The 288,358-nt window shown below is 42.5% G+C and overlaps 6 protein-coding genes across 9 annotated transcripts in view; 4 read left to right on the forward strand and 2 right to left on the reverse strand.

Moving 5' to 3' along the window:
* The first annotated feature begins 1,448 nt into the window (after positions 1–1,448).
* On the forward strand, positions 1,449–10,631 carry CHST1 (carbohydrate sulfotransferase 1). 3 transcript variants are annotated; one of them, XM_054276136.1, is made up of 2 exons: positions 1,449–1,537; positions 8,632–10,631. In XM_054276136.1, exon 2 carries the CDS (start codon positions 8,676–8,678, stop codon positions 9,933–9,935), a length of 1,260 nt encoding a protein of 419 aa, XP_054132111.1. In that variant the 5' UTR covers positions 1,449–1,537; positions 8,632–8,675; the 3' UTR covers positions 9,936–10,631. The 3 variants fall into 3 exon arrangements, with proteins under 3 accessions (XP_054132111.1, XP_054132112.1, XP_054132113.1); XM_054276137.1 differs by lacking the exon at positions 1,449–1,537 and adding an exon at positions 1,775–1,864; XM_054276138.1 differs by lacking the exon at positions 1,449–1,537 and adding an exon at positions 7,614–7,632.
* Positions 10,632–13,149: 2,518 nt separating this feature from the next.
* Positions 13,150–212,920, reverse strand: LOC128936864 (transmembrane protein 263-like). 2 transcript variants are annotated; one of them, XM_054276126.1, is made up of 3 exons: positions 212,847–212,920; positions 198,456–198,546; positions 13,150–18,005 (listed from the first exon to the last, which is right to left on the reverse strand). In XM_054276126.1, exons 2-3 carry the CDS (start codon positions 198,523–198,525, stop codon positions 17,719–17,721), a joined length of 357 nt encoding a protein of 118 aa, XP_054132101.1. In that variant the 5' UTR covers positions 198,526–198,546; positions 212,847–212,920; the 3' UTR covers positions 13,150–17,718. The 2 variants fall into 2 exon arrangements, with proteins under 2 accessions (XP_054132101.1, XP_054132100.1); XM_054276125.1 differs by lacking the exon at positions 212,847–212,920 and adding an exon at positions 212,495–212,635.
* A 14,528-nt stretch (positions 212,921–227,448) lies between these two features.
* On the forward strand, positions 227,449–240,307 carry LOC128936655 (embryonic protein UVS.2-like). Its single transcript, XM_054275764.1, has 11 exons — positions 227,449–227,517; positions 227,680–227,704; positions 228,618–228,755; positions 230,028–230,145; positions 230,697–230,875; positions 234,469–234,550; positions 235,465–235,592; positions 237,312–237,427; positions 237,830–238,055; positions 239,145–239,263; positions 239,829–240,307. Exons 1-11 carry the CDS (start codon positions 227,449–227,451, stop codon positions 240,057–240,059), a joined length of 1,431 nt encoding a protein of 476 aa, XP_054131739.1. The 3' UTR covers positions 240,060–240,307.
* Positions 240,308–244,473: 4,166 nt separating this feature from the next.
* ZFYVE19 (zinc finger FYVE-type containing 19) lies at positions 244,474–256,608 on the forward strand. The gene is made up of 11 exons (XM_054275679.1): positions 244,474–244,661; positions 245,190–245,311; positions 247,786–247,839; positions 248,340–248,500; positions 249,687–249,832; positions 250,711–250,825; positions 251,373–251,582; positions 252,076–252,155; positions 252,858–252,968; positions 254,367–254,509; positions 255,899–256,608. The coding sequence occupies exons 1-11, from the start codon at positions 244,608–244,610 to the stop codon at positions 255,969–255,971; spliced, it is 1,269 nt and encodes a 422-aa protein (XP_054131654.1). The 5' UTR covers positions 244,474–244,607; the 3' UTR covers positions 255,972–256,608.
* Positions 256,609–260,902: 4,294 nt separating this feature from the next.
* On the reverse strand, positions 260,903–267,925 carry PPP1R14D (protein phosphatase 1 regulatory inhibitor subunit 14D). Its single transcript, XM_054274987.1, has 4 exons — positions 267,743–267,925; positions 263,530–263,625; positions 263,312–263,344; positions 260,903–261,313 (listed from the first exon to the last, which is right to left on the reverse strand). The coding sequence occupies exons 1-4, from the start codon at positions 267,923–267,925 to the stop codon at positions 261,245–261,247; spliced, it is 381 nt and encodes a 126-aa protein (XP_054130962.1). The 3' UTR covers positions 260,903–261,244.
* Positions 267,926–276,597: 8,672 nt separating this feature from the next.
* Positions 276,598–288,358, forward strand: part of SPINT1 (serine peptidase inhibitor, Kunitz type 1) — an 18,415-nt gene continuing 6,654 nt past the window's right edge. The window contains exons 1-5 of the mRNA XM_054274984.1: positions 276,598–276,692; positions 276,872–277,344; positions 284,796–284,947; positions 286,334–286,472; positions 287,547–287,717. Coding sequence (XP_054130959.1) covers positions 276,915–277,344; positions 284,796–284,947; positions 286,334–286,472; positions 287,547–287,717 — 892 coding nt within the window. The 5' untranslated portion in view covers positions 276,598–276,692; positions 276,872–276,914. The remainder of the gene's footprint in view (positions 276,693–276,871; positions 277,345–284,795; positions 284,948–286,333; positions 286,473–287,546; positions 287,718–288,358) is intronic.

The following is a 288,358-nucleotide window of genomic DNA, read 5'->3' on the forward strand; positions in this document are numbered from 1 at the left end:
CGAGTTTTAAAGGCAATCTCATAGCTCTGAACTCGCTGTCGCAGCCTGGCAGGCCTCTGAGACTGGAAGGCAAGCCCAGTGTTCTCAGGGATTTATTTTTCTCTTGACACAAGTGCAGCGCAGACCTGGGCCCCACTGCTACTCATAGCCTGCTCTCTGCCAAGTGTAGTTCTGAGCGGCTGCTGATCATGCTGGTCCTGCAATCCCACAGTTACATGTTGCAAATCCTAGAGTCAGAGGTAAAGATTTGGAAACCCCTGAGCTAGGAGGGAGCTGCTTGCAGAGCTCAGGATTTTTCAGGAGATGGATGTTGCTTACATGGATGTAAGAAGAAAATTGCTGTGCCCGGTGCCCAGGCAGCTCCAAACATGCCCCAAATAGAACAGGGATATAAAAAAATGAATATCCATTGTTGCATCTCCAGAATCATAACCTGTCTTTTGCTGGCAGCTTCCATTTCAGCAGAGCTGCAGTTAAACTGCTAAAAATGCAGTTTAGTTGGCAAGCACTAGATAAGAGGGAAACATTCAAAAGTTGCCAAGAGTAAATGTCCGACCTGTTTCTAGGGGTCGAACAGAAGCAGGAGGAGGAATGTGACTGTCAGAGCACAGCCACTTCAGCTGCTCTGACACACTCCCATGCTTCTTTTCCTCTTCCGAGGAAGAGGAAAAGCCCACCTTCCGAGGTGGGATGGATGGTGGGAAGGTGCCATCACCTGCCAGTATTTTTGCACTGGCACCGCTGAGGATGTTTTTGGACTCTGCCTGTGGCGGTGAGCCCTGATTTAGGCGGCACAGGGAGGATTCCTGGCGCTGGAGAACCAGACCCCATGACAATACTGTTTCTGATGAGCAAAGGCCACCGGAAAACAAGGGGATGAATGTGCACCATCGTCACTACTGAGTCCGTCAGGGGCCGCAGTGGGGCGAGCGGAGGGGGTGAGGGTCCCGCTGCCCCGCGTCCGGCCGGGCCGCAGGGATCGCCTGTCCCTGTCAGCACCCAGCCTGGGGGACACATCTCACCGGGCCCCCTCCCGACCCGCGACGGGAGGGGCTCTGGCCGCTCCGGCCGGGCGCCTCGGGGAGGTAAATAAGGAAAAGGGAGTTTCCTGCCCGGCAAAGCCGGGGGGCCCGCGGCCGGGCTGGGGTGAGCGGGCGGTGCGGGCAGCACGGGGCGGCGCGGAGCGGAGGCTCTGCCGGAGCCGGTGCCTGGCGCTGCGCTGCGTGCGCCCGTGCGCGCTGCCGGCCCGAGGGAGGGAGGGAGGGAGGGAAGCGGCGCAGCCCCCTCGCCGCCCGCCCCTCGCCCGGCGCGGAGGGCGTGGAGAGGCGGCCCCGCTCGGCGGGCGCCCGCGCGGGCAGGGCAGGGCAGGGCCGGGCAGGGCGGCAGCGCGGGCAGGGATGAGCCCCCGCAGCGCCGCCCGCTGAGCTCCGCCGGCTGCCGCCCCCGGGCCGGGCCGGGCTGGGCCGGGCTCGGCGTCCCCCGCCCCAGGATCCGCGGCCGGGGATGCAGGGGGCAGCCCGCCGGGGCGTTCCGCCAGGTAAGGGGCGCGGGCGGTGGGGGGAGAGCGGCGCAGATCGGCGGGGGTGCCCGGGGCCGGCGGGCTGGGGCTCTCTCGTAACCCTTTCCGCGCCACCAACTTTCCAAGGCAGCGCGACGTCGCCCGCAGCGGCGGGAAGGACTTTCCCCGCTGGTGCCCAGCCTGGCTGCGGCGGGACCCCGGCCCGGGCTGCGAGCGCCCAAGGGGAGCCGCCGCCCGGGGCTGCCTTAGCGGCGGGGGCACAGCAGCCCTGGCCCCAGACCCCCGGGGGAACGAGCTGCCGCGAAACTTGGGCTGCTGCTGGGCGAGGAGCTGCGCCTGGAGCAAGTGAGTAAGTCCCCGGTGGCACACCGAGGCCAGATGCCCTGCCCGGCCGCGTAGCCGCGCCAGCCGGCGGAGCAAATGCCCCGGCGTTTGCTGTCAGACCTCCCGGCGGTCTGAGAAACCTGCCGTGAGGGCGCAGGCTGACGAGGAGACCTCGCAGAGTGGGGTGCAAGCACGCCATAGCATGGAGCAATCCTACGGGAAAGCCGTGCGGTTCGAGATTTGGGCTCTTGACGCGACCGTAGGTTAGGGACGTTGCAAAAAGAGTGTTTTGAGGTGGTGAATGAGCGCGTTCATCCCAAAAGAGCCTTCCCAGCTCCTGCCAGGGAGTGCTCTGGGAGTGAGCAGGCTGGTGGTTGGCTCAGGGGAAGGTGGAGAGCACAAAACCCCCTGTATTTGGTTTACCGAAGCGTTTGCATCCTCGGGAAGAGGCAGATGCAGTTCAGCGGATAAGGGATAAACAGGCACAGGTGGATGTTGTGATAAGAAAACTCTGGGACCGGCTGGGGTTGGTTGGCATTACTTGATAGTGATTAATTAACTGAAAATCGTACGCTGTGTGCCAGTAGGAAAGAGACTGATTCCCTGTTGAAAGTCCTGCGCTGTTTAAGTGCTGGTCAAAGTGGGCAGTAATCTTCTGGTGTTATAGGATCTGCCGGTCCCTCTGAAATGCAGAGAGGAAGAACAGAGGTAGGGGAACGGGGGACATGCCAGGATGGCTTTGAGTGCAGGAGTCCTGTGCCTTATCATAAGAAAAGTACTCCAGGAGGTGATGAATGCAAGAGCAGAATGAAGGGGGCACGAAGCACCTCCGCTTGGCACACGGTGAGGCACCCAGGGAAGGTGGTGGGCACGAGTCCCAGCTGGCATTTGGAGCTGTGACTGTAGGGAAGCTCTAATCCTGTACGGCTGAAGAGGAGGCAAGGCTGAGAATTCATTTTCACCACGTCAGGATCTCATGTTGGTGGGGCTTGCTGAGGGGGAGGCTTGGGGGCAGAGACCAGCCCTGCTCACATGTCTGTGGTGGTGCCCAGAGTCAAGCAGGGGATCGGGGACAGCTCAGTGCTGCTTTTTCTCAGTGGTCTCTCTTTCCTCTGGGGAGTGGTGGGGTGCAGCCCAGGCTGGGTGGCCCACAGGCGTGTTTGGTGTCCGCCAGCCTTTGCAGAGCCAACAGCATGACTAAGCCACTGCGACCAAGTGGGTGCTTGCACCCCCCCAGAAGCCTGTCTTCCCTGCCTCGGTGGCCACGATGCTGTTGTACAGGATAAACTCTTTGCTCAGTGGGAGAGTGCTGGCATGTGTTAGGGCCTTTGCCAGTGGGTCACTGGCTGAGAGTTGTTTTGCAAACCTGCGACTTAACTTTGGTGCCTGGGTGGTGAGGTGGGGAGGAGTGGCTGCAGGAGGGAGCTGCTGGCTGGGCAAGGGGGCACCACATGGTGCTGGCTGCCACTTGTCCCCTCCAGCAGCCCTCAACAAGCCGTACTGCTCTGGGCAGGCATGCAGGGGTGTTACATGCTGGGCAGGGGACAGAGGTGCAGGTGCGGGGCTGAGCAGGTGCTGAAGTTGGTGCTGTGAATTCTCTGGTTGACTTGGCATGCATGAGTCTCTGGGTGGGGGAAGGGAAAGGGGGAAGAGGGGTTGTCTGCCATGAGTCACATTTTGGGATGCGTCCCCTGGTGAGCGTGCTGCAGTCTCACTTGTGTCAGGAGAGGGGTTTTGCCTTACAACCCACGGCCTTGTGCAGGGTGTGCCCCTCTGTGCCAGTGTGCCTGTGCCCAGCGTGTGGGCAGGTGGGCAGGCAGCCCTGCCCACTCCTGCAGCCATCCACCTCTCTCCCTGGCACTGAGACCCTGGCCTGGCGCTTCTCAGGCGATCACTGCTCACAGTTGTGTTTTCCAGCTGGTCCCAAAGTCCTGAGTCACTCTGCCGTTTCCATGGAAACAGCCTTGCTGGCGGGAATCGGTTTTGGGGGTAGAGGGTGCCGGTAGCTGGACTGGCACCAGGCAGGCCTGCGGGAAGAACTGGCAAGGCTCAGGCACTCCTCCAGTGTGCCAGGGCTTTTACAAAGGCTGGAGCAGGCATGTCTGTTGCACAGACCCTCACACCACCTTCAGCTCCCTTTTCCCTTCCTTCCAGCCATGGGGAAGCAGAGAGGTTTCCCTGACAGTGGAAAGGGAGCTCAGGATGAGCCCAGCCAGGCTGAGGGTACAGCTTCTGGGGAGCTGTTGAGAGAGGGGGACAGCCTGGAAGGCAACCAAAAAGAGCAGGGTTCTTATGACTGCCCTGTGAGAGAGCCTTCAGGACAGCAGTAGCAGTAACTGCAAGGGCTCCTGCACAAAGCTGTCATCACTTCTGAGTTGCCTGAACATGGCCAACTCCAGGGAGCAAGGGAATTTCAGGGAAGGCTTGGGGCAGGAGTCAAGGCAGCTGGCCATGTAGAGATGCTGTGGGAGTGCCCCATGAGGATGAGAGTGCTACAGTGCCATGAGACACTGCCCTGCATTACACCTAGCTGCTTTTGGAGCAGAGCAGACCTGTGAGAGGTACTGACCCCTGCAACTTCCCCACGGACTCCAGCCTGCCTGGCAGCGCCTGAACTCAGCTGCCAGTGCAGCATTCAGTGCCACGGCCTGGCTGCATGGCTCCAAAAGCAGGTAATTCCCATCAAACCTAGGGAGACCATGCCCAGAACAGGAGCTCCCGGCGCCTGCTGCACCATGGCCGGCCGGCCGCATTCACTGCTCCCCGCACCGCACCGGTGACTCACAGATGCCATTCAGCTTAATTCATCACCTCCGATCTCCCCGGCACTCCGGGGCCGTCTTGCTGGCTTCTTGCCTGCTCATCTCCTTCAGAGCAGTGCTGGGAGTCAGCAGAGGAGGAGGAGGAAGAGGAAGGCAGGTGATTACGCATCCGCTACCATTGGCAGGTGCACAGGGTGGGGGAGGTTCCGCTGCCTGCGCCCATCCTTTCCCTTCCTCTGGGCTCAAGGCTGCGGGAAGTGGGGCAGGGGAGAGGAAAGGCTCAGCACCTTCCTCTTCGCACAGACAATGCTGCTGTCGCTGTGCCAGGCCCTGGCTGGCCTCCTGCTGCACTTAGAGCCGGTTGCCGGATGCTGTGTATCCCTTGCGGACAGCCTGGTCCCAGTGCGACTGCAGGCAGCTGCACAGAAATGCAGGCAAGGCAGCAGAGTGCTGTCTGTCATGCTGGGACCACAAGGGGGTTAGGGTTGGGAAAGGGGCAGTGGTGGCCCCAGCAGAGTCCCAAAAGAGCTCATGTGCCTTCTGGCAGGCCCCTTGCAGTACCAGCAGTGTCAGGGGCTGGAAGGTGTGAGTGATGTACCCCCACCCCATGCTCCATCTCATAGTCCCAACTCCCTGGAGGGACAGAATGAACTTGGTTCCCCCTTGGGGCTGCATTTGCTCATCATCTTTGGTGGAGCTGAGCTGGAGACAGAGCAGAGGGTGATTTCGACTGAGAACACTTCTAGCACAGAACCATCTAGGAGGCCAGCGTATCCAGTGACTCCCACGTCAGGGGCTGAGGAGCCAAAACATTCCATGCCTCACACAGGACTCTCAGATGCAGCTCCATGTGGGCATGGCCCTCTCTCAGCTGCTGTCTGAGCTGCCAGCCCTGGCTATCAGGCCAGTTTAAGAAGAAAGTTCCTCAGGGTGGGAATGGGAGTGCAAGCAGCTGTCCTGCTGTGCCTGTGTGCAGGACACACTCCTGGGGCATGGTGGCTGCAGCCACTGCTCAGCCAGCCTCTCTGAGCCACGTGGAGCCCAGCACAGCTCCTCCTTGGCAGGTGGTCACACCAGCCTGGCTGTGTCTGACAGATGAACAAGGGGCAGTGGGAGTAAAAGTGATCCTCAGTTGTCCTGGCAGCTCCCGGTGCCATGTGCTTTTGCTGCCTCAGGAGCTCCTCCAGAGCACCCAGCTGCCAGTGGCCACTGTCCCTGGGGCAGGATTGAGCAGAAACTGCAGCCCCTCAGAGACAGGCCGTGATGGGAGGAGGCAGAAGAGCCAGCTGGGAGGTGAGAGGAGGCTCTGGCTGGCTTTAAAGGCCACAGATGAGACATCAGGGAGGGAAGCCTTCTCCCAAAACCTTCCCCTCCCTGATTGCAGCTCAGCAGATGGGCAGGGCACACGTCAAGGGGCAACAAAGGCTGAAGCTGGGCTGGGGTTTAGCACTTGCTCAGTCAAGGAGGTGAATCAATGCCCCGTTTCTTCCCCTCTGCCACTTGGGACATTGCAAAGGGGAATGGGTCAGTGTGGGTGGAGAACCTGAAATGCTCACAGCCAGTGAGTGATCTGGTGAGAATTGGGACCAAGAAGGCATCTGATCTCTGGTTGGCCTGTTTTGGGGAGCTGGTAGCAGGTTTCTGCTATAACCAGGACAATCTGAGTCTCACCTGCTCCAGCATCCATCACCAATGAAGCAAAGAGTAGGAGTTGAGGTTGTGTGAGGGATGCAGTGTGGTTTGCCATCACTAGAGAGCAGGAAAGCATTCCCACTACAGCTTCCACCTAGGTAGCATGCAGAAGTCACTTGGGCCAGGAGACCCCAGCAGGGACTCTCCCGACCTGTTCTGCCTTACCAGACCTGGGAAAACACTTTATCCAAGGGCTAGAATATCCCATGTGGACACTGGGGTGGAGTTTCCCCTTTGCAGTCAGAGATGCTTGGCTATTGCTGCTGCTGGATTTGTCCACAAATCCAGCAGCAGCAATAGCCAAGCATCTCTGACTTTGGTCCTCCAGCCATGTGCCACAATCCTTGGCAGGCAGCAGTCCAGGTGAAAGCAACCTGTATTCAAAGCATCATTTTGGGTCAAAAGCACAGCTCTTAGTGCACAGACACAGGGAGTGCTGGTGGGCAGCTGCATGCAACAGCTGTGCCAGCCCCCCTGTCCTGGGGTCCTGCTCTAAACGCCTGCTCCCAGTGAGAGGTCTCTGGAGTTGGTAGTTCCTGAAGCTCCCTGCCTCCACAAATCAGCTGGGGCAATCAGTAAACAATAAAAATATTAATTTCAAAAAAGCGAGGCTTTTTTACTCACCTGCAGCTCTGAGCTGCCCTCCTGGTGTCACTTGCTGGCTGACAAGGTCTCCCCGGGGTGTGGAACATATGGAGGACATGGGAACAACACACCGTGGCAGCTGCTGTGGGCTCTGCAGGGACTACACACCAGGAACATTGCACTATCCCAAGCTCATCAGGGATTTCAGTGTGCTCTGGGCTACAACAGCCCTCACATGCTGAAATCCATCACTGGTCCACTGCTGTCCCTCAGAGGCCTTGTACAAGCAGCAGCAGCACTGGCTCTGGCAGTCCCACCCACAGTGACCTGGTGCTGAGCAGGGGACCAGGCACTCACCATGAGCTTGGGGCCAGCACGTTGTTCTCCCTGGGGACCCACAGAGAGCAGGCAAGAGGAAGCAATGGCAGTGATGATACAGTGGGCTCTGCTGGGCGAGGAGCAGATACACTTGGGTCTTGTCCCCTCGGTTTGCCGGAGGTGGATGGGCAGGTGAATGTACCACACTGTGGGAGGAGAGACATGGAAGGAAGATGGATGCAGAGGAGCTTTAAAACCATTGCTTATAGTGGTGTGTCTTCCACACACAGGTGCTTTAGCTTGTTGGAGTTTCTGGGATGCATCCTCTATGTTCCATCTCCCAGCCCCACCCCGATCCCCCGGTGGCAATAGTGTGTGGATGTGAAATGTCTGTGCTTTGGAGAGCAGCAGGCAGTCCATGAACATTATTTGGTTAGTGAACAGGGGGAATACTGAAGCAGCACCACAGCTACATCCCCTCCCAGCAATGTGGCAGCTCCTCTGGATGACAGGTCCTCCCCCCGGTCATGGTCCCTGAGCATCCCATCCAACAGTCCTGCTCAGTTTCCCCTACCCTTGCCCGTGTGTGGGCAGCGGCAAGGCAGGGCTAGCACCACTGAGGTTGTTCTTTGCAACTACAGCCCCACTCTTCCTTGTACCCATCCCTGGTGCCAAGGGCTACTGCCCTGGTTGGCAATAGAGTATGGAAGAGATGCAGTTTCGCATGCTTCCTCCTTTGTAGTATTGTTTTTACCCTCTAGTGCTCAGAATAGGAGAGCCCTGAATCCCAGAGTGGAGCAGGATTTTACCAGCCCTATGAGCTCATTGCTGAGGGCACAGCTCTGGCTGCACTTGTCCCCAGAGGCTGACAGACTGAGCTGGCTGTTGGACCTCTGTGCAAAGAGGTTTGCAGTTCCAGGAGAGACATTGCCACTCTCCCAGGCAGGAGGTTGCTGGCCTGGATGGGCCATGCCTTATCCTGACAGCTGGACAGAATGGATGGAGACATAATAGCACCATCCCCTGACCTTTCCCTGCCACAGCTCCTGCACTGGGGCTCCAAGTGACAAGTGACTCACAAGGCAGCTGGGGAAGAGAGTTTGCAGCAGCTGGATGGAGACAGTGTCACTGCCAGGTTCTAACATCCCCCTGCCTGGGCTGCAGTGCATGGGGTGAGCTAGGGCCCACAAGATTTATGTACACCCACAGCCTGGAAGGAACAGGGCTGAAGTCCTGGCTGGACATGTTTCTCCAGGCTTGCCAGCCTCTGCCTGTTATTTTTCTTGTCTGAAATGGGGCTCGGCAGTGTGTGACTGGGATTCACATGGTTATGACTGATGGACGTACATTAGGAGGGCATTTGTTGGTACCTGCATCAGTTGGATACTTGGCAGTCCTTGCTCAACCTGTGAATTCTCTGTTGGGTTGCAGACACCAAGACGACCTGTGAAGAAGCTCCATGAAGGTGACCAGCCATGCAATGTTCCTGGAAGGCTGTACTCCTCCTAGCCTTGGCATCCATTGCAATCCAGTACACAGCAATCCGGACCTTCACTGCCAAGTCCTTCCACAGCTGCCCCATCCCTAATCCTGTGAACTGCAGCCTGAGCCAGGACACTGATGTGGCTGACAGGCTGTGCGATGAGAATCCCACTTTCCCGTACAACCTCTCCAGGAAGACTCATGTTCTCATCCTTGCCACCACCCGCAGCGGCTCTTCATTTGTCGGGCAGCTGTTCAACCAGCACTTCGATGTCTTCTATTTATTTGAGCCCCTCTACCACGTCCAGTACACCCTGATCCCAAAGCTGACCCAGAGCAAGAGTACGACAGACAGGCGGGTCATGCTGGGCGCCAGCCGAGACCTGCTGAGGAGCCTGTATGACTGCGACCTCTACTTCCTGGAGAACTACATCAAGCCCCAGCCTGTCAACCACACGACCGACCGCCTCTTCCGCAGGGGAGCCAGCAAGGCCCTGTGCTCACCACCTGTATGTGAGTCCCTGGGAGCGGTGGATCTCCACTTGGAGGAAGGAGACTGCGTGAAGAAGTGTGGGACCTTGAACCTGACGCTGGCCACTGAGTCCTGCAGAGAGCACGGCCATGTGGCCATCAAAACCGTACGGGTGCCCGAGGTCAATGACCTCCGGGCCCTGGTGGAGGACCCACGGCTGAACCTGAAGGTCATCCAGCTGGTCAGGGACCCCCGGGGGATCCTGGCATCCCGGAGTGAGACCTTCCGAGACACCTACAGGCTGTGGAGGATCTGGGACGGCACTGGCAGGAAGCCATACAACCTGGATGTGACCCAGCTCACCACAGTGTGCGAGGACTTCTGGAACTCTGTGTCCACCGGCCTCAACCGGCCACCGTGGCTCAAGGGCAAGTACATGCTGGTGCGGTACGAAGACCTGGCCAGGAACCCCATGAAAAAGACTGAGGAGATCTATGATTTCCTGGGCATCCCCATGGACAGCAACGTGGAGCGCTGGATACAGAACAACACCCGAGGAGACAGGTCCTCCTCCAAACACAAGTACGGGACGGTGCGTAACTCGGCGGCGACGGCGGAGAAGTGGCGCTTCCGTCTGTCCTACGAGATCGTGGCGTTCACCCAGCACGCCTGCCAACAGGTGCTGGCACAGCTCGGCTACAAAACTGCTGGCTCCGAGGAGGAGCTGAAGAACCTCTCCATCAGCCTGGTGGAGGAGAGAGACTTCCTGCCCTTCTCCTAAGGCAGCCCCAACGGGCCTGGTTTTGATGCGTACTGTTTCTAACTGATGCCTTATTTTATTTTCTTTCCTTTTGTTTCCCCCTCTTTCTCTCTCTTGTCTTTTTCTCTCCAAAATTTGCACTAAACCTTGAGCGGGAATCTCAAAGGCCGAGTCCAGGGGAAGTGACTGCTGCCCCTCAATACATTTTGGATGCCAGGAGGAGTTGGGTCTCTCCAATCAAGAGCTAGAACTCTGGATGGGTAACAATGTTTACAAAATACACAAAATGTATAAAGCAACCTTCAAGCTTTCCAAACCGAAGGGTGTCTGGGGTACTGTACTTTTGCACTGTTTACTTTTACAATGTAAGAGGTAAATATAAATATAATTTATGAATGGTGACATCCCCTCCAGAATAACTTCCCCTGCCCCAAATGAACACGTTAGACTGGAAGCTGAAAGTGTAACAACCTCCTCATTTTTGATCTCAGTGCGACATGTCTGTCTGTTTAAGTCCTGTTACTGGGCTGGGCAGTTGGTCAGCTGCTCCTACATGGTTGTTTGGTAACACCTGTGATATTTCTTTGTGCCAAAAACCCACTAAAAGGAAGAAAAAAAAAAAAAAGGGAAAAAAGCGATTGGGTCATTTGGTAAAAGCCCAACACATTTAATGCTTTATTTCTGTGTTTTCTGTAAATAAAAGTGCAATAAAACTGACCTGGGGGTGAACTTCAACTGAAAGACCTCAGCAAGTACACTGGGGTGGATGCACCACCAGGCAAACAGCAGCATCTCCTGGTTTGCCCACCTCCTGCGAGGCCAGGAGCGGGTAGGACAAGGCTGGGGGAGGGGACACCACAGCCCCCAGGGGGGCAGGGAGCTGCAGCCGCCTCCAGCCGTGTGCATGTTTGCAGCTGAAGTGTGTCAAAATGCAAGCAGTTAAGCCAAAAGCAAGAACCCATGGTTATTTACTGACCTGAAAACTTGCTGGTTTGCATGGGGGCATGAGACTTGCTGGAGTGCCTGACTCCAGAGTGCTTATGGCACCAGCACAGCGAACCCATTCCTATCAGGCTGCCCCCCACCATGTCTGACAGTGCTGATGCCAGGCATGGCCTGCCCTGGAGGACAGGGAAGGTGCTCTGGTGCAGGTCATGAAACTGCCAGAATGAAAATGAACTTACCAAATGATCCTGGAAATATGCAATTATTCCTTCATGAGCTGCCTGCTGCCTGTAAGACACCTGGGCCCATGGGCTGGGCAGATGTCATGGCTGTAGCTGGCATGCAGCTGCCACATAAATATGGGCACGTTCTAGGCTGGTCGAGTTTGGAGGTCTGATATGGCCACATTTATCTGGCAGCTGCATGCCAGCTACAACCATGACAGGCAGGTCAGAAAGCTGCTGAATGGGGAGCCAGGCATGCAGGGCAGGAACACTGAAAGCCTTACACAAGATACTGCTGGTCTACTTGATCCTTGTCTGATGAAACAGCTGGCCAGCTCCTCCAACCCAGCTGGTGCAGTCCCAACAGTCGAGACACGTCCTGCAGACCACAAGCAGCTGCAGATGGGAAGTCACTGGGGCCAGTCCCCTGGGTACAGAGGACAACAGTGGCCCAGCACTTTTCCAGTTGCTCCTGGAGCCAGGCAGGGCAGTGACCCACAGAGAGATGAGACCACAATTTGTGACATTTACTCACAGCTGCACACTCCCAGCTTTGGTCCCGCTCCTGGCCCAGAGGTGTCTGAGCCACCCACAGCCCACCTACCTGGGCAGGTCTTCTCTCCAAAGGTCTCTTCTGAGCTCTGCTGCCCAGCAGCTTTTGCTCACTCTTGGAAGAAGACTGGGTGCTGCAGTTGCACACAGGGGGACGGGAAACACTGCCTGAGTGAGACAGGACAAAGCTGTAACTATAGGTGATTTTGCACCACCCTTTCACCCCTAAAAGACCACTGGAGGAGCAGCTTGTTAGTGGTGTTTTGCAACTTGGCTTAATGTGGCAAACCAGCTGGGCTTGCAGGAAAGGTGAGAAGCTGTGAAGTACCTGAGAGCTTCTCAGGGCTCACGGTTCCAGCACCTGTACTTCATCTGTGCTGTCTGCAAGGCTACATGGATGGTTCCAGCTCTGGGAGGAGGAATGGGGGCACAGTGTGCACTTGCTGTGGGATGGGCACTTTCCTCATCTCCCACCCCACAGTGGGCATAGGAGAGCCCCTGGAAGAGACCATGTCCCCAGGTGTCTTCACCCACCTGTCATTGCCAAACCTGCTCCTGCCACCAGCTTGGTGCCTCCCAAGCCACACTGCCTGGCTGAGTCTGCAAGCGAGGACGGAGGAACGGGGCAGGTGGCAGAGGTGGCTGCAGACAGCCTTACTGGTGCACTGAGTGCTGCTCTTCCCAAGCAGCTGGCAGCAAAATGCCAACCAAATAAGTGGCTTGATTGCCCTGTTATTAGTTACTAAATTAATCCTTTTGTCAGCACTTAACAAATGCTGAGCTGTTGGCTCCTGGCCTCGACCCAGTAAAAGGGACACCCTGTCTTGTGGCTGATCCAGCACTGCCCGGCCACTGGCCTGCAGTCCTCCCTGAGGGCTGTGCATTCCAGGGAGCACTGCGTGGCTCTGCCCTGGGTTAAGTGCCCAGGGAGCAGATGAGGTGCCTGGAGTTGCTGGCTGTGCCCCCAGCACCAGCACTGCCAGCCAGCCAGCAGAGGGTCAGGCTGCCCCATGGGGGCTCGCTGCAGCCCTGGGGAGGGATGCCAAACCCCCATCTCCTGCAGAACTAGCAGGCTGCTGTGAGCAGAATTTGCTTCCTCAGCTGGGAAAAGTGGCTATGCAAACCTGCCTGAAGGAACAGCGGCTGTAGAGGCAAAATTTCCCATCTTCAGCTGCTGAGATCCCACTTTCAGGGCTAGGCCAGCTGTCCCCAGCCTGAAAGCCCTCTTATGCACTGGTCTTTAAACCAACACAAAAAATTGAGTTTAGAAGTCTTATCCAAACTGTTCTTACCATTCCAATCAGGAAAGGCGCCTGCAGCAAAATGGCTTTTGAACCACACTTGAAAGCTATGTCCTAGTTTAAGCAGGGATGGAGATTCTGCCTTGCTTGGTGCCTCATCGAGAGCCCTTAGGGGAGAGATCTAACTTCCCAAGGAATCTCTAACATCTTCCTTCAATTGTGCTTCCTCTCCTCATTTCCCCCCACTAGGAACAAGAGCCAGCATAATCACGGTTTTTATCCTCAAATTTTACTGTAATTAAAATACAGAGATGCAGAATATTCCCAGAAACACACTGCAAAACAAACCAAGCAAACAAATTCAGTAGGAAACCAATTACAGACAATGAAATGATAAAGAACAAAAGTGTTCTCTGCAGCCCAGCACTGTGCACAGGACCGTGTGGCCACAGTTTTGAGTTGCCAAAGGCCTCCTCAGCTCCTACAGAGCAGAGCTGGGCCCTGGCTCTGTGGCTCTCTCTAACCATCTCCATATTCCCACTCATGCTGTTGTTTTTACAAGGATGACTTTGCAATGGAGACACGGAAATGACCCACCCACAGGGATAAGAGCCAACAAGGGAACCCAGAGAAAAAGAAGCGGGTTAAGATTTTCCACATACAAAACACAAGGGGACAGAGAGGGGTGGAAGACATGCACATCTCTCCCAGGCAGGGGAGCTGCAGGGGCAATCACGCTCTGCCCTCCCAGACACTGAGAGTGTGGATGTTTAATGATGGTCTCACCAAAAGCTTTGGGGAGCTCTATCCACGGGCAAGACCAAAAGCTAAGGGAGGGATAAAAAAGTAAAGGATAATGAGACTAAGGTCAGGGACAAGGGAGGAGAGGATGCACCTGTGGGTCTCCTTTCAGCCAGGACATGTTTGCCAGGCACAGGGAACAGCCAGGCAAGGTGGGACACAGGGCTGCAAACATGGCCACATCCCACCTCCACCAAGGGGGAGACCCAGCCCCATCTTGGGGAGATCATGACAAAAGCCTGGGGGAGATTTGGGAAGGGTGGGTGATAAGAAGGGAGCTGATCTGATGTTTCAAGCATCCACTGATCTATCTAAATGGAATCTGCTAGCAATCATCATTACTATGGAAGCAGGGCACAAGCCAGACATGTGCCACCCCCACACACCAAAACCCACATTGATTCACTCCCCTTTCTGTGCTCTTCCATAGGACAAACCCCATTGCACTCATCTTCTGATTCAAAGCCTGTCCTAAGAAACAAATTCTTTCCATGGTCCTCGTTTTCTTGTTCCCCCACTCCTCAAGTCCTCTTGTCACACCACTCTCTCCTCATCTTCTATGTATAAACTCCCTTTAACCCTTCCCTCTACCCCGATGCCACACCCCCTCCTATTTTGTGCCAAGCTACCCCATCCAGTAGCCACGGGCTTTATGCACAACACAGTTTTTGTACCATGACTGTGCAGTGAGAGAAGGGCTGCACTGGTGGCCTGGGTGACTGGAGTCTCTGTAGTGGGGGAGGAGGAAAGAGAGGGCATCTGACAAGAGCCAACAGCTTCCCCATCCAATCCAAATCCCACTGTCCTGCAACCAAAGCTGTCAGAAGGCATCTTTACTTTTAGACTGGGACAACTGACCCTGTTTTCCCTCTGCTCTGGCACTGTAAATGCCCAGAAAAGTAGGCTGGGACTGGGTCACCATGGTGAACTGAGCAGGCCGAGCACAGACTTTCTTAAAGCCTTTGAGTCCTGGAGAGTCACTTATTCCTGAATGCCTGTTTAGCAGTGTGAGGCCTTGTTTTAGGAGTAGATTTAATCTTCTACCCCTGCCTGCTAATTTGATCTCTTGCTACTCACGGTCCCTGAGCTGTCCTTTCAGCTGGGCTGTAAGAACAGTGATTTAGGCTGTGAGTTCTCCTCTCCAGCTCATCTCTTCTTCTCCAGGCCATCCTGCAAGGAAATGGCAGTCCCAGACAAATGATAGGCTTTACTCTATTTCCTGCAAGGATGCACAGAAGAGAAGAAATAAAAAGATGGGAAACCCTCAGGGCCCCAGTGGCTTTCCTTACATCACCTTTATCCCATTTGCCACGCCTGCTGTGTACACACAGGCCTGCAGACAACAGCTTGGGCAGGATGTACTGCCTCCCCCAGCAAGAGACACTATTTAGCCAAAAGCACAATCAGCCTCCCACCAGCCACCCAGGGCTGGCTGCTGAAGGTTCTTACATTCTATCTTCTCCTGTCCAAGACCTTGGAGAGACATTGAGGAAGAAGACTCTTCTGTCCCAATGGCCAGAAGCTATCTTTCTCAGAGGGTTGGTGACAACACAGCTGGTTACACATAAGCAGCTTTCAGCTTTGGGGCTAGAGCTCGCTTCAGAAGCAGTCTGTGATCTGGAATAAGAGATGAGTTGTGCTCAGGGAGAGCAGTGAGCAGAGATCCATGCAGTGCAAACTGTCCTCCAGCTTTGCAGGGCGTTTGAGACAAAGGGAGAACAGACAGGACTTCTTCTGGCCCTGACAACTGCCACGAGCATCCCAGCAAAGTACAGGCACACATCAAGGCCTGATCTTTCTGTGAAGCCGCTGCCTTCAGAGACAAAACCGGCATGTCAGGGTCAACTTGGCCTTCACCAGAACAAAGGACACAAAGTGAGGAAATGCACACACCGACCAAATGCTGCTTCCGTTTCAGAAACAAAAATGTAAGTCAAACCTTTCTCATACTGTCAAGAGTAGCAAACTGTGGAGATCAGCAGCTTCTTACCACTGCAAACAGCAGGGGCTACCTAGCAAAGGGTATGGAGAGTGATTAACACCAGCATGATTATCAGGGGGACACAGCAACATACATCCCAAAATGTGGATTTAATAAAGGTCAGAACGAAAACTGCATCACAAGCTCAAGAACATTCAGCAAAAATGGTGGCGGGGGCATATGTGTGTTGTACTTAAATATTCCCTGATGTCTAAGTCCTAAGCACAAGAGAGCAGTCAGGAAGTGCAACGACCTCCAAGGGGAAATGAAGATCAAGAAAGTTGGCTTCAATGTCCAAAAGATAGGGCTGAGAGAAAACAAACAGCATAGACAAGAGAAAGGGGATTTTTCACATTCCTTTGGTTTCAATAAACTATGCTCTTGGGCAACAGAGGGCAAAACATCCTCTAAAACATGATTTTTCTTTTGACCAGGACCCTATATAAAAACTATACTCTGGAAGTGCCAAAGATGACTGTGTGAACTCCTCTGCAGCAGTGGCACAGGTTTGATTCCCTGGCTGAAGCCATGTCTGTGGACTTACACGCACACTAACACACACGCATGTTTATAAAATACAGCACAAGCACTGCTTCCCTTGCCTATGCATCCAACATCTACAGACCTAGGCAAATCACCTGCCAAAGCCAGGAGCTGCAGAGTTAATGGTGGAGCCTGGTGCTTTCTTCATCCCAAGAATTACAGGGGACCTTGGAGGGAGTGAGTGAGTGCATGTTTGTGTTTGTATGTGTCTGTACAATGCCACATGGCCCGTTGAGCATCAGGGGCCAGGCTGAGGATGGCTGTGACTCCCAGATGGATGCAGGTGTCTGGGTTTCTGCGGCACTACGACTATGGGTGGGCTATTTAGTGCAACATGGTCCTTTAGAGGAGCCGGGCTGGGGCCGCAGGAGCAGCGTGCAGAAGAGGAGTTGCTGGTGCCCTGTGCAGGCTAACTGCTGTTGGAGCATGCTCAGCCCCTTGGGAAGTGTCTTCCAACATGGTGCAGCCCACTCACACCCAGGCCCCCACTCCCAGGGTGCTGAGTCATGGGGAGAGCAAGACTCTCAGCTTCCCCACCATCCCTGAATTTGCAGAATTTGGATGGCATTTGGGAACACACTTGCTCCTGGTTACTAGTGACGTCTGTGGAGTGTGAGTGTGGCCAAGAGACAAAATGCCCTTGTTACAGAATGGGATACTGGAAGGACTTCAAGGGTCAAACAAAAGGCCAGGTCTCTCTGTGGAACATCACTGCCTGAACTGCAATATCACAGAGGCCTGGCAAGTGCCACTGACAGCTCCTTCCTCAAATGGGAACATACAGCAGCTTTCATATTCCTCCTTCTCACCAAGAAAATCTGTGCAGAAGTTGATGGTCTGGGATGTATCATGCTTGTGGTGTGGCATCACCCCAGAGCTGCTCTGATGAGCTTGAGGGTTCCCTCTCTGAAGGGTTCAATTCAGCCAGGGAGTAAGTGACTGGGAGCAGCTTGTGGGGATGGGCCCTGCAAAGAAAAGAGGTGCAGGGCAGGAGGGAGGCTTCTCGCTCTTCACAGTATATCTCCTTTGTGTCGATGGGACTTCTGCAGTTCTCTGCCAGGAACACCTCCCAAACACACCTTCCAGAGGGAAGGGGTGTTTCAGAGGCTGTCTTCCCAGCTGAAGTTGAATTTGACTACACAACCCACACTTCAAGCCAGTCATAGTTCCCCCCCCTCCCCTGTTACTCCCTTCACTCCAGGCAGATGGAGCCTGATGCCTTCTCCCATCCCTCCATGCTTACAAGAACAAGAAGGGAGGAAGGAAACTACAAGACAGAGACAACCGCGCCTTTAAAGTCCTCAGAGTGAAGATGGTTCCCAGTAGGTGATGGGAGTGAAAGGCATTGACAGTGGCTCTGTGAGCTCTGAGCTAGGCAGGCGGTGCTGAGCAGGCTGCAGCCGGAGTCTGCTCGGGTGCTCGAGCCTCCCTGAAGCGGCTGGTTCCAACTCAAAGAGGTGCTGGGTAGGGGGACGGTATGGGCAGGTTGATCTTTTGGAAGGGAGCCGTGACAGGGATTAGTCAGCCTTGTCCTTCTTCTTTGCAGTGAAAGGGACTTTGCTGGCGACCGCGCTGCCCACAGCTCCGACGCCGCCGGTCACCGCTGAGACGCTGCCCTTCACCAGTCCAACGCCGGCAGCGGGGACACTGGTCACAGCTGTTTTGGTGAGCTCCAGACTCTTGCTGCCCACCCAGGCAACTCCTCCCAGTGTGGCCCCCACAGCTCCCCGAGTGATGCTGAATAGGCCGCCTGTCACTCTCCAGATGACTCCTGCCTGCTGCTGAGGGTGGTCCTTGCTGGCATCTGTGGGGAGAGAGAGAAAGGGAATGTCAGAAGTGGTCGTGCCGGAGACCTCCCTGGGCACCCTTTCCAGCTGAGGATGGTAGTCCTGGCACATGGCACATGCTTTCATGTGCATAATGCCTTGCATTGCAGCCCTAGACCTCTTGGTGCCTGAAGGAGAAACCAAGGCAATCCAGGCCTATGGCATAGCAGGAAAGGACTTCGAGAGGGTAGGAGTGGGAACAGAATTGCCTGTGTGACAGAGAAGGGAAAAAGGCAGGTCAGCTACAGCCCCAAATTTACAAGCCTTTGTGTTGCAGTGCAAAGCAAATCCCACTTTACAAGAGATACAATTCCCCTCCCATGCGTGTTGGCTAATGCCAGTAAATCACAAAGACTAATGCCAGCACAGGAGGCATGAACTACAGACAGCAACAGCTGATGTTTGTGTGGCCTGCAGGTCCTCAGAAGCATCTGTTTGGAAGCAGGTCTGGGCTCGTGTCAGATGCGGAATGGAGGCACAGCACAGACTTATCTGTGAGAGCTGTAATTGAGTGAGCAGAGATAGCAAACTGCAGTAAAGATACAGTGACAGAAACGTCACCTCGGGTTGTACAAGCCCTCCAGAGATCCCAGCTATGTATTTAATAGTGTTAAGACAGTGCTTAAGTTACTACACTGTGTCACTGCTGGTTTACCTGTGCCAGCTGGATCAAGGCCAGCATGATATACCCACCCAAGCTGCCATCACACCTGCCCACAACACTGCAGACATAATGTTCACAGCTCAACCACTTCTTGGGAAAGGGTTGCTTCTGAACTGCTTCTCACGGGATTCAAACCTGACAACTCTCCTGCTGGCCTGCACACAACCCTCTCCCTCTGCATCAGCTAACAAAGTGGTGTGCAGGCAGCAAAGCAAGAGCAGCTCTGTTCATGGGCCAAGGTATTTTGGATAGTCTGACTTCTGATTCGCTGCCAGTTCTGTGCATGAGATGAGTTACTAATAATTGAAAAACACAATAAAGCAATCCTGGCAGGAAAAAAAAGAAGTGGGTTCACCCTGAAATCCACGGGGAGCTGGTGTGGAAGGTTTGCAGGTCCAACTATAAGAATTCATTTTCTGCTTTTATTATTCCAGTGTAGCTTGTTCTGTGTTTGAACACAAGTGACAACACCCACAAAAGTAGAGGTGGTGGGCAGGTGATATCAAATCCATTGAAGTTTCCATTCTGGGATGGTGATTCAGTTCAGAAAGTGAAATGGTGGCAAGTCCACCCAACCTGTTAATCTTTCTAATTCTCCAGCATGAAATAAGGCCTCTGACTTCACAGTGTAAGAAAACAGCTTCAGCTGGGGTAATGAATATTGTATTTCCACCTCCGTTACAGAAACAGCAAAGTGGTGAATGTTTGTGCTGCTACAACTGCAGATGGTGCTAAGTGGGAATAATTTTTAGATGGACAACAAATTGTCAGAGGAGCAGAAAACTTAAATGTTTATAGGCTCTGTTCCCCCTCCCCCCCCCCCCCCCCCCCCGTCAATGATTCACAAAGTGAGCATCACAAAAAAAATGCAGACAAAAAGGTTAAAAAAAGGCAGAACATGAGTTAGGTCTGTAAAAAGCTAAATAGCAATTATTTGAGAATGATGCTGGCACATATTTGGTTATCCAACAGTTTTGTTAGATCTTTTCCTGAAGGATGGAAGCTCCCATGGCTTTATTCATTGGAGCATCTTGTTAGGTGGAGAGAACTACAGAAGGATATTGCTGCCTGTTCAATCACTGCAGTTTTGTTGTATTTGTATAAAGTGATATCAGGCTCCAATTTTTTGTGAAAGCATCCAGATCCTGCTTATCACAGCCCAGCAGAAGGGGCTGAAATATTCCCCATTAGCCTAAGAGGAACCCTAATACAACACCAAGGGTCTCCACATCAGAAAAATGTGGGAGTAGCAATGTTGGGGCCTTGCTGAAATCACCATGGCAGTGATGCCAGCTTTTTCAAGCTGCAGTGTTCCTGGAGCTCTAGGCTCTTTGACTCTCTCAACCCTAACCCTAAACCAGAATCAGGTGGTGTGATGATCCTTCCCTAGGTATTTTTGTCCTGGATGCCGCTAAAATTCTGCAGAGTTTGGAGTTTTCTTGTATTCATACATTTTCCCCATAGCTTCTCCCAGTCTGAACAGAGGTCTCCCTTGGGCAGGGAGTCTGATGCTCACTAGCTCTGATGACTTGGAATAAGCCTTAAATTGCACATCTATCTGATAACATGGACTGAAATATGGAGCTGGAGAAGGGCCAGTACAGAGTTTCCAGCGTACAGTTCTACCCAGTATACAACTTAATCCTTACCTATTCCTCAACAGTTTCTCAAGAGGTTTTCTTTTTCTCCTCTCCCTCAATGTTGCTGAGACCCATTGGTTCCATGTCCACTTTAGCTGCTAAGTCCTCAACTGCTCCACAGTGCTTATCCAGTACAGCCATTTTCTGTGTTTTGTCTGCAGTCCAAGGGCAGGAAGAACTGAGGGGTCCAGAAATCCATGCAACTGTAAAGCAGGACTAGGTAAAAGCCAGAGTGGTCCTCCAAACAACCACTATTCTTCAAGGATGGCAGGTCTTGTATTCCTGCTCCCCATGTGAGGAAACAGATCCTTTGTGTCCCAGAGGACTGCAATGCAGAAGCTTTGGGCATTAAACACCTACTGGCATGCTCAGCTGCAGAACCAAGACCTATATCAAAGTAGCAATAATCCTTCTGGCTCTTCCCCAGTAAAACTGCATCTTAGGCTACCTGGAACCTGTCTGTAGGAAGATTTATGCCTATGGAGCTGCCCAGCTATCTGAACTACACTAGTGTAAGAATCTCTAATAGGGAATGTGAATGCCTGCAGGTGGACAGCTACGGACCAAAGAGAAGGTGGCAACTGCAGACAAGACTGAGGGAGGACATTACTCTGCCAGCAGAGAGTAGAACATACTGGACAAAGTGTCAGGAAACACTAATGAACACAAGGCAAGGACAAAGGTTCTTTCTGCTTAAGCTTGGCAGAGACAACAAAGCTGCAGTGCACTGGAGCACCAGTGCTTGCACACTGCCTGCACCTGGTCTGCAGCCACTCTCACTGTCCTTAGAACTCCTCAGGCAGAAGGGATGGAAGATCTGGCCCTGGGAGGGTGAGAGGCTGTTGCAGAAGCATTCTAACAGCTCCAACACAAAGCAGAAGATGTACCACACCAAAAAAATCCCAAGCCTATCAACCAAATATACAAAAAACCAAACCAAAACCCAAAGATGCTCAGGTTTGAATAGATTTGAACAGAAGAAGATAAATCTCTGGTGACCCCAACCACAAGGGACCACATCCTAACCTGGTGGCAAGCTGAAATGGGTCATATTTGTTCTATATTCCAGATGATGCGTTGAAAGCTTTCAAACCATCCCTGGTTAGTTTATCTTCAGGATTGCAATAAACCCCACAGTAAGCTGTCATGTAAGATAAGCATCAGATTTACAGTGCAAATTAGTCTCTCAGACAATGGAGCGAGCTAAGCATTTTGTTGGCACAGAGGAGTCCAGATTAAGAGCAAGACAGACAGCAGAGATGAAATACACAAAATAATCAGAGAGACAGACACACTGCCTAAGCAGGGAACACTTCTGTTCCCTGGAGCCAGCTGCAGCCCATGCTGCTCATGAAAGCTCTTCACAATCTGCAGAGCCCTTTTTCCTCCATCAATGACCTGGCCTTTTCACGGGTCCATTCAGCTTCACTTCACCCCATGGCAGCTTAGAACAGAAGAATAAGTAGGAGAAAAGAGTTGATTAAAAGGCCCTCCTGTATCAATGCTGTGTCCTGGGCTGGGGCTGGCACTCCACACAACAGAGGTGCCTCCCCACACTCTCCTCCTTGGCCACCACCACCTGCACTCCCCGCTGGCTTCTCTTCCCGAGCAGCGGTCCTGCCCACCGGGGCAGATCTTCTCACCTGATCCTAACAGCATCTATGGATCTATGGGCAGAAGTGAGATTGTTAATAACAGATACAACTTTCTGTGCTGCCATGACATTTTTCAGGGTTTTGTGCTGCAGGCATTTGGAGAGACAAAATGTGAGCCTGTGCTGGTGCCCAGGACAAACTGCACAGGCACTACTCTTGCCCTCAGCCCCTGCCAGCAGGTGATATGACAGGCAGGGTGAACTCTTTACTTTAAGGACTTGTGCAAGTTGCTCTTTCCTACTGACTTATAAAAACAGCCCCAAGCTAGGAAAGCAGTGTCAGAGAGCAGCACTAGTTTTGCATCTTTCCATTCCTGCTGGACCCCAGACAAAGCAGCCAGGCTGCTCACAGGCCTACTAAAAACAGTCAATGTCATCAGTCTGTCCCTCAGCGGATGTGGGAGGAAGGGGTGAGGTCACTAGTTCAAGCCTGAATTACTCCTCTGACAGCTACTAAGTGGCCACTGGTTGATTTAGGCAGGTTCCCTCACCTAGAAAAATGTTTGGTCTGGAGGAATAAGCAGGGGGTGGAGGGTCAACTACTCACACAGTTCAGTTCCATCTTTTCCTAGCTCTTTTTAAAGCAACACTGAGGAAGTCATTCTGACCTTTATTGCCTCTGCCCCACTGTGACTGAAAATGTGTGATTTTCTGAAAGCCTTGGTTGTTGAGTCACAAACAAGCATATATGGGAGAGAAGTTTCCAGTCCTGATGTTTCTTGGAGAAAAAACTGAAAGTTTGATTCAAGTGCACTCTTAATGCTCTGAGAACCCCAAGTGGATTATTGTTATTTTTAACCTTGTGACTTTTTCAAGCCTACCTCAATTTGAAATGCATGGGGCTGGCACCGATGTTTCTCTTCCCTTTCTGTAAAGCAAAACTGAAGTTAATGATCCCTATTTCCTTGTATTGCTGTGCTGTCATGAAGGTTAATTAGGTACAGTTAGTGCAGTGCTTTGAACAAGGAAATTGTACTTGTATCGTCATGACTGGCACTGATATGATTCCTGTTCCCAATTTCAGTGAAGACACCAATGACAGCTTCCAGTTTATCTCTGGACAGGTTTCCAATTTCCAGACAAATCACAGAGATGAGAAGAAAACTTGCCCCATCCCCATGCACACCAGCCTGCAATTGTGGGGCAACACAAGTTTATCCTGCAGCTGAGACCTTCCTTTGGGTGATGCACTCCTTGGCTGGCACAAGCAGCTGAAGCAGGCAGAGACCACTCTGATGCTGGGCACAAATGAAATATCACTGTCCATCACCTAGCAGGACCCTTCTCCAGAGAATGACCAACACCACCTTCTTCCAAGCCTTTTCTGCTGCTGGAGAAAGCTTAGCTGAATCTTGCAGGTCACATCTGTAACAAGCATTTATGTCTGAGAGGAAGGAACTGCTGTTCATGTCCTTTTTGTCATTTTTGGATCAAAGATAGAGATCCTGCAGTGTCACAGGCAAAATGTTAAAGGGAGTGCTACAAAGCGTTTGTTCTTCAAACACTCCGGCTTCTCTCCTGCCATCAGTCCCATGCTGCAGCTGTTGGAAAAGGCTTTGCAGGCTCAGCAGCTGGGCTCTGCCCAGCCCTGCTCTGCCCAGGCACCAAATGCTACAAACCATGATGGCTGCCACCAGCAAAAAGCCTAGAAATGCCACATGGAGTTTAGTCCTGGAGTTTTAAACTTTAACTCTGCAATCAGCAAGACTACTCGTCTCTCTGCAACAGGACGGTTCAGGAAGCTGCTGCACACAGCAAAATGGGGCAGCTGTCTCCGCAGCCCAGCTCACCCCAGGGCTCTTCACTGGCACAATGAGCTTTAATTGTTCCTTGCACATGCCCCAGGAGCAGTATTAACTGCTGAAGCATCTACCTTGAAGCACAGAGAGACAGGGTTCAGGAGGGTAAATGAACAGTGATATGGAGTGGCTTGTTTTCCTCAGCTGAGCCCTGGGTGAGAAGCAGCCAAAGCTCTGACTCTGGAAGTGTGAGGCTTAGCTGGTTGGGAGCTTCCTGACTCTCTTTGTTGGGAAGCTTCGTGTCACCAAAACAGAAACTCTTTGTAAAAACACGGCAACTTCAAACTTTCACTGAAGAAAGCATTCAGGGAGATTGGCCTCAGAGCAGGTAATAACCCATGGTCAAGGGACTTGACCAGGCTTGAGTCAGCGCAAGGACACTGCCAGCCACACGTACACAAACACACACACACACACAGTGGCCCAAGCAGCAGCAATTTGCACTTTTTTTTAAACTGTTTCACTTTGGAAGAAGAGATACTAACTGAAGGAGAAGCATAAACTTACCCTCTCGCTTCCTAAGTGCTTCCAAATACCAGAGCCAGGATCTCCTCTGATAAAGGTCTCTGTTTCTTGAAAAATAGTTGTTCCTTTGCTTTGCCATTCGTTTACAGAGGATGACTGGGTTTTTTGATCCAGAAATATCTCTTTTATATAGGTATAACATTTTGTCAGGAACAGCCAGAGTCTCCTTCAACCAGGATTTCCTGGGATCCTTTGATTCTTACAAGACTTCAGCTACTCTGGTGCATAGAGATGGTCTCTAATGAAGCTGAAGACAGGATGTCCCATGGTCCAGAGGTAATGGTCTATGTGCTCCAGAAAAACACAAGTAGGCTGCCAGACAGGTAGTATCATCTACTAGAAAGGACATGGATGAGGCAGGGGCCTGGAGACCCAGCTCTGTTCTCAGCATTACTGCTGACAGCTATGTCTCTGCTTCTTCTCCACATCCCTGGCTTGTTTCAGCCATGGATGGTGCGACTGCCCAGACAACATGCTGGGGATCCTGCATGACCTGCAGTGGAGTGCGCTGGCAGGCAGGAGTTAATCCCAGCTCTTCGAAGTCCAGCAAGTTGGGAAAGGAAGAAGTCCACCCTTTGCAGAGGGGAAACTAATGAACACTGACTGGTTGGCCTTGCGGTACTTAGAAACAACCTCCCAGCTCCCACTGACATACTTAGCCTCTCATCTCAGAGAGAAACAAACACACACCAGGACAAAGTTCTCCAAAGCTTGCCATCCTTCTGATGCAGCTCACAAAGGCTTAAGGATGAGGATTTACCCTTTCTATAGGCAGCTGGTTTAAGACTCTTGTGTCATTGGATGTAAATATCATCTCCTACTATGGTGTATGGTTGTAAGAAAGATGAGCCCACAGGAGAAAACTAGAGCAAAACTACCAGTGGTGTTGGCCCTTCAGGAAGAAAGAAATCTGGACATTTCCCCTTCCATCTCCATTGCAGTGTCTCTCTCCATGTGGAATAGATACAAAAATAGGCTTTTGCTACTGGCCCGACAGGTCACTAAAGAGCCTACAGGATGTCTCAAGGCTGCTGACAGAGTGGAAAGATGATCTTGAAAGGCGAGAGATTTCAGCTGGCCGCAAAGAGCATGGTGACTGCTTCCTCCCTACCCTCACCACCCTCTGGGCCCTGGGCTAGAAAATGCACTGGTGCATTATGGCAAGTATGAACAGCAAGGGAGAGCTATCAGCTGGGCTCTACCTTTCCTGAACTTGTGTTCAAAGCATCAAAAGCGGCCAGCAGACTTGACTTGTTTGAACTTTATGTTCCTGCCTGTCTTCAATTTCCACTTTTTGCTCCACCTACAAGCACTTGGAGCAGTTAAGTGCCTTGCTTAAAAGCTTGGCAAGAAAGAGCACATAAAGCTTCACCAACGGCTCCTTTTCCTTTTGGAGCCTCATCACTGCTACACTGAGATTTTGGATCACAAGGACAGGAATCACCTCTTGCCATGAATATGGACTCTTGAGCCCACTTGGGGATCTGAGGGTGGAACAGGAGTAATCCAGCAGACTCAAAGATTTTCAGTGGCCTCAAGCTTTAAAGGTTTGAGGAGGAGTGCCTTCCAACAGAAAAATTTATTCCTTACAAATAACCCTTCCTAGCATTTGCGCCCAGGATGAAGAGACCATCTTTTTAAGCTTGCTCTTTGACCCATGCTAGCTCAGCTCTTGTCAGGGCACATCACCTCCTCTGTCAATTCTGTAGCAGTGGTTGCACATTCTTCACTGAGCTGCTTTCAGCTGCTTGTGATAGTACCTGACACAAAAAGACCACAAATGAATCAGAGAATCTTGTTAAACAGTCTTGTTAATTCAGCTCTGATAAAGACACAGGAGAAAAAAAAAATCAATATTTGTAAAATGAAAAAGGACAAAATCTATAGAGAAATAAAGGTAATTTTCACGGTGCTATGAGGCCCTTACAAACAATGGAGAGCAAATAACATAATCCAAGCTTATGTAAGAAATAACTTTTCTTCCATGCTCCAGTGCTACCCAGTGGATTTTAAACAAAGGCAGCTCCGTTGAGCCTCCTCTGTCCAGTGAGGCTAAAACTCCTTCCCATGACAGTATTGCTAACTCACAATTTATCAAAAAAGCATGTGAAGTTAGGTCCCAACAGCAGTTTGGGGAGAAGCACAGAAGTGAGACTAACTAACAGGAAGGTGCTCTAGGCTGCCAAGATCAGACATCAAAAGTTTCCTCTATTTTTTCACAAACTGCCGTGAATATGTTGTGTATTCTGCCACTATATTATCAAAGTTTTAATCTCTGGAAACACATGATTGTAACTTGAGCATTATACAGCTGAGATATCCAAGCATTTATCAAAAAATATTCCTAGCAAAGTTGGGAACATATCCTGCCTTGGTAGTAGGGAAGGATCCAGGTCAAGACATTTCCTCTTTCAACTCCTGGAGCAGTTGAGCAATGGATGCTGATGCTTTTCAGCAGGATGGGTGGCACCAGTGAAATATTCAGAAATCCTGCATTTATTCTGATTATGTGTTCCCTACTCCTCTCCAAGGCACATGGAGGAATTGAAGAAAAAAATGAATGGCAGCTCAAAAAGCAAAGGCACAAATTTTAAGTGACCTTTGACTCAAAGAAATGACCCATTCACCCCAGAGGCTATCCAGGGATCTTTCTGTCTATCCAAAGGATAACAAGGCAGCTAAGCTAAAAGCTGCATCCTACAGAAGCAGCTGAGTGGGGGATTTACTGGGGAGGTACAGATATGCTTGCCTGCTCCTGCTCCAGTATGCCAGGAATAGGCAGGATAGACCTTTATTATTCTGCTACAGGAAGGTATTTGATGGCCTAGTCTCAAAAATTCAGTTTCACATCTCAGCTGACAAGGGGAGAGGACTGCAGTCATGAGTGGGCAGGTATGGTGCCTCTGGGAGCAAACAAGCAGAGCATCCCTCCCCCACAGCCAGGCTGAACAGAGAAGGACGGGGACTCATCCATGTCTCAGACTATTAGATCTATTCCAGTGCAAAAATCATCCCCCGGCTCTGCACCCAAACCTCTCAGTGTCCCCTCACCCTGTCACTTCAGAGAGAGCCAGCTGGTGCTACCTGTTTCCTCAGTGAGCCCATCACCTGGAAATCTCAGCCTGTAATGCATAAATTAGAGCTAGCACTAACACTGCCCAAAGAGACATCAAACCTCGCCTCTGCACTGCACAGACAAAGAGCTGCTGCTCAGGAACACGGTGTGACAGTTCCCTTTGCTTCCCTCCATATTCATGTCCTTTCTCTTTCCAGGGCAGATTTCAACACAGCACAGCAGGGATGCTGTGCACACCTGGCTTTTGGGTGGTCACTGAAGGGCTCTCCCTGGTGCTGCAGGTAAATTGGACTCATTTGATATTGTGGCAGGACTGCCATGGAGCCAGGGTCCAGTTTGGCTCTCAGAAATGCTAGGATATCTAGGCCTCCCTTAAAGATTAGTGCTTCATATAGTTGGAGGAATATCTGGAGTAAGAGAGACTCCTGCTTGCTGCCACAAATCAGTCCCTGCACTCTCATGGGAGGGCCTGATAAACAGCCTGTGCTTTGTCTGAAAGGGAGGAGCCCCTGTGCCTCTTGGCTTTATCCTGAGCCAGTCTTGACTCTAGCATGAGATATCCCCTGTCACTGCCTGGAGAAGACCAGTTGACCATAAAGCAGTAGAATCACAGTGTATGAAGTGAGAGAGCCCAATTCCCTCTCCTATTCTGATTTTAGTTCTCCTGAAGAGTTTCTGCAGCGCATCTCTGTTGCACTAGGAGGGGGAATATCAAACAATCTCCTACCCATTTCAGCAAGACCTTCCCTTCCCAATCCCCTCAAAGATGTCCCTTCAGTCTGATTAAACCAGTTCCCAGCAGGGATTTAATGTATGATCAGTTTCAAAAACATTACTAATACTTCTGCTCTCATTTTCTTTAACAATTGCAGAAAATCTTCCCATATGCCTGACTGGGATGGTGATGTGCTGCAGAAGGCTGAAAGGCTGGAGAATCCCAGACCCCTCTGGATCACTACCCTTCTCTGGTATCTACCTGCTGTGAGGCAAAGCCAAGCAAAGCCAACTTGGCTGTCAGAACAGGGCTATGTGAAAAAAAAAAATCAGCAGCACACCTACAGCAGCCTTTTAGGCCTTCAAGTTAAGACATTTACTGTCTTGATTCTGTGATGCAGCCCAGCCTGGCAATGCTGTCATGCTTCTACTATTGGGAAATTAAGAGCAACATTACCCTCCTCTACTGATTCCCCTAAATTTTCTTCTGCAGTTCAGTACACACAGGGGAGCAACAGTGCAGAACAATTGATTCCTTTAAAAATGAGGGAGCATCCAAGGATGTTTTCAAGTACCACACTGCAGAGCTGCAGGATCTATGTGTCAGGCTCTTCCCAGATTTCACATAAGGATTTCCAGCTCAGCTTGTGGTCCCCATGCATGCACATGCTACCCTCCTTCTTGACAGAATAAAACTTTTGAAACTCCAGATCCCACCATGCCACACTCTAGCTTGGCTAGTGCAATCACTGCAGAAACTCGTTTGCACCTTTATTTTCTTCCCTTTGTTTCCAATCGGACGCATACAGGGAGTGACTGGAGTGACATGAATCTAATCAGAGGCTGATGCCACATCAGAAATCCCATCAAGCTCTCTTCCAGTCCCAACAAGCTTTCCCCTGAAACAAACCACCTTGTCTTGGCTTGGAGAACCCCTGTGTATATTGCGTTCCCAGCAGGGTTTCTTAATGGGCTCAGTAGTCAGAAACTGAGTTTTGTTTTAGAAACTACAGACAAAAAACTTCTCTATTTAAATACCCTCTAGCTCTTGGTGTTTTTCTAAAGCTTTTCCCTACCAAAACTAACTCTGTATTGAGGGATTCCAGGCAGAAGAATCTTAATTTTCCAACAACACAGAGCCTAAATGGCCTAGGAGCCCCCACTTAGCATTTCATGCCAGCTGTGCACAAGCAGAGCTCAGCAGGTGTTGGCTGGAGGGAGACAGGCAACCTCTGCAAATCCCCTGCTCTCCTGTCAGGAACACAAGTGGAAATCACCTCCTGACCTGCACCTGAATGATGCCACCAGCAAGAAGAAGGAAGTGCTGGAGGGGCTGGAAGCCTCTGGCCCCAGAGAGCAGCTGGGAGGGGCAGCAGGGTGGGCAAGCTTGCCAGTGCCAGAGAAGCAGCCAGCCCTGCCTGGTGCTCCAGAGGAAGAGGGGCACTGCACACCCTTGGTACCTCCAGCACTACAAGAGGCAACTGTGGATCCTCTCTGTGTGCCAAGCAGGCAACCCAGAGACTCCAGCACAAGAGGAAAATGTCACTGCTCTTCAATTTATTGAGCAGGAGTCACAGACTGAGGCCCTGGCACCAGGTGCTGCAATGAAGCCCTTCTGCAAGTGCTCTCTGAGGAGAGGGCTGGGAAGGGCACTGGCCCACAGAGTGGCTGCTGGGTGACACATCTCACAGGAGCTCTGGCACATCTGGAAGAGGCAGAGAGCTCCCTGGGCCTGAATCAAACATTCCACCTCATTCTGGATGGTGTTAGCACGGATGAGGTGCCACTGTTCTGCTGCCCAAGTTGCAAGAGAGGTCTCCATATTCTCCTCATGAGGTAAAAGGCACCCAAGAGCAGGCCAAGAGGGACCTTCAACTTGGAAAATCCAAATTGCCATCACTAAAACTAGCCCGGGCTGCAAAACTTGCTACTCCTAAATGCTGAGTCCTGTTTCTGAAATGGACTAAAGGACACTTGGCCTCCAACCCCCAACTTCCAGACTGATGTTTAAGAAGTTTTTATCAAGCCTCCTGAGGCTGCATTCAAGCATCTCTCCAGCTTGGGGCCATCCTGTGCACGCACAGCTGCATTCTGCCAAGCACTAAAGGCCTCTCCTCCCCTACAGCAACAACTTGGCTGCCCATTCCCGAGCTGGCTGATGGCAGTACCTGGATGCCATCCAAAGGCAGTAAGTTTCTTGCAGCTGAATATGTTTAGTCCCTCTCCTAGGGCATGCTCTCCATTACACTGCTATTGTTTATGACCCCAATTATCTCCCAGAAACTGGTCCTTGCCTGCAGTTAATAACCAAGGCTAAGTGATCAAGTGTTAGGGCTCAGGCAAACTGGTTGTTAACTTCTCTGTCAACCAAGTTCAGAGTCTTTTACTGCTATTAGAAACTCAGATTAATGATGCATAACAGAAATGAACTCTCCAGTGACACAGCTAGGTGAGGTTAGGAGAGGGGGAAAAGAATCACTCCTTTTACTTGGAGGTATCAGCTAAGCAAGGAGGAGATGAGCCACCCTTTAACTCTCTTCTCATCCCCCCGATGTCTGGGAGACAAATATCAAAGAATATCTTATTTTGCAGAGTACTTTTAACTTTCTTAGGATCTGGATCATGTAGGCAGATCTGGAAGTGAAATGAGCTCACTGACCAGAAACTGCTTTCAGAAATGTATTAGATTTGCATGGCAAGCTTTTGGTAGCTGGGGTGCTACAGGGCTGGCTCCTGTAAGAGGCTTCCAGAAGTATCCCTCATGTCTGACAGAGCCAATGCCAGCCCAGTACATGGATCCACCACTGGACAAGGCTAAGCCCACCAGCAATGGTGGTAATACCTCCATGATAACACACTTAAGAAGGAAAAAAAAATATTGTTCAGAAGTACTTGTAGCCAGAGAATTGAGAATATGTGAGAGAAAGAACTGCACGGGCACCAGGGTCAGTGCAGAAGGAGGGGCAGGAGGTGCTCCAGGAACCGAAGCTCACATTCCCCTGCTGTCTGTGGTGCAGACCTTGGTGGGGCAGCTGTGTCCCTGCAGCCCATGGAGTGGGTGCAGAGATCCTCCTGCAGCCCCAGAGGATCCCAGGCTGGAGCAGGTGGATGCCCAAAGGAGGCTGTGCCCTGCTGAAGCCCAGGCTGAGACGGGCTCCTGGCAGAACTGGAGCACCCAAGGAGTGAGGAGCCCAGGCTGGAGCAGGTTTGCTGGTTGGACCTGTGGCCCTGCGGCAGATCCAGGCTGGACACTGTTCTTGAAGGACTGCAACTCATGGAAAGGGCCCCACACTGGAGCAGTTTGTGAAGAACTGTGGTTTGTGGGAAGGACTCAGGTTGAAGAAGTCTCTCCTGTGGGTGAGACCTCACACTGGAGCAGGAGAAGCATCTTTCCCCTAAGGAGGAAACAGCAGCAGGAACCACATGATGAACTGACCATAATCCCCATTCCTGTCTCCCTGCATCTCTGAGGGGGAGAAGGTAGAGAATTGGGAATTAAATTAAGCATGGGAAAGAGGGAGGGGTGTTTTAAAGATTTGTTTTACTTCTCATTATCCTACTTTGATTTTGCTTTGTAATAAATTAAATAATCTCATCATGTTGAGTCTGTTTTGCTTGTGATGGTAATCAGTGAGTGATCTTTCCCCATCCTTATCTCAACTTGTGAGTTTTCATTATATTTTATCTCTCCTGTCCTGTTGAGAAGGGGAGTGAAAGAGTGGCTTTGGTGGGCACCTGGCATCCCGCAGGGTCAAACCACTACAAGGGACCTATTCCAAAGTGTGATTCCTACCCTAATATTTCAGAGTTCAGTTAACAAGGGCTGGTGAGTTCTGCAAGTCCCTGAAGGGCAGGAAAGAAAGACCTCACTTTAGGAAGAAAGGCCATACAGAACAAGCATGCATAGAAAGGAATCTCGGGTTTCCAAGGGAGATCTACCCCCAATGACAGACGTATTGTTAGCCTTTCCCAGCCTACTCCTCACTGGTTCATCTGTAAGACAGCCCTCCAACAACTCCTCAGAAAACTGTGGTTTCAATCCAGAAAATGCTGATGCTGAATCCCTTTCACAGATCTTTCTGAACACTAATGGGACACCATCACCCTTGTGCTTACAGGGGCCACTAGGTGTCTTACAGGACATAATTTTCTCAAGAAATTCACCAACTTCTACCCATAAAGTACAGAAGCCTGACTTTGGGGAATTACCACTATGGCCTTGGTAGTTGGTTTGACCCAATCCACACAGAGACACACTGAGAGTACCAGAAAAATAAACCCAGGCAGTGCAGCTGTGCAACCCTGGGGTCTGGGACAAATGGACAATGACATAGGGAGAGTAGCTAGAACAAGCATAAGGATTTATGTCTGTATATACATAATAGTAGGACTTGGTGCCTACAAATGACTTTGGGTGTGATGAGCTCACTGCCTGAATCTTGGAGTACGACCACGTCCTCCTGCCACCACAGATATGCAAGGAATGGGAAAAGAAAGGTGTGGAAAGGTCTTCTGCAGCCAACCTCTCCTGCTCAGATATCTGTCCCTTCAGCTCTCTTCTGGGACAGATGATACTCTAGACTCCTTTTCAAAATCTGCCAGATACCGTCCAGAAGACATTTATTCTCCTGCCACTGCATGCATAAGCTCAGAAAAGGCAACAAGGGAGGAAGATTGGGAACAGAAGACGGCACTTTTCCCTGTCTGATCAACTGCTGGATGATAGAAGGCCACATACATGTGTCACCATGTGTGTCAGCCAGGTAAAGATGGATGCCTCTTCTATCAGTAGATGGTGAAGGAAACAGTGATACCAGAAGAAACAGATTTTCTGGTGGTGTGGAGAGGATGCAAGGATCATCCTGAACTTACAAAGCAGCACTCAAAGCATGCAACTTTTCTTGCAAAAGTCTGCTAGTACCTCTTCTGTCCTTTCCAATCCATTCCCAGCCACAACTTTCATACCCATGTGAACACAGTGACACTTACTAATGCAAACGGAGTGCTATTTATAGTGTTTGGGCTGATATCAAAGGAGAGGCTCTGTCAGTAGACACAGCAGCACTCAGCTGCCCCACAGAGACATCTGAAATGCAACTGGAAGAAGCACAAACAAATGCTTTGGTGTGAGGCCATGTCTGTAAGACAAGAGCCATCAGCCAGGGAGCCTGTGGGCTGGCATGGTCCCGAGGGGAGCTGAGTGGCTGCTGAGTCCTCAGCTGCCATCCTCCACCAGGGCCTGGCAAAAGCAATCTGGCCACCACTCCTTGAGACTGCTCAGGCAGCTTTAAAAACACACTCTTTCATCCTTATGCATGGATTTACTTATTCATGTATTCTCAACAGAAGCACCAACGGCCATAATTGGATCCATTACTGGGTTATTAGAGCTCTCAGTCACTGCCTCTGCAGCTTCACACGGTGCTGGGGGAATGCACAGGAAGAACAAACAGGGCAGAGGCAGGGCCAGTGGCAGGGGCTTTAAAAATCCATTAAGTTGTTGCTGTGGCAACTAAAACAAAATTTCTGGCAGGAGCTACTATATGTGGAGAACTGTAAATTTCTCCATTTGTGGAAAACATTGGTCATGTCTCTGAGAGGGAGGTGGAGGAGAGAAAGAAAGAATGGCTCTTTTCAGAGACTGTTACAGCAAGAGCCAAAACCAGTCTGCTTACAAATTTATTCTTATGGCAAGCCCTGAGGATGGTTGGATTCTACACACCAGAGCTTCCCAGGAGGCAGTGCACCAAGACAGAGCTGCCATGTTTGGAGGAGCGTTTCTAGGTACTCAGTCCAGCTGGTCTTGAATGCCAGGAAAACCACTGAACTGCAGCACAGACACAGCACTGCAGTCCACTCACTTCTACCTTCACCTGCCTCCTCTGCCCCACAACCTGTCCAGGCTGTCCATGGAAAACTGAAGCTTGTCTGGGAATTAGCTTTCACTAAGATGATAGATTCTGGAACACCGAAGTTTCCATCCGTAAACAGTGGGAAATGAAAAGGCAGTTGTTAGGTCTGGAAAAACTAAAATCTGTCTAGAAGGGCTGTTCCTGGTCTCAGAAAACACAAGTTTTCAGGAGTGGTCAGCAGGGCAGTAACCACCTGGGTGAAATGTCATGTATCCCAGGTTTGGAAGGTGCCCACTACTTTAGCATCACAACAGGGGTTGCAAACTTTCAGGCATCTCAAGTTCATGTTTAATTATAATGCAAGACCTGCAAATGCAGAATCAGTGTTGATTTAAAGTTGATTGATTTACACTAAACAAGCTGTGCTGTGCCACCTGTTTAATTTCTGGGAGATCTCCCAGATCATGTCTGAGCCTCCTTAGCTAACAGACCAGAGGTCCCACACCCAACCTTTCCTGTTCAGGACCACGGTTCATCAGTTTGTTACTTATGAAGAGTTACTCGCTCAGTTAGGATATTCAGAACAGCACAGATTCCTGATGTGTAACTCTGAATTCTCTCAAGTTTAGTGTATAGATTGGAGCTACCTAATGGGCACTTTGCAAAAAGATTCAAGAGTGACAGTGGATGCTGCCAGCAGAAAATTTGCCTACTGAGAGATATTGTATAGGCAAAATGACTGATGACAATATCCAGCTTTTCTCTGGAGTCAGCAACTTAAGTACAAAGACTTTATTGCAAGTTAGACTCACTTGTGGGATTGATTTCCAGTGTGAAAGGAGGAGCAGAGGGAATGGGAGGACAAAGAAATGGGGACTGGTGTTGGGTCAGCACAGGGGAGCGGCATCCAAGCTGCCCCATTATAATGCTACCAGCCTCCTCTCCTCTGTCCCCTGGTGACAGAGAGGCTCACAGCTTCCTGACCCTGGCTCTCATGGCTCACATGACTTCACTGCATTAATGATCTCAGTGAGAATTTTTTAAGCTGATTGACAGAAACCTGGAAAAAAAACACCTAGGAGCTATGAAATTGCACCATTGCCAAAGGGGAGCTTAATACAGGGCAGAAAAGAGACACTGGCTAAAGGCACTGGAGGTCTTTAAATAGACACCCTAGGTCTGGTCTCTACAGCATTAAGGATTGTGGTGAGTCTCTGAGGTCAAGGTAAGAAATTAATACTTACAAAGCTCAGTGAGGCTTATGCTTACAATAGAGCATTAATTATCCTGTTAATCAAAGTAAAAATCCTTCAGTTTTGCAAATCCAGCCAGCAAAAGGCTGCAGATCCACAGTTCAGACATTTAACCCTCAGCTACCCTATATGCTAGAAAGCAAATGAACAGGAATGTTGGAAAGGTTTTGAAATTTTACTCCATTCTACCTCCTTAAAACCTTCTGCCTTCATTTCTACCTTACACCACTTGGATAAGAAATTGTTTACTAGGAGGTTTAGAGAAAAAATATAGGATGCTACCTGCCTGTAGCTTTTAAAATCTTAAATCTGTAGTATATGAATGTTGTTTGTCTAGACAAAAATCTTTTGTTGGCATAAACATCTCCCTCAATCCATACTTCTGTCATGCACTGAAGTGTATATCATATATCAAAACCTTACATATTTTATTCTGGTCAATGCAGTTCACTGTGTGGTTACTTCTAGTGAATAAAGGAATTTTCTTCACTGCAAACTACTTCTTTTAAAGTAGCTTGCTGCTTTGAGACACACAGACTTTGGTTTAAATGCTACAGTAAGGAAGGAAAAAAATCAGTCGATCAAACAAGAGAAAGGTAGACCACACACAGATCACTTCTCAATTTTCAGAGTCACTGATGCAGTGAGGATATATGTTGCTTGAGAACAGGCTTGTCACTGGCTTTGGGTGGTGAAAGATCAGCAGCAGTTAAGGTTGGCTGGGAAATTTTCACTGTGCACAAATGACAATTTGAGTCTTGACATTATAGCTGTTAACACCTGCATCTAAGCATTTCCCAAGTCAGAAGCAGTCCTAAGCCTTGAAAAAAAGAGCCTACTCTCATAAATTAGGACCCTATCATAGCTAATTAGGTAAGTACAAGTTTTAGTTTAAATTCATAATTTTGAGGGCAGACCCTCATTTGTTTAGAACTTCTTTTTAATTATGACGAATTAAACAGTAGAAATTATAGTGAAGCACACAAGCTATACATATGATGTCTCTGACTCTGGAAATACAAAATATGGAGAGTGCTTTTTTCAGGCTGAACTTCCCATATACAAATATAAGAACCACAGGATAATAATTTTCAATCTGCCAGTATCAGGTATGGTAGTGGAGGGGGCACAGCTAAGCACATTTTTTTGTTATTATAAAAGTAACCAGATCCTATTTTAGAAACAGTTAGGTTGTTTACCCTAGTATTTGTACTTGGATATCTAAATATCACACAGTTTTTTTGCTTAGAAACTTAATTTTCAGCCTAAATTTATTCATGGGCCATTTATACCCATTTCCTCTTGTGGCAATGTTGTCTTTCAGTTTAAATTGCAGTTCTCCCTCCCTGGTGTTTGCCCCTTTTATGTGTTTATAGAGAGCATTCATATCTCCTCTCAGCCTCTGTTTTGCTGGATTAAACAAGCCAAACACTTCTAGTTCTCATGTATACAATGGATTCTGCACTGTCCCCCTAGAGCCTTTCCATCTCTCTTCATGGCAGTCTAATGTTGATTTCCTTGCATGTGGTGTTTGGTAGTGTTGAGAGAACTGACAAAGCCATGATACTGCCTTCTCCCTCAAGGGACAGCTTGCCTTATACAATCTACAATTGCTTTTGCTTTTCAGTACACTGATAGGGTATAGGAATTTCTTTCATTAACTAAGGTACTCTAACCTCTAACCCCTCTCTTCTCACAACCCCGTAATGAGCTCTCAGTTTATATCACACTTCTTGTTACCAGTAGTTAGGTTACAGTTTGGTTTTTTTCCTAGTACTATTAACAAATGTTACATTTCTATTATATTTGCCAGTAGTCATCAGTTTTTGCTGTATGACATCCAAGCATTACTCTCAGTAATGGCAATATTCTAATTGCTTTCTATCAGGCTTTTTCATATGTCCATATCCAACAAAACTCTCTGCTGGAATCTAGAAATGGTGCCAGTCATCCCAGGCAAGTACCTGCTCCAGACTAGGAAGAGGATTGGTTTTCCTCCAGCTCCAGCCTCCACCAACTGAGACATCAGCATGTGATCTCCTCCTGGTATGGGCACAAGCTGCATTTTGCTACTCCCCAGCACTCCAAAACCTCTGACAAACATACTGAATCCTGGCTGTGTGACTGGAGACTTTGGGAAGAAGCCCAGGTGATGTTTTTGCATCAGTCTGGTTGCAAAGACAGAAGAGGGAACTGTCCTCTCCCGACAGTGTACTGAGTTTTCTGAGTACAGTTTTCTGAGTACCAGCCAACCTTCCTGTTCCAACTCCATGGGTAGAGAGAACCACTCAAAGAAGATCAAGCATAGCTTTCTTGGTCCTCCAAGCTCTTGCTGCTTTTCAATTTTTGAACCTATTGAGCTCTAGGCCTTTCACAATTTTCTCCTTACAGTATCTGTTGTTTGCTTTTGGATGGTGGAAAGAGAAGCTGCTTTCTTCTGCAGTTACCATATCCGAGGCATTTGCAGTCCTTGTGCTACAAAATTACCTTCCTTCCCTAATTCCCTCTCATTTCTCCACTTCTACTTGTTTTGTTGAGTTGAAATTCTTGAGGGCAGCATGGCATTGTGACTACAGCACTCATCAGAGACTGCAGAATGCAACTCTAAAATACAGCAATGGCAGTAATACTCTCAGATCACTCACAGCCTTGCTACCATAACAAAAGGCATGTGGAAATGCTTATCAACTACATTGATTACAACCCAGATGCTTAGGCTGGCTAAGTACTCTCTAGTGCTCAAGAAAGCTGCATGAGAGTGATAGTCTTGCTCTAGCAGGACTCAAGTTGTTTTAGATGACTTTGGCCCAAAAGCAAATTGGTTTAATTAATACCCTATCCATATGGGCCTGTAAGCTGAAGAGCAGATGAAGCTCTTGTGAGAAAGGAAGAGAACAGAAAAGCCTGGTCCTGAGACGGCTGTTTCCAAACCTGTTTACTTAACCATTAGCGAGGGTGGCTTCTCTTTAATTTATTTACACAGAATGTTTCTGTAACCATCTGCTCTTAAGCTAAACGAAAAATTATCATCTTTCTCCTGCTGCTGTAGAGACTCCCTTGGATGTTCTTAATAATACAAAAAAATCTATCATTTTAATGCAGACAGCTTAGCTAATAAAAATGTACCATTAGTAATTATGCCACAAATACAATGCAAACAAGCAGCCCTTCCCTGAACAGGCCAAGCATAAAACATCTCTCTCACCACCAGGGGCCAGAGACGATGGCACAGGACGTGGCTTCTCAATTCTCTACCACCAAAGAGCAGAGGGCACTTTAATGAAGCTACCATTACTGACTTCTTGAACAAGCTTTAGATGCTTCAGTCAAACCTGCCCAGGCCCCATTTTCCTAGGGAAATTTTCTGTTAATACAGAGCCAGATTCCGGAAGAGGGCTATCTTGGTGTCCCAGCTTCTACAGTCCTCACAGTGTCAGAACCCTTTATGGCTCTGATGCATCCACCTTTGCACTGAAGCAAGCTGATGCAGCTGGCCCCAGTTAACAGATGGGAAACTGAGGCAGGAAGCAACTTAAGGGACCAGCAAAGATGACAAAAGAAAGCAGTTAGGCAAGAAAGTCAATGCAAGCTGTGAAACCATTAACAAGCATCACTCTTAGTGGGGCCTTCTTAAAAAAGCTCCCCACGGTCAGTTTACTAATAAATGGAAGGACAGCACCATTGGCCCATCTGGTGCCTGATACCACTTCAGTGTGGCCAGTGCCAGAGTAGCAGGCTGGTTTCTCATTGACTGCTGCTTGCTTCTACAAATGGCAGCAAATCACTTAACCCCCACAAGTCAGTTTTCTCCCCCAAAAGAAGAATTAAAATGTTTAGAGATTCAGGGATGAATGAAAGACAAACAAACCAAAGCAACAGAGGATGAAATACTGTTTTCTTTAAACAAGTGCTAAGGGAAAAGGAGTGAGATTACACCACAAATTATATCAATAAAATATGAACATACCTCTTTACTAAATAATTCAATTGATAAAGAAATGTGTTTAAAGAAATATAATCAATGTCTTGGGGATTTCAGACACTTCTGCAGAGAGATGAACATTGTAAGAAATAAAATGTGAACAAATTGGAAGGCCAGTACATGCCCTGAATTTTTGTAGCCCAGAGGTCTGGCAGCTCCCAATTGCTGCATGAAGAAATGGGAGTGGCACTGGTGGCTGGGCAGGAGGCTGCTGAAGGGTTGCTCATGGGAGCACACTCGAAGCAAAAGATTTAGTCTTAATTGTCTGTTGATCCTAATTTCCTTTGCTTCTGTGTCTCAGTCCATAAAATGGGGCTAGGGAAGGTCTGCTGTGGGATTCTGGGATGGGTCCTATATGCATTTCATTTCAAAAGCTAAAGCTGCACAAAGAAGGGCACTTCTTTGCTAGGCAGGCAGGATGCTACAATGGATGATACCAGGCAGGCATTAATTGATTCCTCTGTGAAAATACTGCAGAAAAGCATCAAATCTGGTGCGTCACTGGACAGATCATGCAAAAACATAACCAGCAATTTCCTGAGCTACAGCTGAGGAAGCAATCCATGCAGAGGGAGACAGAGCCGTGGCTGTGAGCCAGTCCAAGAAATGCAGGGAAATATAGGAGCTTTACCCATCAATGTTTGATACTGAGGTTAGAGATGCAGAGAGATCGTTGACATGGATGGTATCTTGCCCATGAAGGGGATTAGAAAGAATAAGCCAAGCTACTTTTAAAAATAATGCTTTGGATAGCTGAAGAGTAGACCTTGGTTAGGGCTGCTAGGGAAGATTGACAACTGGTGCACAGGGATCAGCTACTTTAGTTGCACTCATACCTATACAGAGGCTGCAAGCTGCAGAGCTGAAATGGGTTCAGGGAAGCTATCAAATTCCCTAGCCCCATCCCCAAATCTGTCAGGGTTTGTGAGCGATGAGCTGCAAGCAGAAGCAAGGTGAAAGGAAGGCTGTTGTGCTACAACAGATAGCAGTTGCTCAACCCCCACCTCATCACCATTTTTGCCTTGTATTGTTTCAAGGCCTATTAATATTCATAAGAGCAGTTTTATTGTGTTTGCACTTTTCTATCACGCTCACAGGCCTGATCCCTTCTTGCCTTAATAGGATGCAAACCTCATGAAATCAGATCTTATTAGCCAAACTCCATCAGACGCCTTCAGCAGCACAGTACCTCAGTCCCCTCTCCTGCTAAAGTGAAAGGGAAGCCTTTCATGGTGTTGACATGTGTAGAACTCTTAATCTAATACGACATTTCAATCTTAAGAGCAGAAATGAATAGGAGTAAAACACAGTGCAGGGAAAGCCATTGAATGCTGCTGAGTCAAGCCCCACAGCATCGCAGCCAAGAGATGCAGAAGTCCTCAGAAAAAAACTTTCTAATCCTGGCTTGCAATAAACTTGATCGAACAAAGGTGCTGGTTCATTAACATCTTTATCTCACTGACACAAGACTGCTGACTTACCCCCAAATTAGCTCCTCCAAACTGTCTTAGACCACAAATTTCTTGGCTTTCTCCCACATGATAGTGATTCTACTGTGAAATACAACCTCACCTCTGGGGGCTTTGCACCAAGAAAACCAAAGGGAATGAGCAAGAAAAGGCAGTGCTGAGAAATGGTGATCTTATCCACCATCTCTGCTCCCTGTCCCTCCTAAACTTTACACCTACTGTCTTGACCAACATGCATAAATTTTCAACTCCTGGTCTTGCAGAGCTGAGAGAGGAGGAGGAGATTGGGAACGTGTAGTGCAGCACCAATGAGGATGCTCTGCACTTCCAGGACATGTGCCTTGAGTCCTGCCTTATGGCTGCTCCACTGTGACAACAATGCCACAGATTGATTTTTCCAGATCCCAGGTGAAGTCTGTGCCTCTGGCAGGAAGAAAAATCATTGCTGGAGATGGAAAGTGAACAGATTTTGTAAGTCAGTGAGTGAAAACAAACACAAAATGTAGAGTGTCACACTGCTGCTCAGTCATTTTCCTAAGTAGAATAGTACATTAACAGAATAATTTCAAAAGTATTTCCAGTTGCAGTAGCTAACAAGGACCTTGATAAGAAGCGCTTACTCACTGAATAAGAGCTGCTCAGATCTTGACCCCAAACTGCCCAAATCCTTTCTCTTAATTCATGACCTTGACACTGGATCAACAATAACTGATAGCAATTTGATGGAAAATTGCTGACCTAATACTCTGGACACTTTGCCAGTTAGGTTTGATATAGAATGGTTCTGTGGTGTATATCTCCCACTCTCAATACAAACAAGCATGAGCTCTTGCCTAAGATCACATCTTATTCAATAGATGGTTAAGAAAATGAGACTAGGCCCATATGGATCCAAATTGCTGACAGCAGAGCTGGGATTCAGTCACAGCCTTTCTTGCTGTGGAGGGGTAAAAAGCTCTCTCAAATAACCCACATTATCAAAAGGTCCCAAGTGCAAGAGCTCAGGAGTATCTTATCTTTAATAATTTCTAGTTACAGGCTTTAAAACATAATTTTAAAAAATCTGTTATGCAAACATCAAAGGAAGGGAGAAATCTGTCGCTATTATTATCTAATCAAACTTACAGCAAAGAAATTCAGCCAGACTGTACGACCATTATCTCTAACTACAAGGATTCTTCTGAATGAGGGGATTAAGGGGAACTGGTATTGTGACCAAAGGACAGCTGTGAAGTTTCAGAAAAATAGTCAGATATTTAGATTTTCAACTTACTGTAACAGGTATGTGCTGCAATTTATAGCCAGTTGAAACTGCAAAATTTAGCTGGACAAGAGTAGATTATTGTATCAACCAAGGCTTTGTACAAAGGTACCACCCCAATTCAGCATTCCAATGTATAAGGATGGGAGGAACTGGGAATTCTAATACATAAGACAGTTTTAGGAACACTGTTCATCTCAGCTTAATTGCCACTTTCTCTGAATCAAGACATCTCTGATTAATTTACAGACCTCATAAAAGGTTCCTCTAAAGCATGGGAATAGATTCTCCATAGGAATAGGTTCTTGGAGCAGAATTACAGGGTACTGCAGCAGCTGCTACCTCAAGGTTGCATGTGCAGCACACTGAACTCATCCCAGCAGAGGGTGATAAAGAATGCCCTCTGGATCCCAGATACCTTAAACAAATGCAAGCTGTCCCAAGCCTTTCAATCATGTCACAGATACACAAAACCACCCCTCAATACCATGTGGCTGTCGTTACTTGTGTAGTGCCTGGAGAAAAAGATGTGTTGTGCTTTCCCTGTTGCATTCAACTAAAACTTCAAGAAACCTGTTCCTCAAGCTGTGCCAACATCATTTAGGTTGTTGGTGTGCAAACAAGGAGGTAAACAACAACAACCACAAAAAAATCGTGTTAATTTCAAGCTCCATTAGAAATGCAGGGTTTTGCAGCAAGAAAAATCAATGTTTGTCCACTGGAAAAAAAATAAACCACCAGCACTGATAGGAACAAAGGGCTGTTTTTAAGAGGATGTAAAAATCTTGGTACTCAATATCCTCTGAGCTGGGGAAAAATTATTTTCTTATCACAGAGACTACCTGATTCTGACACAGGGAGTATTTTCATGTGAATTATCCAGTCCCAGATACTGTCTGGCAATGTTTTCCTTCTTTATACATCTGATCATCCTCCCTGGCCTCATTTAGGGAAGCAGCATTTTAGTTTCTGAGAAATAGCAGGTCTCTATTAGACCCACAGTTTGTTCATCTTTAGGAAAAATCACAGTCATTTGCTGCCATGACTATGTTAATTTGTTTAAATGCAGCAAAGCTCTAAAGCTCTGGGCCCTCCCAAAGCATCAGTGTGCATTAGGCTAAACTGCAGTCTACCTCATGTTGAATTCACCAAACATCAGGGCTGCTGCCTGATGGGAAAATCCCAAGACTTGCACTCCCCAGCAGCCTACTTATGTGCTTGGGGCCAGACCCTGCCCTTGGCTATGCAAGCCCAGCAGGCTTCTCTCCCTTTTTAATGGGCTCTGCATGACCAGGAGCCTGCCCCTATGGCAGAACTTGGCTCTACTGTGTTGCTCGGAGCATGGTGACCAACCCACCCCCTGCAGTTGTCATCTTGAGCACTTATTTTTCCTTATAGAAGCACTAAAATAACTTCCTGGGCAAAAAGACCAAAAAAAAAAAAAAAAAAAAAAAGAAGGAAAAAAGAAAAGAAAAGAAAAGAAAAAAGGCAAGTCACAAAGCTTAAACTATTCTGTTCAAAACAATACAGATATCATCATTTTTCTACCTGTTGCTGGACATTATTAGTTCCCTGCTGACCAAGTCCAGCATGGAAAGTGACAACTATGTATTATTACATGAGAAGGCTGCAGCTAGAGAAAGTATATGATATCAGTTGTGTTCTCCTGTCACTGGCTGGAAGTTAAACACTCCTTGCCTGCAGGTATTCCTACAGGAGCATGAAGACTAAAGTTCATCCAGAGATGAAATCTAGCTGTTCTGCTCAGCAGTCCTAAACCAAAGAGAGACCTCACTGCCAAAAACCAAGAAATAATTCCCCTTTGTTTTCAACAGATTGTCTGTGCACACTGTCAAGAATGAAAAATATCCCAGAGAAGATGCATTTAGCAGAGATGACACATTAAATGACCCATACCAGGGAGGGCTGATACTGTCCTCTGGCAAGTGCACCTTAATTTTCTATGAGAAGTATCACACTGGGTGTCAGCTTTCAACAACCCAAGAATCTCAAAGTAAAGTGGAACTTGTGGAAATCAGAGAACCAAGATCAAAATGAAATGCACCAAGCACTTTGAGTTAAAGCCTGTCTCTAAGTGTTGGAGGGTTTCTCACCTCATATCTCAGTTATGAGGAGGAATCTTGCTACTACTGAAAAGACCTGACAGTGAAATGTGTAACCCAAATCAGAACCAGATTTAATGTACAGCACTGGCATGTGTAAGCTTCCCCCTCCACTTGCAAAGTTAACTAGTTGCTTTGCAGCTTGACTTCCTGCATGTTTTTAAATGAGCTATAGCAAAATTGAAGATGCTCAGTCTCCACTGTAGACAAATCCTGCTGGGATATCAAGGAGAAAGCACAGGCTACCACGTGCCAGGGATCCTCTAAAGTCTCAGATTGTATCAATAAGTAAACAGACAGCTTTGCAACTTTTACCAGCAGATAAGAATAATGTACACTTCAACAGCGATACAGCATCTGTTATGCACTATCAACTAAAGAAAAGGCTGTGCAGTTCTGGTGAGGGAGGGTAAGGTCAGTAGCTGAAGAGATTCAACAGCTCTTGCTTCAGAGAACAAGCATAGCCATGTGTCAATTCATTCATGAATTCAGACACCAATTTAGGCTAAGTCTGTCTTTAATTTATAACCTTCTGCATTTTGACAGTCCTCTGGGACTGTTAATTCATTTGGTGTCTGTAGAGTATGTATCAAAGGATGGAAAAAACCCCAGCCCAAATACATTAACCAGGCAGCAAGATGGAGGGAAGACACCTTTGGTAGGAAGGCTTTTTTTTTCCCAATGGAAGGACTTACTTTTCTTTAACCTAAAACACTTAGATGTAAGGTTCAAAGGTGATTTTTCATTATAAAACTCCATTTCTAACCCAACAATATCTCAAAAGATTAACCTCTCATATTCAAATTTCACAGTCCTGCACCCTCTTCAAAGACAGTAGTTTCTTGGGACACTTGATCAAATTGCTTCTGACCTTTTCCAGTATGCTGAGAACCAGTGAGGAAAGCAAGAGGGAGAAGGATGGTAGGGGAGGGATATGGAGAACAGGAAAAATTCTCATAGAAGAAGAATTCTTGTTAGCCTATTCTTGAACAGCTCCACAATCAAAAGGTTTTGAAGTATAAATTGGCATGGAAATATTTCTGCCTGAAGGATTTTAAAGAATAATCCTGGAAGGGTTCCTTGGGCATGGCCGGACTCCAGTGGGAATTAGTTTTCATTTGACCCAATTATACATGTTTAAAAAGCACATGCTGAGTATGTCTGTGGGGTTTTCTGCTAAGCTCATTAAAGAGTTGATTTTGTCCTGCACCAAGTATTCTACCTCAGTCCTGAAAAATGCTTCCTAAAACCATGAGACTCATAAAAGTCCATAGGACACTGCATATTCCTTAAAATTAAGCAGAAGTTTTTGTGCCTTGCTGGACTAGACTTGACCTGTGGTTTTTCCATAAATTCAACCTTTGGTCCCAGAATGGCTTTTTAACAGAGATCCTGAGCTCTCTGAAATTTTGCAAATGTGGCATTTTGCAAATATTTACAAATATTAAGTTATCTTAACAAGCTTTGCAGACCCATTCAAAATAATCCAGAGCTGGTCCCAAGCCCTGTACTAATAATGATGACAATGATGATGATGACAATGATATAGTAACAAAATAATAATACCATCCCAAGCATGTTGAAACAGACATGAAAAAAATATTAACTGAAAGAACGATCTTCTTCAACTCAAGTTCAGTATAAAATCCTTCAGCACAGAGAAGACAGAACCAGAAACCATTGCCTTGCTCAACAGGAAACACTCGAGTTTATCCAGAAAACAACATGCCCTTTATAGTTCTTTTTAGAAGGAAAAAAATTATGAAAATGAATGGCTGGATTCACAAAACTGGCAGTGCATTAAATTTTATGTAATAGCTCAGAGGTGAGCACATTCACCAAGGATAGAAGAAAACTAGGCTTAATGACCCTAAAGATTCAAATTTTTATCTCCAAACTGCTTGTGGAGTACTATATACTTAGGTTACTCTGTTTTTTCTAATTGGACTTCTTTTAGCATTTTTTTCTATGCAAAAATAATTAAAAATGCAATGGAGGAATAAGTGGAATTAAAGCATCCTGCCAACTCAGGGTTCTCACCATCAGTACCTTCACAAGACTGCAAGAAGCATGACTAAGGGCATTGGCCTCAAAACACTCTAGCTTGTTAAGAAAGGGACTTTCTTAAAAAATGGAAAGCCCTCTGACCTGAAAGGATGGACTTGCATCTGCCTCTCCTATTTTATGCATGAGCACTTCAACTAGAAGTCTTTCACGGGCAGGATAGGATTCAGATAGTAATTTCTTGCAATATCTCCTTGCCTCCCCCTTGCTGTTTCCTCATTGAACATTACTAGAAAATAGAGGTTTACATGAGGAAATGGTTAAGTAATTATCTCCCATCCCTTTCCTCAAACATACTTAAATTATAAAAAATGTTGCCAAGCTCAACTAAATATGAAAAATAACTGCAGTTAAAATAATGTAATTTAAATTTTAGTATAAGCAGACTGACCTTAAGAGACCAGAGATGGACTTTATTTCCCTGGGGAAAAAAGGAAGTTGAATCACATGTAGGGTTAATGCAACACTGCAGATAATTTAGATCCCTATTTATTTACCTTATTCCCTAAATTACAGCTAAGGAGTACTGCATTCAGCATATGTATGAATAGTCAAATCAGGTACATCATTAACTGCCTCAGCTTCAGGAAAGAACATGTCTAATAAGGTTACTAGCAAAATTATTAGTGCAAATTATTTACTGAGAATGTCTGTAAGAGGTCCAATTCAGACACCCCATGACAATGAAAACAGGGAAACATAGCACACGAAAATTAAAATCCTACAAATGTTTCTAAACTTGCACACAAATTACCATATTCCATTATAATGTTTTATTTGAGAACTATTGTCATAGTATTATTAGATATCATATTGTAATGCAAATGCAGCAAAAAGCAGACAGGATTTCTGTGCAAAAACTGATGACATGTAATTTCAGAATTTTGCATAGTTTCTCTTGCCTCCTTAGTGTTCTCCTGCTTTCTCTCTGACTCTCCAGAGTCCTGTACTCTCTACTGAGCTATGGAAGGGCACAGACTATGAAGTTCAGGCTCAGTACAAACTGCTCACACTGGAACCCTACAACTCTTGGGAAGCACAATGAATACAGAAACTGCTACTGGACCCCAAAGTGCTGCAATAGTAAGAGTTTACAAGCCAGCTACTGAAGACAGTTTGTTATGTATTTTCACATTTCCATCAGGGGGTGAGGGAGGCAGGGGGAGAAAGCCATGGCTGCATGAATGAAGCACTAGTGGCCACACAAACTACTCCTCTGCTGGCAACAGCTGCCACTAAAGGAGAAGCTGGAGAAAGAACAGACTCATTGGGTAAATCCACTTACTGCAAGCACCAAAAGGTCCAAATCTTCTGTGAACCATGAAACAGACAAACAAATGTTTGATAGAAATACAATTTGAGAAAATAAAAGCTCTGCTCAGCTTAGCAATGAAACATACTGGTTATTTGACCTGTTGGAGGAATAAATCTGCAGCACGCACCAATTACATCCAGACTGTGGTGTGAAAAATCTCCCAAAATGGCTCCTGAGGAAGCAACATAACCTTTAACATGAAAAAATTTACTGCATGCCAGGACATTGCATTTCAAGGGTCACTGTTGTTGCAGTTTAATTGCTTGCCCTGTAAGTACTGCCCAGACATTGTCTTACACTGATGTACTATTTTACTCCATGAACTGAGATCCTGCTAAGCTTAGAGCAATCTTTTAGAAGTCAGCCATTAGATTTCTTCATCAGGATGCCTTTGAAAGGAATGATGTAAGACCAAACACAAAAACTGGGCATTAAGGAGTGGGAGCACTCCGGAAAATGCACTACAACATGAATCCACTCATACAGAATTTTAGACAGACTTCTGTGAAGAACGGGATTTTGTCCAGTTATTTCTTTGTAAAGGAGCATAGGAGAAAGTGCATGAAATGTGAAAGAAAAATGAAGGCTCTCTAATGACATTCGGAAATCAGTGGACAGCAGGCAAACCTTCTACCTCTCTCATCAGTTAAATGTGCCATCAAGGTCTGTATAGTCCTGCCATTATTCTCTAGTTCCGTGAGCTCAGGGAAGTGATGGAGATCTGGTAAGCAAGAGCTAGAGAAACAAACAAACCCTGAAGCCTTGCTGATGCCATTACAATCTTCAGCATTTTTCCAGTGGTCACTCTGAAGATTTTCTCTCTTTGCTCTACCTCCTGCTTCATTTCACCTGTTCCCACTCCAGGAAGACCTGCTTCCATGGGTACCATGAGCAAATTCTTCCCAATACATCAGCTAAAGGCAGGCAAACAAGAAGCCCTCTAGCCAGTGCAACCATGCAATACATCACTTTGCAGAGCATCTCTCTTCCTCTGGACTTCTGTAAACTTTCCAGAGAAGAGATCTTCATTTATTTGCCATGTCCAATAGTGAGAGAGAGAATGAGAAGATCTGAAGAGGCGACTTCTACCTAGCTTCCTGACAGGCACAGAAATAATGAACAGCAGTAAAGCTGATTCATGGCAGGAGATGCAGAGCAGAGGCTCGTACAATTACTGTGTAAGTTTAGGTCTGAAGACAAGAATGCAGAACTGTGTCTGCAAAGCACAGGAGGAAGACTGAGATGAAACCTGTTCACTGTTTTGAAACATGTCCACAGAGGTATTGTTTTGCTTTCAGAAGTCACAAAGGAGAAGGAAGCAGGGAAGAAACAGAAACCACATAAAGAAAATTCTCCATAGATGTTTCCTCAGGATTTTTGCAGCTACCATCTGGTTTGAAATGACGGGTTTAATTCCATAAGTTCACAAGTACAACACATTTTATAAGTAGGAACAGGAAGGGAAGGTGGTTTGGCATCAGGGTAAGAATTTAGGCAAGTATGCTGTTAGTCTGTGATCCAGACATAGAATTAACATCTCATGAATGAATCATGCCAGACTGACAATCTGACAACGTTAATCTGAGCTACATCAAGAAATCAAGTCTCTAGAACCACCTAGTCCTTTGTCTTAATCTGTGCCTGTGTCTGGCACCTCTTCATCCCTGACGCAGTTTGTTTATGCAGTTATGGTCTCCAGGACCACAATGGCGAAGCACAAGTGACACTCATTTTGAAACAAGCAAAAATCCTGCAGCATGGGCTGTCTGAACACATTTGGTTGGTGTCTGTGTCAGAGATGGCTGTGCTCTGATAGGAAAGATCTGAAAAGGCACTGGAGAGTGAAGTATCTGAGGTAAGAGACAGAACCAGACAGATGAGCAAAGTCCTTACATTACTGTTTGTGCCTGAATTAAGCCTAGCCTGAGAAAAGGAGTTGTGTACTAGGGATTAGATTCACTAGAAATAAGAGCCATTACAGTTTGTGCATTAAAGGGATCAGGCAGCACCTGTGACCAGCACTCAGAGCATATCAATTCTGCATTTCCATGCCTGTGGCACCAGAGGAAAAACAACGTTATGGCTACAACTGAATCATACTCTTTTGATGATTCATTCACAACAACCCTAGGGCACAATAAAATATTGTGGCTTCCACAGTCTGCTGTCTCTCATAAGGGCTGAAATTTCAGACAGCCATGACTTGAGTTCAGATGCGTTGCTAATGCATCACTTGTGCATTGCTGTCAGCATGGGGAGGGGAAGGAAGAAAGGAAGAAAGAAAGTGAAAAGGGTTTCACATTTGGGCTTTGTGAGGTGAAGGCAGAGGAGATATTCTAATGTGTATCACAGAGCTACACTAAATGATAGCACATACAGGTCCTTGGGAAAAAACACTTCCCTAAACACCGGAAAAAATGTTGCTCTAAGAACTTTAGCAGAGATGAAGGCTCAGAGGGGAAGAGAAGAGCTAGGATAAGCACAGCGTTCAAGGTGACAAAAAGTTTAGGTGTCTCTTTGCACAGCCAGAGAGGTTTTTCCTTCATCACTGCAAGTGACATTACACCACTGGGGACAAAGCCACCCTGCAGACTCACTGTTGTGATCTCCAGTCAGGCATCATGCTTTTGCACTGGACGACAGTAAATCTCAAGCAGACCTAAACAAAGAACTTTCAGGCCACAGTTTGATACATCTGGTTTTCCTTCTTATTTCTCCAAGAACAACTTGTGAGGATGCTGGCTGCAAAAATCTTGATCTGGTTTAAAGTAGTTGCAAATGCTTTCTACAGCCTGTTGTTCTATATGCAAGCTCTGTGTCAGTGTGGTGGGTTTCAAACTATATCCTGCAGAGGGGTGGATCATTTGTATTGTGACTGTCCATCTTCAGAGTCACTGGCAGCAAAAGGGCAATACTGAAGAGGAAAAGGAGCTTGTGGCTTCCAAGAGTAGTAGAGTTGGGCCACAACTTCCTGCCAGAGTCCAGGACAAGACTCAGTCATAGTAATAATTGTCTAAGATACAGCACCTTGCTTTTTTACTCTTCTGGAAAGCTTTACTTTCTGTTTGCTAAGTTCACCTTTGTGTTAGCTGGAGTTTTCTTAAGCAGATGCAGCTGTATAGTCCTTGAGCTGCCCAGGACACAGCCACTCCCTCCCCAGGGATATCTCTCCCACTTCTCCTCCTGCCCTTCTACAGCAGGTTCCCAACAACAATCTCTTGAGAAGATATTCCCCAAGATCACGTTTTCCAAAGTTCAGAACAGTGGCACAAGAGATTATCAAACGGTTTAGTAGGATGTGGAGTTTAGAGTGGGGGAATGAAGGGACAGATAAAAGAAAAGGTTTGGGATGTGGATACAATTTCCAGTATGAAAACAAGTTACATTCTGAACTCAGCAATTCAATTCAGTCTTCAAAACTCATGCTCCCTTGAACATTCAACTCAAAGATTACCTTTTGTCGGTAGGAGGGCTGGCAAAGCTTAAGTGCAGTGAAACGCACCAAATGCCAATGGGAATGACAAAATCACTCTTAAATTAATATGTGTGCTCATGCAATGTGGCTCATGTCACAAAATAACTGAGGAATAGAATTGTTCCCTTACTCCCTGATTGGTACCTCTTAAAATAGAAGGAAAGTGGTCTTTGCTGAAGAGATGGGGGTTGCACTAAGTTCATATAACTAAGTTCAAAAATAAAACAAATTTTAGGCAATCAGCTTTCTGTGTTAGATCAACTTGCTATTATTAAGCAATAACTAGAGCACCTTGGTATTACTAAGCAATAACTCCTCAAAAATACAGCATCCAAAGTGAAAACAAATAGCTCAGAAATGCAAAGCATCCAGGAGTTAATTTTTCTAAGTAACAGAGAAGCAGAATCCACCTACATTTCTGACATCTTCCATTAGTAAGTTTTCTAGATGAGCAATTCATGACACTGAAGAAACGAGATCATTAGAATGTGAAATGAAGGGTGATGGATGGAGACTGTAGCAAAGAAAACTATAAATCATGATCTGAGCTACAGATGTGCAATTCTGGAGAACGTGGCTTCTTCTGACTTGACTGGATTGTGTTAGACCACAGCTTTCCAATTACATCCCTCTGTATCCTTCTGCTGTGAAATTAAACCAGGGATGTAGCCCTCATGAATGAACAATAACCAAGGAGGAACTAAGAAGTTCTAAATATGCTACTGTATAAGTCAATGTGGAGTACACATCTACAATACTATGCACAATTGTGATTTTTTTCCACCCTGAAAAGAACATAATATAACTAGATAAAATAATGTTGCAATTCTGTTAGTTGAGAGTTACAAAGCAGCTTCCAAATGAGAACGAAATAAATAGTTTAGATCTCTGAAGCTTGGAAAAGATATGACTGAGGATGAATGTGATAGAAAGCTTTAAAACCATGAAGAGTATACAGAAATTGAATAGGGGATGATTATTCATTATTTTTATACCACCCAACTAGGAGGCAGCCAGTAAAATGATCAAACAGCAGTTTTAAAACAAATGAAAAAAGTTTTATTTAAAAACAACACACACTTGAATTGGAGAACTGGACCATGGATTTCTGTGGAGGTCAAAAGTATAAATGGCTCCAAATGTAGTCAGATAAATTCACTGAGGACAGGTCTATCAGTGACTATCAGACATCATGGCTGAGATGGAATATTTGGCTCAGAAAATGCCTAAAATGCAGATTGCTATAAATTAGAAAGATATATTGGGTAATATTCACCCCAAACCCCTCTAGCAATGGAGTGGAAAACACACAATAACTTTAAAGTCTCAAAAGCATCTCACTTTGAGGCAAGTCTGATGACTGACCCAGGCAGACTCCCTGTGCCTGTGGAATGGCATGCCCAGTATCACAGATCACCTTGGGAGTGCCAGCTGGAAAGAGATTTAAGAATAGGATGAATCAATTTCACTGGATTACAGAACAAAGGCAATTATTGGGATTATGCAATAGAGAGAACAAACAGGTACAGTAATTCAGAAGGAGCTCTGCCATAAACCTTCAGTGCCTCCTTGGATCTTGGGAAGTGTCTGTTTTGTGCATTTTTCTGGGGAAAGGAGGAAAACAACAAAGCGTGTTAATATCTACTTGAAACTTCATTCTGATTTTCTGCTCTGGATTCTGTCCAGTGCTTCCTCCCACATCAAGGTGTAGAGGACAAACCCAGCAACACTTCACTACTGAGTATTATTTCAGAGAACTAAGCTGGAGATGCTTCCTAAGCACTGGTACAGAGGGCTTGAATTCACAATGCAATATGGTGTCTCATGCATTCAAATTATGACTTAGAAGTATAGTCTCACTAAACATCTAGAATTTTTTTCCTTAGGGCATTTTTTCTTACGGCATCTGATACTGCCTTTCTTATCCCTCACTTACTCTTTAATACAGGTAAGTACACTATCCTACAGCCATAGTTTAATGACATATAGGAGGAAGGCAAAGGAAACAACCCTAAATGCATCTGGGGGCAAGTTTGCTTTTGGTTGTTGGGGGAGACGTTTTAGATGCAGTGATTTCTTATGATTTACTACATGATTGGATTATCACAGATTAGACTGCTTCCCTAGACAACAAAATCCTCTTTCTGATCTCACAGTGTCGTACGAATCACCAAGCATAAAATGTATTCATGCTATAATGATTTTCTGATAATCTCATGACCTCTAACAGAGTGCATGATGCAGCCAGATATGGTACACATCACATTAGTATTGCTGACAACTCACTTGACAACAGGCTTTACACATCATCACCTTTTTCCTACAATACAAGCAAAACACCCCATGCTCATCTGGAAGTTTTTCTTAGCTGTTCAAAGCAGTTTGGGGTTAACTACATTGCACTTAAGTGTTTCAACACTACTATCACAGAATCAGACAAAAATTCATATACCATTGCACTTGTGTTTTTCAACTTGTCTTTGGCAGGACACAGAGACCAAAAATCACACACACCCCAGACAGGTATCTGTTCTAATGAGAACCCTGCTTGCCCAGTGGAGGGACAACCCTGTAAAAAGTCATCTGTGTAAAGTATCAGAGTAAGGACTCAATTATTTGAGCAATATGAGGAACCTATACTGTCACTTAATATACATGTGCACTGTTTTCCTGATGCAACTTGCCATTGAGCTATCTTTGTTTTTCTCATTTCACTTCCTACATTCAAAATGTCACCAGCCATCACTTCCCAATAGGCATGTCACACTGAAAAAGGCCAGTGACTTCCAGACACTAATTTTTTTTTCCGGCACATTAGGTGTGTATGAAATCCTTTCAGGCCCAGTGTCTCTGAAGACAATGTTGCTCAGATCTCCATGGCCTCCCTGAAAGGTCCCTAGGACTGTCTGTGACATATCACGGTTCTCAGTCTCCACAAGATAGGGTTGTTGCCATCTGGAACTTTATCTCCTCAAGGCCAGTATCTCTTTCCTACCCTTCATTCTTCAGCACTTTGATTTCTTAAGGTGTTTGTGAATTCTTGACTAAAGCTTCATTCCAAGCTCTGAAGTGACAGGGGTCCAGCACAGTCTCACTAGGGGTCAGGCAGTTCAGCAGCCTGAAGAGCCAGTGCCAGGAGCTCTTAATATTGGTATGGCCTCAGAATTCATTTGGTGCTTTTGCCTTCTATTTCACACTAAACTTGGATAAACAATAGCGAGGGTGCCAAGTTGGGATCTTTGTTCTCTCACGCACCTTCTTTCTTACGGCATTCTCACTGGATTTACTTGGGCTGCAAGCTCTAGTGGGACAGAAAAAACATCTTTCATATTCTGGAGAAAAGCCAATTCATATTGCCAATGACAACAGATTTCAGTAAAAATTCTGCACATGCAAGAATTATGGAATTAGGTCCAACCTGACAGTATTTGGTTATAATATCAGTGATATTTTTCAGAATGATCTGGTTTGGAAGAGTTACCAGCAAAGAGACAGCACCCACACAGTGGGATTTCAGACGCACATCTGCCTTCACTCACAAGCTTCTTGCAGTCATTGTGAAAATGCCGAAACCCATCTTTTTATGGCAAGATCTCTTTCCAGGGAGCTGATCCTGTGAATGGCATGGACAATGCTGGGTGTGAGTTAACTGGAGTACAGGCTCAGGAGAGCCAGGCTGCAGCACCACGAAGGAGACGACTACCAGGGCAAACACGAATCTGCAGCAAAGTGACAGTTCTTTTCCTCCCAGAACTGCTCAGCTTTCTGTTTTGCCAGTCAGGAAGTCAGAGTGCACACAGAAAAGCAAACATCTAGTGCTCATAAAAAAATGTTACATTTCAGACACATCAATTTGCAAGCATCCTCCCTGTGAATAACTTCCGCTACTTACATTTTTCTTTTAAATATAATGAAAATAAAACTGTTGCACATTAAACCAGAATAAGATGCTGTGCTATCTTATTTTCTTCATTGTTGCCCCTGAAGTATCAGTCTCATCATAAACAATCCTTTTGTCCTCCAGGTACACCTGGAGGTGTATACAAATATCTGCAGACAAAACCATTTCCAGCTCTTTTTTCATGAATTCTTTGCACCCTGTAGTGCATTATCTCTAAAACGTCTTCCAAAGATCAAATCCATCCCACGGTTCCTATAAAAGGTCACGTTTTGCAATGCAGCCTACAGAACAATGACATTTCAAGGATCAAAGAAAAGGTTAAAATATTCCTATAAATCTATTCTTGGGACTTTTAAGTATTTTCTACGCAGAGGGAAATGTCATTTTTCTTCAGGAGCAACTGAGGGCTCTGTGATGGGTAATGGGTCTGTTACGTTTTATATGGTGAAAGAAAGATGCACTTCACTCCCCAACTCATGCAAATGAAACCTAATTTAATTTTAAACTTCATTTATTTATTTAGATTTAATCTAAAACTCCCACATCAAAGCAAACAGAAAAACAACAAATACTACTGGGGCCTTAATAAAAAGAAATTGTGGCAAGCCAAAATAAAACTCGGAGGAGCAGCTTCTGCATAACGTTATAAATTATGGCCTTGTAGAGCACCCCAGCCTGTGAAATCCTTTACTCAGTCAGGCTGACGCCGAGTGAATGCTGAGGATTTAATTCAGCCGCTTAATGCGCTGTAAATCTGAGTTGGCATTGAATTTTGAGATCTGGAGCTTGGTGGTTAGAATAACTGCAGCGAGGTGGAGAAGCTTTTGTGGCGAGAAAGCAGACGGTTCCCTCTCCGGGCTCCCAGGAGGCCATTTCCAGGTTCTAAATGAAATGAGCTTATGGCTCCCACTCACTTCTTAATTAGCACTAAATTACACTCACACAGACGGCAGATACTGTACACAGGGGAAAGAAAGTGGCAGGCTAGAAAAGACTGGGAGATAGTGAGAAGCCACACTTTCCATTCCCCCTGTTCACAGTAGCATGACTGTCTCACCCCTGCTGCTCGGGTCCCTCTGGCTCACGTTACATTTCTAACTTCACACGTTCCTTACTTGAAAATACTTGTAAAAGGGAAACGGAATGGCACAGGACTCAGAAGGAAGATATGAAACTTAATTGTTTTAGCTGAAATGGGATTTATTCACACCAGTTCCTAGTCAGTCAAAACTCTCCACAGCAAAAATCTAAATACTGCAGAATCTAATGGGCTGCCTCACTCTTGGCAGTCTCACCATTGCCACACAGAGGAGCAAACAATCAACCCAGTCTTCAATTCCTGCACACCAAGGATAAAACCCATTGGCAAGAAAAGCACTGTGCATTTTAGCCTGTTTTGATGTTCACAGTTACAAAGCAGAACTATTTAACTTTACAGCGCTGGCATGAAAATCTTTAGGAGTAAGGTATTGAGGGCACCCCGGTAATAGCCAGAAGAGAAGGTTACCTCATACCTGGCCAAAGGGAATTCTTCAGAAAAGAAAACAGTGTTCCCCCAGCTTCCATTATGAGTCTGAGATCCCTCTCTTTCATATTTCTGGCTACAGCTTAGGTAACTGGCTTCTGCTCCTTCTTGTACACATCAATGTTGGGCTGGCATCATGGGGCACCTTAGCAGAGTCAGGCTAAAACCAGGATGCCAGGAACCAAGTTTGATGACATTCTGATCACCAACAGAACCTTGCAGACCTATTTACAGGCATCCAGCACACAGACCACAAATAGTCATGCTCAGCCCAGACACAACCTCCAGATGAATCTGCAGATGCTTTCACGTTACACAGATTGTTTTTGTGAAATCCATAAAGCCATACTCAGAATAGCTGAGACCACTGTGACATGTTCTAATTGAATCATCCATGTTCTAATAATCTTCAAACTCAGTTATAGGTTACAGCAGAGGTTTCTGACTCTAGATGGAGAATGCTCACCCCAGGCATCTGGGTCTATCCCCATACTCTCCTGCATGGCTATATAATTTTCATAATATATTGAATTCATTCACTATTGTTTGCTGTTGCTTTTTGATGGGTTGGGGTTTTTTGTTATTTTTTTTCATATTTCCCTTCTTTTTCTGGATCTTCCTTGCTTATTAATTACCAGTCATTGAATCATGCCAGAAGACTTTTCAGACTGAACTGCTGAAAGGTTTATTTTTGTACTTCCTCCTCTTTTCTCATGTCCATATATCCTCACTTACCATGCTAATTGTGTAAATTCTGGACATGTTCAGAGTTGCACCAGACTTTCTATTTATGTCTTTTCCAAATGTTGAAGCATCAAATTCTGCTCTGTGTTCTCCTTACACAGATAGTTTACATCCACTTTATAATCTAGACAGAACCCCGGCAATTCTTAAAACTCTTGGTCCCATGTCAGATCATAGTAATCATAATCTATAGACAGGACTTAACTGAGCTGTGACTAGGAGACAAAGGTTTTTAGCCCTAAGAGCCTCTTTGATGTACAGAAATAGTTGTACAACAGACAACGTGCTTGTGCAAAAGAAGCCATTGGACCCATAAGGACCTGTAATACCAGAGTTCACTTGTCTTTTGTGCTGTCTAGTGCCTACAAAACATGAGGACACGAACAAAAGATCCCTACCTTCAGCAGAGTGCTAATAAAGACTTCCAGCTACTACAAAAATAAACAAAAACAAAACAAAAACCTCCCACACCTTTCCCCCAAAAACCTCCAAACTAAAAAAACCCCTAAAGTTAAAAAAGCTATATTATTTCAGAATTGCCTTCATTATTTCTACTAGATGACTTTGCTCTGTAATGCAACAATGTATTCTGTTCCACTTTCTTAAAATAAACAACTGGTCTGTAGCTCGTCAACAAAGCTCCACTTTCAATCACCCAGAGAGACAAGGCAAAGCACATCTTGCAGTGCTCCTATCGCTATAAGAAGGGTTTGGGGGCACTTCAAGCTGAGAATTTCTTTTGCTTTGCCTTAGAGTGATTTGCTGCCTAAGATGACAGATTTGTGTTGACAACTGGACCTTACGAGTTTAAGGAAATCCTAAAACAAGAAGGGAATATTTATTGACAAGCTTATGTCTTGCTCTGGATCCAAAATTCTCCTCCTTCTAAACCAGAGCACCCATTAAAACAATGAAAACTGGGGATGATAACACAATGGCTAACAGGAGAGTGGATGGTGCAAGGGCAGATCACCTTGCACAGCTTGATTCAGAATACTACACATCTGTCACAGAAAGAGTAATGATAGTTTTCTGCTTTCAACAGGACTTGTGGCATTTACTTTTTGTATTGAATGTTCTACCTTCACCTTCTGCAGAGTCAGGCTGAGCAGAGAAAAAAAGCACCAGCGAGGATTTCAGCAAAAAAAAAACTACCAGGGATGCAATGGGAAAAAAAAAAAAATAAAATCAATCTTTCCCTTCTACTAACGAATAAACCATAATCCTACCTGCACATAATGTAGAACATCTTTGAACTTTACAGTGCTGCCAGGATTAAAGGAGATTAGTTTTTAAAAAATGGGAAAGATATTAAGATTCTTCAACATGTATAAGGCAGAGGCAGTAGTTGAGCTATGTAGTTTGAGCTGAGAAGCAATTTGCATTATGCGTGTGAGGGAAGTAGGCAGTTGCTCACCTGTGCTGCCTCACGATCCTTACAATCCAACAGACATAGAAAAGACACACTGACAAAGGCAAAAATTTGCAGGGGAATTCAGAAGACAGGCTGCCCTGTCCCCTTCTTTAAGAAAACTCCAAGAATAAATCAAAGAAAGGATGAAGAGAGAACAAGCGCTGGGAGCTGTCAGCACACTGCAGTTTTCGGCTGTTCAGTTTCCACACCAGGGAATCAGGGATCCATTTCATGTGCTGACCTGACCAAGGAGAATGACACTGAAGGACAGGGACACATAGGAGGGTTGCTAGCTTAGAGTTAGTAGTACCAAAGGTCTTGGAACTGGCCTGAATAAATCAGCACAATTAGACCTCACTTACAGTCTTTATGTGCTACCACAACATAAATATTTAATAAGAAGCATGATGACTACAAGATCATTATTAATCTGCAGCTAAGCAGTATTAGTGAAAGCAGAACTTTTGGACAAGACAAGCTATTCCAAGAAGTTACGCAGGAACACAAGACTATACTTTTAGAACAAAGACACCTGGAAAATCTGGCACTGTAACTGCACATGCTTTGGAGGTAGGGATTCCAGGGAAGAGGCAGAAGAACTCAGACAATGTGAAAAACAAGCCCCCAGCTGAGACCATCTCCTTTTTGCTCAGATGCCAAAGAGATCACGGCACAGGCTGCACAGCAAGAGCTCCCTGGAGAGCATAGGTGAGAGAGGAAGGTCCAGACCTACAGCCAGAAGTGAAGGAGCTGGGGAGGTCCTCAGAAACGAGACCGACTTGGAACCTGGATACCCTTCAAATGCTTTTAATTCCAAGAGTTACAGGGAAGATGCAGCTTTAGCAAGATGAGTACTTTTGGTTCAAATGTGAAATACAGCCCTTATATGAGACACTATAAGAAATATAAGGCTTTAAAATTTTTTTTTAAAAGGCTTTACAGAGAAAAGCAGATTCCAGCTAAAGCAATGTCCTTAAAGTGGCTAATGAAATTCTTTAAAATTCTAAGACATGAGATAAAAGACACAGGAGGACGTTGGAAATGAGAAGTTAAATTACAGAACTTCCTCAAAGCAGAGGAAATTGTTCTTTGTAGTTCAAAAGATAAAAAGCATACGGAAACTAAAATAGAGGCTTAAAATAGCCTTTTAAGTTGCAGTGGATATGCTTTCAGCAAGGTACACCTTTCCCACATTTTTACTGTATGTTTGTATATAAGTAAGATTTCCTAATAAAAAAGATCCATTAGAAAACATAAACTTACAAGATTAATTTATTAGAAGAAGAGTTTATAAGAAGTTCTGGGCCATTAGAAGTGTTAGTAGCATGGCAAAAGACCAGACCCAACAGCCAGATGAGGATGGCCATGTTCTCCCCTACCAGGTAACATTCCAGTGCAATAAGAAGAGAGTCAAGAGAGAAGGCATGTTGCATGACAGGAGAGCAGCAATTCTACAAAGCACAGAGCACAGAAGCCAGCAGGAGCTGTTGGACACAAGCAGGGCGCTGCCTGCCTTCAGGCCACACAGATGAGGGAGCACCGGGACACAGCACACTCACAGGGTGCACACGCAGAAACGCCTGTTAAAGGGGCTCCAAATGTACAGGCAAATGTCAATGAAGGCACCCTTTGATTTCATTTACAAACCAGGGAGCTGGGCTGGGAGGTGCTGTGTAGTACCCTGCCATACTGAACCTGCATTTGTAGAACTGCACTTCAGCCCTAGGCAGGATGGTGCAGGAAATTTACTGCTCTTTCAGGGAAGCAGGAAAAGAGATAGATCAGGTTTCCACCCTGGACCAGCTCATTGTCTTACACTGACAGGTTCCTGAAGACACACAAATTTTCAAGGAAAGGCATAGGTTGTCTGGAGATTAAAGACAAATTGTGATAAAGCTTTAAACTCCTTCCTTCCCTCCTAATTTTGTTAGTCTCTTCAATGTGGTGGAGATGAGGCACTGTATCCTGGGCTGGGAATGTTACAGTCAGACAGAGAAGCACAGCTGCACTACCCTTCTTCACCAGAGCTGCGGCTGCGAGGCTGACAAGCAGGGAAGCCAGACTGAATAGCTGCTTGCAGAGACAGTAGACGCCTGACAAAAAGTCACCCTGGCTAGGCTGATAAGGCACTGTTGCAGCACACAGCGTTCTGTTAGTTTTCAGAAGAGGCCCTTCCTGAAAAGCTTCTCACATGAGGGAAGGCATGCAGACTCTGTTTCAGGAGGACAGAGAAAGCAAAAAGCTGAAGAAATGCATTATGGAAAACCAAGGAATTCTATTATTATGACAACACCTATAAAATTACAGAATTTTAGAATGGTTTGGGTTGGAAGGGACCTTGAAGAGCATCCAGATCCAGAGCATCCCTGATGTGGGGAGGGACAACTTCCACTGGACCAGATTGCTCAAAGCCCCACTCAATCTTGCCTTGGACACTTCCAGTGATGGGGCAATCTCACTAGGTGACCTGTTCTATTGCTTCACCACCCTCACAGTAAAGAACTTTTTCCTAACATCTAATGTAAATCTACTCTCTTTCAGTTTGAAGCCGTTCCGCCACTACTGGAGGGTTGCAATAAAATCTTCCTGGAGCCTTCTCTTCTCCAGGCTGAACAGCTCCACCTCTTTCCCCCTGTCTACACAGGAGAAGTGCTCCAGCCTTTTGATCATCTTCCTCACTTTCCACTGGGCTTGATCCAGCAAGTCCATGTTCTTATACTGGAGACTACAGAGCTGGACTCAGTACTTCAGGGATCTCATGAAAATGGAGTAAAGGGGCAGAATCACCTCCCTCAACCTGCTGTTCACATTGGTTTTGGTGCAGCCCAGGACATGGATGGCTTTCTGGGCTGCAGGAGCATGGGCTGGGTCATGTTGAGCCTCTCATCCACAAACACCCCACAGTCCTTCTCCTCAGGGCTGTTCTCAATCCATTCTTTACCCAACCTGTGTTTGCATATGGGATTGCCCCAGGCCAGGTGCAGAACCTTGCACTTGGCCATGTTGGACTTGATGAGGTTCACACAGGCCCATCTCTCAAGCCTGCCAATGTCCCTCTGGAAGTCATCCCTTCCCTCCAGAGTGTCAGTCACAGCACAGAGCCTGGTGCTGTCAGAGCCTTGCTGAGGCTGTGCTCGGTCCCACTGTCCATGTCACCGACAGAGGTGTTAAACAGCACCAGCACCAACCCCTGGGGAACAGCACTCCTCACTGATCTCCACCTGGACATTGAGCTGTTGACTGCAACTCTTTGAGTGTGACCATTCAATTCCCTATCCACCAAGTGATCCAAATAAGTTGTATCTCCATGCATGCTACTGACTGAGCTTGTGTTTTGGTGCTTCCACAACACAAGCACTTTTAGAGAAATGCCAAGTCTCCTGGAGTTAGCATTCTTCTTTCCAGAAGCAGGCTGGGCTGTTTTGAAGTACTCTGCAGAACATTTCATATGTCTCTACATGATGAACTAGAAAAGCCACAACCAAAGATGGATTAAGTTGGAAAAAGATATTATCTATGACTCTACAAACACAGATCTCTTGGCAGTTATATTACAGTACTGGGGAGACACCAGGATGTGGTATGGGACCCTGGCAAAGCTGTGTAACCTGCCTCTTATAGCTCAAGTTACACACAGGTAGGATGGGATACAAAGTAGAAATTGTTAAAATCAGACACTAAAGATGAATGGAAATTTTCTAAAGAAAGATATTATACAACAGGATATTTGTTCACTGTGTTCAATGGGTAAACTTGTCCTGAAACTAAAGTAAGAATGCCTGACCCATGAGAGGAAGTTAAGGGTCAATAACAAATTAATGGGATCAGTGGCCCTATTAGTCTTCCCATAATGAACACCAGCTGAAATCAAACCTTCTTCCCAAAATACTTGAAGACATTTTATATTGGCAACAAATTTACCTTATTGAACCAAAAATCATATAAAAGTGATTTAAATGTACTGAGCTCAAGACACACCCTGAAACACAGAAGGCACTTTGAGACAGTACCACAGCAGAAAGCAGACTGATACCATAAATTAGTGCATTAACCTTCAACTCTTGGAGAGCTGAGTGAGGTCACCAGGGTAATAAATTTTGGTGTTGCCCCCACAGGCTTTGGTGGATATTTGCCTGTTGCAGAAGTTAACACAGCATGGCATCATCTGCTCAGAAATAGCACACAGCTGGGACAGATGGGGATAGCACAAGCAAAGCTATTCTGAGTTTTCAGCCTTGGAGAAAAGGATGGATAAACAGAAATAGAATATGAAGTTACAACAATGGAGAATTAAGAAGTGCTGGCAAATTATGGGACATGATATGCCCATTTCCTGCTCTGACTTCCTTTCCTTTTCTGGTTTGCAGTCACAATTCCAGCTTTTATCTGATCTCTTTCACACGAAAGTCTGTGCAAGCAGTAATGATAACAGGCTTAACTGTTCATATTACCAAACTGAAATGGCACTTTCATTAAGTCCAGCAAGCTAAAAAGACTGGCTAGCACAAATTACCAGCTGCATTCCTACCTCTCCTGATTTCAGTGATTTCTGCAGTTAAGACACAAAATAAGATGCCTGAACAGCAGCTTGGGAGTTATATGTTCAGCCTGCTCATCAAGCACAGACTGGAGGTAGCTTTTGAAAATATTTTATTTCCCATGGAGGCACTTAAATAGCCAGATTATCAGTGGGAGCTGGATATTGTCCTCATGTTAACAACTTTTGAAAAAAACTGGTGAAAAAAACAGACTTTAGGGCAAATGTAATACTTCTGGAAGTCAGGTTGCCATTACCAAGACGTGACTATTGTCTAGTGTGACAAAACATCTCAAGCACACTTAAGAGCAATGAGGATATATTTTCAATCTCAGAAAGACTCATCTCTGTGAAGACCTAGGGCTTCCTGTGCTTTGGTAAGAAAAGGAAGCATGAATTACAGCCAGTTTGTTGCTTAGGGACTGCTTTAAACTAAACCTATGTTCTCCAGAAACCAAGCACTGAGGGAATTAAACAATAAACCCAAGCAATATTTTCTCACTTATTATTGATTTATTCCCTTGTGTTGCAGGTAAGGAAAGGAAAAAAAAAAAAGCAAAAGAGGGAAAGTAAGAAATCCTGGTAAGCGAATACTCCTCCACAGCTCATATGCACTCTTCATATCAGTGCGCAGGACAACGCCAGCAGTCAGCACCTTGCCACAGCTGTGGTTTTAAGAACAAAAGGAAAGCATACAGATCACTTGGAGGTTTGGGATCATGTGAGAAGAGTCTCTCTGTACCACTCAACCTCCTGACAGAGCACACTCCTCCAGTGGGACCCTGCCATATTTTATAGCAGAAGAGACAATCTAATTCGTTGCACATGTGCTCATACCTGTACGGCTGTCAGGACTTCAACATGCTTTCCCCAGAGTGCACTTGGTTCTGAACACACCTTCAATCTGGCAAAGCGACGGAAAGCAGTGCAACTGGTCCTCCCTCTCCACCAAAAATGACACCAACTGCGGCACTGTTGTGTTGGCTTTAAGGAAAAAATAACTCTTAAGCTACTCAAAACACAACACCTTGCTCTTTAGATCTGGCTAACAGCTGGAGCTCACCTCAGCTGTGTTTGCCTGGACAGTCTCAATTCTGTGTATTTTACACTGTGAATTTACTTCAATTATTGAATGGGGAACTCAGTTGCTGAATGTAAAACTAAGCTCATTACTCTTCCACAAAGCTCTGTGGAGGACACTGTTGAAGGATGCTGCTACAGAAACACCTAGGATTGCACACAGTGTCTCACAGAGACCCCCATATGCTAATTCAAATGAGATCTTCAGAATTTTTTACTGAGAATTTCCATTTTCCATTTAAATACATTGTGATTCTATGTTCTTTGCCAGTGAAATTGCTAAAAATGGCATGAAATTGAATGCCCTCCCAACATACACCACCTCACAAGACTAATAAAGCAAATGCTGATATTGAGACTAGACAAGATTACATTCTATTATTTAGAGTGTAACAGTTTGTAATTAGGGCAGCACTGGTCTTTGTTGGAAATGTGAAATGTTTTTGTATCAAATGCTCTAGAAGGATCATCAAATTCTATCACTTTCTCATAACTTTGAATAAAGATTTTATCATATACCGGAGAACTTTCTTTAATAAACACTTAAACTAAACCTATTAATATTGAATAACTATTATTCAATATTACAGTAAAAATATACAAAATAAACCTATTAATACTGAATAACTCCCTGCTAATCTGCAGATGCCATACAACAGCAAACCCAAGATGCTGAAAAGGACAGAATGATTCACTGAAAGTTTCTGCTCAAATACAACTCTTACAAAGAAATTGCACAGGAGACACTGGACACCAGTGCAGCTTCCTTCCACCAAAGCCATTGCTCCTGCATTTACTGTGTGCACCACACACAGCACACAAACAAAAGAGACTATAGTGCTATTTGTTTTGTGATTTGCATTTCACAGAGGCAACAGGACAGGCCAAACAAAGCATTTCCTGAATAACAATTATTTATTCCCAGACAATTAAATCACTTTGGTTTAGCTTGTATTTATATCAGTTTGGGAAGCAATATGCTGTAACTGCTCAAGAACATGTATCCTTATGTGGTTTTTTCTGTTTTATAATAAACCAGAAACCTATTTAACTAATACCTGTTCAAGTAATTAACCTATTATAAAGAAAAAGTAAGGCAATGCACCAAGGTTATGCATCTAAAAGAACTTTACTTTGTTTCTTTCATTTAAATTTCAAAGTTGATGTCAATGTTGTTTCATATCTACAAAGACAATTATTTCATGCACTGTCAGGTTACTTGCAAATCATCACAAATACACCAGGGTCTACAAGGATACTGATTTCAAAGTGCATTGATATTCCACAGTCTTCTCCCTCTTTAGTATCTGCATGGATTGGATTCCCTAGTCTAGCTTTCAGTTATTAAACTTTTCCTTCTTCTAGATGAAGGAATGAATACACAATGTAGATATGTTATGTGATCCTTGGCTTTTCAAGGTTTGATCCGTGTCACTGCAGACTGTCTCTGAACTGTGTTGCTCATTTTTATATGGACTGACTTTTGCAGTCTCACAGCTCTCTGTGGAGAGATGCTCCTGTGCAGGACTGACACATACAGTAAAAAGCTGATGGTCTGAAGAATAGCACGTTCTTTTGCACTATTACTCTTCTCCTCTTTTCATACTGTGTTGCTTCAAGTAACTGAAGATAAGCTGTCCCAGGTTTACATCAACCTTTAGGCTGGTACAAACAAAACTGCTTTAAATTTTCCAAGTTGAGTACTGCGTTTCAGTAAGAGCTTGTTGTTTGACTCCTTCTGATTCTTTTGAAAATAATTAGCCACAATAAGAATGATTATAGTTCTCAAGAGCTGTCCTTTGTAGCTTGGACCTCTATAAAATCAAGTTGCTTCCTAATATGATTTCAAAAACAGTATTAATTTCAAAATGTTTAAATGCATCTCTTGTGTTATGCAGTATTATCCCATAGATTAAGACTACTTTGTCCTCTGTACAGACAAAGTGAGAGAAGTTCTTTTTATTCAGAGTGAAGAATCTCATCATAAATAATTCTGATACTTGATCCTTTGCTTAAATTGAATCTCCATTAGATCACCCTAAACAATTATTCATATTCCTGTTACTTTCAAACTCCAAATATAGTTACAGCATGTCTTAAAAATTGCCTTGTAGTCAAGTTATACCTATGTAAGCTTTTTAATGTCTGTTCTCCTAAGTCACTCCCACACCCTCTTTAGTCATCACTGCTGCTTCTCTGCATGGGGTTTTCACTATGAATGTATAAGCAGATACAGACAAAGACATTTTGTGCTGTCTTGTAAAGTGCAACAATTGAGCTCACTTATGGGGATGCAGTACTGAAAAAGACCTAGCAAAATTATTTATTTACAGGCCATGACTGCACCACTATGGATAGCTCTGGTATACAAGAGCAAACATCTGAGGCTGGTGAGAAGAAGGGGAGTGCACTGACAGCCAAACTCTGAAATAAGGGCTTGCAGTGAAGTCAAAAGCCTGATGGTTTTTGTAAAGAGTTATGATTCTGACCATTTTTCTATTCCCCAGGCAACAGTGCGCACCCGCTATCTTCAAAAAGCAATGTACTTGTTGCATAAGCAGTTGCTGTATTGCTTCCCTACTTTCTTAGTGACCAGCCTTAGAGATAAGCTTTCCATTTCAAATACCACAGTGAGGCTGTTACAGGCAAAATTTTGACACATACAGAAAACCTGCTGCAAAAGTCACGGCACGCTTTCCTGAACCAAGAGCTCAGCACATGCTCTTTCTTTCTGATGTACACATTTCATTCAAAAGATACCTCATGGACTCAATGACATTAAGAAAATTACTTTGGTTTATGGTTGCCACAGATCAGACCCTTTAGATCAGGCAACCTTTAGAAATGTAAGCAAGAGAGCTCTTCCTGAAGCCCTGCATCCAATCCCACATGCCAGCAGCTGCCCCTTGCCGCAAACGGATGGAATGGGAACGTGCACATCACAATGAGCTACAGAGCAAATCCTGCTATCTGATGAGCCTTTCCCATGCAATTCTTCCCCCTCCCAGAAAGCCAGAAAAGTAGTGCAGACAGTTCTTAGGGAGCCCCTTTTCATTCTAAAGGGAACCCTTCCTCAAGCACTGCTTCTTAACAGGTGGACAACTCCCAAAATTCAACAGTAGGAAACACTTTACCTTTAACAAGCTCCAGCCACTCTAACCAGATTGTCAATAAACAGAGCATATTGCACAGATGGACTAATAACGCAACCCTAATTCAATTGCCTACAACCATCTTCTGTGCACACTCTATTAAAAGCAGCCATTCGGCTTGCAGCAGCCCAGAAATGAGGACAGGGTCCCCTTCTGAAGGAGAGCAGGGAGGAGCACTGACTTTGATCAGCTGGCAGCTGTGAGGCAGCTCTCTCAGCACCACACTGACAAGTTGCCTGCAAACCTCACCCCAGTGTGTGGTGGCCTGCAGCCATCTCAGTGGGGAAAGCAGCCCGCTCTTCATCTTTGGCTAACATTTTAGCTGTGTGGCTTTTAAGTGACTCAGCTACCTGAAGTCTGACAGCCTCACCCACCATCCTGCATCCATATCTGTGTCTGAAGAGATAATTCAACAGCAAACATTGAAGCCCTGTTCTCACTCACCTGTGTTCTCCTCCTTGCCCTGTTGTCCAAGTAGCCCACATAGAATGAAGGCTCCCAAAGAAGTCAGTGTCCCAGAATTATGGTCAGGTTATGGTGTGACTCACTGGTCTTTAGCTTATATTCAACTTCTGCATTGGTTTCCGTGTGCTTGCCTTCTCGCAGCACCAACTAGGCAGCAGTATGAGCAAGGTTTAGGTATAAGAAAGAAGAACTAAAACCTGCCGGTATTATTTTCAAAGTTTGTTCTACCTCTTTTAAAGTCAGACTGCCAGAAGCCACAGGCTGATGCATAACATTCATCATTATCTTTTGCAGACAGTACCTTTGAAGTGCACAAGATTTAAATCAGTTGCAAATAGGGGACCTGAGGCCCATTGACAGCCCTGCTGCTTAGGGCCAGGAAAGCCCAAAGAGCTGGCTCATGCTTCCATCTGCACTCCAGACTGAAGGGATGTAACACAGGCCACGAAGAGTCTGGCTCTCTTTCCAAATGCCATTTCCCTGTCTGCCCTGGATTCAAAGTCAGAGCTACACAGTACCTGACACAAAGTACACCACACCACCCCAGCACACATGCACAGTGAGGACCGATTAGAAGAAGAGTTTGAGAAGAGCTTTTCATGTCATTTGCTGTTTGTGCTTCCTGCCTGGCTGCGAGAGCATCCCCGAGCCTCCATGCTTCTTCAGAGAGGAATCCATTTGTACAGAGCCATGACAATTTTATTTCTCCCTTTATCTCCTTTCAGGAATTGTCACAAAGTGGCCTTTGCAATCTGCCCCCTTTGAGCATCCTCTCCTCCTCTCTCTGTGCCTGGACAGTGTTAGAGTCCCTAGGAGAACCCGTAGCTGCTGAGCACCCCTTTGAAGTTAATACGACTGGATGGTCTGTTGTGGCCAGCTGGGATCTATCCACTCCGTACTCATGGCCAAAAGCTCTCTCTAGCCCATGGCTTAGTGGGATTAGCTACTTCTTTGCTACTTTCCCTACCTCATTTTTAATATGTAATTTACTTTAGCATTACCCTGGGGCAAAAATTACTGAACGTTGCCACGGATGTCATCCAGGGTAAGGGCTTGGATTCCTGCTGCAGCTGTCTTCTCCTCTGACATCTTGACAAGCTGTTGGACAGAATTGGTTGAGAACTAGCAGCACTGTTTGCACTTCCAAGAGATCTTTTACAACAGCCACCCACAAGAGAAAAGGCCAGTGGATGAGTAACTGAGCAAGAAGAAATTTTTATGTTAATACAGCCATGTCCGCATGTTTTTAAAGCGGTGTGTTCAGGGAAAAAAAAGAGGCTGTGCATTTACAACTGGTTCTTTTGAAAAAGCAGCTGCAATAGCAATAGAAAACTCAATTTAATAGAAGAATTCATTGTGATAATAAAAAAAATTAGTTGAATCCAGTACGTGTGATAGCCTCAATAAACTGAGCTAGAACTAAGCATTATGTACATAGAGAGTTCTCTCAAGTTCTCTCAATTCCTTCCAAAGGGGGGACTGAGGATTAAACACCCTGTTTTAAAGGATTAGGGCTGTCCAGATACTACCCCACTGCTGACCTGAAGCAGTGCTCCCTTTTTTAGCATAAAAAAACCATGGAAAAATGGAAGGAGAAAGCATTTAACATGTTTTAGGTAGTCTTTCCAGCTCATTTCATCTGTGATCCATGTAAAATCTGAGATTCAGTACAGTAATTCACTGCAATACTTATGGACCTCCAACTGGTTAAAAATGAGCAAAGATAGAGATGTCTGACAGACAGGAATTTAGCTGACTGATCTTGCATGCAGATAATGAGCTGAAAAAAAAGTTGTTGCAAAAAGGAAAAATGTCTATCAAAGTCCAAGTATGCTAATTATCAAGAATTTAATGGAAACTCACTTCCTGACAAATTGCATGTTAGCAAATGAGACAGCTGAATATCTTAATATCAGGTCTCTCTGGGGGGAAAAAAATAAAATTAAAAAAAATAAAAAGATTGTTTTCTTCACTAAAAAAAGAAGTCTCATTGGAAAAGTCAGCTGGGGCTCGATGAGCTCTTGGGAAATAATGCAATGCACTGCTCATTTCAAGAATGGACAATGATGCTTCTAACAGAGACCTGCAGCCAGGTCTATCCTCCCATAACAACCCAATTAAAGAGTTATCAATAATGCAAGAGAGACAGACTAGCTGAAGAGACAACAGATAATATGACAAGTGAGCTAGGCCAGCTGACAAGTACTCCAGTGAGCCAAGTCTAAGAGAAAAGGGCAGTTCTAACAGTAGTGAAGTGATTAGAGAGAGCCAACCTCTCCTGCTCCACGATGTTGACAGCACAGGTTACGCTGACTGAACTGACTGCCAGAGAACATGCAAGGCTCGCTTTCCCTTCATTAATTTCTTATATTGCTTCACAAAGTCCTAAGTAAAGGGCATTTGGTTCTGTGCAGACACTTAGGAGGGGGTTCTTCAGAAAGTGTGACTGACCAGGCTTCTACACTCACAACTATGGATAACCTTGCAGTTTTACAAGAACAGCAAAGAGCCCGATGAAAATCCCATTGCTCAAGGAACTAGCTGTATTTGTACCAATAGTTCTGAATACAGTAACACTTGGCTAAGTCTGCAAAGCTTTTGAAAGGTACAGTCAGAAAAGGTTAACTAAGTTTTAAAAATAGCTTAACTTAGAAAGAAAGAAATTTTTAAAAATCACCTCCATTTGCTAACTTATCATTTGGTCACTGCAAAGTTTCACAATTCACAAACTCATGGTGTATTAGAGACTCACAAGGTACTGTGGTTTGGGTAGTGATTCAGAAACTATCAAGTTCTGCTTTGTGGGTGGTGGTTATCGGTGGGAAAAGTAAAGTAAGGCAACACAAATCCAGTAATCCTCTTTCATGGGAAAGTGAAATCAACCAAATTACCTCCAGCTGGATAAGAATACACACACAAGAAGCTATTCCAGTTTGGTGGACACAGATGGGCTAGGTCATGAATCAGAGCCCTCAGTTTGAACTCAATGCTGTTCCCTGAATATCAGCCTTCACTTGCCTGTACCTGTAGCAAGAAGCAGGAAAGATGCTGCAGCAGCAAAATAAAAAGAGGGAATTTGCATTAAATTAAGAAATCCATAAAGTAGTAGCTCTTGCCACCCTGTCATTGGCCAAAGACTTCCTAAAAGCTCAACAAGGCTGGCAATGCTGGTAAAGGGCAGATTCCAGAACAGCAATTGCTTCAGAAACTTTCTGGGGACCAGCAAGCTTTACAAGAAGCATTAGACAACATCTAGAAATTTTGACTAACAAACAACTTCATCCCTACTACCTCCACACTAAATATGATTTGCTAGAAGGAACTGTAACCCTCTAACAACCAGCATTGTTTCTCTTCAGTTGGGCAGTTTTAAACCAATTCTTAACTGTTCACTTTCATATGTAAAACTGAGACCACCTTGGATTTCAAATTTAGACAACTAATACAGTTTTCCATCTGAGATCAAAGACAGGGGTTGAACAAGGAGGCTGTGAACACAGGGGATTAGAAAGTGCTAATGTCCTCAGAAACAGCTGTCCTGGATCTAAGACACCAGAGAGGGGGAAAACACCACCAGTAACTCAGATTAAGACGGGTACATCTAAAGTCTCAGTCACAAACATCTCCAGCTGGCTCACAGAATTAAATGGGGGATTTAATTGGCGCTATAGAAGCAACCGCATTAATTCTTATTTTCAAGGACAGTGACAAACCTCCAATTTCACATATAGCAAGGATATTAACCAGAATATCTCACTGTCTTTAAAAGGGATCCAGGACTGTGACTGCAGAATAAGTGAAATCCCACACCTGCCAAGGGGAAAGGAAGAACTTCTATTCTCTAACTGATCACTCCCTCCTCTGAGCTCAGGAAGATTCCTTCTCTGTTTATCAGTTACTATTAGTCTGTATTTACATGATCCACTCCTCCTCTCCTAATCCTGCCCTGCTGTGTTGGCTGCCAGCAATCGCTTTAGCAGGAGGTCAGTGTTAGGGCTGGCCTGGGATCACACTGCAAGGTGCCAACACTTGGCATTGCAGCTGAACTGCTGGGACATGTATGGTGGGATGGCACATAACAGAGCTGGCTTACTCTGCCTAATGCTGCAGGAAATCTTTGGCACATCTGTACATTCTGTAACTTATGGTAACAGTACTGAAGTTACTAAGAATTAGTATTTCAGCTATTTCAGTAATTTCAGCTCCAAAAAACCAGCACAAATCTAATGGCCTTCTAAGGCACTCGAATGACAGTATTTGATTGAAAAAATAACAAAAGAAAGCAATTTATATTTTATAAACCCTAAATTCCAATGGTCTCTGATGTGTGACAGAACAAACATAACACCATTATAAAAATATTTAAGAAAGAAACAAACATAAAAGAATGCACTTGAAACTACAGAGAGATGCACATTGTCATAACCACATTTGCTGAAATCCAACCAGAGCACCAGGTTTCAACAGTTCAGTTGTTTTGGAAAAGGGACCAGAACATCTAAGAAGACCTCAGGATCCAACCAGATTAAGAATCGTGCTTTTGATGGAGAAGCATGAGGAATTCTGAATAATAACATTAGAGTTTTGGCAATCCTTAAATCTGAAGTCAGTTACAAATCCCTCTCCAGTACCAAAGTTCCTGGTAGTAGATGAGTGCTGGAGAGATAAAACTATTCCCACCGCATGCAGGTACTTCACAATGCCCAGCCTTAATGTCTGGATGAGGGGATCCAGTGCACCTTCAGTAAATGTGTGGGTGGCACCAAATTGTGTGGGAGTGTGGATCTGCTGGAGGGTAGGAAGGCTCTGCAGAGGGACCTGTACAGGCTGGATTGGTGGGCAGAGGCCAGCTGTATGAGCTTCAACAAAGTGAAGTGCTGAGTCCTGCACTTGCATCACAACAACCCCATACAGCACTATGGGCTGAGGGAGGAGTGGCTGGAAAGCTGTGCAGCAGAAAAGGACCTGGGAGTGCTGGCTGGCAGCAGCTGAACATGATCCAGCTGTGTCCAGGTGGCCAAGAAGGCCAGGGGCATGCTGGCCTGGATCAGCAGCACTGTGGCCAGCAGGACCACACAAGTGGTGATACCCATGTACTCAGCACTGCTGAGGCCACTCCTCAAGTGTCCAGTTGTGGGACCCTCACTGCAAGAAGGACACGGAAATTCTGGTGCGGGTCCACAGATGAGCAATGAGGCTGGTGAAGGGTCTGGAAAACAAGTCCTTTGAGGAGTGGCTGAAGGAGCTGGGGCTGTTCAATCTGGACAAGAGCAGGCTCAGGAGAGACCTTATTGCTCTCTACTACTCCCTGAAAGGAGGGTGAAGCCAGGTGGGGGTCAGCCTCTGCTCCCAGCCAAGCAGCAACAGGATAAGAGGACATAGCCTCCAGCTGTCTCCAGAGAAGACAGTCTCCAGAGGAGATTCAGGCCAGACATTGGGAGGGATTTCTTCATGGAAAGGCTTGTTAAAACATTGAAATGAACTGCCCATGAAGGTGGTGGAGTCATCATCCCTGGAGATATTCAAGGAACAACATGATGTGGCACTTAGTGTCATGGTCTAGTTGACAAGGTGGTGATCAGTCAAAGGTTGGACTTGATGATCTCAGAGGTCTTTTCCAAGCTAAATGATTCTCTGTTTCTGTGATGTATTTAAACACGATGGGAAAAGCTTTCCAAACACTGAATATAAAAAGAAGGTACAAAACAAACAAACAAAAAGAGCAAGGGAGCACAGCCAAATTTCGAAGGTCACATTAGAAATTGTATTTCTTAACAAGTTCTTCATCAACAGCTATTGCTCAGGGTGGCAGGGATGGTGACACATGTGAGGGGACACACAAATCCTATTTCAGGTCAGAGGTAAAGACAACTCTCTACTCTAAATCTTGCTGATGTCCAAAGTCACTGGAAAGACCAACATTTCATGAGACCACAGCTTCCCTTGCAGTTTTCCAGCATTACCCTCGGGCAGCCAAAGTGCTTGTTGATTCTTCCAGGGACCCTCACACCAAATGCCAACATCAGCCTGCTCCCAAAGCCCCTCCTCCTCCTCTTTGAGTGCTTTTGAAGGAGTCTCTGCCATGGAAAGGAGACTCTGGAAAGAAAGTGCTGAATCTAAATCGTGCATGCAGTGAAAATCCAGGGACCGACATTTGTGTGTGCCAGCCTTCCCAGGAAAGACTAGCCAGCAGGTAGGACAGTCTTGTGGTCAGTGGAGACTTGCAGGACTAGGAAGCACAGATTTATGTGTTCTTATCTATGGCTGAGGTTGATGTGTTGCCTAGTAATAATGTGCTAGACTGGGTCACAGATGCATTCAAATGGCTGGAGGCTTAGATAAGCAAGATAAGTGTTCTTTCAGTAAGTAAACCTCCCAGAGCCCACAAGAAGGTAGACTATACTCTAGCCAGAGAAACAGATGGCTTTTCTCCACCCAAATACTCACCTCTTCATCCCCAGTGTGATCTCTGCGTCTCTGTGGGCCGTGCACATGTCAGAATAAACCTTCTGCCTTTTTAGTAACCAAGAAAGATGGGTTTGCTTTCATCTTTCAGCACAAATTCCAAAGGGAGACAGGCAAAAGGGAGGTACAGGGAGAGACAACATTTTGACAGTATACAATAATAAAAAAAATGACAGAAGCCACAGACAGAGGAGCAAAGAGCCTCCCTGCTTCCCATGCACAATCACAGATGAAAGGGAATGGATGACAGATCAGGCAGCAGCAGGCTGCATGCAGAACAGACAGTGCACTGCCTCATTCCACTGGGACCACCAAATATTGAAGAGTATGCATGCAGTTGCTACATCAGTTCCAGGCTTTTCCTGAATTCTTAGCTAGCATGGATAAGGACAGTTGGACTTTGTCTGATGTTACTGCAAAGGGTAATAATCTAGCTTTAAATTACCTATGCTGTGACCACATTTGGACTAGCCAACACTCTGGAAAAAGCAATCCCCTGCCTCCATCACAAAGTGGGTCATTAATTAAGGATCTTCCACTCTCCAGACTGTACCTGTGAAGTGGACAAGTGATTTAGCTACAGGGCAATATTCAGCACAGTGACCCATTAAACCTATGTAGCCAGAACAGACTAAGTAGCACTTGGAATTTACAAATGGAGCAAGACCTTCAAGGACTTTGTGGGTGGCACAGGAAAATCCTACCATCCATCAGCTGAGATCCACAGCTTCATTTACATTTCACAGCTGCCCATTAAATTTCTAGGATGGAAAACATGAAATAGCTGTTGAAAGATCCAGTCCAGTTCTCAGGAGATAACACCTGCACCACATTACTCAGTAGAGAGGCCAAGAATGAAACTTCCACTTAAGGAACTCTTCACTATGCAGGAAAGGTAGAAGAGCATGAGGCAGGTACCAGTACATGCAGCTACATTCATTTCTGCTGCAAAGGCAGAAGAGTGTGGGGCAGGTGCAAGTACATGCACCTGCCAGGTACACTGCTGCTATCAGTTGGTGTTTGGTGTGCTGCTTCCTCCTTTCTCAAAATAGCTTTGAGCTGCTATGGAAAAAGGAGATGGAAAGAAGGTTTTAGGACTGGCAAGGGATGATGTGAGGGTTAGTTATCCCATCAGGAATTGCTCATTCCTTTTTAATCCAGTTAACTGTCCCTGCCTTGAAGCATCTTTCAACTGCCCCAGCTCAAGGGCTGTGGTGTCCCTCGAGTCCTTCCCCTGTTCCTGCCTCCCACTCTGCCTCTGTGAGCACTATCACTCTTCTCCTCTCCAATGCTTGTGATGCCAAACTTCGCTAACTTTTCTCGTCCTCTTCTTCACTCCAAATACAAACTTTTACCAGCCCTTTTCCTCTTCCTCATGGAAACAGTCTCCTGGCCAGAGGCACTGTCACAACAAGCGCTGTTTTCTGAAGCCCCGTGGAAAAGATGGGATCATTACATGCCAGGACACGTGCTCAGTCCATCATTATGCAAGCCAGTGCTGGAGCCATTTTGTTTCAATTTGCTTCTCTTCAGGGCCCAAGGATCTGCTCACTCATTATACTAAATGAGGTGGTTTCCCAGCTTGAAAGTGCATTTTTAAAAATCCTACTCTGCTTAATGATTCTTTTTGTTAATTTTAAATAGATTTTTAGAATCATTCTTTCTGCTGCTAAAGGACCCACAGCAGTGGAAACTGTGTGTGGAGCTTCAGCTCCATGTAATGCACCCTTAATGACTCAAATATTTATTTGAAGAAGCTTCTCTGTATATGTACAGGTGAGATGTATTTCACACTCCTGATTAACACAGAATGTCATCCGGCATAGGAACTGTGAAAACTTTTCATTACAGGAAGTAAAGAATTAGAGATGTTGCATAGAGCATTGGAACCTGAAATTCAAACTCATCCTGTCACAGTGCTGCAAAAGGTATTGCAGGTGAGTTCTGTTGCTCAGGATCTGGCTGTGAGGGAAATACAACCTCAGAGATCACTTCTTAAAGGTTGCCAGCTGCGAGTCGGGTCAGTCTGCTGATGTGCACTGCTAAGGCACAGGTATCCAGAGAGAGTCCAGATGTCACCACAGGCCAAATGGCTCTCCCACATCTGGCTCCCTCCAGAAGAAGGTCATGGATGTGCCAGCCCGTGTCTTTCCTTAGAGCTGTCTTCAGTGAGGGCAGGGGCTGTTCTGCCGTGGTGAGGGGCTGTTCCAGCAGATGCTCCTGCTGTGCAGCCACTCCCCACAAAGGCTCTGCGCCCAGGGAGATGTGCTGGCACAACCACAGCTCAGCACAGGAGAGCTCAAATGGCCTCAGAGGAGCTGCTTCCTCAGACCTGCATTTTGGGATGAAGCTAGGTTAAGAAGAAAGCTGATAAATTGCAGGAGCAATGGAGCTACCTTCATCTTACCTCAGAAGAGCTTGTCTTGTGCTCTCCATGCTCAAGGGACAAGCCACAGAATGCAGGGCATTAACTGCTGTGATGTTAATTATTGCACACACAGAAGGACGCATTGGAGACACTCTCCTCTTTGCTAACAGGCTTGAATGCTATTAATAGTTAAGCCATATAAAAAATGGATTTTGAACTGGCAAAAGATGAAGGAAGACAATCCATATAATGAGGTGTTTGTGTCACAATTTTACTCCTCTGCTTCCCTGTTGCATTCACTCGATGGGTTTCATCTTAGAACACAGACAAGTCCTTTGGACCAGAAACTGTCTTGTCATAAGCATGTAAAGCACACACCACAACACTCACTTGAACCTGGTGCCACCTTGTTTCAGATTCTGATACAAGCCATAAAATCTTAAAATTTGAACAAATCTGAAATAGTATCACACCTAGTCAGCATCTAGCATACATCCAAAACAAAAACACCTGAGAACCAAGCATGTTTAGGCTCCCTGTGGGGGATAAAAAATTGGGAACTCTGTGAGAATCAATACATGACAAATGCTTAAGAGCCCATAAAATGCTAAAATCGAAGTGAAGTAGTGAGAGACAAGGGACTACTAAGTGACATTCAAACTGCATGTGACATTGCATGCTACAGACACAATATTCCATTAATATGCAATAATATTTAAATAGTCACTTCAGTGAATATTTGTCACCACTTGAATAACCACACGTTCAAACGTAATAGCAAAAAGTACTTGTACCCCTTCAGGTTTTAATGGGAGGTTTGTAGGGTGATAATTCTCTCTTGGCCAGCTAATTTAATCCTTGGACTAACAAGTGTTCAGCTCACCTTCCAAGACTTGTATTTCCTGTCTGCTTTTACACATGAAGCTGGAGCAATAGTTCAAATTATTTACTCTACCTTTCAAAGTGGACTGTGTTTTAAAAAGGGTTGAAGTACAGGAGTGCAATCAGGAGCACTGCGACAAGTTATCTTGTTGAAAGTGCATGGCTCACAATATTCCTGGGCAGCTGTTCTTCACTTCAAAGTGGAACCTACAGTTTGTACCTCAAAGCTATACCATATAATGCTAGATTTCCTATTGATTGCTTCTGATAGCAATGGTAAGCACTAGAGCTAGTGCTAAAATTAACCAAGCTGCAGCAGTTGGCTAATTTTATTAAGTTTGGGTTCTGAAAAGCCCCAAAGATTTATAAAGTGGATTTCAATATTTCTGTTTAACAATTTGAATCCCTTACTGTCTCTCCTAATGTGTTTGTGCCTGTTTAATCTTCTGTAAACTCTTATCTCTGCCCTTCTGATGTATACAAAGTACATTTGAAGAGGGCAGCAAACAGAAATGAAAACTCATGGTAAACAGAATCCAGGACATCCCTCGAAGGAAACATTTGCTGCCCACAGTCTGCACTGAGTGCAAAACATCACACTGTGTAAGGGGGGTACACAAACACCAAGCCAGACTACAGCAAAAGCCCCACATTAATGCCTGCCTCAGGCAACCATTTATTATCTCAAGATACACCTCTGAAAAACACTGATGCAAAAGATGTTATCAGTTTTGCCACACGTTCAGTTTTTCAAAGTCAATTCCATTGTCTAAGCAAAACTGGGCATGTTTCTGGCTGTTGTCATGTGAATTTTCAATTCACAGAGTAAGGGGAAAGAAAATAATTTTGTTGCTTTGATGAAGACGCCTTGCACGTTTTGACAAACTCAAGTCCCTCCAGGGTGCTTACTGGCCATGAAGCTCTTTCATATCTCATTCATTATCAGAGAGAGACAGGAAAACACTTCCTCATTTCTCTTGCGAATGAGTAAATTAGTGAAAACCACAGAGACTCAGATTCATTAAAAGTGATGGAGTGAGACTGGCTGCAGCCACTGCACAGTGGGGACTGCGCTGAGCTGACTCAGTGCAGTCTGCCTGGCAAATGCAGGTAAAAAGATTAACTGGAAATTTCTCTACTGAAGCACTAACTGCCTACTGCAGCCAAATTCCAAGACAGCTTGATGCTGTAAAACCTGAACTCAGAGCCCTCAACTCAAAAGCTAGTTGAATGTGTCGTGTTCCTCAGCTCCATCACTGCCCAGATTTTAGATGCCCATATGCTAGACCTGCATTTCCCTGCTAGTTTCAAGCCAATGCTATTACCATCACCAACTGTTATAGTTTCTACTAAGTGACAGCCGATGGCTAATATTTCTGAAGCATCTTTCCTCTCAAGTTTGCCAGGAGAAGAAAAAGCCCTGAAAACCCTGGGGATTAACTTCAAGACCAGCTGTCTCACATTACAAAGAAAGGAAATGCTTGAGATGCAAGTGAAATGGGACAAGCCATTTAAAACAAGCTAAGCCAAACCTCTATCATTCCACTGAAAATTTGCTAAAAACTGCTTTTCCTGAGATTTTCGCAGTTGCTGTGTACCTTCATGATCAACAGCATCACAAGAAACAAGAATAAAAATGCTGATGGCAGTTCAAATTCCTGCCTGTGTGGTGCCTGGGCTTGCCTGAACAGAGTGGCAGGAGTGTCACTGCCTGATAAGGTTTTGTGTAGATTATGGGTCATATCTGGTGTAGTTTTCACTGGTGATGCTCACAGGAGCAGGATAATGGCTGATAAAACCTTAAGTTACAATTATATGTGAATACTCTGAAATCCACAGGGAGAAGAATCAGAGTGAACTGTGGGTTACAGCAGCAGCCTTTAATTTCAGAAGTAGGACTGCAAAGGAGGAGGAGTAATTGGAATCACTCTACTCTACACCATAATGTCTTCACACCAGTGGACAGCATGATGCATACCAGTCTCATAACTACGTTCAGCCCTCAAGTCAGGCTCTAAGCTCTCTGCCAGCAATAACTGATTATCTGGCAGTAGGTTCAAGAGAAGCCTAAACCTGGCAGTAGAGGGACTGCTGCAGTCTGATTTCTAAGCATACCCTGATTTCTAAATGTGGCACTCTATCTATCTATGTTATGTTTGACTCAATCTACCGCTCCAAGTCTTTCAGTTTTATACCTTTTTCTTCATAGCCCTCGCTGACCTCAAAGATGGCAAAGTCAAGGCACTGGCAAGTTATTTATTCAAGCGTAAGTTTTGATTCCCATGATGAGTTTAAAAAAATCCACATGGATTAGATTGTCATAAGATCCCCAACCAGGTAGCATAACCCTGTTTGGATAACTTAAATGCAACTGACTTCTAACTCTACTTAGCTCACATTTCCAGTAAAATCTGTCTTTCTACTGAGTGTGATAATATATTGCACATGCTCCTTTTCCAATGCTTTCTCTAAGAGAAAGCTCTGATCCTTTTGTAAGCTGTTCTCTGGGGAACCCTATCACCTCGTGAAGCTCACATCTCACAACCTCAGGAGTCATGGGCACTTCACAAATTACTGGATCAGATATGTGAAAACATGAGATTTTGGAACATCCAGCATACAACTCAGCCACCTAGGTCCTGTTACTGGAGTATCCATTATTCTGCTCTGCTAACTTCCATGGAAACCAGGAAATAACATCCATGCTAAGCCATGTGCCAAGTCAATCCTTAGAAAGACAGAAGGAATGGCAACGCAGTCAGAGGAGAACGAGGTAGACAATCTCCTTGTCTTTTTACACAATTCTGCAAAACAGTCAGCCTCTGAGGTGGAAGGGTAAGAAAATATAACCCCAAGGGTCTTGCTACTACTGGGCATCACAAGAATGAGGCAGTACTTTCTTCTTTTTTTGAGGTAACTACAAACCTTTTTCTTACTGCAAACTAGTAGGCACAATGCTTCTGTTGAAAATAATTCAAACCACCCCTTCTCCAAGATGACTGATAAGACAACAGTACAGTGAAGCTGACATGCAAGTGGGTTGGGATATAATGGGGAGGGAAGAGATGAACAGCTGCTCTCTGACAAGATGCCTGATGTATGCTGCCAACAAAACAACACCAACTACAGATAAGTCATCTCAAATAAGCAGATAGCAAAGCCATGAAGACTAAAAAAAAGCTTATTTTCAGGGGGGAAGACAGAACACTGCATGATGTAGAAGGTATGATGCTGCCCACAATGTGTCCATGAATATACCCCTGGTGCATGTAATGCTGTGCAACTCCCAGACACACTACATGTCCTATTATGAAATACCTTACTTTGAGCTGCACAACCCCAAAACCACCTTTATTTCACAGCCTATTGCAAGTGTTCTTCTGTGCAGAAAGTTACTCTACACAAGTTATTCTCTCACCAGTACTCAGATACATGGGCTGCACTTCCCTTTGATGTTTGGAAAGGAAAACTAATTCTAAATTACATATAATTTCTAAATAAATGCTATGCTGAAAAGCAATGTTTCACCATTCGCAGAAATACTTTTCTTAAACAAGGTTGCCATAAAGCAGCTACTGTGTTCCTTTTGAGAGGCAGCTATACTTCAGCAGTGGGAAACTTGACTCCCACGTTGTCGGCAAAATTGTGGCCTTGCTCCAAAGTGTGGTGGTGTCCTTATGAGGTAGGTCTAGGGCAATATGGAGCTGTTCTGCTGATTCAAGGCAACGTCCCCAAGGGAAAAATTACTTATTTCTGGCTGAAATGTCAGATGAATACCCCTCTCTCGGAGCTTGCTGACTGACAGAAATGGGTGCGTAGATCTGGGGCCACAGGTTTCCTTTTGACCAACCAAATTCACCTCAGCTCTACAGAAAGATCCCAATACACATAGGGAGGAAACAATGCCTCAGACTGATGCCATATCTCTGCACATCAAATAGGATGCAAGAAGTGAAAGATAAGAGAGAGGATGAAATGAGAGCAACGTTTGAAACTTTCAGGCAAAAAAGACTTGGTAAAATATGAGGTTTTTTTCTCTTTTTGCTCCTGCTACAAAAAAAACAAAAACCACCAAACTTGTTTAGAACCAGTTGGATTCAGTGACTGTACCCCACCTCCAGTATAATCCACCAGGATTATGGAGATGGCAAAGGGCCCTGAGCTACTACTGGAAAGCTGCTGTTTGACCTCCTAGCAAGGACTCAGCTCTTCGTTTCTTTGCTTTTGCAGGCTTGTGTTAGATGTGTGTGTAACATCATTCTCTGCTTCACAAACAACGTCTGTACTTGAAACTACTGCTTATTTACTTACTTGAAGCGCTTAGCCTCTGAGAAAGCCCTCATACACCACACAGACCAAACATTTCATTTTTCTTTGTTATTGCAGAACTTTTAACAGAGAAGCATAGTGTGTGAAAGAGGGAATCTTGTGTTTGCCAATTCATACAATTGATCCATTCAATCTTGTCTTTTTCCAACCCTCCAGCACTTAGAATTATCTTTTGTTTCTGTTTCTTATGTACAAGCCTAAATCCAGCATTAAAAATCCAAATATATACACTTTGGCCAATTTACTCAAGATTCACTTCTAGGGGATCCTCACAGACATGAACAATTTTATTTATTTTTTTTAATTCTCTGGTCAATAATGAAAACTAGGACTGCCAAGAAATACATAATTCAGCCTTAACCCAAACTCAGTGACTTCATGCTAAGCTTTTATAAAGAAATCAGCCAAACAATTACAGAGTAATATTTAAGAACTAAATCTATGTGTAATCTGTCCCTGGCTAGCCACCTTCTTTCAAAAGGGAAAAAATACACCCTAATTAAAACTTCTCTCAACGCACAACAGTAACCATGGCACTGCTACGACAAGGCATCTGGTTTCAGCAAGTTTCCCAGCTGCTGGCTTGTTCTGCGTCAACTAGGATGCAGGGAGTTTCCCCTCAGTCCCTTGCATTGCATCACATGCTGTCAGGGTAAGGGTTATATGAAAAAACCCATGTGATTCCTGATATTTGTTTTCACCAAAGCTTCAATTCTTTCACTCAAAGAACTGAAAACATAAATTCAGTTGTGGAGAAGCAAATCACAGAAAATCTGCAATGCAGACTCAGGCAGACTTCAGATGGAGGTAGATGAACACGAAAGGATGCAAAGCCTCCAATTTAACAAGCCAAATCCTTCCTCTGTGAGCAGGGAAGGCAGAACAAAGCGGTTACTGTATGACCAAGACTATACAAGATGGCTTTATTCCTGTTTGTGTTGAGATAGTCACTTGTTTAAAACCACTACCTCAAATATTTCGAAAGCCCAGTGACCTCACCTTGCCAGTCAGTCTATGGAAAAGTCATTCACAACTCTGCCAAGAGCCCTCCAAAGACAAATCATGCTGGGATGAACAAAGGGAACACTGATCCTTCCTTCTCTTTTTATGCATACAACACTGCTTCTCCATATTTCATATCAATACTTTTTCAATCTCAGTTACTCCTCTGCAAAGACCTCTGTACTGATGCACAAACCATAACCTTTGCAAAGTCAGAAGTACACCAGTAAAGCCAGTAACTTCCCATCTGCAGGATACAGACAATCCCAGCTACTGTCTACCTGTTTGTTCACTGGCTTCCTTGCAGTGGTTTGTTTACAGTCACTCCTCAAGTGCCAGTGAGCCAAAGAAAACGTCCTTAATGCAGTTCTGCTGCAATATCAGCCTTTTGCCTGTGGCTGACACAAGTATTATGACCACAGTTACTTTTCTGTTATGGCTGAGATGAAGCATGCTGGTGTCATCCGAGCTCAAAGACCCAGAAACTCACCCTGAGAATCTTTCACTTGTGTCTCACCCACCACTCTGGGACCGTAAACAAACTTGCGCTGAAGTAAAAGCTGCAAGAATTAAAACTGGTTACTTCTGTTCAAGCTCACAAAGACATCTTCCAATCAAAGTATCTAAAATCAACAGGTACTTGTCCAGTGTGGCCTTACACAATTTTTTTGCAAATAAAACTATTGGATGAAAATCTCTCCAGACATTCTAATCTAATCATTAAAGTATTTTGTATTTGACCTAAGTATTACATGTGACTCCATATATGAATAAAAAAGAAGAAAGCTGAGGGATAAAGAATTGACCATGTGCAAGAAGCTGGGGAGAAGATGAAGGGGGACAACCAATTTGGACAATGTGGCCAGCATATGAATTTATCTCCCACTGTTATACAGGAATGTCCCAGGCTATGCTAGGAACAGTAATGCAGAAATCTGCACATATGTATTTACCCCCCACAGCTGAGAGAGGGTGACAGTGGGTTGAGAATGAAGCAATATGAAATCTGGAAAGCTCAGTCCTAGCTTGAGGATTTTGTTAAGAGACCAGGACATGAATGGTCACACCCAGTGGTAAGGATCAATGTCTGCAACTTTGGATGAGGAACAAAGACAGGAACTGAACTAGAAAGCAAGGCTAAAGTCAGAATATAAGATGAGGGAAAGGACAGACACAACACAGAACAACAGCCAGAAGCTCAGCTGTTAGGCTGAGAAGCTGCCTTTAATTCAGCTTTCATGAATCACCAAAACCAGTAACTCAACCACATCTATCACTGTTCAACTGTAAGGCCACCTTACCTTGTGACTGCTTCGCACCTCAGCTGAGGGACAACTGGCTTTTAGGCCAAGGGTCACCATCATTGTTTAAAGAGAAAATAATTCACTTGTGGTGAGGGAAATGAAAGTGAGTGGTTTGACTAGCATAGCATATTACATTTGGCTTTATAAGAAACTAATTGCAGTTGTTTAATCCTGTTTATTTTTCTGTTGGGTGATGGCTCCAGATGGAAATTTTTCAAACCTCTAGAGAGTGGGTGCCGCTAGGAAAGAACAATATGTTACTTAATTTACCAGTGCATTCCACATGGGCAACTTATGGGTAAGTCTGAGTTTAGAAAAATATAACAGGGAAGAATATAGCATTTTGTATATTAATTTTTATAAGAGAGAGGTGGAGGAGGTAGCAATAGATTTGAAAAACACACATGGTCTTCAGGGAAGCAAGAAGACTCAGCTGTCACCAGGCACGAATTCTGGGGGCTGCAAGCAGAAAATGGGTGCACCCACAAAGTGGGAGGGTGCACACAAGGAGGCGGCTGACTCAGCAGCTGTGCAAGTATCTTCCATAACTGCAACAAAAATCCTCATTCCTGGAGGATGACGTGTTCTCCTGGTGCGGTAGCTCTCTGAAAATCCAATTACTCCACCCAGTTTGATCCATATTAGGTATGCCTCAGTGACAGATAAGCTTGGCAATAACTCTATCTGCAGGAACTCTCATCGGAAGAGTGAGCCCCCAGCAGCAAAAACAATCAAAAAGCAGGCAGGAGCAAGGCTAATCCATTTAAGCGAGACTAAAACAGCCTTTATTATTAATAATGATAAAAAATAGGCTTAACTAGTGATGCTAGAAATTATCTGTGTCGGTCAAGCAAAGCACAGATCATGCAGCTACTGAGTGTAACCAGATCCGTGGGCAAGGAAGGAAGAAAAAGAACGGGAACTGAGGATACTTGGAAAAAGACAATATACTATCAGCTCTCTGAGTCTCTCACAGCATTTCACTGGCTTCACCCCATCAACTCAGAAATCAAAGAGCTTCAAGCATCAGACATTTGCGTCTGCTCCATCTTCATCACAGCCAGCCAGAGCGCTGCGATTAAAAGAATGGAGAAATAAGGAGCTTAGAGATTCACTTTGCTCAGCTGATACGGTGACTCACAGCACCGAGCTATCGATCCGCAGGTCTGGCCTCTGCCGATAACTACAAGCCACGGGGGTTAATTTAACTCCCCACCACCTGGCACTGCCTCAGACACTTTGCACAGAACAGCTATAAATTATATAGCACTGCAAAGTGCAGAGCGGGAGAGCACTTTTTCAGCACATTTCTTTTGTTACCCATCCTCCTGCGAACAGATCTGCTTTGCTGCTTCCAAGTCTCATTTGTTTTCTTCCTGAACTTATATTGCAGTCATCTACTCAAGCATAAACTGCTCACAGGACACTGTAAATTAGAGTCACAGAAAAGAAAAAGAGTAAAAAAAGAGTAGTCCTCCAAAAGCAGCAGTCATTTTTGTCTAATATACCAGAGTACAGACATGCATATACATGCATGCATACACGTCAAGGAAAGCAATTTCTGCAAGGAAGCTTAAGTAAACAGACAACCAATCTTCATCTTACAGATATGCTTGTGATTTCAGAAATAGCAGTACCCCGAAAGAGTGTAACAGTGAAAAGTGAAAGGGCACAGACAGAATTTCTTATAGTGATAGCTCTACTGCAATATGGCAGTGCTGTACAGCAAAGGGCAATTTGGAAAAAAAAAATCAATGCCTCCTCATTTTAAAACTTCCTTCATCCAGTCCTAACTTGTACCTGGTTTACTGTTAACAAACCCTTTAAGGTCTGGCATGAAATTTAGTCCAGCTGAATCCTTGCAAACTTTGATTGCATGAAATAGATGTCTGAGTTTTACAGATGCTCACCATGGTATCTCTCAGCAAAATTACTGGTTAATATAATCTCATGGCAGAACTGAACATCTGACTACCCATTAAACTCTAAGCTCCTAAAATGTTAACCATCAGATTTATGCTAACGATCTTTCCTAAAATCCCATCTCTTCCATTCAGCCTATGTACAAGCTACTGTACAAATCTCACTGATATCACTGCTTGTTTCTGAATCTAGGTAAACATTTCCCTTGGATATTACATGGTAGAGCAACTGCTGTCATGTGCTTTCAGTTGTGGCAACCTGTGACATGTTAAATTGATACATGGCCAAAAAACCTTTCCTCATGGAGGGTGGGTGATATTCCATCCATAATTAGAGTCCAAGGAAAGAACTTTGTGTTTGGTTACTTCTTTTTTTTTGTTTGTTTGGTGGGGGTTTTTTTGTTTTGTTTTTAAAAAACCACAACTTAGCCCATGTGTTTTCTCTTTACTTGTAGTGATCACCAGATCCTTTACCAAGTTATTGTATTTTCAGACATGTCTGCAGTTTAAGACATCCTCTTCCTCCCATTTCTCTGGCACTCAGGTATAAGCTCCAGCTTAAAATCTGAGAACTACAAGAGAAATTGCCAGATACCAGTATTTTACATTGGCCTTTCAGCTTTTGAAATGCTTGGGTTAGAAGCATTTAAAAATGAAATTCTGTTTCATGCAGTCTGTTTAGCCCTCCCTGCAGCCCTGCCACAGAGGCTTAGCTCAGAGTATAAAAATTCCCATGTTCCTGAATCAGTGAGAGACTGTCAAGTCTGCTCCTCTATCTCTGACAGTAGTCAATACCAGAAAATTTAGATAAGAGTGCAAAACCACACTGGAGCAGACTATTACAGAATATTCTGCACACAGTATAACTTCTCCCTTTCCCCTTACTCCTTTAATTTCAAGCGCTGTGTAGTTTTCTTAAGGATATAAAATTCTTTCTTTACCATCAGTGATGACTGTTTCATGAACAGAGGAAACTAACCATGCCTGCCTGAAAGGGAGAACAGGACTTCTTTCTGGTAGAGTGCGACTACTGTTCTCCAGACTCTCCTGAGCTAATATGGCTTATTTCACCTAGGCTAGGTCTGCAATTAAGGGAAACTTAGGCAAGGTGAGCCAAATCAGGTACAGGTGTAAGTTTAAGGTGCATTAACGAAGGACTTCCATACAGATGTTTTCAATCAGAAGTCAAAACGAGTCTGAGCAAGCTAATGAGAACTCAGAGCAATTTATTTCTTGAGAGCATTGAAAGGGTTTAGTGAGTTCTAATATATCTGAAATTCAACTCTTTTCATTAACTTGGTTTCACTTAACCAAGTACTCCTGGGTAGACAGGCCTGTGAAATCTGTATGTGACAGTCCTTGCTGAACCTTTACAAGTCCCTCATGCACTCGTGATTCTCCTGAACGTGGCATGTGAACAAATGGTGGAAAAGACTAATTCATCTTTGTACATAATTTTGTCAGATCCCATGCAGGCACTTGCTTGCTCGGGGCTGAGATTTGTTAGCAGCAGACAGAAAAAGGAGATACCTCAGCTTGAGATTTTGGCAATCTTCTGCATATAAGCATGTGTAAAATGTAGCATAACAGCCTTTTCATTTCATCTCATTCTTATCTGTGATGCTTTTAGAAACCAAAGTACGACATTTGTGCATTTCGTGATTATAATTTTATTGACAGAAGAAGATATAATAGTTACATCTAATGTATCCCTAAGGGTTGATAATTGGATGTAGATTGTATTCTGGGATGGCAGATCTGACATAAATGCATCTAAATCTCTGAAATAGACTGGAATGTGATGGGCCGGAAGGTAAAGGCAGGAGAATGATGCATTAGGTGTGAATATAATATGCACTTTCATTTCATCATTTCCAGCAAAATTTAATAGTTACATTCACTCACTGTCCCACAACAGCCTCCTCTCAAAACTATATAGCCAACAAACAAAAGGAGGGAATGAAGACTATGAAAAAATATGAGCAGTGCTGGGGCTCTGTAATTTCTACAAGGAGACAAAAAGTATTAGGTTATGAACTCAGTCTCATTCACAACCACCATTTTCTGAGCATGGACTACAAATCAGAACATTATCCCTTTGGCTTTGAAGCATTCCATTAGGCAACAGCAGCAACTGGAAATACCACCAGTCAGTCATGCTGCTGCATCTTCCTGGCCAGTAGAAAGCTGCAGAGTGAGCAGGCAGAAGGGCAAGAGAGACACATCTCCCACCTGGTGGTTTGATTCTCTGACTAACACGAAAAGGCTTTTGCAAGGACACCCCAAACTCCTGGGAAACCCAGCGCCTGTCTTTTTTTATTGACTGCTGGGTGAAGTTAGCATGTGTAACACTGGGGGTGAAAGGAGCATTGTGAGACACAAAGGAATAGTAAAGTATCACTGGGGAATCAGGAAAAGACCCAACCCCCTGGAATTGGAAGCACTACCCTATACAAGAAGGATTAGATTTAATTTCTCAGTGCTGTAAGTGGTTCTATACAGAGATGACAGCTAAACTAGATTTAACCAGTTATCCTGCATATTAAAAGCTGTGCAGCTGCATTTAGCACCAAAGTCCTTGTGTGGAAATTCACCTGTGCACTGTACAGAACAAGTGTATGGCTTACCTGCCAGAGTACTGAAGGAAAGCCTACAGAAGTCAAGAGGTGTCTAGATGCAAAACAGGGCGCGTCTACAGGTGAGTGACAGTTCATCCCATGCCACTCCAGAATTCCATACATTCTCCTGAATGAAACCAAGAGGCTTTTCAGATTTTGCTCCAGAACAAACAAGAAACCTCCTAAGAGCTGTCAAGTCATTTAGTGGCCTGGGCTCTCACCTAGTCTAAAAAAGTGAAGTCCAAGCCCTGGTTTTAATTCAGGGAGAAGAAGGAACTGAATTGTGTTCTCTTACATGGCAAGTTACAGTATTGAACATAGAAAGGAGTCTCTCGAATTTTACTTGAAATTCCTCTCTGGAAACCGGATACTATTCCAATGAATGTTTCCATAGTGCAAACCATTTTTGTCAAACCATCATTTCCTAAGTATTCCACTTTCTCAAAATGCCTTCAGGTAGCTTCAGGAACAAGATTTCTGAAGCGTCCTCCTGCAATCCCTGTTTCACTGTCTGTGCCACCCTGCCCACCAGACTGAGAAGTAGCCTACAGAAAGCACATGAAAGATCAGTTGTGGAGACAAGTGCAAAGTTTTGATCCAGCAAATAAAACTGCCAGTTAATTTAGTTTTCAATTCAAGGGATTTAAGAGAAATGCATGTTTCTTCTATTTCAGTAGAGTGCCTATCGCCACATTTGCTGCAACTCTCACAAACCAATATATTACAGCACTGTTAAGAGAAGTGCTTGGGCTTCACTGTCAAAAATGTTTTTGTCAGTTGCATTAACACTGACAGCTTTAAAGGTGATTTTTAAGTGCAGAGATTTGTTTTTCCTTACAGTACATTACTCAGTATTTTTCAGCCTTTGCAATTTACAGACCCCTGAAGGCATTTTCCAGGATAGGTGCAGAGCCTTACAAGCAAGCCTGAGTCCACAGTCAATTGATTTTTCTTAGTTGCTCTTAACAGACTCCCACTGCTCCCCCTCAACTAGCACATGGGTCCCCAAGGGCCCACTGATGGCAACTTGAAGGCTGCTGCTGTGCCACAGCAAGCCAGTTCAAGGGTTGTTTGCACAGAGCACAGTACCAGCCTGATGCTGGTGTAGGAAGCTGTACACCTCTACCAAGTTCAAGGAAACCTGTGGCAGCACAGCAGAGAAGGCAGTCCGAAATCAGGTCAAGTTAGAAATCTTTTTTAAACGTTGTACTTCTGGAATTGTATTTCTGGAAATACATATAAGTTACAAATTAATAAGTATCAAGGATTGTGACAATCAGAGCATATCCTGTTCTGCTGATAAAGAAATCCTTCGAGTAGAAATGACTGTTGGAGCCAGCCAGGCTTTTTCCTACAAAAGCTTAGGCTAAAAAAGCCTCAGCTAAGCAAAGAAGAATGGGAGCTGGGATCCAAGTGAAGCATCATCTCCACTCTAGAGAAACCCAACCACAGGCACATAAAACAGCATTAGAAAGCTGCTGCCACCTATAGTTAGCCACCAGTTTTATGCACCCCGATCCCAGTCACAGGGAGGGACACAGCTGCTTAATTGGCTCATACAACATTCAAAGGTGAGCCAAAACATTTTCCCAATTGATACACACCCACTTCTTATTATCAAAGCAGCTTGTCAACATGTCTGCAAAATAATGCCATGGGAAAAGAGCAGAGGTTAATCTGTAAAAGGGGCACGACAACTGATGAAGCCCCACAGCTGCTGCCTCTGGCAGCCAGTCCATGCAAAGCAGGTCAGCAGCTCCACTGGGAAGACTATGCTCAGGCTGGCTGAGGGGTCATAAAACAGACTCTCCTGTCTCAAAATCCTTGTAATCAACTCTGACTATGGAAAAAGCAACTCTGGAGCTGCTGAGGCACTCAAGAACAACAGGAGCACACCACTACAAGAAAAAGTAGAAGCAGGCAGCACACTAAGTATGCCTAGAGTCTCAGCTAAGAGCCTCAGTCTGTGCTTCCAAAGACAAAGTAGCACAAAATAAAAGTCACCAAAAAGCCCAATCACTTTAATTTGTTCTTAATGGCTGCAAGTGTCATAAAAAGGAAATTCAGGTAAAGTATGGAAATTATCAAACTTCAAAACACTGTATTATATTGAGACAGAGACATTTCAGAGGCAATCTGGTAAAGGAAACACAATTGGAAGATAACCACTCAGGCAGGAAGTACTGACTCTGCTTTCAAGCAGCTTCTGGCAGAATTCTGCCCTGTCCCAACTCCTTTGGCAATTTTATTGTGAGATAGCGAAGAAAAAACTGCAATTCTTAACTATCAGACATACAGTAAAAGATTATTTTAAAACATGACAAGACCAAGAAGAGGGGAGGCAAGAGGAGTTCAGGAGAGCCCAGGGCTGCCAAAGAATCAGCTGTTTGCCCACCCTCACCATGCCTCCCCAGAGAGACTGCTGGCTGCAGGTACCAGGCACCCAGCACACCGCCTACAGACAAAAGCAGAAGGGTGAGGAGCTACATTTGAACAAGAACAAACAATGAGCAAAGCGGCCCAAAAGCTTCAGTTGCACCAGCCTGGTGTTTCCCAGTGATTTCCACTGCCAAGGGAAGAAAGATGTGGTGATCTTGTGCACACAGCATCTGCCTACTCAATTGTTACTGCTCGTTCAAGCTTTGTCGTTCATACACTACCCCATACTTCACCTGTCAGAGTGGGGGAGGAATCTGATTAGCTTCTAGAAGCAGTTTAGGCAATAAGGGCATGGTAGACTGCATTTCTGGGCAGCAAAAGGCCACCCTGGGTACCATGACAAGGCACTCACTATCTGATTGTGTAGATTAAGGAGGAACCTGGCTCTTTTGTCTCCTCAGAGTGTGTGCAGCTCCCATCAGCATTAATGCAAGCTGCATACAGGCACTGAGAGCCTGCCAAACAAGTGACAAACAGCAGCTCTTTTCATTCAGCATACACGAGCAAAAAGGGGTCACATGACACTCAGCCATCTATTGCAAGCACCTGACACCTATTTAAATATTGAGTCAAATCCAGGAGATTTATATTAAAAAATGATGTCTAAAACATTCAGAAGGAAAGCAACAAGAATACAATACATACCCTGCCACATGTTTCTGCATGGAGACGATAGTTCCAAAATGATGTATGATAATATAAATAACAAAACACCAAAACTATGGCTTTTTTTTTTCTCCCCCAGAGATTGCCCAGGGTATAATTCCTCAGACTTAAACTAAGCCAAATTCTCATGAGACTAATAAATGATCCATTTTATTCTTCAAATAGAATACTCAATTTTTTGGTCTACATATTAGGTGTGAAGTTGGAATAAAGGTATAACCACTATTAAAAAAAAAACCAACCAAAAAAAAAACCCAAAAAACCACCCCAAAACCAGCAACCAACCAACCAACTAAAAAACAAAGCAAAAATTACTCCCCATCTTTGACTTGACATTGAAACACATGTTACAAAAGGAAACAAAAATTTCTCACTCTCTACCATGTGGAAAAAGAAATACCATATTTCCTAGAGCAGCCTCTCCTAGGAAATGCCACTCCTCTACTGGGAAGGTTTGAGCAAGCATCCACAGCACAACCTGACATCAGTATAAATTTGCTGGGGCTGTCAACCAGACAATCAGCATCAAGGACTATCATCTAGAACCTGAAAACCAAGAGCAGCCAAACCAGCATTTTGTTCATTTCATGCCTTGCAGATAGCCTAGGCTGCAGTTAATGATTTTACGCATAATTTCCACCCCTGCTCCCCAGCCTAGGGCTGGGAGAGAATATTACCAAATAAAGGAGCAAATATCAATGGTTCTATGCTATAAAAAGAGACATTACTACTAACATCTGCAGTTTTATGCTGTACAGAAAAATATTTCCTCAGATTATAATAATAGTAGAAATAATAATACAATGCTGTGTAGGTTTATTGAATACAATACATTCTACAAAGCCCCAGATAGGTTGTTAAATATTTAAGCAACACAAATATTTAGTATTTAATAAGAACTTGGTATTAATGGAAGTAAAAAGGAAGAGGCATTTCTCTGATGGTTCCAAAATCAATTCCAATCAAATGATGCCCATCTATAAGAGAGATCAGAAACACTGCTCAAAACTGGGGCATCCAAGGTGTTCAAACCTGTTTTAAGGCAAATGCTGGTAATATCTTCATCAATTCATAGTTATTTTAACAGTGTCTAAAGTTAACTGAAACAAATTCTTAATAAATAGTAATAGATTTACCTTCCCACCCTCAGAGACTGTGGGAAGGATTAGTCGCTATTTGTTCATAGCTTTCAAGTTGGAAATACTATATGAATGCAATTATAATATTCTTACAGAACCCTTCTTTAGCAGCTTACTCTTGTCTGTAATTAGATGCAGGGATCAGATTATATTTTATATTACAGTAGCATTTTCCTTTATCAATATTCAGCAAGTGGCCCCAGAGAGCACCTATGGCCCTTTAATGACTTTACTGTTTTTCAGTTAGCAACTATCAAATAGAGTAATCACATCCGCAAAGAAAATGAAGTAACCTGCAGGTATACACACAGTAAAAAGCAGAATGCTCCCCTTCTTAAACTGACTGGGCTTTGAGAAATTAGCTAATGATAATGTTTAATAATGAAAGAGATGCTCAACATCCTTGGTTACTTTATCCACAAACAGCCCTGTAGGAAACCTCCCACCCTTGTTCACTCCACAAGTGAAGTTGGTGGCAGACTGCAGAGCAACCTTCCCTTTTATTTCTCACCTCCTGGAAGTGACAGGCTGTGTTTCACAAGTTCTTGCCACATATTTTCTCTACATGGTTCTCCCTCAAATGGAGCTGAAGAAGCTTATTTCTAATAGAGACTGGCAATCTCCTACCAGTACTATAGTAACAGGAAGGAAACAAGTAGCAAAAAAGACAATCAGACTGGTTCTCACTGTGTACTGAAGGATACACTGCCAGAAGTCATATTCTCGCTGCCTGCTCTATATTTCAGTCCCTGACTGAAATAATCTAAGCAGGAGAGGAAAGGTTTGTGAGAAATACATCAGCAGCAAAATTACATGAGATTTGTGTCTTTGGAGAAGATGGGTTCAGTGCTGATTGCTCTTGTGGGATGAAGACAGTACAGCTGCTCTTGTATTAGCTGCTCAGGGTCACACACTTCCACCTACAGAACTGCTGCTCACAGATACACAAGGTAGAGCCTCTGGCCATGAGAGGCCAGTGGGAGCCTGAAATGGCATTCCTTCACTAGCCTAGACACAACTGATTCTCCTTGCATGGCCTGCATTTCTCAGTGTCCTGCTGCACCTGGCTGTGGAGGCTTCAACCAACCATGCACTAAATATACCAGGGGAAGATAAAAAGGATGCCCTTCTCTCACCTCTTTTTCCTCTCCCCTTTCCTCCCTCCCAGGCTCTGAAACACCTATGCTCTCTGTATCACATGACAAGGCCAATCTGCAACATCTAAAAATGGGAAGGAGCTTCTTATTCTGTTGTATATAAATCCCTGAAGATCATGTGTGTGGGATACAAATAAAACCTGTGTCATTTTTAGCAAAATCCAACTGTTACTGTTTTAACACAACAAAAAAATTACACATTTCTGAGGCAGCTCAAATAATAGCCTTGCAGGCTGAATGTTATAGATCTTCTATTCCAATTCTACACCTCTCTCTGTCACACTACGAATGCAAGAGGGAGGCTGCAGGGTATTTGTTTCCAGCCATCAATAAATAAGTGAAGTCTGTTTCAATTCCTCTAAACCAATCAGCTAAAAAAGATTAAAACCAGCTACCATTTGATGCTATTGTGACAGGTCCAGGTGAGGAACTGAACATGGCTGAAATATTTGCCTTTCTGAAAGGCTTTCACTGATTCAGGGAAGCAACATCACCAAAATATGCAAGCATGACAGTCCAGGGCAGAACTAGATTTTAGAACTGCTACAGAGCAGTCCATAATAGCCATGTTTCTCTACTTTTAAGATTAAAGATTCACAGGAAAGCTGGTGCTACTAATTTCCAGATTTCCTGCTAATCCACCAACTAAGACTAGAAGAATACTGAACCATGAGTGCTCCAAGCCAAAGCCCAGTTTGAAATGTGTCACTTTTGCAGCCATTTTTAGTCCCAGGCCAAATGGCATGTTCACAATTTACATTCACTCTCACTAATGCAGAGCTTTAAATAGGGGTTTTCCAGCCTTAAATCAGTGTCAGCCCATTACTAAGGGAGCATATAGCAGTCAGGAATTTAATGGATTTCAAGGGTGGATGTATTGATGGCTGTGAAGTGGAAACTATTTATCCTGTAAATAGTATAGCAGCTAAGACAGCTCATTATAATTTACTTGCATCAAACGCTAGCCTAGGGAAGGGCTGGCAGCTGCAGGTTCTATTACTGGAAGAGATGTGGGACAGAGGGGACACAGGGGCTGCTGCTGTGGGCATGGCTGCTGGGGGTGACCTGCAGCTGGGAACCTGCAGTTGCACCTTTCACCCCTGCCAGGCAGGAGTCCTGCCCTGAGTAAGGCAGGCACACAAACATGCCTTCAGGTCTAGTGCCCAAGCTGTGCTACCTGGCTTTCTCCATGCACTGTCATTGATGACTTGGAAGTGCTGCATGGGTCAGACTAAACTGTGGGGATTCCCAGCCCAGCGCAGGACAGAGATCATCAGCAAGCCACTGCTCCATTTGGAAAGCACTACACTGGAAATATGTCGTTTAAATTGAAGGTCACCATAGCCATTTTCAGTATTCTTGGAGAGGTTGAGATGCTGGGATGCTTGCTTCAGAAAGCTAGGATGCTTGCTTCCCCCTCCTGACCTTGCCAAACCTCAAAAAATGACCTTGATAAAAAGTTTTAAAAGTGGGAAAGATGGATTTTTCAGCCAACTAGTAGCACATCCAATAACTATTGAACTGTTCTGGCTGGATAGAAGCCTGAGAACATCTTAAAGCCCCTAGCTTAGTGATTCCCAATCTCCAAATTGTTCAGTTCTGTATAACCTTTCAACTGAATTATCTGAGAAAAAATTGGGAGATAATCCCAATGATTTCCACATAAAACCCTGCTAGGCCCTGTGAGCATTAGAAGACTGGAGTGGGAATGAGAGGGAGGGAGGAAGACAGTAAATACTGCACAGTTTATTTTCCTTCAAGGAGTACAAAATTTATAGTTCTCTTTTAGTTTGGTTTTTTTGGTGTTTTTTTTTTTTTTTTTGCACTAAGATTTGTTTACTCTGCTTTGTTATCAAGCCAGCTAGGATGCAAACCTGCCTCCTGCCCGCACAAAAAGATGTCCACAGGCAAGTGGCAGACCTGCTGTTTCTCATTCCATGCAAAGGATGCTGCAAGTCAGCATTCTCTATTAAATGCTCTTTCAGCAATAATCCCAGTACTGGCTTTCCCTGAAGCTACAATTTTATGCTTTTTGACCACGGAAACACTTTGTTTTTACATGAAAATATTTAATAGTTATGTAGTGATCAATTCTTACACGTTTAGGCAAATGCTTCACCTTTCAGGAAGACAGGGATGCTAATTCTGAGAACTCTCAAGTATGTGACATCCAGAACATGTCCCCAAGGCCTCTCGGTCAGCAGTGTCCCTGAAGCCACTGAAGTTGCAACTGAGACTCTCTCCAATTGCAAGACATGTGTGTCAGGTTAAAATCTAAAATTAGAGGTGTGTGTGGACATCCTATCCACACACAGGTCAGGATACTCAGGTCAGTTCAATGCACTCCAAGGCACCAAAATTCATCAACACTACCTCTTGTTTTGTTGCTAGCATACAAGAAGTTGTTCTAGAAGAAACTTGATACAAAAATACAGGGATGCCTTAAAGCTGCTGCAAGAGGCACCAAGACTTCAATTCTCACATGTTACTAAAAAAAAGAAGCCCTTCCACTTTCCCATTCTTGGCTGTTAACTTTCATTTGTTTAGATGCCAGCATACTACACTTCATAAAAATTAACACTTTTTTTTTCTTTAAACACTTACAAGCTTATTTTCCTCTTGCCTGTACCAGCTGTTTATCTCCTGACTTGATGATTCTCTTTGGAAATGTGAGTTGACATCTGGGTATGAGCGGATGCTGTAAATTGCTTGCATTTCTGTCTACTTATGCAAGCAAAGATTAGTTCCTCCAACTAGAGTAGCATCCCTCCCAAGAATGCTAACATTATGATACATAACAACCCTCTTCTTTCACTGCTATTACCCTTTCTTTTCATTCAAGTACCTTTTTCTTTTGCTGAAGGCAAAGCAATGCATTAAGGCACTAGGCAATACAATTAAACACAGTTTAAAGAGAAAGCTTTCCAGAAAGTTCTTTTTATCACTTTCAATAGGCAGTAAGGAGTAGGTGTGAATGAAGTACAGATCCCTTGTCAGAGGACACAAGGTTAAGTGAATCCATGCGCTCTGCCTGAGTACAGCAGCTGAGGAATCCTCCGGTCTGGATCCAGTTCTTTCCCAGGATAGAAAAAATAGCAAAGGGAGAGGCAGCTCCACAAAGCACCAGGTACTTCAGTGTGACCCTGGCTTGTTCACTTACCAGTCAGAGGAAAACACTCCATATTTATTTCCCCTCATGCTCACTTTCAGCAATTTTAAACAGCTTTCACAATTTCAGGTATCCCATGCTTGGCTAACAGCAGGGGACATACACATAATGCATATCCTCACACTTCATGCATTCCCACAGAATTTTACAGAGTATAGGACTGCTCCTGGACCTTCCAACACCCAACACTCGAGAGAATCCACCTTCTCCATCCTCTAAAAGGACGACACATTGAGACACTGGCAAGACAACACATGAAAGGTACCACAGTGCCAAAGGCTTCCAGTTAAACTGCTCCCCCTTAAGCCAACTGGCTGTTAGCAGGACGGGAAAATCAACAGATGCACCTGAGCTATACTACACACTACTCATCCTATTTCAAGCTTTAAAGGTTAAAGCCAACACCTTAAATTATATGAGGAATGCAAGGCAGGCATGAAACTGAAGTGACACAAGCTCCCTTGAGAGAAATGTGTCTCAGACGAGGAACAACACTGTCACAAGCACTTTTACACATAATCCTTGCAGACAGAAAATCAACACTTTGAGGTTTATTCCATGACTCTTGGATTTGGGAGAATCAATGGGTAACACAGTGGTCTCCCAAATACAAAATAGTTACTATTTCATAAGCCAAAAGGGGTTTTTTTTTGTGAACTAAATTGTACAAGAAAAAAAAATAGTACTAATTTTTGTGTACTGTCAAAACTTTTTTTAAGCTTCCACACCCAAAGCAGGGAAAACTCTGATATTCTTTGTAGTTGGAAAAGCTTTCTGAGTTCCAACTTATAAATAATAATAATCCTGAAAAAAATCCATGATGAGCAGAAAAGAAAGCACAGAGCAGCATGGAATAAGCTGTGCAATTGTGGTTTCTATTTGAAGTTATTATTTATCTAGCACTGGATATGGAGTATAGTGAGGAACAGAAATGAAGAAAAGGAGGAGGAAAGCGAGTTGGGTCTCTGCCCAGAGAAGGAGGATGCTATTTACTTGAACAAGAATCAGCTCCACAGAAATGCTGATGGACGGCTGGGAAATAATGTGCTGTTACGAAGGGGGAAAAATACCATACATAACTTTTATAGGCTGCTATATACCAATGATCCCTTAGCCTCTACTTTAAGGCAGCTTACCATTGTGGTGTTAACACTGCTGAGAAAAGGAGCTGATGCAACCAGGCCTTCTACCCACTATGAGTATTCATTGCCATTTTGATAACTTTATAGTAGCAGGAGCTCTAGCTGATCCCTCTGCTACAGAAAGGACTGCTCCAAATGCTCAAAGCTCAGGCCATCACATTTTAGAGTCTCCTTACAAGCTTGTTTCTACATTTCAGGAGGGAAGCCAAGACCTACACAGACATCTGGAGACACTATGGGAAGCAAAAATCATGACCATTTAGGATTAAATGTATGTAGGTTACGTTACAACGTAATAAAATAAAATAGTTTTGATGTAAGGAAAAGGAATGCAAGAGGCACACTTTGCTATTAAATTACATAAACATTGCTTTGATTGAACTGAGACTCCCCTATCAACAGACCAACTTGCTTGCTCACTTATGTCCTCCTGCTTCACACTGTTCCCCCACACACATTTTCTTCCAAAACAGCCTCCCTTACTCATTTAGCTTGTTCAACCATATGCGAAAATGGTTCTGAAAATAAGCCAGTTCTGACATTATTCTGACATCTTAAGTTCTTGCTTTACCCAACAGCCCAAGTTACTGCTCCATCCAAAGCAGAGTATTCAGATATGTTCAGAAGTCTGGGCAGATCTGTTTGCATGATGTGTTATTTGAAGAGGGCTAAATTATTTGTGATTCCCAGGAGACAGTAATCAAAGGAAGCACCACAGACACAAATGGTTCATGGAGCCTCATTCATGTATTATGCTCATCCATTGCAAGCTTGCTGGTCACATGGATATTTTTCCATTTTGTTTTTGCATTACTTACCTAGAGATGAGTATGGTTCTGAGCAGAGATCAAGAAATGTCTCCAGGAATGCACATAACAGAGAAAGAATCAGGAATTTTAGAGCTTTCCCTACTTTTTTCAGAGTTCTTCCCACCTTGCTTGTAGTCACACTTTCTGACAGCAGCAGTTTTCCATAGAAGCAGTGTGACATGGGGCTTGATGCAACACAGACCTGGGATTTGCTAATGCATCGAACCATTTGGAGAAGTGAGAGGCAAAAATCCTTTTTGAGCACAGGCAGCTCTGGCTCTCCTCTCACAGGAGACAGAGCAAAATGAAGGATAGTGAAGGAGACTGGGGGAATAGAAAGAAGATTTAAAGGAATGAAACTGCAATGGCACTGACATTCACCTCACTCTTCTATTATACCAAATAAAGACAGATGGAAGAACAATCCTGACCCAAGGACTTTATTAGGTGTCCTGAAGTAGATAAAAAAAGAGCAAGAGTGCACATACACCTCTGAACAAGGTCCAGCAACTACTTGTCCTCCCACAAGACATGTACACAAACCAGATGGAAACTCCTTGCTGAACACACAAGTGGTGATCTTCTCTAGGTTTTCACTACAGGTGTAAGGATCTCTTCTGTGTCTATGTAGTCTCCACTGCAATAGGGTATTGATCCTAAGTAGGTGACTCTGCAGACAGACCTTCTGTAGGTGGGCTGTGCCACAGCCTGCCCTAGAGCAATCTCATCCAGAACAGAGCTTGCAGCCCTCGTTGGCTTCCATTGCCTCAGCCAGTAAGGTGATCACCAAATGCACAAAGACTGCTCCTCTGCCAAGAAACACTCCTATTCCTTGCAGAGCACTTGGTATGTCAGAGAAGTGTAATTAAAAAATACAAGCATCACTGCCTCCTGTTTAGTATTATTTGGATTGAGGGGCAATGAAAAACTCTCCATTACTAATAAGAAAAATAACTAAAAGCTCTGGAAAGGCCTGACAGCTCACCAACACAGGGCAAAGCTCTGCAGGAACAACTGTCCCCATGGGAACTGGCAAGTACAGTGCACAGAAAAACGAGAACTGTTTGAATTAACAGGGAACATTTGCTCTAAATAAAAGCTATTTTGAGGAATTAAAGCAAACAAATGTCAGCTCCATGTAGCAGCATGTTGGGATGCGATGTGCTGTAATGTGTTGTGACACTTCACTTCATAAATTAAAGCTCTTTTTTCTCCCCCAGGGAAAGAGAATTCAAGTGCAGTCAAACACTTGCACTTGGAAGGTCTGCAGGCTTGACACTTACCCGTTTGTGACTCCACTGATCCCCCTGAGAGGGGACACCTTTGTGCCTGCCCTGTTGGCTCCTCTGTCCTCCCTTGGCCCCAGGACACAGCCACACAAGGAGCCTGGAGCTCACAGCAGACAGCAATGCCATCACCTCACCACAGCTGCCAAGCTCCAGATAACACTCATCAATGGACAAGGTGAAACCAGCTGATGTCACAGCCAAAACTCTTGGTCTGAGCTTACACTTATTTTATATCCTACTTATCCATCCAAGTACACAGCATTCATTTGAGATACTTACTGTATATGAAGCTACCAGTCTCACAAGACTAACTGTGGAATGAAAGGCCAAAACCCACCCACTTAGAATATCATCCCACTTCAGCTGGCATGATTCAGAGGTAAAATGAGTGTGGGCTTAAGCAAGTGTCATCACTCAATTCTCTGGCACTGAAAGCTGAACTGCACAATGGTAACCCTATTGCTAAACAAAACCAGTTCAACACAAGGACAGTAATGCTCCATGAAGAAAGAAGACAATTCTGCTTTCCTCATGCCCAGCACGGAGGAGCATGCATACCCATCATGGTTCTTTGTCATACATAGGTCTTCGGGAAGACCTTCAAAAATAAAGAAGAAGGAAACAAAATGAGAAAAAGACATAAGAAATAAGACAGTCTAGAAGACCTTGTTAATAAAAAGAGAAAAAAAAGAAAACAACCAAGCACTACCACTTTCTTCACAGCATTCAGCATTTTCCAGTCATTGCCTGGAAGGTGCCAATAATGAGCTCAGAGCTGTAGAATCTAGAGAGATGCCAAGGCAGTTCATTAATTAGATATGAAACACACAAAGCCAAAAGACACCATGAAATTACACCACTAGTCAACTTTAGCTCTTCTATCCCCTCATATTTTCTGCGTACAAGATCCAGAGAAAAAAGTTTTAAATTTGAGTATTAAGTCAAAATGGAGACCAAGAGGGTTTTTGTGACAGTGCCCTGCAAAACCAGAGGTATAGGCTACCGGAAGATGTAACAAAGCTGAGTAAGATGTAGTCACAAATCCCTTTTTAAGATCCTTGACGTGCAGTTACCATTTTGCAGTAATGAAGACTGAGGCATGGCTATAACTGCAGCATAGCATGCAACTGCATCTCTTATTAATGTACTGAACATTTAAGGGTAAATGGAACACAAGCCAAAGCTTGCTCCAAGTGTGCCACTGCATCCTTCCAGTGTAGCCATGGCAAATGATGTTTGTGTGAGGAGAGGTAAGGCTGCCTCCTTGTGTGGTGTGCACAGCAGGGACACAGTTACCTGCCAGAAGCTGAGACTTGGTGGGAAAAGATGCTCAGAAAGCAGCCTCTGCACCTTAGCATGTCCACAACAGAATGTTGCCAGGCATGAGGATGCAACTGTGTTCTGGCTTGGGCAGACAGTTTTAGAGGCAGCACAGTCCCAACATACCACCATGGATGAGACCTCAGCCCTCTCTCCCTCCTGGGCGCTCGTCCCACTGCTGGTACTGCCACAGCTGCAGGCTAGCACTGTCCATGGTGCCAAAGCCCCACAGAAACAAGCTAAAGAATCTAAGCCAATGAGCATGGCAATGACCTCTTACATTTCCTCCTTCCCCTCATAATTCTCAGCCCATGTAGTGCAATGCCAGATGGAAATTCCAGCAAAAGTCTCAAAAACAGCACAGCCATGTCACTGACAGTGTGTCCCTGAGTTCATCAGCCTTGTAGATCACCCACCCCTGTAAACCAATTGCTTCCAGTTTAGGAGCACACCTGCCCACAACTACTTCACAAGTTTTCAGATCATAAGGTGTGGATGTGCTCTTTTAAATATTCAGGGAAGCCTCACCCAATACACCACCTCTGATGGAAAGAAAGAGCCCTTACCTGCAGATCTCCATAACATCACTTCTATTCCTGCAGTTAATCTGTTGTAACAATGAGAAAAAGCTTTCTGCCAAAAGCTACCAGAGGTCTCTCTTATGCTGTGAAATGGTTTGTTACCTTAAGACAACAAACTCTTTCTAGAAAAATCAACAGCAGTATTCTGCCTTGTTGTCATCTTATTTCAAAAGTCCCATACCTTCTCAGTGATTTCTCATGGGCACCTCCTCACAGCACTGACACCTTCTTCACAGCACAGCCAACAACTCCAACTTTCTTCACAGCACAACCAACAACCTCCATCTCCTCTCACCCAGCTAACCCACTCTTTTGTAGCACTTACCTTCTTACTGGACACAGCTCTGGCCTATTAAGGGCAGGCCTGTTCCTAATCTTTGGTGATTAGTACAGCTGCAGCTCCTCAGGTGTGAGACTACCTTCTGCACTATCTTTATTTTCTTACATTCTATCCTTACTCACTGCCTGAGTTTGGCTGTAGCAGGACTATCCTTTTCAGTTGGGACTCTGTGACACAGACAGGCTCACCAAAGAAAGATGGCTGCTTAAACTTGAAGTCTTTGATCTATTGCCTAAACTCTTGAGCAATAAGGGACACTTTGCTCCCACTTGTAAGCTCAGACCACTACTAGGCTCAGATAGATGCATCCCCAGAGTTCTCAAGGGAACATTTAAAAGTTTTAATGGCAGTGCCAGCTGCTCTTTATAAGCTGAAGGCAACGACACTTCATTTTTTAAATGGAAGCAGATTCTGATTTATAAACATAAAAATTGAATGTATGCAAAGGCACAACCCCTCCTCTCTTTGCGCATACACAATTCAGATAACTGAACTGATCATTCACCAAACCGAGCTGAAAGTCATTACACTGAAGAAAAGACCTTGCTTGCCTAACCTCAATCCAGAATGAATCTAAACCTCTACTTTCCAACCCTCTGAATATGAATAGGGACAGCATGAATATGCTGGCAGGTCTTTCATTATAGCTAGAGGGTGTAGCAATAATTAAAAACCAAATCTTGTATGTACGCAGCTAAGACACTTCCCAAAGAAATACACCTGACTTAGTTTTTTTTTGCAAGATTAGGTTGTCAAAATGGTACTTTTTAAAGTCAGTAAGATAGCACAACACCTGGGATTTCCACATAAAGGAAGCTTAGAGAAATTGCAAAAGGGACAGATGACTACTGTTGTTCTCCAAACTTCCCTTTACTAGTCTGCGCATGTAACTGCGTGCAAAACACAAGAGCTCAGTGTTGCAGCTGAAATATGACACACAGAGATAGGCAATTTCCAATTCTTCAGCAACAATTGACTTCTACAAAACCTGCATCCATGCCTCCTAGAGAAAACAGCCAGCAATACACTGGCATTTTGACCAAGTTGCTCTAGGAGCCCTAACACTTGTAGGTTTACTACTTCAATTAGGAGGTGAAACATAGCCCTCCACCTACATCATTCTAACTAATTTCTCAGCTGATCTTTTGAGCTTTGCAAAGAGCACATTTCTCACTGAGCACTACAGGTAGCACAAGCAAGTGTGTGAAGTCAAAAGGGATATGAATTATTAAAACGTCTGAACAACGAAGGTTGAAGGGGAAAAAACAGAAAGAAGAAAAGCTTTTTTTTTAACTAAGGAATGACAACATAGTTATTTTAAAGCATTCAAAAAGGTCTTTTCAAGGTTGCAACAAATGGTGAAAGGGAAAAAGCTTGCACATTGAGGGTTCTGGCAGACTTCAGATAACGGCAAGGGCACATGAAGATTATGAGATTTGGGATGGGGCTCATCTCCTGTGTCCAGAGAGGCTTTTCCCATTAATTTCACAACTTTACTGCTGCCTGGTCACAAATCTAGAGAGAGAATACAAAAAAAAGAAAAAGCAAATCTATGTTCAACTATTTCAATTCCAAATGTGAACATCAAGCAGCAGCCGTACAGACTTGTGTCTCAGACAGTGCTTCAGAAAAATCAGCTATTCCCCAAGGTCTCTTAGTCAAACTGGTCCTCATTGTGTTTGGGAGCTGTTTTCTCACGTGTCACTCTAGAAGACTTCACAGCTTTGTCTATAAAGGGCTTTCAGCATATTTCTGACCAATAACAACAACAACTTTTCTGAGCATAACAGCTTGCTTATCAATTTGGAAATGGCAGTGGGCTAATATCTGGTGCTAGAGCAGCAGCTCTAGGCAGTGTGTCAGTGGCTCCTCGGGTGTTATTTGCACAGACACCTGCACTCAGCAGGTCACTCTGCCCTGGCCTAGTAGGTCACAAAGGTATTGCCACACTGCTACAGAACTCATCATCTACATCTCACTTTCAAACCACAACCTCATATTTGCTGCTAAATGCAGTACTTTTTAAGATAATAACTGAATAGCCCATGTTAATATTCAACTCCCCCTTTTGTTAGCCTCGTGAGAGATTCCAGGCACCTGCTTAATGCTTTCCTTCTCCAGGGATTTATCTTTTCCCATATGCTACTGAGTTGCAAGTTGAACAGTTGTGTTTTACCACACATGCCTGGCAGAAGAACAAAACGTGATGGCAACTTGAATTACTGGTTCTCAGTCTTTAAGACTTCAGTTTTTCCTCATTTTCAGAAAAAACTTTTTTTCCCCCATCTGTCCTGCTCCTCCTTTTCATAAGAATACTGTTACCTGAGTCAAGAGAGAAGCAAAGACAACCTATATTAGGTCAAGCAAATTGCAGCAGTGGGCAGCCCAGCTGGGGTCCTCATCATGGACAAGCAGTTGTGTGCTGCAGACAGCTTTACCTGGGATTGCAGAGTGCCCCTGCCAGGCTCCTATCAAGGCACAGAGGACAAAAAAGTATCTCTAATAAGCTCCATTTTCCTGAATTGTTGAGGAGGAGGAGATAGAAAATCATTCCTGTAACACCTCTGGAAAACTTGAAGAGGCTATTGCTATGGAAACTGCTCCAGCAAAGCAGGTGCAGAAAAGGGGAGCAGCAGAGAGATGCATGGTGCTTGGAAGAGAAATTCTTAACACCTGAAATTAAACCCTGCACACCTGTGGCAATGCAATTTATTTTGGATAACATCAACAATCTGCCCTTGGTTTTGTATCAACAAAACCACAGGTAAGTGACAATGAAATGAACACATGAGGCTGTGCAGGAGAGCACTGGCTGCAGAACCATACTAAAAACAATACACACCAGTATACATGGCAGCAGAGAAAATCTGGTAGAGAATAGGATTACGTGTTTTGAACTCCAGCTGAACTAACGCAAACCTTGCAGTGGAGCTTGTCAAATACAAGCAGGGAAGCAACAGAGTTGCCTTGCATCAGCCTTTGATGGTAAAATAAAGCTAGGCTGGAGGAAGCCCTTTAGCACAAGAATGGAACAGAGGAGCTCTGATTGTGCCACACCAATGGCTGTGCCACAGAAAGAAGATACCCTACTGAAATGGGGATGGAAAAAGGAATTGTTCAGTGAAGAAAGAAAAATCACTTAAAAATGAGGTAACAAACAAGAAGCTCTTTGAAAGAGCTTTACCCTACAAAAAACCCTGTGAATCCACATCAATGGTTTTGTATCAGTTTTAATACTGGATATGAAATCTCTTCCTTCAAGCATACATGCCTATGTGTATACTTACAGTTTTTCTTCCACAAGAGCGTGGCCCCAAGTATCCCCAAGGATACTGCAAGTGACAAACACATCAGTTGATGGGTAAGGAAATGGCTCACAGGTTGAGCACAAAGGGTGATATTGAATGGGTTTACATCAGGCTGGCAACTGGTCACTAATAGGCTGGATATTAGGAAAAGGTTTTTCACCCAGAGAGTGGTTTGGGTAGTGGGACAGGCTCCCCAGCCTGACAGAGTTCAAGAGGTATTTGGACAATATTCTTGGGCACATGGTGTGACTTCTGGGGATGATCCTGTGCAGGGCCAGGAGCTGGACAAAGCGATTCCTGTGAATCCCTTCCAACTGAGCACATTCTGTGATTGTAAATGTAATAGTCAATCAACACAGCAGTGTTTTTATATGTGTTGAAATGTTCTGCTAAATTGAGTCTTGTGCCTATACAAACCATCCACAGTAAACTGGGGTTTTGCATGGAAAGATGGAGTCTTTTCTGGTGCAACTATGTCATTTTGGTGAACTGAAAATCTTTAGATGAACTCTTTCTTAATGGAGGACATATTACCAAGAAATGGGGGGAGTGAAGAACTACAACACTAAGAAATCTTTTGAGGTCTTCATATCTTCAGGAAAATAAAAGCCAAGTCCCTGGGGTAGATTTAACAATGTGCCTTTAACTTGGCTTGTTTCCTTTTTGGCTGCACGAACATCTGTAATCCCCAAATTCCTGTCACTATTCCCACCAGCTGGTGAAACTGAAAATGATCCAGCAGAGGAAGTCTGAGCCCTGCCAGCACATTGAAAAATATAACCCCATTGAGCATGACACAGCTCCACGGCAATATAAAACCATGCAGTGAATTTCCAAACTTAAATAAATGCAAACCATAAACCAAAACATTTCAGAGACACAACTGTAAGGCATGGATGGGATAAATTGTTTGCCTTTCCTTACCAGAAAAATAACGCAAAGGGAACAGTAAAGGTCTCCCTAGGAAGGCATAGGTGATGTAAGCTACTCTGGGCTGCTAAGGGTTAACCCCAGCACTGGCAGCATGTTTTCAGTCAAGTGTCTAAGCTTCTGCTAGAGGGGAATTTTACAAATAAACTTACAGGCTTTGCAGATCAATTTTCTACTTGGTTTTATCACTCTTTTCTCCTGAACAGACCCACTGCATCTCAGTTTCTTTTTCAGATGCATTTTAAAATTTTAGTGCCATTTTTAAAACAATATACCACCCCCCCCACCCCCCCAGTACTTGAAACCACATATGGAGCTTTGGTAGTATTTGTATTTCCATCAAGAGTATTTAGTAATAAACAGCTATGAAAAACATTACCCTGGGGCTCCAGCACTGTGGAGCATGCAGTACAGACCTTCACTGACTGAATACTCAGCAAGAATTTAAATGATAATATTACATTAGAGTGGTGGCTGTAGCTGTGTAAATAATTGTGCATTGTCCCTGCTCATTGATTTATTTTCATATGTGCACACGTACATGTCTGAAAAAGCACTTAAAAAATTCAAAACCCAGACAGCGATAATCTAATAAACTCCAAAGTGAATCAATAGACTACTTAACAGCAGAGAGATAAACTGCATTTAATAAGAGTTAGAAGGGATGGAGAGAAGGCTGTGCAAGATTCAGCCAGCAATACCAGAAGCACACACTCAGAGAGAGAGGAGCCTAAGGTAGGTGGAGAAAGGAGGCCAGGGAGGCAGCACAGGGAGCAGAGCACTTTGGAAAAAACCTTCCAGTTTTCAAAGTGCTGTTTACAGAGCAATAGGAGTCAGGAGATTTCCTGACAGACAAAAAAATGTAACAGAAACCAGTAAATATTCAGGACAGGATGACCTTCAAAGGAGCTCTCAGCAGCTGATAAATTTAGTTTTTGCTAATGCAGGGGCTCTCATACAGCTGTGCAGCAGTCATCTAAAAACTGGGTCTCATACAGTTGTGACACGGAGGTTCCCTTGTGAGAAAGCACTGAACGTTTTTATTCCAAAGCTATTTCTAGGGACTCATGGCATTTAAAAGTATTGAAACTGAGGCACAAAAAGTAAGTGATGTGCCAAAATTTACAAAGCATCAGTAGCAGAGTTGAAAATGAGTTTATTTCACTTGACTGTCAGTCCTGTTCACTGGCCATTTTTTCTGGTTTTACTGAGCCCTACAATCTTTAAGATAAAGAATTGACTGCAGAAGTTTACAGATTCCTGCATGCAATGGAAGCAGCACACTAAACAAGAAAGTAATGTACAGCAGAACCACCTCTTCATACATATGAGGACACTGTAGCACCTCTTCATAGTGTGTCTTTGACTTACAATTTATGCAGTTTCAGCAACAATTCATAACTACCCTCCTCTTAGCTGTGTCAGCAAAAAGCCAAAATTGGAACAGATATGGGATCAAACTGTTTCACTGCCTCTTCCCATGTTAAGTATTTCAAACAAATATGAAGAAGTTGGAGGATGCAAAAAAAATCTCCTTTGTTTATTTCTTCTTACAAATGGATATCTATGCACATCTAGTATAGAGACAACACTGTAGTATTTCAGGAATTCTGATACATTACATTTCTTTATTAGTACTAAACAAAACCTTGCAAGGCACTGTCATTGTGATTCTGTGTCACAAGCTGTCCCTGACATCAACAGCCTGAAAGAAACTTTAAAATGTTTAGAGAACAACTGAGTGGATTCATCTCTGAAACTATTCCTTCTCAGTCAGCAGAAGAAACAGACGAGACACCACCTGAACCACCCTGCTTCTCTCATGTCTGGCACTCATGCTCTGATTTTCCCCTTAGCTGCACAGTCTATAAAAATTCCTATTAGACAAACATAGTTCAAATATCTTATCCTGAACCTACAGTCTGAGTCTCAGGCAATCTGGTTGTACCCAGTGCCAGGCTAAGTCTTATCTTCAGTCTCACGTTTATTAAACTACCTCAGACCAAACAACTCCAACCATGCCAGTTTGACAGAACAAATTTGCAGGGCTAATATCCCCACTCAAGGCCCATTATCTATGGTTGTAGCACCAAGGTGCTCTTGCTTTGTAGGGGAGGTATGCAAAACACACAGAGAAGATTTAGCAAAGCCTTCTGTAAAGTCTTAAACACATGGACCCCAACATATTTTAAGAATAAACTTTCTGAGTGTAACACTCCTCACTGCACCACATACTTTTCTTCCAAACCTTAGCAGAAGGAAGGAGAAGGGAGAGATGTCTTAGCGGTAGTAAGAAAAATGAGGTTTTCCACTGCCTCAAAGACCAACTTCTTATAATCCTAGCCTAGTGAAAATTCAGTGAAATAAACCATCTTCTAGTATCTTATGTTTGGGAATTTCCTGGGACTGAAAAAACAGTATCACATGGCACCAACCACATTGAAATGCTAGATCAACTCTTCTCAGAAAATGAGTTTCCTTAAGTTCTAGTCAACCTCAACACGGACAGTAAAAGTGTTAAGTAACCTTCAGCACCCAACGAAGACCTATCAAACTAGACAGCTGTAGGCCTCTCCTTTATCTTCCATCTCTCCCTTCCAAATAATATTCTACATTTTCTTATGCTCTTTCCAGTGCTTTTTCTAGTCTGCTCATCAAATGAGCAGAATGATGAATGTCATCACCACCGACACAATAAATGTGAGGTGTGGATGCACCTAACACAATGTGGTGATGAGCTGGCAAGCAGGACCAACTTGCCATGCCACGCAGCACAGACTGTGCTCTCACACCACGTTCAAGTCACATTTTCTGCTGCAATGGTATCTGGATAAGGAGCAGGTGTATTGACACTCACGTCCACAGATAAGCTGCAGATGATGCTGCCTTTCAGCAGAGGTTGTCCTGTCCAGGCTACTTCCAAACACTGCAGCCAACACTTCTGTCAACAGACCTACCACTCCTTCCAGGTGTCTCTGAGCATTCACAGCTGATTCACTACAGATGATGATGACTTAATCAAAGACAGGTTTTGAAGGAAGTCACAATGTTGGATCAGGAAGAGTAGGAAGGGGAGGAACGGGGCAGATCACAAATCTGCTGACCTTGGCAGTGTGGTGCTTCATTTTGCAAAACCTCAGTTTTTCTTCTTTCAATCCCAATTGCTAGCAGTGTTCACTAGAAGTGGCATTTTGGAGGTACAGCTAGCTACTCTAAGAGCAAGAAATAAAAGGCAGTGGCATATGAAAACAAAATAAAATAAAAAAAAAGGGAGAGAGAGAAGGAGGAAACAAAGTTTTAGGTTCCTTCCTCTGAATTTACATTGATAAAAAAATTGGAAGTAACTTCTGTTTTCAAGCTGAGAGAAAAAAAAAAAAAACCATGAACAAATGAGCATGGATTTGCAATCATACTTTTCCTCCTCTCAATCTGAGCAATCCAAAGTCCCAGCTACTTCTTTTCTCCCAGAGTCATACCATGAAGCATTCTGCCAAAAAAAGCAAGTGAAGAGTCATCTGTCCTAGGGATTACTGGATTAAAATCTCCAAACCCAGCACTACCATCAGATCCTTTCCTTAACAGTGTATTAAACACATTTAACCAGTATCATTTTATTGCTGGGAAAGTCCATGGTTTCCCTTGCTCTGCCTCCATTCTCTTTTCCTTTCTTTTGGGGAACAGCAGTTGGTAAAAAGAACAGAACAGTGTCACTAGCAGCACAGCCCTGCTGCTTTTCACTACACTGAAGCTTAAGTGAATGCTGTATATATTGAATGGAAAGTGAAAATCAGGATTGCTGCAAAGCAATGTAGAATGCAGCACCTTGTCTCGAGGAGTTCATTGCACATACACCTGCCTTGAGAACATAAAGCAAATGGGCTATCCTACCTGTTGTGCTATGGACTGACAAAGGAAAGGGGAAAAAAAGGCAGGCCCAAATACACAGCTTTTTTGGCACAGCAGAAAACAACACTTGAATGCAGTGATTCAGTTGAAAGAGCAGCTCAGATTTATACAGGTAACTACAGCATCCAAGCATAAACACAACCCTATCTCACACTGAATCTCTTCTGTATCCCAACACACCCAGATAGGAGATGAAAAAACCAGAAAAAAGGGAGAGACATTTTGTAGTCTGTCAGTCAGCAAATTCACAGAAAGGAGATAGAGCTACACAGTTAATGCAAAGCAAAAGAGCTATGGTAACACTGGTGTGCAGTTGGGCACAGAGATCCCTTCTCATAGTTAGCATGCAGTCCATTTGCAAGGAATAGTCACAGGCTATTTAACAAGGTGCTAGCCAAGTCTCTCAGAGCCATGGAAAACTAAGCAACATGCATACTTATGACTGCAGACAGCACAGGCTAGTAATAAGCATACTCAAATGGAAAGCTAAAAAATCAGTAAGCAGAGAAAAGGAGAGGCAGAAGATGCCCAGATGATAGAAGAAATGCATATAGGATGTTATATAGGAAAGAATTGGAGAAGAGGGTTTAAAATGACAGGCAAGTAATGATTAACAAAAGCATAGTGACAAACTAATCACTTGCCACTGGAGCAAACCTCACCCTCCCAAATTCAACTAAAGCAGACAAAGGAAAAGGAAAGATAAGGCAATTAACTATTTTCCTTTTACCAGGTGCTAAGAATTTTAAAGGTACAGTCTAGAAAACAGAGAATTAATTGAACCCAAATTACTTTTGTTATGTGCACTGAAATTAAAGATTACCTGAATTCCAGATGCTTAAATAGCATCAAGTTCATTAGTTCCATGTATTTTCTCTACAGAATTCTCTCCATTCTAATTAAGTAATTCAATAAAATTAATTGCATTTGTATTTGATTAATGAAAATACACATTTTGTTAAAGCAACCATATGACAAAACCCTGGCTTCAGATCGCTCTCTAGCAGCTTACATAATTTCACTTGAAGATAGGAAAGATTTAAAAAAACATTCACAGTGAAGAAGAGTAAGGGCAGGTCAGCACTGCCCTCAAGTCAGTCAGGGACACTTATTCATAGATTTTGCTTCAGGCTTCCCTGGTAGCACTGGAATTCCAGCCCACCTTATGTCCTCATCTCAGACGAAGTTGACAGCATGAATAGGGGTTGTGAAGAAACTGGAAGACATCTGTGGCTGCTACCTTTTTCTGCTATATTCACTGTTTAGGTGATCACATTCATGACTGTAATGACATCTCACAATGAATGAAATTAATTTGGTTTCCTAAGGCTTTCCTCAGTTCAAAAACAATGAACAAGCAAACTGTGCATGCTCTACTGGTGGGCAGCATTAGAGGGCATCTAGATTAGCTGTGGAAAAAGGGCAGAGAACAATGAAACAACATGCTCATTTCTGCTTTAAAACTTATGTAATTTATTGGCCCTGAAGGTCACTGCCAGTTTACAAGAAGGATATGTTTTTCTAGCTTATCTAGACTAAGATAAAGCAATGAAATGCAAGAAAGAAGCTTTTCTATACAGTGAGTCGTATCAATTAGCTTAGCTGATAGGAAACACAAACACATTTGATCATACATCATTCAAGGGGACTTTTTACTTAATAAAAATGCAAAGTATGTTTTTGGAAGGATTTACAGCTCCTTTCTGCTCACTAATCAACCATTTACTGGCCTTTATAAACCAGAAAGCTCCCAGATGTCCCAAGAGGGCACAACACACTTGAAAGAAGGCAAGACTGTCAGTGCTCATTTCCAGCCCTGCTATGCTCCTTATCACTTACTTCCAGCTGCAATCCAGCATCTTTACAATGAAAGTGGAAAAAGGTCTCTCTGTGTCATCTTATGTACATTCTACCCTTTTGAACATAATCATTATCCTCATAAAAAGCAACTGCCAGAACATGGGCCCTCAGTTCCACCCAGACTGGTTACCTGGCAGATGACTAGTGAATCTGGAGCCTCTCTGTTAGCAAAAGACTCGATATTCTTCAGCCCCAGAATGGAATTACAGCTGTGTCATGCCCTTGGTTGACATGATTCAGAGCAGAACTAAGGAGCCTGAAACAAGCTAAGTTTATAATCTCTTGGTGTTGAAGCAGGCACACACGCACATTGAAGGCAAATGCACACAGGGCAATTTAAAAGGTCAAACACATACTTAATCCATCCAGAGTATTATCAAGGGGAAACTGGTTTCTTGGATTTCGATAGATTTTTTTTTATCCAACACACACCACATCTAGTCTACAGTGGTTTGCAAAAGTCAGTTTCAGGAAATGACTGATGCTTCCTTTCTGAAAAATCCCAGTGTCTCTGGCTGCAGTATCACTAACAGGCAAAGCTGCCATAAGCTGCCATTGCTGCTGAAAGCAGTCCTTCCTCCCTACCCCAGACTCTTCTTATGACCCTTAAGCTTACCCTTGGCCCTGACCAAAAACCCCATGTCAGCTCCTCAATTTGATTTACCATAAAGTTGCACAAACTTTTACACTAACAAAAGAGATGAACTAGAGAACAAATGGTTGGGGGAGAAATTACTCCTGTCAGAGGCAAAGTTGACTGAAAACATTACCTTACCAGAGTCAAATCACAGGTAAAATACCCAGTGAAATTTAGAAATTGCTTTATCACAGGAAGCAGAAATTCCTCAGGCTTCTTCCGAAAGCAGTTCTGTCAGCAACTCTTTCCTCATATGAGCACTGTTCTGCTTATGGCTATGTGCACACACAACTGCATACATGTAATTACGTACCACACAGTACACCTAACCAGGATGATTCCAGCAGAGCCCAAAGCTGAGCTTCATCTCCTGAAAACAAGCAATCTGCTTCACAGTTGTCAGTGTATTTAACATAAAAGCTGAGAACACATGGCACTATAGCCGTCCTTAATAAGAAGACGCTCTAAACCCTGTTTGGCATCAGTAGGATGTGTTTACTTAAAACAAAGCCACAAACAAAAATGCAGAAGTCCCAAACCCAGCAACAAAAACAAATAAAACCTGTTCCATTTCATATAGACTACATCATCTCCTGAGTTTGCGACAAGCATCGACAGATAGAACAGTGACCTTATGTAAATTGAGTCAAGCCTACACACAGTAGTATGAAATTACTTTCAATCAGGAATTGGCTGCTTTCCCACACTATAATCTGCACTTTTGAGAACAATTATATTTCATCCCAACATGGAAGTCTTATATTTTACATTACAGAAATTTTCTTGCAAAGCGGCAAACAAAAAGCACCATTTACGCAAGAGCAAAGCTAGTTGGCCTGGAGAACTGTTATGATTGTAACTTCCAAACCCAGAAATAATCATCATAAACTTATGAAGTCTCAGGCAAAGGAGAACTTTTGCATGACAGACAAACTGACATCATTTTGGAAATGGTCACAGCCCTTAAAACTAAGATTCACGCTAAGAAAATACCTCGTGACTTACTTCACAGACAGTATTTCCAAACAGCTCCAGCTGGTGCCCCCAGATAGCACAAGCAAGTCAACACTGCTGACAAAGCTGCTGACTGCAAAGGGAGACATGGCTGGAGCTGAACTGGCAGCCTGCAGTATGGAACCACAGAACCAGGGAATCAGTCAGCTTGGATGAGGCCTCCTCAAACCTCAACCCCTCTCCTCAAAGTACAATTAATCAAAGTAGAGGTTGGCTATGTAAATAAATGAGATTATTCATCTTCCATAAAATAATGAGGATTAGGGAAAAAATAGCCCTATCAACATAAAACCAGCAAGCCAGTCTAACTGTGCCATGTTTAACCTTTTGCAGAGTTCAAACAGCGTTCCTGAGAACTCTGCATGGCCCCACAGGCTTTTAACCTGACAAGCACCTAATAAAACATCCTCCTAATTTAGTGATTATTTTTGTGGAAAGTATTATTTTGCTCCATCCAAAGTACCACACCTTCCTCTGCAGTTTCCAGCAGGGATTTGCTTTCTTGCCCTCTTTCCCCTTGGCTCCCATTGTCCTTCCCTGTGGGCAGGTGGGCAGCACAAAGGGGCCGAGGGAGCTGGACACGAGTGAGCTGAAGAGTTCCTGACTTGGCAGAAAGAGAAATGGCTGGAACAACTCTTCCATATCCTGGGACTCTTCAAATGCATGGGCCTTAAATGGCCCTTCAAGCTGAGACCTTGGAACATGGGCCAGGTCACACAGATAAGGGAAATTAGGGCTATTCACAAATCTAATTGACATATGAAAAAATGATGAGCATTTTGCCAGTAACTATTTTCAGCAGTGACTCTACCTGCATCTGCTTGCATAGAGTGGTACATCTTATATAACAACAGCCTAAATTAACACTGCTGCATCTTTCAGAAGGCTGAGAAGATCTCTTCAGCTCCTCTGTGCCTTCCAGTACACGTGACCCTGCTACAGATGCATCAGCGGGGGAATCTCACTTTTTTTATCATCATCTTTTTTAAACAAGCTTTTATGCTGCTGATAGTGGCTCCTCATATAAAGGCAGAGTAGACAACCTTTGATGAGAACTGATAGGCATGCCTAGGATTGAAATAGTTCAGGTATTAGATCACTGGTACAAGGGTGACATTCTGCCTCAATAGTGGCAAGTCCAGAACACACATATTTATTTGACTCTCCTGCCTTCAAGGCAGCATGGTGATGGGTAGCAGGGAACTGAACCACCACAGCTGGTATAACATCAATCAGACCAGCACAGTGACTGTCCTCAGTAGCTTATCTTATACTCTTGTGGATGTCTGTGTGGAAGAGTATCAGTTCAAAGTCGTACAGGCATCATGAAATTCCAGTGGCTTCTGAGAAGGGGCGTCTGACATAGCAGTTTTTGTGAGCATTCATTCCAGTTTCACACGGACTTGGTCAACAGGGCAATATGCTGTTAGACAATAAAATAAAACAAGCTGGCCAGCTCAGCATATTAGCAATGGAAATTTCAATTTCTAGTTTACCAATCTGGATATTATTTAGACCGGAATCCAGCCCAACATGAATAGGGCTACATGCGGACTGAGCTCTAGACCCACTTTCTGACCAAAGCTTTCTCACCAAAGCTAGCCAAGCAGATTGTAAATCCAGGACTGAAGAGATTAATATTACCTATCTTCCACCTATATTAGATTGTGAGGGACCAAGTCAGATTATTTAAAAAGGGAGATTTCCCTTACTTCTGCCAAATTTTTATCTCTTCTGGGAATAATTAAGTGAAGTGAATTTGAAACTCAAAATCTCTCACAAGCTCCAAACGTACAAAATCCCTTTATAAATGCACCTTGACCACATAATCTACAACAAACCTGTCACAGTCATATAGAAAACTGCTTCTGGGATCTCTGCAGTTCATTAGCACAAAAGCTGTAGGGGAAGAAAGGTTGGATGCAAGAGCTTCTCATGAAACATTCCTTTCTATTTAGTTATAAAGTGAAAATACCATGAGCATATTTCAAAAAATAAGAACTAATCCTTGTTTAAGAAGACTCCTTAATAAAAATTAAAAGTGTCTCCTTTTAAGATTTTCTTTCTTTTACTCACTGCATTGGCAAGTACTTAGTAGTATTGGGTATTTCTTTATTTTCATTTCTTCCCTCAGCTCTGACATCCAGACAGTCACCAAATGTGTGTTCAGGCTCCACACTGCAGACAGACCTGCTGCTGAACTGTATTTTATGGGCCTTGTTCCTGAAACATCTCTTGAACCCTGAGCAAGATGGAGTCTCCCATCTATCGAGGACAACCTGACAGTACAACCCTGGAACTGCTCAGTTAAAACCATAATGCTATTTATGAGTGAGCAAAATAAGGGAAAGATTAAAGAACACTTTAAACTTTGAAATTAACAGCAAGCTTGCCATTTAAGTCTGACAGAACTCAAGGTTGTGCTAAATGATATATACAACAGCGATGAAAAACTCCCTCCTGAGCCATTCTACATGCTGTTTGCTCTCAGATGATTTTCATACACCTCCTTCAAAAAAACAGAACAACAAAAGATTTCCTGAAAGTCATCACAGGTCTTGAAAATTCATTATGTTTATAATCTGAAGCAACTTAGCCTTCTTCTCATAGCACTATCAGTATTTTGGGTTTTGTCACAAAGCCTGCAATATTAGCATTCTGTATAAAGCTTAAGCTCTCAGAGTTGCATGATGAGAAGAGAATCTCATCTGGAGTATGAAAAAAAAAAAGCTTGAGTGTGTGATCATTAAGAACAAAAATATAAATGATGTGCATTTTTATATAAGATCTGCAAGTGCAGCATCTCATTATTATGGCAACCTCAGAACTTGGGTTCAAAGGCTACAAACAGACTTCATTCTCATCCATGTCTGGGGTCTGAAATTCCTGAATCTCATTTCTTTTCATGGTAAGACTTTGCCCTGTCCACAGACCACAAATGAAGGTCTCAAATGCCTAACTGGAATTCATTTAGGTGTGGATATATATATTAACTACTATTACAGAACTAACATCTTTTGCCTCAAGCCTTCACTCTCACTTAAGGATCAAGAAGTGCATCATCAGCCAGCTGAAGTGCAGAATTTATTCTTGTCATAAGTCTATCTCAAAGTGTGCACTACAGACGCTGGGATTTATGATGTGATAGGAGTATAAATGCCTTATTTAATTTCTCCATGTCCAGCTCTAATATTCTGAGCTTTTATAGTCTGCTTAACAAGTCATAAACTGGAAAGAAAAACTGGAAATCCCAACTTACGCTATGTCATGGTTTGGAAAATTGGCAATGTACAGATAAAGAATCATCCACGCACGGAAGATCACTTCTGTACGTGTGTGAGGCTAAAACCTCCATTTTTCAATGTACAACTTGTTTAGTCCCTGCTTCAGGTGGCACTTGTCATGTTCATAATCTTCCTGTGACCATCCCTTACTAGATGACCTGTTTAGCTGTGTAGCCCAGTTATTCTAGACGATAATGTAGCTCTTTAACTGATGTGCATTCCTCCAAAAAGACAATTACTGAAGCTTAAAAACCTTCAGTTAATTGACCACCAATAAATATAAGGACACCCCTCCAGGACTCTCTCCCTGATTCAAAAGAGAAACCTAAGTGCAAGATGACCCTGGACTCCCTCACTGGCACATTCACTTAAGGGAGACAAGGCAGTTCAACCATGTGAGTGTCCACGTAATCAGTATTACTTGCAGGGCCAAGCAGCTCAGGTGTCACATCTCAGTTCTCTGATAAATTGCAGACCTGCACCTCAAACACTGTCTAAATGCAAAGAGAGAGCACGTACCTGAACTGCCCTTTGACTTGAAAAGATTAAAATTACATGAGTAAAATAAAAAAGTTCTCAGAAGAAAAAAAAAATCAAGTTTATAAACTACAAAAGAATCAAATGACATATTTAAAATTTCAGAAGTAAAAAATAATACAAAATATTACATATGCCATTAATCTGAATGTGTCAAATCCCAAGCAAAGAGAAGTTGTTGCTTTTTTATGAAAAATAAAATTGTAGTAAAATCTATTAAAAACTGTGCTGTGAGTTTCTTGGCTGGGGAGCAGTGTTTCTCAATGAACAGAAGAGAATTATTTGGGGAACTTCCAACCACGGCTGTTACTCTACTGTTGTTAGATGACACCAGAAACCACATAAGGAAGGAAATGGAAAGGTCAGAGCTCTTTTAATGATCGTTTAACAGCTGAGCAGAAGCAGGGTACACTGTATGACACAGAGTTTATCTCTTAGGTCACTAAAAAGTGCACAGCTCTGCAAGATAGATGGTGCCAGCAAAGCCATCATACAGGCAGAGCAGGGAGACAGACACCTTCTTGTCCCTGCATTTTTCATTTATGGCAAAATGCGATCTTTCCAATGTTCAGCCACGGAGTCAAGCAAGACAGTAGAATAATTTATCAAGCAAGCCCTTTAAGCATCTCTCAGACATCAGTAAATATGAATGTCTCAGTGGAGCACAACCAATTTTAGGTCCCTGCCTCATTCCCTCAGAGAACTGTGTGCTCTCTATTGGACACAGATGTTAAATGTCAATGATCAGCATCTTCTTAATAGGAAACAGGCTTATCTAAAGAAAATGTGCAGACCTTTGCCACCTGCAAGGCAGTAAATAAACACTAGCATTTTTTTTAGAATCCTTCAGAATAATATGGAAATTAGACCACTGCTTAATCAATCAGTCACAAGCCTCTCACAAAATACACAGAATCATTATGTGCTTTCAAAAACCCTGTGATAACTATATGTTTTAAAATGTAACTAAGATTTGGTCAGTGGATCGATCCTTCCCTCACTGGCAACATCAGCATCTCCCCCTGTGGTCCCTGCCACATGCAACATCTTTTCTAACCATGTTCTCCATTAGGCCAACCAGAAAACATTTTCCCTCTGTTGTTTACCTCTGCCTTTTTAGCCTCTCACCTCTGGCATTTCATTATTCTCACTAAATAACATGGAACTGTATTTTTAAAATCAGTTTGCAAGGGAAGAAAAAGGACCTGTGTAGTCCCTTTTGGTGCAGATGAAAGTTCTTTGCTCTCCTGGGTCACCAGCTAGCAGAGATCCATCCACACAGGTTAAAGCAGCCACTTAAAGAAAACCCTCTCTTTGTTGAAACAGCAGCAGAACAAAACATGGAACCTTTATCACAGCTGCTCTGCAGAGTTAATCCATTAACTCTCCTTTTCCTTCTGCCTCTTTTCTTTCAATTTCTAGGTCAAGCTATCAGGTTTCATTCTGCTAACCAAAAGAGGGGATTTAATACAGCTTCCAAGCAATTGTGTGCTATGAATCAACCACAGCTTTTACAAAATTTACCATACAGAAAGGCATGTTCAAAAGATGGCTGCAAGGAAGCACTGCAGGATGGTAAACTAAGCCACGCAGGAGCTTCAAGGCAGAAGAAATCAGCCGGACAAGATCTCACAGGAGGACAAAACCTGAATTCTCAGCAGGCAGCAGAATCTGGTGTGGCAGTGCCTGCAAACAGCCACAAACACCAAAGTGGGTGATGGTGCTCAGGGACCCACTGCTACAGCCCTGGGAGAGCTCTGATGGGGCTAACAATAAAAGGCTTTCTGTCGTCTGTTTCTTTAGGCTCTTTATTTAGACTACACCCATTTGGAGCTAACTGCCAGCCAATTTTCAAATGGTAAAACCATGGCTTTACCATTTATTTTTTACAAAGTGTAGGATGAGTGCATTTCCAGCACTTTCTGGTAACACCTTCTGCCAGTGTTTTATGCTGTCTCCAACCCTTATTCTGGCCACCGCTGACTCTTCCGTTTGCCCATATTTCTTCCCTTTTTTACTTCAAAGTCTGTCAGGAGACTAAAAGGTGGAAACATCCTCATTACCATTCCAGACACAAAGTTGTCTTTTATGTCACCACCAAGACAGTATTATCTTTATTTCAACACCTCTGAATACTCTCATTAGGCTGTTTTCTCTCAGATCTGTGATCTGTTTTCTGCTGTAGCTAAATGTCATAAAAAGCCAGCATTACCAGGCAGACAATCTTTCCCAGCCACCTCTCCAGTTGTCTTTGATGTAGCACACTGGGTTTCTGGGAAATCCACTAGAAACAGGTTGGCAATTGGAAGACACACCTCCTGGTGTATTTTTAAAAAATTAAACCCCAGCTACTAGCCCCTCTCTCCCCATACAAATTTCTAAGCTGAATGACAATTAGGTTTCCCCTGTTATTTTCATGAAGTGCAAGGGCACCAGTAAGGTTATCAGCTACACTTAAAAATTTTGCATTTTAATCCAATTTGTCACCCTTAACTTGCTTACTGTAGTTAATGTAAGAGCAGCCCTGTTTGCCAATATGATTCATGATATTGGACTAAAATGCTGAGACTTCCAGATTTGCAGGAAAAGTTGCCTTTATCTCTCTTTCTTCTCAGGATAACATGTACAGTAAATAGTTTTTGTGTTCCTGAGAAAACTGATCTAACTGAGGCAAGTGGCCTCTTCAGATTCATCTTCTAACCACCCACCTGCACACACTCACTGATGCAGAAGGGGACTTCAGGGGTCCCTGGTCAGCTTGACTTTTCTCCCACAGCAACTGAGCCTGTTAGATGATGTCAATATGGGAGTTAAAACCTGCCACCTTCCAACTCCCCTACATTTTTTGTTGGAGACAGGAATGAAAAATCACACGAGGAAACAATAGCTTTATTTTTTAAATTGCTTAAATTTTAGGTCACGTTCGGCACTGGCATAATTTTCCTTCGCCATATTAATATTAAATATAATTTGAACTATGTCCAGATGTTCCCTTTTTCAGAAACAAAACACATGAGCTCAGCATCAGGGCTTACCCTTCACTGGAGGGACTGAGAAGTTTTAGTTATTGCACTACATATCTGTTAGAAATGCCCATCAAACTGCTGGCTGTCCTATCATGTCACACCACTGCAACAGGGCTCTGTGTCACCATTACTTGCATTATTCCAATCCAAGCACGACTGCTGTGTAACTAACCTGAATAATCCATGAGACAGTCACTAAAGGCAGGTATCCGGTCAGGATGTGATGTCTCTAAGACTTTCAGGTGCAAGAGCATGGCTCCCAAGAATGAGGAGTTCTAACTGCCCAGCTGCCTCTCCTCTGCCTTAGCTGAACACAAAACAGATTTAACTAATTGCACTGTGGAGCTCTGGGTGTAATCAGACAACAGTTTGGATTGGAAGGGACCTTTGAAGACCATCTAGTTTATCCCTGCTGCCATGAGTAGGGACACCCTTCACTGGATCAGCTTACTCAAAGCTCTGTGCAACTTGACCTTGGACACTTCCAAGGATGAAGCATAGTTAACTTTTCTGGGCAACCTGTTCCAGTGCTTCACCACCATCTGAGTAAAGAATTTCTGCCTAAAATCTCATCTAAGCCTACCCTTTTTCAGTTCACTCTTGTCTTCTCATGGGATTGGTAAAAATCTTTCTATACCTTTTTTATAAGATCCTTTGATTATATGGAAAGGCTGCAGTGACAGCTCCCCAGTGCCTTCTCCAGGCTGAACAACTCCAACTCTCTCAATCTCTCCTCACAGCAAAGGTGCTCCAGCCCTGTGATCAACCTTTGTGGCCATCCTCTGGACATGTTCTAACAGGTCCATCCTTCCTGTTCTGAGAACTCCAGCTGGATGCAAGACTCATCAGAGCAGAACTGAGAGGGAGAACCACCTTCCCTTGACCTGCTGACCATGGTATTTTCGGCAGACTGGGATTTGACTGACTTTCTGGGCTGCAAGCACATGTTGCCAGTTCATATGTAATTTTTTCATCTTCTAGTATCCCCAGGTCCTTCTCAGCTGACTTGCTCTAAATCCATTCATCACCCATAATCTCTCTTCACTATCCAGGCCTTGCATTCCAGCCAGGAATTTCTAACTGTTTTGAGTGAAATAAACACAAGGTAGCATGGTGGGATGAAATGATTTAAAGAGGTGGCAAACAAATCATTCTGGTTATCTTAAACAAAATAGAAATACTTTTTTTTATCCCATCCACCATACTGGTCTATTTTAGGCTACTTTAAAGAGTTCTGTGGTATTCTATTGGAACTATTTTCCATATGGCCTATGGGAAAAAAAGTCACCTTAATACTCTAAGTCCAATTGTGCACACCCTGGCAGCAAAAGAAAATTGTAACTGCTGTTTTAAAACCTGTAACATCCCTACAACTCTTGTTAAACATATAAGAGTGAATCTTATTCCAGATACCCAGATATGTAGGCACTTTCCAAGATTAGAGGCAAACACATGTGTCCTGGCAACATTCTTTTTCCAATAAAAGTGCCTTTTTGTGGCCCTTGTAATTCTGGAAATTACCTAATGCAGGCAAGGCTGTTATTTGAAAAAGTTGTGTAAAACTCAAGCTTATGATCTGTAGCCCCAGATCATAAGAGCTGTAAGCACTGGGACAAACACTTGCTCCTCTGAACAATCATATGCACTTCATTACTACTCTCTACATGCCACATAATGCATATAATGAATTCTCCATATAATGAATTTGATGATAAAGGAAGAAAATAAAGATTCTAAACCATAACAATAGTGAAAGGAGCAGAAAACGGACAAGATTGGAGGAATGTAAAAGGCGCTGTCCAAGGGATTTATGGATTGTACAAAAATGCACACGTCTGGGAGGCTCTATGCAACGAGGCATTTAGATTATAGTATGCCCAGAAATATTCACATAAAGAAAAAACAACAAGGCTGTGCAAGCAGTGCAAATGCTGCTATGCCTGAATTTTGAGCATAAAAATATGTGAAGGACAATATTCTCAGGCCTTTTTTTACATTGAATGCTCAGATGATAGAAAGGAATGTTAGAAAGAAAATTCCATATATAACATCAAGATCCAGAGGGCTTGTCTTCTATTGAACTATAAGGACTACAAATCAAGAGTATTTGTCTTCATGTTTTTTTTCTGAGCCGTACACCTTTTCTTACCAAGGTCATACAATAAATCAGGTAAAAGGTCTTCAAGGAGTCATCCTGTAAGCCAGTCTTCACTGGAAGATGCAAAATCACTTCTTGTCACATGGAAGCACTTGCATGACAAATTTCAGCTTCTTAGTGAAAGTTCAATTCTACTGATGCAACACAGCTCTGAAAAACCCTACACACTGTCTTCAGACATTTTATTCACCTCTCTTGTGCTCAGAGAAGCCCCCTTAAAATTTCTCAAATGTATTTACCTTTGGGGGAAAGCAAGCCCAAGAATTTAATGTCTAGGCTGACAAGGAAAGCAAAATTACGTGACTGAAAGCAGGTTATTAAACTGAGGAATACTGAGGTAACTGTAGATCCTGTATATGTGAGGTCATATATTTATGTCAAATAGACACATGTAAAGTTACATATCACATGGAAGCAAAAAGGTGTGCCATTCTCATAGGTGTAACAATGTACCTCAGGTCCAGCTGGCTGAGGTTTCCTCTGCATCACAAACTTCACCATCGTAAAGGATTCAGTGGCTATTATGGGTAACACAGATGTTAAACATGACAGCACAAGTACTAAAAGAACATATTCTGCTGTACATTTAAATATAAGCCATTATAAAAGGAACTTACTCCTCATTTGCTACACACTTCCTTTCTATTATTTCAGAACAGAGTTTTGACTTCATAGAGGAAGCCTGAAATACAAAATTGGATTGTGGGTTGGAATCAAGAAGACAACTTCAATATGATGGAAAAGCACTCATTTAGCTTTCCTTGTGAAGTCTGAAATGAGACAGGCTAATTATATGTGGGAAATATGTCCTATCCCTGAAGACAATGACTATTAAGGGATTTATCAGAAAGAACATGTCAGAAACAGATTTTCCAGAAACTGCATTGTAACTACATTGAAATGAACATGTGTAAAAAATGTGCACATGTTTCTATCTAAAGCATCACCAAAAAAGCCAGAATCTGTCCAAAAGTAATTGTCCACTGATATGATTTGAAGAGCACATAAACATGAGAAGATATGACAAACCATTCTCCTCCTACTCGACTAGGTTTATAAATGGGCTGGTCGCTTCTTAGAAAGAAAAAAAGGAAAACAGCCAGTTTCTAGAGTCTACTTTCAGAACACCTCTAGTCTGCGCAATCCTAAAGAAGAGTCACTATTTGGTATGGAAAACAAGGGATGGGCAATGCACTGGATTGTTTTTCTGAGTGTTTCAGGTACACACAGTGCCAGACTCCAACTGTCACATAATCCTTACCATCAGTTGAAAAGGACAGGCATAGTCATACTTCTGCAGTTTTTGGAAATAACAAGCCCCTTGAAAATTCCCAGCTAAATGTCTGTTTAACTAGGGTCAAACTTCTCACGCTAAGTTTCAGGATATCTTAACAGCTGCCAAAGCTAGATGCCAAAAGCTGAACTCCAAGCTGTATATTTGGACACCAAAAATTACCAACTCCTCATAAACACAGAAGAGAGCCCACTAAAACCAATATGAGAAACAGATGCCTAGTGCTTCTGAAAACATTGGGTTATATGTCAGTGGATCAACCATAACTCAAACCCACTATCAGAGGAGGAATAAGGTTGCTTCGCTTTTTGTGGAAAACAGGCAAAAAGGCACAGTGAAATCAGCACAGATTAATGTGAAAAATACATGTTATAACTTAAAAATAGCATTACTGCTGCATAAAATGACTACTGCCAATAAAAGCCTCATTTTTCTGAATAGCAGCGTATTAGTCATCCTCTGATGCCTAACAAAGAGAAAACTGGACAAGCTGCAAGAAAGACCAACTGTGATGGATACTGAAGAGATGCTAACAAAACTGTTTCAGGCTTTGCACTCACTGTGTCAGTGCTTTAATTCCACCTGCTTTCAAAGACTCTCCTATCATTTGTCTTGCATACAATTATATCTCAGAAGGTGGGTGCATTTCTTCTACCTTTCATCACTCTTCTGGCTAGGGATTTATGTGGGTCTATCAAGGACCAAACAAAATGAACTGCCATAAATGGCAGCTGTACTCAAGTGATTAAAAAAGAAAGGAAAAAAAGTCAGTAATTCAAGTTTCAGAGAGGTATAAGGACAATATTTCTCTAGCAATTTCAGGATTGCACAAATCACAAAAGGAGAGATTTTTAAAGGAAAATAAAAAGAGTCAGGTACTGAAATACTACCAAAAGTCAATACAGGTGAGAAGCCAGCATCTTTAGTGTCTCCTGAGAATTTAAGCCTTTGAGGGAACAGCAAACTCTTGCTTTCCTTTAATGCACTGGATATAGCTACTGGAGCCCATCTATTGCTTCTCATTCAGTTCCATACAACATATCACAAGTTATTTTGCAGTGCAAGATGATCATTAGGAACAGGCATTGCTGTTAACTAACATCAGCAAATACCTGCAGGAATGGCAAACCTATTGTGAAATAATGGAGGTGAAGCCCTTTAAAAAAAAGCTTGGTATTTGCATATCTTTATTAATAGTAAAACACATTAATGAGCAAAAACCGGTGCAGAAAGGAACCTCACAGGCTCTCGGGGGATTAATTATGATAGACTTATTTGAAATAGAACTGTTTAAAAGGACACATGAAATGTAATCCAGGGCAAGGGAAATCCCCTGTTTAAAGAAATGGTTGTTTCTCATACCAATTATGAGCTTTCTACACTTGTTTTGTAAATACAAAATTACAATGATTCCAAAACACATGGAAGTCCTGAAACGTAGTTTTCCCATTTCTTGCTTATTGCCATATAATGAAACACCAATCTAAGAAGGTGACCTTGTATTCATTCAGCAAAATATGAAGTTCACCTAGGCAGTGGTAACGATAATTTTGCCATCCAACATTGTTTTGCTTAAAATCTGCCTCTCATAAGGTCCATGTTTACCTCAGATCAGAGACCATCTTTGCTGAACATAACTGGATAAACAGTTGATGCTACCAGCAATAAAATTTTGAAACTGGGGTGAATCAGGACATGACAGAAACATTAAAGACTTAATCTAAATATTCATCTTGGAAAGGTTTACTTGAGGAACATCCCCAGAGATCCTAAATAAGATATGTTCTCCTGCCAACAAGTGTTGTGCAAACTGTCTAATTAGGAGATGCTCTCAGCTGCCAGACACAGGCTGCTTCACAACCTGGCATTTCTGCCAAATCACTGTAAAGGAGATATGTCCCAATCTTTGTAAGATGCCCACTGCAGCTTCCCTTGTTGAAATGCTAGACATTCTTTTCCACAAACCCACCTAAGCAGTATCTGAGTTTATCTTCTAATTAATTCACCAGGCAATATCATTAATTAAAGGCAGATTCTTCCCTGCTTATTACAAGACCCCTAATTTCCACTCCCTTCACCAGATTAAATTAATACTGGAGTTGGCTGAAGCTCCTGCCTCTTCCATCCCACAAAGAGCAATGCTACTTTTGCCATGAACTGCTTTAACAACCAACTAGGACACAATCACTGGCAGTTCATAGTATGGGGAGCTGAAGGAGGGAGAGCTCTCAAGTCAAAGAGATCTCTCACAGTTTAACATGGAAGCCAAGTTGGAAGAAGCATAAAGAAAGAGATGCTGCTCTTTGGTGGCACATAACCGTCCTGCATGAAATTTACAACTGGTTTCCCATAATGCTTCCCCTTTTATAGCATAATTATCACAGAGTAATTTATAGTCAGCCTTACCAGTTGCATTAACAGTCTCTTGCAAGTTTATAAAAAGAAGATTGTAGCAAAAAATGTCAATTAAAAACACATTAAAACAGATGCACTGTGAGAGACACCAAGGTTCCAGTCCCAGCTTGCAGGAGGAACAGGTGGCACATGCAGCCTCCACAACTTGCTCAGCACCCTTCAGGGCTGAGCAAAGAGAGAACCCAAAGGGCTCCAGAGGAAGCTTCTTACTGGGTTGAAAGGTGATCTCTAAAATACAAAAAGAACAGAGGAGTATAATTTAAAGAAGATAATAAATTGTCTTGAGGATTCAAAAAGAGCATTAGACATCTAAGCTACTTGACACTGCAAGAATAATACAAATATCTCTGGTTAGGTACAGCTACTTCCTAATTATGAAGGTTGGGATCAGAAACTTCTTTCGGAGCTCAGAAATTATACTAACAGCTACACACATCCTCCAGGTTATTGTACATGTCCAAAAAAAACCTCCACCAATACTGTGTTAATTTGCACAAAATTAATTCATGTAAATATATCTAAGGCAGGATTGGGATTGTAAATCAGAGAATCAGGCTAACCTTCTTTCACTCTGCCTGATTAAATCATGGATCTGAAGAAAGCAGGACAGGGATAGCAAATTGTTTGTAGCAACAGTTAACCTCGAGTGGATGCTATCCTCAGAGCAGGGAAGCAAAAGAGGAGTGGAGAAAGGGCTTGTGCTGACAGTGCTGATGGTCCATTAACTACAGCAGTTCTGCTGCCCAAATGATCAAACTCAGGTTTAGCAGCAGTATGTCTTCTCACTCCACAAGGACGGAACAGAAAGGGCTTGATCCATCTTATCAATTTTGAGCTTTTAGTCCAACTGACAAGACTCTACTCATTAACAGAGACCTAAGGTCTGAAAGAATTCATATTGCTGACTTACCATATTACCCAAACATAACCTCCAGATTCTCTAATTGCTCTTGTGTTTCTCTTCACATCACTTGAGCAAGGGAATCAAGGATATTAAGACCACTTTCACGCTCTTGATTAAAAGAATACAAGCCACACTAGCTGAAAGCCTTTAAAAGCCCTATAGGCTTATGAAAAAAGGTGAGGTCATTATGCTCTGGTATTCTTCTCAGCTGCCCTCAGCGGGTATCAGTCATCATTACAGCACTTGGAATCATAATGGACTCCAACAGTTTAATAATGATTGCAACACCCTTCCCTAATGAGGTTGGTGCTGCCCTCTGATGTGAATATTCATAAAACTGGGCTGGTAATGGGTTCTTTCTTGATTAGCAGGCTGTGGTTCTGTATCATGTTTGAGAGACATCTTTTGATGCAAAAAAAAAATCAAATTAAATCCTTGTTTCAAGCTGAGTAAATGAATTTGACTTTAGGTGATCAAGAGGGGAAAAACTTCTAATTAGAGACGCAAGCAATCATCTTGTTCCGTGTTCTTTCAAAGAAGGGCTATAGGGACACAGAATCCTAATAAACCTTCCCTCAATCACATTTTAGATAAATGTTAAGGATTAAAATTAAATGTAATTAAAGTTTGTTAATATGATATGGTTTCCACTGCCAGTCCTTCATTTTTTTTCCTTTGCCCTGTTATCCTTTGCTTAGTCCTGAGTCCCTCTCCTCTCTTACTTCCAGTATCATCTCATCCACCAAGGAAGGCAGAAAGGCAAAGTGCTGCTTGGGATATCAGACCCCAGCTGTAATTAAATCGATGGTTTGGCACTTGCTCACACCACACTGCCCCCACATTGCGTATGGCAGTCACTGCTGCATCTGCTTTGAACACCGTTTCCATCACTGCAGAATCAGAAATATGTTCCAAGAAATTAACATACCAACACTTCTGTTTCCTTTTTTTGAAGGCAGAGGTGGGCACCTAGTCCTCTCTCTGTAGTTGTTGACAATTTCACCTCATCACTAGAAAGGTATTTGAAATTAGCCTCCAAATATTAGGATTTAAGCTTCTGACCATTACGTTAATAGAAAGATTTCCATTTTTTTCCTACATCCAGAATGAGGCCATTACACCCTCTGGGATGCCCTTGAAGCCAGCCGACCCACAGAGCTGGAATTCATGGGATTACCCTTACAAATAAGGAGTTTCCTGTCAAATAAAACAAAACTTGCAGCTATCCTGCTGTTAATCTAGCCAGGTGGAAAGAGACTGATTTGAGCTAAGCTGCTGCTCACTTTTGCAAAGAAAAGAAACCATTTATCCCTCTCTGTTCACACAAGATGTTCACTGCACAACAGGAAAAAGAAGAGGAGGAAGACAGGTTCTTTGTTCACCAGTAAGAACTGGACTAGACTGGAGGAATAATAATAACGATAATAATAGTAATAATATTAATAATGGTTTTGCACTCCAACATCAGAGTCACAGCAGAAAGAAGTCTGCAACAGGGAAGGGATTTCTAACCAAATCCCTCTAATGGGCAAGAGGAGAAACAAAAGGAAGAACTGCAAGTGACTCTAAACGAAGGAAGGTCTTTCATTCACAGTACAAAACCTGAAACTGATGCCTACTACCTCTAAACTTCTAATAAGGTGTTAATTTGAGCTATCTATTCCATTGCAGCTTCACTTAGTTCTGATCTGAATAAAGGGGAGAAGACTGCCAAAAACACAGAGCAAACAACATCTAAGAGCCAGGTTTTTCCCTGCTCTCCTCCATTTATAATCAGCCAGAATTAAATTGGGCAAAACATGCCTTCCCATCCCTGCTTGGACGCTCAAAAGCGTGATGCAATACTGAATTCGGCGCGGCATTGCGGCCCCTGTGCCCTCGCAGCCCGCCCCCCTTCATTAGCGCGGCACGCAGGGCCCCGTGCGAGAGCGCTCCGTGCGGGCGGGCAGCTGCCGTGTCACCGCCGGCCGCTCCCGCGGCACAGCCGCGCCGGCCTCGGCAGCGCCGTGCCAAGCCCACGGACCACCGGGGGCCAGCAAGCAGATGGCTCATCTCAAAGTCTAATTATCGCTGCAGACTGAAAAGCCCGCAGCCCAGAGCAGCGTGGGGCAGGACTCTGCTGGGTTACTGCTTAGGGGAAATGGTGGCAAAACAGGACGGGTTAAGGATGGATGACAGATTTTCCTGCCAGGCTTTCAAGTGCAGCACAAGGTGTTAGGAAAAGCAGGGCTGAGTTCTGGTCTGGGTTCTGCTGACATCTGGCTTGTTGTGAACAACACCCTAGGAAACGTGAAATAGTTTTTACAAAAACAGAAACAAAATCAAAATCCTCCTACCATTCTTTTCAGGTTTCACAGAAAATGGTGCAGCAGGAATTAACTATATTTCCTTCTCTTTTGTCTGCAGTAAACACTGCACGCTGCACAGACAGCTCAGAACAGATTCCACCTATACCTTTTTTCCTCCCGAGCTTGCAATGAAAAGACTCCAAATAAGGGAGCTAGCAACTCAATTTTAACCACACCTGTTTCATTCACTATAAGAACAGAACAGCAACATATTAAAAACAGAACAGGCAGCCATATTAAAATTAAAAACCAACCAAGAAGTTCTGGGTTTTGTTTTTAAATCTAGGCAAATTTAGAGCTAACTCTCAGCTCAAATTAAGAAGATAGTTAGGCTGACCCAAGGTGAAATCAACCCAGCATGCCAATGTCCCTCTGTGCTTGTCAAACAACCACCTCAACATCCTTGGGCTGTCTTGAGACAACCCTGTTCTGCACTGCACCTTGTTTGTGACACTGCCTGCTCTCCAGTAGCAGGAGGTACCGAGTCTTGTCCTAGACCCCACTGATCTCATACTTCCTCCTCTGTCTGCAAAAGCTCTAGGTTTCATCATCTAGAAGAGTGTGGATGAGGCTAGGAGTCAAGGAACTCATTTCAGCTTGGAAAAAACAGATTATCCTTTCCCTTTTCAGACAAATGACAAGTTGAATACTATCTTATCAGTAACACTGTGCCCCAAACCATGGTGAAAACCATCAGTTTCCTTTCAATTGTGTTAGTTGCCCTTCTGTATCTGAAAATGCCAATAACTGCTTTATTCCTGTTTAGCAACTATGACAATAAGAAATTCTCCAATGACTGAACAAAAACCTGATTGTGGCAACCCCTACAAAGGTATGAGAAGTCACAAAAGCAATGAGAACTGCATTATAAGAGATGGCCCTAGAGAGACAGATACCAATGAAACTATTTAAATCAAAACATGAGGAAAGGAAGACATATCTGAAACTGAAGCAAAATATTCCTTAATTCTGGAAATTAATTGTAGTATTAATGAAGGAGACAAAAAGGGCCATATGTTGTTACATGAAAAGGGCCATGTGCTGTTACATGACAACCACATGGCTGAGGGCATCCCAAGACTTTTTAAAGAGGAGAGCATTTGTATCGACATCATGAATTAACATTTGTACATATTGCCTTCTACAGCCTCAAAGCAACCAACATTTGTTTTGCAACTCAGTATGTCACCAATTCTGTGTGCTTCCCACTAACCTGCCTTTTTGCACTCGTGTGCAAAACAGTCTGTGACAGGCATTTAGAAACTCCATTCCAGACAGCCAGATACCACAGACTAGAGGAGAACAGCAGCAGGAGACTGCTCACCCCATCTTCAAGGTTAGGGAGATGCATGTAACTGGACACAGAAGGGGAAGGCAGAAGAATACCCTCTAGCTGAGTATCTGTCTACCTAGAATTTTGTAAAATGCATTATGCTGATTAAAAAGAGACCATAAAATGTTAGTATGACTTGACAAATAAGATGCTTATTCCATTCTACAGTTTATTCTAAGTGTGCCCCACGGTAAGTTGGAGCAACCTGGGCATGACGTAAACCAGCAGGTTGGCAGCGCTCTCCAACAGGCTGCCTCCCAGATGGGGGCTGGAAATGCTACAGTGAGAGAGCTCTGCAGGACACTGCACAGATCTGCTCAGGCCACCTGAGGGGACATCTCTGAGCAGCCAGTTTGAGAGTAAGACGTCCAGAGCAACTGCAGTTCAAAAGAGGTTTGCACCTACCATCCTAACGATACACTGCTGCTGCTGCTGCTTCTGTGACCATCATACAAATGCCTTTGGAGGTGTTCCCATGCTCAGGTATATTCAGCGCTTCATTTGTTTCTCCTGAGCAGTACAAACAGACCAAACATGGGGCAAGGACTGCAACTTCAACACAGGGCATTAAGTAGGACTATGTAACATTTGTAGCATTAGATTTCAATTTTACAATAAAGGTATCAATAAAAAAGGAAGAGGAATTTAAATACCGTCAGTAAAGCACTCCTAATTGCCTATCACCTGTGTCCCTAAGAGCCTGTTTGACGTTAGAGTTAAAAGTACCTTTTTAATAATTCCAGCAGTTCCCACAATTGCATGAAATACCATAGTTATTCTAGATTTTTTAAAAAGGAAACTTATATTGTAATGCATAGGCACAGTGAGATACAAATCACTGGCTGAAAGGGACAATGGGTAGGACCCAGCAGACTGCTTTTCATAGCAATCAGTATCAGATGTTTACAGGCATATAAAGGAAATTACATACAAGCACATAAAGGAATTAACTAGCCTAAAGGAAACATCAGTTATGTCCTAAAGCAAGAACCTTGGATTTTACGTTATTTTAAAGTGAGAATGATTGAAAAATGGATCAGACCAAAACTCCACCTCGTCCAGTATCTCTCTTGCTTGGTAACAACCCCTGGGCACAAATGAAGGGACAAACAAGGCAAATTTATAGTGAATTATACTTCTGTATGCTTTCCTAGTTTCTAGGTATTTCCAGGTAAGGCATTTGAACTAAGCTACACCTGGTTACCTTGTGTTTAATATGTCCTGATGGATTTTTCTTCCTCAAATTCTTCTTTTCACTTTTCAGGCCTATGTGAACTTTTGCATCAAAATAACCCACAGCACTAAGATCCCAGTTTACAGATGCCATGAGAAAAAAGAAACATTGCCTTTCATTTGTCCAAGAACTTTATTAATGATCTCCAGTTCTTGTATGAGGAGACAGTGAACAACTGTTCTGTTTTGATACCCCAAATTTAAGAAGCCTGTATCCCAGATTTCCTCCACATAGTTTCTTTTTCACAGTACAGAGACTCAGTCTACTTGAATACAGAAATTGTTGTAAACCTTGAATTATATTTGCCACTTTACATCTTTCCCAGTCTATTTTTTTCCCTAAGATGGAGGGACTGATGACAGAAGGGACAAAGGAACACAAGCCACACAAAAAACTGGAGATGAGGATGCTCCATGAATTTATTCAGTGCTATAATTATGTTTTCAGTTTTATTCTGTGTTCCTCTCCTAACAGTCACTAACATTCCTAACACGAAGTTTGGCTTTTGAAGCCTATTTGGTGGTGATTCTGAATACTATTTATATTCATAAAAAACTGAATGCCCTGTCTCCAATCTTATTACAGTGCTCTGAGTCTCAGCAAACTTCTTTCTGCCCCATTCTTCCTTAAGGTCAGTTTGGATGGTCATTAAGTTCAGTCTGGATTCTCTTCATTCCACCAGTGAGTCTAACTTATTAACTTATATTCAAAGGTAGTAACTAAGAACAATATATTAGTATTTATCCTTTTTCTACCTCAAAAAATCTTGTCCTACAATTCCTTGGGAGAAAAGGGGAGCAAGACTTGATTAATCTGTTGTTTATATTCTCCCCCAAGCTTGACAGAGCTTTTAGATATAACACCCTGGGTGTCAAAATGATGGTAGTTCTGTCACAACTAGACATAAGTAAGCACTTCCATAAATTACACAGACTACTCATGGCCTTTGAAGACACATCCAAAAATGAAGGAACATCTCTGCTCCAAAGACACCTACACTGTTTAGCCTTTGTACCAAGTCCTGCTTACATGTAGCTCATGTTGCATAGTCAGGACACCTCAGGTTCACTCTGCTAAAACCACAGCACTTTTAAAGCAGGTCTTCATGACAAGTCCCTAGTTTTAAACAGCAGAGCTACTGGAAAGCTCTGCTCAGGTGTTCAGCGATCACTATTCCCATCACTGTCAGCAGCTGACACTGGTTTTCAGCTCCAGTTCATCTGACACTTCATGGTTTCCCAGCTACTCAGTCATCTCCAAAGAGCTCCAGTGGAAGCAATATTGTGAAGTGTTTAATCTCATCTAGATTTTCCTCCCCAACAGTTTCAGGTTGAGACTATGAGGCAACACACATGCCATTAAGCATTCCTTGCTATGTCACCTACTTCACTTGTTTTACTGATAGAAAGAATAAGAATTTTTCATCTTCCTTCAAAAGACAGAAATAATTGTGCTTTGAACTCTCACCTTACCGAGCCTTTCACTTCTACCTATTAAAAACTTGAATATTTAGAGGTCTAGCCCATATACGTCTCCTTTTTTTTAATACTCTCTTTCATAGATCCTTAGGCTTGTAGAGACAGACCTGAAATCTTGTGAAGGCGCTCTTGTTACAAGATTAGCATTAATATTCCTACAACAAAGAAAGATTATTAAACAAGGTGCAGAAGACTCTTGTGGACACACCCAAGCATAATTCCAGAATCTCTTACTATAAAATAATCCTCCCTCCTTCCCTTTCCCTACTATTCTCTCTGCAGATTCAAAGCAGCACCTCATGAAGTCAAGTACTCTGAGAGGAACATTGTACAACATGCTACATCCCAACATCTGCTATTTCAAGGTAGATTCTTGATTGCCTCACACTTGGTCTTTAACACAGGAGACAGATGAAATCAACACTGCAGTTCCAACTCAGTAAAGCTGAATAGTCACACTACTTGTTTACATGAATATAAATTAATATAATCAATAAATGAGTATAAATTGAAACATATTTTTGCAGAAGCATCAGGCATGGGTGTCTACAGCCCATCCACTCACAAGAAGAAATTAAGATTTAAAAAATCCATTAGTAAAGGGAGAATATTATGTCTATACTTTTACTGCTAATAGATGTATTTCTTCTACTTTATTCCTTCACTTCCCCTCACTTTTGGCTTCTCCTTCTAGTAGCTAGGAATTTCAGAAGAATCAGCAAGTTTAATCATGGGATGGGCCATTAGTTGGTCAATATTAATCTCTTTTTTCAGTGTCAGGAAATGGTCCTGCTCTAGTAAAGACTGACCTGTAGAGCATAAAATACTCAACCAAGAAGATACCCCATATACATTAGAAATAGATAATTATGTGGCAAAATACTCTCATATTTAAAATGTAATTAGGGAGAGATGCATTGACTTACTTTGAATGTGTCTATTGCTTTAACATTGGCTAAACTGTACAAGTTCCCAAGCACACTACCCATTACCAACAAATCCAAAGTATTTCAAGCAGACACGATACACAATAATGTATTTCAGCTGCTCTCTCTAACTTTATTTGCATCCATAATGTAATGGAAACCTTCCCTATGCTAACTAAGATTTTTACCTGTCACAGCAAGCTGGAAGCCTTGTTCAGTAACAATTACCATGCACTTCTCTTCTCCCAGCAACAATAAACCAGTCTCTTGTTTTGTCACTATTCATGGCTTCCCACAGCTTTTTCATAGTTTTAGGAGACTTATCCCAATTTTTAGACACATGGGAATGAAACCTGTCTTTTGCAAAATCCAGTAAGTGATGTGGTAAACTGGAATCCAGTTGTTACTGGCAGGTTCAGGAGCAGCTGGGCCAAGAGCACCAGCACAGCTCCTTCACTGAAGTCTCAGAATACTCACAGGGCATCAGTAGCAGCCAGCTCATGCAAGGTGACAAACACACACCTTTCTGGAGAGTTAGGGCAGCACTGGAGCCTTTGCTATCTGCTGGGCCATGGCCTGGAATTCTGTGCAGCATCTCTGGACACGTGGGGCCCTGGGAAGGGTTTGGGTCCAGAGTCCCTCAGGCAGGGCTAAGACTTGCAAAATTAAATTTATTTGAATCAAGGACCTAGTCTGCATAACTTGATTTGGATGAAAATGTATGTGTCAAAATTAAATGGAATCTTGCCTAACTTGGAGAATTAAATTCTTGCATTTTAGAGCAAATGCATTCAAAGCCTGTCTGCGTAGGGCATGTTTGCTATGGGAAGCCAACCACAACCATTTCTAAGTTAATTAATGCTTGGTGTTAACAGATGCTTCATAACTGAGCTGCCATTTTCAAAACTCCTGTTCTTGTGCTGTTGAGTCATTTGAACAAAGCAAATGAGGCTACAGGAGCAAAGTGTTACACTCAACAGTGGCTTCACTGATAATCACATTCCTGTAGCTGTTCTTCAGCTTTCATACACTGTACTTCCAGGATATCAAACTTCTGGGGTTCTTGAGACAAAGACTAATTCCTAATGCTGAAAACAGTGGTGTTCCCCATGACTATACCTATGTAACACTCTGAGGGACTTCAGGCTCTAAGTTTAGAAACTAAGAAACATTTCAAAAATCCAGTTAACTATTTTTCCTGTTTTCTCTAATATGTTTCTCTAAGCAAAGGTCTTCATTTCCTTTTAGCATAGCCTGAAAAATGACAGGAGAGAAAAATATATATGACCCTTTTCTCAAGTTCTGTATAAAGCTATAGATCCTTTACTACAGATTTTCAAAGCTGTGAAGATTTTATTGGGTTTTTATTAATTTTTTGTTTTTTCTAGGACATGTTGTTGGGAAAAGGCAGATTAGGAGGGCTACCCAATGCAAGATGACTCACAAGATCACTGTTCCAGTTCCCCAGGGACAAATGAACTTTTCTGTGGTGAAATCAGAGTACGCAGAAAATGTGCATGACTGATGAATAGGTAACACAAGAATATTCTACTAATTTCTCTTCTAAATAGGCAACTAAACCAAGATAACTTATCTATTCTTTATGTGCAACCCTTACATTAAAAAAATAATTGAAGGTTCTCATTTTTTAAATAACATGAAATATGACTATTAAAATATATTCCAGTCAATGAGTTACTCAAAAATTATTCTAATAGTCATTATTGCTGAACTTGAACATTGTGATTCATCACCTTAATTCTGAAGACTTTCTCTGTTCCTTGACTAGGCTTCCTAACCACTCCACTGAAAATACACAAAAGGCTTTCTGTAACTGCTTCCTTCAATTACATTTCAGAACTATGAAAATACTTCAAGACTTCACCAGTCTTAAACAAATGATGAAATCCAGGACAGACTTTCCAGAATAGAAATGCTGGCTTCACCAATTGTACAGTGGCTTTCATTTCCCTGGTTATGAAGGGCTACATTTTAACACCTTCTTACAGGAAAGAAAACCAGGAGCAAAACTCAGAAGAGGTTCCTAATACAAGCAATGGCAGCTCCAGAGGAGCTCCTAGCATTAAAGTTAACCCAGAACTCACTTATTGCCTCAGCTTTCACCAGTATTCTGACTGCAGTAAACTCAAGTGAGCTGAAGATGACAAGGGCAACAGAAATATTTTTTAACTTTTGAAAGTAAATCCAAACATCTTGTAAAAGAAATTTCCCAATAAAGCATGACACAGAAGCTAGGTATCTTTGGATATTTCAGCCAGTCTATTGAAACAATCTCCACCTTCAGCAAGAAGTGACAGCAATCATCTAATCTCTGTGCTTTGCAAGGCCACTGGCTCTGCTTAAGAAAAACCCCCAGTGGAGAACTACAGAAGTTCCATGGTACACATCCACCTTAAAAGACTGACCATCACAAAACAAACCCAAACTCTCCCCCTTTTAAAATACAGTTGAGGAAAAGCAAGAATACTATAGCTCACGAAACCAAATTTTAGTGGCAAGTTAATACCATATAATGAGGAAGAAAGGGAAGAGAGAATACAAAGTTCTTGGCAGTGTGGGAAAGGAAAGAGCCTGCATAGGAGGTAGGGCAATTCCACTGGGAATATGAAATGGAAAGGGCATTTTAAGGGAAGAAAGATGAGAAGCACAAGGGAAGGGGGAGAACGTGTAAAGCAGAACAAAGGCTGCATTTAGGTGAGAACAGAACTGTGTAGGTGATTTCTTTTTAGATGGCAGGACACCAGATACCAGCTAGGTAGATCACTGCTGTTTTTCTAAGTGTCTTAGGTTTCGAACATCACTCATTGCTTTTTTATTAATGTGGCTTTTCCTTTACTGTTTTGCTTCATTGAGTCCAGGTAGTTCAGTGCCTATAAAGATTACACCTCTGACCTGAATTGGACGAGTAAGAGATTTATTCACAGAGCATTTTAAATTATTATAGTGAACTCACTGTCCAGTGGCTGCCCATTCCCCATCACATCCATTATCAACAGCTATCAAATCCTCTAAAATATAGCAGCTCTTCAGGAACAGGGATGTTTTCCATACAGAAAGAACACATCACACCTGAGTACTGCACAGAGATACTCAGCCACATGATCAATGTTAATCATGTCTCAGCAAAATTCCGTCGCTCAATATGGTTTTATATCTGCTTACACAATATAGAACAGTTAACTAATATGTTTATCAGAATTGTGCAGGAGTAAAAGACACTACAAACCACTTGTCCATATTGACATTTTTTTGTTCTAAGCATGCCAACAAGTCATTAATCTAGACTATTTACTTGTAAGTAAACAGTTACATGACCTGAACTTTAAACTAAACCAAATTTTGAGCCTGTATATAGCAATATTTCTTTAAAAAGATCACTCATCAATATGGTATGTTATGTAAAGCTAGTAGATCACATTACTGTATACCCATATTTTTCATAATGTATTTTTCTAAATATTACTTCTGAAAGTCCTAATATGGTCTACATATAAATCTTCTCTAGTCTGCTCTACTGGATAGTCATCCCTGACTGCCATTTTGGAATATCTTTATCTGAGTTATGCATCCATTAAATTGCTTTTCCAGGTTAATTTTAAGTTTTAAGTAAGTTTAGCATACAAAAACTCCAAAAAATGTTAATTTAAAGAAAGCGTTAGTTGTTTCCTTACATGTGTTAGCATATTTAGATGTTGAATGGTATGCATCACAGGACTACTGAGAGCCCCCTCCAACAATAGTGCAGGAGGAAACATACAGGTTTGCTATTTCTTCTTATATCTTTTGTAGGATGCACTACAGGAACAAAAAGGAATAAATATGAAAGCCCACAAAACTAATGAGTAGCTAGTGCTGGGAGGTAACAGTGAAAGAGCAAAGAAAATCAAAATCTTGCACCTATCAGATCTAGATGTTTCTCATATATATGCACATACAGGTATAATATGTGTATGCATATTTATTTTACGATGCTACAAAACAAAACTTGAATGGAGGAGCTAGAAATAAATTTTTTAATTAGAAAATTTCTTCTTTCAGAGGAAACCCCAAGCCATTAGATGAATATACTTACAGTTGTTTTTGCTGTAAAAATCAGATAAGGTTTTTGCTTCAGGGAACTAATGTATAGAAATTTCTTCAGAGTAAAGGAGTGTATGCAGGCCCAAGATAAACTGGGCAGGCTCAGTCTCAGAAATAAATTAAAGTGCTGAGCTCACCTAAATTCCTCTGTGGCAAGATGGACAATCTTTTTTTTTTTTCCTTTATGTCAAGGTAACTAATTTTCACTAAAATTAAGTGGATTTTTTTCTTCATATTTAAATCAGATATTGAAACAAACATGGCATTGTTTTGTGATACTGTCTACATATAATCTCCCTGTTCCAGAGGAAATTAGTTGTCCTCTTGGTAGAATCCCTTATGAATATTTCCAAGTTTGCCCCACTTCCTTGCTGTCTCTGGCTCCCCAAGAATTCCTGTTTACTTTTTGTCTCTTTTAACGACAAAGAAACCTAAGAAGCTCAGATACAGTCATTCAAACCTCCCTCCTTCCTTTTCCACTCTTATTTGGTCTCTGATAACTCACTCTGATTGCTCTGCTGTCCCTTCTTCTAACCCACCCAGATATCAGCAGCTTCAGGCTATGCATTCCCCTTGCTTCCAGTCTTCATGCACAACCTCGCACTCCTTCACTGCTGCCAGCAAGGACATCTCACCATTGCTTGCTCTCTTACTTTCAACTCCCAGTTGCTTGTCCACCCACTTACACTTTTCACCTCTATTTCTTAGATTCCACCTTTGTCTGACAGGTTTTATAGGACATCCATTTCACTGAAAACATATGAAAACTTTGGTACAGCTAACTCCTGAAACTTAATGCAATATCCCCAGCTATTGGTTTCATCTGTCAGAATACACCTAAAGGAGGTAAATTTAGGGATAGTTGAAAAAGTCTGTATTTTTCTTTAATTATGGCAGAATTTACAGGAACTTAATCAGAAGTAAAACAGAAGTTAAAGTACAGAAAGTAAACAGAAGAGCAGTGCAATGCCAGATTATTATTGACCAGAGAAGGCCTTGAGAAGCTTGGAAGGTGGTAGTAAGCTAGAGCCCTATGGGCAATGAAGGATGTATTTATGGTAGGCATGCTGCATTGATTGTCATATTTCATTCAGGAGGTCTTTGTGCAAAAACTTCTAGTTTGTGAATACTGGGCCATATGGGCAAATACCATCTGGGCAGATTAAAAGGATCTGAAAGCAACTGGGTAAATAAAATCATAAGAAGAGTTACTAAGAGTAATAGTTTTTGTTTGCCTTAGACTGAAAAATATTAAAAATGCTTGACCTAGTTGTGGATGGACATGTTATGCCCTTGTAGGAAAAACTGTCTAATTAATTTTAATTTTATTCAGACCACATATTTATGGCTTCTTCTAGTCCCATGCAGTGATGGTAATTTTCTGTAAATAGCACAGAAAGGACACTTACTCTCTATTCAGGGAGGGTAACTCAAAACCATAAACAATAGAAAAACATGCTCATTTTAGAGGAGACAGACATCAGGCATGTGTTTCTCTAGGAAGAAGATTACTTAAAGCTGAAGTTCTTAAAGTATGGCTATTCCTACAAGGCAAAGAAAACTTCAGATAGACTATAGCTGAGCTCTTAATGATCGCTTCTCTTTCATTAGCTGGGGGTAGGAAGAGTAAGTAAACGACTGCAAACGTATTCATGACTGTCATTAGCAAAAATGGCACTGTGCAAATCAATTTCCATGGATCCTGCTAGGATGGGCTTTCTAATTAGTCCATCATTAGACAGCTAACTTCTCACCACTTCTGAGACATCAAATAGTCCATCACCAACACATCACCCAAGTTAACAAGGAGAATTTTAATGAAAGCAAGTCAAATTGGCTTCCACCACAGAACACAGACAATAGGCTTTGTTACTAATCCTTCCCTATCCTCATTTCTATTTGTTATTTTAGTTTCTGTTCTTATAAACCTTTTAGCTTGCATCAATAATTTTTAACCTCCTTTTACTAAAGAACAGAGCAGCTGTAGGATGGAAGGGGTGGGGGAAAATGCTCAGATAAAGCCAAATAAAGTACAAGCTGAGATCACTTCTGGGCATTTCAGGGCTTTCCACCTTATGATGCTGAAGAGTAATGTCAGCTTGCTGCTTGTGGTTTTAAATGGAAACAGCCTGTGAAAGGCATTTGATTGATTGGCTCAGCAGTGTGGTTTAGATGAGCTTCCACCATGGTCATCCTGCTTCACACAGGGGGCAGGCGCTCCATTCCAAATGCTGGGGTTTGGGCTTGAAAAATCCTATCAGCAGGCACAAAAAGGGAAGCTCCCCTAAGATCAGAAGTAAACAGATACACAAAGGAATAAAAGAATCCTTAACAAAGATGAAAAATCTCTCCCTGAACAGTGTAGTCATCTCAGTATTTGAGTAACAACATCAGTATTTATAATTTTTTTTAATTGAGAGGAAAACATTTAAAAGCCTAAATTCAACATGGACATGTTCTTAATTTAAAATAGCTGTTCCTGCCTGAAGGAAAATCTGCTGCCCTACTGTTCAGACACAAGTCTGCCCATACCAATTTTCTGGTTTTCTGTATTTCACCTCCCTTTCTTCTTTATTACCAAGGACATTTACATGAAACAGCATTTTTGCTTTTAAGAGTTCATCTGTTCCTGCTGCTTATCCCCCCACCTGAAGTCATAATCCTCCATTTGTGATGACATAATAATTTCCACTGCAACCAATTGTGATGCCACAAACGGAGGATTATGACTTTAGGTTGGAAATAAACAGCAGGAACAGATGAACACTTAAGAAACAAAGATCCTGTTTTCATGCAAATGTCTTTTGTCATCAAGAACAAGGTTAGAGAAATTCAGAAAATATATGATAAGAGCAAGCCAGCAAAATGGGTACTAAAGAGAAACTCCAAATTTTCCAGGAGGCATTCAGCTGCTCTTTCAAATTAACTTCCTACATAACTAGGAATTTTAAATGTTTCTGAAACATAGGTAACTTTCTATTTGATTGAATTGCCAGCATAATGTGATCTGAATTATTGACATCTTCTCACCAGCAGGGCTCAGGCACTTTGCCATAGGGGTCATGACTGGATGAAAAGCCCCCAGATAGTGGGAACTGAGGGAAATCATCAGAAATGGGGCCAAGAGAATTTGGCCCTATTGGTTTCTAATGTCAAAGCTTAGCCGAGCTATTTTTCTGCCCTTCTTCAAAACCAAAAATTCTCCAATTTCAGTAGTATCACTAACTGAAGAAATACTCAGGTGATCCAAACAGCATGAGCAGCAGAAGCAATTTGTGCTTTAATTTAGTTGGATCAGCTTTGAGGTTGCTGCCGTTATAATTACAGGGCTGCAACAAATGCTGAAGCTTCTTCTAAATTTAGTCTGAACACAGCCTATGAGATGCAGCCCAAAAGGACACACCTAACAAAGCAGAGCAAGTATTTTTGCTGTGGTTAATGAATGGATAGGAAAAAATGAATCCATGAAGAAGAAAAACATCTGAATTTATCTTTCCTCTTGGAATAAAACCAACTCCTGAGCAAAACAGTTTAAGAAAAATTGACATTTTCACGATGAAATGTTTGCTTTAAAATGGCAGGTATTCTAGAAATAAATATTCAAAATATAGGCTCAGAAACATTTTCTGTGTTTAAAAAAATGGGTTTGGTTAATTGTATTTGTTTTCAGCTCAGATGAGCTCATAACATCACCACAGCAGTGGTCAGAACTGCTCTCCTACTTCATGAGAAGCAGAACTGTGATGGATGGATGGATGGATGGATGTGTATGACCATACTCCTTTCTCAAATAAAGATTCCAGAAATGGGGGGAGAGTAGGTGTTAGGGGAGCAGGGACTGGCTGTTGAATGTGTGAGCATACACTTATTTATTTTACTATAGTAAGTATACTCTTCCTTACCACACTAAGCATTCACCAGCTGTAAGTTTCCCATCTGGGACTTATGCCCATGTGTGGCTCTCAAATGCAAACTGCTGGGCCCCTCTAAAGCCAGGAACGTGGCCTGACACACATCCCCAGAGCACACACAAAATGGGACAGGGGCTCAGCACTCTGGTATCTTGTGTTGAAAGGTTACCTCATGTCCTGAAATGGATCTAACAGATCAAGGCAGGCAACCCTGATGTGATTTCTCATTTTTCATTGGTTTTTACTTTTCAAAGATGCAGGGACCTCAGCTTAGATCTATACAGTCTAGTTTCAAGCAGCTGACTGAATCCCTGAATGAAAGCCACAATTTTCCTTGTCTTCCTACACAAGCAGGACCTCCAGAAGATGATTCACACCAAGTTCTGAATCACCCTTGTGAAGTGCCTCCCTGACCACAGAAGGGAGGGAGTGATGAGCATTTACAAAGGGCAATATCTACATGTACACACCACTCAGCTCTCCAGTTCCTGAGCAATCTAATTCCATCCCACAAAAAGTCTTGCCCACTCAGACATAGAACAGATGTATAACGTGGATCCATGGGCTTCCAGTGCTAGCAGGAAACTTTTCAGCCTGCCACTCACAGCACTATATTCAGACAATCATTCTGTGGAGTCTCTGCTGAGAAGCAGGGGAAAAAAAATATCCTGCTATTACATTGTCACATTTCATGAACATCCGAAGGTCTAATTTCTGAGAGTATTTAAATAAAAACTACACCTTTATCTTCTGATTTTTATTGCATAAGTTTGCTTATTTCTGTTTTAAAGTGGTATTTTACCAACCTAATTGAAATTCAGAAAGAAAAGGGGGGGGAAAAGAAGAACATAAAACCAAAGGTGCCATTTTTAAAGAATTTTCTTCTTTAACATGTATTCTTCTATACAGCTGTTCCTTGAAGCCAACAACAGTGCTTGAAGAAGCACAGAAATGTTAAACTCACATTATATATGCATCCATCCTTACTACAGCTCCTGTTTTGATTTTATCTGACTTTAGAGAAACTGAGAAAACGGCATCACTTCCTCAGATGATAAAGTATATTAACTAATGACAGTGCTTTACTGAGACTTTTTTTTTAATAAAGTTTGCTAAAGTACATATTCAGTGACCACCTACAGCAGAATCAAACACTGAACTTGAGATACCAGCCACTGTTAAAGTGGTTATAAAAGAAATAAGTAAAGTTATTTGTCCTGGAATTCAAAAACTTATCACTAGGTTTTTATAAACTCAGGAATGCATCTAGCTCATTAGGATTACTACATATGCCACATATTTTTTAGTATGGTGTCAGGAAAAGAAAAGACATCTGCTAAAACAGAATGGCAATAAAAACATTCGGGGGACATCTATCTGCCTACCTTAGAAACCCAATACAGTATTGCTGTAATTTACTCTCAATAAATGATCATCAATTAACCTTTTCACATGAGAAGTTTATAGTGACAAGCATCTGATTTTAAAGTTAAGAACATAAGTACATGCAGAATGCCTTCCAAAAGTGTAGCACAAGGAAGTTGTTTTGCTTCCCATGTTAATCTCTGCAAAGTTATGTACTGAGAAAACAAAGTCCTTGCCCAACTCACAACAATGTAAGCATTGCAGTAAACTGCAGTAACTGTGGGAAAAGCTGGCCCTGCTGATGCACTGGGACCTCTTCATCTTAAAGAGGATTTCACACATTCTAAGCTTCTTCAATCGAAGAGGAAATCAATGTTTACTACCCAGAGCAATACATGGAATTAGTTCTCATCCAACCTCTGAAAAGTCATTTATTTTCTATCCTTGAAAGAGCTCTACATCTCAGAAAGAATACATTGAGCAAGGTCTCTACAAATAATCTTTAATCCTCCATTTCAAAGTCTTCATTCTACCTCCAGAAGTTACATTTGGGTGAATAATAACTTTTCTAAAAGAGAATTGTATATTCTAAAAGCTTGTTTTTAACCAACTACTAAAACTGGAACCATTAAAAAGGGGGCTTTGCTTCCAAGGGCAAATCTATTGGAAATACTACTTCCCCCGAAGCACTCGCTAGAAATTGTTTCACAATTTATAATCAAAGTACTGAATCAGATAAAAGTCACAAGCTAAATTTCTTGTCAATGATAACCAAAATATTGGAGAGATGTGCAATATCAGCTATCACAAATATGAGAGAGAAGCTTACATGTTAATAAAGCTGACATTGCAAATCCCTTTGCATTCAGGCCTCTATCCATGTTATACTGCTGTTGTCATTTATGAACTTGTGATCCATTACAAATGTACAAGTCAACAGAGCATGCCAATTGAATTTAGATACAAATGACAGAGACCACAAACATCTACTGACCTTTCTGCCAGAGGGCAGGATCAAGAGGAGGGGGAGGGATTCTACTTCTCCATTTTAACTGCATACCATAAAAGCAGAAATTAGAAAACAATTCCTTTACTGTCTTCCCAACTATTAAAATACTTTAATTCTGGAAGACTCTTTCCAGTACTACTGATAAACATCCAGGATTAAACAAACATCAGGTTCATACATCTGATGAGTCAGTGAAAGCTATTCCTTTTCCATCACCATTATTTTTTGCTCCTCTGCTTACACACAATATACATTAAATACTCACATGAAGGATGATGTTTGATGAATGTCTATATTTGAAGCTGATTCATTACAAACAAAATATTACCAAGACTAACCATCTGACAAACCACAGGCTTGCAGCTTTAAGGCTGGCTGGATAAACTTGTTCAAATCTGAAACTCAGCCTGTGTCCTGTGAGATCACCCCCATTTCATCAGCCACTCATTGCCATAAGCAAGGCAAGGAACACGGGAGCCAACAGCCTGAGAGCTTTGGCTGTGCCAAGAACTCAGAGCTTCTGCTCCTCAGCATAATTTTCATGGGCAATCTTGGCATAATTATCTACATTTAAAATATCTTCTGCAGCAATTTTTTAGCCTGCTTCTTAAAATTCAGATGGGAATCCCACAGCTTGACAAGTTTTAACTTCATCTCTTGAATGAAGAGTTCTGGATATGGAAAGAATAAATAGTAAAAAAAATTTCTCCATGTCTGCTTTAATGGACTAGATCACAGTTCTTGTGAAAACTACTGATGTTCAATTTAGCATGATCAGATTTATTTTTAATAATTTAGATCTACATCTCCAAATCATCTTTAGAGGGAACAAAATAGCATGGCACTATTATTGGGGAATGCTGCATTATTAAAACTACAAATCCCTCCAAAATGAAGATAAGTAATTTCATTATTTTTCCAGTGTTGCAAAGAGTAAAAATGGTTTCCCAGAATTTCAGTAGACAATTTAACACCTTATTCAAGTAAAGTGTTTTGGTTTTAACACTTTATTCAACTAAAGCAAGTGTCTTGTTGCCTTGGTTGTTTCTCTGAGGAATAATGGGTTCTCTCTAAAGACACAGAAGTTTGTAAAACCCATGCTCAAAGCAGTCAAATTCATGTCTTAAAACCAAGGTACCCAAACTTTAACTGGATTTAACTGCTGTCTGAAACACCCAATTAGCAAGTCTGCTTTCCTGAATCACCACTGAAGTGACCCAACAATTAAAAGGTGCTCAAATACCACATCAGAAAATGAGTCTACAATTTAAGAAACTTACTAAATTAGGAGTTAAATTGTCCACAGATCAGTATAAATTAAGGGCATTTTTCTGTTTGGGGTTTTGTTTGGTTTGTTAACTGCACTAAAAAGGAAGTCTTTTTACTACTGAGTTAATTTAAGGCATAATTTTCAGAGACATGCATCCACAGCATGTGTGTGCTACGGCACCTAATTAAAACACAATCAATCAACTGCTGCTCTTGCTCAAAAATTTACAGCAAAATTCTGAACTCTGATTTCCATCAGGGAAAAAAAGTATATTATGCCTGCCCCTCCTCCACCCCCCCGGTTCTTTCAAGGCAGTCTTTCAGTCTCTCCTTCCTCCAGCTGTACATGAAAATTACCCCTTTTCCTCTCTTCTTACATATATACCTGTACATATAAAAAACCTCTTACTCTCCCTATATATATATATAAATATCTTTTATATATTGTCTTTCACCTCTTACTTAGTTTTCTGAAATGCCTAGGCTTTACCATTGGTTTCATTTAAATTCCCCAGCCTGAGAAGAGTAAGCAAGACATGGAACCATTTGTGTCAGCCTTGCCTGAGAACTCAAGCTGGAGGGCCAACCCAGCAGAGGGCACCTGTCCTGCTGAGAAACCCCAGTGCACACAGGGGCACCAGCAAGCAGGTCACACCCCTCATGGAAACAGGTCACAGCTTCAAGGAAGTCATGGCAAATGCCTCCATCCCATCAAAGGGAATAGAGTTAAATATTTAAATGTTAGCTCTCTTGTCTTGGAAGAAATCTATAGAACACACATGATTTTTTCTATGTGTTAAATGGACACTCATTTGCAAAGTGAATGCTTTAAAAAATGCCAAGGTTAGACTTTGTTGTGTGACCACAGCAAGCTTGCCTGTGCCTCCAGTGATAAGCTCCAAATACATTTTAACCTTTCTTTCAGGACTGCTTCCAGTGTTTACATCCTGCTTCTGTGACTGCTGGGACAGATCCCGTCTGCTGGTGCAGTCTCACCTCTGTTAGGCACTCTTTCCTTCCCCTTTACAATGTGTCCTGTCTCTTATTGCTTTAGTCATGGTCTTCCTTCCTCAGGTTTCCCACCTCCCAAGGCATCCTGAAGCTTTGTTTTCTCCTAACTTCCCTACCCTTCCAGCAGCAAAAAGAGAGAGCAGAGAAACAGAAGCAATAATGTACCATAATTTAGCAATGGTGTGCTGGTTTAGGAGTCCCTATCTGTCAGACTTCCAAGGAAAAGATGAAGAAAAAAATCTTTTTTGGTCACTTTTTCATCCAGGAGGCAAAAAATACCAATACAGAAGAAGTTCAAAAGGAAGGAGAAAACAAAGACCAATTTCAAAAGGCAGCAAATATCTGTAACTCTGTCCCAAGTACTGTCATAAGGGATTTTGCAGCATGAGGAAGAAATATACACACATCTGCTAACTTCATATTTGAGAAACTAGGAAGCAGATTTGTTTCCATTTCATCTCCATATGATTTGGGTGCTCAGTAGGCATCTGTGTGTGTTTCAGGACAGATTTACAAATGAGCAGTATTGTGACCCTGGTAGCACCTATGCAGAGCCCAAGCAAAAACTACTCTGTATTTACTCCAGCGTTTGAGAGCACTTGATTTGCTGTCATCACAAGCCTCCCACTCCATACTTTCATTCTCTCCTCGACAGAGATTATACACTGATAGCTCAAGCAAGGAGATGGCAAGGTAAGCCTGATTTTGGGATGGATACACAGTACAAAAGCAGCAAAAGATATGAGCAAATCACGTAGGAAAGCTTAGCAAAACAGTTGCAGAGAGAAACACCAGGCAGCTGTAAGAGCTCAGAAATTGTGGGAGGACCCCAGTCTAGACTGTCAGACCTGGGGCTCAGAAAGAACCAGACTGCCAAACACCTTTCCCAACCTCACCTCTTGTTTTTTAGAGCAAACGTGTTGACTTAAAATTCTATTTCATGTTCTGTCCTCCCTGTTTTCCTCTCCTGGGGTGGGAGGGTGGGGGTCTGGACACATGCACAGAGTAACTCTGCAGAAGGCAAACAGATGTCAGGGAATGGACCCTCCCTGTGCTGCTGTTCTTACTGCAATTGCATGGACAGCAGCCGAAGCGCTGAGACCTGCTCATGTTTGACCTTAAATCATTTACAAGAATTTGGAGAGGAAGGAAACTCCACACTGTGCCACTGCCTCACAGTCCAGTCACAATGCCAGGAAGTGTTCTTGCACTGTTTTTGCCATTCTCTATAATGAGATATACAGTCTAATTCCTAGAACAATCCACAAATTTTGGCTAATAAATGCTATGCAAATACACTGGCCTAACACGCTAGTGATATCCTGAAACCTTCCAGTTCTGCTTCATGGCACATTTTAGTTGCAATATCTGATTTTTTTATTGCAGGTTATGAATTCATACTACATTGATAAGAAGCATACAATCACCCATAATATGAGGAGTTCATTTTCTGTGACTATTTCTGAGTTTAACACAGTTGCTGCTGCTATGGAGAAGCACACTCAATGACTCAGCAGTCCCTCCTGTCTGTATACTCATGTGTTCATGCACACTAAGAGTGATATTGCTGTGCAAGTTGAGAGTCCCTTGCTAACACTTACTGTGATGTCAACTCTCCTTTTTCAGAGCATGTGCTATTTGGAGGTGTTAAAACAACGCAATTCAAGTGCTAGTATGCATCTAATAAGATAAAAACAAGCAGTGAACATTACCCCTCTACATGCAGCACTGGAATTTTCAAACACTTTTCATCATCCAGCATACTTCACTTATTTTTACCTAGATAGTTTTAGAACTGCCTTAAAAACCACATCCTCCTCTATTAGAGATACTCATTTCAAAGGCTGCAGAGCACTGAGACACATGGATGCAATCAGCTTGGTGATGGGCATGACTCATAGAAAGCTACACTCCCAGGGCATTCTCACCAGTTTTACTTGGAAGTTCACACGTGCAGTATCCGTCTGTTAAGTGAGATCTTCCAGCCACATCTGTGTTCACTGCAGGGAAGGCTGGTACTTCTGTTAGCAGATGGCAGCTGACCACTTCCCTGCATTGACCAAATGGGAACTGAATATCCACAACCTTGACTGAAACTGGGACAATTTCACTGGGAGCACTGGAGAACTATATTGACAAATAGCTAAAGAAAGGATGTTCAACTTCCTATTCATGTCTCTTCCCAGTTTTCACTTAAACATAGTGAACAGCTTTTAACAGGCCATGGGTCATTATGCTGCACAAGGACCTTTGAAGAAGAGTTCTGGATCATTCCTCCTCTCTCCTCTACTTTCAGCACTTCTTCACCAGAGCATTGGCTGAGAGGGTCTTACATTCTTCCCCTGGGAATGGGACTGGTTTTTGTGCAGTTGTCTGGGAAGCCCCAAGGATCACTCCTTTCTGCAGGTAGCTAGAAGACATCTCTGTCCTTCCATGTCAACAGCAGGTAAAGTATTTGGCTGAGATCAGTAACTCAGGAGAAAGCCTGGGCTCCTTTACAAGCACAGTACTTGAATAAGGAGAGCATGCCAACCTCTTTGTGGGACAGAAGCTGCACTAGCTGGTGTTTCTTTTCAAAGGTTTCAGAGAAACCCAATCCATGTAAATGATCAAAGACAATCCTTTGTCAGGAAAAGAGAAGAACATACTGCAAAGTTATTAATTAATAACACTTGTTGCAACTTACTAGCACTTATTAAACATGGGAAAACTCTATAATGTCCCATGGGGATTAGGCAGCTAGAACTGGTTTGGATTTTGTTGGGGGTGGTTTTTTAATTGCCTCATTTTTTAAACCGAAATGCTGAACAGCAGAAATGAGGGATATATATGGACATAAGTTGTCCTAAGGGCAGAAAGAGGTTTTGAGAATGAGTCCCCAAACCTCCCTGTGCTGCTCAAATCACAGCCACCCCACTGGAGACATGAACATTTCTGTACCCTGCTTGTGGTCAAGCACCAAAACCACTGGCTTTACATGGTCTGCACAAGGAAAAGGAACAAGATGATAGTGCCAGCCACTTGCACGGCAATGCTTGGTTAGCATGAAAAACCAAACCACCAAATCACAGACTGTGTCTAAATTTCATCAATCTACTCAAAGTATAAATGGTACCCCGGAGATCTCACCAGGTGGAAATCAATTTAGTTAGTCCACTGAAGGGGGGGCAAGGGAGGAATCAGTACCACAAGCATACAGGCCCCCTAAATTGTTCCATTAATTCATTTGCTGACTCAGTATGCAGTGGGCAAAACAAGCTTTTCCCCAAAGTCATGAGACTTCAGATGAAAAGAAGCAAAATAAAAAGAGGCAGCCATGAGTAACATAAAAAAACCACACAGAAGCAGACAATTGAAGACAGAAAAATATTTACAATTTTGAAGTTAAAGAATGAGATGGCAAGATAATAATCTGTCAATCAATACCTGCTAAGTGTCTTTGAAGAGTATATTCCATTGCCTCTCCAAGACGTTAGCAAGAACGTAACTCTGAACAGAAGAGTCTTGGTATAATGAAAAGCTTCCAGAGTTAGAAGAATGAGAATACGGTATATTCTTCAAGGCAAGAGTGCAAGCCCCCACTCCTGGATAAATATTCAGAAATAAAAAAGATGAGTCTTCATAAATATTCAGTAGAGACAATCTCACACTCCACAAGGACTCAGGAGAGAGTAGTTGACCAGACACGTCTTCAGTACCTCTTATATCTGGCATTAAATTAGTCTGTGAAATCTAATCAGAGCTGAAGTAGGGACATCTATAGAATAATTCCAGCACCAATACAAAAGAAGCCTCCCTGGAACTGTAAGAGGTCATTTTAGCTGAACTGCAGGCTGGATTGCTCTAAAACACATCCTCAGTTTATCTACACAGGAGATACAATAGGGAGAGGAGCCTCAGGAAAGCAAACAAAGGCAGCAAACAAAGAACAGTAGTTCAGGACTAAAATTCAGCTTACTTGTTCATAAAGCCCTGTTGCAGGTGGCAGTGCTAACAAGATGGATGAGTAACACTGTGTGACTCTGGTAACTGGTAAACAGATCTGGGAAAGGAAAGTTCAGCAGTTAAGTCACTCTCAGGAGCATGAAAAACTTTGATTTCAGACCTTGCTCTCCATATATTACCCACAAGGCACTAGACAAGCCACATATTACCAATTTAAACAGCATTCAGTGCCAGATAATCTTATTATGAACACTGTCCATTCATTTAATCATTAGGTTATGACTGAGTTTTTCTTTAGTCCTACCATCAAGAGCCTCTCAAATCCCTTTTCATACTCACTTATACCCCACATCCCTCCAAAGCATCTGGGCATTGCTTTAGAGATTCTAATATAGCATTGATATTGTTCTACAGAAGTGACCATAGCTCTTTTGTTCCTTGGTGGCATCTACCTCCTTCTATTCAGGAGGATTACATATAGATTTGAGCTCTAATGAAGCATAACAAAACTGAAAAGGAAAACACCTCTCAGAGATCCACCTCAGCCTTAAGCTGGCAGAGGCACACAGGACAAAGGATCCTTAGAGGTGCATGCACTGCTGATGTCAGAGCTGTAAACAGCTGGCTCCAGCTAGGCGTTTGTGTGGGTGGAGACAAAGCCACTTTAAAGCACTGCAGATGCTCAGGGCAAAGGGGCTCCTAACACCTTTCACAACATTTCACACTGGTCCTGCCCAGTTGACCTGAGCTCTCTGATCAGTAACATTCAGCACTGCTCCAGCTTGAGTGCTTTTCATGCCTCTTCTTGCCTATCTGCCTGGTGTTCCCTAAGACCTTGATTTCCCAGTTCAAGCAAAACCCCCACCAGAATTCTAAAGCTTGGCAAGTAAACTCACACATCCTGTGCTTCTGCACACAACAGCTGCAGATTTATAAGCTAATTCTCCTGCTAAAAACAAGGCTCCGAGTTTTGTGGACTCAGCCTTACGGATCACGCCGTGAAGACAGCTAAGCAACTCCCAGCTGACTTCATGTTCTTTCCTGGCTCCTACTGAATGGGAGTGAGGATTGTCCAGCTCCCATTTGTTTATGCAGTTTTCATTCACTCTTGGACAGAACACTTTGATGTCCATGCTTCTTCTATGCTCACCCTTCTGCCTTTATACTTTTTTCCCCACATTGCACAAATTTTTACAGTTAGAATTATCTGACTGCCTACATCATTAAGCACTTTGTGATTTTTTTTAGATGCATTTTTATTTAGATATATTTTAATTTTTTTTAAATCTCAGGTGTTGAAATAAACTCTACTGGGAACTAGTAACACCAGAGGTAAAACACAGAAAATAAGGAGGTTTTATTTGGGTTTTTTTGTTTGGAGATGTAGCACAGATATAAATTTTATTTGGCACAAAAGCTACTCTAGCACATCAGAAGATAAATTTTAACTCCTTACAATTTTATCCAAGATGGAAAGTCAAAGCTTTTCCATTACTTCAAAGAAAAATTATTTTAATCTGAGGATAATTAAACAAAGTGTTTCACACAACACATTACAATTGCCACATGTGATCCGATACAAAAAACACCAGCGCAGTAACTTCCCTTGTAGAAAAGGAACAAAACCACGAATAACCCTGGCTACAAAGGAATTACCTCATTACACATTATATAGGTCAATGGAAACAGAAAAGAAAACCCTGCAAAAGCAGTTCATCATTACCTCCCACAGAACACTGATTTTATTAAGAAATGTTTGTATATGTTCTCTTCACAACTTCAATTGGTCCTGTGTTTTCTATAGGCTCAGAGATACTCACAGCAGTGTCACCAAGGCAGACTCTCTATGAAGTTCCGTAACAGAAGCACACTTGTGTGATGAAAAAAATAATTCCCAATATGTTTCCAGGGGAGATATTTAAACTTCTGCAATTTGGTCTCCAGTTGTTTTGTACTGAGACGAGAGAGAACTAAAAGGTTTTGGGTGGCAGGTGGAATTATAAAATGAAGGTGTGAATCATTCACACTGAGACATTTTGTCTGCTAACAATTAATTATCAAGGGCTGTCAACACAAGAGTGACTTTACATCGAGATACAATCAGAGGCCAACCACCACTCATTAACTTTTAAAGATTATGAGCGAGCTGGATGCAAAACACGTGACAACTACATAACACTTGTGAACCCTGATTTTCCCACTCTAAAAAATCTAAACCACTGTGGATTTATTTGTTTACAAGCTTTTGAAAAAATCTATTTTACACATCTCAGCAGGGAAGAAGATCACAGCCTCCCCTTCCACCTGCCTCAGCCGCCTGGAGTGGAGCCTTCACAGCTGTAGCACTACATTGGGTCAAGGCACTGGAGCAGGGACAGGAGGAGCTCTGCTGCCACCCCACCCTCCTGCCAACACAAGGACACTTCCCAGCTACCTGCTGTGATGCTGAACACAAAGACCAGCACAAAAGAATCACAAGTTCCCCTATGCTGCAGTTTCAGGATGGAAATATTTTGTGTTTCCCTATTACAAACGTAACTGTACCCACACTTATCATTAGTATCACAGTACTACTACAGAACCACTCCTGAGAAGAAATTATTTCTGACCCTACCATAAGATTTGCCCTATATGCAGTACCTAAGGTGTAGTCACAGAAAAAATAAAAGCCAATGCACCAAGGCAGCTGTTCTGTGAGAAATTAGAGCAGTATGTGAACATGTTACTAATCAGTATCATAATACAGAACAGAGCCAGTGGCTAAAGGTTTAACCAAAGCAGTTTTAGAACAAGTGCAAAACTTCACTTTCATTTAATGTTGTCTAGGTATATACAGAAATTCTAACATGTATCAGTAGCCAAAATAATAGCCATCTTAGAATACAGAAATACTGGCTGGCATAGCTAAGTGCATGATTTTTTTTTTTCAAGTATTGTAGGAAAAGAAAATAATGATAAAAGGGAGAGGAGAAAGATGAGAAGGCAGCATCGGTTCTACAGACAAACCTCTCCACTCTTTGTACAGAGATTTCAGTAGAAAAATATTTTAAAAATATATAAATAACCAGATGATAAAACTGTGAGCAAAGAGCAGCACTGAGTTCACAAGCATTAAATGTCACCAAGTCTTGACCACTTTCTTTTGGTAAAATTACTGCACTAAGTGAATGAAAGGGATCTGATAGATGCAGTTTTCAACAACTGAAATTCAAATGCATTTAATACTCTGAATTAGCAATGTCTGAAGCACATCTTTTTGTCCCTTATACCTCACAGATATTACATTCTCATTTGTCTACCTTATGTCAGAGCACAACTTGTCAGCAAAAATAGCAGAGACCAACACTGAAAACCACATGAGAATATGGGTGCCGCACTCAACTGGCTGGCATTTAGACTTATAAGTATTTTGCCCCAGAGGAGCATATCTAATTTCTGTCCTATGGAACACTGCTGTCTTTCACATAAAAGCAATACTCTGAGAGGCAACACACAGCTGTTTCAATACTATTTAATTTACCTGAGAGATGAAGAGCTTAAAAAAAAAAAATCTCAATCAGAGACAGGGCCAGGACTGCAAAACATGATAGATGTAAAATAAATTCAAGACTGTGCACTCTAAGTTTTTCTTCTTGTGAAATGGATTATTAAGAATACAGTAGGGCTGTCAGCAACATATTCATCTAGTATGTGCCCTTTTAAAAACTCTCTTCTCAGTGTTTTTGCTCTATCTTTTGAGCGTGCCCTTTCAAGGAAAACATCAGAGCTGACAAAGCTGAGTTGTCATCTACAAACACACACTGCAAAAAGAGTCTATATCCTTCTCATTTCTTCTCTTGCAAAATCTATAGAAAACCCTTACACACAGTATATGATAGATATTTCTATACGAGCATGTTTTAGCACTCACAAAGGCAAGCTCATACACTAAAAGTCCAGCAGAGAGAAGGCAGATGCTGTTAAAACCTTCAGACAGAGCCCTGATGACATGCCTCAGCTCTGACCTGCAGTCCAGACAGCTACTGCAGTTCTGACCCTTTGTGTTAAATTTATCTCTGTGTCAGTTTCTCTTATTCCTGGACTAGAAGAAGCTGTTGAAGGCCAATTCTAGTCCACTTCTCCACCATTTCTCTGACAGTGTACATCACACCTAATTTGCAAGCTCCCCAATTCTGTTATTTCTCTCCTGAGGCTCATTTCAGTAGACTGATGTTGTGCTGCACTATGTACTACCTAGCAACACAGAGTATATTGTGAACCAAAAGCAATTAAGATCTCATCTAGAACCACCACTCTCACTTGAGCTAAAAAAATAAATGCATTTCATATTGGATGCTGCACTTCCAACACATTACTAAGAAAACAGCTATGAGAAACTGAAAGTTTGAGGGTGGGATGGAAGCATGCATTAACTGAACCTAAATTCAGAGTTTGGGTTTTACATATCTCCTGTTACTACAGGAACAGAGTTTCAGGAAAACTGTGAAGAAATACTGTAGGTGTGAATTTTTCAGACCCACACTATTCTTACTGCCACTAAAACCATGGCCAGCTACAGTGATCTTGCTGTTTGGTGTGAAATTTGTTGTCATTTTTTTTAGATGCCACAGATTATGCAGGCTTTGAGTAATAGATACTTTTCATATCACTAGATCATTTCCTGCCCCAAACAAGCTAAAATGAGACAGTTAAGAACAATGAGCCATTCCAGAAGCTTTTCTACAGGATCAAATACTGGACATGAAGACTGTATTACCCCTGGTTTCCACAAAGCAGCAGCCTCCCTTGCCTCACAAGAGACCTGATCCCTACCTGAATACTCACAATTAAACTCTTTATTTTATTATTATTATTACTTAAACACTGAAACACAGGAGTTTTTCTGCAAACAAATTTCAAATTGCCAACTGCTATGAGTTACTATGGTGGGTTGACCAAGCACAACTTTTACCCTTTAAGCTTGGAAATTGCCACTGAAAGCTTATGAGTATTTCAAAAGTATCATGAATAGTCATTAATGCAGAAATCCTTTTCTTCTGACTGTCATTAGAAATTCAAATTCCAACAACTGCCAACCTCACAGCAGTCTCATCTTAAGGGAAAGAAGAGATAGAACTGACTGTCCCCAAGGAGTTATCCAAACAGTTCACCTTTAAAAGGTTGTGACATGAAAGTGACAAAGACAGAATATGTTCTAATAAAAAGGAGAGAAGGCTGAAATAATAAAATATACTCATTGTTTGCCACAATCACTTCTGAGGTAGAGGAAAACAATAGGATTTTGATTGCTGTATAATTCTGCTAGTCACAGAAGAAAAAGACAGGAAGCATATGCAAAGAAAACAGTGTTTTAATTTTTAGCACCTAAACCAGGGATTGTGTTCATCAAAGGTCAGTCCTGAAGCTTGAGAAGGAAGTTGTGACTAATCTCTTTGCAGTCTCAAGGATCCAAATTGCTGACATGCTCTACTGCCCTTTTACACAAGAAGTTAAGAGATTCTAACTGCAAGAGGAGACACTTAGTACAAGGACCAATAATTTAACTAGCCTCAGGAGGACTTCTCATCATTTTATGTAGAAGGTTATATGGCCCTGCCTGATAAAAACAAGGTATCAGACTTGCACATTATGACATAGGGTGAAAACACAGAAAGCAAACTTATCCATAGACATTTTTAGGAAAAGCTAGAAGAATCCATGTTTCTTCTGAGGGCTGTTCACAGGTTTCAGATCATAAAAATACCAAGTCATTGATCAATTTTATAATTTTACAATGGAAATATTACAGCTGAGTTAAAACAAAATGTCTGTATCAAACATTAGAACTACTGAAGTGAATGTTCATGGTTACAGGAGGCCAGCATCACTGCTTTCAATACTCTTTCCTGTTGCTTCCCTAAGGCAGAGAGTGAATTAATCTGCAAGGTTAAAGCACATATTCTCAGCTTTTCAAGTTTAAAAAAAAAAAAAAATATCAGTGAAGTCCTGGAGGCACATCTGTGTGCTTGGTTAGAATCTCAAAATACTGCCAAATTAATTTACAGTCCAGATGTTTGACAGAGCTTGTCAGCATTTAGCAGCTGACAAGGTCCCATGGCTGAACCTTTACTATCAGCTATTAAAAATACTAGGCAGTGCCTAAGCTGTAATGCTTAAACTTCAGAAGCTTTAAAAAGCTAAAACTACTTTCCATAAGTTTGGACTTGAAAAATGTCTGGTCTGGAAAAAGCCTTCCAGAGTCCACAGAGTACAGGCTCTTTACAAAGCAGTCTATTACCTACTTTTGACAGCTCAGGAGGCAATTTATGCAACTGAAGTGCAGAAACAAGCCAACAAAGTTGATTCTGACGCAAAAGAAATTAAAATGTAGAGACCTAAAGTCCTGATTGATACAGTGAATTGAAAACAGCAGCCAAGTTAGCTGACTCTGCGAGACACACTGCTTAAACAACACTTCAAGTCATTTTAATAAACATTTTAAGGCATCACCACCACCAGTGAGCAGCAGGAGCCTTGCAAGTGATACAGAATCTGTTAAAACTTTATTTATATCCTGCAGAATGACAATATAATCACATTCTAGCTTTGTATTGATGTTCATTACAGTGACAGCATTACGTGACCAAAGATAAGACTGACAGTGGACACCTGCATGCAGCTGGAATCTTAGAAAAGGTAAATAAGATTTGTTCCCCTCAAAACCTTTGCTTTCATTTTAAACTGGGTTATTTAAATCTTGCTTCTGCAAGAGTCCAGATTCTGCTCAATTTTGACAGAAATGCACCACCACTGTTGGTAAGATTGATTTACAGATTAGGACGTAACTTGAATGTGTTTAGAAACTGAGCATACAATAACTGACCATCAAGAGATCCTAAGCAATACCGACTCACAGAACCCAGGAAAAAAATGTACTCTGATAAAAAAAAAAAAGATGTCCATAAAGCTCTTAGGAACTTTGGCCTATAACAAAAGACTGAAACCTCACATGTGTAGGCTGTGACCTTTGAGCAACAGCAGACAATACCAAAACTACTCCTGGTGTTCTCAAGATCCTCAGAAGTAAATCACTCAAGTCACCATTTTGTTAAAAAGTGGCATCATTATGAAACCAACATTCTAGGACTTTTCTACCTCAAACCACTTCTATAAACCTTGGTTAAAAATATTGGGAACTGTTTATAAAGCATAATTGTAGGTTGAGGATCTGCAGCTGTACAACATCTCCATATAGTTAATACAAGGAGATGAAGAATCTTCTAGGAAATAACCCAGAACAGTTACAGCAGGCTCTTGCTTTATTGTCTCCCTTAGGAAAACTTTTCTCTTTCCTTTCACTGATTGTAGAGAGTCAAGGGAAATAAAGCAGCACAAATATGAAAAAAAAAAAAAAAACCAAACAAAGACTATAAAGTTTTATCTTAAAATCTCTTCCAAATACCAAAACATCAGGACAAAAATGTACTGGTAGCAACACACATAAATTAGAGATGGCCACAGCTTGACAAGTCTGTTTTCCCATCTTGGCCTAATTTGTTAGTTTTTACCTGCATCACAGGTGCTCAGAACACATGGACTTTCCCTGACAGGGATGATAACCCTGAATTTTGGCAGACAGAAACAATGCTGTCATGACAAGTCCCCAGAGAACAGCATGGGCACAGCACACAGCAACATCTAACAGCTGTGAAAAGTCTGTATTGGCTGGCTTCTCAGGGTTGAGTGACTTGCTAGTTACAAACAAGCTGTGACTTTCAGGATTAAAGTTTATCATTCTGTCTGGTATTTTCTGATGGGAGAGACTTGGAGAACCTCTTGGATGGAAGGTCTTTCATGTGTGATTGCTAAGATACCACTCCTTTCTTGTGGTTTGGCTGCCAGGAGCAGTAACTTGAATTTGACTGGTGAACCAATGCTCAGAATTTGTAATTGGTGGATACCCATTTTTGGGGATAATTTTAAAATTAATGAGCAGTTCTCTGCATGGAAGTCAGGAGGAATATCATCCAGCAGCTAATTATAATGGTTTTTCCTTCTCATTTCTAACAGCTCTCCCAACAGTACAGTATCTCTAAAATGTCTTTCATAATGTCTTTCAGTCCATCTACTCCAAGAAAAAAATCCAATATTCACATGACCACAGACTGGATAAGCAAAGTAAGACACACTTCACAGCAGAATGCAAAGACAGAAGCAGAGTGATGTATGCTAAAGCTTGTCTCCACTATCAGTGAGGGAAAGAAGAATAATAGCAAGTAAGAAACAAATTACAAGTTATTAAAAAAGAAAAACCAACATAAAACCAATCACAAACTTTTACTGTTGATCTCTAGCAGTACTTCAAAGCAGATGTGTAAGGCTATCTGCAGTACAAAGGCCAGTCCCACCTACTGTGCTAGCTACTGGTACAACTCCAGTCTTCAGGATAACTGCAGAGTGTTGCTGTAGGTACTCAGAGCACACAATCACTAGAACCCATTCATATAAACAGTTTATAATAGATCCCTGCCAGGTGACTGCAGCCTCGTGCCTGTGGAGAGCCGGGACACAGGAAGATAATCTGCTCTAGCTCAGCTACAGGAGCTTTTGCTTCAAGGGAATTTTTTTAAGGGATGCAAATTCAAATTTATGTTTGATCATCATTGACTCAGACTTCTGCACCAATATGTACCAGAGACTCCAAGAGACCCCATAAAGGCTTTTTAGCAAAAGCATCAAAAATCACATACTCTTGACTTTGAAGAACAGGACTTATTTTTACAAAAGTAAAAAGAAAAAAATAGAAAGGAAAAAAAAAACAAAACTACTTTGTGAACAGTCTAAAAAACTGCTACACAAAAAAATGCATTAGTTTGATTCCAGTGTGTATTCTGTGGGATTTAAGTGTCACCTGAAGCTCTCCAGGACTTCATGCACAAACCAGAACTCACCTGAATATGATGTCACCTGTGAACTGCCTTTAATGGTGGCTAAGAACTGCAGACATGAGTGAGGCAGAATGCTGCCTCCAGTGTACAGATTTTTTTTTTTTTAAATGTGAGCCATACAGCTCTCAGCAACAATGATCTGGTTGCCTCATGAATGCAGATAGTTCTATAAAAGAAAAGACCTGCAAATTAAGGGAGAAGAAAAGATTGCAAACTTTCCTTTGAAATCTGTCCCTAATTTGCTTGCTTATGGAGGATGGAAAATTAAAATTCAGTACATTAAGTCAAAATCGAATCCTACAGGTTACTTTTCCTAGAGCATTTTGAACTTGAAATATTTGTTGTTCAACAATTTGTTTCCTTTCTCCCTCTCTGCACCTTCCCCAGCGTTCAACAGTAGCACCTCTGATTATACTGTATCCTTTAACTTCTTTGCTTCAGATCTCTTTCAGCTTTTGGTAATCTCCCTGTTTGCATCATGGCAAGAAGCATGAGATGCAGGCTTCAGTCAGTTAAACAATTGCTCAAGTCACTTCAATTATCTGGCCCTACAGAGACCGGGAAAGTCACTGCCGGTTCCCTTGGTCAATGTAGATAAAGCTGTGCCATGAAGTAACTCCATCTTGAGAGCAGATGCATCCTGAGTGATGCTCAAGCATCAGAAGCCACAGGATCTCAGGCTAATGGAATCTCTGTTTCCACACATGCTGTGTCTTTATTGCATTCCTCCTTCATCTTCCTATTAAAATGCAAGAGCAAACAGGGACCTATTGTAATTCATAAAGAAAGCCAATCTTCAAATTCTTGATTCATTCGTGTAGACTTCACAGGTTCCAACTCCTGTCTCTGCAGGGAACTAAAGACCTTCACTCAATTCTGTATTATTAGACACAAATACATAAATGCTGCCGTTTGGTCTGAAAGTGATAATAGCACAGAAACTCAGTTATTTGCGTTGCTGCATAGGAAAGAGTTGTCTTAACAAGAGGCACAAGAGGCTTAGACAAAGACTCTGCAGAAGTCTAAAGCTTCCATTTCCTTTTTTTATAGATTTAAACACTTTGGAAAATGGTTTGTTTCATGCTGTAATACATCTCCATCTCCCAGATGGAAGGTTTCAGGTTAGACAAGCAAGATGATTGCCTCAAGCATCTGCCAAAACTTCTGTATACCCAGGCCTCCCACAGCTCTCCAAACACCAAATCTCCATGCCAAACAGCCAACTGCACAGTGGATGGTTGCTGAGTAGGTCATTAGACTAGGAAATAGCTAGACAGACATTCAGTGACCAACTGCTTACAGGAAAACATTTTTGAAGAGCATTCAAGCAAGGCATACTGTCTAGAGGCAAGTCAGTAAGAACAACAGCCTGAAGAAATCATGGGGGCTAAGATGTATCATGATGTCATGAGGACATACACATTAAGAACACAGACATAACTCAAATGACATCCCAAGATCAAATCAAAATCATACTTTTCCATTTTTATATTTGCTGGAACTAAACTAGAAGAATATAGAGAAAGGGGAACAGGGCAGAAATTAAAGCAAAAAACATACCCATCCAATTTGTGCAGATCATAACTTTTCTTCTTTGGTCAAACTACTATAAAACACATTCCAACAATCTGGCCGCCCCCTACAAGTACAGGAGCATTGACAGCAAAGGCTTTGGTTTTCCTGAATGAAACTAGCATAATCATGTCAAGTATAAACAAGAGAGACCATCCTCAATGTGGTATGTTTCTTAGCATAAATGCAAAGCAAAGCTTAACTTTATTTTGCCTGCCTGAAATATACACCTATATAACCCCTTTAAAGGCTTCGAAAGCAGATGCTCTAAAGCACTGTATTCCCTACTTACAGTGACATATAATTAGGTCATTTGTTACAAAATCTTAACGTGATTTATTATTTTATTAAAGTTACTTTTAGAAAACCAGATCAAGAGGTTGGCTCTATTAGTCAAGAGCCATACAAGCACATTTGAAAAATCAGAGACTTAGCACCACACTGATCTCTGGAAACAATAAGATGATCTCAGATGGCAGAAACACAAAAACTAAACAACTCCTCAGCTGTTTTAAGAACTCTTATTCTTAAAACAGGCTGGAAGTTGTGACACTAGACTCTTGTTTCCCTAGCTCTGCAATCATGACCATGTGTATGCCACTCTGCTCTTCTGTTTTCATATGTATGAAATTGATCTACTTATCCTTGGTATCAAGCCACTGATTTGACAGAAGTGCTGCAAGTATTACTTTAGTGTTTGCAAAAGTACTTAAACACTTTCATGTGAAAACTGCTGAAGGCAGACAGAGGATTACATGACATTCTCTGCAGCTAACCTGCTTTTAAGGGAATATTAGGGTGGGGATTGCTTCTAGGCAGAGAACTTCTACATTTAGTTTCAGCCTGAAAGCACTTCAAACATCTGAGCTTGAGGATAAGCCACTCACTGGGGAGCTCTATAATGGAAAGGCTGAGCTAAAAGTACTGTATAGAAGTTCTGCTGGTTGATGCTACCATCTTCAGACAAAGTCTTCTATGAAGACTGTGAAGACACAGTAAATTACATTGCAGATATACCTGTAACTACACAAGGTTCAGCTTTCTCTCAAAAGCAACACATGGAACAGCTTAGCTTGCAAAGATCATTACTAAAGTTTAGAGAGAAAGCACAATGCCCACAGTAAAGTCTTAAGAGAAAAAGTATTTTCACCACAGCCAGGGTCACTTGAGAGCTCTAAATACCCTGCATTACTTTGCCTCTTTATTAAGAGTTCACTTTCATCAGATGAAACAGCTACTTCTGTGTCCTTGAAGAAACAGGAAAAAAACCCCATTAAATAGCCCATTCCACAACAACAATCTCCTAAACAAAACTGATTTTCAACAGTAAATCAGATATCCTGTTTATTCTTAACAACAGTGGGAAAGAGCAGTTCGGAATACCTATGATAAATCTGAGAATACAAATTGCACCATGACTGCACTGTGTTCCTTTCAAAGGAATTATTTTCTCCACCATTCCAAACCTTCTTCATAGTTTCACTATGAGATAAAGGCTGCTCTGAGCAGAAGGCAGAGTGGCGTAATTCAGCTTGGAGCACCCAACTCATAGTGTACAAGAACTGCACAACTGACATGATGGCTCACTGGGAAAAAGCCAAGTCTACAAACAACAATGCACTACAACCCTTGTTTGGTCTAATCTAAGGAGCTTACTCCTTCATGCAAGAACAAAAGAAATGCTTCTAAAACATTTCAGACTGCATCACAATATTAGAGGTTACAAATGCTGCTTTGGCCAGTCAGAGTAGGGGACAGAATATTAAGGATTCGCTGCCTTCTTCACGCTCTTGCTGTGCACTTTCACACAATTCAGTGAGCCTCTTTTTTATTCAGTCTTCTAGCCCATGAACTAGGATTACCTGTGTTTCCTTTCTCAGAAGTCACGGGAATCAACAGAGAAGACTTACAACAATGCTGTAAGCAAAGCACACAGAGAAATGGCCAGATCTTTCTTCTTCTCAAGACACTACTGCTGCAGTCTGTGTGCTTTGGACTGGGAAGAAAGGGGGGTGGGACATGAAGGGCTGTGACAGCCATACTCTACCTAGCTCTGCTGCACACCTCAGTCTCTTTCCATCTCAAGTGTCAGCTTTACTACTCACAGAGCATTTACAGACATCTCCCCAGGAAGTTCACAGCTAGGAGAAAAAATTAATTTAACTCTACCCTTAAAGAGTTTGTAAATTGAGAGTTTATTAAAAACAAACAATTCATATGCAAATATCATGGCAACTTTGTCCCAATCTGCTGTGGCTGATAAGACAATCTACAGGGCACCTTGTCACTAACACAGCTTTATCTTTATACTGTGAACACTTCCTTTGTATCCGTCTTAAGATCTCTCTGCAGTCTGGTAAATTCAGAGAAGATGCCAAAGGAAGGAAAATTAGACAATTACATGAGAATTAGACAACCAACTAGTTCCTGCCTCCACTTTGCTGTTCTCAACATCTTTAGCCAAACTAAGGCAGCTTCTCTGCCTACATGCAACTTATTATCTACTACAGATTTCTATTTCTATATTAATAGTGATAACATATTCAAATGTGACTTTTGAAAGATTAACAAAAATTTTAAAATCCAGTAGACTTCAGTGACAATGACACAATCCATGGAGGTGACTGGCATACCAGAAATTTATTCAGATTAGAAAAGGAGATGAATGATGGGCTTTGAAGGACATGCCCTTTTTTAGGCAGTATATGCTTGAAGAGATTAAGTTACCTGACACAAGGAAGAATCACAATAATTTTATCTGAGTAAAGGATTTTACAAGTTTCACTCACTTAGGTGAAGTTCATCCTTCACATGAGTCATAGCAAGTAATCCGTCTTACTTATAGGAGAAAAATATAGCTATCTTTCACTGAGAAGGAAAGAGTGTCATGAAGGAGAGAGATAACATAACAGCACAGCTATGAAAAAAACCAGTCTGCTAATCCTGATGAACAGTGTATTCTCTTTAAGAGAATTCAACACAATTATGCTGGAATGGCTGCCACTGTTCTGCCTGAGCCCACACTGAAACACAATAAAATGCGAACAAGGGCCAAACTCTATAATACAGTATCAGTGACATCTCTTGTATCCTGGGTTATGCAGATTTAGTGTCCACCAAGTAGGTAAAATTAATACATTCCCCATTGCCCTGTTTTGTCTGAACAGGCACACAACTCTTCTTCTGATGGCACAGCCTTACACACTCACGTGAGTTTTGGTGCTCTGTTATTCTGGATTGAGGGGTCATTCCAAGCATGAACATGCATTTAAGATTGTCCTAGAGCCTAGCTATGCAAGAAATTAACTTCTGCTATAAGTGGTCTGAAGAACTGGAAACAAGCATCAATTCAGTTGTGAAACTCACCATATTGGACAAGCTGGGATTTAGTTTAAGACTGCGAGCCAAGATTGGGAAGCAAGATAAAAGATAATCAATACATGAGACTTCTTTCAACTTCAACATCTGTTTTCTAGACTATTTAAAGGAAATTTTCCAAGGCCTTTGTTTATTTTCTCCTAGTGGTAGAAGTCATTCAACGCTCAAAGGCATAATCAGATAGTTTGAAGAAGTAAAAAAACAAGGGAGAAGCCTGTCTTTGGATAAGGGTCTCTCTTATTTCTAATATTGGGAACACATACACATACATGATCATAAACACACATTCATTTCAACGTGTGGGTATTCATCAAGCTTTATTATTCTAATGAACACACTCATGCCACTTTGCTAAGACAGGGCACCCACAGTAACACATTTTTATTCTTTCACTGAAAAGCAACAATTTAAATGATTGTGCTCCTTATGCCTATGGCTGAAGGACCAGAGCCAGCAGCTCAAAGGAGACAGAACATTAGCACAACACAGTGAAGAAACTTGCTCTGTCACCTTGAGCTTTTTCCATTGATCTAACACCCTGTGCAAAGTAGCAAGAGTGAATTTATTTAAGACAATAAAGTAGTTCATGGGATAATGGCAATGCTTTAGTGCTACAACTCAATAATGAAGGCAACAATCAGCAAGCAGATCAGATTTTCCACACAGCGCTAATTAATAGGACAAAGATAGGAAGGAAATAAAACCTACACACAAAATGCAAAACAAAAAACATCTGAGACATGGCCTCATCTCTGAAATGCTGTTTCGGTCACTGCTTACACTAACAAGGTCTATGCAAAAGAACCACAAGACAAAGAAGGAATTTCACACAGCTCTCCCCAGATCCATTCCTGTTTGTGCAGGGTATCAACAAACAGGGAAGCTCTCAAGAGGGAGGAAGCAACCTCTCTGCTAGTTGGCAGGCACATTTTTATTTCACTTTTTCTTCCTAAAGAAGCACTCAAAAAGCCTCTAAATGTCGACCAAAATAGCCACGCTTCCTATCTCAAGGAACACAGAAAACATTTACAGATATGATACAACAAAAAAGCAATAAAGACACAATCAGAAAGACCACCAAGAGCAGCAGCAACAATACCTGCTGAATTTTCAGCAAAGGTTTATATATAAAGTGCCAGAGCACTTTTCTTTTTGTTTTCTTAAGAGATAAACATAGTGAATAAATACCAACCACAAAATTAAGTGGCTGTGTTCTGTTAGCCATCCTGAAGGAGAATTATGAATAGCTCAGTTTCCCCACTTCACTATTCATACAACTCCCCAAATCTACCAGATCTGTCATAACAGATGCATTGCAATATCTGAACATGGCACATTGTGTGACAGGAAATGGTACAGATCAAATCACCTTGAACAAATCTATAAATTCAAGATTTCCTATGAGAAAAGGCCTGGCCCCACAAAAGCTACTCATCTATTTCTATGCATTAGACAGCCTGGCATAGCATCTGCACTCTGCTTCATCTCCCCCCCTAATACTTCACTGCACACAGAAATGAGTCAGTATGATATTGCAGCCTCTGGCTATGACAAACATCTTTAGACTATTTTTGTTCTTTGATGCTATGAATGTGTTTGATATCCACAACCAAAGACGTAATTGAATTTGAGGGGGGAGGAAAAGGCCTATTTTCTTTGCCTGCTGCAATGGTAGTTGAAACCAACAACAATAATCTGCCAGCACAAAACAAGAATGACAATCATATCTGACACCATTTTCCAAGCCAAGATGATGATGGGTGGATGAACAAATCAGTCTGGACAATCTCATGCCGCAGCATTAACAAACACCACAAGAGCCTAATGTTTCATGACCCAAGCATCAGCTGAGGGATAGACAGGGTGATTTCTAAGTCTCTTCCACCTTTAACCCCATTTCATTAAATTACAAAATCAAACACCTGCCTGGACTTGAAAACTAACTCTGCGAGGCTACCACTTGCATTAAATCTGTCACAAAGTTACAGTCCCTTCACACAGGGACTGTTTGCCTTAAAAAGCATATACTCAGTCACAGGAAGGAGGAGCCACATGAAGAAAATGTTGTGAGGTGAGGGGGCAAGGATAATATGTCAACTGTGCTTCATTAGTATACAACCAGATTTAATAACTCCTTTCCCAAAATTAAAACACAGTGAGAACTCATGTGAATCATACCACTGCATCTCTGCAGCAATTCTGTTCAAGCCAAATTTGACATCATCCTAAAGTTCTTGAAGCGTCACGTCCAACCACCAAAAAAGGATTACAAATGGATTCCTAGCAAAGCAATATGGGAAGCATCAAGGTGAGAACTCGTACAGCCAGTCTTTATTGACAAAACACTGCATCATTTTAAGATTTAAAAGGTAGCAAAGTTTGTCTGGAAGGTATACAGTGACTTTCCACTGTGCAGCGCAATATCTTGTACTAGGGCCAGGCTTTCACTTGATTCCTAACTGGAATTGCACCATTTCACTTTTTTTCCTTGATCCGAGATCACCAATGCTCATATTGCTACTCTGAACACAGACAATACAACCAAACAATACCCAAAACATTATAAATTAATACTAGTACACTCTCACAGTACTCATGTTTTCTGTGCTACTTTGCAGCCTGCTGGTCTTTTACATTGGCCCTTATACAGCCTATCTACTCCAGTACCAGCTGATACCAAGTTCTTCCTCAAAAATGTCAGATCAAAGAAGTTACTTGTTGAGGTTTTGGGTTAAATTTTGGTTTGTTTGTTTAGGGGGGCAAGGGAAGGGGGAGTGGCAATGTCAGTTGATACTGAAAATGCATGTAAAAATCACACTAATGTAATAGTTCCCCCTGCTTTGAGAAGATTCAGGGAAAGGGTCCCACCACCACTTTGTGCTGCTGCTTCCAGCCTAGGGTAAAGTACCCCAAAGAGAGTTTCCGGTTCCCAGATAGATGATAATGTGTGGAGAGCTGGATAATTAATGAAGTGGAAACGAAGAGTTCCCTCCCTCCCACACAGGCTACGACCACTGCCCTCCTGCACTAGTGTTCTCCTAGAACTTGAGCTTATAATAACCTGAATGAACAAGAGTACAACCAGTTTCCATTACTGGTCAAAGTTTTCATCAGCCAAGATTATTTGCAGTTCTTCTCATTTTAAGTATCCTACTTTACCTGCTAACTTTGAGCTCCTGTTTAAGCTATATTAAGCTTAATTACTGCATGTGCGCTACCAGAATATGATCTAATTTTCTTACATTTGTTCTTATGGTGTGGGCAATATTACTCTTCTCCAGAGACACAGGGAACTCATAAAAGTAGAAAAATAACTCACCTTCTATTTCTCCACCCACACCTGCATAGCTGCCTAAAAAAGGCTTAACATCACAGATGATGACACTGTTTCTCTATATGTAACCATTGAAGGAAGTACCAGTATCTTCAGTATTAGCATGAAAAAGAGCAAAAATAGATAACTTTGTAAAATTACATGCTGCCTATGGTACCTAACAACACAGCCTAGAGGAAAAGAGTAGAGACCAGGGTCATTTACGGTTATTGAATTCCAAAATCTGGTTTATCCTGCAGATAAGAGTTTCACCAGCATTACAAATGATCCCTGGAACAAAGACCCAAGTACACTAATGTTTCTTGCTGTAGTGAAAGCTGACAAGCCTTTTGTCTAGCTGTGTTCACTGACACTAGTGTACAGAACAGCATGGTGTACCTTTGTGCATGGCAGATCTACAGTGTATCTATTTCATCAGCCCTAAAGATAACCAAAAAGTATGAGGAAAAATGCTATTCTGGCTTACAATTTCTCAAAACTTGAGAGGGAATTGAGAACAGACAAAGAAAAAAAATTGTCACTACAGACATGATGCTAGAGACAGAGATGAGATGGTCGAGGAACTTGTTTCTTCATGTAGAATAGTCCAAGCAGACCCCAAACTCCTCACAACAGACCTCTCTTTTCAGCCACGTAACCCACTCTTTGATAACACCCATCCTTATTGGACATAGCTGTGACCTATTAGGGGCAAGGCCGTTTTTGGTAATTAGTACAGCTGCAACTCACCAGGGGCTAAGTTGCTTGCAATCCATCCTCCTACAGAATGTCACCCCACAAAGCAGGGAGCACAGACTCAGACACTGCACTGCTGAATCAGCATGAGCAAGGATAAAGTACTCTTAGAGTGAAGACTGCAGCACGGCTGCCTTGTAATACAGAAAAACAGCCCAAGCCTCTGCTCTCACTGCAGGGCAAGATTACATTATCCATAGGCTTCTGAGCAAAAGCTATAGAGTACTGTGTAAAGAAGCACTACTCTAGCCTATATAGTCAAACAAAATACAATACAACAAGGTCTCAGCGCTAGATTCAACTTTGGAAAACTTTAAAATCACAAAACCTGCCAGGTGACACATGTTAGGAAGAAACGGAATGAGAGGAACATTAGAGCTCTCACGCTGCTTTGTTACAAGTGCCTCTGCACTGTTTGGATTTAAATGCAGGGTTGGCAAGTTAGATTTATCTTCAAGTTATTTGAAGTTAAAAATTTAGTACAGCTGTTAAAGTAGCAGAGAGCCTTAGCATAACAGCTGGCTGAGGACAAAGCTACAAACAGAATTGAAGCAAGAGAATTTGACTGTATAACTTATATAAATAAATACAATTTCTGAGTAATAAGTTTGTTATCTTTTACCTTCAAGAAACATTGTAAAGAAAGAAGGTGCAATCTACAGTGTAATGTACAGCTCCATGACCACATGGTAATGTTCTGAGAACTGCAAAGATGGCCATTCTGGACATGGCAAAGCATTTCACACTGCCCCACATGACATCCTTGTCTCAGATTGGAGAGGCAGGGGCTGATTTGACAGATGGATGACTCAATGGACAAGCAGCTGGTTGGATGGTCACACTCAGAGAGCTGTGGCCCATGGTTCAATGTCCAGGTGGAGATCAGTGAGGAGTGCTGTTCCCCAGGGGTTGGTGCTGGTGCTGTTTAACACCTCTGTCAGTGACATGGACAGTGGGACCGAGCACAGCCTCGGCAAGGCTCTGACAGCACCAGGCTCTGTGCTGTGACTGACACTCTGGAGGGAAGGGATGACTTCCAGAGGGACCTTGGCAGGCTTGAGAGATGGGCCTGTGTGAACCTCATCAAGTTCAACATGGCCACTGGAAGGTCCTGCACTTGGGCTGGGACAATCCCAAGTAAAATAGATGCTAGGCAGAAAATGGATTGCTAACAGCCCTGAGGAGAAGAACTGGGAAGGACTGTTGGATGAGAGGCTCAACATGACCCAGCCCATGCTCCTGCAGCCCAGAAAGCCAACCATGTCCTGGGCTGCACCAAAAGCAGTGTGGACAGGAGGTTGAGGGAGATGACTCTGCTTCTCTACTCCTCTTTGGTGAGACCTCTCCTGAAATGCTGCACCCAGCTCTGGGGTATCCAACATAAGAAGGGCAGAGACCTGTTGGAGCAAGTCCAGAGGAGGGCAAGAAAGATGATCAAAAGGTCTGGAGCACTTCTCCTGTGAAGGCAGGCTGAGAGAGTTGGGGTTATTCAGCCTGGAGGACAGAAGGCTGAATAACCCCAACTCTCTCAGTTGAGAGAGTTGGGGTTATTCAGAGAGTACAGCAACCTTCCAGCACTTTAAAAGGGGGTCTTGAAGAAAGCTGGAGAGGAGCTTCTACAAAGGCATGTAGTTATAAGGACAAGGGGAATGCCTTTAAACTGGAAGAGGGTAGGCTTATTTTAGATATTAAGGAGAAATTTTTCAGTATGTAGGTGGTGTGGCACTGAGACACCCCAGACAAGTTGTGGATGCCCCATCCTTGGAAGTTTTCAATGCCAGGCTGGATAGAGCTTTAACCAGCCTAGTCTTCTGGAAGAGCCATCACACATAAGCCAACTCACTGGGGCCAAGTAGTGAACGATCCTCCTTATCTACATAAATAGAAGCCTTACCACTAAAGAACAACATAATCTGAAAGGTTTCAAATGTGTTGACAGTGATGAAAAGTAAGAGGTTCGATATGCCACATTTCCTCCGCTACACATCTTCAAGAGTATTATTTTGAGAATATACTGGAATGCCAACATCCTTCTGTCTTCAGGCTGCTGAAAATGACAATTTGGCTCTATGACCTAAAACCATACTACAAATGAGGTGACTTCTGAAAGCAATGCTGTACCTTCAAAAAAAAAATCACCAGGAAAATACACATGGGAATGTTATCACTTTCAGGGGTCACAACCTCCATTACAAAGCCCAGCCAGTGTGTCTGTGCATGAACTTATATCACAATCCAGCTCAAACTCACCTTTTTCAGCAGTTTAAGACAGTGAAGTGGACTGGTCTAAAGCAGCTAAAACAAGGGATGCACTTCCCATTATTTTCTATCATAACGATAGTCACAGCAAAACGAAATGGTGGTAGCTGTTGTTCCTAAACACATCAGATCTTAAACTTAACTTAAAATCTAAGCACACTGCTTAAGATCTCAGTTTAACAGTTGTCTGATTTGATTTTAAAGACAATTGCTCTACAAGCAGAACTGGGAAAGCTAATGGGAAAGAAGAAATGAAAGTTATACATTTAAACTGTATTTATATACACTAAACAAAATAACTTCAGATGACTTTCAGAAGAACACCAGTATAGTATTCCCTGCCTAAGTAATCCTCAGACACATCTGAGACATGATGAGGCTTTACTTTTAAATTAAGAGAAGCTTTCTCCCAAGCCTAGCAATGCTTGACCTGTTGCAATAGCATATTGGTTTATTATTCTGAAATCAAAATTATATGTTATTACCAAATAGACACTGTGAGATGAATCCTCTTGTTACATGGAGTGACCAAAGGAGCTATCAAACAAGCTCTCCAAAAGGAAATTTCATTCAGCCAACAATACAAGTGGGGGAAACGTACCAACTCGGAACCATATGGATTCACTTTTGGAACCTGGCATCAAAGTTATTCCCACAAAAGAATCATTGTTCTGGATTGTTATTGTGTGAGCAAAGGAAAAGGTTTTCCCTTCTCCTTTCTGCCAATCACACATAATATAGTTTTATGCAATGGAATAATGTGCTTCCTTTTGCCTGTGCAGTGGTCACTATCCTTTATTTTTGTGCCAATTCAATATAATGTTTGCTCTAAGATAATTTTTTCTTTAGCCTAACAAAATCTTTATTCCCCCATTCTGTATGTCATTTTAAACATATATGTATTTGTAGTTAAAAGTGCTTACAGAGTGTTGTTTACAACCTCTACACACCACCAGTAAAGCAGAAAGGCAGTCACCACTAGACAAGAGACTTATTCACAAATGACACTACTTTACTGCTGCTCTCAACACCATCTTTCAAAACAACTAAATTCATAAAACTAAGGGGCGATGCTCATCATAGGAAGAGAATTCACAAGTTAGTTACATGTCTCTATGATTATCAATTCAAAGTCTTCCTGACTGTGTTCAGCTTCTGCAGTTTAGAGGTTGTCTTTCTGCTTTAAGAGACAGAAATGCATTTACTTTGTTCATGACACCAAAATTCCAGGGTTTTTTGAACCACTGGTTAGTTTACCCTACACATTAAACACCTGTCAGTACCAGGCAAGGTGAGTGCTGCAAGGCAACACTCACCACCTTTGCTGTGGCTAGTGTTTAATTTCTTTTTGGCATTTTATTCACCAGGGAGTTTCTGCTTTGTTTTTCCCCTTCTACCAATTTTTGTAGGTTTCAGCAAGCAGGGGAGTTAGGCATTCTGTACAAGACAAATTAGGAACCTGATGACCAGTTACTGAGAATTCACCTTGAATTTCAGTGGGCATGGCTGCTGGAGTCAGGCAGGCAAACACAACTGATGAACAAACAAAGGAGTTTCTCACCATCTTCTCCCATAAAAGCAAGGGGCAAGGTACACCAGTAGATTCAAGACATATAAATGTTGTATCATTGTTTGATAAGTATGTGCTGTTTCAATATTCCCTAGATGTCAATTTATCCAAGCTCATTATGACAAACTCAAAATCAAAATGGAAGTACAAACATTCTGCATATTTCTTGCCTCCAAGAAGACACTAGTTGTCTAAAATTGTCAGAGGAACTCAGAGGAACTATGTGGCATTCTCCAAGTCTGCAAAAAACACCTAAAATTTGAGAGTGCTGCTCCTAAGTACCACCAGCATTTTAAGAGAGACAGCCAAAAGAGCTAGAATGGTTGTCAGTGACAAGTAGGTATCATCTCCTTGGCTGCAACACAGGAATTGGATTTTTTTTCTCTACAAAAAGTCCTTGGGAAGCTAAGGAGAAATGACAGACACACTGCACTCTTGGGTGTGCTACTATTCATGCAGGGGAGGGAAAGGTGTTGAGTGATAAAGGGCTTCAGAAAAAAATCCCTGTTCCATATCAAGGGAAAGCAAATGAGCCCCATGCCAGAAAAGCCAGATTGTAAGAGACAGAGCTGCACTCTGGGACCACTTGCAAACAAACCTGGTAGCAACTGTGATTCACACTAGCACATATGCTTGTTTTGCTGTTGAAATCTCAGTCAAGGACTCCATAATCCTAAAGAAGGAACTCTAAAAGAAGGAATAAGACAAACAATAAAATAAAAATACCATTTTCATCTGTAAAAAGCAAAATATTGCATGTGTTAAAGGGCTACATAAACAGGCATCATCTAACAGAATGGTGAGCAACCAAGCAGGAAAACTAACTTCTAGTACCTGGTGCATCAAATGTTTGTGAAGACCTTGAAAGACCTCTTTTCTACATCCAGGGGGTTAGCTTCAGAGATGAAACCCTAACTCATGTTTTCAGAAAAAAGTTTAAGAGATTTTTGAGCTATAGGATTAAATTATTTAAACATGTTTTATCATATTCCTCATCGCAAGATAAACTGAAATCTGTTAATAGAAAAAATATTAGGACATTCTCTACAATCTGTGTTGAAAACAAGAGATCACAGTGATAAAAAACAAACAGAAAACAACTTTCTCCAAACACTACTGTTCTTGTATTTCTTGCAATCTGTAACATAACAAGGTGAATTAAGGACAAAGTAGCAGTTCCTCTGTTCTGCTCATGGGAAACATAACTTCAAACCATCATTTTAAATGCAGTTTTCAAATATATATTATTTAATACAGCAGCAACACACTGCACCTTACAACAGTGCTGCTCTTATTAATGAAGTTTGCAGTGCTTTAAGAAAAATGTGAAGAGAAGTGCTTTCAGCAGAATCAATTAAAAATTAAAAAATCAAAAAGGAAGCAGAGCTCAGCACACTTGTGATAAACATATTTCTCATTTAAACAGATCCAAAACAGCATCCTACCCTTAAAGCTGGTAACAGATGACTAAAATGTGTGAATAGCATCATTCATCAGTGTTTAGCCATCTTCCCTTTTTGCCCTCATGATGTTAAAAAAAAATGGCACAGGAGGAGGAGAACAGGGGAAGAAGGTAAGCACTAACAATTTATGGATCAGCCACAACTGATTTAATCCAAATGGATTTTGAAAAGAGATGGCACTAGAAAATCCAAAAATTCAAATAACTTATTAAAGAAAGCTTCTTCCTTCCCTTCCCTAACAAACTACTGTCATCTCTTTACCTCTCTCCAGCTGGACTGCAGACCTCATGAGGAGCCATAACAAATTAGTTCATGGCTGTGTAAGCTTCTGCTTCATTACACAGCCTAATGATAATTCAGGGAAGAAACTCCTGCCCTGCTCTCTTTACATCCCTTCTAACTCCCTATAGGAAGCACTGTCTTCTAGTGATTTTGTTAATGGGTAGCAAGTTTATCTGATGTTCAATCTTTTATTAAAACTTCCTAATTGCTTTTAATTTTTAAAACCAATTGAAAAAGATTGATGACTAGAAGGGGAAAAAAGTCAGGGAAAAAAGTCCATCTTGTTCCAAGGGCAACATACACAGCTAGGAATACTGCCTCAAAAAGAGCCCAGTACATCTGTGAGCATTCAGACAGGGCACAGCCCTAATGATGGCGAGCAGAGCTCCTAATGTGTCAGTGAGAGGAAGCCTAGATACTGAACAAAACCACAATTTTGTTGCAGAGTTAAGACTGCAATTCCAGCTTACACCCTAGAGATCTAAGAAAGGCCATGAGTGTATCTCTCAGGCTGGTGTAAGTGTATGCTCTCATCTTTCAGCACCAGTTGGTATCATTGCCTGCCAGGCTGCAATTAAGCTCTGACCCAAAACTGTGCTTTAAAAAGGACAGATGTCAAACCACTGCCCCCTAAAATGTAACAAGGGGCAGAGGCCACCACCAAGTTATTGACAGTCAGGGTGCTACTGATGTCTCAAATGCTGCACCATCTCAGAAGGACCAGTCTGCAAGGGCAGCAGAGGCAGCTAACACACTATGCACGTATTCAGGATTTTTGAGTTGGTGATAAACACGCACTGTTCCCCAAGGAGCACTGCAAATGTATATAGCATGTGGCTAAACATCTGCAACAGAGATTGCAACTCTTCAGCTGAGGAATATCAAGAGTTTCACAGTCAGAAGGAGATCTCACACAGCTTCATCCTTGTTTGCTAAGTAACACTCTTGGTTCTCAGCTGCTGTGGCAGAGAGCTGTTTCCCAAGCTTTCCTTTTCAATATCTCTACAGGGAAATACCTTAGTTTGAGAACTAATATTTATATCAGCTTCCTCATTTTTAAAGAAGCATAGCCATTGCTCTGCAAACCTATTTGGGCCACATGCAAAGCAGCCTTAAAATGCATGCATTAGACCTCTAGGTTGCTTTGGCCTCAGTTTCTTTCTCAACCGGAGGAAGAAAGAGACCTGTAGCCAACATGACCATCTTTAAGATTCTTCAAAAATCTACTGCTCACTCAACATTTTCTAAAATATCTATATCTCTTTATTTCCACTTGTAGATAGTTGAGTTTACATTTCTCAGTCCCATAATGAGAAAACGATTTCAGTTGTTCATACACACAAGAGAATTTGCAAAACACTCCCCCCCTGACTTGAGTAAAACAAAAATCACAGAGCTCTCACAGATGTTTGACTAGTCATGCCAGAAAATATTTTCTCATTTCCAAATATGACCCAAAACTTCCTTTTTGCAATACTCCATATTCAATAGCTGCAGATGCCTCTTAGCTTACAGCTCTTTGAGAAACACATCAAGGTGGTCAATATTCTGCAACTTTCAGAGCATGTGATGTTGCCTCAAAAAGCAGCTTTAGAATTGACCCTGGTTTGGTCACTTGACAGTCAGATGGGTACAGCACCAACTACACTGCTCTGTGTTGCTTCTGCCAGGAAGGAACACAGGGAAGAGAGAGGAGGCAGGATAGTAAGGGCCACATGTCTCTTGTCTAGTACTTTTCAAAGGTTCTGTTTAGACAATAAATAATTAATAAATTTAATTTATTAAAGCGGTATTTATTTAACTAATGATGAGCTTTAAATCTCTCCACATCTTGATTAGTCCAACACACTATTTTCTCCATATAGATGGAAATCATGGAACCACTTTTGGTACAATATACTTAAGCATAACAGTTTCTGTTTGCTTTAATTCTTAAACCAGAACAACCACATCTACTTTACTTTTCAACCAAGAAGTGGACAAATTAACACAGCCACCTACTGTATGAATTTTGGGGGCTAAACCGGCAACATGGGATCTTAAATGACGCTGATAAAATCAGAAAACATGACACAAACCTGAAAACTGAAGAAACAAGAAAACTGAAGAAACAAGAACATCCTGTTTTCTTTGGTAAAACAATGTTCATCGTCCCTCTGAGCTCTCTGACCCTTATTCATGCATAGATACTTCATTCTTTCCCAGTAATTGCTCTTTGAGATTACACGAAAAGTCCATGAAGCCAGAGAAAAAGTGATAGGACACCAGCAAATGAAGCATGAGTCATTATTGTCTGCCATCACTCAAGCACATGAATGTGAATGCTGGCACAAGCCTAGACATTAAATGCACTGATGACACTGACTCATAGGGTGCAGCAGTTAACTATCAATGTAGTCATCATCCTCTCTGTACTTCAAGCTTCAAGTGCACTCTGTAATAATGAGATTCTTCATGCTCTAGACAAATTCAGCAGAGGAAGGCCTGAGGCTTCACACCAATTCGGTTTGTGTCAATGGCTTAAAGAAAAAAAAAAAAAGGAGACCTACCAAGCTTCAAATCCTTTAAGTGTGAAAGAAAGAAAAAAAATTGCAATTTATTGTATCTTTTACCCTTCCAAACCCACTACGGAAGTAGAACCAAATAAAGCAAGGAGAGGAGGAGAATGTCAAAACCAGCTCCTTCTCTACTGGGAAAAAGTCAGTAAAACACACAAACAAACAACAAAACCAAAACAACTGCCTCTGCCTTAATATTACCTCATCCTGAAATGAGCACAGGAGAGAGTCAATTCTAAAACAGATCAAGACAAGTGAGGTTATAATAATAAATAAAAGTGAGGTTGTGGGAAACCAACATGGGTATATGGCTGCATGTATGTAATGAATGTACAGTAATCTCAGAAACACGTTTTTGCCTGATGCAATAGCTAAAGGGAAAATAATATTTTTCTAAGATGGGAAAGAGGAAATGAAGCGCAAAATACTGATGCTTTTCAAGTCAGCAGAATTTTTGAAATAAACTTCAAATGGATTGACTATTTAACCTGAAGAGAAGCTAAAATTAATATTTAAACTCATCAGCATGAAAAATGCTGCAACTGTTTCTTTGGAAAACTGTGGTAACAAATTCTGGCTCAATGAAAATTGCTACAATCTCCTCTATCACAACTCATTAAAGATCGAAGTGTCTGTAATTGAACCATAAATCTCCTTTGTTCTTAGAGAGACTAACTGAATAAAACAAAACTGTAGATATTTACAGTGATATACTTAGCAGTAACAAAACAAAATATTATTTCAAAGTAATATTATAATGATCTCTTATTAAAATCCACATCAGGAAAAAATTGAAAGAAAGTATGAAGAACAAAGAGGAGTGGCTCTAAAACCTGGAGTCCTTGTGTGCCAGTCACAAGTTCTTGAGGATAACATTGATACAATTAATAATCAATGAATTAATAACCTTTGGGAAAGAGGGATTATAGTCTCTACTTGGGCAGTAGCCGAGACATTTTGAAGACTACTTTAATCTAAATTAACACCAGCTTCCCAAGAAACCCTCTGAAGATCATCTTCTAATTTTGAGTCACTGAGGTTACCCAGTGAATCAGAACTAAAACAAGAAGACAGAAAAATGAGTTCTGTGGAGCAACACACAATAGTAACGGCTGGGGAGGGATCTGGGAGATTGTCTCTAACTAATAATTTTTACAAAACGGAGTAAAGTTCCTGGTAACTCTTTGAAAATAACAATACAAAATTTCTCATCTCTCTCTACACATGGAATCAAGTTCCTGACCTTTAGCCTTGCAACAGTAAGCACAAGCTAGTCTTTGCCTTCTGAAATTGTCGTGTAAGAAGCAAGAGGTTTCAAATCAATGGCAGGCCCATGGCACTGCATGCTCCAAACATGAGTTCATTTATACTGACAAGCAAACTTCCTTCCATCTCCCACTGATGAGTATTTGAAGGATGTACTCGCTCTTACCAACACGTGTCAGGTAGGGGAGCAGCTGAGGCAACAGCCAGAAGATAAATGCAAGGCAAATGCAATTCCTCATGCGCTTGTCAAGAGCATGCAAGTGGAGTATAGTGGGACACAGAAGTGCACAAGACAGAGACTGGGAAAAGCAACAATTACTTCACAATTGGGCAAACTCTGGCATAACTTCATAGCACTGAGCCCCTCATGAGACCAAGAAAGACCACAGCATTGATAACTTTTGCTCTTTGGTTGAACAAGCAGTAAGCACAATGAGAAAGCTTCTCATGCCACTCACCATTATAAAGTCCTGCTGACATAGAGAGGCCAGAGTAGGTAGAGCTGCTCTCAAGCAGTTCTGTTTTCAGTTTTCTGATTAAACTCAAAGGGTGGTTGTGCCAATTGTTCCTTTGCCCTGAAGCATGTCTTCTGAACATAAAGAAGAAGGGTCTCACGGTAGTTGAGCACTGTTGGGATGAAGAGCCTGGGGTTGTGGCATGATCAGCATGCTCATGTCCTCAAGCTCTGTACTACCACTTCCAAAAGGACTGAAATTCAGGAACAGAGTTGTCTTGTCTGGTTGGACATGGAACTTGAAGGACTAACTAGTGGCACTAGATGAGCTAGATGAAGGTGCTAGAAGGGTAGATGTAGCATACTGTTGATCAAAGGCTTACTGCTTTACATAACATCGGCAAGCGTTTTGGCGAAGAGTCTTAAACAAAGGCCATATTTATCTTACAAAACAAAGTTTTATACACAAGGTTCATCCCCCAAAATGAATTAGCTCTGGGCTTTAGGTTTCAAACATTCTCACCTCTGACACGTAAAAAAAAGATTTCACTTCTTGTATCCAACAACTCCGACACAACACATACAGTGAAACAAATTAGAGGTACAACTCAAGGAAGCTGCTACATGCCAATGGCCACCAACTTTACGGCAGCATTTCTGATACGCAAAACATCGATTTCCTCCTGCCAACAGAGATGGACAAAAAGCCCTTCCACAGATATTCCCTATTATTTCTGTAAAGACTATCTTTGCTCTCCTTATAGTGAGAGGGTCATAGCCTCCATGTGGAGATGCCTTTATGTTCTGTGTAAAATTGAAACAGGGAGCCTAATAGGTCTTGTTAGAGATTAAACAGGCACACTGATACCTAGTTGAAATTGAACTTAACACCTCAGGTTGCTCATGTCAATTTTCTGAAACATGGTGAAAAAAGGTAATTGTCAATTAATGAACCATTGACTTGGGGTTGGTAGAAATCAATAACATGAAACAGTACGAAACTATACAATCTTAATCAGTATTCTGTAACAAAAAGGCTTTTAGACAGACACAGAGTAATTGGCTGTTCCTTTGTGGCCCATCCTCTAAGCTATACAATTGTCCAATTAAAATATAACATCAGTAACAACACAGTTGTTTGTTTTGTGGTTTGGGGTTTTTTTTATATGCACTAGGTTACATTCGTTAAATCAAAAGTTGCAGACACTGAAAGAGCATGAACAGAAGGGTAAAACATGAAATCAAATCCAAGGGATCAAATTCAGGTCAGATACCACAGTTATGAACCTTAGCCTCCCAATTCACTATCCTTCTAATTATATGTAGAGGCTTGACAATAGAATTCACATCTCTTGGGTTCCACCAGAAACATAACATTGCTCAAGTAGAAATTTCTATTGTAAAATCCTCTCAGGACAACTTCACATCTTTCACAGAAGAAACAAGATCTGTTTCAAATTAAACTCATTTCCACCAAACAGTAAGCACCCACATAGTTGTACAAAACCAAGAAAAAATACCAAGATTTCTTGAAGAGGATCAGAAAGGTTAGATGTGCACTAGAGAAAGTAAACTCAGGAAAGTAAGCTCAGGAAAACTTCTCCAGCCCTTTTCCCCTCCTCATGGATTTAGGGTAAAATCAAAGGGTTGTATCAAAATGGTCCCACTATATTGCAGAGCAACAGAAGTTCCAGAATGGAAGTTAAAAACCTGCTGCAAACAGTGTTCTCAGAGGTGTCAGAATAAAGGTCAACATTTCCTTACCTTGACCTACCCTTTTGAGTTCATTATTGACTAATATGTTCTTAGACTACTTTTGCCTACTTGAAAATTTTATAATATAAGGTAACATAAAAAAATTGTTACATATTTGCACTGCATACTGGCCACTAATAATAGAGCAAATTATAGAGGTGTTGGTTGGGTTTTAAATGATAAATGATGACACTGCTACCTCTAGGACTGGGCAGGATGCACATCATAGAAATAATTAATGTTGGAAATTACCTCCATAATCATCAAGTCTAGCCTTTGACTGAACACTACCATGTCAACCAAACCATAGCACTAAATGTCACATTTTTTGTACACTTCCAGGGATGGTAACTCCAGCACTTCTCCAGCCCATTCCAATGCTTAACCCCTTTACAGTGAAGAAAATTTTCCCAATGTTCAACTTGAACCTCACCTGGCACAACTTAAAGCTATTTTCTCTTCTTCTATCACTAGTTGCCTGGGAGAAAAGGCTGACCCCTCCCATAAAATATGATCTTTTAGATCATAATCCATCCAAACATGCACCTGTTTTAACAGGTTGAGGGGAAACAACAAGTCATTTAAAACAAAGAAGTAATTTATTTCTTTGACAAGTTAAAAATTAAGCTAGATGGTTCTTTTTTAGCATATGTCATTTGAGACTGTCAGGCTCAGTATCATAAAGAGGTAGTCATTCAGACCCAAGGAGGCAGCTTGGTACTTGAACAAATGGCAGAACTGAAAATTAAGCTGTCTGTCCCATGATACAAGAGACCCCAAAAACTGCAGTTGTAACTCAGTCCAATATATTCCAGTAAAGGTTCTGACTGATCAGCTGCAAGAAGGAATCCTTCACTTCATGGAGACTGCTCTTCCGCAATCCTTTGTGCTTTATAGGTGTTACACAACAGAATGTATTTCAGATTTCCTTAAATATGGTGGGTAGGTTGGAAACTAATAGCACACAGACTAGCAGTCCTTACAAGGCTATGTTTTTAGCCAATCTTACACAAGTAACCCACAAAACATTTAGGCTACAGATTATGGCAGATTAAGCACATTCATTTTAAAAGAAGAAAAAAAAAAAACCAGAAAGAATCTTTGTAGTTATCTTTGGGAGCTGGATCCTGCATGTAAATTTAGACAGTGCCATGCCAGTGCTAAGGGTTTTTTTGGTAGAAACCCACAAAGTGGATTTTCTTTTCTCTTTTAATGAGAAACAACACTAGGTTATCAGTTCCAGGCATCTAGATATTATTATCTCTGATGCAGCACTTGCAAGGAAATACAGTACAGCTAGCAGAAAGAGGCAAACCAAAGAAAAAATGTTGTACTTAGTAACAATTAAAATTCCCAAGGTTATTTCAAAAGCTTATTTAAGCCCTCTGAGAAGGAAAAGCATGGAAGAGGTGTCAGCATTCCATTAACAATACACTTATTATCCACCATCAGCTGGAAATACTAGAGAACTTGGCATCTTCTTAACACCAGAATCACTCATTTGATTAGGCATAGATTTGCACCCTCCAAAATGAAATGAATCCTAAGCCTTGAGAACAGCACAGCACATTGGACACTGTCACACAGGCCATCATGGTTTTATTGCACAAACCAAGCAGCAGCGTGGCTACATTTTACAGAGAGACTGGAAAGCTGGATTTGAACAGCAGCATGAAATTGCTTAATTAAAAACTTTTTTTAAGAATTATTGAACTTATTAAATTTAATGTCAGGCTTGAAATTAAATGCCCAAATATATTAAACATTAAAAAAACCCCAAGACTGCTACCTTAGTGTCTCACAGTATGTCTCAGCTTTATCATGAGATCCATATAGAAACAAATAAGGAAAAGGTGAAGAGTTTGGGGAGAGTAATCAACACAAACTGTATCCAGGGGTCTGATCTGGGGGCTGAAGCTGGTGGAAAAGATTCAGAATATCACAGTTGTTCTAGTGCCAACACTTTATGGAGAAAAGGGGAAATGCAAAGTAGAACTGGTATTATAGAGAAGCCCTATTAAAAAGGTAACAGCTCTTTGGGAAAGGACATTTCTGTAATGGTTATTCCTTTTAGAGCCATTCCTTTTGGGGTCTACGCAATTAAAAAAAACTTCACTGCTATTAGAACATTTACCAGCTCTGTAACTTCCTTATTTGTTAAAAAGTGTACAAATCCTACAACCTGGCTGAATGCTTACAGGGCTTGTTAAAGGTCAGCAAACAGCCATGAAATCAAAGAGGCAGTGGTAGATTATCTTTTCAAAGTGAAAGGAGGAAAGAATCACTAAAGATAGAAGGGGAAAAAAAGTCACATGTCCAGTAGCAGCAGAGAATGTGAAGAAATTAAATCATCCTACCCTGGCAAGCATCCTCATACTTCTGCAAATACCAAGGCTTTTACCTCTCAGCTGTCAAATACCAAGGCACTGTTTATCATATAATAGGCAAGTGCAAAATTCAGTGGTAGAATTTTCATATTCTGCAAAGGCTTATTTAGACAGATAAAAGGAAGCTCCCTTATAATTATAGATTAATTACAAAAAAAAGAAAAAAATCCCATGCGACCTCCATTATTTTCAGTATGAAGTCCAGTATACTGGATGGCATTTCTATATTCATTTCCTAGTATGCAAAAGTTTTCTATTTTTAATAATAGTACAGCAGACATTGATAAGGAGCAGGCAACCTCAGAAGATGCAGCTGAGACTTAGAGGGTCTTGTGAAATTAACATGTTACAAGCTTTGATTTGCTGAGATAAAGAGAATAAGATGAGTGTTTTTCAGAGATTACCAGTTACATTTAATGTATGTGTCATTAGAGAAAAATCCCTAGAAATGAGGAAGGTAACACAAAGATTTTGTTTCAAGCTATTTGACCAGCTTGCCCCTACTGAGACTTCAGTTAGTTCACTGCATTCTGCAGCCAACCAGACCAGAGTAACCCTGGAAAAAGATTAAAGGGAAAAAATATCAGCCTATTAACAACTTCAATTTCTTAAATCACTATAAACATGCCTCTACTTCAAGAACCTTCCAGAAAAAGCAGACTGACTTCCTCAGATACCGCAGCTTTTGTGTAACAGTCTTACACCTGCCTTACATTTAATTCAAAAGTTTCCAAGACTTCTGAATGAAGAAGCTGAGATCCCAAGCAAGTCCCAAATCAGCCAGCAACAGAACTCCAAACGTGTCAGAGAAACAATGACTTGCTGCCCAGCTGTGCAAACCTTTTTAAAACCCCCCAAGTCCTGCAGCTTTCTGCCCCACAGTATTCCCTTTGTATGAATGACATGCTGACTGGGCTCCTGAATATATTTTACTGCCTCTCCAAACACACCTAGCAGGTATTGATTGACAGGCTATTATCTCACTATCTCATTTCTTGTATTTCCCACTCTTGCCCCATTACAAGAAGTAATGAAAAATGATCTGTCTGCAGTATTTTGAAACAAAAGACATAACTGCTCCTTCCAAGGGCTGACCACTACTACTTTCAATGATATCCACATGACAAGAGTCATGCAAAGCAAATTCAGGATATGGGGATCACTGTGATTAAAGAATCTACAGATAGGAGAGTATTTGCAAGAAAAGAGTCAAAATTATGTTACAGGGAAAAGAGCATGCATTGGATTGGGGTTGTGTGTGAAATTTTCTTCACTGCTTTTTTTCTCCCCCCTCTTTGAATTCTTTCAAGTAAAGCCATAAATGCTCGTTTTCCTTGTGATCTGAGCAGATCTCAGATAGCAGAGGAAATTCACAACTCAACTTTCATACAATTCAGTAGCCTTTCCCCCATCCTACCATTACACATATATTAGGCACACATTAAGAGTGCAAGACTGAAAAGGAAAATATTTCTTAAGCCAACTCTATGGCTGATGGCATTCTGCTCCTGTCAGTGTGGCAAATGGAGTCTACCACAGTGTACTCTTCTGTATTGAGAGAGAAATTACTCCTGCCCATCAGTCACAGAGTAGATGAGATACAAAATCCATTCCCATGATGAATAAATCAGAGTTAAAAAAGGTCAGGATGTCTTCAGTGTCTGCTGGGGACAAATCTCATTTAAGATTATTACGTTCTTGTCAAGACCTTCACCAGAGTCAGTTTACTTATCTCCTTCTTCCCTTCCTGTACTTCCTTCTTCTTTGTCCTAAAGTCACTCAGCTGCGCATGTATTTATTGCTTTAGTTTTTAACATCACATTGTTTTCTTCAGCCAAGTAGAATATCTTGCCCTGCCTGTAACAATGAAGACTGCTTTAAGCTCAAATAGTGTCCATTCCAAACTCAGCTCTCAGAAATGGAAAAATACATGGGGTGAGGCTTACACCCCTCAAACCCACTCTTTAAAGGCTTTGAAACTCCTAGTTGCCCAACAAGAGATGGATTTCAAAATCTGAAAGGAAAATTCTGACAAGTTTTAGCAACACGAGCTAAATCTGCTGTGCAATTAAAAGACTACCCTTTCTCTATTTATCAGTTGTAGTGGCCCAAAAATATCCTAGGTACTCCAAGAAAGGTTGAAGATTTGCTTTACTGTCAACTCATCACTCACAGTTCCATTTTCCAGTGTGGCAGAGAAAAGCAATGTAACTCAAGTGATCATTTGAGAACAAGAGCTTGTTCAGGACAAAGTGAGGGCAGGGGATGGTTGGCTTCTCTGAACTAAAAGCTTTCTCATGATCTCAAATCAAACCCATGACTACTAATAGACTCCAACTAGGTCCTTCTGAGAGGCTGTCAGAATATTTTTTCCAAGCTGTCCTTGCAAAACCTTCCTTATAGCTCCATCTCAAGTCCTCAATTTTTTCATACTGCAAGAAGTCAGGTGAAAAAACACTCTGCTTTAATACTCTGAAAATAGTTTTTAGCCAGAAGCTACTATAAATTCACAGGACATTTAAAATAACTGCTGGTATGTCACAGAGACTCCAACTATTTGGAAACACTCTTATTTGCTCCACACTTTAAGTGTCTTTACAGATTTCTGGTCTTGGCTGTAATTCATGACAGCAGCAGGAAAATGTGTGTGTGTGTGTGTGCGCGCGTGCCCTCCCAGCAGTTCACTTGCTGCTGCTGTTTTCCCTCTAATCTAGTCAGTCCTTGATCTGCAAGCATAAAATTTGTTCCTCTGGGAAAAAAAAAATCATTACACACAAAAGGCTTAAAATCTCAACTTGGGAATTAGCAGGTACATTTAAAGGTATTTTTTCCCCTGGTATTTGCCTCAAATGAAAAGAAAGCAGATACTGATATTGCAAAAGAACAAGATAGCTTTATATAAGGTCTGCTTAGCCCTTCACCAAAATACTTTCTAACAGAGTCAATAATCAATTAAAGAACTACTCTACTTCAGGAACAATTCTACACACAACCTGGAAGAAAAGCATTCGGCTGACAAGAACAGCCCTGTCACAGGCACAGGAGCCGCGTGCTGAAGCAACCACAGCCCCGCGCCCTGGCCGGTGTAGGAGGCGCTGGCAGGGGCCCTCCCAACACCGCAGAATCGTAGGGCAGCACTTCCACTCAAGAGGATTTGTGGCTTTTCACAGGCACTGCACATCAGCGCACAGGTCGGAGGGCACATTTTGCTTTAAGTGTTATGGAAAGTGCCCACTGAATCAGCCGAAGGTTTCTCATTAACACTGTGAAAGCTCATTTCAGGTCTGAAAATAAAGCCAAAGGTTAGCAAGATGAACAGCTACTTACTGTGCATGCCATGGCTTTCACTCCTTTGGATGCTTAGCATCCACAAACCCAGCTGCCTGTATGGGCAACACTACCTTTAAAAACACCCTGACCGAGAAACGAGGAATTGTTTCCACAGCAAGGACCTTAACAAGGAGGCGAGGTTGAAAATCTTATAATAGAGAAGGCAGTGACAAGGGAAAATAAGCTTTGTTAACTCTCCAAGAGTTATTTGTGAAATTAATTAGCTAATTATGAAATAAGCCCGGACCCATTCTTGCTGTCCCGGAATTTAAGCTGAGGAAAAACGCAAGTGCAATCGTGCGATGGGATAAAAGCGGCAGCGCCGCGGCTGCCGCCGGGCCCGGGGCGGGCGGGCGGCCCTCGGCAGCCCCCTGCTGGGCCACGGAGCCGCCCGGCAGCGCCCGGGCCCGCCCGGCAGCGCCGCTCCGCGCCGAGCGACACCGCAGGGGCCGATAGCCCCAAACACAGCGGCCGGCACCGAGGGCGGGCTGCCTGAGCAACGCGCTTCTAAGTTGCCATTTGCAGTTCCCACACTTCGTCGGGATTGTTTAACTGCGCAAGACAGCTGAATAAAATGTTTGAGAACAAATATCGGCAATTCAGCAGTGACCTGAGAAGGTGCCGACGCAAGCTCCGGAGAGCAGCGGGTGAAGCCTGTCCCAGAGGAGCCGTGCAGGGCAGGCTGCGCCAGCCCCTCCCTGCGGCACGCTTGGCAGCCGCTCCTCAATTCAGTTTTAAGTGTTTGTTTTTAATCGCACATGTCGGCATGCCGGGTGGTTAACTTACAATGTGTCACACAAAACAAGAACAAGCCTCCGAGTTAATCAAATACCAACAAAACGTCTCATGTCATATTAATGCTACTTGGATCAGACCCAGGAGGAGTAAAAGCCAAGATCCTTCTGCTTTCCTCACTATCTTAATCACTGTGCTACACACTGAGGTTGCTAGAAACACGAACATCAAGAGCTGACCTCTTGTATGCTATCAAAAAGAGGTTTTAAGTGATGCCTGCAGCTGCATCTGTTCCTGGCTAGAACAACGGGGAAGCCAGGTGAGTTCTGCAGCGCACACAGGAGACCCCAAGCCTGTCCTTGTGGTCCATACAAGCTCACCGACACACAACAGGTACTACTCGGCTGGACAAGGCATCCTTCAGTCTCTGGATCATGGGAATGATGTGAAGGTTCACTCACTCCAGACAGAGGCATTATGTCTCCATGGGCACTCAGCAGCTTTTGGGCTGGCACCCAAGCACACATGGCCATGCACTGGGGTGAAACTGGTGACCTCCAGCCAGAGCTGAATGCAGAATATCTCTTTCAGGAGCTGAAACACATGTTAAAGGAGTGTGAGCACATGAAGCTTAAACCAGCGACCAAACTGTTTTTTCATTAGAGCTGGATTCAGGTAGTCACAATCTTTTAAAGATCTCCAGATATCACAGAAAACAGATTTCCCTAAATAAAGTAGATTCTTAAACAAAAATCAAACTTCGTAAATGAGGGGTTTTTCATCCTTTTTCAATGTAAAAGTAAAAGATCCATTAACTGGAAGAATTTACCCACTTCCCTGATCAACTGAGTCTAATATTTAGAGGGGAAAAAAAAAAAACAACAAACTCTCAAGATGCTAGGAACAACATACTGCAACAACAGTAACATTCTCAAGCTATAAAAACACTAAACCAAACACAGAGTCTCAATTTGCATTTCCCAAAGTGAGCCCTAACTTTAACATATTGTACTAGCAATTAAATCTTGGAGGTTTGTTCTTTGGCTTTTGTAGGGGTGAGTGGGAGGCACCAGGTCTTTTATAAAATTACACTTTCCAGTGCTAGATACACATGAACAGCTGGGTCAGCCAAAGAGGATGAGTTCACATAACTAACTAGAATTATCCCACTTCTGTATCCAAGAGATACAGGGGAAATCTTTCCCCTTTTTAGGGGAAAACAAACTAATAAAAAAAAAAAACAAACACACAACCCACTCAAAAAACCCAGAACACATCACTACCACACACAAATCTCCAGAGAATTTGGGAAGAAGGAAAGAAACAAGAGTTTTGGCTTTGAACTTCTGCACAGGACAGAACCTTTATTATTTTGATTATACCTTTACAGTAAAATTTGAGTTTTGGAAAGGTAAAAGCAGTAGAGGTCAACAACATTGCCCATTCCTTAGAATCTTAAATGGATGAACTGGTATTCATTAGGTGAATGCCTAACTCCAAAACTGAAATCTCATTTGCGAAGAAATGAAGTAAGTTATAGTTCAATACTATAAATCTGTTCTTTCAACTGTAACAATATTCCAATATACTCATTTGACAATCCTATATCCCAAGACCCTCTCACAATTCACAGAAATACTTTATTTTTAGCATTATTTGCAAAATAGATGTAATATTTTTTATAAAGAATACTTACTTCTTTTTGGATGCCAACTAGAAAAATACATTCATTTTTCATAATACAAAGATCCAAAAATATAAAGCTACCTAAACTTTTTAGAGCAGGTATATCCTACTGAATATTACATACTTTGGGCAAAACTTGAAACCAGTAGTATGTTACTGGTAGAGAGGGAGCATAACAGGAGACAAAAACATAGCCTTAGATAAATTCTCTCACCACACAAGTATCAGATAGATAGAAAGAGGATAAATTCCCCATAATATGTCAAAGAACTGTATCACAATAGTTTAATAATCCAAAACATTAATAAGGAACATGCATTGGTCTTCAGTGTGTTCACCAAATAAAGAAGATACAGAATTACATATGCTCATACTAGTGCAAGACCATTTTCTGTAAAAATTGTGCTAGAATTCCACCCATTTCAAATTAGATTATTTTCTCCTAGAATATTATCCTAGAGGGCGAGCAAACTGACACAAGAACCCTCACTTTACAACTCATTCATAAGTTCATAAACAGCCTTGGAAAAAACCTATTCCTCAGAATCAGGTTGGTTTTTGTGATCCAAAATGATCAGTCCAGAAGAGACCAGATTGATGCAATTGTGCAATCATACTGGTAATCAAAGTAGTGGTTCAAAATTCTTCACAAACAGCTGAAATCAAGGCAGGCAGCAGGCTGAGACTACAGATGTTTATGAAATGTTAACTGGGCATTTCCCTCAGTTCTGAGGAGAATTAACAGCCTCATGTACCAACCTTATGATTTAATTGCCTGCTATAATACTCTGATAGTTTAGCAGTTCAAGATATCATCATTGTTAACACACTGATATATTGATTCAATTTCACTCCTGACCTGGATTTACTGCATTGCTCATTCTTATTTAATACTTCGGACTGTAGCTATATGTAAAAGCGAGACTTACTCGACTCTTTCTTTAGTCCATTAGGAACAAGCAGGAACTGCTTCCTTTTTCAGCTTCCAAATAGGACTGATAACTACAAGCCTGAAAGATTGATTGTGCTGCTTTTGGCTGGGGTAGAGTTAATTTTCTTCACAGCAGCGGGTATGGGGCTATGTTCTTGATTTGTGCTGAACACAGTGATGATAATATAGAGATGTTTTTATTATTGCTGAGCAGGGATTACACAGAACAGCCAAAGTACTTTCTGGTTTTCATACTGCCACAGTGGTGAGGGGACTGGGGCTGCATGGGAGGTTGAGAGGACACAGCCAGGACAGGTGACCCCAGCAGACCAAAGGGATATTTCAGACCACATGGCATCATGCTCAGCATATAAAATGCAGGGAAGAAGAAGTGGGGGATGTTTGAAGTTATGATGTTTGTCTTCCCAAGGCCCTGCTCTCCTGGGGATGGGTGAGCATCTGTCTGCCCATGGGAAGCAGTAAATTAATTCAATTTTTTGCTTTGCTAGCATGCACAGCTTTTGTTTTCCCTATTAAACTGTCTTTATCTCAACACATGAGTTTTCTAACTTTTATCCTTCCAATTCCCTCTGCGAGCCCACTAATGGGTGAGTGAGCAGCTGCGTGGGCCTTGGCTGCTGACTTGGTTAAACCACAATATCCATTTAAGAATAATTGTCTGCATCTTAATGTTAATGTATTTGCCCACCTAAATAAAAAATACATAGTAAAAGAACATATATTCTTTTACACCATTTCATATATCTCTAACCAGTATAAAAACAGTGACAAATGTCTGCCACTTCAGCCAGGTAATAAGATACATAGTACAAACCTCTATTGCTAGAAAAAACCACACTCACTAGTAATTGACCAAGATGCATCTTCTGACAGAGGCTTCCCGTTGACCTTTCACACTGAAGTATCTTTTCATTTGGATCTCACACTTTTTTTTCAGCTACTGTCCCCAGGCAAAAAGTAAAACTACTGTTGCCCTATCCTATGGGCAAAAGCCCACAGGGAAAACCAGATGGCTACTCACACACTTCACAATATCATTGTATTAACAAGATCCACTGATAAAAGGTTTCCCACACTTAAGTTATGAGAACCTTTCTTCTGCAATCCACAAGGCACTTGGAAGCTATTTATGCTGCCCTTAACAGCATATGCTGTGCACACATACAACACTTAGTGACAGAATGATTTGCAGGGCATGGAGAAGGCTAGAAAAAAGAGATGCTGAGCTGTCACAGAAACCTCTCATTAAATCATATGAAAATAGTGGAGAGGAAAGGATAGGACATAGGGAGGAGTGGAATAAAAACAATTTCAATAGCTTTCATGCTGTTTCTAGAAGACAATGTAACATAGCTGCTGAATGGAAGATGCCTGCTGTCAGCAACAAGCATACACCAACTGGAATACAGATGGGTGGGGGCTGAGAGAGGGAGAAAGGGGTACACACAGACACTGTTTATTAATCACATTTCAGATTGTCAATTTCCCCCAGAGAACTAAATTAAATAAAGCATGAGTAAGCCAATATAGCCAATGGAGAATTTAAAGAAGACCCCCAGCTTTACTAAAACAATGATAAATTTAATAGAAACACATTAGAACTTTTGATGGATATGGAAGTGTTTTATAATCTAACAGAAATACTAAGCCAGACTTTGTGCACAAGACTGAGCTGACACTACAGGTCATTTCTTTTGCAGAAACAAGAACAGGTTTGGCCAACAGAAGAGCACAGCTGCAAGGAATCATGCCTTAGAGACAGATGATACTGAAACACTGCTCTTCAGCCTCAGGGCATTTACAGAAGTAGCTCAGGAAATGCTTTTACAGATGAGAGGACACGCCAGGTATATAAAGTCCCAGTTCCAAAGAACAGACAGCCTCACTGCTAATTTCTTTTTCTGCTTTTTAAGAAACCTGCCTTTCTGTTTAAAGTTATCTGACAAGTCCAATCACCTTTTCGAAGACTCAAGAAGGCCAAAACAAAGAAAAAAGAGAGAAACTGACAAGCTATGTATCAGGCAGTGTTGTACTATTTATACATTACGATCACAATTTCTGATTCAATTTTCAAGTATCTTCCACCTATAAAAGCCCAAAAACTTAGTTTGCTTTTTCACCATCCTCATCTATAAAGAAAAACAATAATTTGTTTCATACACAAATAATACTGTGGTTCAAAGAAGGCCAAACTACTTGACTAGAGCCACAGACAAAGTCAAAGTCAAGAATCACAGAATATCCTGAATTGGAAGGGACACAAAGAATCAAAGTCCAGCTCCTGGCCCTGCACAGGACAACCCCGAGAATCACACCATGTACCTGAGAGCACTGTTCAGACACTTCTTGAACTCCGTCAGGCTCGGTGCTGGGACCAGTTCTCTGGGGAGCCTGTTCCAGTGCCCAGCCATGCTCTGGGGGAAGCACCTTTTCCACACCCAATGCAAACCTCCCCTGACTCAGTGTCTGCCCCTCCTCTTCCTCTAACAATGAAACCACAGCCTGTGATGACATCTCCCCTCAGTCTTCTCTTCTCCAAGCTGAAGGAACCAAGAGACCTCAGCCTCCCCTTATATGGCTTCCCCCCAGGCCCTTCATCATTCTCACGGCCCTCCTTTGGGTGCTCTCTAATAGTTAAATGTCTTTCTTACGCTGTGGTGCCCAAACTGCACACAGGACTTGGCTTGTGCCAGAACAGACTGGGGCAATCCCCTCCCTCGCCTGGTTGGTGATGCTGTCCCTGATGCACCCCAGGGCATTGCTGGCCCTCCTGGCTGCCAGGCCACACTGCTGGGATAGATCATAGCTGTCCCTTTCCCAGTCTTTTGCTTTTGTTACATGACCACAGAACTGCAGAGGTCAATCCAGGCTGACTGGCAATTGGACAAAAAAAGCAGATCATTTAAAGAGGCCCTCTGTAGAAGGATTTGACTGTGGGATGTTATGAGGCAGCACACTGAAGAGAGTGGTTTGACTCAGGAAAATAGAGGAGGGCTTAGCAGATACCACAGCTTGGTATCTGCCAGCTTCACAGAACTTCAAGACACTGGTCTGGTAGACTACATACACACGACTTACCTAGGTATGTAGTACACGACACTAAGGCACACAGGCAACTTTGTTAAGTTACTTTACACCAGAAAAGGCAACAGAATTTAGCAGAAAGCTTGACAGTGAAAGGAAACTGAACTGCTATTAACTGCCTCATTTTCCAGGGTCATTTCTTTGAGGTTCTTTGGATATGGGCTGTTGGGAGACAGACACAATAAATATTACTTGCAATAAGAAAATGCAAAACAGAACAGATAAAGTTTGCAGCATTTAAATATTGGTATGGCAATTGTTGCAGCAGACATTTGGCCCAACAATAATTGGAAAAGTGCCACCCAGCCATCAAAACTGCATCTGTTTATAGACATGTACCTTTTTGAAATTAAACACCTGTATCATAGACTTCAACTGAACGTTTCATCGCAGATGAGATGCCTGAAAAGGCATGTTCCTCTGGCATCTACTGGTTTCAATAAACTCATATTCTTATAAGTGAATACACCAACATGAAGTTCACAGTTTAATTAATTTCAGACATTTCAAATGGATGGTAGTACCTTAACTGAAACACAACTGTACTTGATTTTAGTTCGATCCATACAGACCAGTCAAATGCTGGTCTCAAAACTCAATCCTCAATGAGCAACTCACAAAACTCCCAGATTCTTTGGATTGGAGATTCTCAAACTGTGGATAAGGAGTCCTAAAGCTTCCTACACAAGCATGCAATATAGATTTATCCTGCAGAAGATACAAAACAGCAAAGACTACATGCATCCATGGAGGCAGATTATAAGGCTCACAGAAGATACTAGGTTCTAAACTCCTGCAAATCATCTGATTTACAGTAACTATCTCTGTGTATTCTTCACCCACAGCAAGCGTAAAACAATTTGAATTAAGAACACCACAGTTATTTGGAAATGAAATTTCCCAAGATCTGTTATATACTGCAGAGCTGCTAAGACCCATTGCTTTTAATAAAACTTTACTCCACAAGGCCTAATCTCCAACAAAAAAGGAACATCTCTGCTGGGTCTGAAAACTACAGAAGAGGTAGCAGACAGTTCAGACACAAGACTCAGGCTTATTGCCAAACTGATCATAGTAGGTTGACTGATAAAATCTTCATGCTTAGTACTTAAAGGCCATGGAAGAAAACACACTGGTTTGTAAACTCCCAACAGGGACTATCACTGTTAATCAGTGGCATAGCTTTGCAACAAGACCATACCACCTTGAAATGAGCTTCAGTATATGCAGCACTACTTAATAATGCAAGGTCAAAACAAACAACAGCCATGCCCCAGTATCAACAAACAGACACTCCTGAAATGCATAGTTTTCAGCAGTTTGACAGAGTAAAGCTACTTTTTCCACAAAAATTAGTGTAATAAATAGGAGATATATGCAGCAAAGAATATACTGAGATATCCTAATGGAGAATGTCACAGAAGATTTAATCACCACCAGATTTCATTGCTACCACTTTTCTTGATTAATTCAATGGAAAAGGACAGAAAAGTGAAGTGATCATATCAATTAACACTGCACTGTATTAAATGATCAGCAACAGAACTCTGAAGTGGAGAATAAAGAAGCAACAGATACAGCAAGGTGTGTCTGTACTTGAGTAACTAAATCTAGTTCTCTCACTGCAATCACACTTCCATTTAACATTCAAGATCACACAAAACCTATATGAAAGTAGCTCAGACGTGTGGCAGCACAGACAAGCCATGGTGAATTTCTTGCAAAGAAAGAAGCAGTTCATACCATTTAGAGCAGTGTGCTCCTCTGCAGAGCCCACTGCCCTTCACCGGCTGCTGACAGCAAACCAGCCCTACACAGCCTGCTCTGTGAAGTGCTAAGCACACCAGCACTCCAGATGCTAATTGCTACTGCTCCCCTGTGCCTCCCTTTCACATGAGGGGATAAAAAAAAGTATGTCACAAGGATCACACAGATACTAAAGATGAAGGGAGAATAAAAAACCCGCATGAATTTGGCAGATGGATCACGATGTCAAGAGATAAAGTATCGCTAGGGCATAAACAGCCTTCCTGCGGCAGAGTGTGGGAGCTTCCCGTGTGTCACCGCACAGCAGCTCGGGGAGAGGAGCGGACAGCTCCGAGCCCTTCCTGCGGGCGGCGGGGCCGTGCGAGCGCGGGCTCGGGCATGGCCGGGCCTGCAGCGCCCCCGCGCGGCCGCGCCGCCCCGCGAACGCAACCTCGCCACCGAGCTTTCGAGAAGCCCCTTGGGGCATCTGATGCCATGCACGGGATCCGGCAGGAGCTGTACTTCTAACTCATTTACTCTGCTAGCTTAGTTTAATACAAAAAAAAAAAAAAAGTTAAACTTAACAGCAGCAAAACAATGAGATTCAGGTGACACACAGATACCAGCCCTGCCTGGGCATGTCTCTCGCCTCAAACGCTGCCAGGCTGCCACACTGCACTTGGGACTGACGTCTGCCATTCCATACCAGTTGTTACCCACATAGACACCTACTCCATTTAGTTATGCACATGATGCACATGTAAAATTGTCCCATTATTTGTAGAAGGCTGTTATGCAGCACTTTTTAAAAATATGACAATCCATGAAGGGAAAACTTATTTTATTGCAGTATGTACATAGAACAGTGCTTCCAATTCCTCTCCTTTCAAAAGGGCAGTAGATATGCTGTGCAAGATGGGAAATGAAGTTACTATGATGCCATCTGGGGAAAAAATGGTTCAGCGCTAGACAAAGACTCTGGAGAACCTTCCATCCCTTATGCGCTCATTACCAGAAGGCAAGCAGACATGGTCTCCAGTTCATAGATCCCAGGAAACAAGACTGCAGTAGTCACATCAACACTGTTTTACGCATTGCAAAGCATCTGATTTAACTAGGAAAGTGCTGTCAGAAGAAATAAGAAATCCGAAGAGCAGAGCAGCAAAGATAAGATAGTGCCCTGAATGGTATTTAAGTCAAAGGACTTCAGAGTTTTTTTTCCATGAGGTATTTGCAATGATTCCTGCAACTACATGTTCTTTACAGTGATTCTGGTGGGTCTGTGTTGGTAGACAGCAGCTTCTAAGAAACACTTCTGTTACTCAACTCCACCAATATCCAAAGTCAGCTATAAATTCAGCATAATCCTGATTGCTCTCCTTCAGGACAAATTTTCCACTTCTTCTGCCAAACAGACTCTAGTTTCAGTTGTGCTCTCAACATCCCTCCTATTTCGCTACTCTTGAGGTCATTGTAAATTCAAAAGGTACATACTGAGCTCAGACTATCTACTGTATCATTGCTTAATCAAATCAGCTCAACTGCTACAGTTCTTTTTCCTCACACCGGCAAAGTGTGTAGATCCAGACCACATACTTCTCCCAGACCATCCAGTAAGTCACAGAAGTAGAATGTTAACACTGACATATTTCATTGTCATTCAAACCAGCAGAGTTGCAGGCAGAAGAACTCGCTTTCATTTTAAAAAGTTAGCTTGAAAAATACTGAGCCACATTGAAAAAAACCTCTTTTGATTATACAAATAAAAGCCACAGTCCAAAATCTAAGCCTATTCCTGATAAACTGATGGGACAAGATGGGTTTTACATTCCAGGATATAGTCTCCAGGCTCATGTAATCATCAGCTTCAGCTAGTGACCAGAATTCTTACTTCAATGAACTGTCTTGGCATTGCTTACAAAGTAAGGAGGGGAAGGGAATATTAATATTATATCCTCCAAGTATTTATAGAATAATCACAACATTCTCCACATTTATTTCCTTCTGGCTTTATAAGAGCTGCAAAAGAAACCTACCTTTCACTTACCTCTATATACTGTAATTATCAACTCAAAGTATATGAAATGGCAGAACACGAAATTACAACTTAATAAGAAAACTTTAACAGAATGCTCAACAAGATGGGATGGAAGCAGCAACTTCCTAAAACCATCCACTTGGCTCATATTCCCTTTCAGAATGGCTGTCAGTATTAATGTTGTATCAGCATCTTTTTCTCTTAAAGGAAAAATATAAAACACATTTATGTTTCCCAGAGACATGTCATGGTATTTTAACAGTAAGTTGCTAATAAGAATCTCAGCACTCTCTGGGTCGTTTAAGCCATCCACAGTGATTATGAGTGATTGTGTTTTAGAAGCCAATGAACTGAAGACAAAGCTCAGGATGGATCATCACTTGCAGCAATGTTAGCAGCTTCTATTCAAAAGAAAGCAACACCTATTTTGTTACATATATTCAATGTCTGTGACTTTTGCACAGTGGGGAAAAAAATCTGTTCCCTATATAAATCCAGGGCATGTCATCGCAAACAAGGTTTTTAATTAAAATTGGCATCTTTGAGCCTCCTGCTGACAGACAGCATTTCATTGCCTCCTCCTCAGATGGCTAAACTGGCTTCCAAGAGAGACCGTGAAAAGAAACAAAATCACTAGAATACCTAACTTTGACAAGTCTCTGCTGGGGACAATTTCAATAGCAGGATGCTGCAGAGAGAGGTAAAGAGAGAAAAGAGGACTGCTTAGGAAGTCTCCCCTAATGAAGACACAAAACATCACAAATAAGACAGTAGAGGAAGCATTTTATTCCTAAGCCTGATGACAGGATGATCAAGCAGGACAATTTTAATCAGAAGCCGTATTGTTAAAGAGAATGCAGAACTGTGTCTGCACCACAGCAGGTAAAACCTTCCTCTGAATGCAAAAGAAGGCTTAGGGGCTGGCTATACCTCTGGCTGGGAGGTTGGCTAAACTGTCAGCTCTGACAAAGCTTTACCCCTCTCAGAAAACAGGCAGATACTGGTTCAAGTCAGATAAATCAGACTTCTTGGCCAGAACATTTTCTTCAATTGATTGCAAAGAGTTTACATTGAGTGCCAGCACTGTACCTTCGGGAGGCTCTTCCCGCAGATGAGGAGGCAATTCTTCACTTGCAGGCTCAGTTTCATCATCCACCATCTGTGTTTCTAAGCTAGGGCCCTGCAGAACAGAATAGCAAGAGGTGGTAAATTGCAGAAAGTTCAGACAGGAACCACAAAAATGGTTAGAGGACTAGAGAATATGCCAGCCAGTAAGGACACAAGGAGCTCACTTTAGCTGATGAGAAAAATAGCTGGGAGATTTGTTTGCAGTCAAAATACAGAAAGGAGAAACAAAAAAAATTTTAAAAAAAGACTTTTCACAACAGCACATGAAGTTACAAGGGTCTGAATTTCTTAACTGCCAGAAAACCAGTGAAGCACAATTTCTAAATTACTAGTTCCAAAACACATAATGCAGTAATACATTAAAATTTCCATTTATCAAGGATAGCAGCAGACCCAACATCAACTGGAATTTTCGGGGAAAAAACCTTCTCTGTTTTATCAAGACTAGATTCTGAAATGCCATTTGTTTCAAAGGAAAGCAAAGCAAACTGGTTTGCAATCTTCTAACCTATGTAGGTCCACTGACTGTGGAGTTTTCCCCTACAAGCTCAATACATCCATCTATGACTCCAAGTGTAATATGCCAAACTAACCATTCCTGAAAAACTACTGAGCTACCTTCCCAGGTTTCACATTTCCATGTTCCAGACTTCTTGATCCTGTAAAGAGCCTGCAACATTACTGCTGGAAGGACATGAGCAGAGTTAAAAAGACTTGCAGCTGAACTAACTTTACACACACAATATTTCATGACATGTGGAGCTATAAAAGTGTAGTTGCTTTTTCAGTTTCAAACTATCACAGGAAAAAAAAAACCACCATCTTCTTCCACCCAACTTACCTTTTTTTAAGTTACAGAAGAGTAAACACTAGGCATAGCTAGAGGGCTCCCCTAAAAAAAGCCTAATTTTCTTTGCAATATTAGTACAGTGAAGAGCAAAATGACAAACTCAGCAGTCATTAGGAAATGAAGCTTTTGTGCACTTTGAAAACAGGACTGGGTTTGTAGTCTGAACTATCTGAAAATGTGTACTAACATACACAGCTGGAATGTTACAGAAGTACAGCTGGTACATCAACAGCTTGCAAAATATTATTTTAAGTCATGAAGAAAAGGGGCTCATGGTCCTAAAGCTGCAGTATTTAGTTTCATTCTTTCCAAACCCTGTGACTGAGAGGTTACCTCAACAGCATTGGCTACTTTCTCTGTTTCTTCAATTTGCACATTATGAAAAGTAACACACTTGTCAAATTCCATCCTTTGCACAAGTAGCTCACATTTTCATCCATTCCCCATTAACTTTCAACCAAATGGACATGAAAACACAAAGTACCACCTTACTTTTCAGATGTTTTACAGCAGGGAGAAAAGAGACCACCAGGTGAAGTGTACAGGCCTATTGTGATGAGACCAGGGTCAGAACCTGGATTTCTGCCATCCATGACTATGCAAATTTTACCTTGGCTATTTACCAATTTCTCCTTGCTTAAAAACACACAATATCAACAGTGCCCAGCTTTGGTCAGTGAAGAGTTCAAACATTAAGTCATGCCTTGCAGCAGCCATCACAGAAAGGAAAGAAAGTGTTTACCACATAGTACAGATGGGAAAGTAGTAAGTTGCCTTAGTTGAATCTTGATGTTGATTACTGGCTCCTGGGATTATTTTTTTTAATTGGACTATCTCCTCGCTTCAACTAAATAACATGGCCAAGATCTTAAGAACATGTAAATAATTCTGGGTCAGAGCAACAAGTTGAATATAAAGTATGTATTTGAGTAAGTTTCTACACCAACTGGCAATATGTGTATTGACACTTCTTTCCTACCCATCAGTGCCACAGAGAGAAAAGAAAATAGGAAGGAGAGGCTACAGCAGCATACCAGATCAGAAGATTTATTTTTCATATGAAACTTATGGACGTGTAAGATATGAGGCGCCAGTATGTGCCTTGGAAACATTCTGAACTGGAGTGGAGAGCTTGGTTCAAACATGGCTAAAAGAAAGAGGCCATGAAAATATACAGCTGATGGAAAAGTAAAAGGCAGCTCTAAGCAGCAATTCTCAAGCCTGTTTCTGTAAACAACAAAGTTCTCAGGCACATTTCTGTAAACAGCAGAGTTCTCAGGCTGTTTTTTCATAACAGGTAAACATTCTGTCCTTGGCTGCTTTGGGAAAGCAAAAGTGACAAACATGGAGGCCTTGAGAACCATTCATATCAGGGTGAGAAAACAAATCTTGATTTCAATAACAAACCACAGGTATTGAAAACAAAAGGAGGGATTAATGTGTAATCTGTAAGCTATGATGAGCTCGGGTTTTGCAATATGTATGAGCTTAATTAACACTGTTATAAAATGTGCCTGGTGGATCAATAAATCAGAGTTCAATGCTGATCAAAGGATGGGTCGTCTCCCTTCGCTTTCAACACTGAACCACAGCTATGGAACTCCTAAACTAAAAGAGGTCTTGAATATGAATCCTGTGCCTGTACTTTCTGGATTACAGCAATAAAATTACTTTAATTTCTTAAAACAAGTAAGACGTATCTGCACATACTAGCTATATGCTGCTCAAGGAGACAATCGAACTTCCAGGGACTGTGGAAAAGCCAGCAAGAAAAGATTTGTCTTCCCTTCTTCAGAATAGTCAGTATTCTCAGTTTCCCAAGAGACAAACCTGCTCAGCAGCTTCTCCCAATGATAAGTAGTGCTCCTTTGGGTTACAGTTGTTGCCATCTACATAAATACAAAGAGGATGCAAAATGCTACCCAAAGTGAGTGGTGGCATTATGTTTTTGTCTTCCTCACATATGAGCTATTACTGTTTGTGTTCACTAGCAATACAATGTTCCAGTATGGTGGCTATCACTGGCAACACTTACTCCAAAACAAAGATTTATCTTAGTTGAAGATCAGCCTTGTACCTAAACTAGTATTAACAAAGCCAGCTGTGAGAAAAAATGAGCTCATTACAGACCACCATGGCTGAGACACTGTTTGCTATCACCAATTTTCCTCCAACTCAAAACTTTTAACAGTTGCTACTGGAATACTACAGAGGCAAAATGCTCAATACAAGACTACTGGTTCTACAGAACACACTGAATATCTAACAGAAATGACCAGAATTTTTGAGAAATTTTTTTTCACTACTCAAAAATACTTAATCATAACACAGCATATTTTAACTGTATTTAGCATACATTTCTTTTATGGTTTTGAGACTTCTTCCCAAACAAAAGAACTATTTAATTTTTTTCCCCCCTCAATTTAATGTTAAAAAGGAAAATAGTCTAAAGTGAAGCATGGACATGTCAGGTAATCACCAATTTTAATTTTTTCAAGAACTCTTTTGCAAGAAAATTTTTAATCTTGAGATTTCCTAGTTGCTAAAATAAAGTTAGAATGTTTTCTACAGAGTAACTCCAGTTCTCAGTTCACTGATATCTTATCACAATATATGATTGTGTATGACATATCACACCTATGATACAGGGAGCTGCTGAAAGTAGTCTTGTAAACATCAGTTTATCAGACTCCAGCATGTCCGTCTAATCACTGAGGCCAGTGAACAGGTGTGCATGGTACTGAGATTCACTAATGAAAATGTGAAATAGTTAACAGAGGATGAAACTCTGGGTTCTCATATACATATCCATAAGTAATATTTAAGGCTCAAACACTGACAGGTGTCATTAACAAGATAACAAACTGTCTTTACAATAGCTTTTTTTTCTTGTGTTCGCATGTCCATTGCTTTTTTAGTTACATCTGCTGAGTTCAATTCACTGGACTGCTGCAAGCTTGGTAATGAACATCTACCATATCTACAGCTCTGGCAGCACAGTCATCTATAGCAATCCAAAAAAAAATATCCAGGAAATTATCGTCTGAGAAGGTTTGTAACTATGCTAAGGTTGAGTCCAATAACTTTGTGTCAACCTTTCTTTTTACACTATTGTTTCAAGAATGAGGCAGCAGTTACATCTCCTTTTTTCATTCTTAAGGATCCATGACAGACCAGTAGGGGAATGGGATGCACACATCTGTGTAAGTTATTGGCTTGCAGGTTCAATAACAATCCTCTGGAGCTGCAGTGGTGGCAGAAGGACCATACAGAGATTGCTTCTGCTTTGACTCCCTCAGGAGCATCTGGGATGCAGGAAGGTGTATCAACAGGATTCAGGAACATCAGCAGATATTACTGTACAATATTCTTTCGATTATTTGGGGTTTGTATAGCCTCTTAAATTGGGAATGAGTTTCCATCCCTCACTAGAACCACTGGAGAAGCACAAACTTTAATAGGTACTATTACAGAGAGTTAGATTATGGCACAAAGCCTAAGAATATATAACTAAGAAAAATCTCTTAGCTCTTCAAAGACAGTCCCTGCCCTCAACAAGCAAGCACTTCATACAATTTCATGATGAGTACTTGACTAGGAGCACCATTAAGGCTTAGTGGCAATTTTTCTGTCATATTTTAACACCATCTCCAAGCTGAAAAAGTAAACTCAAGCAGAGGCAACACCCACTCTTCCAAAAATGAAGTTAAAGATGTGAGATTTCAAGGTAGCTCACTCTGTTCCTGCCAACAGTTTCAATGAACTCTTAAAGAAGCTGAAAAGCTTCGTATGAATTCAGCAAGTCATCAATCCTAAAGGAATTCTCACAGAAACTGAGAAACATACAATCACCTGTTCTGATCACACTACATGATTACTGACCTTACAATGCAGTTTAACCCAAATGCTCTGGAGTGCTGTGACCTGGCAAATTCTTGTTTGTGGATTTATAATGTGTTTCATAGAAGCTATGTATTTATGGACAGAGAGGGCTGCCAGTACTGAACTAAACAAGTGTGACAGACTGCATACAAGCATTTCAGAGCGTACCTCATGCTCTTCCACAGGCTACAATATTTTGAGAAAAATCCTGACCAGAAGTTCAGCTATATGCTCAGATTTTCAGTATATTTAAAGGCTATACATTTCACAAGTCTGTAGTAAATGCATGCATGAGAGAAAACAAGTTCCTATCCAGTCAGGGTCAGCATTTTCCACAAGGTACAGAATTATGTTTATAACACTGAAACCAAGAGCTCCGTTTATCACCACATTTGTACTAACAAGTGATACCAGCATGCTCAATCACACAAAGAGCCATACTACCTCAATCTCAGCAGAGTAATAAGTACTCAAAATACCCACGCAGTACAGGAGCAATCCCAACACCAAGCAATCAGTGTCAGCTCATTTTGCTCGTATGTCAATACCAACGTGAGACTGCCACTGCAAATGCCCCAATATGGCTCTGCTTTCTAAAGAGTCATCTTAAAGCACCCAAAAATCCTACCTGCACCATCACCGCTTCTAGGCCTTTCAGACTCTACTTTTGTACTTGGCATTATATTAATTACAGTATATAATCTTAAACTGAAGTCTGTCAATTGACTGCTCACCAAGTCACGAATTCATTTTGTTAACAAGCAGCAGAACACAAAACTCCAAAACAAAGTCCAAGAAAGGCAACTGTGAGGGAGGGCAATCAAATAAAAATATATATTTATACATCTTGTGAAAAATTATTAATGAAATTGAGCAAGTTTGGGACAAATAACTTCAAATTCCCTTCAGAGAACTGTTATCATTATATCGCAAAGGTTCCATACTGTTGTCTCCTTAGTGCAAGAGTTTCATACCTCCTTGGTGTTTCTCTCAGGCAGCTCCTCCAAGCACTGACTCTTTCCTCTTCTCACAGCAACCAACTGACTCCAGATCCTCTCAACCAACCAATCCACTCTTTTATAACACTCTTCTTCTTCTTGGCTACAGCTGTGGCCTGTTAAAGTCAGGCCTGCTCCTAAGCTTTAGTAATTAGCCCAGCTGCAACTCCTTAGGGGTAAGATTACTTTCTATATTATCTTTATTTACTTATATTCTGTCCCCTTACAGAGAATCACATATTTTACAACTCTGCTCCTTCTCACCATTCCTACTCTACTCACTAAAGACAATTTTTTTTTTAAATCCCCTACCATAAGCAGAACCAGAAGGAAATACATCATGTAAATACTCTTCTCCTTTATACTCAAACTTATAAGCAATCTTTTCCCCCTTTCAGAACAGAAGCTGGAGGAATCTAAAGCTCACAGTCATGGATTCAGCAGCAGTTTACTATCTCAGCTGACACTACACTTTGGAAATAATTCTGAAATCTGCAGCCTTAGCTACTATTTTCTCTATGCATTTTCAAGTGAAAATGGTATTTATTTCCTGATCTAAACTTCCATATTCCCATTCTTGCTTCTAAACACTTTATTCCAGTTTCTCCTTTCTGACAATATTCTTCATTTACATTCTGGACTTAAGCCTAGAATCTTACTTCTTCCACTGTAAGAAACTGCCTCATTCCTCCTAAAGCCTCTCCTTAAGAGCCCAGAAGGTCAGACTTGCTTCTTTCTATGCAAATCCTCAACTACCAGCATAAATCACATGTCCTCTGTCCTGCCTAACAGTGACTTTCAGACCTGGTATTCTATGTAGGCACAAGTCCAATAAAGCAATTAAGCAGAGGAAAATTCGTGGCAGCCTAGGCTTCATACATCCACATCTGTGATTTCACTTGTAAGCTTCCCAGCTTTTTTTATACAGTATCAAATATATGTCAAGTGATAATCATAAAGATTAGATGCACCCTTAAAGGATGACAAGATTCAGTGTTTCTTTCTGTGTGAAGAAATAAGTGAAGTAATCCCCAAACACAGGACAGTTTGTTAAGTGCTTTGGGATGCTAAAGCACCCCAGTGAAGGCATCGGCTATTTGTGTATCAGGTTTAAAGAATACTTATTTCAAATCCACGAGACTAAAACCCACAGTTTCCTGCACATTAGCTACTTTGCCCCTTCTTAACACCACAAAATCAAAACCCCAGCCCTTCTCATCCCAACTTCACCTTCTCCAAAGGCATGAGAGATGATGCATGCTATGACTGGGCTGAATGTTCACAGACGCCAAAGGGTTTGTCAGATCCAGCAACAATGAAACTGACCTTCATCAGGCTTTCCTAAAATGACATCATTAATGACACTGTTAATCTGGGATCTCTCCTCTATCCAGTCACTGTTATAAAGTTTCTCAGAACTTATATTGGATATTTCATGTTTAAACAAATTAAATTGTTCCATCTTCCATATCTGAAAATGGCTTGTGGCTCACAATGCCCTTTCTGCTTTTTACAAAATTACATAAGGTCTCAATTCCTACAGAAAAAAAGGGGGCTGTTGTTTAAAGAAAAATAAAAATTAAACAACCAACCACTGGGTAGGCAGTTCAACATGACAACAACCTTTTCCAGGGAGCTGAGGACCTACAGGTACTTCACCTGAAGCACATACCCACCCAACCATCACCTTATTCTCTGCTGCTCAGACACTGGGAACAAGTTTACAACTATCACTGTACTTTTGTCAGGCAGTTTGCAGCTGCACCTTTTACTTAGGCAATGAATTTTCAGCACTTTAAGGAATTAAGACTTTAAGTTTTCTAAATGCAATAGAAACATTCAATTGAATCTGCCATCATTATTGATTGCACACCCACACCTTTGGGATTTCCAATGTCAGTTGGATTTTTCCTGCAGTGGGAATAAAATTGATGAGCAACCATAAATTTTTTTTTTTTTGCTTTCCTCTATGTTTAAGAAAGCCTCTTGTTGGATGCTTTGCTTTTAATTTTGCAAAACAAAGTTCACTTATAATGAGAGCTTCTGTGCCAGGTTTCAACCCAAGGGGAATTTCAGTTGCAGTTATAAATCCCCTGGAACACTAAAGGAAAGTACAGAAATAGAAGTGCTGAGGATGACAGAAGTGTAAAATTGTAGCACTTTGTTCAAAGTACTCTGTAACAAAGAATAGAAAAGTTGCTTAGATTACTTGCTCTTTTCTGAGTTTGGACAAACACATTAGGGAGGCTACGATTTTAACACTTAATTTTGTCTTGACAACAGGACTGGTAGAGAGAGGCAATGAGAGCAAGATTTAATGTTGCAAATACCAAGTCAAGATTGAGTTCTATTCTCAGCAGAACAGTCAAATCCTATTTTTACAGCAATAAAACAACTTTGTACTGTCAGTAATCCAAATTAGGGTTTATTTGGCATAAATAAATTTTCAAGAGTGCTAATGACACCACAGTCTATTCTCCATTCAGCAAGCTAGTAAAAACTGATGGTTTACACTTTCCATGTTCATATTTTGCACAGGATAGATAGCACCATTTATACAACAAACAGCCAATACAGTCTGCTCAGTGGTAGACGAGACAGTTCTGGATTTTGAATTAATTATTGTATTGAATTTTGTCTCAATCGATCATTTATTTTCCATCTGGATTTCACCTCCTAAATCAATGTTAGCACAGAAAGAATGTAAGAGTGGTTTTCAAAATCTAAACCAAGCAAATCACATTTCATTTGATCATGTACTGACCTGGCCAAAAGAGAATAACTAACATACTACACTATATTATACTATACTATATTATAACTATACTATAAAATACTATAAATGTACTTTTCCAGTTTGGTCCCTGACAGATGGATTTAGTGATTAATGCCAGTTTTAGTCTGCCTGAATAAATGAGATAATGCACTCTACAGAAAGAATATTCTCCATTTTCCTAACAAGAGGTGGAAGTATCACTCTAGGGAGCTACAGACAGCATGAGAAATTTGTCTGAAAAATGAGAAGTCCTTTGCTTAATAATTTAGGCATATATGACAAAGGTCATTAAGATTTTCTCAACCATGCTAGAGACTTATAATGTAATAACCTTTTCACTATCCTCAGTAGGGTCACAATAAATAAAACAACAACAACAAAAACCTCATGGAAAGATGCATTAAACAGAATTCTATAACTATGGTTTCATATGACTCAATTTCCATGCATTTATTTCCTTAAAAGTGCACTAGTACTGTTTTAGCTTTAACGAGCTGAAATTTAAGTAATTTTCGAGAGCTTTTACAGTTAGAACATCAGAATTTTTACTATAAGACTTGAATTCAAAGTACATAAGCATATATACAGCTTGAAAAATATGAGCCTTCTCCGCCAAAAGAGTCACAAGAGACATCACTGCAAGACTTTTAAATACAAGTCATCTTGCCAAAAATCTTAGTTTTCTTTTTAAAAATTCGACTAAAAAAAAAGCTGCAAATCCATTTGAAGTTAAAAAGTTGTTTCAAAACATTCAAAAGTAATTTTAGATGCTAGAAATTGAAAATAAATATAAAATATTTTATTCAGGACAGAACTCACTCCTGGTCCTTATTTCATTAGGTATTTAAAAATGCATTTTCTGCATTTGGTAATTAGCTAGGAGATTGCATTATGATTTATTTATCACACAACTTTTAAATTTATTTTGTTGATGGCTAGGTAGTTAAATATTTCCTTCCTTACAAATGAGTTTTGAACTCACATCAGAGCTTTTCAAGATCAGTATTGTTTGTCATTCTATGCAGTTGTTGTAGTGCTTTAAAGAAGAAACGTTTCAGATAAAATATTTACTAACTCTACACAACAAAAGCTACATCTTCTGGTACTTTTAAGCCCTGCAATTTCCCACCTAGCCTGCACAGTCAAAACTTGACTGCTAGAAGCACTGCCAGCAGTAACACCCCCTTTATCTCAGGCTCCATAGAGAGCTCCCTTTCTCCCAAACTCACCCCAAGAAGTAGTACGAAAGGTCACAACTTGCTGCATACGAGATTCCAACCAGAGTTACTACACTCAGCAACCAAACACCCGTCAGATGGAAAAAACACTTGATCATTACGAACACAAGCAACACACAAGTAAGAATTAATTCAGGAAGCAATAGCTTTTGGTAACTGCTGCCTTCTACTCTGAAGATCTGTGAGGTGCAAAGGTTCTCCCTCCAAAATGTTTTTAGAATGAATCAAAGCCCAAGAAATGCAGTAGACTTTGAGCAGCATATATATTAAGACTAAGATTTACCAGCACAAGCCACTTCTGTGACGCCTGCTAAGTTCAATCAGAACATTCTTTTGAAGAAACTTAAGAGCTCTACTATTTGCCCCATCTATGTAAGAATATACCTTTGCCCAGAACTTCTAAGGCATGCAACTCTTCCCCATCTCTCTGAAATTCCGCTGAAATTTGAAAAAGAAAACCACTACAAGGTTTCAGCCATAAAGAAAAACAGATGTAACCAATCACAGGCAAATATTTCAATCAAAATTATCTACAGAATATGTACTCCATATTCTCTGTACCTTTATGTAACTTTTACTCTATCACTTACATTCATGCTCTTCCTCATTTCTAGACCACATTTAGGACTACATGCTAGGAAAACAAAATATTACTACAAACTTCATAGAAAGCAATAATTCTTGTCTCCTATTTTTATGAGCTGTTCCTTTCCCAAGCACTTTTCATTTCAACTATAGAGGCCTGCTAAACAAGATTGGATACATGTAAAAAAAAAAGATTACATATATATCATTTTGACAGAACAACCCACGACATCTTTAAGGAACAGAGCTATCTGTAAACACAAGCAAGAAAAATATTTATTTGAGCTTTCCATAAATTTGATACTGCATCTTCAAAATATCTTGCCTTATTCTGATCTCTAAAATTTATCTGTCAACACTCACTATCACAGGCAGTCAGAAAAAGAGAACTATAGGCAGTAAGTTCACATTCTTTCTCTTAAATATAGCTTAAAGTTTCTCAAAGTAAAATGTCACATTTATGACACTTGTCATATCCCAAACTATATAACTTAACTGTGAGCCCATGCCAAAGCACCATAAGCTCTCATTCTACTTTGAACAATCCTTTCAATAAAGAGGGGACCAGCTAATTAAATCACATCCTGAGCTTACTTTCACAAACAACAACTTCAATATGACCCGCCGCTCTCAAAGCCTTTCATGTCTCTGATTTTGGATTTAGGTTGGGCCAGTGACAGCAGCAGTGTTAGAAGCAATCACCACAGCAGAACCACACCAGGAACTATCCCAATGCCTCATTCACCCACTGAAGATATACCACGAAGAGGTTCTGTTAGCAAGGGCACAAGAACCTTCTCCAGGGCTGCCTAAGACTGAAGAAATCCAGCATTTAGCCACAAGAGATGAAGACTGGAAAGATACTATGTTGTGGGTCTGAAATTAGCAACCAAATCCCTGCCTATCTCCCCACTGCCCTAATAAATGGAACTGCCCTCCCACAGGACAGACACCTTACCCAGGCTCCTAATGCAGCCTGAAAAGGTGTATTTCCTTGCCATCAGGACAATCTGCCCTTGAAGGAAAGCAAACTTTACTGACATATTCAAAAGGTATCACTTACTACTACACACAGAAAAGGTCCACTTCCTGACACAATCTGAGCTGCTTGCCTCTCACTCCTGTCCTACCAAACAGGACACGGGACTTTAACCAGTTTTGTACTTTGCATAGCCTGGAAGAGCACTGAGAAACCATCCTTCAGCACAGACACACCTCAAAAGACATGGGAACAGAAATAAACTACACATAAAGACTATCCTGAATCCAGTCCAGCTTCCACACCAAGTTTTAAAGCATTGATTTGCCATACTGCTTTACTTCACTCTATCTTTTCAACAGGATACTTAGTAAATGTTTTAAAAATAAACTACATGAGGCTTCAGTTTCCTCAGCAATGATCAGCATGAGTAATGGATCCTGAAAGGATCACTTCTACAGAACATCCCCTGATGTTACCACTTACTTCCCTTTGCCTGCTTCTTCCCTCCCCTAAGCAGGCAGGCCATTTTGATACTAGCACTAACCTGTTTTCTTTTGACTGCTCTGCCTTCTCAGCAACATGCTAACCAGCATCAATGAGCTCACCACCAAAACCAATGCTGCTAGAAACACACAAATTCAAATCTATTTCCCAGGATATAACAATAACTAGGGGAGAAATTGACGCAATGACTTTTGAAAAGCTTAGTTTCGATGTCTTCCCTGCAATAATCAAATCCTTAAACTTATTTGTTTTAAAGTCACACTGAACTACTCATGAGCAGGCCCATAAAAGGGATTCAGATCCAACTCACATCACACAGACACACCCTCTTTCCCTTCACTTCTCCTTTCCTCACCCTTTTAAGGGGTGAAAATACTGCACATTTCAATGGGTTCCACTTGTTAAATGAAAAGATAATTATCCCCACCCTCAGCTTCAGAATTTAAATAATGCATCTGCAATGATCTTACCCAGAAGAAACTTGAAGCAACTCCTACAGCAAAAAGTGGCACACATGGAAAGAAATGTGCCCTGAAAGAAATTACCCACTCTGAGAAAAAAAGTGAACCCTTTTATACTGAAAAGCTCTATACAGTGCTTATACCTGGAAAATTGGTTAAAAACAAACAGATAACTTTCCCTCAAACACACTCATTTTCCTTGCAGTCAGAACATGATTCCACTCACATCTTGCTGAATTTTGGATGAGCTTGTCTTAAATAGCCATGAGCTTTCCCCACTCTAGTGGGGCAAAAAAGGAATACAACAGAAGTAATGGGCTTAGCAAGAATAAGCAGCTGTTTACTCTGAGTGCAATAAAACAGAAGCTGAAGGAAATCTTTTCAGTTTTGACCTCAAACTGGATGTACTGTTCACTCAGCACTCTGAGGTTTCTGTTTTACAGTGTAAGTCAACAAATCACCCAAAGCCATTGTGCTGTTTATCAATAACATTCTTAATACATATTTTTTATTACCCTACACTATTGGAACTAACACTCAGAGCGAAAGAAAAAAATACACATTTTACTATCAGGCTTTGTACAAATGCACAACAAAATATACACTGCACAGAAAGAAACGCTCTTTTTACATATATTTATTGCAGGTATGCAAAGGCTGCCCCTTTTCTTTCACCCACCACTTGTGCAGATACCATGGTTAAGAGTCCCTAGTGCCCAGAGACAATTATTAAGCCCAGTGACTGCCACACATGCACTTCCCAGAACTCAACACCCGCACAAGCTGATGAACTTCTAACACACACTTACTTGACTCAGGGGCTGGGAGGAAGGCCTGAGCCAAATCTCTCCATCGGGATTGGTACAGACCTATTCAGTTTCTGCCTCAAAGAGCTTACAACCTAGATAATACATTTTTTATTTTACTCCTAGACAAATTCAGGCAACAGGGAATGCCTGGCATGCCTCAAGTTTCAGATTGATTAATGAGAGAAAACCTCTTTAAAAGTCACACATCTAAAAATTACAGAGATATGACAACATAAAGTGAAGAAAAAACAATACAACAGCATTACTGACTCCTAACCAACACAACAGAAGACACAACCTCACATCTGAGTGTTATATATTACTACTTCTATAGTCCAGCCAGCCTCAGCACCCACACCAATAACCGGCTCAGGACAGACATTCTCCATCCTGACAGTTTTCCACAGCAAACTACGGAGAAAGGCGACGATCCCCGCCGGGCTCAGGGAAGGGCCTGCGGGAGCAGCGGCACAGGTGAGCACCGGGGCAGCCCGGCCGCACGGCGAGGCACGGAGCCCGGGCCGGGCAGCGAACCCGCGACGTGCTGCGGATGAGGGAAGAGGCCCGGGGAAGGAGGGCAGTTTCTCCGCGGAGACACCAGCATGGAAGGGCAGCGGGGCAGGCAGCCTCCACCGGCTCCCACGCTATTCCCTTCCCGTCTCAGCGCCGTAGGAAACGAGCCGGGTTTTAATGGAGAGAACGGGGGATTCTTTCCAGGGAGACGGACCCAAGAAGCGACACCGCATCCCCCGCGAAGTTGGAAGCTTCTGGAAGTTGTGTACTTGGTTACGAGAGCGCACGGTCGCCGCCACCTCCCGCCACCGGTTACCGCCGGGCCCGGCCCCCGCCCCTCGCCCCCCCGCAGCCGCTGCGGCCCAGCCGAACCCCCCGCCCCGGGGACAGCGCCAGCATCACCTTCATGCCGCGTCTCCCGGAGCACCGCCCGGCGGGGATGCAGGGAGGGCGGGCGGCCGGCGGCTGCGTGCCCGTCTCCCCCGGCGCTGGGGCTCCGGCTCCTCCTGCCCGATGTAAACACACACCGGCGGGCGGGGGGAGGCTGGGCCGGGGGGCAGCGCCATGGCAACCCGGCCGGAAGAGGAAGCGCGGGGATCAGGGGCGCCATGTTGGCGGGGGGCTCGGGGCTCACGGTGATGCTGCGGGGGGCTCGGAGCCGGCACCGCACAACGGAGCCAAGGCTCCGCGCAGCCCGCACCGAGACATCCCCCAGGCAACACCGCTGCCTGACACGGCAGGTGAAGTGCTTCACCTGTGGGACATGCTGGCCCCTTCCAATTTCCTGGGAATACAGCGAAGGGAGATGAATTGCCTCAGCCTTAAGTCAAACGTAGAAGCAGCAGCGTTGGTGTGGCCAAGATGAGGAGCCAGTTCTCCGAGCTCTGCCCTCACTGCAGGCTTGCTGGCATTCACAGAATCAAACAGAATCAATTAGGTTGGAAAAGATCTATGAGATCACTGAGTTTAACGTAAGCGCTTCATTTCAGCTAGACAATGCCCCTAAATGCCACATCCAGGCTTAGCTCCAAGGACCAAGGACGGTGACTCCACCACCTCCCTTGTCAATCCGTTTGGTGTCTAACCACCCTAATTGTAAAGAAATTCCTTTTAATGTCCAACCTAAACCTTCCCTGCTCTAGCTTGAGTCTATGTCCTCTCATCTTGTTACTTGTTACCTGCGAGAAGGGCCTGACCCCCAGCTGGCGACAGCCTCTGGTCATGGATTTGTAGAGAAAGGTCACCCTGAGCCTCCTTTTCTCCAGGCTAAACATCCCCATGGCCCTCAGCCGCTCCTCGCAGGACACCCACTGCAGACTCCTCACAGCTGGACAAGGATCCCAGTCACCAGCTGGGTGCCCGGGAGGGCCTGGGGCTCCTGAGCCCTCTCCTGTACTATCCTCAGCACATGGAGCATGGCTCCGGCCCGCAGGATGGGGGCTGTGCCCATGCTGCTGCTTCACACGAGGGAGAACGGTTTGGTGGCAAAGATAAAAGAGTCAGGACATCATCTTTGGCGTCTGAAGTTTTATTTCTCGTGTATTGCTTTAAAACTGTCACTGCACACCACCACACACATGGGTAGAAGCATGTTCTGCTAGCCGATGGTTTGGTGCAATGAGGGAAGCCAGACAAAGCAAAACAAAAAGAACAGTGGTTTGAAGTTATGATTCCTGAAATAGGGAGAGAAAACTACATTAAGTGAACGACGGTGATTAAGAGTTCATTTTTCTCTGATTTAATATTATTCTACATATGAGGCTGAGTTAATATGTAGAGAATATAACGATCTCAACAAGTGGTTGAATCCAAAAGAGGAAAGCCTACTTTTGTTCCATTTTTTAACTTCTTGACTAAGAAATGTTGCAATTTATATGTCTTTTAAGGCATTCTGGAATACAGTGGACCCTATTTAGTCAGAAACCAAAAAGGAACAATTACACTGCTTAAAGTCTAGGAATACCGTCTCTCATTGCACAGTTAATTTTTTTGTTTGTCCCATACTGTCATTTTTAATTGCAGAACTTCCTTGGAGTGGTACCATAAAACTGGTTTCCATTTTTCAGTTAAAAAGGAAACTCTTGAAAGACACCAAACAAAGCAATTCCCTCACCTCACATGGGCTGACAATTAAAAAGATTAATTTCCTTTGCTTTTCACAACAAATCCATACCTTACATAATTATCTGCCTCACTTCTTAGAGGAAGTATTCTGCAGCCCTTTCCTGGCACAGACTCTCATAGCAGAATTTATAATTTCTTATGCAAATATAAAGATACTTCACAAGCATGTGAATCTTTTCAGAAGAGCAATAGTGGAAGCCAGTGAATTCAGTGAAGGTTTCAAATACTACACTAATTTCTACAGATCTGCACATTTATGTGTGTGCATCTATATTAGATATATAAAACTAACTGTAATAATATAACCAAAATGTAAGTCCTTCCTTCAAAACAAATAAAATTTATATCAAATAATCTTGTCAATAGTATTGGTAGAATTATATTAAATTTTTAGTGGTATAATGCAAATCCATATTTTGGTGGGTAGAAAGAAGATTATATATAGTTTGTGTTGAGTTCAACATGTAAATTACAGCCTGATTAACAATAAAATAATATTGCCTAAAGTATAAAGAGTTAAAGAGAAAAATATCTTTTCCTTCATCCAGTTTAAATGATTTATTCTAGTGAAGTTAAAAATGCAACTTTCTCCATTTAAAATAGTGAATTCCAGATGAACATCATTTTTTTTCAGCAAGTTCCCAAGCCAATAAAATAGATTGAAGTGCAATCTTTTAAATAAGTTAACTTTAGGTTGTAATGTTTGCAATGTCTGCAGAACAGTTCAAGAATGTTCCAGCTGAAAAATCAGGATATTCTGGATGATAGACAGACAAATAGGGGATTGGGGGGGGGGGGGGGGGGGGTAAAGAATGAGAAATTAACTTGTTTACTTTGTGCTAAGCACAGAAAGAACTTTATTTGTGAAACTATTTCAGCAGCACCAAAATTATTACTTAGTTTCATCCAAAAGGATTTATCCATTTAATGCACTCCAGTCCTGGTCTGGTGAGATTCACCTCAAAAGTGTGCCTCTACTGAAGCAAAATGGCTAATGTATATGCTTCCATAAACTCCACTTTTTGTAAATTAAAAGTGATGTCTTTTCATGGAGAAATTCCTCTCCCAGCCTTCAAGGAGTATGGAACAACAGGGGAGATTTGCCTACCTAGAATTTTCAGTGACAGCTGGGATCTCAAACATCTTAACTAAAGCATTGATCATTTATAATTTTGTTCAAAGTGATGAAGTCAGTGGGAAAAAAAAAGTTACCTTCAGATTTGGTAACAGTACATTCCCAAACTACTTATTAGAAAAAGAAAGTTTTCTAGAAGTTACCATGTTTTGTGTAGGGGTGAGTATATGAAAGAGTGATGGTCAGGTATATTTTTTTCTCTGTAGACTAGAAAGCCCACTCCTCAGATGCAAAATGACTAACAGCTTCTCCCTGTCCCTTTTACTAACTTTAGGAGATGAGATTTCAGCACTTTTTGCCTATGCTCATAACCCTACACTGGCACAGAGATAAGAACCTTATCAACAACTCAAGTCCCAAATCACACCCCTACAATGACAGAGCTTTCCCTTAGATGTATTAGAAAAGACTGAGATAACTAATGACTGTTTTACAGTACTCAGGTGGACAGAAACATTAAAACAGAGATAATTGATACTAGGCTAGACTGCTGCAAGGTTCAGTTTCACCTGAGTGCAGGTGGCTGCCATCATCAAGCAGAATGACCCTGCTTTGTTACCCCTGTTTACCTCCATTTTTTTCATTTCTAGGTTCTTAAGTCATATTCTTGCCCTGTATGACATTTGAGCAGCCTTATCATTGCCTGCTGCTAAAAAGCATAATGCAGCAAAAAGAAATGCAAGTGCCACGTGGTGTAAGACAGGAAAATAATACACAGTAATAATTCATTGAAACAGGTGATCACAGTATGGTGGTAGTAGCTGGCTCATGTTAAAGGTCCTGCTAGAAAGGAAATTATTTCCAGACAATAAAGCTGTTGGTTAGTAATGACTGGAACTTTTACAACTCCTCCAGACATCTCTGTTCCAGATGAAAAAAAAATTCCCTTACCTTGAGAAAATAAATTTGCCGTTGGCCTTTTCAAGCATCCCAAGAACACCCAACAAACAAATTAGCCACAACTTTGCAAAGACATAAGCATTAGTTTTGCTCATGCTACATCTTGGTAAAGGACTTCTGTATTGAGACCTTCCCTTACTTTTTATGCTTTACAGGCCTCTATAGCTGTCAGTACAGCAACATTTGATTCTCTCTTGCCTAGCTTCACTTCCACAACATCCCTGCAAGGTAGGGAGGTACTTGCTGCACTGGCTAGCTAAATATTGGAGAATATTCCAACTCCAGCAGAGAATTAACAAAATTCTCTCTGGCAAAAAGTTCAGCTGAAGGCACAAAGGTAACTAAACCAAGGGAAGCTATAGACCTACAGCAGTCAGTTGCATAAACACCATCCTACACTGGAATCTGAACAATGCATCATCTGCCACAGAAAACGTTTGTGGCAGAGCAAGGAGCATCCCTTAGCCTCCTACATCCTGGACTGGTAACAGAATCATTCAGGAACTGACTCCTTTTAAGGAGTTCCTATTCATTTTCAAACACCCTTAAGTCCTAATGGTATAACAGGGAAAGCATAGACAGTCTTGTGTTTTGGCTGCATCATTGGATTCACAGTTGTAGGAAGCACCATTTAGAGGTTCACAGGTTTCCACCTGCCCTCTCCTGTGAAGGGCCCGTGGTACTCAAGCTGAGGAATTTGACGTGCCAACAGCTCATATGCAGCAGGGTTTTTTCCTCTGTGCAAATTTTAGTATTTCACACAGCATTTTAGCATTAGGTGCAAAGTGTACAGGTATGTTTAAATGCAAAATAATGGCCCAGTGTTGCATGAAATAAAGACAAACTACAGTTCCCCTTGAGCAGTGGGAAGTTTTTTTATCAGCAAATAGGAGAGGTATCTGTAGGAGGATAGAATATAAGAAAATAAGATAGTATAGAAAGTAATCTTACCCCTAAGGAGTTGCAGCTGGGCTAATTACTAAAGCTTAGGAGCAGGCCTGACTTTAACAGGCCACAGCTGTAGCCAAGAAGAAGAAGAGTGTTATAAAAGAGTGGATTGGTTGGTTGAGGGGAACTGGAGTCAGTTGGTTACTGTGAGAAGAGGAAAGAGTCAGTGCTTGGAGGAGCTGCCTGAGAGAAACACCAAGGAGGTATGAAACTCTTGCACTAAGGAGACAACAGTATGGAACCTTTGCAATATAATGATAACAGGTATCAAGAAAAGGAATGGAATCAAGTGCAGACAAGTAGTCAGCATATTCCTCAATGCCTTTTTAGGGGATGGTAACAATAGGACATTTATTAATAGTTTCTGAAATTAGTTATAGCTGGATTTGACATATTGCTTTGTGCATGCAACATCTGAGTCTTGCCCATGGGAGGAAGAGATGTTCATGTTTCTGTGATAAAATAAAAATGTGTTACACTCCTCATGTATCAGGCACATTTTGTGACCATATATCCCTCTTATTGGGAAAGTTCTTATCTAAAATCCATTTCAAGTCTCTATTAAAGATCTTTCTGCACAGAGATAGAGCACTTACTCATTACCTTGTAGAGCTGTAATCAGTCTGCCCAGTTCTCTGAATGCAAATGCTTTTTGCTCAGTTGTGTAAAGTCCTGAACTGCAAACATCAGCTTGGCTTACTTTTTTTCTTAGTTGTTTTTCTTTGTCGTTCTTTAAAAGAGCATTGTTATATGAGGCAAGTTGTTTAATGCTTGTGACAGAGCCTCTCCCAACCTGTTACATGACAAGAAAATAAATATATGAGGCTGATATGAGGAGGCACTGACTATCAACATGGTCTGCTTGTTCTCAGAGCACCAAGAAACGATTGCTTTCTATTTCATTATGGCAGGAGTTGTTTCATGAGGATTCTATTAAATGGACAAGCACTTCCACCAACAGATGATGGCATCTTTTAGTGAGGTTTTGTGCAAAATAGGTTGTATAAAAAAAGGGCACCTTGTTGGCAACCAAGGACTCTTACAGCTTGATTTTTCACCTACATCTTCTATCATGCACATCCTTGCAAACTATAGGTAGAAAACACTGTGATCTACAAGGATGGCATAAATAATAAAGTAAGAGCCATTACAGAAGCATACCTATAATGGTTGCACCTCCTGCTCATTAGATAATAGTTATAGGAAACTTCAGACATTAAATTTAGGACTTCATCATTGAGGTAATACGAATTTCTCACCAAATTCCAGAGGATTTTTCTTTTGTTTCAGTATAATAGGAATACATCAGATATTGCATCTATTTAACTCTCAGATTGGTCAAGAATTTTATTTTGTCTAAAGACAGAATTATTTTTAATTTTAATTCATGTTTTTTGAGAATGAAGAGATACTAATTTTAGTTTAGATTTAAAATGTAAGAAAGGTAGATAGCTTGTTCATGTAGTATATATTTAACCTTGAATCACAGAAAAATAAACTAAAAAGATTTGAAATCACTTCATACCAAATAAACTGTGGAAGCATCTATATTTATGTTTCCAAAATTAAAATTCAAATGAGATTAATTGCAAAATCCAGCCTAAAAAGTGACTGAAAGCTGCATTTCATCAAAAGCCATGTGTTTGGCAATAAAAACAGGTTTTGATAACTTTAATGAGGGAAAAAACTTGAAATAAGCAAGCTTGAACTTTTGGCTTCACTTAAACAAAGCTGCTATATTTAATATGCCTTTAGTTACAGAGCACAAAGGCAATTTAATTTTTATGTAGGCTTCAAAGTCTTGTAATAGAAAACTGTTTCTGCCAAAATGCCAGGATACATAACTGGATTCACATATGGGCTTCCCAGATTTCAGGAATTTTCAGATTCATTTTTACTTTGAACTCATGCCAAAGACTTGGAACTGTACAGACAGTAAAGCTTTGCTAGTAGATTCTGCTGCCATTTGGAATCACCAGTGATTTTTTTCTCAGGATGTCAGAACAAGGCTCTTGATAATAATTCACCCCTATAATGAACAATAAAATTCATATGATGGTTCCTCTATTTACAGGGTATTTTTGACCTGTTTAAGTACTTTTTTTCCACCTATGCAGGCAGTAAATTCTTTTATAGAAAGGAGACACTGATGTGATAATGCTTGCGGAGTTATGGTGTTTCCTATCATCTGTGCTTCTGGCCCATATCCTCTAATGAATTTATTGTCCATTGTGTGATCTCCCCTCTCCAGGGTAAAGTTTCTTCTCAATGTTGACAATAGGGATGAAAAATCAACTGGCTGCCTTCAAGCCTAGGATCTGTAGTCCAGAAAGAATACTAGTGGCTCTGAATTGAGATACACTTTTATTCCAAGATAAATTGTACCTCACAGTGTTAAGACATAAAGAAACATTGAGTTGGTTAGCCTTCTGCTGAGTTTCTGTGTTCCTTTTGAGTAGGTGGAGTTTTCCTTTCCCTTGTTCTTTTAGAGATGAAAGATTAACATCAGTGGCTTGTTTCTCTGCTGGACACTGTGAACTTTCCTAAGAGCTACAGGTGTACTTTGGGCTGTAGCTAAATCCAGGTCTGCTTGTCCACTGCACCTTTAGCCAACTCTCTCTGTCCTGCCCTCTTACTCCCTCTCCCAGGTCATCTCTCCACCCTGACCACTGACCCACTGCCTTGCATTAGATCCATATTAATGTTACAAGACACCCTCTGGAATAGTGACAGTGTTGTTGAACTGCAACACTAGGAAACGGGCAGAGACCATCTACCTGGGAATCAATAGCAAAAAGAAAAATGACAATCAGTGTCACCACATTGACACAGTAACTGCCAGAGATGCTTCACTTCTCACACAGGCATGCTTTGTGTAGCTTTTAAAACTATCCACGGTCAACAGCTTCTGCTCAAAACAAGTTTCCAGCAAGAGCAGCTGACAATACACTTTAGTATTGATGGGAAAGTCCAGTCATTTAGTAAAATATTCTGACAGTCCCCCAGACAGCATCACAGAGGTAAGTCAGTGTTCAAGCTGCCTATCATGTCAGGCTAGGGCAGATGTCAGCACCTGGAATGGTGTCTAGAGTGTTGGACACTTCAAAGCAGCTATGTACAATCCCAGAATGACTAGTATTAAATGAAGAATAGTGTTCCTTTATTTGGTGTAATATGTAAGCCGTGTGTAGGTTTTGCAGTTTACAGTTAACACAGATATTACAAGCTGCCACAGGTGACTGACTCTCTTTATAGGTTAGGGTTAGAGCAAGTCACAGTCTTCAGATGATAAATGAACTCCAGACGACTGTCTGTCATTCTGTAGGTGCTGGTCTCACTTTAGTAAGAACAGAGACTCTCAGATAATTACTTGAAGCAAAAGCTGCATGGAAGAGGGAGAATTAGACCTTGCACTGGGGATGCTGTATGAACAGGAATGATGGGGGCACACATTAAAAAATTGCCTGGCAGTACATTAGTCAAAGGATCCACTCTCGTGTATTTCTGAATATTTAATTGGAGTTGCACCAAAGTGGGTGACAACAATGCTTTACAGCTGATGACATAATACATAATGATCATTTTGACAGGAATCCAGTTCCATCTCAGACCCAGCTCACAGCAGTGGCTTGGAGGGGGTAGGGGAGCGAGATTCATACTTTGGCTTCACCGCCAAAGAACACAAGAAGTATTTTGCACAGACTGTTTAAATGCTTGTTACAGATTTCAGATACTCTTAAAAAAACCCTTGCTGAGCAAATATTTGTGAGTGTTTGTTTGCTTAGGTGCTTGCAAGAGACACTGCCCCTATGCAAAACTCTGTTTCTGCATTTATGCTTTTATGCCTGCATATGGGGATTAGCACATACACTTAATCCTTTGCCTGAGCCTGTTGCAATGTGGTGGGACCATTTACTGCCATGAAAGGGAACTTTCATCTCCTTCATGCTATTCTCCACTAATGGGCTGTGCCTTGATAATTATAGCTCTAAAAGGAAAAAAATTGACCTCCGTTTGCCTATTGCAGAGGTACCATGGAGATAAGATACCAGCATTGCCCTGGAGATAAAAGCACAGGCAAGTTTTATGCATTCTAGTAACTGTTGAAAAATATATGAGCTATTTTAAAAGCAAAATGCTAAAGGTGTCAGTTCTCCACTGCAGCAGGGAAAGTGCTAAGTTTGCATAGCAGAACTGCATAAAATGCAGTGGCAATGCCACAGCTGTCAGAAAGCACAAGTTCAGATACAACAGACTCAGATTCTGTCACCATATTTTTCTCTTCCTTCTTTCCTTGCTTTAATTTTACTGTTCATGAGATATCTGGTTCTTCAGCTGACAGAGGGAGAAATGTACCCTTATATAGTGGTTTCAGCTCCTTTTAATCTCCAGAACAAAGACATCGACCAACTGAATTTTCATTTTTTTTTCCTACCAGAACATGGGCATCTAAAATATCTGACTTAAATATCAGCCAGCACTAAGATTCTACAGCAGGTTCTCAGATGTCCTTGTTTCAGGTCTTACCATAATTTCTGTGTAGAGATGAGATAAAAGTACCCAGATTATTTGTAAGAGCTTACAAGAGAATGCCTAAAAACTGGAGGCTCTGTTCCTTTACCAAATATTGCTTGTCAGGAATGTGTAGCAATCCGCATAGAGAGTGAGGACAAGGGACTCTGTTCTTACTCTACTGCTGAAAGAGTCAGCATCTAATTTCTTTATTGATGAAATGCAGCTATTCACCCCACTTTTCAGTGTAATATTTTAATATAGTTTCATAATAATTTCAATGAGACATGCTAAGAAAGTTCTGTACATTATTATCCACTTATACATTTTTGAATACTTTTTTGGCTTAGTAGTGTAGTCCCAAAACATGTGCTGTCCCTACAAATATTCAGAGAAACTGAACCTATTTGATTTCTGAAATATCAGCCTGACAGATTTATGAAAGAAATGCATGCTTTCTTCCAGGTGCTCAATGCTTACCTAGTAAGAAATTTCATCTGAAAATAATCTCTTCTGTATGAAACCATTTTTCTTTCTTGCCCTGAAAGCTGCTGTGGAAATGGATGTACATGTATATATGTTTCTATGTTTTTATAAGGTCTAAATTCTGGTTGCAGAGAAAGACCTGAAAAATGCACACTTGTAATATGAACCTTTAAAAATATTCCCAAAAAGCAAACAAGTTAGACAAAAGGAGCAACTAAAGGAACAAAAACTTGAAAATGACAAAAAAATCATTATCTGAAGTGGAAATAAGATGTGTACTGGGCATTGTAAAAATGCAACAATCATGCTTAGACACAGGAAGCAGCAGAAATAAAGAATGGAAGATCTGAATAGTAAAAAAAGCAGTGTAAATTCTGACAAATGGCATCATATAACATGGGTTAAATGAGAATTAAAAAACAAAAACAAAACAGCAAAAACCAATCAAACTTGAGGGAGTCAGTAGATAAACAAGTAGTAAAGGAGAAGATAAGGTTACTGCAGTAAAGCAGTGCATCCCTTAGGCTTATGTGCTACAGAACAGGGATGTTCCTGGTAAAACATTCCTTACAGGAGCTGATCTGAGGAAATCTCATGTTTTGGAAGAATGTCTCAGAGAAAATATCACTGCTGACAAGAAAGGGTTTTCGCACAAATCAGTGCAGGAAATAGTAACAAGTTAGTAGGAGCAGATGATGCTGGCCCAGGAGTTCAGGGCCAACTTACATATGAAACTGCTCAACTGCTGAGTGAGCTCAGTAAGCTCTGCTTAAATCACCACAGGGCCAGAGCTACAGGAAAGTGCAATCAAACTTTGAAAAGCATCCAGGATGAGCAATTGCATTCATTCCATACTGTGTCTTTGGCCTAGTCTTGGTCTCTCTCCTGGACCTTGGATCTATGCTGTGTCCTTGTCTTTAGTCTTGTCTCTGCCTTTGGCTTCTGGGTGCAATTCACATCAAACAGTCTGTGCTCCCCTCAGGAGCCCCCCTTACAGAGTTTCAGATTTCAGGCTGTCCCCTTCTGGCCCATTTGTCTTGGTTCTCTTTCAAGGCAAATCAGGAAAGAGGCAATGACCTCTGCTGTGTAGTTAAAGTGGAGCTAGAACAGAGTAGGAGGATTATTTGGCGTCCACTCATCAATAAAACAAATCTTGAGATCTGAGAATCTTAGAGAAAATGGTGCAGCTACATGGCCCATTTTGCTAATGGGCCATCAAAGCTCCTGAGAAACACATTGTGGCATTTGTATGTATAATCTGTGTGTCTGGAGGAGGTGTGTACTGCAGCCACAAGCTGCAGAAGCAAAACCAAAGTTTTGAGATGGTTCAGGCTAAAACTGATGCATCACTTCTCAGCACAGCTTACAGGACAGACACTTCATGCCTGTAGGCATTTTCTGCAGGAAGCAGTTAGTGATCCCTGCTGAGAGAGGGATCAAAGGTGCAAACAGGCTGGGAGTGGTGATGGGGCATTCCTAACTCTTTCTGGAAATGTGTCCCACTTGTACAAATGGCAAACCACTAGAGAGCAGCATTGAATCAGGACTTCTGCTGTGTGTCTGAACATAAAACAATGCTTTAGTGCAATGTTTGCAGTTGGACACTGGTTTCAGACCAGATTTTACCAGAACCAGGGAAGCTATAGACCAGCCAATTTCATCTGGCTTAGTCCTTGGGTACCGAATACTCAAACAATGAAAACAGCCTCTGTAGTCTCCAGGAACTCAACTTTCCCCATGCATCAAATTCAAAAGCTATAGTAAAGTTCTCTTCAGCCTACAGCTACTCCAAATCAGAGAAAACTGACTGTGCTGGAAATGCTTCAGCTGATTCCTGTCTCTAGGCATCATCTGGGGCTGAGGCTCATTGACCCCTGGAGTTATCTCCAGTGCAAAGTCTTTGGACTTGTGCCTCTCCTTTCTAACATGATTGTATCATTCTGACACTGGAAAGGTAACGGGTAAGTGGTGGTAAAATAGCAGAGATTGCACTGCTGCAGGAGGAACAGAATCTGCCCACATGGTGGTTTTAAACTGATTTCAACATAGCTCAGTATTGACACTGGTGATTTTTTTCTTTTAAATATTTCTTTTAAATGAAAACATACCCAAAATGTGGAAATACATCGATATATGCACTGGAATAAAATGCTGTAACATACACCTCAATTGACTGATTATAATAAAACTAGCATTCAAAGGTTTTTGTATCAAGTGTATGCTTTGCTCAAAACCTTTGCTATGAAAGGTTGGCTTTTACTGCCTGGTAACTGGGACAAAGTAAGGACCAGAGATCAGATTTAAATCTTATTTTTGTGATTTTGACATTTTCTGCAAAAGCCAAAACACTTTTGCACTTGATCAAGGTCAATGATTTAATTATTCTAAACTGATTAACTGACTCACAACTCAAAAGCAGGAAAGCTCATTTTCTTCTCTCAATCAGTTAATGAGGCATGAATTGCATGCTTTCACTAATCCTAGCATCCTGAAAGACAAAATATCTATAAAAATTTAACCCTCAAATATGATAATTTTAATCACAAAGGATTTTTTGTGTATGTTTTTATTGTTTAACTCTTTTCAGCCTGTTATAGTGTAGTATAATAGCTTCATTTAATGGCTACAAAGTTATTTTAAAATGCTCTTCTGCAGAACCTGACTTCTCCCTAAATGCAGGCTTGCTTAAAACAGCCTTTAAAAGAATTGTCGTGTACTAAGTGCAATGCTTTCTATAACTGTTACCTTAAAAATTTGGATTTTTAATGTAGTAAGGACAGTTGGCCTCTTTAAACATGTAGAGATATCTGTGATTCCTCCTCAAAGGCAATAAACTTCTTAAGGTGAACACACTGGTGAGTTATGCCAACTGTTTGTTCACTAGAAATTGCCTGCATAACCTTTGAGTGAATATCTGAGTAACTGAGCTTTAATGTGATATTCCACTGGCTGCTTAGACAATCACATGGCCATTCACCCTCCTGAATTTTGCTTCCCTTCACAGGAAGGGAACCCTTCATAGGTTCATTCACTCTAATGCTTTAGCCAGGGAAAATGCCTCTGTACTTTCTCATTATGGAAAAAAAATAGGACATACTATACTTAATGCTTGTTACTGAAACAGAACTAGGGAAAAACCTTCTACTTAAACACCTTCAGGTGTTTTTTTTTATTTCTGACTTTGTCATTTAATGTTTTGCCAAGAGCAATTTGGATCACATGGTGAAAGAAGTGCCCATTCTCTGTCATGGAATAAAGGTGAAACTAAGTAAGCAGCCCCAGAAATGTGATAAACATAATATTAAAACTTCTAACAAATAGCAGTGATAAAATATGTGGCAGCTCAAGGACAGTGTGGCTAAGAATGAGAACTGTCAAATGCAATGTAAGAAAAGGCATATGGGAAAAGTAAAGCAAGCTGTATAGTCAAATTATTTGGAGAGATAATGAAACCAAGACCTGAAGAGTATTCTGGTAGAATATCAAAGCAGATAATGTAGACAAGCAGCATCAAAAAGGAAATTTGCATCTATGAGACCAGTCCTGATAATGTGTTATCAGGTGATACAACTTTGGTCTATAAATTAGCCTTGAAAAACACCCAGTTGTTTCTGGCAGTCAGGAAAACTAATTAAACCATGGGATAAATCTCTTGATTTGAGGGCTTGCTTTTTTTTTTCCCCATGGAATGAATATGCAAAACTCTATGGCAGAACTTCAAAGGGCCCTCCCATCCCTGCTTACTGCACACCTGGAGTGACCCAGCTGCAGGCTCTCCACAGTGATCTGGTCTTGTTCTCTTGCTTTTATTGCCTAATAACTTCTTCTCTCTCCTCTGTCATTTTGTGATGTGTAGCAGCAGAAATACACTCCTGTGACTCCTTCTGCCTCTCTTTTGAGCCTGATCTTGAATAGACACAGAGGTTGCTTGGAACTATACTGGAGAACCTCAGGTTAATGATTTTAAAAAACTAATGAGGTGAGGACTTCTATACTTCATCCTCTGATCAGCCAAAGAAAAAAGGGCCCTTTTTATCTGCACCTCATTATTTTTCTACATGGAAATGATAAATGCAGATAAATTGTGGAAGTCACAGAAATGTGGACTGTTTTAGAAAGTTGTGGAGCAAACTATTAGTAGGGTAAAATTAAAATATTAGTAGCAAAGCTTTACATAATATCAGCTAAAAATTTCCTAGCAAAGTACTCCTTAAAAACAATAGATCAGCCCATATATCTCTCTGGAAAGGCACTTGCCATGCCATCTTGATTTACTGTGAAACACATAGGTTCCTCAAAATATTGTCTTTGCAGAAAATGTCAAAGGTTTTCTTGCTTGCTTCTTAAAGATCTGATACAGTAAATCTTCACAATTTTCTACAGCTCCTCAGTATTTGTGGAGGGACTGAAGCTGGGAGAAGAAAACAGGATCTGCCTGCCTATACTGATGCTCATGTGGCTTTAGCATGAATATTCTAATTCTTTGCCTTACTCTTACAGTGTGAGTTTTCTAGGATTGAGCCTGCTTTTCTAGTCTTCTTTCTGTTAATGGACATCAAAGGAAGGAGGGCTTCCCAGAAGCTGGGAAGCCAAAACTCCATGACCTGGTGGTTTTAGGCATTTGTAGACTCCAGAAAGACACTCAGTTTCTGTCAACAATGATTATATTGCAAGATACCACGTTGAAAAAACAATTTCTGTCAACAATCAGATTAATCTCTGACTCCAACAGATTTTCAGTGCTCCTGGCCAGAAATGCTGGGCTGGGAGCTGTGCACAGAGGGGACAGGCAGATCAATGGGCTCTGCAGAGCAGGGTGTCTCCTGGCAGCAAGCTAAGGAGTTACTTTTACAGGTAGCCAGTGTGGATGGATCAAAGAGTTCCTTGAGATGGAGTCTGGCTGTAAACAGACTGCAGCCGGATATCCTGTCCCTTGGTCAGCAGTGAGGGGACCTGCAGCAGCTCATGGCTTCTTCTTAGAATTAAAGATGAGTCACTTAAAGGTTACTGAATTTTCTTTCCTATTGCTCCACTTCCTCTGTTTTCTAAAGATAAATAAGAAATGAGAGCCTGGAAATTCTCTTGAGAGGTCCTGCAGCTTGTTTGTTTTGTAAAATACTTCTTGTTATCTAATTTTGTTACGCTTGTTAACAACAGCAGCAGCTTTCCCATAAAACTTGCCCCAAGTAAACTGACCACAATTTAGAGAACTGAGCTGCAGAGTAGAGAAGTTCATCCTGGAAATTTGAAGATGAAGTACTTTCTTCTGCCAACTCATTTAGCATTTCTCTGTAGCTTTGCACTAAGTAAACCCGTCCAGGTGTGTCCCTGCTCTGAGATGTTGAGAATTTACATTGCTGCTGCTGAGTTGCTCTATCTTAAAATTAATTAGAAACTCTTACTGCTGTGAATCTACTTGGTACAAGTTTTCTGCTATGGAGATGAGCATGTACTAAAATATATGTACAATATTTTTTTCCAGATAACTACAAGAAAGAATGGCTTAGGTGAGTTTGATTATAATTATTAATAAATTACTACAAGTTTTGGTGGAGCTACATCTGTATACTTCAATATCATGACTTGGTATATTTTTCTCTTTGAAAATGTTTTGGGGTTTTTTTTCCCACCATCAGTGGAAGGCAATTCACAGAACTCAAATGTGTTTTAACGTTACATTCATTGTGATTTTTTATGCTGTTGTGATGAAGAAATTGTGAAGAATTATTGAACAATTGCTACATGAAATGTTCTTTTCTGTATGTAGCTCTAGCAAATCAGAGTATTTTTCAGTTTGTTTTCTATCTTCTGTGATATATGGTACTTTCCTGTCTGCTATACCCAAAACTTCTGTAATTTTTTTGCTTAATAACAGATAGCTTTTGTCTGTGAGAAATGTATTCCCAGTATTTTAGAGTCAGAACTGAGGAGCACATCACAATGTCTTATGTCAAATCCATAGTTAACCTGGACATTAATAACTTGCATACATTCAATATGCATGATAAAAACAGTAATTCATTTAATAGTAATGTATTATTAATCCTATTTTTGCAGACGTCAGTTATGATTTTTCTTTCATTCCACAAGCTCTAGTGAAGAGGACAATGACTTATAACACTTAGCATTCCCCTCTGAAAGCTCCCAAAGCTTCTTAAGCTAAAGTTTATTTAGTCACAACTTTGATCACAGCTGCACTATGACATTATATTAATACTAAATGTTTCTATCCAGGAAGCAAGGCATACCTAACCAGTCTTAGCATACTAATGCTTCCTCATATTATTAGGAAATGAACTCCAGTGAAAGGAATTTCCAAAGATGCAAAATCGTGGTTAGTGTGTAGCTCTCATCTCCCTTTCTGCACATGTATTTGCCTTCTCAGTGCCTTGTATGTTCTTTATTTTCTGCTCCTGCCAGGTAGTGAAATAGCTGTGTATGAAGGAGACATCCTCCTGAGAAGAGGGCGACGCAGTGCAATTAACTGTGACAGCTGTTTGTGGCCCAAGTCACAAGATGGACTGGTCAAGGTTCCAGTTAACATCTCTTCTGATTTCTGTGAGTGTATGCAAATGGATGCTCTAAAGTTAGCCTTGATTTTTCCAGTCCCTAACTCTGTTACTTTATGTTTCTCTGGCATGCACCAAAAGCAACCTTTGTACAAGTGAGAATTTATTGACGTGTCTCTTTTTCTATCCTGTTAGCCCCATGGAAATTTGGCTAAGACTCCAAATAGATCACACTAAAATATGTGGTTACTTGGGCCAATAGTAATTAATTGTAATTTCAAATAGTAGCTTGCTCCTGTTAGCCACAATGCACTTTGACATTTAACAAGTACATTAGAAGAGGCACAATTTGTTCACATTATTAATGTATTTTTGCCAAAATCACCACTAGGAACATGGTTTTTTCATGCTATAATTTTCTTTTAAATCTCTCACAGAAATATTCCCACACTAGAACTCCTGTAGAGGCAAAAATGGAGCAAAAATCCTTGGAAATATTTTTCCTTTGTTGATTCCCTCTAGTCACTCTATGTAGTTCTGTTCTGTGCAAAAAGCTGCAGGAATGAATTCCATACAGACCCTTCTTCAAAGAGCTTCCCTTGAGAGAAAATGTCATGGAAGTAAAATACAGCCTGAGCCTGATTCTTGTTCCTCAGGGAAAGGAACTGAAAAAGTTCAATCTCTGTGTTATCTAGGCTGCTTCTCTGCCCATGTGCCTCCAGAACTGCAGTATATACTTTTGTGGATAGGTGAGGGTTATTTTCTCTATCTGCCTCTCTCCAAAGTTTAAATATTAGGAAATTGAGATACACATCAGTTGCAGATGATTCATAACTGAGGAAGCCAAATTAAACCAAAATGTTCCAAAGCAGATAAACACCCTGATCTTTATTTGGTACCTGAGCCTTGGCTGTCTCAAGCGATTCCAAGGGGGCTGAGGCAGGCATTTGCTCTTTCTGATAAACAAAATAGGGTTTTGGTGCTTAGCTACAATCAGCTGGCTTATTTGGGATACTCTAATCCAACTATTTATGTCTGAAACTGCCTCATATCTTCTGTTCTGCCTAATGGAAGGAACAATGCCAATCTTTTGCTTTCCATCAGCTGTCTCCTAAATAATATGTATGTGGGATAGCTGTAATTTTATACTTCCCTATAAAAGTCCAATAAGTTTGAAGATCTCTGAATGTTGGGTACCCTTTTTTTGCTATACTTGTATAATAAAGAGCTAATGAGTACTGTGAAGTTTTTAAGGAATGCACCCCATGAATGCACCTTGCTTTTTGATTAACCAAGGAAGATTGCCCCCTTCTCTTTCTAGCAATAACAGAGAGGTCTTGGATTGCTGATGCTTTGCAAGAGATCTCCACACTGACCTGTGTGCAATTTGTAAATCGCACTACAGAAACAGACTATGTTTATGTTGAACGAGGGCAGAGGTAAGCTTTCTGTCTCCTGAGAGAGGCAGCACTCAAAAGTTCTTTTCGATTTTTTTTCTGGTTTGTTTTGGATTTAAGTAATAGCTTTATTTTTTCATACTAGCAGTAAAGATTTAGAGACAAGATGAAATTTTTCATTTTTCTTTAGATATACTGGTAGTTACATCAGCTAATAGGCTGCAGGAATAAATGTGTGTGTGATTTAAAGATAATGGTGTATAACTCAAAATAAGAAATTGTCCTTAATTGTTGTAAAAATTTAAATAAGTATAATTGTTTCAGGTTTTGCTTAATACTTTATACTGCTTTGCCTTAGTTTGATATAGCCAGTTTACTAGTTTAAAATTTGCCATCCTCATCACAAAGGCATTATTTCCCTCCCACCATGTCATTTGGCAGCTTTCAGAAGTCTAGATATCTCATGCCAGTGACTATTTGCGTGTCCCCTGCTGTGGCTGCATATCTAGAGAATCTTGGTGACATAATCAATACATCTATATATTTGTATTTACTAAATGTGATCCTTTTGGTTATTGATTGCTTATTCTTAGCTGCTGGTCTTACTTTGGAAAGATTGGAGGACGCCAAGCAGTAGGCCTGGTGAAAAATGGTTGCATGGATAAAGGAGCAATTCAGCATGAAATGAACCATGCACTGGGTTTCATCCATGAACAGGCACGGAGTGATCGGGACAGGTTTGTCAAGATTATGTGGGAGCACATAGTGGCAGGTATGTCCACTAAATCTTAAGAGAAAATTTATGCTTACAGTTTAAGGAGAACATTTCTCTTGTGAACAACAATGCAAATAAGAAGCATGATTAATGCTGGCTGAGTTGCAGCAGCAGCAAGAACATTCAGTATGATGGAATTTCTTGTTCAGTGTTTGTACTAAGGGAATTTCTGTGGCTATACCTATGGCACTGTGAAAGATGCAGCGTGAAAGTAGCTCTATATTCTTATTGTTTGCCATTTTGAGCCCAGACCCCAAAATACCAGGATCATCAGGATTACAAAATGTTGTTGCAAAGACTTGGCCAGGAGGCAAGACTGTGGGATCCTTAACTGACGGGGGTGAAGTGTGACATTCAAGATAATTTTGGGGATTCACACAACAGTTCTATCCCAGGAAAGCCAGGGAAATAGTGGAAGACAGCCAGTAGGCATCTTGGTGTGAGTGAAATGCACATATCCTAAAATGTATATGATCAAGGGGCTCAATGTGGAGGCATTGGAAACATATGCAACCATTAGCATTCCCAAAATTCTGGGACCTGGCTTGATGTGAGAAGAAAGACTGCAATTATTTCCTCCTTGTGGACAGGATCATAGACACTTGAAAAGAAGGAGCCATGGGAAGCAATCAGGAGTGGTAATTCTGTAGAGGAAAAACAAGTGGACACTATTTATGGAAAGGAATGCAGAATGAATTGTTTGGGCATGTGCCCATGATCCATGTGCTGGGAACATGGGCTCACCATACACAAGAGCTCCGGGCTCTGGGGAGGAAAGGGTAGAGAGAATGGCAAGAGATCCAAGGAAAAGTGAGAAAGTGGTACACAGAAGAAAAACACCAGAAGAAATTATGCAGGGAGTCACTTGTCTGACAACTGTTTAGAGAGCTGAGTAATCCATAACAATTGTAAAAATACAATAGTCTATTTAGTTCATTATGGAAAATAATAGTAAATGAGGCCACACAATTGAATACCAAATTCTATTAAGTCTCTTCAACAAATAAGATACTCAACTACACAATATCATGCCCAGCTAAAAATATATCCATCTTTTTCTCCAGATGGAACTTGATTGTTTTTATTGTGAATTCCTAACACACTGCTCTCCAAACTTTCTTCGGCTATTCCCATGATATCCTAAGTAAATTCCATTTGTCTTGTTCTTTATTGAGGTTTCAGCTCCAGTGTTAAGGTGCAATTTTGCTGTGAGTTGTTTGCCATTGCACAACAAGAGTGTGCCACGTTTGAAATGTCAGCAAAGGATGTGCTAAGAAAGAGAGGTTGAAATCATGGAGTTATATATGCTAAACACACATAGTCTTACAGTTTTGCAAAGGGAACTTCACAAGTTCAGATGTCATAATTCCTGAAGGATACAGATGTAACTAAACTGTGATTCAGGCACAGAGTCATGAAATGATAAATGAGGAAGAAGAGGTAAAGAAGACAAGGCTGTGCCAAAGGAGATGAGGTGTATCATCAGTGGTTTGAGTGTTCACCATGGGTGGAGAATGAGATGATTTGTGTGGCAAGGGAGTTGGAATGCAGAGTGTGCATTGTAGGGAAAAATGCAAAGGTATGCAGGGAAAAGGAAATGGACAAAGAGTTATGTTCATGAGGACCGTAATGTTACAACTTGCTGCTGTTAAGCCTGCTGATGGCAGAGTTCCTGGTGGTGCAGAACTAGACCTCAAGACCTTCTCCAGTGTCTCAGCTCTTGTACAAAAGCAGTTTTTCTCCTGCCAGGACTTTCATATTGCGAATGTTTTCTGGGTTTTGTTTTTATCCAGCAATTTACCTTGGAAGCCATCCTACTTCTTTGTTTTGACAAAATGCAGCCTGATTGGTTGCTGTCCACTTAGCTACTTGAAACTCAGCTTATTTTTCCTACATTTTTGGGAAAAAAAATATATTCAGAGGCTTCAGCCAGTCTTCTCCTTTTCAGCTCTTCTGAGTCATTGTACTTACACTCTGGCAGAGGTAGATTTTTTTTTCTTTTTTGAGAGTGGAAAAGAGGGGTTAAGTCCCCAAACATGTGCAGGTGGAGACAGCCAGATCTCTTTGGCATGTGATGAGGTAGGTAGTAGTTTGCTGGCACCACCTCAGTCCAGCTAAGATGCTGTCACTTTTTCTTTTTTTAGCAAACTAATTCAGCAAAGCAATTCTGTGCCAAACAGTAGCCATATGCTTCAGTGCTTCACCACGTTTGAACTGTGTTCTCTGTTCATCACCTCAAAAAAAGCTGCACACTTGCTGATAATTCTTTTTGAAGTTAGTATAGCAGATAAGAAGGACTGAGATTAAAACAGAGTGAGGAAGGCCAATGCTGTTGAGAAACATTTTAAGCCTTAACTGAGTTTTAGAGCTACAAAAAGCTCCAAATTCATGTTTATTTCCAAATTTTCTATTAGTTGGGATTTCAAATCTTTTTGCATCTCTTAGCCCTCAGCCCAGGACCAGTGCTGAAGGACATTACTGGCTGAGATTTGCTCTGGTTGGAAGCCTGCCAGCGGAGTTGTGTAGATCTCAAGAACATCCAACTCCGAACTCTTGTCCAGATGGTTTGTGGTTTACAAACCACACTTGTAGTTACAATAATGAAGGTACAGAACTGGCAAGGAGTGCTTAGTGGCTAGGGCTTTAGTCTTAATGCCAGGCTGGCTACATTCAGCTCCCTGCTCTGACAGTGCTTATTTGCCTGTCTCACCATGGAGAAGAGACCCAGCACGTAATTCATATTCATGATCTCCAGTCAGTGAGAAAAATAAGTGCCTCCTTCACATGAAACTCCCTCCAACTGTGTCTCTCTTTCCCTCTCCTCTGATTGTCCTGGAAGCCTTGAGGAATAGCTTCAGTGCCTAACTTGAAGAAATAAAGCTAGGTGACATGAAATCCTGTCTCTGTCCCTGGGCCCCAGCCCTGTATCAGTGTAACATCTTATCTCATATTGGCTTTTTAAGGCTGATGAAAAGTGATGGGATGCTCAGCAGCTGTTCTGACAGAATTTGTTTTTCTGCTTCATATGAGTCATATCACTTCACTCTAGCCACTGCTGATGGGTTTGACCAGAGACAAAGCCAGAACATGTCTGGTAGCATGGGCTCTGGGGCAAGTAAGAGGGAAAATATGTTCCTTCTTTTTGTGGCATTAGGACTCAGTATGACATCACCCATGCATAGCTCCTAATTTTTCATCTAGATGGTCAGCCAGATTTCCCCCTCAAGGTATGAATGCAGCTTTGGAGACATAGGTTGGATGCCTATAGTATTCAAGACAATGCACTGAAATGTGTTTGGAGACACCCTAATGAAGAGGGACAGAGGAACACTTTTACTTGAAGAGTAGAATATATTAATTGATTACATCAAAACTTATTTGATTAACTTTATATTCTGAAACCTGCTAGACTGCAAAAATGGGTTCCCATGGATTTCAAAAATCTCTGGTGGTTTTGATAGGTCCAAGATCTCATTAGAACATGTATTAGTATCTATTTTACTCTCTGGATTATGACAGCAGGCAGTGTACTGCCTGTATTAGAGCAGTAATAATTGTTCTGACTGAAATGGTGCTTTCCTACTTTACAGGGGAACAAGGGAACTTTGGAAAAATGAATTCCAAAAACCTAGGCCTTCCCTATGACTACTCCTCAGTGATGCACTATGGCGCGTAAGTTGATGGTGGAAATATCCTTTCAAAGGAGCAAACAGCTTTCAGATCTTCTGCTCAGCTCTAGGAAGAAGTTGTTGCTCTGTGCAGAGAGTGACTTTTGCTGTTCATTTGAGTGCATGGACATAATTAAGGGTGAGCATACTTCCTTTGTCAGCAGGATTCCTGGAAAACAAGAGTTGATATGGATAGGAACAAAACAGAGGACAACATTTTTCTTCCCATGTACTTTTGCCTCTTGCTAAAGGCCTTTGACAGGGCTCTGGCCCAAAGTCGAATTCTACTGAACCACTGATCCAAACCAGTTCTGAAGTTTAAATTATTTCATGAATGTAGTAACAGCTGATCACAGACAATAATATTCAAGTGTAGAGGCAAGAAAAGATGGAATTTTTTTGTATTATGGAGATGTTGTATGCTGCCTTCTGTTAATCTGGGAACACTGTCTAAGGCTGCATTTTAGTCCATAATGTACAAGCTTGTATTCTGTACCTTCTCCTTTATTTCCCCAAGCAAGTAATAATTTCTGAACAAAACCATGATACAAAACTGGACTAGCAGAAGGCAGGAAATTGCAGATAGCAAATAGACAATTAGTAACTGAGACAGAATTATTTCTGCTTCCCTGCCTCAGGAACCAAGAAGGTGGGATTCAGTCCATTTTCCTGGACATTGGTGAAAGGCCTTTACACTCAGGACAGAGCAGCTTTTTCTGCTTGCTTGCTTTCACCTGCTGAACATCAAGTATCTGCCATGCTGGTCCTCTTCAGGGAAGGCTACCAGATCCCTGAGAAGCTTCTTGTCCATTTCCATTAAAACCCTGTTTATGTGGTACATGAGAAATGATGATGCAGTTAGAGAACTTCCCTGTCTATGAAAAGCAGTCTAGAAATGTGATTTCCTTGTTTCTACAGGTATGATTTCTCCAGCACTCCAGGAAAACCAACTATTGTACCAGTTCCTGACCCCTCTATACCTATTGGGCAGAGAGATGGGCTAAGTAACTTGGATGTAGCTAAAATCAACAAGCTCTACAAGTGCAGTAAGTGCTGTACATGAAAGGTATATGAATATAGCTGATGTCTGAAGGCACTGACAGACATCCCCCAAAGGAATGTGGCCCACAGTCCTTCACTACCTCTCACCCTACAACAGGAAACAGAACTCTCCCTGTGCCAAACTGCTGTCTTCTTGGAAAGGACAATTTGCTTTCAATAATTCACTCTCATTTTGAGTTATCCTCACCTAATCCCTGCTCTTTGAGATAAGCAAAATCCATCAGAGAACTCATGGTTGCTACCTCTGTCAAATTCTCATTTCAGGAAAGCTCTGAAGGTAGCAAAGCATGTAAGCTCTCCTCAGCCATGAGTATAGCTTAGAGCCATGTGCATCAGAAGTGCCAGCAGATTTGTCATTTCTCTTAATTCCAAAATGTCTGCAAAGCTGAAAGCATGGGTGCCATTCAGCCTGATCAGAACCCCTTGGAAGAGAAAACCATAGGCATTTTGTATAGATGTCTACTTTCTTGCCACACCCACTTCTTAACTCATCCCTGTGCTATCTTAAAGTCTAGAAATACCTAAAATTCCTCTGTAAACAGGAACTCTTCAGCCAAGATGCACAAAACAGGTATAACATCATGCTCCTGCACTGCATGGGTTTTGCTTGAACTCCCAGGACAAAGGCTAATTGATTTACATGGCATTTGACTTTTCTGAGATGTTATTCAACAAATCAGCAAGAAGCACTAACAAGATCTAAATATTAGTGTACTAAATTCTGCTCTTGTGTTAGAACTTAGTTAAATAATTAGAATTTAGAAGGAATCAGCATTCCTTCAGTTGGATTGTTAAGTACAGAAATCATTGCTGAGAGTGGTTACTCCACATTCACAACTGCAGATGAGACAACTTTACAATTTATGTGTCTCAAAGATAGTGATAACAAGTATTTTGTGATATTCATTCTTGACAGTGGGGCTGGGAATGAATCACATTTCAGTACCATTACTATGCAATTTCATAATTAGATCTGTATGTTTTGGAAGAAAAGCACTAAATTTTAAAAAGAGAGAAAAACTTGGGGACTAAAAAAAAAACATAAAAAGTCTGGTTGTCTCAGGAAGAGTAGGAAGCAAGACAAAACATGTCAAAAATTCCTATGAGCAGATGTTAGATATTCATATTTTGTAATTTGGGGAATTACATAAGATGCAAAAAACTACATAAAATGAAGAAGTGGAAAAACAGAAGACAGATGAGATCAGACTTTTTATACCAGTCTCTAGGTCTGTATGTTGACTTCAGTGCTCTCTGTTACCATTTTCCCTTAGTGACTATCTGTCTTTGCTTTGACAAAATCTTGTTTTCAAACTTGATTTTTGAACACACTTGTGCATACACACAGTTGCTAATGGAAATTTTTGTAGTGCTGTCATTGAATGTACTTCTGTGATTGAAGTTAAGGAAGTTCGTGAAAGATCCAGGCCTCTTTTAGTAAGCTAATATATGTGAATGAAGCCCTATTGTCTTTTCAAAAAATATTAATATCTAAAATAGGCAAGTACTTCGACGTACTGCCTTTATTTCACTTCCAGGTTTTCAATAAGTTTTACACTAGGAACAGCAATACAGTTGTAAGCAGTACAATTAATTTATGCAAGCTTGACTGCTGCAAATGGTTGGAGAGATTTGTCAGGCATTATGGGAATATTTCTGTGCAGTTTTCATTCTCTTCAACAGTGTTTGGTTCTTCCCTTCAGATTGCTGTAGCTCTGTGTTGTCTAAACCCAAAGGCTCGTTCTCCTCTGTCAATTACCCATCCCCATACCCCAACAACAGCAACTGTCTGTGGCTGATCCGCATCCGTCGAAGTAAGGTAATTTTTATTTGGAAGATAACAGTTTGAAGCACAGTATCCAGGCTACACAGCATTATTTCATTACCATGAGTAACCCCTGGGAGTCAGTTCATGCATCAAGACATTTATTTTGTTATGCAGCAAATGAAAGTCTCAACAATTTCATAAGAACTAACACTATTAGAGGGATTATTTCACTCAATTTTTATCCAGTTCAGATGGGATGGCTTTTCAAAGACAAGCAGTAGTGAAACATCAGTCTCTTGGATCTCAGTAATAGGACAGCTAGATGAAATTCTGTGCTGTTTTTATATAGAAAGTAAGGTTTCAGTAATACATGGATAGTAAAATGAATAGGAAGGTTTGAGACTTTCCCTGTGTATAACATTAAACCCAACTTTTGCTTTTTTGTTTCTCCAGATCTTCCTGCAGTTTGAGGCTTTTGATCTCCAGCACTCCTCAGGCTGTTCTTCTGACTATATAAAAATTTACAACGGGAACAGCAAGAGCTCCCCTGTCCTGCTGGACAAGTACTGTGGGAAGGGTCCGCTGCCCTCCCTGGTGGCATCGGGATCCACAATGCTGGTGGAGTTTGCAAGCGATGAGAGCATTACAGCCACAGGATTCAGAGCCTCCTACAACAGGGGTATGAACACTCCTTTACAAAGCTTGGAGAACAGCATTAGCAGTATTTGTACAGAAGAACTGAAAACTTTTACTATACACTACAGAGTAGGACTTTTTGCTCATTCTTCACACTTCCAGAGCACTTGGAAATGCAGAAGGTGGGCAATGATGTGTCTAAAGGTTCACAGAAACAGAAAATCGGATGTCACATGGGTGTCATGTTAGTTATCCTGAGATATCATTCAAATTCTTCTGAGAGCCTTATTCATATCTCCAGAACAAAATCTTTAAATAAAAACAATGCAATGACTGAAATTAATAGGAGCAGTGCAGCCAAAGAGCACAAAGACTGCAGAATCAACAAGAGACCTCAACCAATGGGATGCAAAGCCAGGATCTGGGCAAGATATTATTCAGGGTTTTGTTGGATTTTATACAGCAGCGGAGGTACTGACCTTGGGTACCTTACACCTTCTGAATTAAAAACTTTATTAGAAGTTATATACACAAAACACTGTGCTTCCTGTAATCATGTGAGGGTGTCTTTTTTGCAAACACAAAAATGCATTCTGGGCTGCTAGACCAAATTCTGTTGTCCTGTGTCATGCTTTCAGAAAGAAGGCAATAGCCCAAAGTTGCCATATTTCAACTGAAAATCCAAGCTTCTTTAGAGCATAAGTTGAAGAAGTCTTAGAAAAGTCTTATTTTTACTCTTTTTACTTTATTCAATGGAGTAATTTCTAGAAAGCACTAGATCTAGCTTGATAATGCAATCTTGAATACTTAAGCTGATTCTTTTCTGAAGGGCAGTCAGTGCCATCAGAATGCTATGCTAACATGGCAACAGTTGATTGGAAAGTCAGATACAGCTTTAGATGCAGCTGTTCCCTGTCCTCCATAGATTATTTATCAGACATGTTTCTAGTTCCTTCAGTACAGCTGCTGATACAAATACTAAGTGAAGAAATAAAGTACTTCAGCAGTGGGTTTTCATGGTAGCACATCTTTTTTTGGTTTGAAGAAATAATATAGTAGGCTGTAAGCAAGCTTATTTCTACTGACAAAATGCTCTTGTTAATATATCTGGCTTTCTCCCTTTTCTCCTCAGTGAATTGTGGAGCTACTTTCAGAGATTCAAAGGGAGTCATCACCTCTCCAAACTACCCCAATAAATACCCCAAAAACCGAGCATGTTTCTGGGTCATCGCTTCTCCAGTAGGATATAAGGTAAGGCACAGATGAGTTCATTTGTGGGTTTCATTACTGTTCTCTGATGAAACCTGTTTCCCTTGAAGAATAAGAGCTGTTATGTCACTTTTTCAGAAGATCTCCTCAGAGTAAAAATCTGAAAGCAAAAATTCATTTTAAGAATTGAGCTGAATCTTAGTATCTGAGGTGCTCTGCAAGAGAAAAACCTTTACACATGCAAGTGAGCTCATGAATCTGGCCTGTACCACAAGGCTTTGTTCAAAATAATCCCTAGGCAAAGGCTCCCACTAGAAAGCTGAAACATCACACAGGTGCTGATTTTATATTACTCTAGAGGAAAGACTGTGAAGCGTAGAAGATCAATCTTGTCCCTTGCTTATCCTTCCAATCCAAATACTGATGAACTAAGCAAATAATTTGCTACTAATTTGCATTGCCATATGGGATCAGGATGTGGTGCACACACAGAATAAAAAAATGGTGCCTGCACACAAGGAGTTTAGAGTATTTGTTTTTGTTAAAAAATGGGTAAGAGAAAAGGTTGCGACCTGGAAACAAAGTGCTTTTGTTGTATTTTCTCCAGATATCTCTCAAAATGTTATCCTTTGAGCTGGAATATAGCGACAGATGCATCTATGACTACTTGCTCATTCATGATGGAAGCCGCCCTATGTCACCTGCAGTTGGCCCTTATTGTGGGACAGAGAAGGTTGCAGACTTTACTTCCACTGGGAACTTTGTGCTGGTTGAATTCCACAGTGATTTAGTGTGGGAGTTGCCTGGATTTGTGATGAGTTATACATTTGCTAGGTAAATATAATACAGATAGGGTTTGAAAAACAGAATGAGAGTGAGAGTTCAGCTAGCCTCAGGTAAAAGTGAAGATGCCACCAATTTCAGAAAAAAAAAATATATAGCCTGATACCTTTAACAAGCATGAAGTTTGACCTCTTAGTCTTACATCTACAGCGGTGTAATTTCCATGGTGAACCAAGGACAGAAATGTTCCTGCCCATGGGATGCTTCTGTCTGAGACTGTATGCTTTTTGTTATAGTATTCTCATTGCTGGTGTTGCCTGGCCAAACACAATAGCAGAGCTGAAACTACGTAAGCAGATTTTCAAGAACTTCTAGTGGTTAAAACTGTGCCCATAAAAAAATTCAGAACATGGCTGTGTAGCAACTTTAACCTGTATTCTGGCAAATGCTATTACCCAGCCTAAATGTGCATTCCAGCATGCATACAGAAAAATCTTCAGACACATTTATTTGTTTTGAAGCCAAGATCACAGTTCATATAGACACCAGAGCTTAGCCTGGAAATCACCAATTGACCCCAAACAAGTGGTGTCATAGCACAGTATGACATACAGTACCTCAACTCAAAGATTTGCACTATTCCTCTGTGAGATGGACCCAGGTCAGGGAACAGATTTAAAGAAACTAAAGTTAAGAGTAGCAGGAATAAGCACTGAGGGAGGGAGAATGGAATGAAGTACCTGCTGTTGTCACTTTGCTGTGGCCTGAATTGGATATTGAAATTGTTCATAAGGTGTTACCAAAATACTTTTTGAAAATGAGGCTTGAAAATCTAATGCAAAGACCATTGAATGTTCTCTTTGGAAAGTATTTTAGGTGTGAAGTACCTTGTCTGTAGAGAGAAATGCTCCTCCTCTAAAGAGATGGCTGGAGTGGAGAAAGAAATCACCACTGTAAAACTTAACACTTTGCCTTGACTTGATGTATTCAGAATTAAATGCTAGTGCCAAACGGGGAGATGCCAAAGCATAATGAACAATGAAAGACTTTGCTGAAATTATGTCTTTGTGAAGAAGAGTGTGTAGAAATTGCCAATTTGCTTTCCTGGTGCAACCAAAAAAATTTTGAATTATGATGACTTTGTAGCAGTGGGGGGAGAGGTTTAAAATCTGTAATGTTTTGCTTTTTAAGCACTGGTTGATTTTCACCCACAGAAGAATGATAATTGATAAGTTGTGGACATGAAGGTTTAGAGCTTTCTTGCATCATGGTGGGAAAGTGCATGCACAGCAGGCAACAAATATTTGTATTTCTTACAAGCTCCAGTCTTCTGGCTATAAAAAGCATTCCTTCATTTAATTTGACTCACTATTTAGATTGGCATATTTTTGGAGAATGTAACTATTTCATCAGCATGTCAGAAAATTAAACTCTACTTCTATTTTTAAGCTCAGCTTCAGACTATAAAAATGCTAATTCTTCTCCTTGAGTCTGAGGACTTTGATGGAGGTGCAAAAGTAACAACCCCATGACAACTCTGATTATATAATGAAGCAAACAGGTCCCTGTTTTAAACAGACAGTGCTGAACAACTTTGTAACTTGACTATTACCTTAGATTCCCTTCCCTTGATCTGATGTGGAGCTCTACAGATGTGCAATGTTTTAGATGTTTACCCATACTTGGTAAAAGAACAACAGCATATTCCAAAAGCAATATACCACCTACAGGAATACTGGTCTTGCAATTTGGCCCTAGAAATATGGTTTTAAGTAGGACATTGTCCAGGTATAAATACAGTCATATTCTGAACTATGTGAAGGGAGACTGACCAGCTAGTACACACAAGGGACAGTGTAGTTAAAAGTTTAGGATTCAAATACCACAATAGAAGGATTTTCAGAAGTTCTAACTAAAGTTCAGCACTCAACACACTTTTGAAATCCAAAATGTAAGGATTTAACCTTAAAACACAGAAGTATCTAGCAGTGAGGAATATTTGCATTCCCATAGATGTACATAACTCATGACATAACAGGTATTACCTTAACTGCATACAAAACCATATGTTTTTAAAGAGATCCACTTCCAGAAGCCTGTGTGTGTGGAAGAAATAAGTGTTTGTGCCCACATATTCCTTTTTTACCCGCTTTGAGACTGTCCTGGTTCCTGCCTGGGAGGCAAATCAGAGCTTTTGAGTGCTGTGCTTTTGTAGTCTGTAAGAACCAGAACAGAGATCTGTCAATTATTGCTGCAGGAGAAAAATGGCTTGGAATAAAGCATTACAGAAGCACACAAAAATGTACTACTCATAGGTCTATTTCTGTGTTTAATTTAAGATGCATTTTCCTCACGTAAACAAATAACCATGGTTGAGATGACGCTTGCATGACTACAGCCCCGGTTACTGAATCATAGAATAGTTTGGGTTGAAAGGGACATGTAAAGGTCACCTGGTCCAAAACCCTGCAATAAGCAGTCACCTTCAACTAGACCAAGTTGCTCAGAGCCCCATCCAACCTGACTTTGAATGTTTCCAGAGGTGGGGCATCCACCATCTCTCTGCTACAGTGTCTCACCACCCACATAAAAACTTTTTCCCTTATATTAGTGCAAAACCATTGTCCCTTGTCCTATCACAACAAGCCCTGCTAAAATTCTTGCTCCCATCTCATATGAACCCCCTATAAGTATGAAAGGCTGCAATAAGGCCTCCCCAGAGCCTTCTCATCTCTTGAATTAACTCAACCTGGCTCCCTCAGCATGTCCTCATAGGAAAGGTGCTCCAGCTCCCTAATCATCTTTGTGGCCCTCTTCTGGATGTACTCCAACACGTCCTTGTCTTTTCTGTGCTGAGGACTCCAGACCAGGATGCAGCACTCCAGGTGGGAGCTGCCCAGATCAGAGTGGCTATAACTTTATAGGACAGAGAATGTACAACCTACTGCTCAACAACTGAGTTTGGCAAGAAGACACACAAACTAAAGCCCTCCCTTTAATCTCTCCTGCACTTCAAATAGAAATTGAAAACCTTATAGGCTAAATCGTCACATAGGATTTTATAATCGAGTTCGCTTTACCATGAGAAACAGCCGCGGGCAAAAAAGAGAAATAAAGGAAAGCTAGGGCTGCTCGGCTGTCAAATGGCCTTCCGTTCAGGAGCTGGAGAATCGCGGGGGCCGGGCCCCCTCTGGCGGACACCTGCAGGGAGGGGGAATGGGAATGGGAGCGCGTAGCGCCGCTTCTGCAGGCAGGTGGGACAGAGCCATCTCCCGGCTGGCCCGGCCGCGGCCCCGGCTCCGTGCGGCCCCGGCTCCGGGCGGCCCCGGCTCCGTGCGGCCCCGGCTCCGGGCGGCCCCGGCTCCGGGCGACTCCGTGCGCAGCCGAGGCGCTCTCAGCAGGGAGGCTCCGTGTCCTTAGCGGGATCCCCCCGCACTCCTCCATGGATGGGAAGGGTCCCTTGGGCTGCTGCTTGTATTTTCTCTTCCAGAGCTGCACTCCAAATTCCACCCGTCAGTCGGTAGGTTGCACTGTAACATCAAGGCTGGAGTCTCCTGTCCTGTTTTCCCATTGAGCAGCTCAATAGCAAAGACAATGAAGCCTTTTAGTTGAGTTTGTCCCGATTCCCTGCTTTATGCCTACAATACCTGGAATGTCCGGGTGGTCTCTAACACAACTGCTGGACAGGTAAGAAGTTTAGCTTCCAGCTGTCTTTCTAATGTTTTTTACCATTAAGAAACCTAACCGAACAAAAGCCCCAACAAGCACACAAATGCCAAAAATGAAAGATTGAGAGAGAACCCCCCCATTTTTTTCCTTTTAAATTCAGCTTAATTCAGATATTAATGAATTTTACTTCCTGGAATAAATCAGTGAGTTTCCTAACTTAATTGTGTGAGTCTTAACAACGTGGGGTTATATATTAAACAGGAAAGAATGCACAAGGCACTTGCAAACCCACGCAGTTAACAGGATGACTCACTTGCACTCCGTGACTCTTTTTGCAAACACTGCAGGACACTTACTCCTGAGGGCAGGCGGATCAACACTGGCAGAAGGATGGGTTGCAGTTTTGTAGTTCGGCAGATTCCTGCTATTCTGAGCCAGGATCTTACCACAGGTTTCGGACAAAAAGAAACCACCCAGAGTAGCTTGAGAGCAACACTGTCAGCCTGAGAGAATACACTGTCTAGTTTTATTAACATCCAAGAACAGCTAATGCCCTCCGGGCCAGAACGCCTCAGGCGGGGGCGGGCAGGGGCACCGGACTGCACGTACCACAATGCACCGCGCGGCGATGGTAGCCGAGCCGGCCGGCCACTGGGATCGTGTGGAGCTCTGGGTAGTGTAGTTTATTTGCGAGAGCCACCTGGCGTCTGAAAGCGGGGAGGGATGAGCAAAGGAATACAACTCCCATAGGGCCGTGCGTCGCCAGCTCTGTGTTGAGGGGACGGGAGGGTGGTGTCCGCGGCCCCGGGCTTGTGACAGCCCCGCTCGCCGCCGATCCTTGGGCCTGAGGCAGCCGCAGCACCGGGCAGACCATGGAGCTTGGGATAGCGGGGATGCAGCGCCGTGCCTGAGGGCGGGCTGGGGCTCTAGCGCCATGGATAGCCGGTGCTATGGGTGCGCGTCCAAGTTCTCTGTCTTCAAGAAAGAGGCAAGTCCGGCTGCAGGGGTCAGGAATGGGCTGGTCCCGCGGGTGCCTCCCCCGCCGTGCGAGGGTCTGAAAAGGGAACCGGGAGCTGCTTCGGCCGGCGCCGAGACACGCTTCCCGGCCAGCATCCTGGCGCTGTTGTCCTTGCTTACTGAGCTCTCGTGATGCCTAATTCTGATATGTCTTCGAATAAGAGAAATTACTGACCAAAACACCAAAAAGTCATTGAATGCCATCCCTCTAATCCAGGATTCTGCCTGTCATGGTCTCAGACAATTCACACACAACACACTTGGCTAAACTATGGGGTGAAGTGGTGACGCTGCTCCCAGCAGGAGTTACCTGGTTCTTGAGTCTCCAAGGTTCTTGAGTCTCCATATCATAGCTGGTGAAACAGTTCTGTCCCACAACAATCAGCATAACCCCGGCATTATTTCGTGTGTGCTGGGCACGGGCACTGTGCCCGCAAGCGGCAGCGGTGTGGTGGCCAGGTGGTGAAGCCCTTCCTGCCCCTCTCTCCTGTCCCTGCAGTGTGGCTGCAAGAACTGCGGACGCTCCTTCTGCTCGGGCTGCCGGAGCTTCAGCGCTGTTGTTCCCCGCTGTGGAAACACACAGCAGAAGGTGTGCAAGCAGTGCTATGGGAAACTAACTGGGTAAGATGGGAATGTTTCTTCACCCAAAGACAGTTTGCTGCTTTTTTCCTTCAGTTTGCGTTCCATGTGGTGTTGCAGATTTCTGCAGGAGAGCTCTGCCTTCCATATGTGCAGGGATGCTGCCTGTACCCCAGAATATCAGGACATTTCTGAACTTGTTGTTATATGAGCTGTGCAGTCCTAACATAGGAATCAGGATTTGTGCCTGTTCTCTATGGTTGACTAAGTAGTTTGAAAGCATTAGGTTCAAATCTTCATGGATGGACACTGAATTCCTGTGGACAGCTTAACTAGATGGGCTGAGGTTAAGCCAGGCTGTGTTTTTGCCCAGAAATCTATACCACTTTAATAGTTCTGGCAGTCTTAGATGTGAATAGTTGAGTAGCCTGACAATAAGATGTTCAAAATCTTACTAATTCTGTGGGCAAATGATGACATAAATCCTCCTTGTTGAGGGATCTCTGCTATGTGTGGCCTGAAGGCATAAAGTTTTGTAGCCTAAAATCTATAAAATTTTTGCTTTTAAAAGAAAACTTTAAAAATTATTTGCAATCATAACCAGTAGACTTCCTGTTGGAAACAAAACACAAATTTTGAAAACAAAATTCAGTAGCAGCAGGATTATAGACTTGAACAAGCAACACAAGAACATAGGTGTACACCAGAATTCCTCTGTCAACCAATTTTTTTGTGTCCTCCTTTTTCTTTTTCATTTTTCTTGTTCCTTTTCCTCACTTTTCTCCTATAGCATGGAATTTTCACCAGCAAGGGGGGAATATTCTGGCTTTGCAGGTGTCTAAAGGAGAAGCGTCTCATTAGTGAAGGTCTTCATCTTCACAGGCTGCTGAAAACAGTGAAGGACAGTATTCAGTCTTTTCAGTTTTGAAATTTTCTGATTTCCTTCACAACTTCAAAGCCATTAAGAACACAGGGCCACCTGTCTTGACGTTTCCTCTGGGTGTTTTTTCCTCATAATTTTAATATCAGCACTAGGGAGCTACAGCAGAAAAACAGTCTTCCCTGGTTGGATAGCAGGTAGATTATAGAATCATAGAATGGTCTGGGTTGGAAGGGACCTTAAAAATCATGTATCTCCAGCTGCTGTGCTGTGAGCAGGGACACCTTCCACTAGACCAGGTTGCTGAGAGCTCCATCCCAGCTGACCTTGGACACTTCCAGGGATGGGGCATCCACAGCTTCTCTGGGCAACCTGTTCCAGTGTTTCACCACTCTCCAAGTAAAGAAATTTTTTTCTAGTATCTAATATAAACCTGTGCTCTTTCAGTTTAAAACCATTCCCCCTTGTCCTGTCACTATGTGCTCTTCTAAAAAGTCCTTCTCCATCTTTCTGGAAGTTTCTGGGAAGACCCCAGAGCTGAATGCAGCACTGCTGGTGGGGTCCCATGAGAGAGGAAGAGATGGGTAGAATCCCCTCCCTTGCCCTGCTGGCCATGCTGCTTTTGGATACAGCCCAGGACACAGCTGGCTTTTTGGGCTGCGAGCACACATTGCTGGGTCATGTCCAGCCTCCTCTTCACCAGCACTCCCAGGTCCTTCTCAGCAGGGCTGCTCTTGATCTGTTTGTGCCCCAGCCTGTGTTGATACCAGGAGTTGCCCCAGCCCAAGTGCAGCACCTTGCACTTTGTCTCGTTTCACCTTGTGAGATTCCCAAGGCCCCACTTCTTGAGCTTGTCCAGGTGCCTGTGGATGGCATCCTGTCCTGCAGGTAACACTCATAGGCTGCACTTCTGTAAGCTGCATATGTTGTTCTGCATGCAAATAGCTTTCAGAATTGAAGCCTTAGAACTTTGGAAAGTGTTCCAACAGTGTTGCATTCAGTCATTACTATATGGGCCTTAGCTGTGATTTCTAAGAACAAATAAAATATGCTAACTAACTTATATAAGTGTCTACTTTAGTCCCTCAGCCTGAGCACAGCAAAGTAGAAGAGTTAGATGTGTTTTAGGTGTGCAGTGTTCAAGTGTTTTGTAAGATGTTATATAAGAACTTCTGTAACACTTTGTTTTACTTGTATGTTATATAATTCTGTGTTTGTCGCATGTCCCAGCTCCTTCCAGAGAGTCCTGCTGCATGGAAGCTAATTACCCTGGGAGTCTCACCTAAGCACTCCCTGCCTGCCCTCTGAGCTGGGAGGTGCAGGCTGTGGGAGGCAAGGGTGTTTCAGCCCCACCTCCTTGGGTCACTGGTGGCCGAATTAAGTCACATTCTGTCCAGATGCAAAACAACTGGACCAAAGGACAGAGATGAAGGCTCCTGCTGTCCTGGACAGCTATGTTGTCTTAATCCCTTGCATAAGCTGATTCCTCTCAGTATTAACGAGGTTAAGAAAGGGGCTGTACCAAGAGGTCAAGAAACACCCACTGATTCCTCTTGAGATGAGAGACTAGATGATTGTCGGTATTGTCAAGTATTGTCAGTATCTTGAGTTCAGAGAAATCATTTTTGTCTTTCAGAGAAGGATCTCAAAGCAGTTCAGCAAAATGGTCACCACCAGAAAACTACAAAAAGTGAGTTGCACTTGCCAAGCAGTTCTTTCTACTGCAGACAAGCCTTTTAGGGCTTCCTCTTCCCCTGTGGATACCAGGAAAAATGGGGCATGTGGTGTGGGTATTTGCTTGTTCAGAATTAGATTAAGGATGGACTTTTTGTTTGCTGTTTAGGCTGTTAGTTTGTTTGGAGGGGTGGGGGCTATGCTCTTTTGAATGGACTCCTGAACAGCCACCTGCCTGCAATTATCTGTGGCTGATCAGAGTTGGCTTGGAAACGGGAATCTTGTGGTGAAATGTTCCTTGTCTGCTGGGAGGTGCTGCCAGATGTGTTCTTGTAAGCTAAGATTTGCCTTACTCTTAGGAGTACTTTATTGTGCTGATATTGGAGAGAGTAATTTCATTTCTGTTCTGCACTGGCATTCTTCAGATAGCCTTGTGGGTTCACAGAGGATGTTTTCTTATCTCCAGGTTAAAATCCCTGTTCTCATTGACATGTATTTTTTCCTTCCTTGTCACAGGCGTGTAGCAGCTTTCGAGGCTAAACAAAACCAGATGAAAGACCAACAGAAGGCAGCTGCAAAACCCCCAGGTCGAGCAGGCTGCAGATACCAGGGGCTCTCAAAAGAGGATAGAGCTATTGCAGAGAGACTGGAGAGGCTCAGGGAGGAAAGGAAACCAAGTGAGTTTTAGAGAACACCATAAATACCATGGGTGGGAACACCACTATTTGGGAAAAAATGAACCTGGAGGGCGAGGGAAGTGCTGGGCTTTAAGTGGCTGTGATATTAGGGGGATGGAGGCTTAAAATAGGACAAGGTCTGCTGCCACAATGACCAACTTCTACCATGATTTTAGATCAATGTTCCAGTTTCATTTTGCTTCTTGGGATTTCTCTTGAAACTACTACTCAGTTTTGGAGCAGTGTCTTACTTCAAGCAAAATCACTTCCTCATTTTCCATTTTTTGGGGTAAAAACATGTGTCAAACCCACTTGGAGTAGAATGAAATGAAAGTCTTTGGCCAAACTATTTTGAAGAAGTGGGTCTTGGGCAACAGCAGTTCAGTCTCTGTGGGACTATATTCTAATCTGCCTTGTCTCACAGAGAAGGAAAAGGATTTTCATCCCAGTCTACAACTGCCAGGTTCTGGGACTGCTTTGAGGTGCTTGCATGAGAGTAAACTATTTTAAATGTTATGTATGATCTCTAAAAGAAAAAGAACACTCTTCAGAGTGGCTACCTGGTTATCATAGAATCATCGAGTCAAACCGTCCACTGCCAAGTCCACCACTAAACTATATCCCAAAGTGCCACATCTACACATCTTTTGGGTACCTCCAAGGATGGTAACTCAGCCACTTCCCTGGGCAGCCTTTTCTAGGGCTTGATAACCCTTTCTGTGAATTTTTCCTGATATCCAATCTAAACCTCCCCTGGAATAACTTGCAGCCATTGCCTGTCATCCATTATGTGGCAGGGGGGAGTTTCAGTATGTTAAGGCTGGGATTGCATTAGATGTGAGACCAATGGACTGAACTGCCTAAATTACATTGATTTCTCTGCCTGTCCCTAGAATCCCAAGTCAGCTGATTTCCAGATGACATCACCCTAATACTTGTGTTATGGCTAGGAGATAAACTGTGAAGAAAGCAAGGGCTTGGAAGAAAGGGATAGCAGTTAGCATCAGGGTAGTCTCGGAGTCACTGCAGTATGACCCTTCATTCAGCCCAGGCTGGGCAAGGTTTTTGCTCAGGTGTTCAGAGTCTGATTCCAGAAAGAAATACAATTTTAAGGAAAAAAACCCATGTAGCTTTTCATTTTCAGTAAAAAAAATAATCTCCTCCCTTGTGTTATTGTGAATTGCAGAGTCCATCCCTACTCAGGCTGAGATCGAAGCTAGGCTGGCAGCCCTGAAGGAGGATGGCCGAGGACCTGTTCCATCCACACAGGAAATGGAGGACCGGCTGGCTGTCCTGCAGGGTAGAGATCCTCCTTCCCAAGCTCCCAGACCTGTAAGCTCCCTCAGCTCTTTAGTCAGCAATTTATTCTGAGCTGACACAGTAACTGGTGTCACAACATGCTAACCATTCTTCCTTCTTCAGCCTTTTTGTGTCCAGGTAGCTTTCTTCAGAAATCTCTGTTTCCTGATTGTGTCATTGCTCCAGAAGCAAATCACCAGCCTTTACTCGTTCACTGCTTCAATTTGAATCTAGCATGTTCCTTTATGCCAGATGTAGTTTGTGTGTATATTTTTAACAATAGATGTTAGGGTTTTTTATTCTCAATTCATTTATGTACATAAGTGGTCACAGTTTTTCAGAGCTGTTTGTGTTGGAGGCTTATCAGCTCTACCTTCTAATTACATCTTCTAGTTGTTACTGCATACCAGCTGGGCAGAAACCTGTTAATTTTAACAGAAATGGAAGCCTAGCATGATTTGTCTGAGTTTGCAGAGGAACCGGTTGGATATATGCTTTGAAAGCCTATAGGAATGGTCTTGTCCCCCAAGATACCATTTCCTTATGGTTCTTTCAGCTGCATGCCATCATAGGTCTCTGTGGGGCTTGCTGGCTGGCACTGTTGTGAATGGTGCTTTGTTTACACTGGAGGTAGTGGCAGAGCTGGAGTTGGGACCCAGCAGCACATATTTCTATACACTCAGCACCCCTTTGCCTTCTTTGGGTGACTGCTCTTAGAGCTGTGTGCATTCAGCACCTCTGAAAATGAAGCCCTTACAAATCTTACACCACATAACTCTGAACTGAGATTCTCAATGTTAGTGGAGGCGTCTTTGTATAGCTCCCTTCTAGGGTGATCTTGATTGCCAAATTTGATTGAGTATGCCACTTTCCTCTCATTTGCCTTTTCCCACACTCCCCTGGTTCCTTAGGTGCACCAAGCCCCGGATACCCGAAGTCTGGTCCAGCAGACAGATGACCTGTTAACTCAACTGTCTGAGGAAGTTGCCATTGATGAGCATTACAGACCAAGAGCTCAGCCTCAAGGTATCTGTTTTGACTTCTAAAGATCTGTTTATGTTTAATAATGTATGTGCTGTGCTAAGAAGGGCGTTTGTCCCTGTCTGTGTAACTTAACAGGTGAGCTGAATGTCCAGTTTGTCCATATCTTCCCCTTATAATCCCTTGCACTGACCAAGAGTGGCTCCTCACTGCGTCTTGGTGTCTTTGCTTGGAGATAGTTCCTTCTTGTCAGGGGTATATTATTCAGATTCTCTGTTTCTCTAGAGTGACTCCTCTCTGGGGAGGAGCTGTTGCTACTGCTAATGCACCTGTGCCCTGTTACAAAACACCAGAATCCGTCATACCATTATCTTTCTGGCTGCATTGCCTCCTCTGTAATCTCACTGTAAGCCCCAGATTAGCTCATTTTCTTCTCTTCATGTACAGTGAAGATCCTACTGGCATGCCTTTTCCTCTCGTTATCCAGTTTTAGGGAGAGCAGCAAGCTGCTCTCATAGCATTATTTGTCATGTTTTCTGTGCCCAAGGAACATGGCTGCTGAGTCACCAGTGTGTTGTGTGTCTGTCTGCAGCTGCTAGTAGCCAGAGTTTGAATGATCTCAATCGGGGAAGTGAAGATTGTGTTTGCCTTGCAAATCTGGACCCAAAACAGCTAGAGGAAGAGAAGAATAAACTTCTAGCAGAAGCTGCTGCTGAGCTGCAGGAAGACAACACTAGGCAGGAAAAGATCCTACAGGTTGCCAAGAGACTGGCAGCACTCAAAGGCGAGGACCCAGAGAAAGGTTGGTAGCAGATGAGAATACAGTGCCAAGAGAGGAATCGAGTTGCTGTGACAGAGTAAATTTTTTATTAGTGTTTATCCATTTAATTCTTCTGTTCTGCAAGAAACAGACTGAGATTTGGTTCTGTCTGCAAAGTTGTACAGGTTGGTTTGTCATGAAATCATTACAAAAGATCTAAATTGAGGGTAAGGGCTGGCACTGTAATGTCAGACTGCTTTGTCTTGCACCTTTCTTTGGGATAATTCTAGCATGCTCTGGTGAGGTTAACAAAACTTTTAAAAGCAAAACTCTGGTTTTTCTGGGGACTTTTTCCATCTCTCTTCCAAGTATTGAAAATAAACAGTAATGTCCTTTATGAGGAACCTGCACCTTAAAAGGTCAGAGCCAGACTGCCACAGCCAGCTCACACCACAAAGAATTGTCTCTGGTACATTAGTGTGCACAAGGCTTGAGGCAGGTGTGAGTTACAGTCTCACATTTCTTACTCCTACAGTTACACTGGAAACCTATAGGCTCCCTGACAGTGATGAGGAAGTGGCTGAGGAGGAGGCCATTCGCCGAGTGCTGAAACAGGTCAGAAGTGGCAGCTGTGGCCTTGTTTTTCTTCCTCTTGGTTTTGTCTTGTGTGTGTGTTACCTGGTGAGCGTACAAAGGTTGTGTTTCTGTTCCTGAGAAGTTTCCTTCCTTACTTTCCTAGTGCTTTTCCAATACTAGCTCCCATGGCCCATTCAGCTATTTGACAGGCAGTTGAAAACAATACTTCTAGTCTGTCACACTGTCTTTCTCATTCATGCTTAGTGTCTCTTGTGGTCTGTATGTCTCCTGTATAACCACACTTTGCTGGTATTTCCTCTCTTCTTGTTCTGTTTTCCTCCAGCCCCTTAGAACATGGATGATGAGATGTGTGCTGTGTAGCTCAGCTTACACCTACATTTCTCCCCAAAATGTATATGAATTGTCTTGCAGGCAGACCTGAGCTTAAGTTTGTCTGATTTGTCACATGTGTTTGATTAGCATGATGCTGAGGGCCTGCTAGCTACACTGCAAAGCAGAGTGTGTGAGCTACAGACCCCTGCTGCTGCAGACTGTCCACAATGCACACACAGTGTTCCAAGTGCAGAGTGAGCTTACATCTGGCTGGGTAACACCAGCTGCTTTCAGACTTGTCATCTCCTGTTACTGCATGAGAGTATTGAGTGCAGGAGGTTTAGGGCTTGGAATGAGGCTCCTAGCTGTGTTTGAAACAAGAGACTTCTTGCTTTGTGTTGTTACCAGCTCACAGAGGAAGCAGCCCTGGATGAAGCAAGTGGATTCAACATTCCCCCAGATCAGACCACCCAACCAGGATCCTTACAACAGAACCTGTGTAAGCAAGCAAAGCAAAAGGTCAGTGAAATGGTCAGGATCTCTTGAACTGACATCTGGAATGTTCCAGGGTGTCAGGAGAGTACAGTTCTGCAGCAGAAGTTTGTTGCATCCTAGGCTTGATGCAGAAAAAAAAAATTAAATAACCAGTTTCTTTAGAGCTAACAAGCCAAGCAGTTTCTGCAAGGCTGACCAGCTCTGAGCTCAACTGTGAATCATCTTTGTAATTATAAAAGGAATTGTTCCCTGGAATACAATTCCTTTCAAGCTGGCTTTGAGTTGAATGTTACAGAGTTGTGTAAACCAAAAGAAGTTGGTAGACACCTCACAATATGGATATTAGAGAATTATACATAATATGATCAACAGGGCCATGTACCATACATGTACCATACAATCTGAACCAGAGTAAATGGGAGGTTTCCCAGTGCTTTCAGCATGTGCAGAATGGAACCTCTAGATAGTATTCCACTGTTCATGTTCTCATATAATGTCAGAGGAAGGAATTGTAGCAGGATACTCTATGCTTAGAGTGGATTCTGGCCTACTGTGGAAATATATACATAATCTCTGATATATATTACAAGAATTAAATGCACCTGTGACTCACAAGCACCTGTCAGGCCTGCTCCCAGTGGAAGAAATTATATAATTGTAAACATTATCAAAAACATCAATCTCAGGTATGACACCTTGCATTTCTGGGATTACTGATGCAAAAGATAGTGTTAGGAAAAGACTGTGTCAGGAAGCTGCCTTTGCCAGTGTCCAGGCACAATGCCTCAGTGTGTTTTCAGCTGAACAAGAGTTCTCCGTACGGGAGAAGGAGGCCATAGTTGGCTGTATGGATATATTTAGATTATGATTTCAGAAGATCTTTTTTGTCCCAGCCTCAGGTATGAATGCATAGTAGGGGCCTTTTGGCAAAGCACTTCCTTTGTCCCACACTTTTCTTCCCACAACAGGGAGAAAACAATGCCCCCACCACCACATTCCTTTCCCTTCCCACACAGCCCCTTTCAGCAAAGCTGTTTGATCTCTTGCTTTTGCAGCAGGAATTGTCACATGGTATTGTCATGGTGCCTGCCAGAATGTCTGAGCTTTATGCCCTTAGCACACACAATGTGGGTGTACATCACTGTAGACACTAAATGAGGCTGAATACCTGTTTACATTCCAAGCAACATAGATTTTAACCCAAATTCTAGAAAGTACCTTGGGTTTTTATTTTACAATTTAGATGCATATGGAGCCTGTCCCTGCACTCTGGGCAAGTTCATCTCACAGACTTAGGATCAACAGAGAGGAAACTGTGGGCTATGGGACATGTCACTGTGGCCATCATGTATTACAGTTAAGGTCCTTTATTGCCCCTGCTGGGGTTTAAACTCTCTGTCTCTTGTTTTCTATGTGAATTAGAGCCACACTCCAGCCACCACAGCTCTTGCAAGGGCAGATGATAGTGATGAGGATGAGTTACCCTGGTGCTGCATCTGCAACGAAGATGCCACTTTGCGCTGCCATGGCTGTGACGGGGACCTCTACTGTCAGCGCTGTTTTTGGTGAGTCATCCAATTCCTCTGGGTCTGAGAGGTGGTCAGAGGTAATCTTGGCCCCCTTTGGATGTTTTTGTCATTAGGCAGAAAAGCAGGCAGTAGGGGGCAAGATCTGAGGAATCCAGATCTGAGCTGAATGCTAGTTGTTAGAGAAATACTTTGTGAGATCAGTAGTTGTCCCAGGCTTCAGGGACTAAACTGTTCCTGGGCAGAAATGCTTGAGTGAATGTTTGGGCACATTGTCTGAATGTTCTCTGGAGCAGCTGATAATGCTGCATTATGTGGGATGGGATAAATAAGACCATTGTTCAATGACTCCTATGGCTTGTTAATGCCATTGATGGATGACCTAGGCTGGATTCCCTTAAAGGGGGAGATCAGACAGTGTGAATTCCTAAGGGTTTTCTTAGGTTGAGACTTTGCAATCCTAAGCCATATTAAAAAATTCTTTGTTGAAATATGTATGTGTGAGCCTTTTTACACCAGTCAGGCTGGTGAAAGACTTGCAGCAGCTGTTGTCTTTGTTCTTAAACACACGTGGCTAGATTTTTGACAAAATTTTCAGATTTGTAGGGTTAATTCATTTAAATACAAAGTTATTCCTGACAGGTTGTGTGACTTCTTTTTTTTAATACCTCAGAAGTATTGGATAGCTGGCTGGGTTCTCAGATTAGTGCTGGATGACATTAAGACAGCAGGTTGCTAAAAATGTGGTTGGGATAGTAAGGTATGCTTTTTGTGCATATTCTCTCATTTCCTGCAAATGTATTTGTAGGGAAATGCAAATGCAGTGGGGGAAATCCATATGAAAATGTTCAGAAAACATATGACTGGCAATGTTAGATTGTTAAAAACAAAGCATATGAACAAAATTATCTGACAGCAAACATCAGTAAAAGCAGATTTAACAGTCTGGCAGGTGAGTTTATCATCCACACAGTGTGGATGCAGGACTGCAGTGTATTGGCAGCTGTCTTAAGCATGCCTGTTCCTGAGCATGCTTAAGACAGCTGCCAATACACTGCATTATTTTCAGTTATTTTCCAGAGTTTTCTGGAGGAGACTCATTTTGTCTGTTGTCACAGTTGCTAATGTCCCTGGAATCACAGACACAGTGCTGAAAATAAGCCATGAGTTACATGAATCTCTTCAAGAGGGAAAGAAACAGAAGGACCTGTTGTCATTTTCAAATCCAGCTGACAAGGATGAGTAGACCTTCCTATAAAGCATCGCAGAAATTTCTGTTGCAAGCAAATATCTTAAGTAGTTAGTCCACATGGCTGCCAGTCAGGTCCTCACAGCCTGGGGCTCCTGGGAGATATCTTGTGCAGTGGATAAGGGTGGGTTCCTGGCCTGGGTATTTGCTTCTGACTGCAATTTGTATTTGCTTCTTAGGGAAGGCCATGAGGAGTTTGACCTGAAGGACCACCAGACCTCCCGCTATCATCTTCCTTGCAAACAGAAGTGACCACACTTATGGGCAGAAGAGGAGCTGGAGAATGGGAAAACAGAGGAGCTAGCCAGATGGGAAGAATCTAAGTGGATTTGCAGCCAAAACGGGTGATGTTTTGGACAGTTACAGGATGTGCTGTAATTTGAGAGAGGCCTGCAGGGCGTGTGACTTGGTCTTCACAAATACACCTGAGAAGTGCAGAGTTTGCTGTGCATGCTTGGGGATAAATGAGGACTTGATAAGAGGAGGTGGATACAAGTCCATAAATGCAGATGGTAAAACAATGTGGGTAGCAGGAAAGATGTGTGTTTAAAGCAGTACTGACTGGCTGATAAATAACTTCCTGCTTTTACTAACAGCTTATACACTGGTTCAACAGGCAGCAAAGCACTTTGCACTGAGAAAAATGTCTGCATTGTGATCACATGTGTGATGGGAACTTGCAAAGCATAATAAAAAATATTTACAGAAGCCTGTGGTTAAAGTCTCTCCTGAAAATGCCTGATAGCCCTTAACAAAGTGTTGGTTTCTTATAATGGTACATTAGTCCTAGTGTCAAGCAGCTTAGAGAAAGAAATTAAGAATAGTGAAGTCATCAAAAATGTTTCTGTGGTGTGTCTGGACAAGATGCAGGGCAGTGTTGCTGACTGACATGAAAGGAAGGATCCTTTGAAAAGGTAATCTGCTACTGATACGGTGTTGTGGCCTGCAGTGGCTGTGCCACTGTGCATGTGCTGTAAGAGCAACATGTTAGTCTGAAATAGTTGTGTATAAGTCTGAAGGCAGGATTTGACTTTGTTTATTATTTGGTCACCTGGTAAGACAAAAATGTTACCTGTGTGATGCTCTTCATCTGGTTAGGAGAGAAGCTCAGTTGCATATGTCCATATCTCTCCTGGGAGACAATCCAGATGCAAGTGGAATTTGCCAGTGCCCAGAACACCCAGAATTGCTTCAAATACCCAAGTAAATTGGCTGTAAACATGCTCTATTATTCGGTCAGGATGAGCTCTTTCCAAATAATGTGACTTCTGAGAGAGCTCTCTAAGGCTGACAAATTCCAATGCAAGAAAATAAAGGATTTGCCCTTGACAGGGAATTTCCAATGAATCTTGCCTGTCTGGTTTGACATTGCCACTCCCAGCAGTCTGCCTTGCCCCCGTGCTTAAGGTCAGTGCCTCCGAGGTGAAGTGATGAAACAGTGTTTACCTGCACCTCTGGTCAGAGGACAGCAAATGAATTAAACCACTGTTGAAGGTGGGTTTCTGCTAATGTATTGCTCTGGATCAGACTCTTCAACAAAAACCTGATTCAAACAATGTAGAATAGTAATACTTTAGGTCAACACACTAAAAATGGCAAGCGTATCCAGCAGTGCCATCAAAACCTTTTCTTAGGAAGGGGTGGCAAAATCCGACTTCTGTGGAGGACCTTCTTTCTCCTGGCAGCCCTTGCTTCACCAGTGCCTGTCTCCTTGGGACAGGTAGATGGGAAAATTACTTGAGTTGTTCTGATGCAAGAGCTCGCAATTAACCCTGTGACACACAAAATTTAAGTAAGTTATTTAAGTAAGCCCTGAAGAGCTTGCAGTCTTAAAAATCAAAACAAAATGCTGTTCTTTATTTATGTTATCATGATACTTTTTCATTGCTATTTGACATGGATAATTAGTCTGATAGTAAGACAGCCCAGTTCTATCTGAGGTTAAAGCCTTCATGTTTTGTGTATACAGGGGAAGGTACAACTATCTGTTTTTATTTCTCTCCTAAATTGATCCACTGCTTTGGGCTTCAGCCAGTGTCTTCCGCAAGCAGTTAGTAGTAATTTTGTTTCTTGATTTACAGCTGCTGGTTTTTTCAATATCTTAGTATGAGCTGGTATGATACTTGCAACATTTTGAATGCTTCATCAGCCGCAACAAAACTTTGAGCTCCCTTGCAGTTAGGCAGCCTCTGTCTTGTAAGCCCTGCCCTCTTCACATCAGTAGTAATGGAGCAGGTTGCAGCCGGAAGCAGTTTATTTAGATTCCCAAATTGGTTTCTGTGGGGCCATCCCAAGGAATCTAGAAATGCACCCAACCCATTACCTGAAATAGAACTTAGTCATACATGGAATACTCTCTTCAAGTCATACAGACACAAGCTACTATTTTCCCTGCACCACTAGTGGACATTTTTGTGGCTGCTGCACTTTCTGCATGTAATGGGGCATTTTAGTAGTAGCCCAATCACTTTCCCCTGAAAAGCCATTCCCACTGTAGCTGTTGCCTCAGTGAACTCCATGTAGGAGGGGCAGAGGGGTATCCAGATGGGCTGTCTGCAGGAAGCACACCTAGCTGAATCTGTGTTGTGAAAGAGGAATGCTGCATGACCTTTAAGTGGGCAGTGCACTGTTAGCTGTGTTACTTACTCCCTATCCTTGTCTTTGAAAAGGTGCTGGTAAACAAAGACACTGGTAATCAGTCAATTCCTGACAGGCCAGATCAACTTCAGTCATAGCTGTTCAAGCACAGAAGACAGCTTGGCATCTTCCAGAAAGAGATTCAACTTGTTTGCTCTTGTCTTTGTAGCAAGTCATGAGGGATTTTCTTTCCCTCTCATAATGTTTTGTATGTGAATTATCAAATGTGGGCTCCACTCCAACAAGAATTCAAGTTAGAAAAGCTCATGAACTTTCATACATTGGATTATCTTGGTATAATCAAGAGGGCAAAGTTTCTTTCAAGCAACGTTCTTAGATAGAATCTACATACTTATGCTAGTGGTGAGAAACAACAAAGTTTACTGGAAGATGTTTGTAATGAAAAATTTTCAAGCATTGATTTTAATCTATCCTTGTGGTCTAGTGTGAGAACAGCTAAAACATCAACCAAACGTGATTTACTACTGTTTAAGAATGAAACAAAAAAGAAGTTACTCTGATTGCATGACATTGCTTTTTCTTTTGCACCAGTGAGCTGATAAACCATCTAGCACTGGCCACATGTTGCCTTGGTCCCCTGATCTCAGTGTGCTCAGCTGAAGTGCTCTCAGGTATCACTATGTATCAGAATTCCTTATGTATCAGAAGCAACTGCACATGACAGGGCCTATAGGTTACTCTTTTCCTGCTACTTGCAGAATAAGCATAAAGACAACTTTGGTCAAGCAGAGTTTTCAGAACCTGCTTTGGTTTTGATTTTAACAATGTCTACCTTGAAGCACAGACAAAAATTCCTTTTGCCTCACTCCATATTGAGGAAATACAGAACAGTTCCTGGGGGAAGAAACTGTTTCTCTTGGGCCAGAGGAGAGGCGTGTCGTGTCTTTGTGCTGTTACAACTCAGCAGAATAAAACAAAGCCTCTTAGTGGGGAATGTAAGTAATCTGATCTCCTATACTGCTGTGCAGTAGCTAATCGCATCTCTAGTTTAGGACACTCTCCTCACGTCCTGTCCATCTAGCTCTTCCACCTGAACTTCTGTTTGATGCTAGTCTTTTTTTTACCAGTGCTCCGAGCTTTTTGTCGATATGCTGCTCTCATTTCTCCAGGGGTGTGTTACTCGAGTATTAGCAGGTGTCATCCATAAGCCAGATCTGCAACCATTGCAGGTCTGGATTTTTGTTGTTATTTTACTGATTAAGTTGAGATTTCATGAGGGTAGGCATGTCCCACTAGCCCCTTATTAAGCCCAAATTGGCATGTTCCCAGAGCTATCAAAGACATATATTGGACCTGATAAAGAAAGACCATTTTCCAGCCTAGTGGGTGAGGCTTAGAACATCTTGGAGCAGCCTTAGAACAAAACATGAGGTCCTTGGCTTGCCAACTTCTAATCAGATACAAGAAAAGCATGTGAAAGGAAGCAGGCCCTTATATCACAGTTGGTACTGCAGCTTGGATTTTGTCTTCTTAGAGGACACAACCTACAATTTGTTCAATGACAGCTGGAAAATAGGAGGGAAGAACAAGATAATAGTCATCACACTGCTACTGATAAAGATGGAAAGACTACTGGGTTTAAGATATTACTGGTCCAGCCCAAGAGTCCTTGTTTGTCTTTGTTAGCTAACCTGCATGCCCCTCTGGTTCCATAGTTGGTCCCTTCTGCCTGGCTCACCAAACAGACAAAAGATTACTCAAAAGCTGGCCTTGAATGTTGTGCTCTTTAGGAGCTCCTCTGGATGTGACTCATCTCTTATGTTTGCGTGGCCAGGTATCAGCGTAGGGACAGGGCATAATGTGAGAGCACTCTGCCTAAGCAATCAGCTTCCATTTGCTGTCTTATTTCCTAGTCCATGTGTCAAGTTACTGACTTGCTGAGAGGCTGGATGTAGTTTCCTCTGTATTTTTCCAGGCAAATACTAGTTGTAGCCGGAAGAGTTTGTGCAGCAAAGTACTGTGTCCTACTTCCCTGCTCATTTGTGAGACCTACCTGTCTGCAAAAGACTCCCTCTGAGATGCTCCCTGAAGGGAAGTTGGGAGCAGGTATTTTTTACTTCAGTTTTTCTTTAGAATCTAAAGAGAGAGCAAAATCAAGCAGCGCATGGCTGGTTTTCTGTTTTAATATAAAATAAGTATTTTTCCAACATCTTTTTGAACTAGGAGAAAAATCATTCCCAGACCTTGTTCCTTTAGAAAAGGCTTCTAAGTTATAAGTCTTAAATTCCGCAAAATGGAAAAAAAATAGCCATTAGCTGTAGCAGTTGCTTCACAAACTTCCCCTTAAGTAGACCAGGTGCACTCAAACTATCATATATATTTTCTGTCCAATCTTCATAAATAACAGAGGCTTAGTAAGACTTACAAAGTATGTGCAATGCTGTAGAGTCAGGCACAGCAGTAACAGGCAGGAGATCACAGTTGGGTTTAAGCCAGACTAAAATGAGGTGCAGCTTAACAGTGGCTGATTTTCCATGTTGATGAATGAGCGATAACCAATGCCTTGTTTGCCTTGCAGTGGACAAAAAAAAGAAGTCTTGATGAGCTCCTGAGAATTGTATTCAGTGCTCCTTGGCCAGCATGGAAATTCCTAGAAGAATCTAAAGGAGGGACATCTTGTCCTGTTCCTCAGGTTAACACACTCTTAAGAATCAGGAAAATATACAGTCTAGCTCCCTGCTGTGTGTGTAGATCTGGAAGGAGTGGAGACTTCAAACCACTGGTACAAAGTTCACAAACTTGCTGAAGTTTCTCAATAATAATAATAAGTCCTAAACATACTCAGAAGTTCTGTTGCTGATCCTGGTTTTTGTCAGGAAGATACATGTTTCCTTGTAACCAAAGCTGGAGTTTCCATGTGAGCAAGGTCATTTCTTCTGAGGATTGGTGACTCTTCGGAGACCTCTCAATCGACTGAGCAATTCCGTGATGAAGTCCTACAATAAGAGGTGGTTGAAGAAGGATGTTGTATTAATTCCAGCACTCACCAGCCCAAAGCGACTGTGGCGTTTCCATCATTCCCACATTCACCCTTACATTGAGCAGAAACCACAATTTTGACATGTATTGAGCAAACATATCTTTTAGCTTAGGAAAGGACGAGAAGGGTCTAAAAGCTCCTCCCCTTTCCCTGTCTCCCTTTGGAACAGCCATGTTTACTTTCTCCTCAGGAGCTAGCCTGACCCTCTTTATCCCAGATACCTGCTTTTCCCACCGTGAGATGACCTCAGGATGCTGTTGTTCTCTTTTAGGTTCCACTGCTTCCTGTTGCCACCATAACCTCCTGCCCACTTCTGCTGCCCTCCCAATCTAGGACAAAGCAAGCTGTCCCTCTTGTTGAACCAGTAGAGCTCCATGTGAATTTCAAACCATCCTGGAGCTGTGCCAGTTCTACAAGGAAGTGGCTGGCAGAGAAGAGGTGGAGCAAAACATGTAGGACTAATGATAATGTTGAGCAGGGGTTGAGGACAGGCAGAGCAGATAGATGAGCAGTTAATGGAGACAAACCCTGACTACTTTGCTGACACAGCCAAGGACTATGAACTAAACTGGCCTATCTGGTTATTCCAAGTAGAAGGCAATGTGCAAACTTTACCCTCTGCATGGCAAGTAACACCACCATAAAGAGGTGTGCAGCCTTTCTTACCCAGAGACATTGCTACATGTTCTTGTAATTAGGCAAGGTCACTGGAAATACTGCAGCTTGTTACCATTTGTGCTGTGTGGAATCCCAGCATCCTCACTTGGGTGATCAGAGGTTGCCAAAACATGCTCTGGAAGTAAATGCCTAGGATCATACCTTTCTTTTCAGTCAGTCCTTTCAGTTTCTTGTCTGCCTTCTGCAGTTAAACTCCTGAGATCTTTCAAGGGGACTGGATTCAAGATCCCCAGGGTGAAAGTATGTGTTTTTGCCAACAGGGCAGCAGTCTCTGTATTCAGCAGATACTGTGCTGCCCACAAGACACTTTCATGGCTTCTGACTTAGCAGAGCAAACTCTCTTCTGTTACCGCTCTGGGAATGTGAAATTCTTGCCTCAGATCTGACATTCAGACACTCTGAAAACTATTTCATATTGCCAGCTTTGCTGAAAGCCCTGCTAGGAGAGTATCTGTGATGATTGCTACAGCCCAGTTTAATTTAAAAAAATTTCAGCGATACTAATATTGATTCATTGATTGAATTTCAGTCATGCATTCATCTCATTTTCTGTATGTTCAGCACTGCACAGCCACATCAGCTTGACAACAAGTGGAATCTGATGGATGATGTGCAAGCAGAATGTTCACATGCAGTGCATGGGGCTGAAGCAGTGATGGGAACCACATTTTGCACAGATGTGCAGTGCAGCAAAGGCAGTCCCTGTGTGGTGCATGCACATAGTATTGCCTCCAATTGTCTGGACATTGTGGGATTTAACTGTCTAATTCAAAGTAAAAACTTGCAAAGTTATGTGGGGGGAAAAATCCATGTGTAAAATTAACCTACATGGCGACTGCTCAGCAGTTATCTGCCCAGTCTAACCTAAGGGCCGTTCTACATCCTTGTCACTCATAACCCTAGTGTTTTAAGCTAAGAATGCATTCAGTTAACAATGTAAAAATTATTATGTGAGCAATGGCACTGTTTATGGCTTTTTTACACTGAGGATCAAACAGCAGCTCAGACTGATCAACTTAGGATGTCTGAAACATGGAAAGAACTTCCTGTGATTGTAAAGCATAATTCCTTATTTGCTCTAGTGCTCTGCCTTCAGCTCATTCATGTGCATTTATGTGTAATTTTACAATCACAGAATAAAGTGGCAAACACCTCCCATTATGATTAAACAAATCTGCGGCACAGTAGTGTCTTGGCCACTCAGCCAAGCAGCAGCAAAGACACCGTTACAGAATAGTATAACATATACACATGTAAATTTATACGCTTTACTCACCTCTGTGGGGCTGGAGCACTCATGGAGGATTTCCTAAAAAAACAAGGAGTCATCATTTTAGTATTTCATGAGTGAATCTAGTTCTCCCCTCCCTACAAAGAGGAAGGCACAAGAAAGCATCATGCAACACTACCAACATCTATTCTCTACCCCACATGCCACTAGTCTTTATGAAGAGAACTTCACTAACTTAAAATCACCAAGTCCCTCTACCTGACCTGTAGTTTTATTTTCTGTTCTTCATTAGGGACCTCCAGGAGATCTTCAAGATCAATTTGTGGTTCAGGAGCTGCTGCCTCTGTTTCCTCCCTTAGCTAAAAGGGAAAAAACCACCAGAGTTAATTAACCTTCAAACTTCTTAAGAACTCTAGAGGCCGTCTTTAAAGAACTAAGCAGCTGAGTTGCAATAAAACTATGCAGCAAAGTTGAGGTCAAGATATAAATCATCTCAAAAAAGGGAGGTTCTTGTAATGAGGGCATGGATTCCAGCCCCTTTGTAGTGTCTGCTACAGCCACACATCCTGACATAGACATTCTTCATCTTTTCCAAGCACTACATGGCTCAGGGATCATCACCCACCATTGGAAGATCATTTCAAGGATATCAAACTGCAGTGCCACATATACCAGCCTGTGACACCCTTCCTCTATAAGGAGTTCACCAAACAGAACTCCAACAGGCTTAATCTTAGAGAGGCATAAATAACAGAAGGAGATTTTAGGGTTTTATGCTAATTACACTCATCTACTTTGTATTTATACTAAGGCTCTTGGCAGTAATGGAGAGAAAATTATGCTGTTGAAAGGCCTAACAATATTTTGCCCACTTTCTGTAATAGATATGAGAGGGATATAATAGTCTCCTTTAATGTAAGAGGGACTCCAATTTTTGGTGACTGGAGTGATAATCTTGTACTGCATGGGGGTGTTAGTTGGAAACATTTGTACACTTGATCACAGACACATTTTAGCTTCACAAATCTCTGCAAGGAAAGACGCCTGTGTTTTTCCAGTCTATTTGCAAAATTAATCTTTCACAACACAAGACTAGTGATATTTTGGCATAGTAATCAGTAGAATAAGGATACTGGGTGAACAGCACAGTTTCTGATTGCCAGGTTGTGGCATTTATGGATGTGTCTCTAAAACATTAAACATTAAAGACAATACTTACAGGAAAAAAAGAAACTTTTCCTGGGCAGTCACTGATACTAAGCCAGAGAGGAAGTAGAAAGCCCTTGTTTAACTTTGATGCACAGCTAACTTAAGAATAAATAATAAAACCAGAGTTAAATATATTGCACTGTGACCCATACAGTATTTCTTCTTAAAAGTAATATTTTTCATGTGACTTTTTAGAAAACAGGTGTTGATCCTGGCTGACTTTGTCTCTGGTTAAGAAGCTAAGTAGGCTGGGAAAGCTAAGTAGGTTGGGAGGGTGAGATAGGGTAGGAAATCCCTGTGGTTTTTATTCCTAGTGTGGATGTTCTTCTGGATTCCGTATGCAAGGAATCATCTCGAAAATTAGTCTTAGTTTTGTTGCTAAAAAGCCTCGTGACAGTAAACATGGTAGCATTCCCTGCATCAGGAGGTGATGTTTGAGCTAACCTTGCTGTCATTTGAGTCTCTGGAAGACACCCAGGAGCTGTGCACTGCCAAGAGCAGGTGGAGCAAAGTAAGAGGTAACAAAGAGACAATTGTAATGGAAGTTGATGGATACAAGGAAGCCCAAAGAAGCAGGGCAACTAAAGAGTCTTGTCACAATGCACAGAGGAGAGCAGGATGACCTGCTGGACATCTCTGTGATTACAAGTAATTTACTGTGGCACATGTATGTATTTGAAGAGATCCTGTTAACAGTCTCTGACCTGGCATGACATTATGTTATGTAGTTCCTTGTAGCAAATCTCTTATGCTGGCCTGAATACATCAGGAAGCAGGGAAATTTCTTGTGCTGAAGAGATACTAGCAAGGGCAATTCACTGGCAATGTGTTCCTGTAAGGGCATGGCTTGGTTTCTCACTTGTGCCTGCCGGGATTTTGCAGTAGAGCTAAAGAATCCCCTTTGGGCATCTGCTCTGATGACAGTAAACAGCTCTTCATTCTCTGGAAAACAGAACTGAACATAAACTGACTTGTTTTTCTGACACCTTTGACGTGTAAAGGTCTATCTCTGTACACTTCAGCAAGTAAGAGTAGCACATGGAGGACCCCATCCTGGGTCATGTTACTGGTCATACCAAGTGCTTCTTGTCTGTCTCAGAAAAAAAGTGACAAAAATGTAACTCTTTAAAACTGCAGTAATTCTCCAAAGGGCAAGATGTTCTGTTACTCAAAGCAGCAGACATTCTCCTTGTTTATCTCTAGCAAACCTCAACAGTCAGGAAAAGGACTCTGAATTGAGCTACCAACTCCAGGGACAGTCCCTCAAATGCCAGTGCAGGATGGCTGGGAAGCAACATTGTCACTGCCACTCTTTTGAACAGCCTTCATACAGCAGGACTACCACGGTAGCACTTTGCAGACACACTGAATTTTGCCTGTCTGACTGGGTCTGCAGATAACTTCTGCTCCCATGCGCACTGTATAATGTTTCATAATGCATTATCAAGAGGCATAAGATACAGTTAAGAGTTTCTTACTATCATCTTAATAAACTATAGAAAACAACTGGAAATTCACAACTAACTTGAAGAGATTAGTAATTTTTACTGGGCAAGCTGTGTTTGGGAAATCTAAAACAATTAGTTAACTGAACAGAAGCAGTAATATACTCATTTTCAGAGGAGACATGCATTTGCAGAAGAAGAAAGGACTTTTTTTCTCCATATTTGTTTTCTGCCTGTTCTTTGCATAAGGCATAAATTAAAACAGAAATATTTAATCTCCCAACATGGCATGAGAATCTGGCACATTCCCACACAAAATCAAATACACAGTCACACAGGAAGTCACACAGAAAATTATTATAATAATGATCATAATAATAAAAGCAACAGCAACAACCATAATAAGGACAGACTTAGAAGCAGTTCCTGAAGTCTGGGTCTTCAGCTATGAAGGTGACATTATTCTATAGCTCTCAGGCCTAGAAAATCAGCCTGGGCAGGCAAAAAATTTTCTGTACCATCATGGCAAGTAGCATGAAACACACCATTCATGGCCTGTTCTGAATGTCCACTTCAGTGTTGATTGCAATTTGAAACTGCTGATGCTCAGAGCGGAAGGCTCTAAAAAATCATCAGCTCTTATTTCCTTGTGTCTCAAAAGTGTGCTTAACACTGTGCTGGGCTGCAAATACAGAATACAGGGCAGAAAGGGTCTGGCAGTTCATTTAGTCCATCCCCATCCAGGACATAAATAAGCAGTTTTACACAATTTGTTAAACCCATTTGTGTCATCTGTTGAAGAGGGAGATTCTCTGTGAGTCAAGAAAGCTGTATTTTCTTACTGTATCAGCCACTGCCCTAGAGAGAAAAGCAAAATCCTTAATCAAGCTATTTAAATGTATTTAAGATCATGATGTACAATGGGGGAAAACCTTTCATCTTTTACTGTACCACACTCCAAAGGATTATCTCAACCACAGAAGAATGCTATTGCTTCTGAAAGCACCCAGCATAACTATCATGCATCTAAGGACAATATATGAATAGAAGTGATAGTACAGGGTTAAAATTTTAATGTATTCTGGCAGTGCTGGAACTTGAATGTCACTATCCCAGCGAAAAAATGCAACAGCTGACGTAAAATCCTGTACCATTCAGATGCTATAGGCACTCCTGGCTCTTTCCTACTGGGACAGCTCTCAGATAGGCAGGAAAAATTTGGGAGGGACCGTTCCTGGTGCAAAAGAAAGCTCAGGCAAGGGAAACAGCTCTGAGGATTGGTGAAGATGGAGGCATAAGATTTCTACATGTAAGCAAGGAGTTTTTTTCCCAATCTTCCCTGTTGCCAGCAGTGTGTGCAAACTGCAGTTACAGATACAGCACATTCTGAAGTGTCTCGTTCAAACAGCAGGTAGAGCCTCACGGTTGTGTCCATAAAGAACAGGGATACACTGATCATTCTAACCCAGCTAGCCTGGCTACTGCTTACCACAAAGCCACTCACCAATGGAGCTCAGCAACAGGAGTCATCCCAGATTTATACATCTCTCTAGGTTGTGCTACTCATGCTGAGCAATAGCTACACCCCCTCAGTGGGTGCAGCTCCAGGCAGTTCAAAGCCAGCTGGATTGCATCAGTGCAAGCTTCCCTGCCTGCCCACACACCAGAGTGCTGCAGAGGGGGCACGGAGATAACCTGCTGGAAGCTGAAGACAAGGAACTATTTCCAGTGAAGCAGAGCAAGCAAACCTCTCTGCCAGCACACAGGGCCTCTAGATCCATTCACCTGACAAGCAAGGGGTCTGAGTGCCCCAGCTACTCACCCGGCACTGGTAGAGCTCCTGCAGCTGGGCGTTGATCCATTCCTCCAGGTCTAGCCAGCGCTGTAGGTCTTTGCGGTTGTACTTTATGGTCAGCTTGCCCAGTTTCCTGTGCGATGATTCCTCTCCAGGTTTCTCTGGTGTCTGGAAAGTCACCCGGGGCAGTGCACTGGAGTTGCTGGCCATCCTCAGTGCCTCCTCCTCTGACAGCAGGAACTCTCCTTCCTCTGGGCTCCCTCACCCCTTCTCTCTGCCTCCTTTACCAAAGCCTCTCTGCAAGCAGTGCCTCCCAGCACGAGCTAGTTACAGGCACCAAGGCTGGCAGGCATTGGTGATCCTAGGGAGAGAGTTAGGGGTGGCCACAGGGCTGGGGCAGCAGCCAGGCTCTGCAGGCTGAGTTACAGCTGCAGACTCTTGGGTTTCACCATCAGACGTGCTGACAGGAGCAGGGAGGCAGGCAGAGTTGTTGTAATAACATCTGTTGTTAAAAGAAGCCAAGTGAACCAGGGAATTGATGAACCATGTTTGTTAATATTTAACACAAGTCACGTCCGAGAGGTGGGGAAGAAGGAGGTTTTAAATTACTGCTTTCCTACAGGCATAACTTACACACATGTGCAATTCCAGAGGGCTGAGCCATACATAATGCATTGAGTCCTGCTGCAGTTCATACCCAGTAAACTGCCTGCAGCTACAGGGTTTAGCTCCCTTTGAGATGGTATATTTGGCATTTTCCAGCTAAAGCACTGGACCCAGCACAGACAAGAAGTGGTCTTGAATCAGGCAGCTCATTCATTATTTTACAGCAGTAGGTCAGGAAATGACACTGCAACACAAATTTGGGCTCAGCAGTTCCATTTTTCTTTCTATATTCTCTAAGTTAAGTCCAGCTCTCTCAGAAATTTCTGTAGAAATCCCAGTATCATGAATTTGACATTATTTGTGCAAGGAAATTTTGGGATAAAAGAACATACCTGTGCTCCAAAAGGAACACTATTTAATGTGATGGCACTGCAGGGGAAGACCTCACTAGGGATATAGACCATCTCCTTCCCAAGAAGAGTATTCGTGGTAAACAGGTTCACCTGCTGAGGCATCACAAATGACTATCAGACTATATATTATCAATGCTTGGTTTACAGTTCCTCCCCACCTGGTTAAAGGTCTGCAGCATTATTGCCCTATGACATTTAGAAGAATATGTGTGAGAAGTGCACACTGCTGTTCTGTTCAGAGGAACAGAAACCAGGCTGGCTGTGATTACAGGGTGCCAGGACACCTCTTTTTCCAGCTGTTCCCAGAGCCCTCCAGCAGTCTGCCCAGGGAGCTGCCCCACCACATGGACAAACCAACTGAGACTTCTCCATCCTGAAGCAGATCAAGCACCTCCAGTCTCATGATTCATGTGGAAAAAGCAAGCAAGCCTCTGCTGTCAGGAGCCAAGGTGTTTCCAGTTTGGAGGCCAAGAGCTAGATAAGCCAAAGGAAAAGCAGCTGACCCTTCTCCTGCTGAAAGGTGCTGCCAGGCAGCATGAGGCAGTCTGTAGAGGGGCTGGTCTCTCAAAAGTTTGCCCAGTCTCCCTGGCACAGCTCTGTCCCCATCCCCAGAGGGATGGTGGTACAGCCAGCCAGCAAAATCTTGTACACAGGGCAGTAGAAAAAAGAGTAGGGACATTACAGCCCTTTTCATCCTTAATGTGAGCAAAAAAATAAAATTAAAATATTTTTTTAAACTCTTTTCAGACTGGAAATTCTGCAATTTGCTTTCACATACATGAAGAATAAAGTGTTAAAGTATACCTGAAACTGATATTATCTCCTCTGTTTCTCTGACAGCCTAAAACTTCTCTCCAGAAGACAACTGTTAGCTATTTAATTTTAGCAGCTTTATCCATTTTTCCTTACTGCTTGGCTGTATCCCTGCTCTAATTCCACTCCTAAAACTTTCTTATTTAGATCAAAGTTACACAGAAAAATCTGTGTTGAGAGGCTTGTAGCACACTTAGTGAGTGAAAATTCTTCAGAGATTCTTAACTAGTGGAAACCTTGTAAAACCCATTGAACAACTTATAATACCTTTACAACTATTGACTTTTCAAAGGTTAATATGGGCTAAAATGGGCAGATATTCACAAAGTAAGTCTGGACCAAAGGACACACATTCAGGTGATAAATTCCTGCTTCCAAATACAAGTGCTCTATTTTGGTGTTCAAGGATTGACATACTTGAAGCGGGAAAAGAGGGGGAAACTGTACTTCTTTGGTCCCAAGAATCTCCGGAGAGGCTGGCATTAAGACCAGCGAAAGAGGACCAGACTTAAAGGAGAAGATACTTGTTATCTCTGAGTCACTCCAAATGTCTGCAGTGGCTGAAGGGCCGGCAGGGAAGCCCCTTTCTTCCATCCCCTGTGCTAACTCTGGTGCTCTTGAGCAGTTTAGTTAATCTCTACATGAAAGGTAGGGTTTGCCCTGTTAATATTCTGCCAGCATGGTTGAATTTATGAAGCAGAGGATCCAGAACTCACAGGGGAGCTGTGAAAATGAGGAAAAAGGGAACATGACCTACTCTAGTGGCTCTTCAAATAGCTTGAACTGCTGTTAAGTTGTAACCTCACTTGAGCTGAGATGCCACATCTGAAAAGGTCCACAGGCCTGTTCACTGACTAACAGACTCACCCCAGGACCTGTACTCCATCAAAACAGCAACAAACAAGGGGCACAAGCCCTCCTGCTGCTCCATCAGTGCCACCCTACAGCTGAACAAGACGTTTGGAGGATGATGTCAGAGGCCCTCTCAGGAAAGCTGCAGGCCAAAATGAGCCAGATTACAGGATGTTCATCATACTGCTTGGGCTTACTTCAGCTTAGTCATGAATTTGTTGTAATAAGAAAGTGGCAATATAGAAACATATGTTTACTGATAAAGTAAGCTTCCTCCAGTAATAAAATGTTTTAATCTATGATTAAAGCAAGAAGAAGCAAAACCAGTGCAAGATCAGTGGGTGTGACAGAAGTTCCTGCAGGAACAGGACTGGATGCCTCATTCAAGGTAGGGGATATTGTCCCCTTGACTGAGGCAGCATCTCCTACAGGTGCCACCTGCCAGTGCTGGTAAATGCCAGCTGCCACCAAAACAAATGCAGCTCCAAGACTTCCTTCATAGTGCCACACCCCATCCTGTCCTTTGCTCGCATACAGCAGATTCACGGGCCAAAGGGACAAAAAGACATTCACCATTTTGTTCGGACAGAATCTCAGAGATCTCAGCCATGGTTAGGAGATGGAATCTCATTTTCAGCCTAGTTATTTCTCCCTATGGCCTCAGGCATACAACCTGGAGCAAAATTTCTGGAGTGAACACACATACTTGGGCAACTAACTAATCTAATCAGACAATCTGTTTTTTCACAAGAGCTGTGCACATGTAAGCTCCAATGGACCTCCTGCTGCAGCTGCTTGTGATCATCTTCTCTGCAAATCTGCACATCATTTATGTTGGCGAATAAAGGGAGCTTAAACATGGCCAACATATTTGAATTGTTAGACTGAAAGAAGCACTATGCCTCAGTTTCCATGTGTGTGACCTGGAGCTGCTGATCCTCCAGCCCTACCCTAAAAGTGCGGTGCCTCTGAAAGGAGGCGAGGATTCAGTACTGTGGAGTTGGACTTTTATGGCTGTCTGTGGTGCCAGAGAGGGCCACCAAACCCAGCTGAGCATAGGCATCACAGTACCAAACAGCTGTGACATTGATCCAGGCAGCAGAGCATCCAAGGGCATGAGTCAGATCCAGTTACACTCCTCTGCTCTTGGAGCTAATAATCTCCATCCCACACCTGTGACCTAAGCTGGTGCTTCTCTTTCTTCCTGAGCTGATGACTCTGGTGTGTGCTTAATAATTCAGAGGGGGCCCAGCTCATCTTTCCACAGAACCAGACTGGCCCCTTTCCCTTGAGTCCCAGCCGAGTAAAGAACATTTCCCTTCAATACAGCAGAAGCCACTCTCCACCTGCTTTAGAAAATAATCACTTTCCCTGTGGCTGCAAGTGTGATAGTTAACACAAATTAAACCAGAGAAGCCAGCAGAGGTGACTGTATCAATACTACAGTGACACCACAAGGTAAAGAGGTTCTGTTCCTTCCTGGGAACAGGAATAGGCACAGAAAAAATGTTGTGCAATAAGACAGTGTAACCAGGACTGGAGATTTAAAAAATCCAGAGCCCTAGGTGAGCAAGCCCAGTACACCCAGCACCTTGATGTCCAAAAAGTCTGCATCATTGCCCTAGAGTTCTAGCAAGTAGAGGGAGAATGCATCATCTCTCACCCTCAGCTTCTGGAGATGTAGGGAAGCAGAAAGGGATATCCAGCTCATAAAGTCCCCAGCTTCCCCTGAGAAGCACTACCACCTTCCCATCAGCACAGGCTGAGAAGCCAGGTGTCAGTAATCAGCCTTATTCCTTTCTCCTGACAGGCTCACCTTTCATAAGGCACTGAAAGGGCACTGGGAAGGAATAATGACAAGTGCCAGAGGAAAACATTTCCCAATTTGACTGATTGACCCAAATTGCACTCTTTGGCACTGTCTCAGAGAATAGAGGGGTCTCAGCAATAAAAAGGTCAGGTAAGCTGGCCCGCCCACCCACCTGCCCTTCCTCTGGCCTCAGTTACCAGCAGTCAAGTGAAGCATAAAGGCTGATGTCTCATCAGCAGTCCAGAAGGGTAAATGAGAAATAGCTGCACCTACTCCTTTGGCACACCAATTTTCCTTGTCTGTGTCCATCCACAGACTGGCTGGAGGTAGCAGGTTGAGTAAGCATCTCCACTGAGGAAGAAGGCCCCCTTCCCCTTGGATACCTAGTGAAGCTGACAGCATGAATTAGATGCCAAAATAATTGGAGATCTTTGAAAACCTGCCCATGTTGTTTGTTTCTATCCCTCTTGTTTGTTGCTCTCCCTCATCACACTGCTGTTTCCCTAGAGGAAAAGATCTGAGACACTGATAGCATAACTGACATGTGTTACTTGTCTTCATGTAATACAGAAGTTTCAGCAAATCTTTGAATGGTGGAGTTGGAGACAATAAAAGCACGCTTCAAACGGAATAGTTGAAGGAGATCTTCCTTGTTTTCCAGCCCACTTTCAACATTTTATGCTTGCAGAGGTTGTACAGGTCTTGCACCAATAAGTTTATTATGATCCAGTCCCCTTGAAAGGGTACATTCCATTTGCAGGGACTGTACTGCTCAGACCTGCAGGGAAAATGCCATCTACAAGCAGAGGGGAGAGCAGACTTTCCCACAAGGCACTGGCAGCTGGCCTGAAGGCGTGGAAAGAAGATTTCTGGGGATGCGGTTGCTGTAGGAAGTAATGGAAGAGAGTCTATAGGGAACCCTATGGCAAATCCTGTTCCACCCACTGGTGCAATGAAGAACAAACCAAGTTGTCTGTGAGAACTTCAGTGGGAAATGTAAGCTTCTTCTAGTTCCTGCAAATTGAAGGTTTTTTCTTCACATTTTCATACCTATGTCCCTGTAAAAGCCTAGCATATAAAAAAATGCAAATACTTTCTTGGTGTAACCAGTCTAGACACTATTTCCACCTCTTCCTTTCCCATTGCTCCTGCCTTTAAGGGTTTATCTTGGCCAACAACATTAAAATAAAAACCAGTGCCATGAAACCGTAGACAAGAACATCCCCAAAGAAACAATATAGCCTCATTGTAACTCCCTTCCCCAAAGGAACCTCGATGCAATGGGAACGGCTCTCAGGAGGACTCAGCAGGCTGTCATCCTTTCTCCTGCTTTGTTCCACAGGACCAGTGGTTAGTCACAGCCTGATGAGATCCCTTCCTGTCTCCTTCCTTTGCCACATCTTTGTGCCATCCCTTGCATCCGGGTCTCACCCCTAAACCACACCAGGAGCTTTAACCTGAGGCAAATACAACAAAACAAGCAAGCAAACCTGTCTCCCAAGTTTTAATTACATGTGGAGCAGTTCCCAGGTAAAACACAGCAGAATGGATTCATCTGCAGTAGCTGGTAGGACCAGCTGCTGTGAGGAAGTCATTGCAGATGATGATGCCGTGGAGCTGGGCTGCACAGCAGGGCAAAGGGGAACCTGAATCAAGCCTTTCCTTATTTTTCTGCCTGTTGGAGTCACTTCCTCCTGGAAGGTGAGCATCCAGCTGCCAAAGGTGCTGTGGTCTGAAGAGTAATCACACAGAAAGAAGGTAGGTGATAGAGGCTCCTGCACTGCATTTGTTACAAGGCATGCACGTCTAAGACCTCTTTTAATCTTAGTCAAATATTAAACTATGGTGTGATTTACCCCCCTGAGTCATTGTCGGAATAGTTCTTTCCAGACTGAGAGCAGACACTTTAAAGACAGACAAAAGTTAACAATGACTCACTGTTTCAGGACCCCTTAAAAACACTCCCGAGTTATAAAATCACACACCCTACTTTCCCTTCATGCTAACACGAGTAACACATGTCTCAGCTGAAGCCATGGGATTTTATTCATTTTGCAGATGAGGTCTGTAATGGGATTTTGAGGTTAGGAGAGCTAAAATGGAGTTACTGAGTTGGAAGAAAAGCTGCTGCCACAGAGAGGGGCTCCTAGTAGAAGTCCTTGATCTTGGGCTCAATCTCAAGTAAAAATTTAATTACTGAATTCCTCCAGAATAAACTGGGCATATTTAGAAACTGTGCTACTGTTACTGAATACACTGAATAAAACTAAGTATGAAGTGACTATAAAGACAGTTAGGGTGAACAGCAGAAAACCTTGCAGCAGAATTTAGCACAGCCTTCTGCCAAAAGCCAATAAAAACACCTATTCTAAAGGCTAGGCTTCATCCTCTAATGAAGGGGCTTTCACAAATATTTTTTTAAGAGTGGGGGGAGACATTAGAGATGCCAATGAATCCTCACAGTTCCGTGTTTGTAGGAATTACATTACTCCTGTATTGTTTGGCACAAGCAGAAGAGACACCATGTCCTTCAGGTTTGCAGGAAATCTGTGACAGATTTTGTAACACAACACTACTGCTGAGGCAGATTAAATTATTGTCAGTGAGGCAAAAATACCAAACTACAGTGTTTAGGCACAATTCTGCCAGTGGAGATACCCAAACACAGTCATTGGTTTGCCATGGGGCCAACTGCTCCCTGCTCCTCTGCCAGAGAACTGCACTGAGCCTTACCTGGCTCCACTCTGAAGGCTTTGAATATTTATCCAGGAAAAATCTATTCCAGGTTAAACACAAGAGAGAGTTCCCAGCAGAGCATCTCAGGCCGTGCAGAACACAAGAAAGAGACAACCTTGCCATTTTTATTTCTTCTGCACATATTTAGATGTTCAAATACAACAAAACAAGCAAGATCAGCTCCCCCTTTACTGCTTGCATGGTCTGCAAGCAGGTCCAAAAGGTCTGGTTTGTAAATGGGTGGGAGACACCCATGCTTCTTCTGACAAAGACTCATAAAGCCAATGAGGAAAGAAAACATCTCCTTTCTCTGCAGATATTCATGTTTTCTCTCTCAATTTTCAAGGTTTATTTTATACTTTACCACTGCCAGATCAAAGCAATTCCTTTTTCCTAACAGATGCCAGTACTATACAAATGTCAACATCAGGCACCATAGAAAGTAATTAGAGGTAAGGAAAAATTATATTCCCACAACATTATCCTCCTGTCATGCTTGTGACAGCCAGGAGGCAGAAAACATGTCTCTAAGGCCTCCCAAGAAATCCTGTGAGGATTCCTGAAATCCTGGATGAGAGTTACAAAAAGAAACAGCAAGAATTGAAATGCTGGATACCAGAGTGGTCTCACAAACCACAAAGCCAACTGTTGTTTGATACATAGCTGCTGCTCACCACCTCTTTCTGAAGACATACCATGAAATGCCATCTCAGATTTGCTGTTGTTATTTTAAGTGATTAAGTATTTCATTATAAATAATGTCCAAGCAAATTGCCAACACTCCCAACCTTCCTAAGGACAATGACAGAGGGATAAGAGCAGTTTGCCCAGGGGTTTTAGGACCGTTTACACATAGAGGGGTGGATGAAACAGGTGTATGCGTTGAACAGAGGAATTCGGTCATGGATCTGCAAGTAAAAGCATGAAGGGGGGAAATAAATATATGGAAAGGCAGCCTTTGCATTCGTGTGGCCCCAAAGAGCACCGTCCTGCAAGGCAAGGGCACTACAAACGGACCATAGCTAACCTGTACGAGACTGAGGAGAACAATGAAGTGCTGCTCATGAGTGCAGGGGTGATTATTTTAGATTTTCACTGCTGGGGTAGCAGGGGTCCTAACATTCAGGCAGCCTCCAGGTACGATCCCAAGGGCTTTCGCTGTAAAAACCAAAAATACTGTGTCCCAAGAGCAGGGAATTCATGATTTCGGGATGCCTGCGCTGAGCACAAAGCCTCTTGCAGCAGCAGCAGCGGCGGTGAGCACTGCAGGCAGGGCTGCCAGGCTGACTCATTCGGGTTAGCGAGACAAGGGCTAATGGTGCCGGTGACCACACCGAGCACAAGGGCGACTGCCACAGGACACAGATCGTCTGCTTCTCGGCTTTCAGTCCCTCTAGAGCACCCTTAGCACGGGGATGCAGCTAGCCCCCAGCAGGCGGGATGCTCCTCTACAGCGGCTGCGCTCGCACCTGCGGCAGCGACAGAATCCAGCTCGGCTCTGTTCCAAGGGGAGCAGAAGATCGTATCAGCTTGCCTCTCCTCCCCTTCCTCTTACGCAATTCAGCATGCGAGGGAGTGACTTGATTTTTTTTTTTCCACTCTCTCAGGGAGTTGGTTTTCACTTCCTGGGCTCGCCGAGCCTTTGTCTCGGCTGGACGCAGCTGAAGGCGCACCTGGGGGTGAAGGCACAGCGGGGCGGCGGGGACAGCCCGCTCCCTCCCGCAGCAGCTGAGCGGAGAGCGCCCAGGTGGGGCCGGGAGCACACGCCTGGGCTCAGGGACGGGGACAGGGGACACCGCGGCTGCCTCGGGGCGAGCCGGAATCCGGAGCGCAGCCTCGGCCACGCTCCGGCTCCCTCTCGCCCCGGGTGGTCATGCACCCGAACGCTGTCCCTCTTAGCTTCATATGTCTTCTCCCTCCCTTTAGGAAAGGACTGAAGTCTTAAGTCAGTGAGAATCGGGGCGCCAAGATGGCCAGAAGGAGTCCGGGTCCGTGGTTTGTGCCCTGGGTCTGCCTGGCGCTGGCGCTGCGCTTGGGCGAAGGGCAGAGGGAAAAACCCTTCGGTGAGATGTGCCTGGAGGACTTCACGGCAGGGCTGCCGGACTGGGTGCTGGACACAGACGCTTCCGTGCAGAATGGAGCCACCTTCTTGTCGTCCCCCATGGTGCACCGGAGCAGGGACTGCATGCGAGCCTGCTGCAAGGACCCCGCTTGTAACCTGGCTCTCGTGGAGCAGGGCCCGCGCTCGGAGGAAGACCGCATCCAGGGCTGCTTTCTCCTCAATTGCCTCTATGAGAAGGCTTTCGTTTGCAGGTTTGCCAGGAAGATCGGCTTTCTCAACTTCTTGAAGAAGGACGTGTACGATTCCTACCTGGCAATGCAGAATCACAGACCCAGTGGTAAGGTGCCCGTAATGGATCCCTGCAAGCCGGGTCTGGAAGAGCATTAATGGTCACTTGGTGCCAGCTCCTCCGGCCATCCTATGAGCATTAATGGTCACTTGGTGCCAGCTCCTCCGGCCATCCTATGAGTAGCAGTGCTGCCAAACACTCGGGGTAGGGTGATGCTAAAGATGGTGTTTCTGCGTTTTCTTCTGCCACAAAGGTTTTTCCCAAACCCCAATGCTCATTTTTAAGATCTGTGCCTCAGTTTACTTGTTAGTAAATGAATAAGGAATCTCTCTTTAACCTGTTTGAAGCAGGTGGAGTGTGTGATTAACCAGTCAGAGATTTTGCTACTTGGCAATGTAGAGAAAAAGGTGTTATTTTTCTTCTCCCTTCCCCTGGGCCTTTGAGGTTGGAAAGTGAAATCTTCTAAAAAGCTACACATCACCAGGTTTTAAAGGGCTGCATTAATCTCTTAATTGCTCAGGGGCTGGAGGCAGGATGCAATCCACTTACCTTTATTTACCAGCAGCCTGGATGGTGAGGTGCGTCTGTACTTCTCTGCTTGTTGGAGCTGTTTCTGCTTGTTGCTGCTGGGAGAGGAGCAGCTGGTCATAACATTTCCCCTTTGGAGGTGGGTTTCTCTTCTGCAATCACTGTTTCCCTGCTCTAAAAGATTGCACCTGGACACAGAGAGCCAGGTGGAAAAGGAACTAATCTGAAGCTGGTCACCTGCCATCTCCAAAGAATTGCAGTGTGCTCAGAAACACTAAAGCCACAGCAGCTTCTCCTTTTGCCCCCTCCTGTTTTGGTTGAAGCCTAAGAAGGCTGGCATGTTTCTAGCCTGGCTGGGTCTTTGGCAACCGTAACCAGTTTATCATTTGTTGGTCCCCGGGCAGGGCTGTTAGGGATATCTCTATGGGTAATCCTCCTCACACCCCCTCCCAGCCCACCTGTGGGAAGGAAAGGATCTGTGAAGATGGCAAGGGGAGCATCCAGGTGGGTGCAAGGGCTTGATGATGTGAGCTGAATAGATCTTTAATCTTCTGCTGGGATGTGCCAGCCTGAGGCCTTGTGGGTGCTGGAAGTGGGAAATGGCCCCAAGCTCCACAATGACCACTTTTCCATCCTGAGTAGCAGTGTGAGGGCTTTGGAGCAGGGCACAACTTCTCTGAAGCGGCCCTTGGGTGTTGCTGGTTTGAACAGCAGTGTGGCAGTGTTTGTCCTCCTAATCCTCTGTCTCTGCTCATGGCTTCCTGCTGGATTTTAGGGCTTTTTGTCAGGGGTCTGACTGTTTCAGTAGTTCTCCCACATCTCTGTTCCAGGCTCAAAAGCCTTTTCACAGGAGCTGCAGTTAGGGAGGAACTGAATGCCACATCGCCAAGACTGGAGGTGGCATGCTGGCAGCTATCTAAACTCCTATATGCCTTGCTGTAGGAGGAAAAGGGAATGCATCATCTCTAGTACATCCTGATTTCACAAGATTAGATTAAAATACAATGAACTCTTGAGCAATTCAGCCTCTTTACCTCTGTGGAGCAGTGCCTCATACAAGAAGACTGCAAAGCCCTTGTCCCTTGGCTGGTCCCAGGACCTGGCATTCCATGTGTGCAGATCTTTAGAAAGTGTCCCAGGGTCACTGACCTCTCTGTGTAACCAGCAGTGGCATGTTTGCTGAAATATGGCACCGAGCTGCAGCACCCCAGATCCTCCCCTGGTGCTCCTTTCACCGATCCTGGCATGGCTGTGGTGGAGCAGGAAGACCCGGGAGGGTTTATCAGTGAGAGGTGAAAAGCGCTCCAGAAATGCAGTTTGGGTGCCTCTCCTTACTCACATGGGGCTTGTGCCTCGGGCTGCTGTGGGTGTAGGAAGGGCTTGGTCTCTTCTAGAGCTGCCTTTGTCTTTCAGAGGTCTCCAGCTGTAGTGACAGACATTGGGCACTCACTGCTGTTATTTGGGTCAGGCTGTAATGTTCGTGCTGTGCTTTTATTGGAAATGTGTTTCCTTCCTCTCTGAATATTTTAGGCATTGTCTTTGATACCAAAAGCTTTTTGAATAACTTTGAATGACACTGGAGGGCTAGCAGGGGAAAGAGACCAAGAGAGTTATGTTACTGGATAAATAACTTAGTCCTCCTCCCTACAGCAGTTGCTGAGATACTTAAAAATGTGGATGTCCATTTTGATTCAGATATAAAGCAAAAAACTCCAGAGCAAAACCCCAAGCCCTTCCAGCCATGATGCTGGAATTGGGTGCATGCAGGACCTGTCTGGACAGGAAGGTGGATGCCTGGCTGTCAGTGAGGGGGAAGAGGGGAGAGGCACAATGGGGCAGGTGCAGGAGCCTGTGGCACTGAGCGTGTCTGCCTGGCAGCATAAGGAAGCTCTACAGCATTTTTCCTTCTGGGCCTTTTAGGGATGCCTGAAGAGGCCGGGTGAAACAAGCATTAAAGGAAACTGGTGTTGGCATGTCAGGTCTTCCTCCCAAAATCTTGGCCCAGGTTTTGGACTGGAGACAGAACTGTGTTGTTTTCCTGCTGTTGCACTGTATCACTGCTAAAACATGAAGTTTTGTGACTACTCTGTATCCAGGTTACTATCAGCCCCCTGATTCTGGCCCTAAGGGTCTGCAGGAAGCTTATCTGCTGCTTCATCATGCATTCCTTTCCTGTATGCCTGCTGTCAGGTGTCCTAGGAGCCTTTACCTGTATCACTCTTTCAACACCCTCTGCAATGATAAGAATTAAATGCATGTTTTTTCTATTGAATAATGAAATACCCAGTGAGTGATTCCAGTAGGTGACATTAAACAAAAAAGTCACAGGTTATAGGACCCATGCTACTACTGCTACTACAGGGAGCAGACCTGTTGAATTAAGAGGTTTATATATGTTTAGGAGGAGACTAGGTAACACTTGAAAGAGAGCACACAGCTGGGGGCTGCTGAATGGACAAATTTAATCTTGGAGTGTTTCTGGAGCCTGATGGAAGAGTATATTCTTGCAGTGCTCTTGCTTCTGTTCAAGCATCCACAATGATGGATGGCAAGTGAACACAGAGACAGGGGAACCTGTTCTAATCCACTCTTGCCACTCTTACATTGTTATGACTTCAGAAAAACCTGTGGGTGCAGTCAACAATGAATACAGCTGAAATCTGGATTCTGCACATCTTCCGAATGTATTTTCAGTGTTTTGCAGAGCAAGAGTTTCTGAGTTCTTCATAAGCTGGTGACAACAGCTTGGCACTGTCTCTTGCCTGTTTCATCTAACATACAGCCTGAAGTCTCTGATGTTATTGTTAAAAGGCACAATCTTCTTAAATGATTCCTGAGCCTGAACTTTGGTGCGAGTTTTCTGCCTGGCTCATCCGGGAGGGGCAGGCTCACCATGCACTTTATTGGTTATAATGGAGCCCAGTGTTTAAGTAACTAGCCCAGCTTATTCTGGTCTAGGCAAACCAGTTTTGGGTGTGAAACTGGCAAATAACCTTCCTGAACCTTTGTCCATTTCTTGAACTGAACCTTTTGTGGTTGTTTTGAAATGCTCAGTGACACTCTCCTACTCCTGTTGAATCCAAGGCTTGTGAGTGGGAGACAGAAAGAACCACAGGGCTCTGATCAGAAATGTCTGCTCCTGCCTCACCATGGAGGGAGATTCACAGGCTAAAACTTTGGTAATGCAATTCAAAAGGAGAGCTCCCCAAGAGTGAAGCTCATCCCTCCTCAAATGTTTGGTCCTATGCTGGTTTCCATTCTGTGGACAACTAAAATGAGCAGCAGTGGTATCACAGCTGGGGCTGGGACAGGTCCCCTTTGGGGGATGCTGTTGAGCCCTGAGCCAGCTGCTCATCCTTAAGCTCAGGCCAGGAGATGGGAATTTGCACAGTCAGTACCAACAGCACAGGTTCAGAGGCTCATGTGTACTGGAAGGGTCCTGGAGGACCAGCTGGTCCAGCTCCCTGCTCAGAGTGGGTGATGAGGGCCTTGCACTCCGCTTGCTGTGAAATGAGTGAGTGTTTGTCGTGCAGCATTTACTGAAGTGGCTACATCATGTCCTGTCTCCAGAGCTCCAGTCTCCTCAAAGAGCCTGGAGGCACAAACCAATCTTCACTAAAATAGCAGAAATACCTGTGGGAGAGTCTTTCCTCTGCCTGCCAAAGCAGATAGGAGTGGTTTCCCACACTCTGAGGAAGGATGAAGGGAACCTAGTGACAGCAGCATCTTATGTTATTCTGAAAATATAATCCATTCAGTCGTACTGTATTGTTTTAGAGAGGTTAAGTTGATCTGCTCTGTGCACCACTTACAAACCATTACAAAAACCACTAGAAACTAATGCTGAGAGCTGCTTGGCTGTGCATGACTTGTTAGAAAACTCTATGACTTTATCATGACTGTATTTGCTGCCCAGCCAGGATGAAGCCCTAAAGAAAGAGCCTGTATTTCTCTTTCTCCATGCACTGCATTGTGTTGCCTTGTTCCCTTTTCTCTCTATCCACCTCAGGCAAATTAATACTGTGGCAACAGTGTCATCCTTCATTACCTCTGCCCATGGAAATGGAGAGTTTTCTAGTGTGGATAGCTGTTAACTTTTGAATGACTTCCCTGGAAGCAATGCAGCAGCAGTTTAACATTTGTTAATGAAGAGAACAAATGTGGGAAGAGCCACACTGCTGCCCACCTTCTTTTGCAGCAGACAGGTTCTGCTGGCTTCTGACACTTGAAATCTCCAAGGCCCTGTGTCTCATGGATGCTGGAATTTGGGTGGCCTCATTTTTGCTCCTGTCTCTGCTCCTGGCCTGGTCAGTGGCATGAGCAGTGGCTTTTGTCCCTGGTGCAAACCACACTTGTCTCGTTTGCAAGTTGCTCCTGCAAAGCAGGAGTCAGCAGAGGGCTGTAAGGGCCCCTCAGTCACCATGAGAAAGCTTTGCTTCTCTTTCTAGTGACAACCTCAAATCATCCTGAGGTATTTTTAAGCATTGCTTTGTAGTCTCGGCTACTCAGGGTGTATCTGCATGAGCTCTGGAATGGAGGAAATCTGGTGTTCTATGGATCTCAAGGGCAAAAGCTAATATCTGAATTCCAGAAGAGAAAAACCTCCAAACTGTGAGCTTTGCAAGTACATTCTGCCATGGGATTTCAATGGTGCCTGCATAGCGAGGTCCCTAGTGGGGTCTCTCCCCCCACTTAGATGCTTATTTTTGAAGCCCTTGTAGAAATGAATATCTTTTAAATTCCAGTTCCCCCATCAATTTTGGTTCAAGCTAACTCATTTGAGGTGAAGCCAGACAAGCCACTGACTGCATGAGCTTTTAAACAAGACATTTTTTAAAAAGCGAAAATCAGGATCTCAGGCATGAATAGAGCATGAGTAATCAAACTTTTTTAAGCAATTTGGAGTCCCTCTATCATGCTTTCCTCTGGAATCATAAAGAAAAGCTACATCCCCTAGTAATGTGTTATATAAACGGGAGAGGAAATTATTGCTGACAATGTGACCCAAGGAGTATGTTTGACAGTAAAAAGCACGCCACAGACAGCATCATAAAGCTTTAACCTCCCTGCTAATTACAGAGTTTTACAGCAGAAACTTTCCATGGTCGAAAGAGCATTATAGCAAAGGTTACTTTCATTTTTCCTACGGGCTTTCAGAGCAAAACAGTGGAGTCTCTGTTGTATGAGCAGTTTGCTGATACTCACTGTGGGTTGGTCAGCACTTGGTTCTGAAGCTCAGGTGGAAAATAGCTGTGTTGCCAGGGAAGGCTTCATGCAGTCAGTGTGGCAGAAATACTCCAAAGTCACTGAACTTTCAGGCATCCTAAGGAGAAAAGAGATAGACTTGAAAACCAAGTCCTTAAGTTCTAGTGAGCATTACTCCTTGGCAGTCACCACAAATAAAGAAATACTCTTGACTCTTCTTCTGGGTGTGAAGAGAGTCAGTAAATTTGGCTAATCAGAGATGGGAACTGGAGAAGTTGCTGACCCATTGAATAGAACTGAGCTTTTACTTGATCATGCAACCCACAACCCAAAGTAGCTGGATGTTTGGCCTGCAATTTTTTGTTTTAAGTGTATGAGCTTACGTATGTCAAGGAAAAAACATGATTTGGAGTCACAAGTTAAGGATCAGCCCCTGTGTTGTTGAAAAACTGGTCTTTTCCTTGTGCAATTGCACCCACCTACTGGGCTCACCCTGGCAGGACAGTGGCAGGGAGTAGGCTGCCTTTCTCCCTGCTGGGCTCCTGGTGTTTGCCTGGCAGGAATGGCAGGAATGTGACCCCTTTCCAGAGCTTGCAGTGGTGTGTACAAGGTGACAAAAGAACTAAGTGGCCTGTTTTAATGTCAGGTTTGTTTGTACGTATGCCTTGTATTAAATGTCCCTTCAGTAGACTGCAGCAAGAGTCAGCAGCTGGGATCTGAATCCAGACACACAGAATTCAAACAGGAAATTAGGAGCAAATCTGCATCAGTGAAAATAATCAGCTAATGGAGTAATTTTCTAAGGGGTTTGGACACTAATCCTCTCCTTCAGTCACAGTCGATAGAACAGTGTAATGGCAGAGTGATTTCTATCTAGCTTACGAGTGATGGTTTGTGCCTTTACAAAAGACTCAGGCTCAGCTGGAACTCTGAGTCTTGGACTTGGTACAGGTGCTACCAGGTGGAGTTTTATGGGCTGAGCAATGCACAAAGCCTGCAATCAGAGACGTTCAGGCCAGAAGGAACTATGAGTCAGGCTCACCGGTGTCATTGTATAGCCTGTTCTTGCTGGCATGGGCAGGGATCAGTTTACATCTCTTGTACTTACAGTCTGGAAAAACATTTAATAGATTGTGGAAGTTGCTGGTAAGATAATCTGTGGAACAGTACAAAATAACAATCTCATGAATGGTTTTTTGTGCTGTTTTGAAAGCGTGTGTGTCAGAGAGTGGGGTGGAAGATGAGCTGGAAGAGAAATATTTCCCATCCAAGTCCCACATTGTATAGCTCTGGCTAAATACACTAATGTAGTGCTTAGAGGTAGTGGGAGGAATGATGGGAGTCAGTTCCACATTCTTCACCACCCACATGAGTCCGTCTTGCCAAGTGAAGGGCAGGCATTGCTCTGTGCTCTTCTGCAAGGATGTGGTCCCACTCTCAGGAACACAATGGCTGTAGCCACAGGGCCACCCCTCTTATGGTGGTTCCTGTGGACAGACGTGCCCAGGGAGCCAGCTGGCTCAAAGAGACTGCCAGAGTGTGTTGTGAACTTATTAAATTAGGGAGGGCACTAATAACAGTACTGATTGCCTGTTGGTTGCTCAGGCTACAAGGGGCACAGCTGTATAAAAATGTTTTCCTTTTAGCAGTCAAAGTCTGGATTGATTTAGCCTGGAAGAATCCCCTTCCCTTGTCTTCCTGTAGTGGAGACAAGGACTGGACCCTTCAGCCTCTTACCCAAGCCTTGTTCTACATTTCTTCTGCAGATGACCACCCTCCAATAGCCCGTGCTGTCAAGGACATGCGGGTACAGCCAGGGGAGCCAGTGATGCTCAGAGGCACAGAGAGCACGGATGACCATGGGATAGTCAGCTATGAATGGAAGCAGATCCTTGGCGACCCCTCTGCGGAGATGAAGGTAGGGAGCTGTAGGGAATAAGCAGCTTGCTCTTGGAACCTGTGTTCTGCACTAGGCTGGTCAGTCAGAGCCCTGACTTAAAGGTCACCTTAAAGCTTGACTTAAAGTTCACCTTTTCCTTCCCTCTTCAAGCCAGTCCATGCAGGAGCCTGTTCCCAAAAACTATGGAGCGGTCCTTGCGGTTGCCCTCCCTGTCTCACACACTATTTAGAAATGTCATTTTTGGCCTCATTAGGTCTCAGGCTCCCTGCACAGGATGCTGTCACAAGCCATCCTGAGCAACACCTGACCTGCCTGGGTGGGAGCAGCTGAGAGGACAGAGCTTCCATGCAAGAGCTGCCTCTGGTCCCAAGATCCTATAGTTAAGTGAAGGGCCTTCTCTTAGTTTTACTCTGTCCACTTCAGTTTATTTCCTCTTCTGTCTCTGAACAATCTGGTCTCGGGCTCTGCTTCTGTTCTCTTGGGGCTTTTCCTGGACTTTGCCTCTCTTTAAATTGTTTTCTTCCTCCTATTTTATCTGAGCTGGAGCAGAGATCCAAGATCTCTGGGGTGTGAACGCTGCCTATTTGCTAGATGTTAAAAGTGAATTGTGGCTTTAGAAGGGCAAATTATTTATTTTAAACTTCTGCAAAATGCTCTGGAAAGCCATGGAGTTGATGCGGAGTTCTTGCAGCACCTTTTGGAAGAATTAGCTAACGAGTACCTGAGGCCCACAAGTGATTTTGAACATCAGCAGTGATGAACTCTAAAGTGCCAAGGGGTCTGTGTAATCCAGCAAGTGCTCCTTTCCTTTTCCCTTTGCCCTAGCCCAACCAAAGCAACTCCCTTGGAGGGGGGGAGCCCCCTAATATTACGCTGGTTTAAACTACATAAAAATTATATATGGCAAGGCTGTGTTCTTTTGAAACCTAATCAAAACCAGAGATAGCATGGTAATGAATGTCCAATTCTATTGTAAATATAGAAGAAAAGTTTGTGTCAATAATATTGTGACAAAATAATTAAATACAGCTACCTTATTCCCTATGAACTAAGCAAATGATTCATAATAGGTTTTGAGTTTTAAAAAGTTAAGTAAAAACTACAAGTATTTCTGTTCTCTCAAAAGAGTTTTATTTTCCCTTGTGCTTTCACAATGCCCCAGACCATGAAGTATCACATTCTGCTTGTGGTACTTGTTATCTCTCTCTCTTGCAGTTGGGCACCAGTCCATGGGTTTGGGAGGATTGTCTAGTCCTGAGACATTTTTCATGCCAGACATCTGCTTGAAGGTTTCCATCCAAGTTCCTTTCTCCCTAATACAGGAACATGGACCTTGCATAGCTTCAGTCACTTCTTCCTTAGTAGTAGTTTTCTCCTACATAAGCCTTTCTTTTGCATTCTCAGAAGCATGAAGAAGATCAGGTAGAAATCTCCAACCTCCAGGTGGGGACTTACGTCTTCCAGCTCACTGTCACGGACACGGCACAGCAGCAAGACTTCACCAACATCACCATCGTGGTGCTGAGCTCTGAGCAGACAGAAGGTGAGCCTAAGCCCACACATATCTACCTGCAGTCCTCGAGCCTGGGTGCTGCTCTGGCATTACTGGTGCTCTTCTCAGAGGGGTGCATGGGAGAAGAGCACAACCAAGAGCCTGGACTTGCATGTCAGCTTTTCCCAGTAATAGCCTGCACTAGTAGTGCAAGGTCTCTGCATTCTTAGTTATCTATTTTGGAGCTTTCGTGGACTCTTGCAGGAGATGATCCCTGCAATAACCACATCTGCTCTGCCTGTCATTGCTCTCTGCTGGGTGACACCAGAGTGGATGAAGCTTGGGGTGCAACTGAGGTTGCAGAACAGGAGAACATGAAAGGTCTTGTTGACTCTTGGTTTTGCTGTGAAGGCCCTTAGCTTGCAGGGTAGGTGGAGTCATCTGCAGGACATCCAATGTATCCCTGGATTTTTTTTTCTTTAATAGCTTTATTTAATGATTACAAGTGTATTAGGAGTAAGGAGTTCTTGGACAAATGGTTGACTAGTAGCTAAACAGGGGATGTCTCCTACCTCAGGTACCATAAAAATATAAGAGCAGCCATGTCAAGTGATGCTAAAGGTCTGACCAAAGTCCAATACACTGCATTCAACAGTGTGCAGAGGTTGGTACTTTGGAAAGAGTGCAAGAACATTACATGCTGTCAGTAAATCTCTACTATGCTTGAGTAATCCCCAAGGATTTTGCAGCTGGGAGATGTTTTTGAGCAGAAGATGGTGTCTTTGTGTTGAATAGCCATGTATGAATCCCTTTTTGGCCTCATGTAATCTTTGAAAAGCAGCAACCTCCTGAAGCCAGGAGTTTCACAGCTTAACTATGAGCTGTGTGGGGATGCAGCTCCTTTTTTTTTTATGGATGTAGCACCTTCTAATTAGATTTTGTGACCCTCCCTTTCATATAAAAAAATTAATTCCATGATTTCCTAGTCTCCTTCTCCATGTTGGTCAAGATTTTATAAATCTTTCAGACATGTCTTTTGGAAGATTTTTGTTTGTCTTCACATATACAAAACAGAAAGTTTTCCAAAGGACTTATCTAACCCAGACCCTTTTGTGTTCTTGATAGAGCACTGTTTGACTCCAAAGAAGGTGGGTTGGTGTCGGGGATCTTTTCCACGCTGGTTTTACAACCCGAGCCTTCAGCAGTGTGAGGAGTTCATTTTTGGTGGCTGCAAGCCCAACAAGAATAACTACTTACGGGAAGAGGAGTGTGAACTTGCCTGCAAGAATGTCAGAGGTGAGTTCTTCAAAAATCCAGCATCCCTCTCTCTCATAGGATTAGGATGACCCTAAGGACAAGTACTGCAGCCTCTTGGCTGATACTGAGTTAGAGCCCAGCAAGCTGAGGAGACTGGGCTAATTGTGGATGGGCAGTCATTGCCTTAAGCTGCCAATGTATCTGAGCCAGCTCCTGAAGCCCTGGACAGTGTCCCTGGTATTCCTCTGGCTGCAGAAGCACTCATCCAGTCTTTGTGTTGCATCTGAAGCCTAAATTCAGAGAGCAGCATCGTGCAGTTGGGTGCCAGAAATGAAGTTAATCTCCCTCATTGCCACCCTCAAGCCACTGAGAACAATTCAGTGCTGCTCAGATAAATGGGCTGAGCCTCTGCCAGGCAGTGCACGGCTTAAGAAGGAGGTTAAAGCCTGGGAAAAGAAAGACAATTTGGAAATGGTCTACCTTGTGGTGGGAAGTTCCCCTGTGCTCCTCCAGGCCTCACATAGGTACAGCTCATCTGGATCTCTGAGTGGTGGGCATCCATATTTCACCTCTGTAATCCAGGGCCTCCTTCCAGAAAATATGCTCTTCTCATGTGATACATGAAGGCAATATAAAGCTGTTCTTAAGCTGAAAAAATGCTGTGGTAAGTTTATTTTATT

Source organism: Melozone crissalis, unplaced genomic scaffold (assembly GCF_028551555.1).
Source record: "Melozone crissalis strain CALT ecotype California unplaced genomic scaffold, PUWL_Pcris_2 ptg000018l_1, whole genome shotgun sequence".
Classification (NCBI taxonomy): Eukaryota; Metazoa; Chordata; class Aves; order Passeriformes; family Passerellidae; genus Melozone; species Melozone crissalis.

What these genes read in the sequence shown, in the direction of transcription:
- PPP1R14D (XM_054274987.1), bottom strand. Translation starts at nt 267,925, where the DNA reads ATGGCCAGCAACTCCAGTGCACTGCCCCGGGTGACTTTCCAGACACCA. An exon ending in AGGAGCTCTACCAGTGCCGG is followed by an intron (nt 263,626 to 267,742) that starts GTGAGTAGCTGG and finishes TTTCCCTTTTAG; the next exon opens with CTAAGGGAGGAAACAGAGGC. An exon ending in AACAGAAAATAAAACTACAG is followed by an intron (nt 263,345 to 263,529) that starts GTCAGGTAGAGG and finishes TTGTTTTTTTAG; the next exon opens with GAAATCCTCCATGAGTGCTC.
- LOC128936864 (XM_054276125.1), bottom strand. An exon ending in GCGGGAAGAGCCTCCCGAAG is followed by an intron (nt 18,006 to 198,455) that starts GTACAGTGCTGG and finishes CTCTCCCCACAG; the next exon opens with ATGCCAGCAAGGACCACCCT.
- ZFYVE19 (XM_054275679.1), top strand. Translation starts at nt 244,608, where the DNA reads ATGGATAGCCGGTGCTATGGGTGCGCGTCCAAGTTCTCTGTCTTCAAG. An exon ending in AGGCGAGGACCCAGAGAAAG is followed by an intron (nt 251,583 to 252,075) that starts GTTGGTAGCAGA and finishes TTACTCCTACAG; the next exon opens with TTACACTGGAAACCTATAGG. An exon ending in TACTGTCAGCGCTGTTTTTG is followed by an intron (nt 254,510 to 255,898) that starts GTGAGTCATCCA and finishes TTTGCTTCTTAG; the next exon opens with GGAAGGCCATGAGGAGTTTG.
- LOC128936655 (XM_054275764.1), top strand. Translation starts at nt 227,449, where the DNA reads ATGAAGTACTTTCTTCTGCCAACTCATTTAGCATTTCTCTGTAGCTTT. An exon ending in CACTAAGTAAACCCGTCCAG is followed by an intron (nt 227,518 to 227,679) that starts GTGTGTCCCTGC and finishes ATTTTTTTCCAG; the next exon opens with ATAACTACAAGAAAGAATGG. An exon ending in TAACATCTCTTCTGATTTCT is followed by an intron (nt 228,756 to 230,027) that starts GTGAGTGTATGC and finishes TTCTCTTTCTAG; the next exon opens with CAATAACAGAGAGGTCTTGG.
- CHST1 (XM_054276136.1), top strand. Translation starts at nt 8,676, where the DNA reads ATGCAATGTTCCTGGAAGGCTGTACTCCTCCTAGCCTTGGCATCCATT.